The sequence below is a fragment of the Mesocricetus auratus genome, unplaced genomic scaffold (assembly GCF_017639785.1).
Source record: "Mesocricetus auratus isolate SY011 unplaced genomic scaffold, BCM_Maur_2.0 Super-Scaffold_4256, whole genome shotgun sequence".
NCBI classification, from domain to species: Eukaryota; Metazoa; Chordata; class Mammalia; order Rodentia; family Cricetidae; genus Mesocricetus; species Mesocricetus auratus.
Window position 1 is genome coordinate 126163409 of NW_024429182.1, and position 236890 is coordinate 126400298.

Here is a 236890-nt window from a genome sequence, read left to right on the forward strand (position 1 = left end):
TCCAAGCTGGGGAGCAAGAGAAAGTCAAAATGAGAGCACTCAGTTCCTGTCCTCTTTCCTAGTTCTACAATCAGCATCAGTCCCCATCACCATCATGTTCTCCTTTCTCTTCTAACCTCTCCCTTTTGGTTCAGTTGGGTTCTATTTCTGGTGAGAACAGGATCTTCAGAGTGGAGAGGTTGTCAGTTTACCATAGTCTGTGATGTCCTCACCTTAGGACAAGTAGTGAAGAGAGAAACCATTCCAGGGAGCAGAGAATGGTACACACAAGATTAACTAAGTGTCCAGAGTCAGCAAAGAGCACCCAGAAAACAAGCCAGACAGGGTACACCTTGTGTTGGTGACAGCAGAAGATATAAATAAGACCCCAATGGGGAAAGTGTAGAAGCATGGGAACTCGGGCCTTTCCTTCTGCTCTGATACTGATGAAGGGCATACATAGTACCTGAGGAGTGGAGGTATTCCTTGGGTAATACAGGGCTGCAGACACTCTTTCTCAACTGGGATAGACTCGTCAACCAGCCACAGCCCACCAGTCAGTCAGAGTCCTTTCTCTGACTCTCCATCAGTGGTCCCATGATTACTCAGGGATAGTTGAGGAGTAAGTCCTTACTTCCTTGCAACTCCACTTTGCCTTCCAGTTTCTTGTCATGATCATGGAAGTATCATGACACATAGAAATCAGAAATCCATTAGAACTTCAAAAGGTTTGCCATCAAGAATGTTGAAATGATTACATAATCAAGTTACTTATTCCCTCTTTCCTTGTTTTCCAGTAATATAGAAAAGCATGAGTCGGACATAATATGCTTGACAACATCATTTTTAATGCATAGAAAAGCATATTTCTATGCACTCAGTAACTGGGACTTAGTGCCAAATTTAATTTTTCCACCCTGAATGAAGCTGGCGTATCTTCAACTGCCAATTATTCATGGATGCACATTCTTGCCTCACTTCAAAACATAAAGTGCAAAATTCTCTGAAGCATGATTGGGTCATGCCAGTAAAACCACTGTATTGATTATTTAAGTGCTTAATAAGCAGTTGTTAAATCGAAAGAGAAAGCTTTCGCCACTTCACCAAATCGCTCCCACATTATATCACTGAAATCTTTTTTAAAATAACCCTTAAAATGCTAAAATTACCAGAGGAGGATGACTGAAAATTACATTTTGAACTCTGCAAGCAAACCTAAAAGGAATATTATTCGAATTAATTCTTCCTCATTTTCAGTAACTTTTTGCTGAAGACCTCTTGATTTTACGTAAGTGCTTACACAAGTTATCTTTGTGCCATGACAACAGCTCTTTAACTGATGAAAGTAATCCAATTAACTAACAAATAAGCGAGCTTCCGGGGCTGGGTAGGAGGTAGGTAATAAGTTTGAAGTGCCTGGGAAACAGTAACTTTTTTTGAGCATCTTTTCAAGTGAACGGAGTGTGTGCAGCTTTTGACTGTAATAACAAATTAGAATTGGAATGCACGTAATTTCAAATGTTTGAAAGAACAAGTGAGTTTACAAAACACAGAACCCCTTTCTATATTAGAAACTATCCAGTTGAAAAGCCTTTAAAAGTACTGAAATAATCACCCCAGCTTCGTGCAGTAGCAGAGAAGAAAGCTCCTCAGAATCTTGAAACCTTTCAAAATCCCCTTGTGTTGATTTCAAAGGAAAGTTCAAAGTGAGATCCTGATCTCGGCTTTGTCATTCCCCTATACTGTATGACTTCTCAGATCCATGTTTTATGGCAAAATGATCCAGAAGACATCTAATGAGAAGACAAAATGACTTCCAATCTGCTGTAAAATATATTGGGTAATTCTTGAATGATCACAATTAAGATGGTCAGGCTTCCAGTTGTCCCATATACAGTAATACATACACACATGCATGTATGTATATATACATATACATGTATCACATATGCACAGACACCCAAAACCACGCACCATTGAAAATGTTTCTGTCTGTAGCATCACCATTCTGTTCTGATCTCATGAAGACATTTTTTCTTATGTAGGAGGGTCTATGTGTGGTACCTCAGTCAGCTGTACCTTTCTTAAGGCCCCATCAGAAGACATTTGCCCATTGTAGGCTCAGGATGGGGGCCTGACAATTTTCTCTAGAGACCTCTGGCTATCATGTGTCTCAGATGAATGGGGATCCTCTGATGAGCAGCTCTGATTAGAACATGGTCACCCACGATCATTTATAAAGTAGATTTTATAATACACCCTACCATCTAGCATAATATATGCTTTATGCTGACACTAGATAATATGGATGACTATCTCGTCATGATCAACCTTGGATCGAGCTTTGTAAAAAGGAACGGAGCTCTTCATTAACCCTGGGACCACGTTAGAACACATGGCTCTTCTGTACTACTCATTTCAACTATGAAAAAGAATGACGTTGCTTAAGATTATAGCCAGAAATTGGGGTTGAGATAAATTAACTAGACTATTTCTGTACTAGTATAAACAGCCAGGGTGGGAATAGTCTTCTCCTGTGAGGAGGGCTGATGGCAATTGGCTCACCAGATGTCCCTTTCCAAACATCACTGAGATACACTCCCCAGCAATAAAACTCAGAGAATCAGAATGTCAGAGGAGACAGAGTTGAGACCTTTGTTACAACCCCTCAGTTAAACAGATTATCTTCCAGTTCTTAAATCCTGAACCAAATTAATGATCTCCTCCAATTTTGTTCCTTTACCCTGTTCTCGGTCCGTGTATAATGTCACCATGTCACCATTCACTGGGTCTTTTCAGGCAGATAACAAGAGCATCTGTTTCCATAACTGAAAATCTACTGGTCACCAAGGACTGCCAGTGGTGAGTCTTAGCCAGATGTTCTGCTCCATCCTCATCACCAACTCTGCTCTCAGGGATGAAAGGAAATGTGGATGAATGAGTGAATGAGTCTATCCAAAAGATGCTCTCAGACTGATGAGTTTCCAAGCCTGATCTTCTCTACCACATTCCCCATCAAAGCATTGCAAACTCAGACCTGGTTTCTCCCCATCCCTATACCCATCCCTACACCCTCCGGGTCACCTTCTCCCACAGCAACCTTGCCCTTTCCTCTCTCCATGGACTTTCTACCCCGTGCCCATCCTTGGTGCCTCCCCTGACCGTTCCCTGCACTCTTCCAGTGCATTAATTAGTCACATTTCAGATGAAGACAGAGGCCACCTCTTTGCACTCACAATTGCATACTCAGGAACTTCCATGGTTGATGCTGTACAGCAGATATTACCCAACAAATAGCTACTGAATAAATCCTCCATCTCTGTTTCATAGATAAGAAATTAGGATCCTCGAAGGACAAATAAAATTCCTAAGTCACCCATTTGTTTGTAGAAGGACTGATATTAAAAGTCCACACCTCCTTATCCCAGAAATGTTCCTTTCCCTTGGTGCCTCACTACCTCTGGCCACCAAACACACTCTGATGAATCCTGAGCATCCTCCATCACCCACTGAAGCACATGTACTTGATACATTTAGAAAGCACAGTGAAGGCAAACACCAAATGCATCACAGATGGAGGGACACCATTCTCAAAGTTACAGAGTCATAAACATCTCCATCTTTGAGACTGAATCCTCAGTGAGCCCTTTGGTGATGGCCTTCACTCATCTTAGAAAGCAGAGGGGTCTTCACAACCAGACACCCCTATCCAATCAATTACCGGCTTCAGTAGGAAGGAAAGATAATAAGGATGTCCTTGTAACATACAATAGAAATTGAAATCAATCCAATTAGTCTGAAGGAACACATCAATGCCAGAATGATCAGTAATTGATGAAGAAATGAAAGGTGGAAATAAAGATGAAAACTGATGGTTATTTTCTATTTAGTTTTACATTGGAAACTATTTTTGAAGATATGTTTGATCATTAAAATTCGATATACTGCTGGGTCCAACTGCTTAACTATTCCAGAGAATACTTCCAGAGAAAGTGATATGTACACACACACACACACACACACACACTGGTGCACACGCTCTCAGGCATAGGCACAGGAACTGGAGGACAGTCTAGGGATTATAAATATAGCAGATAGTCCTACCATCTACATTTCTATCTCTGTTTTGCTGATCTTGCGGGGTTAAACCCTTTAATGAGAATAACTAAGATGAGATTTGGGGCAGTTGAGATTGAGTGCTTGGAGTCATGGGAGTTCCATTTTCTGTCTGATGGTTAACCTTTTCAGTGATACACCAACATGGAGACAAGGCTTTTGGATCTCCTTTCCACATGTTAACAATACCACAAATATTTGGCCTCTGTGTCTGCTGCGTGACACATTTCAGACCCTGCAGAAGGAAGTTCTCAGGATGTTAGGAAGAAGTGACTGACACTGAAGACATGCTCCAAAGAGGATACAACAGCAGCATCTTCTTCATAATAATTTGTATAATAAAATATTCATATTATCATATATGACCCATCATAACAGATCTTAACGTCATTCTAAAACTTTTTCCCTATTAAAATAAGATATTAATTAAGGCAAAAAAACACATTGCCTGAGGTAAGCTAAACTGTTTGAAATTATTAACTTCTTGAGCACTTGTTGCTAAACTAAAAGACCGGTAAAAGGAAAGAAATTAAGGACTCCAGAGATTAACTCAGTTTTAGAAGCGGCAATCCCTCCTCCTGCCTGAGCCTTTTAGACATGCCTAACTAAGCTATCCCGATTTTTCTCTACTCAGCCAGAGTCCAGCTTGGAGACCTTTTTAAATAACTGGCTTTTCAAGGCCCTGGTCCAGAGAGCCTTTTCTTTTGACCTCACTACCTACAAGCAAATTTCTTCCAGTTGCTCACAGTGCAACGCCTCTCTTCTTCACCGCTGAAGCATTTCATAGCCATCTCTTTGACAGGGTGGTGTTCTGTTACAGTGGCATCAACAGCTCTGTGCTTCCTAGCACACCCATTAGCTTGTCAGTCAGGGTCTGGGGGAGGCAGTGTAAATCCCAGAATACCAGGGACCATGAGTTTGAACACAGAGGAATGCATACAGGCCCTGTGGTTGCCTACCACCTGTTGCTCAGCAACATGTGCAAAGTGAATTAGCTTTTCTGCTACAACATGCCTTAAAGGTCACTTGCAATGGCAGCCTTAAGCTTTCGGAATATTTTAACTCATTACCCAAAATCCACCCCCTCCCCTGATCTGTTGCTACTTCTGGGACTCCTTGAGAGGTTAAGTTGGACAAACAGGTTGGCTATGGTGAGGGGGAGGGTGTGCTAATTGGGTAAGGCTACAGGGGAGAGCAACTGGTTTCTTATTTTATTTTTCAGTCAACAGCCTGCCTGCTTCTTGATTACACATTAATGGAAAACAGTTTCCACAGTAAACGTGACCATGCTGTGTGGGTTTCTGTACCGGGGTGCATGTGTTTGTTTGAGCTCCTTTCTTGAACTCCAAAGACCACCTTTAGGGTTATCTGGGGAGTCATAAGGTGGGATTTCCTTGTCCGAAGGTTGAGAACACACAAGATAATTTCAAAGCAAAGAAAGTAAAGCTTGCACAAAGGTTGCTGTGCCCATCTTGCTGACTCAAATACGCAGCAGAACTTCCTGTATTACTTAAAACAGAACTAGGTGACTCTAATCTATTAGAGGATAATTATAGGATGGTATCAGTACACACACACACACACAGAGAGAGAGAGAGAGAGAGAGAGCTGCTCTTTAAGTGTTCCAGCTCCACTAGGAATGGATGTGAAATCAACCACTTTCAGAGTGTCAACAACATCCTCCAGTCCACCTCCAGAAATCTTCTTACAGATATTTATTATCCAAAGCCATGTCACGCAGACCACAAAAGGAAACCACGCTTAGTGCACGGAGGAACCACAGACTGAGGAAAGTTTGCTTTCAGTACTTGGAGTTTTCTCACAAAATCTCCACAAACTCACCACAAACCACAGTGTCAACTGGCAGGCTTCGGATAGGAATTGTTAAACTAATTCACCCATTTTAAAGGGATTTCTAGTGATGCACACAAAAGCTCCAAAGTCACGAGTAAACATATTCAAATTCAAAGGTGGGCATGGAAAACACACACATGTTTGCACACACGTGCTCACTGTTATCCTCAGGCTATGGATATGACTTAGTGGTTGAGCAGTTGCCTAGCATATATGAAGCCCTTGGGCTCAATCTCAACTACTAGAAGAAAAAAAAAGAAGGGAAGGAAAGGGGAAAAGGGAGGAGAGGGGAGGGGTATGCTGCTCTACAAGCATATTTCCCTAACTTGACACATGTTATCAGAAGCAGACTTAGTAGTGTAAATTCAAGCTCCCTACTTGAACATAATGTGCAACTACTTGAAAAGGGGATTTTTGCTTCTTCTACAAGTATTCAACTATTGGGAAAATCTACTTTTTTTTTAAGTGTCACAGCTAACTTTCACACATGAACTTAGAAGTTACCACTAGAAGGTCCTTAAATTTTATACTCTGGGGGAAAACAAATCAAAGAGAAACAAAAGGAATTCCACCTTGGTCCACTGTGATTCCATCTCAAAGAGTCGTCCCGTCCCCCCCTGGTTCCCCCCCCGGCAGGTCCCATGTTGAAAAATACCACTCCTGGTTTCCAAAGTAAACAAATAACATGTTTTATAAGTAGAGCAACATACAGATATTAGAGCTAAAAGGAGCTTTTAGAGGAACCTCTTCAACTGTTTTATCAATATCCTCTTGAAAGTTCTATTTTCAATTAAAAATACCTCACTGCACACACACACTGCGGGCTATGTGGTGCTTCATGGTTACTGTTGTTGTGAATGTAATTTGACGTTATTTAGAGCGTGTGTGAAGGGCAGTTTGTGACATGCAGTCCTGGCTGCAGCTGGTTCTCATGGCAGAAGCGCCCATCCTCTCAAGAGTCGGAGCATGCTCAGCTATGAGTGAGAGACCACGCTCTCCTGGCATTTCACTCCCTGCTTCAGCTTCCCCCTTTTCCCCAGCACGGCTTCTTATGTACCCTAGCCAAAGTTGTTCATCTCTGAGCTCACGCGGTCCATCCCACAGCAGCCCATACAGAATGCTCATTTGCAGACTTCTCTCTGAAGGTCCAGATGGTCCCTGCGAGATCAAAAACACTTGCAATGTGCTTTGAAGGAATGCCTCTAATGAAGCTGCTATCAACTAACCTTCTGACATGGCAACAATTCTCCAGATGGCTCCACAGAGGACTTGCCTTCGCAGAGCCTGAGGAGCACAACCAAACCGTTGCATTTTCTTAGTCCCAAAAGCATCACATTTCCAACTTCTGTTATGATTACTTACGTGTATTTACATTGCAAAACATCTGGAATAACCTCAACTGTTTCTCTGAACTTAGTGATTGGCTGGCTTATTGCCCCTTGTTTGACTCTGGAGAGCAAACCCAGGTCATTGTATGGGCTAAGGATGGGCTCTACCACTGAGCCACACCCCTCCCTATCTCTCAACTGACTATTTTAACTAAGAGTATTTGCAAATAAATACATACAAAATAAACACACACACACACACACACACACACACACACATTCCACCACTCACTCATTTGTATGGCTCTACCAATGCCTAAGAATTCAATCCCTGAGGTAACTGAGTCCAACAATCCCTGCTGAATGGCACAAACATCTTACCCAGCTCATTAGCTACCACAGGCAACCTGGCTACACCAGGGACGCCCTGTGCTCAAGATAACTCTAGGGAGCACAAATTCTGTCACAGCATCTATTACATTTCATGTTCATTTTATTCTTCTTTATTCTCAAAGGCATCCACATGAGTCATCAGTGCATAGAGTTAACACAACGAGAACAAACAGGTGCCAAGACAGGTGAGAACGTCCAGGCAAGTCCAATCCATTCCTGCGCGGAGTAGCCAGACAGGGCTTGGATTTCAGGTTCATGTGATGACAACAGGGTTCTCTCACCTGCCAATCACAGGAATCTGAGAATGGCTTTGCCACTGAAGAACAAGTGTAATAAATAAATAATCATTTGTGAGGTTATAACAAACATCCCAGGGGAAATTGTATTTCTCCAGCCCAGGCCTGTAGGATAAGAAAATGGGCACTACATGTATTTTCATTCTTTGGAAATTGGTATATGAAAACAGGCTAATGAAATCTGATGAATATAAATTATGTTTAGCCAATTATCTGATTGACTTAAGGTTGAATTAATTTCAACTTCAACATCATGATTACATACAGCTAAGAAATGTGAATGTCTCATTCTGTATACCTTTCTTCCCATTGCTGACAATTTTCAGTACTCTTGCTAGCTAGTGTAGTTTCTCAGGATGAAGACACTATCTACATGGCTGCCAGGTAGAAACTTTGTAGTTCTTGGAGAATCATCTGCAGATTTTTCCAGCAGACTCAGTTTCCCCTCAGAGATAACAGAGAGCATGGAAAGAGGAATGCAGTTGGTCTACCTAGTACAGTGCTGCCAATAGTGTTCACTGGTCCTGAACCTCTAGGGTTTCCTGACTTGATCTTGCACTCTCTATATAGCAGTTATGGCATCTCTATGATACTACTGTGGAGCTGGGGAAGGAGCGGAACAGAATGATGTGGTCTGGGAGCCTGGTGCTAAGTTTATCTTACTTAGGATTATGTGTAAAAGGCGGCTCAGTTACCAACCATGGCTGGATTTCAATTGTGTCTCTGCTGTAAAATAAAGAAGACAGGATCAAATTTCACAGTCATTATTAAGATGTGGAGCAATAAACATAAGCACCACATGCTAAGTTCCTGATCTGTGTACCCTACCCAATAAGGAGTAGATGATAGTGTTCAATTTCCTGCTCAGAAGACACACACACACACACACACACACACACATACCAGGAAGACATACTCACACATGTAAACACATATATAACTGAAACACAGGCACATGTACACACATAGACACGTATATACACATATACTTAAACACATAAATACACAATACACATGATCACACATATACACACATGTACATGAATATATATGCAGATACATATATAATATACACACACTTAAACACACACATACTCCTATATACACACATGCTGATTCATAGGTATACACACACTCCTAGAAATGAATGTAAATATAAAAATTATAACTTATTTTGCTAATGCATGTGCCCATCAGAATGTACTGCCTCTATACCAGGCCCTAACAGTAACACCTTAAAGACACTAGAAAATAATATTATCCTTTACTTATCAGGGGACCCAGGTTGAATCCTCAGGTTGTCAACCTAAAAACACTGTCATTCAAAAGAAGAAGCATGTTGTTGTTAAAGTTCATCCCAAGGAGTCCTTAGACACACTTAGATATGGGGTTTAGTAATGTATGGGTTACTTTATGCAATAACACATTCTCACGAGGCCATAACTGACACGGACACTCTAGAGTTGAGAAAACCAAAACACAAGGAAGCAGTTCCCAAGGCCCCATAACAGCTAACGAGAAGTTATTTCACACATACAAAGATGGCTAGCAAAAGAAATGGGTAATGACCATTGGCAAGGATTGGGAAACACAGGCCTTAATGCTTTGCTGGCAGGGATATAAAACAGTGCAGTTCTGTGATAATTGAATGAGTCCATGGAGAATTACCATATGACTCAGAAAGTCCTTTCCACTCAAAATACACTCCTAAAAAAGAAGAAAATAAGCCTTTAAACTAAAAACAGGCATGCAAAGACCAAAACTGTCCATTAATTAATGAAAGAACATTTTACTCATGACATATCCATACAATGGAATATTACTCACCCATTTAAAGGGGTGAAGTTCTGGTAAATGCAGCAGTATGCATAAACTTCCGTTTTAAACATTATTGTGAATGGAAAAAAATAATAGGCAGGATGCTGATTCATGCATAATTGCAATTATATAACACACAAAACTCCAAAGTTGGCAAAGTTGTGAAGGTTGAGAGCCAAAGACTGGAGGTGAAGAGAAGGGTAGTAAGGTCTTCATGAGTATGGGTTTGGTTTGGGGATAATGGAGACAGACGTGTTTCCCAATCAAAACCTAACTCTGGAAGGAGAGCCTTTTTTGTTGTTTCCAAAGTCCTTCTTCTGCCTATCTGGTTAATGAGTCCCATACACCAAGAGGATCAGTCCAGGGGCTGACATTTTGGCTAGCCTTACAAATAGATTGGATATCGGTGCTGGAAGTCTAGACACAGATTTTTAACCTCCTGCCATCTTTTAGTCTCAATTGCATCTTCCCCTTCACCCTTGGAACAGTTGCCTGGAACCGATGGTGAGGACCCATAGGCTTGTACTTTAACCCAGTGATGGAGCTGGCTGGGCTTCATTCTGCCTCATTGAGGAGTGTATTTTCTCAAGCTGGACTGTGCTAATGTCATGCTGAAGCTTGTCTTCCTCTTGCTGTTTGTGTACAGGGCAGGAAAAACACTGTCCACATGTTAAATCCAGCTTCAGACACCTCTCCCTTCAGACCAAGGGTTCTTTGAGGTAGAGGGTGAAAGGTCACCCTCTCACTGGCTAGTTCTACTTAACTAATTATAAAACCTCCACACATCTACGAATTGTTCTTTGAAACCAGATTCTGTGTGAATAGTTTACAAAAAGCATGGCCAAGAAAATGGAAAGGCATTCAAGATTAGTTGGAACAGTCAGCATATTAAAATTCTAATATAATAACAATTGAAGAAGGGATTGTAAATAGTAACAAAGAAACCATGAATTATCTGTCCTCCAATAGACTGCATATTATATATATATATTTGTACTATATATTCAAAAATATAAAGATATGCATACTGTCATTGAATTGCCTGGCCTTCATAACTCCATTCACAAACACATAAAGGCCATGTTCAGTGGAAAGTCAAAGCTGCCCTCAACTGCCAGTAATGTATCTCCATTTTCTATTTATCTTGGAAAATTAAAACTACCCCCATGCAGGTCAGTTTTGATTCTTACCTTTTGTTTTATTTTTCTTCACTTTTCTGTAGATATCATTCAAACCACACACAATCACATGGGACTTTTCTCACCCTTAAAAGACAGCTGTCAAATATGAGCCTCTGGCATAGGGAGATGAGTCAGTGTTTCTGTGTCAAAGACTGTGAAGCTGATTGCAGTTATAAACTGTTCTCGAGCATTAAAGGCAGGGATTGATCAGTAAAGCATTTGTCATACAAATAAGAAGACTTGCATTTAGATACCCCAGTACCAACATAAAAATCATTCATGAAGGTGCATTACTGTAATCTCAGTGTTGGGGAGTCAGAGACACAAGGATACTGGGATTCACTGTTTAGCCAGTCTAGCTGAACTGGTGAGTTCCAGGTTCAGTGAGAAACCCCAACTCCATAAAGAATATGGAGAGAGATACAAGATGACACTCAAGGTTGACCTCTGACTTAATATGTGCGCACATACACATACATCCTCACACATAATCATGAAAAGACATATGAGCACACACACAATAGATACACACACAAACACATTTAAAACAAACTCTCCTTTGTCCTCAATTAGATCAAAAGTATAAGTCAACTCCTGTGTCATGATGAGAAGGTTCGCCCACCATAATGCTTGGTTCTCCTGAGTTCCTTTAGGATACTGTGGGTAGGTTTTTGTTGTTTGGGATTTTTTTTACCCACTTTTAACAGATTGTTACTTTTTTGCACATAGTAAAATGTATCCTGTGGAAAGGGAAACTGTTTTCATATAGAGAATTTGTTGACTCTAGGAAATGTGTCCACCCTAGCCACATGCACAGGGAACAATAGCCATCTTGACCACTCTGTAGGTTTCACTGAGCAAGCTTGGAATATTATGCTGTAATAGTGGAGCCCACATAACCACTCATCTGGTCCACACATATTCATTGAGAACTTGCTGTGGTCTCGGTGGCCTCACAGGCAAGAGAGGCATTGACAAATCAGCCTAGGAGAAATTGTAAAGAACAAAGGGCAGGAGGTTAAAATTTTTAAAAAAATAAAATGGAAGCTAATTTAAATTTTCACATAATTTTAAGATATATATCCCTAAAAGATCAAATTTAATAACATAACAGTTTATAAAATAACAACTTCATGGGAATTTGCAGCAGAAAGCACGTGCATTGGCAGTCACCAGGACTCAGAAAGGCAAAGGCTGATTGGAGCTGGGATGGTCTTTTGCTTCCTTGTAAACTTAGCTACTCTAACCACGGTTTTTACAGTGAGCTAGGTAACTGAACTTGCTTCTTCCAAGAAAGCAGCCTCTTCTGCTGAGGAAGAGTTTGCTGTGGAAACCAGAGAAGCAGCTGCTCCTCCTATAACCCTTTGGGAGAATAGGTATGGTGGTGAGAAATGTATGTGGCTCAGTGTCTGTCAGTACGACCTCATCTTTGATAAATGAAAAGAAAACATAAACAATAACAATAATTGCACTTGTTTACCTTTCTGTTTGTGATGTTGGCATGCGGTTCGTGCTGCGTACTGTTCTAGGCCACAGGTAGACAGAAACAGGACACTCGCACCCATCCTGGAGTTTACAATCTGCTGGAGAAAGATAGACCAGAGCAAATAAACAAATATCATTTGGTAGGTCAGGTGGTGGTTTCACCCAGAGTGGAGAAGAAAAGTTTTGCCCAATATGTGAGACTTAGGAATGTGTGATGTCCATGGCAAGGTTTAAGGTAGAAAAAAGACAAAAGTAGGTACAAAGATCTCATCCTCTAACCACACCCAACCCGGTGAATGTAAGCATGCTAGTTAGGCTTAGAGGACATGCATCTGAGCAGGGCAAGCAAGGTGGACTCCGGGAGATAAAAGGAGACAACATGAAGAAAAGACGTGATGACTCCTTTCTCTAATCTGGATGAAAAACCACTGTACTCTTTAGCAGCAGAGTGGTAGGACTCCATTGCTAGCAGAGAAGGATGTTGGTGTCCAAGAATGAAATGCTTGTGATGCTTGGCCGTGGCAGCCTGGACGAAATATGCAGGAGAACTCCTCCACACATGCCTGCAGCTTCCTCCTTTCCCATGAAACGCCCTTCCAGAGCCCGGAAAGGGCTGCAAAGTGCTAACCAGAACCTCGTAGGTATTTGGGAGCTCAGCACCGTCCTCATAAAACTCGGCCCAGATCGGAGATCGCACTCGTCACTGAGGTTGGACAACTGTCTTGGCTCCGATTTCTCTGTGTGGGAAGATGAATTTCACATGAGCCCGCGGATCTTCGCATCTCGACCTCACCGCAAAAGAAAGAACTTCCTCTGCCCCCTCACAACATCTGGAAGCTGCCTGCTGGGGCCTCACATCCAAGTGGGAACATCTGTGCATCTGTGAGCATGCAGAACTGGGTGGCATCTAAATATGATTGGGAAAAGTTGCTCCAATAAAAAGATATTTTTCTTTATAAAACATTTGGCCACAAATTGAGGGTGAAGAAACACAGCTATGTAACCGGGCAGGCCTTTCCCAGATCTTTTGACCACCGACTCCGGAGCACGGAGCAAAGGCTGTTCTTGTTCTCTCCACTTAGTGTAGTTAGTTTCTCCTCTGCGGCTCTGACAAGCTGGAATCCGTGGGCAGTTTGGGCTCCGGCCATTCAGAACTCCCAGCTGCATGTTTTTTGCATGACTACCTTTTACTCGGGAGGTTCGAAAAATAGCAGCAGTGTGTTGGAGTGGGAGAGTGTGTGCATTAGTCATTTCGTTCAGTGAATAGTACGCTGTCATCACTGTCAAACATAATAAAACTGCAAGAGAAACACTTCCCGGCATATTGATCTGCTCCACACCTCCTGCGGTGAGCACAGAGTGAGGGAGCTACCTGTCTCTCAATCCTGAACTGGAGGCACACGGTTCCCAGCTTCCTGGAAGTGTTTATTTTGGAAACAGTTGAAAGCATCAACCTCAAACATCCCCATCATTCCACTTTAGCCATATAATCCCTTGTAGGAACTGAAACGTAATAAATACTCAGTTGAATTTGTGTGGCTTTGGCCAAGCCTCATTTATTACCATTGGGATCATTATTATTATTATAATTATTATTATTATTATCAATGCATTTTAGCTTTTGGTTATAAGTGACTTTTTTCCCCTTAGACTATACACTTTTGGCCGTATTAGGAGTAACTACGATGGAAGTCACTATATTTTAAATGGTCGTCAATATAAGAAATCACCTTGCTTGCTAGGGGTTTTCATTTAGGCTTCTTTAAGTCTTTGTTGTGTGCCTCTAAGGTGCATTTTCATACCAGGGTTTGGAGCATAAGGAGCTGAAGATAAGAAAGGGAGGAGAAGAAGGTCACCTATACTCAGTCGGAGAGCAACACGAACCCATGTTTGACTCGTTTTGCAGTACATGTTATGAAACCACTTTCCTTCGTGGTGGGTCCATGTCCAGAATGAAAAAGGTGCTTTCCTGCTGAATGAATGAATGGGTGAAAGAAAACCTGGGGAATAAACACTGGGACCCATAGTTGCCGGGGAGAGAAGTAGGACTCAAATTCCCAGTCTCTCTTATGTGTCCAGTGATGTTGCCTGAAGTGGGATATTTGTACACTGTGTGAAGGTGTATTGCTGTGATTGGGGTAATAAGAAGTTGAATGTCCAATAGCTAGGCAGAATTTCTGAGGAGCTATCCGTAGGAAGAAGAGGAATCTAGATGTGTAGGAGAAGCCAGGAGACACGGAGAGGAAACAGGAGGTACAAGATGGAAGCGAGGTAATGCCACGTGATAGAACACAGATTAGTGTAAATGGGTTAATGTAAGTTAAAAGAGTTGGTTAGGAACAAGCCTAAGCTATAGGCCAAACTTTCATAATTAATAACAAGTCTCCATGTCATTATTGTGAGCTGGTTGCCCAAAGAAAATTCCGTCTACAGTTGCTTGTACGAAACCCTTCCATATGAGCCCTGGGCTCAGTGGAACTTCCATGTCTTTGGTCTGTGTGGCAACACAGGCCTCCAGATTTAGCCTGAAGGCAGAGTTTCCCACATGTGAAGGGGGCAGCAATAACTGCAGAGAATAACCAAGTCTTCGGTCACTGGGGCAGCATGGTGATAGTCCACTTCCAAGCAATTTTGTGGCATACCTTTCTGGAAGCCTAGCTACAAATCTATGTCTCCAGTCCCCTAACGATGCTGTGAGCTGTCATTTCACATCCTTCATTTAATTTTTTAAAGCAGTCAGAGTGGAGTCGATTGTTAGCAACTTAAAACCCTGAATGACGTAGTCAAGAAAGGCAAAGGGAAGGAATCAGCATGCTCCCATTTTGCTTGCAGCTATGCTATCGTTTGCTATGTTAGTCAGCTATGTGTCTTTGGCAAATTACTTCAGATAACAGCTGAATGAGGTAATAAGGCTTATTTTACTCATTTAAGTGTTTAACTGTTTATTTGTACATATATATTTAACTATGCATATATATTTAACTATATACGTGTATATATATGCATATATATTGTGCTAGTTTGATTGTATGTCCACCATATGTGTGCAGGTGTCTATGGAGGTCAAAAGACTAGAGTATATAGAGATTGGAGTTAGGTAAACCACCCAACATGGGTGCTTAGAACTGAACCTCAGGGAGAGCAGCAAGGGCTCTTGACTGCTGAGTCACCTCTTCAGCCACAAACTCGCTTATTTTGGTTAACAATGTCAAAAGTTTCACTGAGTTCATGGTCAGTTGTCTCAGTCACTTTTGGGTCCATTATGCTACAGAAAAGTATGGCAAGGAGTGTGTGATTGAGGAAAGCTGTTCACCTTTGTGGGGGCATGACTGGAATGCCAACATACCAATAGCACAACTACAAATGACCTAACTTCTTCCCCTTGGTCCCTACCCCTATATCTTCCATAGACCCACAGGCTGGGACACAATTTTCATCACATGGGACTTTGGAAGATATTTCAGATCCAACTACAGTTGTAGGCTTTGATTTTTATCCTAGCAACCCCCCCAAAACACACACACACACACACACACACACACATACACACACACACACACACACACACACACACTGTAGGAAATTCCTGAGTCCACATTGAAGGAGATGAATCAATTCTGGGAAAACTACAACTACATACCATTATGGCATGGGAGCATGAAACAGCATCTTGGGGCTGGAAGGAGTTTTAATATTTGAGCAAAAAGAACCTCAACTTTATCAATGATGGCATGGTTCAGAAGGAATCCAGATCTGTTCTGTGGCAAGCTGGACAGCATCATTCTTCACACTGAAGGCCCATAGTCCCAGGAGGGAACAAAGCTGAGTTGTCTATAATGGTTTTCCATCTCTTGATAATTGTGTTTACTTCTCCCCACTGATTCCACACATTTCCAGAGAAAATCAGGTTGTGTTCTACATCACTAAAGTAAAATCTGACCAAGTATATTGTCTTCAAGGAGAAAAAGTTTCCACTCCATACTGCTTTTGACCAACAACGCAAGATTAGGCCCAGAGCTGAAGACCTGAAACAGGTTCTGACCTTGAAGAGGTCCATGTAGAAATCAGAGAGAACACAACACAGTGCAGCTCATTCATGGAGGCTCAGGCAGTCAGTGTAGGGCTTCAACAACAGCATCTGTAGAACATCCAAGAGGCTGGTTTGAAGGGATGGAAATGTCAGAGAAAAGACCTTAGCTCCATAATATGACTAGTAGGCTGCTTCAGAACTTTGGAAAACACATGAACAGTCCTTTTAGTCTCTTGGTAAAGGAAGTTCCATTGAACACTGTCGAGCATAAAATCAAATTTCCATGTAAATTCCTATGTAAATCTATTCAGACAAAAGATAAGAAAAGGGTGAGGGCCTTAGACACTGGCTTGACTCTTTTTGGTCAAATTTATTAGTGTAGGATGTATAAATTCTTGTGAAGGTTTACTAGGGGCAACCACATACCATCCTGAGTTTGTGAGGTCCCAGAAGCAGTTCCCTTTGAAGCCTTTTTCTCTTCTTAAGTCCAATCAGCAAAAACGGAACATTTCAGAAACAAGACCATCTAGCATAATCTTAAGCTTTTACAAACAAGTATATTTTATAAATATGCAAAGTGTATACCAATGAACTAGAATCATGACAAAATTTCAGTAGTTGGGCTTTGCAGTCTTACTCTCTCCTCCTAACTCATTCATTCTGTAGCTGTGTAGTACTCTGAAGATAAAAACTAAAAACAGAATCAAAATATTTGCAGTGATGATATTTTCAGTGACTTTTATTTTCTTCAACAATTATTTTTATATACTTCATCATATATATTTTTAAGTATGATGTGCATTAAACCATTGCATCACAAACAAAATGTATTCTACTAATATACAGTGTGTGAAGAATATTATATAAGATGTGAATATGGAATCAAAAGCTATTAAATGTAATTTAAAGACAAAGGAGGAAAATTTTTAAAAACCCACCCCTGGCCAGACAAAACTTTCCTGCTTTGGATCAGATTCTTCACAGAAATTATTCCAAGTCTCTGATTATCAGAATTCACGTTTGCTGGGGAGTCACAGGACCATGGGTACAGACCCAGGGAAGGGGAGAAGGTGAGAGTTTACAGTAGAGTCTCAGAAAAAAAACAGTGTGAGATAATTTGCCTGATCTTCCGAGAGTCACTGCCAGAAGGTCACAGTGACCTCTCTGCTCTGAGGAGGGCCTCCCTCAGGATGAGCTGCAAACGACTGCCTGGTATTCTTGACAAGCTCAGCTCTCAGTCTTCCCCATTGCAGTCTCTTTCCCATCTCTGGCTATAAGGATATCTGTTTAGTTATGGGTCTGTCTCATTTGCTGTGTATTGTCCATCAAAGTTGCAAATGAAAATGCTAGGAATTGCATTTTGTGGTAGAAGAGAATATTTGCCCTTTTTACTGCCCTAGAAAATCTGATACCTCTGAGGACTTTGTTTCAATAAGTGCATTTGATATGATGATGAGAACGTGAAAGGAGCTCTTGAAGATGGAGAAAAATGGATCAGCGTTGCTTACCTATACAATGAGGAAATACTGTCTCTCAGGGGAGAAGACAGTAAGTTGTTGTAGTTAATAATGTCTGGCAACGAGTAATTTTTGAAAGTTCATGCTTCATTTGGATAATTGGTATCTTTGATGCGTGATATTGACAAAGAAGAAAGTAATATGGGACAATCCCAGGACAACGGCCACTGAATTCTGGAGGGTCACCTTAGCGGCATATAGTTGAGCTAGACTGCTTGAGTTCAAATTCCTTCCTTGTGAAATCTCAGCAAAGTTATTTAATTCTGCCTCAGTTTCCCGGAATGTCAAGGTGCACTGATAAAGAGCTCTTACTTAAAACAGTTATTACACTGCTCATACCAAGCATTCAAGACAAGGCTGAGCAACACTATATAAGGCAAGGTAAAGATCCCGAGTTCAACTTAACAGAGATGAAAGAAATCCTTGCAAGCCTACTTGGATGCCCAAGCGGCCAGCTACCTGAAGACCCTTTTCCCACAAAAGGTGTCTTAGTAGGGTTTCTTTATTGCTGTGAAGAGACACCATGGCAACTCTCATAAAGAAAATATTTCATTGGGGTGGCTCACTTGTAGTTTCAGAGGTTCACTCCATTGTCATCATGGCAGGGAGGATGGCGTATGTGGTGCTGAAGAAGTAACTGAGAATCCTACATCTTGTAGGCAACAGGAAGTCGACTGAGACACTGGGCAGTATCTTGAGCAGAGAAAACCCCAAAGCATGCCCCCATAGTGACACACTTCCTCCAACAAGGCCATACCTCCTAAATAGGGTCACTCCCTATGAAATTATGAGGGCCAAGTACATTCAAACTACCACAGTGGACCATGATGGACACATTTGTCCCTTAGGTCTTTAAATATTCTTCACCTTGTTGTGTCCTATTTATCTTGTTTCCGGAAAATTGAGTGCTCTGGATGTCCCGACAGCATATATCATGCCCTTAGATGTCTTTAGACTGCTGTATTTACCACACACTTGGGCAATGGAGCTTACCAGTGATCTAGTATTTGGGAGGCACCCCCACAGCAAGATATACCCCTTAGGGAAAATTTGGGGAGAAGGGAAACATTGTATCCCAAACATTGAGATACCTTAACTGTTTTATCATAATGGGTATAAAATGGTCAGGAGTCTAGTGATTAAAACTTTGGACCAGTGACATGGCTCAGCTAGTGAGGGAGCTTCTCACCAAGTCCCATAAGCTGAGCTGGACCTACAGGACCCACATGGTAGACCTAGACACCAACAAGTTTTCCTTTGGCCTCCACACATACTCACCATGGCACATTCACACACACACACACACACACTCACACTCACACATAAACCAAATTTACTTTTTTTAAGGACTATATCGCTTACTAGGTTTATTTACTCTGCTTGTTTGCAAAGACATTTTCATTCCAGCGTAAGCTGCTAAGAAAGATACACGCTGTGTTTTGTTGTTGGGTTTTCTTTTGTTTTTAGAAAGGTGCAGTCTCTTTATATCCAGACGATCACTGCTTCTCTGTGTAATAAAAGCTGGTCTCTAAGCCCTGATCCTCCTGCCTCTGCCTCTGGGCTCCAGAAGCTAGCATGCAGCTCAACACTTGGCCTGCAGACTTCCACAGAAAAACAGCAAGACCAGCAGGGTATGGTTGCTCTCAGGGGCCTCTAGACTAGACCCTTGAGGAGGTCATGTCCCTCTCCAGGTTCTGCTTCCATGTTTGCTTAGCAATAGGGCTGACAGCTAGTCCAGAATACTTCAAGCTACACAGCATAGCAAAGACCATGGGGACAATTTTGCCCTATTGTGGCGCTGGTAAATAAAGAAAGTCAAGGGGCGTGACATCATGCTGCTAATTAAATGAGTAACTGAGGTGTGTTGTGCTGGAAGTTACTAGATGGAGTTTCTAGAGATCTCTACAGCCAAGTAGTCCATCTAAATTTTCCTAGACAACTTCAAGCTATTCTTAAAATGTTTTCAGAAAGGGCCTTGGCAGGCAGAGCCCCCTTGGCTCAGCATGCAATCCCACCGCCTTCTGTATCAAAGGGGACTTCCTGCTGTGTTTGTTTACACCATTAAATTTCTTCCAAGTAAAGCCAGCAGAATTTTTCCAGGTGTTCACATTCCTAGAGGGTGGGGAAGGGGCTGAGCCCTCTACTAGGTCAGTATTACAGCCACGGTACAACACAAAGATCCCTTTTACCGCACAACCTCCTCTGGAGACCTGTATTTGGGGGACCTGCCGTGGAACTCTGCAGGACCATCCTCCAGGCTCTGCAGGCACGCTGTCTCGGGTCACTGTCTGGATCTGAGCCCTGGATCTGAGCCATACAGCACGGAAGGATGCTTGGGTGCCCCTCGCACTTCCAATCCGTTCTTGTCCCACCAGGCCGGGAACCTAGGGCTAGGTGACCTGCCAGTTCCCTTCAGGAGCGCGGTCTGTTTAAACGGAAAGCAGAGGCGATTCCAAGGAGGGCTCCAGGTTGACATGAGAGCTCGAGCCGGGTCTAGGGCAGGGCAGGTGAAGCTAGTTGGCAAGGTCACCCATTCAGTCACCAGGTGGTGCATTTAATTTAAAAGGAGTGTTAACCTTGTTTATACAAAATAACACCAATATGGAGGGAAGCCGTAAATCCGTTGTCGTTAAACAGTGGGGCGCCGCTGGCTCTGGCAGCCTGCCCACCAGCGACGACGCGAACTCGGTTGGCACCGAGCATGCAGGAGCAAGGCCCCGGGGCGGGCCTGCCAGCTTAGCAAGAGAAGGCCGGAGCTGCGCCCTCTCTGCCCACCAGATGACTCTTTGCATTCTTGTCAAATATATTTAGAACAAGAGGTGTCTGCTTAAAGGGAAGCATTTGTTAATCACTTAAATGCAGGCGTTTGGCCGCGAGCCAAGTTCACCTTTATAAATATGTAGGATCGGTTTCCAGCTAGGCAGACAACTCCTGGGCGAGATCCCCTTCCCTCCTCTGTGGGGCAAGCGTCTCCTCCAATCGACCTAAGGTGCATGTCCCTAACACCTTATTAATTTTGTAGCCCGGCGGGGGAGGGGGGGCTGGCGGTCTTGAGCCCATGCCAGTCTTTATCTGAAAGTTAAGGGAGATAAATACACTACACGGTGGCCCGGCCCAGAGAGGAGAGCAGCGTTCCTCTAAGTGAGGAGCAGATTAAAGTTAAATTCCTGTTGACTGGGGTGCTGGTGTCCACAGCCTCTGTTTACCAGCAGCTGTCCCTGTTACTGACACTCTGATAACTCGAAGAGCAGCCCTGGTCAGCGGTGGGTGAAGCAGATAAAGAAACCACTGTTAAACAGTCCAGGCCTCTCCACTCCTCTCTGTCACTCCTTGGCTTGAGAGTTAGTGAAAAGTGTGCAGAAGAGGCAAACCCTGGGTGCCCAGGCATTTGCTCCCCGACTTGGGAGTTCATCTTCTAAAAGCCCTGGCTGTTCCAGGCAGCCCACAGCAAAGCTGATGGAAATTCCAGCAGTGGAGATTGCAAGGGGAGGGTGGGGGCGGGGAGAAAGAGCAGCTGCTGGGCCAGGTCAGAAGGTCAGCTGTAGGCATCTAGGAGAACTCTCCTCCTCCTGGTTTAGAAGCAGGCACACTTCCCTGCCCCCCAGCCGGACTTAGAGAGAAAGCTAACTTGTCAGGGACTCAGCAGGCACAGAACCACAGCTGTCCTAGGGTCGTTAGCCACGGTGAAATGAGTTTTAATACTTGGAGCCATCTCCCTCCAAAGACTTTATGGTTGTAGGGGACTTTGCCCAGACACCCAGGTGAATATTCTTGAGTCTGTAGCCAAGAAAGCAGCCAACAAGAAGATTAAAGAAGGTGCCTAAAGTGACTTGGAAAGGCTAGTGACAGTATTTGAGCCAGAAGCCAATTCCCTGTCTGTCATTGTTTCAGGACAGACAAACAGATATTGAAATGTCCCACTTGCAGCAGGCAGACAGCAGCTCTCTAGCCTCTTCTACACTGGGGAACATGCCAAGTCCTCACCTGGCTCAGGTCCCAGCCTGCGTGATCCCTGGGCTTCCTAAGACCCACCTCCAGCCTGCTTAATTCCTGAATACAATCCAGCTAATGCTCAACAAAAGCAGAATCCCATAATCTCTTTCATGCTCTAGCCGGTGAGGCAGACAAACCTCCAATAAAGGCAAGGCCTGGGACAAATTTATTTCTGCTTTTAGAAAGTGTAAATATTTTGCTTCTTTTCACCTCATTTTTGTCACCTGAAGCATGCCCCTGATTGACTTCAGGAGATACTGAAGGGGTCATGGAGGTCAAAGGTTAGCAAAGTAGGGTGTCCTGGTCAAAAGAGAGATGAGCCTGTTCAGAGCCCAGGTAGTTTCTTTAATGTCCATGGTATCTGTCTGAGACAGGCCATTAGGATACATTTTCTAGGACGCCACAAAGCTCATTGGTCCTATTTCCAAACTATTACATCTCCACGAATGTCTTTACACAAAGCATTGTGGCCCAGAACTCACCAAATGAGTAAGGTCAGCAAGCCTCAGGCATCCAACCATCTCCACCTCCCCAGCACTGGGGAATTACGGGTATATACACCACCATGTCTAGTTTTTATTCATACATTGTAGGGGTGGAATTAGGAACATCATGCTTGCCCCACAAACACTTGACTGACTGAGGCATATCTTTAACCCTAGATTTTTAACTCTATTATGGCAGATTTTAAATTAGCAATTGTTAATGAGTGGACTCTTGTCACTGCAAAATTTATAGCTAGGAATGCAAAACCCTCAGTTCCTCCAAATAATGAATGCTTGGGTAGGTTCCATTTACAGATAGGTAATCCAGTTAAAGTGAATTCATTATGGTGAGCTCTAATCAAAAATAACTGACATCCTTGTAAAGAAGGAAAATTGCAAACAGAGAAGCCTGAGAGAAGAGATTCACCAGCGAGCCAATGACGCAGACTGCCTCTGCCCACCCCCTCAGATGGAATCTATGAATTTAGAAGGGCCGCTGGGATGGCGCAGTGGGTCAAAAAGCCTACTGCTAAACCTACCAATGTGAGTTCCCTCCCCAGAACCTACATAATGGAAGCAGAGAGCTGACTCCCATGGTGGTCCCCTGGCCACATGCAGACTTGTATGTCATTGTGTGTGTAGAAGCACATGAGAGCATACAATGTGTGTGTGTGTGTGTGTGTGTGTGTGCAATGAATAAATAAGAAAAAAAGAAAAGGAAGGAAGAATGGAGCTATGCTAAACAAATTTGGGACTTCCTTTGGTTTGGACTGGTTTGGTTTTGTAGCATTAGGGGCTGAACTTAGCTGAACAAGCTAGACAAGAGCTTCACCATTTATCTGCATTTTGATAAAGGGTCTAAGTTGTCAGGGCAGACCTCAAACTTTGAGTCTTCCTGCTTCAGCCTATGGAGTTGCTTAGATTACTAGCCTGTGCCACCATGCACAGCAGACTCTTGTTGTTTGTTTGTGTCACATTCAGTCTGTGGTGACTGGCTAAAAGAGCCCCAACAAACTAATATAATGATTTTCACCATCTTTGTTGTTTTAAATACCCCCTAGAACAGTAGTTCTCAGACTTCTTATGCTGTGACCCTTTAATAGAGTCCCTCATGTTGTCGTGACCCCCAACCATAAAATTATTTTCTTTTTTGTTTGTTTTTATGCTTTTTTTGTTTTTTTTTTCGAGACAGGGTTTCTCTATATTGTTTTGGAGGCTGGCCTGGAACTCACAGAGATCCACCTGCCTCTGCCTCCCGAGTGCTGGGATTGAAGGCATGCACCACCAACGCCTGGCATTATTTTCATTGATACTTCATTACTGTAATTTTGCTACTGTTATGAATCATAATATGAATATAAATCTGATATGCAAGATATCTGATGTGTGACATCTGTGAAGGGGGTTGTTTGACTCCCAGAGGGGTCGTGTCTCACAGGTTTAGGAACCCTGCTCTAGGACGGGAACTTAAAGACTTATTTGTTTCTGTTTATGGGAGCTTTGCCTGCACGCTTGCTTGCACAGCAGAAGAGAGCATCAGATCTCCGAAGACAACAGTTTGGTTTTGAGCTGCCATGGGGATGGTGGGAATTGATCTCAGAACATCGAAAGAACATCTGGGCTTTTAACTACTGAGCCATCTCTCTACCCACCTGTCCCAGAATCAAAACTTTAAAACTTATTAAGGTCATATAAATGATGTAGAATTACTTTTTAATGTTTTATTCAAGAGGATCTAGCATTTATGATTTGTGTGACATGAACCTATTTGGAGAGGTTTATGTATTTTTGTTCATCTCACATACATAAACCACTCTTTCAACATTAAAATGTTCTCTAATCAAGAGAATCACATCTTGTACAGTAAAGCATATTTACAGTAAATATGGGGCATTTAAATAAGTACCAATTTAAGGGATTGTACCTTGCTTAGTGTTTTTCATCAAATTACATAGACTAGAATCATTTCTGTCTAGTGAGCTGTGGTATGTGCCAAATTCTTCTCCATCATATCACCCACATTTTTGATACATAATGTAATTGATGGTTGAAAAGTGTATGGTAGGTTTTTGTCAAAGACCTAGGGTTGAACTGAGATTATAAATAATCATAGTCAGTCAGAAAGCTTTATCAAGTAGGGGCTGTGGATGAAGCACCAGAAGAAGAAGGAGGAATGCAGGAACCGCACATTCACCTTAGGGTTCTTAAGACTATGATTGGTGGGGAAGGAAAGAGGGTGAATTAGAATTACACCTATGGGTAATATATCAAAAGTTCAAAAGAAAGAAAATTCAAGATAGTGATTATGGATCCCTCAGTACTAAAAATAGTCCCCATGTATAGCTACAGTCTCACTTTCATGTTCTGTAATATCCAAGATGGACTGAAAACTGCAGGTCACTTTAGCTCAGCTTTCTCCACCTTGACAATAGTGTGGGCTGGCAGATTCTTTGCTATGCAGGCTGTCCTCTGTGTTGTAAACTACATAGCAGCATTCTTGACCTCTACTTACTACACACCATTAATCATGCCAAGCTCAACAGTGATAACCAAAGATGTCTTTAGACACTTGGAAATCACTGGACAAGAATGATGAGAGTCACGGAAGACTTTTGAAACCGCTGAAGCTCAGCATCTGCAAAGGAGGAGGCTGAGAAGTAGGATATTGTGCATATAAAAAAGATAAAGATGGAGCTGAAGAGATGGCTCCATCATTAAAATGCTTGCCAATTAACCTAAGGACCTAAATTCTATCCCAGGACCAATGTAAACCCCAGGAATTGTGATAAGTATGATAAGTGCTTATAATCCCGTGGTTTTTGTTTTTGGTTGTTTGAGTTTTTGTTTGTTTGGTTGATTGGTTGGTTTGGTTTTTGGGACAGGGTTTCTCTGTTTAACAGTCCTGGCTACCTGGAACTTGCCTTGTAGACCAGGCTGGCCTTGAACTCACGGAGATCCACCTGCCTCTGCCTCCCAAGTGCTGTTGAGACACAGACAGGCAGATGCCTCCAGCTTGCTGACTAGTCAACTTAGCCTAATGCGCTAGACCCAGGTTCCATGGAGAGACTCTGAACAAAAAAGCTCCAGAGGAATGGCACCCAAAACACACACACACACACACACACACACACACACACACACACACACACACACCACACCACACCACACCACACCACACCACACCACACCACACACCACACACACACACACTTGAAAATGGGGGAGCAGATAGATTGAAAGTTTAATGTCAGGAGTCTTTGAAAAGTCTGTAATCAGAAATACCAGCTAAAGCTACATATCTTCACCTGAGGGACACTGAGAACCTGTCCCTGAAATCTGATACTGGAGCTCTGCTGTCCTGTTTATATTGCTTAGCTTCTTACTATAAATAGAGAGCAGAGCAAGACAGCCCCTCAGCCTTTGCCTGAGAGAAAAGTAATGAAGACTAGGATAACCCTACCTGTTGTTTATTTAATTCCTTCTGTGTCCCAGGTCTTTTACATATAGTATCTCTGTTATTCCCCTCAAAAGTTTTACGAGGCCAATGTTAACTTCTCTGGGTCTCAGTTTCCCTGATGTAATATGCATGAAGGTAGAGGATGTCCTGCATCAACTGAATGACAAGATCATGGCAGCAAAGCAAAGTTCAACTGCTGTTCTTCTGAGAAGGGGTGACATTCAGAACACGGCAGGGTGTGACTCTGAACTGCATCCTAGCATGCCAAACTTCTGCGACTTCTCCTTATTGTCCTGTACTAATTGAGAAGACCAGAAAAGATAACTCTGCTTAAGCGTAATTATTCTGCATATAGATACTGAAAAAAAAGTGTGGTATCCAACACCAACTGTCAACTTGACAGAATCAAGATTCACTTAAGAGGCAAATCTTGCAGCCTGTGGGGACTTGGTAACTTTAAGTGAGAAGACCCACCCAAAATGAAGGTAGCTTTATGTCATGAGCTTAGAAACTAAAATATATTAAAAATAAATAAATGAATAAGCATAAGTGCTGTCTCCTGACTGTGGTTTCAGAGTGACAGGTAGTCTCGTGCTCCTGCCTCTATGCCTTCCCTGACATGATAGACTGTCCCCTAACACTCTGAGCCAAAACAAGCCCTTTCTTCCCTAAATTGCTTTTGTCAGAGATTTTGTCACACCAACCAGGAAGTAACTAATATGGGAGGTGTGAAGGTAGCTTTGCTCTTTCTTCCTTTGCATGTAACTAATTACTGCAGGACTCCTTTACCAAAATGAAGGGCCTTTTGCTTTCTGCATTTACCTTGTAGGCAATTGTTTAGAATCAGTGTTCCCTAGATTGGTGGGCGTTTAATAGGAGAACAAAACTATTCTAAACAGAAGCTGTGGTGACTTTCCTCCAAAGGTAGATGTAAACTCTTAATCATGTTTATGACTCTCCCATGTGAGGCCACCAGCCATCCCATCTTGGTTCTTCTCACATTGGGCCAGGCTGAGGACTTTTCCGTAGGAAGCTGGCTCACACATGGGTATAGAAAGTCATCTGGAGGCATGAGGCACTCAGTGAAGCTATGAATGAGATCAGCCCTTGCTGTTTTCCCCTGCCCTCCACTCCATCAGCCTCAGGAGTAAAGACAAAACATTTACATACAGTTCCAGGCCTTCAGAGTCAACCACGCTGAGGCAGCAGATGGCAGGCCAGTGGAGTTCTCTGACCTGCCACTCTAACCAATCAGTGAGCTCCGGGTTCAGTGACAGACCCTATCTCAATAGATAGATAGATAGATAGATAGATAGATAGATAGATAGATAGATAGAGAGAGAGAGAGAGACAGACAGACTGACTGACTGACTGACTGATAACATAGAGAGCACCTGTCAAAGCGATTCAGCAGTTGAAGGCACCTGTGGCCAAGGTTGGACTCCTGAGCGTAATTGTAGAAGAAAACCAGTTCCTGGAAGCGGCTCTTGGACCTCCACACACGCACTGTGGACGTGCGGGTACACAGACACACCCAAGCACAGGCAAATATATGTATACCTATACATATTATATTTATAGAGAAAGATAAAGTTAAATATAATGTCGTATATTAAATATCTATATCATTTAACGTTTTAAATATTTTATATCTATATATAAATACAGTCTTATTTCAACATAAATATATATAATCAGTTATACACAGTTAGATGTAATTGGTACTACAGAGAATTAGAGATAGATAACCTTCACAGAGACAGGTAGGATTTCAGGTAAACTAAAAGAATGCTTCTGACTCTGTGCCATGGAGCAGCATGGTGTTTTCCATCTCCTGCTTCTCTGAATCAGCCCCACCAAAAGCATAAGACAGACTCTAACCCCTGAGATTTAGGTCAAGAAAAGGGAGACCAAGAGCAGTTAAGCCATTCCTAGTATCTCCTGGCTGGGAGACACGGAGACTGAGATCCTGGTCTAGGTAAACCCATGTTCCATCTTTTCTTTTCCCCATTTTGCATGGCTAATTCAAGCAAAAAAACAGCTCTTTAAGTTAAGGAAGTGGGGACTTCCAATTTTCCACCTACCCAGGAGACGCCAGGGTGAACCCTAGGTCAGAGGAGAGTTCCCGAAGGCTCAGAGCCCTTCTACGCTTGGCACCAGCACCCTGCAGGGAGCTAAATGCCACCCCCTCCTAGAAGAACAGCAATTGAATATTGCCTTGTTGTCTGGAGAACTTAATGACCCTCCTTTTCCAACCCTCGGGATGCACACATTGTGATAGACTATGGCTTTCAATGATCGTTTCCAGCATAGATGACATTGCAGGAAGTTCACAGAGAAGCAGGCAAGTTCACGGGCATGAGAGCAAGCTTTCCCCGTGCTTATCTACAAGACCATTGGATACATCCCCGTATCTCTCCACCTAGACACACTCTTAGGCCTGGATAGGTCACTGGTCCATGCCCACAGCAGCCTCCTGCAAGTATTCCATGGGGCAAGCTGTGAAGGTGACAGGAGGTTAGAGGAGTCATAGGCTGTGTTCACACTGCTCATTTTCCCTGCTCATCCAGTGCTGGGTAAAGAAGGAGGAGCCACTGACTCTTGTTCCTGCAGGGAGATGTGTGGATGAAGGAGTACTGAATTTCATAGGGAGGCTCAAGAATGACCCCTGTGCTCCAGTGTCTAATTATAGGTTGCTCTAATAAAATAGATAACACACACACACACACACACACACACACACACACACCTATGGTCAGTATCATATGAGTACCAAATACCCTTCTAGGAGATCACGATACAGTTGTGAGCATAGAAAGACTCTTCCCCATCCAGCTTTTATCTTTGTAGGGCAAAGAGAGTACCAGACACAGGTGCAGAAGCTCTTGGGATGGCTAAGGTTGGGAGACACTGTGTTCTATTGCATTTTCATAGTAGCTCTTTTGAATGTGAAAGCATAAATGAAAATAAAGCTAAAAAAATTATCCTCTAAAAGAGGTCTTGAAGGAGCGAAGAACACAGAGGACCAGGGAACAATTTGAAAATCGTATTTGACTAATTTGAACTGCTCTCTAATAATCCTGGGAGGGATATTCTTCTATTGATGTACGTTTATGTTGTTTCCAGTTATTCATCATTACTTTGTGTTCAGCTTTGACACACGTGGTGAAATTTTCTCTTGTGTTTATACAAGGAAGTGGGGTGACCCATGCGATTGGGTGAGCCCATCCATTTTTGTTATATATTCTCCAGTCGTTCTCCAGAGTGATGGTCCTAATTCACCCATGACAAGTTGTAATGCCTCTCATAGTATGTGAAAACTCCCTTTTCTTCGTGCTTCCAACATTTGGTGTTATCAGATGCTTGTGACTAACCTGATGGGTTGAAAATGAGTTGTCGTTATGTTAATCTGTGTTTCCCAGTTATAAAGGGAGAAGTGCTGTATGTTTTGTTCCAGCATTTGTTGTTATTGGGGGGTTCTTCCCCAATCAGTCTTTTAGAATTTGCTCGTTTTGATACTGGACAAGTTGTCTTGGAGTACTGTGAAATTTTAATGCATACTTGATACAATTAAATGTATTATCTTGGAATGTAGGGTTTGGAAAACGCATTAGGGTACATGGAAACAAAATGAGGCTAATAAGAGAGTTTTAATTTGGTTTGTTCAAAAAAAGTAATATCTGACTTGCACTTCGACTTGTCAAGACTAATTCTTATGATGGCATTAACATACTTTCCTCACTTTATGTGAAAAAAACTTTAGCATTTTTCTTCCGGATCTTAGTATCTAAACGTATTTAATGGGGGTGTATGTGCACGTGTAAGTGTTCATGTGTGTCAGGTGCACATGTGTGCAGAAGCCAGAGGACAACCTCAGGTGTCGGTGACAACTTCAGGTGTCAGTGTCAACTTCTGGAATGCCATTCATTTCCCTGGAGACTGGGACTCCCACTGGTCTAGAGTACACCGATTAGGTTAGAATGTCTGGCCAGCACATCCCTAGGCTTATAAGTCCTCATTACTTCACAGAGTAATTTCAGGGGGATCATGACCCAAGTAGGGATCATATCTGGGTCACCATGTTTGAGATGCAGACACTTTACAGACTGAGCCATTGCCCCAGCCCCTACCTATATTTTTATAAATGTATAAAGACACTATATTTTCTTTTAAATGGAAAGTGAATTTTTCTCCCACCAGTTTATATGACCACCTTTTACACAGGCTCAGTATTTCCCTGAGTGTGTCCACTTCCAAGGTTCTTATCCCACCACCCATCTATAAGAAGTCATTTGCGCACGATTGCTCTGTGATGTTTCCCATCTCTAGCTGGGTGCGTGCCTCTCCTCACTCCTCTTTTACAAAATCACCTCAGCTGTTCTGGACCCTGACTATTCCAGACAAATTAACTAGTTCTGAAGAGGGTCAAAACACCAACTGTGGTAAAGGTTTTAATTAAGATTATAGATGATTTGAGGGATAATTGATCTCTTCAGGAAAGTCAGCCTTCTCGTTTGTGGAATAAATCCCTTTCTGTAAATCCTTTACCATGTCCTTTCAAACAGTGATGCACTGGTCTCTAACAGGTCATCTACTCCTTTTTTGTGTGGGGGGTGGGCGGTGGAGACAGGGTTTCTTTGTGTAGCTTTGGAATCTGTCCTGGAACTCACTCGGTGGACCAGGCTGGCCTCGAACTCACAGAGATCCGCCTGCCTCTGCCTCCCGAGTCCTGGTCATTTACTCTTAGGTTTACTATCGTATATCTCTATACTGCCTGGGAGTCCTTTAAAGATTATATTTCCTCCTGGGTCACTTCTTGTATTCAGGGATGTAATCACATGAAATACAGATATATAGACTTGATTATATATAAAACTTCCAAAAATCATTTGAGACTTTTCACCAAAATTTTGTTGCATGTAAATGACCAGAATTTTGTTCTCTGTAACTGCGGCATTATTCTTATAAGAGTGGCTCATATTTCTTTTTATTGTACATCATGCAGGCTCCTTGCTTTTGGAGAATATTTTGAACACAATTTTCAAGGTGTTTGCAATGAGTTTATCAAATGAAGGAAGTTCCTTTTGGTTTCTAAATAGACCAATAGACTCTAAAATAGTGTGTACATAAGACAATGTTGGTGGTTCTTCTAGACATTAAGATGAGGGGTGTAGGAATGGAGGGGGTGTAGTAGCATCTTCAGTAAAATCAGCCTCACTTGATTCCAAGTGACCCCTCTTGAGCAGAGTTGCCAGCATTTAGCCTTACTTTCCTAGAATGCTGTGAGTTCATCTCTTATTCCACAAAAGAAAAATTATGCTTCACAAAAGCTTGCAATATTGAAAATTATATGTTAAAAAGTTCTTATAAAAGTATCAAGCTAGTAGACTTAAATTAAATTCAGGCTTTGGATCCCATATTTGAACAGAATTTCAGAAATCATGTGCTGGTTAAAATGACCTGTCAGGGTGACATCCACATTTCCAGAAAACGTACTTAAAATGACTATATTTTTCAGGAAGTTTGTTGGTAGGTACAAAAGCATTTCCTAGGATTTATTTTGCTTGGGTTTTAGTCCAATCACACTGATTTCTCTAGGTCTAAAGAGCGTAATTTTCAAAACCTAAATGTAACTGCTATAGAAAAACTGTTATATAAAAGCAGTTCAAATCTTTTCATAAATGCAACAGAAACTGTCTGAAGGAGGTATGAAGGTGGAGCATGGTTAGAAAGACTAGAAGAGTCCTGGATGATGATACTCTCAGCGGTCACTTGGGGCCGTGAGGTGCTCCCAGTTAGAGGGGATGCCCTCCACTCAGACCTACCCCTCCTGTTCTCTCATCCCTGCTTCTCTCCCCTAGCCTTCCTACAGAAATGGAGAAGCAGATTCCCTATGTTTCACACAGGTGGTCCCCAGGCCCATCATGGTTCACTATGGCACTGGAAAGACTCATGGGGCTTGAACAACACTAATTGTGTTGGGGCTTCTCACAATGAATGAAGATGAAATCAGCAAAAGAATGACTTGCATTGAACAGAATCCAAGAAAGAATAGGCAAGAGGCCCAGCTATCCATTCCTATTGAGATATCATGGGTCTAGTGAGCTCCCAGTCCCTAGTTACTAGTACTGGCTTGTAGGTGCACAGGGCTCATGAGCCCTTCTTCTCCCACAATAGGATGTTGAGCAGCCCAATCTGGTGCAGGTCTTCTACCAGGAGCCATAATTTCTGTGAAATCACAAATGGTATTCTGTGCTCGGGCGACAGTATTCTAGATCCCTCCGCTCTTTCCTCCCCCTCTTACATTCTTTCTGTCTCCTCTTTCCTGATGTCTCCTGAGTCTTATTCTCTTATGGAGAGCCACTAGACAGTCCATTATTCTCTTTGACCACTGACCACAGATGGCAACAGCATTCAGCTGTGGGCATAAACATAGGTATTAAGAAGGCAATTTGAGGAGCACATTATGTTCATTTAGTAAACAACATTAGTAGCCTTCCCCAGCTCCTGTAGGCCTAAGACCTCCCCAACTACAGGCTTTTGATCAGATTTACAGTATCAGATGTGAATTTTCTCCTATGGAGTGAGGCTCAAATCTGATTTTGCAACACAATTCCTCATCCAGTCATCAGGTAATGGATACTTAGTTTGCTTCCACTTTGGAGGAATTGTCAATGGTACTATAACATACATGGTAAAGAATCTTAGTTTTTAATTTTTTAATGTCTTGCCGCTTTAACTGCAACCCAGGCTATTTTTTCTTCATTTTAAAGCTGCTCAACAGATACATTTATTTTTAAAATTAATATGATATTATTACTGATATAGAATGCGCTATTTGCTTAGGCTGACCTCAAACTTGCATTCTTCTTGCTTCTGACACCTAAGTGCTTGGGTTATAAGCAAGTGCCATCATGACTAGCTCAGAGGCATATTTTAGAGTCAACATCATAAACAGGATGGATACAGAAGCAAGATTCACCATAAAAACAGCAATGAAAAGAATGTAGTATATCTTCGGCTACATCAATAGCAAAGGAAACATACTTTCAAAGTTGTTACACGAGCTGGCTCAATGGATAAAATGTTAGCTGCACAAGTGTGCAGACTCAGGTTTGGAACCAAAACACCAAGTGCTATGTGGGCAAGGAAGCCTCTTACTCTCAACATGCATGAAACAGAGACAAGAACCCTGGATGCAACCGGGAGAGTTACAGTGGCCAAATTGGCCCTCTGATTTCAAAAGTGATGTCCTCTATTTGTACATGCATGTGCCCATTCATAAATTACTCACATGTGCATAAACATCACACACACACACACACATTAAATTTTTTATATTAAAGATTCTTCCATGACAGGAAGTGGTTTATTTCATGATCTCAGAAATAAGAAAAATTATAGATATGTACCCAAAATGAATATCCAAAAACACATGAATCAATTGACATAATTTAAGAAAAAGGTAGACAAGTCAAATAATAGAGAGTTCTATGTCTTACTTTTAATAACAGACTGCTTTAAAAGAAGATTAATAAGGAAGTAGAGACTTGAGCAATATTGTATGCCACTCTTGGCTTAGACATTGATAGGACATTCCATTCAGCTAAGGCGTAGCACACCTTTTCAGCTTCATAGCAATATTCTCTAGGCAGGTCACATGTTAAGGCATAAAACAAGCCAAGCCGTTTTGAACCTGTTAATTTGCAGTTGATGACTTTTACTTGAGAAGTGGTTGTTGGTAGGGGAAAACCGCTATTTCAGTTTGACTATCATAACTCCAAAGTGCTGTGAGTTTTAAGACAACAGGAAGTTATTAGAAACTGAGATTTTATAAAAGAGAAAAATGCCTGATAATGAAAATGCTATTTTCTGATAGTCATTTAAACTACTACACTGTGCTTGTCTTTGTGTTTCTAATGCTTATATAAGGAGTCAATATAATCCAGCTCCTCTCTGAAGTGATTACCCCATGAAACTCTGCATCATGGCTCACTGAATTTTGTTTTGTGGTTTGCTTTTTTTGTTGTCTGTTTGTTTTTATTCCCAATTTGGTAAAAGTGTCCTACGTTTAATAAGGCATCATGGGACATATGTCTGAGGTACCCGTGATTTTTTAGCAGAGGTTTATGGGGAAACTACATGCTACATAAATATTAGCCTATAAAAAGAAAAATCTCCAATCATGGTAAGTCTTGCCACTATAGACAAAAAAAGTGATACTGGTTAGAGGTACATTGTTAAGTGTTACTCGAATCCAACCGCCGAATGGAAAAGATACAGGTCAAAACACAGGAGCACGTGATTGTGTAGGGATTTGAATTCTAGCCTGTCCTAGTTAGCTTTAACTGTTAACACAGGGTAAGAAGGGACAAAGGGACTCTCAGCTGAGAGAGACTGAAAAGACCAGATTGGCCTCTGGACATGTCTGTGGGGGATCGTCTTGACTGTTGATGGATGTAGGAAGCCCCAGATCACTGGAGAGGAACTATTCTTAAGGCAGGTGGTACAGTTTCTATAAGAAGGCTAGGTAAACAGCAGTCCATGATCCAACTAATTATGAAACTGTGAGCCAGGCAACAAACAGCATTTCTCCAAGGTTTCCTTCACTGACTCTGAGGAGCATCAAGGCCTAAGATGCATTTCTGGCCCTTCTTGTTTTGAGGGTTCCACCTTTTTAACCTTACCAGCTACGGGCTTCCCTGGCTCCTCAGCCTCTAAACTTGGCCTCTGTGGGACAACCTATAGTCTTGTTTTGTAAGCTAACAAAAGAAATCGCTTTTTAAAAGTTATATATTTCCCCCTCTGAAGAATCCGTACTAGTTTACCGTCTAATCATCCCTTAAGGGTATTTTCAAATCTCACCTTCTTACACCATCCTTATTCTCTGGGAGAATATGCTCTTGACTTCCTGAAAAAGTTCTCCCAGATTTTAGATAGCAAAAAGGTAGAGTCTCTCCATCTGCTGAGCCCATGAGCCTTGAATGCTGAATCTCGTGTACCACAGACTACACAGTGTGGCAATAGCCAGAAATAAATATGATATGTGGCCACTGTCTAACTTAGAACTTATTAATAACCAAGGCATTTCTGGCACTATTTTGGAAAAAAATTATCCAGTTATTTCTTCATGAAGTTTTATGTTTGTTTTTCTTGGTCCCTTAAATTCAATTGTTCTTGTTTATCTTGAAGTAAGACTAAATATTTTAAAATTTAGAATGACAGAGACAATATGGCCCAAATTCTTTGGCCTCTCCAAGTTCCAGTTTTTATAAAGATATATTTTAGCAAATTTATTTTGGAAAGGCCTGCTGCCTCAGGAATTAATTCTCAAGCAAAGTGAGCTTGTAAAGCCTGTATTATTTTTAGGATATCTAATTCTTTTTCCAGTTCCCTGACAGTTGTATGTATTTTAAAATCCAGAAAAATAAACAGGCCCAAAATATGTCAAAAAATCAAATCCAAAGGTTTTGGTCTTAGGAACTATATTCTCAGTAATGTTTGAAAGTTTTAATTGAAGAAAGTAAAATACCTTTATCACCAGTGATCACTGAACTCATAAGCAACTTTGCCTATGACATGTTCAAATACTGTTTCTGCTTAGCCTTAAGACAGTTAAATTGATAATCATCATAATATTAATGTCAGTAATAATAAGAATAGCACTCCTCAAACATTAACAATGAATAGAAAATTTTAGGAATAGCATCTCATTTAATCCTCAGAGGATTATTTTCATCAACAAATTAAAATATTTAGAGACATGGAGTGTGTCATTAAAATTACATAGTGATGATGATTGTGGTAGCCTGGTGTGTACCTTAAAGCTAAGTCACTGGGCTTTGCTGATTATATCATAAGGGCTCTGGCAGAAGGATGCTTACAGATGCAGCCTGAGGACACAGCCTCAGACTCCCCTTCCACCTGACCTTGCACCCTCAAACGCTAAAGTTCATCAGGAGGCAACTGACTGGGAGATGATGAGAAAGAGCTGCTGTGGTCTTCATGGGTCCTTGGCTACTGGATATACACAAGAGAACAGGATGGCTGACCTCATTATCTCTCTCCCAACTCTTAGAATTAGGGCTTCTCTTTTCCAGGCAAGAACATGAAACGCTGTGTCTTCAGGCCAAAACTGATTCATTCTTAACAAAGATGACACAGCTCAGCCATAGAATATTGAACACTCTCTTAATTTGCTCTACACAGAGTCACAGACGAAAAAGAACTATTAGTATGTCCCAGCTGGTTAAAGTTTACTATTCCCTGTAGAAGGCATTTCACCCCAGATATAAATTGAGTTATATTTTCATTGCCTATATACATTCAGTGTTATTCTGTGGGTAGGGATTTATGCATGTTCATGTGTTTGAAGGTATGGGGAGTACATCAACATGTGTGCATGTACATACAGAGGCCACAGACCATTCTCAATAGTTCAACTTTCATTCATCAACATTTTTTGAAAAAGGCCTGTAGTTTTCTCACTGGCCTGTAGTTCAAGAAAGTTAGGCTAGTTGGCAAGCAAGCCCAAGGAATCTGCCCATCCTTTACAAGGGTACAGCCATGCCTGGCTACTTTATGTTGTTCTATGATGGTCCCTGGGGGACCGAACTCATATCCTCAAGCACATAAGGGCAGCCCTTAACTGACTAAGCCATCACTCTGGGCCCTACATTTACTGCCTGTGATCAGTTTTTTTCACATACCCACTACACTCAACAGTGCTATATATCTGTCCTAGACAAAGAACAATGCCATCACTTAGGTGTGCCTTAACTTAAATACCCATGTCACAAACTCTACTGGGCTTGTGTGCAGCTCTGGCTTGCGGCAGGAAACAAGTTTGGGAGAAATCTTTTCCCTCCGTCAGTCTTGTAAACAAGTGAGGGAATTATCAGCTTCGCCACTAAACACCAGTTTGCAGTTTAAGCTCCCAGACACCACCTGCTCCCTAAATACACGTTTGTTGAAAGGATGGAAGCCACCAGTGAATATCAAAATCTGTTGTTTCCAAAACATCTTTGGAATGTAGTATGGTTTTAGTTCAGCAGTAATCAAGCTGAGTCCTAGACTCAATTCCCTGTTTTAAGAAATATTCAAGCCATGATAACAGGTATCCCAGACCCACAGCAGAGTCTCATGCCCTGATACGTTTGCTTTGATGTACCTATGTAAAGAGCCGTTGAGTCATCAGGAAATCGGCTCCGTTAAGTGGGAGTGGCTATCCATAAGCTGTCTCCCAGCCTGTCCAGGTTTGGCAAAGCCTTGTAGTCTACTCAATTCAAGGTAAAATGAACTTTTTTGCTAACAAGTTCTTAGATGCATACCAGAAAAAAAAATCTATACACTTAGCCAGATGTGGTGGTACCCTCCAGTAGTGCCAGGTAGTCCAAAGCTAAAACTAGATTCAGTAACAGCTTAGGACAAAATGGGAGCTGGCAGAAAAGAGAGAGAGAGAAAGAAAGAAAGAAAGAAAGAAAGAAAGAAAGAAAGAAAGAAAGAAAGAAAGAAAGAAAGAAAGAAAGAAAGAAAGGAAGGAAGGAAGGAAGGAAGGAAGGAAGAAAGAAAGGAAGAAAGGAAGAAAGAAAGGGAAGGAAGGAAGGAAGGAAAGAAAGAAGCCAAAACATCCACTCCCACATTCTCCAGAGTGAAGACCAAAAGACTAAGAACTGAGAATGCAGAAAGAAGCCTTGTGTGTCAACAGCCTCTTCTTTCCTTGAACAGAAGTAAAATTTCTGACAGCCCCCTGCCCCCAACTCCGCAACCCTAGCATTCTTTTTCAAACTGCTGTCCTTCATCTCAGAAGGCAGCAAAACTGTGTCCTTGGAACTCTTCAGAACACCCACCTCGAGCAAAGTAAATACTAAGGTTAATTCTCACACTCTAAAAAGCTCAAGAAAACCTGCATTCTTCCTCAATTAAGGCACACAGTGAACCCAGTAATGCAGTGGATATGCTACAACAAAGAGATCATAGAGTCTCAGAGGTAGTAACTTAAGATGCCTTTGATTTCAAAAGTGAGCCAGGAACGCGCTCCAGCCTAAGGAAGTCTCTGAAGAGTTAAGGCAGTGCAGGCAATTCCGTGTGCGAGTCTGACACAGCTACGTTGGCAGGTGCTTTTGTGTGGGTGCCAAGGTAACAGTGTCAACAACAATCCAACTTGTAAGTCTGTGTGGCTAGAACCACTCCCCTCAAAGGAATGTGTGTGCTTGGCTGAAGCAGAAGGCTCCCAGAACTAGAAAGTAGTAGGAAGATCAAGAAAGAAGAGAGAAGGCGCAGGGGTGTTTTATATTCATTCAGGCACACATTTGTTTATTGTCTTTAGATTCATGATACCAGTCCTCTCCTGATCTAACTTAAGGAAATTTAGCATGGGGCTGGAGAAAATGGCAGCCCTACTTGGCAAAGGAGGATGAATAGATAAATAATGGTGAAATGTAGATATACATTGGAGTATTATTCAAACATAGAGGAGAAAAAAATTGTAGCATTTTAGGAAAATGAATAGAACTGAGGATCATTACACTAAACAAAATAAGACAGATTCAGAAGACAAATACCCCCATATTCCTTCTTAGGTGGAATCTGAAATTTTTTTTAAAAAACATTAAAGTAAAGGACTATTTGAGGGACATTAGCAAGATGGGAAAAACAGATAAGAGAGGGACAGGAGGTGAATATGATAGACACACATTGTATTGCATATACGAAAATGTCCTAACTAGCCCATCATTCCATACAATTAACATGCATTGATATAGAAAGAAGAAAGTGGTTGCTCTTTTCCCAAACAGGACATAACAAACCCTGTGCTGCCCTAGTCAAACAGGTCTCTATAGAGACTTGTGATCTCCAGAAGGGAGCTCAATGGACAGATGAGACCCTTTATATACTTGTTTTTGTATCACTTTTTATCTTCACTGTCAACAAATGTGGCCACTTAAAACCAGCTAGTTTCCCAGTCCTGATTTCCAGCAGCACTGGCTCAGCAGTGAACCCTGTCCTGTTGTCAGGGTACTCCTATAGGATAGGCATGCAACCATCCTGTCCGGAAAACAGTAGGTGTATCACACTAGCACTTTAGTGATGAATGGTATGACATATCAGATTTCCAGCTGAGAAGTAAAGACCATATATAGTTCTAAGCCTGAAAAAAATTCCTACTTCAACAATTCTCTGTTTTTTTTTTACTTCTAGGATTTGTTCATGGGTAGGAAAGCTCTCTCTCTCTCTCTCTCTCTCTCTCTCTCTCTCTCTCTCTCTCTCTCTCTCACACACACACACACAGATACTTTTTGCATGGAATTGAGAAAAATAAAGGACACATGCATGGAACTTGAGTGTTTAAATTTAATTTTTCTAAGTGCTTTTGTTATTGAACTAAAACCCCCCATTCTGAGGATATATTTTTATTTTTTAGTATGTGTACGTGTGCATGTCTTGGGGATGGGGTGGCCTTGTGTGTACATGGTTGCTAGAGTTACTGGCTGTGACAAGCTACCTGAAGTGGGTGCTAGGAACCCAATTCGAGTCCTCTGCTAGAGCATCACATGTTCTTGACTGCTGGGCCATCTCTTCAGAAACATAAAACCCTCAAAAGAAATCATAGCATCAGGGTAGGACAAGAGCTGGAAAGGCTTGCTGAGCCTGCCAGACATGCTGTGTGGAAGGAAGCTGTCTATACACCTCACTCAGAGGCCAAGGAGAATGTCTGCAAAGGGCTCAGGAAACCCTACGCTCTGCCAAAGTGAGAATAGCCTCCAAAAGGTCATTCCCACTCCTAACAAACATTGACATGGTGGAATAAAGATGTAGATGGGGAAGCTTCTCTAGTCTATATAAACAATTGGTCTTTGAAGCTGGGTTGGGTCATCCAGAGAAGGAGAAGAGAAAGTAAAATCCAGTGAACCTTGTTTCTCAGATGTGGGGTATGGTGGTGTATTATTTATGATTTATTAAGGCTTGACTGAAGATTCAGAAAGCAAAGGTAGCGTCAACTTATAGAGATCAGGCAGTGGCGATACATACCTTTAATTCTAGGACTTGGGATTAAGAGGTAGACAGAGCTCTGTTAGTTCAAGGCCACACTGAGCTACAGTCCTAAAGAGAAACAGCTCACCCAAAGATGATCTCAGCACTTGGGATCACACACCATTAGTACCAGGACTCAAGATCAAGAGGTAGACAGATCTCAGAGTCCAAGACCACCCTGGGCTACTGGAAAGTGAATCAGAGCTCACACCTTTAACCCCAGGATTTGAGAGTTTTAAAAGGTAGAGGCATTCAGTCTGAGAGTTCGTTTCTAGACACATTGAGGAGAGCATAGCAGTCTGAGTGAATCTGAGGAGCAGTGAAGTCGGGAGCAGTGTGAGGATCGCCCCTTTGGTCTGAGCTGAGGTAGAGGTAAGAGCTAGTGGCTGGCTGCTTTGCTTTTCTGATCTTCAACTTGAAGCTTGGACCCCAATATCTGTCTCTGGGTCTTTTATTTGTGGTGTTATAGTGGGGTACAGCTCACTTTGGTGTTTGAAGGATGTGGGTGGATCACAGTGATAGAGCTTGTCTATAATACACAACTGAGTCTCTAGAGAGTATTTTGGTGAACTCTAGGGATGCCAGGCTGAAGCCCAGGGAATCACTGATAGATGGATACTGTGCCGTTAGTTTGTCTTAACCTAGGACTTCATGGAGCAACGTCATGAAGAGTGAGGTGACCTGTCTGGTAACTTTTCCACATTCTGAGTAGAAAATAGAATCCAGAGAGTGTTCACAGAGTCCCAGGGCTTCAACGAGCTCTGGAATGTCCTAATATCATAGGATTGTGTGTATATTAATCAGTATGTATCATATAGATACACTTATACATACACCTGGCATTTTTAAGATCCACATTTCATATTTAAAAATTACATACACTCTATCAATTGAAGACAATTTTTCTGCATCCAAATGTAGATCAGGCCATGGCCACTCTTTATAGTATGTAAGAAGTTTTTCTAATTTAGGCAGTTACAATAATTAAATTACCTTTGTGAGGATTAATATAAAAGCAATTTCAAAATATTCCTGGAAGGTGATAAGATGACTCTGAGGATAAACGACTGCTTTTCACTGAGCCTGAGTTCAAGGCCCTGGAAAGAAGAACCAACTTGAATAAGTTGTCCTCTGACCTCCATTTATGTACTGTGGCATATGATGCCTTCCCCCCAAAAACTAAATGACTGAAAAAACTGTAAATGAAAAATATTTGTAAGCCGGGCGTTGGTGGCACACGCCTTTAATTCCAGCACTCGGGAGGCAGAGGCAGGAGAATCCCTGTGAGTTCGAGACCAGTCTGGTCTACCAAGCGAGTTCCAGGACAGACTCCAAAACAATACAGAGAAACCCTGCTTCGAAAAAAAAAAAAGAAAAAAGAAAAAAGAAAAATATTTGTATACCTGGCACATAGTAGGGTTACAGCTGACAGTAGGGAGTATCATTCATTGACTTTAGTAGCCAGTGTCAGCCTAAGAGTGTCTTGAGAAACTGCAGTCCCCAGGGTCTCAGTCCTCTGCATCATCTGCTTCTATATGACAACATCTTTAACTTCCCGAGTTGAACTGAGCTTTCGGAAAGGAAATGTGCACCCCTGTGGAAGATGAAGGCAGGGACTCTGTCACTGTCAGACCAAGCCTAGGTAGAGAGGACTTGCTAAGTAGCAGACTCAGCCAGGACTTGGTACGGAAGCGATGTGCCAGGTGGCCACAGAGAGGCTGCAATGGAGGAGAAAGACCCGGGACAGACAAGACCAGACTCAACGACGTCAGAACCAAATCCACCTCACTCTGTGCGAAAAGACATTCTGGGGACTGGGGAGATGGCTCAGTGGGGAAGAAGTTTGCTACACACACATGAGGATATGAACTAGATTCCACAGGCATGACCGTGTGCCTGAAACCCCAGCAGTGTAGATGCTGGAGGCAAGAGGCTCAGAGGGGCTTCCTGGCTACAAGTCTAATTTTTAAGTTCAGTAAGAGATCTGTCTCAAAGAAATATGGGCGAGAGCGACAGATGAGAGCACATGGTTCTATTCCCTGGTCTCTATGCATCTAAGGACTCACACACACACACACACACACACATTAACATATATCACACACACATACACACATGCTCACATATACAACACATGTACACACAATGTTCACATACACCCCCACACACAATATTCATATACACCCCCACCACCACACCCATATCTACACATGCACCAAACACACACACACACACACACACACACACACACACACACACTTTATAAAGAGTGGTGTTCTCATTACTATGAAGGACACACAGTAAAACCATGAATTCAAGGGAATGTCACCCAACCTGCATGTTTCCAACATAATCTTTGGATGTAAGCAAGAAGGGAGACAACAGATAAATCTGAATATACAACTCTTAAATGTGTGTTCACATATCATGACTTTCTAAAGTCCCCCATATAGATAATAACTTACTACAAATTAAGTGTAGATCAATACTCAAATACTGATATTTTCTGTGTACAATAAATATTTACAATATTAAATATGGAAGTCTTGAGCAGTAAAAACCATAAACCTAGGCGGAAGTTATTTCCTATGGACCCTCAGTGTTTGTTCCTAAGAAATTGAGACTGAGTAGTGGAACTGCTCAATTAAATACCAAATAGGAGTTGAAATTTCTTCATATTTTTTTTTCAATCAGTGGCAAATTCCCTTCAAGAACCTACAGGACAGCTGGAGGGGAAGGGAAGGGTCAGACCTAGCTGCAGGGGAGGAGTGGTGTGGTGGCGTTGACAGACACAGTGACAAAGAAGTAGGAAAGAGTTCTTAGGGTCCTGTGATGTAAATTCAAATTGGATTCAACTTTGTCTCTCTTCCCCGTTTCCCCTCTAGTCCAGGTAGGAAGTCTGCTGACCCCTGCCCACATACCAACCATTGTAACCTCCACATCACCCAGGGGCTTGCTCGTAGGTGTTCAAGTGAAGCAACCCACAGGCCCTTCTCAGTTGGAAGCCAGTTCCATTTAATGAAGTCCAAGGGAAAGACAGCTCCATCAAGAAAACAAGCCGCCATTCTATCTGAGCTGTCCTTACCCTTTGTCCTTAAATGAGGTGAGATGCAGAGAAAGACACGCCCTCAATGAGCCTCCTGTCTGTCTTCTGCTGAGGCTCAGAAGAATTCCTCTTTTTTCAAAAAAGGGTTTCTGTTTCAGTGAGAAAGTGTCCAGGAAAGCTAAATTCTAATAGTGAGGCAACAGTGACAGCAGGTCACTGTTTAAAAGAGATACAGGACCTTTTCCTTCTTCTTCTCCAGGTGATCCTAAGGTGTGTCAAGTTGATAGTTAAATCTAACTAGACATCTCCTGTCACTTATGGACTAAGTTTTACATCCAAGACATGAAAGCCTTTCTCTTTCTCTCTCTCTCTCTCTCTCTCTCTCTCTCTCTCTCTCTCTCTCTCTCTCTCTCTCTCTCTCTCTCTCTCTCTCTCTCTCTCTCTCGCTCTCTCTCTCTCTTGCTCTCTCTCTCTCTCTCTCACTCTCTCTCTCCTTCCTCCTTCCTTCCTTCCTTCCTTCCTTTCCCTCTCTACCTTTTTCCATTTCTAAAGCGGTTTCTTCTACTTGAGTTTTCTTTACATTGCTATAATCAACATTTGCATTTCTTTTATCTCTAACTGACAGACAATTATTTGGTAGCTTCTTCATGCTGATCCAGAAAATGTTCTCCGCAAGAGATTTCCACAACTGTGCAGACAATCTGAGACTCTTTTAAACAGCAAACAGCTGCCACTGTAGTTTCACAACTAGAAGTTAGTGAGAAGTCTTTGTCAGGTTGGTTTCTAGACAAGTGTGTGAGGCATGTCTTGATCACTTTGACTGATTGACTGATGAAGAAGGGCTCAGTCCACTGAGGGCAATGCCATCCCTGAGCAGGACTGTATAAGGCAAGGCTAGCTATGCACGAGAGTGAGGGAGTCAGGAAGGAGCCAGCAGGCATCAATACCCTGCAGTTTCTGCTTCACGGTTATGCCTTAGGTTCCTGCCTTGATTTACCCAAAATGGTGGGTTGTAGCCTAGGATTTGTGAGATGAAATCAACCTTTTCCCCCTGTTGCTTTTGGTCTCGGTGCTTGTCACAGCAATGAAATGAAACTGCAACAGGAAAGATGAGAGAAAATAAAAGTCACTACATGCAAAGAACTGGAAGAAACTCGCAATGGTGTGACAGGGTCACTCCTTAATGTTTGCAAGTGCCTTCTACGTCCTTCATCCTTCTGTCATCATGAGATATCCTTGCCCACCTATCTGAGTATCATCATGACTCAACATGTGCACTGACTTCTGCATTGGTGATCTTAAGAGTGGGCAAATGGTCCCTGGGAAAATCCAAAGAGAACTGCTACCATTATTGGACTTTATGTCTTCCTTACAATTGGCTATCTTGACTATGACTTACCATAAGAGATTTGGTTACAGTGGAACGCATGTAACACCCATGAGTGTGTTTTCATAAAGCAGGACTTCAGGCAGCTATAGGGCTTTTTTTTGGTTTGTTTTCTTTCCTATATTCTTACTAACAGGCTTTGGGTCAAAGTTCTAGGAATGACTGGCTTGCAACTCGGTCTTCCACCCTGTATCTAGGTTACTTTCTTACACGAAGGGAATTGATTAAGTCTGTATACCTGGCCATGAAGGCATTCAGGACAGAGCCCATATTCACACATTCTCTGTCATCAGACCACTGCTGCTTACTGATTTCCCATTGCCTGGAAACTCATTGCCCATCAGTGTGGATGTAGGAGAGGAGGAGCTAGATCTGGAAACCTCTGTCACCTTCTCTCAAAAGAAAAGGGTAGACAGTGGTCCTTGGAATGCTTCTCCGTTCCAAACGTCTCGAGATGAAATACTGCAATGTGAGTTGTTCACACGGAAGGGAACTATGAGAAAGTTGCATACAGAGCTAAAAATTCTTTCCAGCTGTGAAGTTATCACTACTGCCGTGATAGCATTGACCGCAAATTTTTGTCTATGTGTATTCATGCGTGTGCATGCATGTAGGTTATCAATAATCTGTGTGTTCTCTTCTGTATATATCTATATGTGCATGTACATGTATGTGTTTTACTGTGTGTATTATGGGTGAATTATATATGTTAATGCACAAAAATCAAAGGATTGGAAGTCTGGCTATATTTCTATCAAGACAATACACACATTTTGAAGTGAGCAGCAAAGACCTGGCTGATATCTTCACAGCTCTGTCACAAAAGGCATGTATAAGAGTACTTTGAGCCGGGCGTTGGTGGCGCACGCCTTTAATCCCAGCACTCGGGAGGCAGAGGCAGGCGGATCTCTGTGAGTTCAAGGCCAGCCTGGTCTACAAAGCGAGTTCCAGGACAGCCTCCAAAACAATACAGAGAAACCCTGTCTCGAAAAACCAAAAAAAAAAAAAAAAAAAAAAAAAGAGTACTTTGATCTGCCTGCATCTGTATTCCAGGTGTTGATTATTTACTTACCATAATGTAAATATAAATTGAACAATATATGTTGCAATGGCCAATTTATAATTGTAGAAATGGTGTTTGGGGCTTTTTGTTTTGTTTTGTTTTTTGTTTTTTGCACCTCCATAGTTATTTAATGTTATCTGCATAAAGGTTTTTAATTACACGTGAATAATGCTAATAATTTTAAATGTCTATGCTAAGCTAATAAAACATATTGATGGCTCTGGAAAATATTAAATCTATTAAAATATGAATATGAATTATATGTGACAACAAATGGCTCCCATGATATTTTTTAACAATTGTGGCTTTAAGTTTTATTCTGATTAAGGAAACAAATTTACAGAATTGGGAAGATTTGGCTTAGGCTGCTTTCTTGGTTTATTTATCTCCATAAGGTTTTTACTTGGTGGCTTATTCTTGTAGCTACAAGTGTTCACCTACTAAATGGAAAAGGCTAATGCCAAGAAACAGCAGACTTGGTTCTCCAGGAGGATATCAGTGGCAAAGACAATTCAAATATCTTCCAGATATCACTGCCAGAAAATAAATCACAGCTACCTATAGACAATTGCTGGCAGTGTCTTCTGGTGCCTTAACTACAATGGTAACACCAGGTTCCTATAATTCTTACACCCGTTTGCCCATATTTATAAAATCAAGATGAGCGGAGATCTAGTGCTAATGTATATGATAATGTTTAAATACCTCACATGAGATTAAAAATTTGCACTAAAGTTTCCATAAATAATTCCACAAAGAAAAGCCTTGTTTTACATGACTAAAATTGAGAATTTGGTAGCCTTGGATGAAGTGGGCCACTAACTCAGATATATTTGATACATTCTGGCAATGCCAGTATCTCAGCCTTATCATTTCTATTCATCTGAAAAATTTAAAAAGTAGCGCGGACATTTACAAAGCCATACCTTCTCTCTGGGCACCGGGAACTAATACTGAAAGCCTGCCTAAAACCACAATAATTCCAAACTGCATTTGGAAGTCTGAACTGAGGATGGAGGGACTGGAAGAACTAGGGCTGGTCAATGAGATTAGTGTTTCAAAACGGAGAGAGGGAGAGAGAGAGAGAGAGACTCCAATTAGAAGTATCCTGGGGTTATTAGCGATAACAGTGCTCATATCCAATTAAGATGAAAACCATTTACCAGCTTAATGTGCCACCTCTGGCAGTGTGGGTTTATTAGTTTTATCAGACTTGAGGACTGAAAGTTGAAGTGATATGAATTCTGGGTACCAAAGAGAGACGGCAACGAGTGAGAGATAATTGGTGTAAAATGAGATGCCTCAAAAGTTGTTGATTAACAAGCATGGCAGAGTTTGGAATGGTGAAGAAGTTGCTTGTTCCAGACAATATTTGCAAAGAAAAGAATGGTCAAATTGTGCAGTGACACTCTGAAGATAAGCAGCAACTGTACCTTTCTTCGATATCCAAAATGTGGTTCTATGATGTATCCACATAGGACCAGCTAACCTTCAAAGGCCCTGATACAACTTCTCTACAAAACTCAAGTAGATACATGCTTTGTTTATGATGAGCATGGGGCTTTTTGTTTTCTATTCTGCAGTAAAGGATACTGTGAGTATTAATAATTAATAGAAAATATCCTGTGTTATCTCTAAAGTTTGCAAAACAGGCTACATAACCAATAAACTTATTTTTATTGATTTAAAAATCTTTTAAATGCTAATTACAACTTTTAAAAATAAATATCTCATTTACATTTTATAGGAGCCAAGAGTAATTAAAAAAGAATACACATGTAAGGTTCTCAGTTGGTCAGTAGTAAAGTTACTCTTGTCCTTTCTGAATATATCTTCTAGAAAATTCTGTCTCTGGCCTCCGAAATGGCCAAGGAAAGCCTTCATCCTACAGGCATGGTCTTCTGTAAGTCTGTCCGTGGATAAATACTCAGAACATGGAGAGGAATGTGTCAGGTGTCCTGATAAAGGGGGTTTTCCTAGGAGGCCCAATGGATTCTTTCTGGCTAAAGAATCAGAGCTCTCGTATGTAGGCCCTGGCTCATAGGACCAAAGAAAAGATCAAGCGACTGAGACAAGAGAGATTTGTTCTGAGGGTGGGAGCATGGCATGGTCCAGTCAAGAAACACAGGGCCCTTTGGCTACATTATGGAATAATAAATGGCACTTTCTCTGTCTCAAAGAGCTGGCTCAAAGTGAGCCTTGTGTGGGCAGATATTTTATGGTTTCATTTCTGATTGTGTCTGTTTCATGTGAGTCTTCACACACTGTTATTGGGCTGGTGAAGAGGCAAACAAATCATCTTAAGGATAAAATTGAGGTTGGCATGGGTCACATGAAATTCATCTGAAAATAAAGAGTGAAGATTGACAAAAGGACAAGAAGCTGTTCAGGAGGCTGTGTGTATTTCTTGGACTTTTTTCAAACAATGGATTATCAGGTCCAAAGCACCACCTTGCCACTGGTAGTTTTCAGTGGACACTCCAATGCATTTTTTCCAGATCTTAGGTGCTGCCACTGTTTTTAAAGGGACAGCATCCGTCTTCTAGAATTTTATGTCATCTACATACATGGTTGTTTAATTCACTTCAAATAAAAATGTGCCCTTAGACTTACCCTATACACACACTTAAATTTTATTTCCAGGAAAAAAAAATCTAGGAGTTAGCTACAGGTTCAACTCTAGTTGAGTTCTAGAAGACATGTTGAATTTTTCCTCCATATGGCAGGAAGAGAACAGCACAAAGGACAGTGCTTATTGGCTGTGAAAGATCTGTTGATGTCACAAGGCCTCGTAAGCTGGAGTCTTAGGCCTTTTGCAAATGGGAGTAGACCCTTCTCAAGTCATGTGAGACTCTGCACCTAAGGCTTGAATAGGAGTGGCATTTTTGTTTGCTGACCAACTCTAAAACATGAAAACAAGGAACTAGTCACTGGTAAAACACAAAAAGATTCATAGGCACACGGCAGAGACAAGTTACACAATGGCCCTTGAAGATAGACAGATGGACCTGAAGGTCGTATTGCTCTACACCTTAAATCTTAGAAATAGCATTCTCTGCTCCTAGCTAAGAAGGCAATATGAGTGTTTCAAAAGTCTTGAAAAATTGTTGGAGGCTAGCTTGTTTCACATGGTGAATTCCAGGCCTGGCAATAAACAAAAAGAGCCTTGAAATTTTCATCCAGAGATGTGGTCATTGTAGAAGACACATATATCAGATATAATTGTTTACACTTGTCTGGTTTTTATTCCATCAAAAGAAACAAAAATCATCTTAATGAGTATATAAAAACTCCATATTTAAAAATAATAAGCATAATTTCATTAATTATTTTGACCATCTTACTCAGATTCAATAATATATAAAGTGCATTCAGTAATGCATAATTATGCCTTAATCTCTTGAATGACTTCTATGTGTTTACACTGGACAGGAATATCAACACTGTTATCCAACTGTTGCTGAAAAAAAATTCTCACATTATAATTAGATTATTTCCTTAGGATGAATTCCAGTCTTGTTGGCTTGATCTCATGCAGGTAACTAGAATTGCTGTAAGTTCATTTGTGCAATGGCTATGTCATATCCAGGAAGTAGCATTTCAGAGCGTTCTTCCAAGCCCTCTAGGACTTAAATTTTTGCCATACCTCTTTCTTAGTGTTTCCCAGGCCTCAAGGGAGGCAAAACTGTCCCATTTTGGACAGAGCACTTAGTAGTCACCTATTCTGAGCACTCTGACCTTGGATGAGTCGCTGTATTAACTGCTAGACTCTACAATGAGAAGCTTCTCTGGCCAAGGTTGAGGGCTAAGCTCATCTATGTGTTTACACAAATATTTGGAAAGCAGCTGGACAAGATATGCAATTAGCAAGAAGGCAGTAATATACTCCCACACTCCCAGCCAAGGACCTGTGACCTCTAAACCATGGACCTGTGACCAGTACCGGTCATGAATTTCTTTATGTGGAGTGGGCCTCAAATCCAATCTAAAAGTGGTTGGTTGGCCTCATAACCTTTGTGCCACTATTACTCCAGTGACCTGTCTTGCCTGACTTACTGGCACTGTAACATGCAGGCCTCAGTGCTAGGTAATGAATAACACTGATAACTTTTCTCCTCCAGTGACCTGGATAACATTATGAAAACTAGCAAAGAAGTTTCAGGTCAGTTTCAGCTTGACTTTTCTATGTCCTGAAACATGAGTGTGTTGTATCCACAGCAATAGGATATTACCATCTAGTTCTGGCGATTAGCTAAGAGCAAAGGCAATAGTCTGCATTGTTTGAGTTGGTGGGGGGAGGACACTGGGACCCACCTGACCAATAACTTATAGGAAAATATTCCATGCCCGACACTGAGATTTTCATTTAAGAACCCAGGTCTTCTGGGAGAAGCATTGTCTTTTCTGTAAGCTCCTTCCTTTTCTTATTAATTATATTTAAAGTAACTTACAAAGTAGTGGGTTTCCACAAAGGTTATGAAATAATAATTTTTAAAATTTTTATCTGATTTGGGTATTTCAAAAAAAGTCAAAAAGCGTTCAACATTGCTTGTTCTTAAAAAAATTTGTCAAATTATCCTTGCTGCTTTTGTCATTTAGAATTACATTGCATTCAAAACATTCCAATGATCAGACAGGCTTGTGTGTATACTCTTAGGCCAATCACACGAGTTATACACATTTTTATAAAGCACAAATATTTTTGCTTTACAATATGGAGATTGTTGTGTTTCAGTTCTAATTTTGAACAGTAATACAGACGTAGTGATGGTACCTATGGCATGTATATGTACGATTATTGATAGTAAATGGTGCTTTTGGGGAAATAACCCTAACGATCCATTTCAAGGGCATATTTAAAATGAATGTACAAAATATGCCTGTACGGAAGGGACTGATGACAAAAGCAAGGCAAGTGGCAGATGTCCTGGTGGCTATCAATATCAGCAACTAGTTGTCACTGTCTGCAATGATTTCCTGTTTTGTCCCTGATTTCAGTTCTCACTGCTGTAAACTCATCTTTATTGGCCTCTTTATAGCAAATTGTCCTTGATCTGGGATAATCAGTAAACTTGATGATTGGTTCAACTCAGGGGAGTGAGTTCCATCTTCTGACTCCAACGGCTTCTTCACACTTTAGTTCTTAAGATGGAGAGGACAGTGCAAAATGGATGAACTAATTAATTCCAGGTCTTACCCAGACACCAAACAGTCTGAGAGTAAAATGGAATGTTGTGATAAAGGAAGGACGGCTCTGATCCATTCTGATTAAGAGCAAAGTATTTATGTGCCAAATAAAGGATTGAAATAATGGAGCAACCAGGAGTATGGAATGGGAGGGGGCCAATAATGAATGTGCAAATCACAATTGATTAAGCTGTGAATTGAAAATTGCTTCTTAACCTAAAAAAAAATCTTGTGACCCATAGTTTGTTTTATTTTTTTATTTTGTCAAAGGGATTGAATTCAATTAGTAGCTAGTGGACACTTATCCAATGCATGTAATCTATGAAAGTGAAAAAAAATTCAGCTTCATTTTTTGACCTGTGTGTCACAAAACATATTTTCCCTAAACCAAGACACTCCTCTGACAAATCGTTTTCCTGAGGGCAGTCCACACACTTAGGGACACTTCATTCTATCACACACACAGAGAGACACGCATGTGCACGCATACACACACACACACATACATGCATGCACGCAGTATGTGAAGATCCTTTTATGGCTTCCTCAGCCTCAGATGGTCAGTCAACTAGCAAAAACAACTGGCAGCTTGGACTGCAAAGCCAGTGGGGTAGAACAATGATGGAAGCCAAGAGGCTCCATTCAGAGGAACCTAGAGGTTCCCACCCATGTGCAACTCCTGAACCCATCTGGTTCTGGAAGAACCTAGAGCAGGAACACCTCATACAGCCTTAGGGCACATGAGAAGGACACCCAGAGCAGGAACCTGGAGGTTCGAATTCTGGCTTTGCCTGTCTCCCCACAAGCTCTTTAGCCTTGAGCATATTTTTAAGTCTCTCTTCATCTATTAGGATAAAAGCTAGTAATAATATTTTACATGAATTTTGGGAGGATTAAGCGAGGCAACAATAAACAGAAAGCAAATTGTATATAAACCCTGCTTTGTATTCATGATAAATGTGGCTCAGTAAACATAATAATGAATGAAAGGAATCCAAAGCAGAGGCAAGTTTTATCCCCGAGTTAGCAGAAGGCCTCTCTTTGAAGTCCCTTAAATTTTCCCAGAGTGAAAAGAAAGAGTCTGGATTCTTCCTAAACCCAGAGGAATGAGGAAAAGAGTAAACTATCAAACATCTTCCTTTCTTAAAGCAGTGCTGGGGAGTGAATCCAGCCTTCCAGATGCTAGGCAGGTGTTCTCCAGCTGGGCTACTCTCCAAGCCCTTCACAGTCTACAGGGCCCTGAATGTCTCAAGAACAAGCACTGGCATTAATTCCCGGTGACTCGCTCTCACCAACAAAAGTAAAACAATGAAATGAAGACAATAGGTCTATGTGAAGCAATCTATTATTATTTGTTATTATTAAAATTTACATGTAGGGATATGGGGTATGAAAAACTGCCTTCTGACAGAGATAAAAGTCTTTTATAACAAGCTCACAGCATTGTTTATCCCCTCCCTTTAAAATAATGAAGTAAGGCTGGAGAGATGGCCCAGTGGTAATCCCAAGATCAGATTCCCCCAAACACACACGAACCCCTAGTTAGTAGGTTGATCCACCTGTAACTCCAGCTTTGGAAGGGCAAGCCTGGGGATCCCCAGAGCTAACTGTCTTGTGAGAGTAGCCATATTGGCAAGGTTCTTGATTTGATTGACTTTGCCTAATGATTCATACAAGTAGGCAAACAGAAACCAAGCCACATCCTGGGTAAGTACCAACTGTCCGACATCAAAGATATTTCCCCTTCCATGGGTGTCTTGTGGAAATGAGATATTAATAAACCTCTCCATAAAGTCCTATATCTTTGACCAGGCTCCCTCCAAAAAGTGCGTTCCTTACTGGCTCTATGCTTTCTAATTATTTGTCTTACCAAGGTCCAGATGGTCAGCCCGTCCAAATCAAATTGCACCAATCTGTGCCTCTTTTTCTTCTAACCAACTTCTCTAATTCCTATAGTTAGCCATTACCTTAACATATGCCCCAGGAACCCCTACCATCACCCCAATCTACTCATAGCTACAACTATTGGAATGGTAAAATTAGAGCTCAGAATTTTGAATCCAGCTACAGAGAACTTCGTAGTTGAGGGATGGAGAGAATGTGAGACAAACACTGTGCCTGGGAGGCTGAGCTGATCTCTCCCAAAATACACTCCTCAAATAAATTTCTCTGCCTTGATTCAATGCCGATAAAGTTGCTTTAAAATAATAATAAAAAAAGGTGTGTGTGTGTGTGTGTGTGTGTGTGTGTGTGTTGGAGACACTGGCCATGACATACATGTAGAGATCCAAGGACAATTTGTGGAATCATTTTCTCCTTCCATCTTTAAGTGGATTCCTCCTTGGATCCACCACAGGCCTGAGTTTGTCAGGCCTGAACAGGAAGCTCCTTTATCTGCTGACTTTTCTTGTAGGCCCAGGATGAAGTCTCTTAAAAATAAGCATGTCTTTCCAAAGAAAAATGTATTTACACTTTTTAATTTAAGAATGTATTCTTGGCTGGATGTGATGGCCTTGCCTTTAATCCCAGTACTAGGAAGCAGAAGCCAAAAGAGCTGTGTAAATTTGAAGCTGCCCTGGTCTACACAGTAAGCCACAAGCCAGGGGGACTACATAGTGAAGCCCTGTCTCAAGTAAAAACAAATCAAAGAAAACGACAATAATAAAAATATTTCCAACATTTGCCATGCCATTTATCCAAGATATTGACTTATATTCAAGGCGTTTATATGTTTTTTTAAAAATTAACCCTCATAAAGTCATTGGCAATAGTTAAATCTTCCCCATGGTAAGCTATATGATCAATACAGCTAGCTATTCTAAAACAAGGTTTTAAAATCTGATGTTTAGATTAATTTGGCCACAAACAAAACAGTTGTCTGATCACTCATGGGAAATGCTTAAATGTCTTTGAGAAATAAAGTGTGACCATAAAAATAAAATATGCAACTTGGTACACAGTGCTGGCATAAGTTCCTGGTGATTTTATTTTCGTGTCCGCTGAATTTTTGATGAGGGAAGAATCATTCAATAGTCTTTAATAGAAAGTTCCCTTTTCTGGGAACTCTAAAGTGACTCCACATTGTGTAACTATTGCGTTACAGAATCATTGCTCTTTTGCTTTTTTTTTTTTTTGGCAATAAAAAAAGATTAGCAGCTCCCGCCACCCCCCTCCTCGAAATTAACTAACGAGGAATTTTGTTAATATGGACGGTTTTCTTGCTGCCTTCCTCCCATCTGAATATGTAACTCAGGGCAAAGCCCTCCCTTTTTCAGCTGGAGTCATAGAAGTTTCTGTTTCTAACCTGGGAAGAATGCGGTGGGGACTGAAAAGCCCCTGTCCCTTTGTCCCACTCCCCGGCACTGATCCTTGCTTTTAACATCATAATGAAGGATGCTCTTTAGTGGATTATCTTGAGAAGGGATTAACTCCTTCAAGTCTTCTTAGGGGGAAAGGTGTTTTGAGCCTTAAATACACACCAATTGCCTGCTTAACTTTTCATCTTATTTTGAAAACTGCCCAGCTGGAATTCAAATTCTTTTCCATAGAGCTGAATTTTATTAGTAGCAAAGTTGGAGTCGGGCGCAGCAGATGCTAAATATAAGCACTGTTCTTTTAATCTCGTGGGGCCAAATGTTTCAGATATTTCACCGAGACGGGCCCGTCAGGATAAGACTCAATCTAAACTCTGCGAGCGCGCCTAAATCCTCGCCCTTCTCCCAGGCGCAGAGCTTAAGCCTGCTGGAAGACCACACTTTTTACCCCAACTCCGCCTTTAAACAACACTTGTCTCGATGGCCCCCGTACCAGGGCTTTTAACATTATCAGTACTGTTTCAAGTCACACTCAAAGGAGACTCCGATGCCTAATAAACGCACACACACACACACACACACACACACACACACACACACACTCACTCTTGAAAGGGCTCTGTAATTCCTAAGCAAGCGGTTTCCTCCACTCCTGCTTCTTCATCTTAATAACAATTTATTTCTGTCTGCCTGCTGTCTTAATAATGAAATCTTGCCTCTGTTCTAGATTCATCCATACCGTTCCTCCAACCTGGCTTCTGTTAAGTACACTGTTGTATTGTCCCTACCTATGACTTACCAGCAAACTAGATAATACTCAGCTTGGACTTTCTCCTCCTTCTCTTTTAACTCAAACTTCTTTTTTTTTTCCTTTTTTTTTTAAATTCTAAAATCTAAAATTTTTAGATTATAAATTTTCTTTTGTGCAACCAAAAGGTTTTTTGTTGTTGTTGTTTGTTTGTTGTTTTTTTTTGTGGCCAGAGAAAACGTGTAAGATAGTTGTTAAAAGCAGAAAATTACCTTTACACACACACACACACACAGACACACACACACACACACACACACACGAGAAGGAGGGAGAGACAGAGACAGAGACAGGAGAGAAAAGAAAACTTTGTTTTGTTTTGTTTTTGTTTTTTGGTAAAAGAACCTTTCCTTAGAACTCTTTCAGGATCATGTGTTGTAATCAAACAGCAACAGACATCACCTGCAGCCTTTTTTAATTAAAAAAAAAACAAATCATATGTTGAATACACGCCTAAAATCCAGATACAAGAAAACTATGATTAACAAATGAAGTCAAGACAAGGAGTTCGGGTAATTCGTTTGCACGCTGCAGACATGCAGGTGCACTTTTCTCCTGAAGCCCATGAAATGAAGTCCTATCCCTTTTGGTTATCAACCCGTCCCTGCTCTCACTCACGAGCTGCTTTAATGGTGATAACCCTCCACGTTCATTCTTTCGGGGTAAACTCTTTAAAGAGTCATGAATTTTATTTATACTCTCTCTCTCTCTTTGAGAGTCTTTTGTTTATTTGCTGTTTCTTTCTTTGTGAAATAACACTCCCAGAGGAAAATCCCCCTCTCTGCTTAAGGAATTAGACCAGAGACAAAAGGAGGGGATTCTTTAAGCCTTGTTTTGTGCTAAGAGAAATGTTTGACATTTCTGTGGAGAGGTGTTTAGTTTGGATTCATTAGGTCTTAGGGACTCTTTTCTCTGTTTTGGCCTTTCAGTTTTCTGCCACTGTCCCTCGCCCCACCCTATGTTTGGTAGACTGAGGAGAATTCACCAGAGTGTAGAGTGTAATTAGGTTTCCTATGTTCCAAATGCAAGAATCCAGTTGTTTTAATTGAAGTAGACCATGATCCCCCTTGCAGAGCAAGCCCAGGGCTGAGTCCCACTTCTTGATCCCCATCTGGACCTGAGAAGCAGCTTGCTGTGGTGGCAATAAATAGAGCCCACAATTGTCTTTCAGCTAAGTTACTTTCCCAGAGCTCTCACAATTTCACTGTCCAGCCATCACTTTCAATTCTCCCCTGCTTCCTCTAGGAGCTCCACAAAGTTAGTTTTTACATGAATTTTATCACAAAGGAAGAATTTTAATTATTTTTGTTTTAGACAGAGTTGGCTAGCCACAGTTTTCTTCCCACAGCTCTTTAAAGGATATCCATGGCCCTGTCTGAGTACTACAGCTAGGGCACTTTGCTTCCAGTAGTAATCGAGATGCTATACTGACTCATTAATGTGGCTGCCGGCATTTGGACAAGCACAGATGTTTTGTGATTTCCCGCCATCTCAAGCGTTCTTCCTTTTCTCATTGGGTGTGATTAGGTCACAAATTCGAAAGGAGGAGAAGTAGGGAATGTGAGTCCTGCATGTACCCCATACCTCAGTTAATGGGGAGGTGGGAGAGGGCCATGGGTCAGAGCCCTCACCAGTAACATCTCCCTGGGATGAAAGCATTCTCTGGCTGGCTTGCAAGCCTTTGGCAGCTGTGACTGTGAAGGGAAATGGGAGAAGGATGTGAGGATGAGAAGGAGGAGAGAGACAAAGGAGATAGGGGAGAAAGGAAAAGGAAGAAGAAAAACAGAAGAGAGAAACGGGAAAGAAGCAGGAGAAAGAAAAGGAGAAGGAAGGGAGGACAAGAAAGTTAGTGTCTGTGATTAAACAGGGTATGGTCAGAAAGTGAACCTTCAGTTCCTGGGCTGTCATGGTAAAGTATTTAGTTATGTGCATGAGTGTTTTGCCTACATGTATCTGAATGTGTGCAGTACCTGCAGAGGCCAAAAGAGGGCGTCGGAATCTCTGGAACTAGAGTTAGAGTTGCTGTGAGTAGTGCCGGGAACCAAGCGTGGGTCCTGTTGAAGAGTAGAGGGCACTTTTAACTGTCGAGTCATCTCTCCAGCCCTATATCCTTCTCTTAAAAGAAAAAAAAGTCTCCAGTAGGAAAGGGGAACAGAGGGACAGGAAGGAAAGAAGGAAGGAAGGAAGGAAGGAAGGAAGGAAGGAAGGAAGGAAGGAAGGAAGGAAGGAAGAAAGACCATGAAGTGTGTATGGAGGTCAGTCAAGTGAGCTAATTGAACTGAGTACTTCCTTCCAGCTTATCGACCAGGAGAATAGCCCCCAGGCCCTGAAGGAAGGCTGGTACACCACTCCACTGAATCAGTTACACAGCTAGGAATCCGTGTTTCTCTCTTTACCCCCTGCACTGCTCCTGAGGTTCTGAAAGGACTGTTAAGAGCTTTCACCTTCTTGGCCTAGGCAAGGATAAAGAAGACAGAGCCATCGTCCTTACTAGAATACTTCTTTGGGCGAGATCACAAAAGAATAAACTTTTGTGAGAACTCAGTTTGGCATTTCATTATAAAAATAAATATGGGTAGATCATAAAGATTTAAATAATCTCTTTTTGCATTTTTCTGTTTCATGATATAACTCAAAGAAATTCAAACTCAGACTAAAACACCTCAAAGAAAGAAACTCTTCTTGAAGACCCTCTCCCAAATAAAACAGTTTACTTAAAATATGATTTGACGTATTAATAATTCAGTGGTAAGAGACTGGGCTGTTTGTCCCTGGAATGCCATTAAACAGAGGGCCAATGGTAAGGACGTAACCATGATGGAACTGGCTTTGCGACTCTGCATCCATTCATACCATATAAAATCAATTACTGTAAGTCCCACAGGGCTGTTTTCTGTCAATCCACCAGGCAGAATGCATCCTAATGTATGGAGCGCGCCACTGAGAAAACTTTCCTCTTTAGCCCAGAGCCCTTGACCCCACTCCTCAGTGTGTGATTCAAGTCTTCATAAACTGCAATTATTTAGAACCAAGTGTGTTTCTGTATTTGAAATCTTTGTGTAAATACACTTCTCCTATCCTAAACAAAACAAGCTCCTTTCCCTGTGTAACATTCCTGATATTTGTTCATTACCATGCAGATTATAACTTTAAATAAACATGTTCCCTAAACTTCTTAATAAAGACAAATCTCCTTCTTCACTCATTACAGAGACATATTTTGAGATTACGTAGGGAGGGCATGCAGTTCTGAGAGTCAGTATTTCTTTTCATCAGTGGTTTTTGCACAATTCACCCTCCCTCATCTCCTTGCAGAATGATTTGCAGCGTTAAGGATGTGACTCGGTCCCATAGTCTCAGAAGATTCCCTCTTGTGTTCTTGGGTGAGGTCTCAGATGCTCAGGTCTGTATTATAAGATAATGCAGCTGATTTCCAAAGGGAATCATTGAGCAAAAGGAGATGCACTTGTAAAACCATTGCTGGAAATAGGCAAACATCCTCAGAAAATTGCTCCGAGTACATTATTGTCCTTTACTGGATGGATTTCATTTAGACCTCTCAGCATTTTGTGTCGTACTCTAACAGAATAGCAGAAGCTAATGGTGCCTTTCTAACAACTGCAGATGAGAAAGTACATTGTCCATAAAATTTTGCAAAGGTTTAAAAAAACTTCTCCCAGATTTCAGCAAAATATTCAAAAATGAATGCTTCTTTATAGGCACTAACAGGAGGTTTTGGTGTAGTATTAACGAAGCGGAACCTAATTCCGGACAATTTTCCATGCTGGACGTGGCTATTAAGAGTTCCTCGGCAGATGCCATTTTAAATGTGATGATTGCACTTCCTCTTTTTATTTTCCATCTTCATTGTTATGAAATGAAGACTTTTCGCATAGGTGGCCTGTCACTTTTGAAACAGGAAGCATGATGAATTATGGCACATTTGCCTCGCCGCGCTTTATCAAGCTCATTAGAGATGATGCATGGTTTGAACTTTATGGAAGGTAAACGAAAATGCATAGACCCCCCCTTTCCTTATCGCCTCTGTTTACCTCTGGCATCGTTCCGGATTACTTGTTGCACAGACTGACCAAGGGGTAAGGAAGAATTCTTGTTTGCAAAATGCAAGGCTCCTCCCTAGAGCAGCCTTAGACTCCAGTTGTCAGTTCTCAAAGCCTGATGTTCTCTGCAAACTCTCGGCTCGGAAAGGCTCGATCTGCTTTCCATGGCTGAATCATCTTTATGTGCATATCCTCATATCGGCATGGCAGGAACAGTTACTTTTAGTTTTCCAGTGAGACAGAACTACAATAAAAGCCCGCAGTGAGAAAATTCCAGTGTCATAAAACTAGTTCTCATTCATACACTTAAACAAATATTATAATGTTTCAGAGTTGTGCTATATTGGATCCTCATTTCTAGAGAAAACATTTTTACGTTTTAAACTAATTTACACTACACAGTCTTTAATTTAGCTTTTTAAAATCCAAAATTGCAGAGTTGGAGGGGACATCTGATTATGACACACCAAAGGTGACCAGTGTGACAGCATGCAAATATGTCACTTGAATTACATTTTTGTTAATAAATCTTTCATTTCTGACACTCGGGACTGATGGGGATTCATGGTAATAGAACCTGGAAGCACTCACATTGAAAAGACAGTTGAGTTTCCTAATTAGGGAGAATAACACATTAACAGGATTCCTAGAAGTGTCTTCCAGGTGGCCAGTGTGTGACTCTCCGTTCACCTCAATGCTGTCTTAAGTGGCAGCTCTACTTTTGTTTCCGCGATCAATTCACACACATGGGACAAATGCACAGAGAGTAGTTAATGTGTGTGTGTGTTTGCACGCACGCGCATTCAAACTCAGGATATGTCCACATATGTGCAGAGAGATTTTTTTTCTGTCACATAAATGTGATTTACATTACTACTGTAAGTATCTAACATCATTGAAGTGCTTTTCTTTCACTTCAGTTAAATCCAAGGTAAAAGACATTTTAAGAGGTTGTAAACTAAAATGTATGAGAAAAACAGGTTTTCCAATGCTTCTATGTGTACCTCTTGACTACCTAAGGACTTCATGATAACTATTACTACTACTACTACTACTACTACTACTACTACTACTACTACTACTACTACTATTTGGGACTTTTTGCACAATTTTTTAGGCCTTGGACTCAAAGATTAGGATGGCATACAGTAACAGTAACTTTACGCACTCTGAAACAGATTCCATAATCTCTTACAATCACATCAGATTGCTCATATAAAATGATGCTTTATTACTTGCTATGTAGTTATTATAGGTAGGCTTCTAAGATTGAAGAACTATAAAGAAGCATGAGATCTGAAGAAAAACTTGGCTGATATTCCGATCAGTTTTGAGAAGCAAGCTGACCCCACTTCTGGAAGGAAAGCTGCCTTGCCTTGGTTCACACAAGAGCAAACCAGAGGTTCTGACATTTCTTGGGCTCCTGCCACTGTTCTCACACATCCTAGGTATGACATCAGCACTGGGGCACTGGGCCTTCTTTTCTTGAGACTTGGCTCTACTTCCAGGGGGTAAGAGCAACATTTGAACCTCCCATTGACCTTCCTCAAAAGCAAGAGTAAAGATGGGCATGGCACCTCTCTTTTCTAACTGGGACTACTGAAAAAAAAAAAGAACAGCTCTAGACTGACCTTGGTGCCAACTGTAGCACAGCTGGCATTCTCTATTTGAATACGGGCAAGGTCAACAATGGTGTAACTAAATCAACCATCCAGAGATACCAGCGGCAGACTGAAGCCATGATACCTCCAGTCACGTTTGCAGACTGGCTGCTTTGGGTATACAAAAGCTGGATTACTCTAGAAGTGTGTTAGGCTCAGTCAATCTCATAGCACAGGGTCAAAGATAAAAGCCCCACCACCTGTGTGAGCCTCCCAGGCTTCCTGAATTTTAAGATGCAGTTGTTGAATAAAAGAACAAACATATCAGGAGAAAGGATGCTAGACAACTATATAGATTTAGAAGCCAGCCAAGGGGTCACAAAGAAGGAAGTCCCTCCAGATCAAAGACAAGCCCCTGGAAAGCAGGATGTGTGCCTATCAAGTCTCTCTCCATTTTACATTGTCTCATATTGGCCCATTCTTTACACATAGCTCTTTCCCTTGCAATTAGATTATGAAATCTCTGACATCAAGAGTATAACTTGATGCTCTTATGCCCAATCTTCCTTTCAAAAATAGAAAAAAAGCATGAAGGACTAGTCACCTCAACCCAACTGCACTGAAGTATTCCATTACACAGGTTAATCTATTTGGTTCCGTTGCCTGAGTAACCTGCCCATTCCTCAGTACATGAGAGGTCTATCATTTCTCCTTGTGATGGGGTGAAGGGGAAGCCCACAAGGGGCAAACAAGAGACACTGAGAGATCCATTGGAATGTTCTGGAATTCAGGACTCCCAGTGCAGTAGAGCACTTGGGAAAAAACTGTCCTTTACAAGAGACAAGCATCAGTCACCACGTGTCTGAAAGTGTCCTCACAGAGGAGCACAACCTTCTTAAGTGGTTAGGAAGAAGCTTTTAGCTGGGTTTATCAGCTATAAGGTTGAATGTGCAAGTCTACTTCCAAATCCTGGCTGCAATGAATTTTGAATGGCTGCCTTATTTTAGAACCAGAGTTGTTGTAATAAACGAATCTAAGAGCAGACAAAGAAAAATTAATAAATAAAAACTCTGCAAAGCTAAGAAAGTCTACCTCAAGGTAAATAACAAGAGAAGTCGGTTATATTTAATCATTTGGAATTCTCTGATACTACAACCTAATTTTGAAGGCATTTTTCTTTAACTTGGTTGAAGAAATTTTGTTACTGAAATAAGTACATAGATTTCTCCGATTTTACCAAATACCAAGAGAGTTAAATTTCATGCCAAGAACATCATATGGTATTATACCCTCCCTTTAAAAAGATAGTAAATGTTTCCAATTTGGAAACAGAACTTGTAAATTTTGGAAAGTTGAACATGGGTTGTGCCTCCAGATTCTTGCTGGAGCACCTGGTATGCTTTGTTGGAGTTTGTCTCCCTTGGTGTATCGATGCAGCTGCTGCTGCTTTAACAAATCTTCACCGAAACACAGAAGACATGCTGTTTAAAGGCTGGTGAAGGGTGATTGCTAGGCTTGAAGTAAAAAAAGCTGAGTTTCATTTTATGAAATGAGCGCCTTCTCAGTTTGATGGAAGTGCATTAAGCCGGACAGAGAAAGACCATCTCCTGTAATTGTCAGCAGATTGGCAATCGGACATATCATCCTGGCAAACTGGAACTTAATTGCTAAAATATGACTTCCTAGCAACTACAAGTATGTTCTGGCAATGTCAAGTTATCCCAAACCACATGACTTGACTTCTGCCTGAGAATTCAAATTGAAGATTTATCCCAGGTTGAGGCTGCGCCTCGTGCATTCTGCAAGAACTCCATAGACAGGGAAACGGGATATCGTTAAAGCATTGCAGTGCCCCAGGGGTCAATGTCAGATACAATCTAATTTAACATCTTTATTAAGGATCTCGAAGAGGGAGTAAGCCACATATTAATGAAATGTGCAAATGATATTAAGCTGGGAGCTGGTGTAACCACCAGTAAGGACAAAGAAATAATAGAAATGCGCCAAAAGAGGTTAAAACTCCTCACAGAAAATTATTACATGAAAATCACCTTCCTGGGGTGGATCATTTGGAAGATGAGCACTGGGAATCTGAAATCTCAAAGTTTGGTGTGTTGTGGCCACTTGGGAACCCAGAGGAAGGAAAGGAGGGCAACCCTGAGTCAAGATCTAATTTAGACACCAACACAAACATTGCACGTTATGTAAATGCATTTAGCTTAAAAAAAAACAGGAAGAGTGCCAACACTAAAAATTTACTTATGGCCCATCTCCGTGTAGCAGCTTAGCCAACACAGTCCAGGTAACTATTAAGAAGGACTGCTTCATAACACTACTGACACACTAATACACACGCTGGCGTGGAGTTAAACAAAAGGCGGACTGCGGGATGTGTACAAACTGGTGGCACTTCAGGGAAGAAAGACACAGACGTCCACCCTCAGGAACCTTTTCTCAAATGTTCCCTAATTTAGAAAAGCAAATGATGAGCTTTAAAGAAAACACAGTGAATTTAGAAGCCGTGACTGTTTAGCCTCTCCTGTTTTGCAACATAATTTTATTGTACCCCCATCAACTGGGGCATCAACTCCGAAAACTGACTTGGCCAAATAAGATGACCAAAGCCAGAGTCCAGGGACCTTGCAGCCTATAGGTATAAGGACACGTGTGGCTTCTTTTAACTGCGTGAGGCCATCCGCTCTTCTTCGTGTGTATTCTTATTTCAAGGCCAACAATCTTGACAATCTTTGGATAATCAACAGTTTTAGGCTGACTGACTTCTTGCATTTTAGGACTGCTGCCTTTTCACCTTGGGGTTGCTTAGGATCACTAAGTGTTGAGTACAGAGCATAGTAATTTGAGGCCTACCTAAAAATGGTGTTCCTGACATATTTAACTCTGCTCCTTTCCTACAATGACTGGTGACTGCCTAATATAACGTAGCTTTCATGAAGCTGGAGGGACTGCTCAGCAGTTAAGTGCACTTGCTGTTCTTCAAGAGGACCCAGGTTCAGTTCTTATCACTAACCTGGCAGCTTAAAAACCCTCTGTAAATCCAATTCTGGGAGTTTCAACACCCTCTTGTGGCCTCCATGAGTACCAGGCATATACAGAATATACATACAGACATGTAGGCAAAACACTCATACACACACAATAAAAAGAAAAATTTAAAGTAGCTTCCAGTTGTTTATTAATTCGTATCATGATTCTTTGCCTGCTTTCAGATTGCAGGAAAGAAAGAAAGAAAGGAAGGAAGGAAGGAAGGAAGGAAGGAAGGAAGGAAGGAAGGAAGGACAACTCTCAGGGCCCACATGTCCCAAAAGAGAACACACTGACCTCCTACAAAGTCCACACAGCAAGACTTTAGCTGGAAACCATCTGGAATTCAGATATAAGTAAATCTGAAGACTCTTAAGATCCCAAGGAGCTAAAATAGTAGAAAAACAGCCTCAAATGACCATCATGCATCTTGGGTAGTAACTCTGCCTCTGTAAAAACAAAACAGAACAACAAATCATTGATTCTATATAATTCATGAGAGAGTGGGCAGGAATGGCCAGGAATGGGACAATGACCCAAGAGGAAACATTGCAGACATCAAAGTAAGGGTGGCAGCTAACAGGTGGATATATCAAACACCCTCTGATATACTTGCCAATGAAGAAGAGGTGTTGCTTGAGACACACTAAAAAGAATGACAGACATTGTCAAATTTAAGGAAAAAAATAAGTGGACTAAATCATAAGGAATTTTTTCCCATCAATCTTTTTGTGAGTTTAAAACACCTAAACATTCCAAATAATAGCTCATTAGTGATTCCCAAAACACAATGAGTTAGAGCACAGTCTTCACAGAAAGTTAGGGTTTCTTATAGTTGGTTAACTGAACTCAATCACAAAATGGAATTTCTATGTAAATCACCCACAACATCAAACACAAAGGACTTCACTTAACCCTGACCAAGTTCGTTCCCAAATTAAAAAAGAAAAAAGAAAAGCTTTCCAAAATGGCATTTGATTTTTTTTTTTACTTTTACTTAACATACAGTTTGGAAAATAAACTGGAAGTCCAATTATGGAAAATTTTTAAATATTTTCTAAGTGATAAAAATGGGACTTCCCCCTCTCTTTAGAGAAAAGCAAATTCAGATGTCCTAGTTCTTTTTATGAATGTCTATGATGTTAAAATTATTGGAGCAAGCAAGATGACACAGTAGGTAAAGGCACTGGCTGTGAAAGCTGATAATCTGTTTTAGCCCTCAGATCCCACATGATGGAAGAAGAGAACTGACTCCTTCAAGGTGTCTTCCGACCTCCACACACATGCACACATACGCACAATAAGTAAAAAATGAAAAAAGAATGATTGATGTTACAATACATGTGAAGATTTTGGTACCTGCTATGTCAGTCCTTCAATAAAGGAATAAAGACAGAAGACAATCCAATCTTGACACTTTAAAAATTTATGCTTAGGTAAAGGAATACTAGCCAACTAATACTTTTTTTTTTATTGCAGAGCATACATATTAACACCACCAGTATGGCCTCCCACAGCACACCAGATTACAAATTACTTGATTTTCCAAAATAATATGCAAGTTTGAGAAGGGCAATATGTATTTTGTATTTACATGTTAACTTTCAGTAAGCATCATATTTTAAAGTGAGCTTCATCCTGTAGACACCCAGAATGGATGCAATTTCCATCTCCTTGAAATTGGGCATGAATATGTGACCTGCTTTGGCCAGTGAAATGGCAATCAAATGAAGAGTCAGAGTTTAGGAAAACTTCCCCCGACCCTTCTATGCCCCCAAAGAAGCACACGGACATTATATTAATTATGAAACTGTTGACAGGTGGCTATGGTTTCTTATTGGCTAGTTCTGACTTAATTATCAACCCATTTTCTATAAATCCAAGTGTTTCCATGCGTTCTTCTCTTACTGGAAAAAGATCCGGGAACCTGTTTCTCCTATGGTATCTTACATGTCTTGCAGAGAAGAGAGTGATTTCCTGTTTTTCATTACTTATATACTGATTCGGCCCAACTATGTCACTTCCTGCCTGTCTGTACAGACCTCTAGGCCTCTATGGTTAGCTAGTGGCCGTTTCTGCTCACCTACGTCACTTCCTGGGATCATCTGATGACTCCTCTCTGCCTACATTTCCCAGAATCCTCCTTGTTTCCTAGTCCTACCTATCATGCTGCTTGGCCAATCAGTGTTTCATTCATCAACCAATAAGGCAAACATATACAAAGAAGAACATTCTCATCAGTCGCCACCACGAAATAGTGAAAAGCGCATGCTGCTAGGAAGAGGAAACTCAGACCCGTACCCTCAACCGCAGCACACTGCAGTCTCCCAGCCTTGCCATAAGCTATGCGCCAGTAAGAATTACACATCTATTATCACACATGGGGCTACCTGGATGCTTCACCCGCCAGCATAATGTTGCCTATCCTAGTCAATACACTCATTGTATGGAAGGACAAGCAGCACACTTACTTTGTATAGCCTTTAAATAAGCCACTGGCTAAATGGTCAAGCTGTGATTCTCACATACCCAATGTATAGAAGGATCCAGTGAGGCTGATTGTTTGAAGTTCAAGTCACTTTCTGTCAAGTCTGACCACCTGACTTTAGTCCCTGAGACTTACATAGTAGAGGGAGTGAACCAAATCCCACAATTGTCCTCTGACGCCCCCCCTCCACACTCACATAGAGATATAAACAAATAAAATGATTCGTTAAAATACAGTTTTTGGTCACATGTCAGGATTTAATTTTGTAGGATATCTTGAATTGGTGTCTTTCCTATCTCAAAAGCCAAGGGATTCCGTTCAGACAACTAGGATTCTAACACCTTCCTCTTTCATCCCATAGTAGCCTATAGAACTGCATCCATTCACACCTGGAAAACATTTCAGTGCCTCTAACACAGCAAAATGACTTTTCTAATTTTTTTCCTGACAGATGTTTAAAAGAAATCTTGACAAGGAAAAAAAAAAAAGGAAAGAAAGAAAAGAAAGCAAAATACAAGTGATCAGGGACGCATTCTTAAATTTGACTTCATGGTTATAAGCATGAGTGAAAATAAAAATAAATATGTCTAATCACAGAATGGTTAATCACGGGAAATAAAAAATCAACACTCTTTTGCATTGAAGATCGTTCTCTTGTATCTAATTTGGAGAGATACTTAACAAACAGTATAACAAAGACTCATGTTCTGCTATAATGAGTAATTGATGTAGACTCAACCACTTTGCCTGATGGATTTCAAAGCAAAAGAGTGGCAGTCACTCACTGCACCATCATTGAAAAGCTGTGTTATAGATCATTTGATTTTAAAAAGACAGTTCTGTGCTTCTCGAGATGAGAAAACACAGTAGCCATGAAGGAGCATTGTTGCAGCTGTTTTCTTGACATTCCCATGGAGAATTTCAAAACAGCACTGGAGCTCTGTGTCCTAAAACCACAGAGGAGAACTTGGCCTAGTGGCCTAGTTCTACTTCCATAGAACACACAGGCAGAGGATTACAAGTTCAAGGCCAGCCTGGGCTACCGAGTAAGCTCAAGACCTGCCTGTTCAACTGATTAAGGCTCTGCCTCAAAATAAGAAGCTGAGAAGACAACTGGATAGTTCACTGGTAGACCACCTGCCAAGACCACCTGTTCAACTCTCTTTGGTTTAAACCCCAGAAACACACACACACACACACACAGAATAAATCATACAGAGGAGATGGCCCAGTGGCTGGATAGGCTGTGTCAGGGAGATGTCTTTCTGACATTTAGACAGGCTCTTCCATATACAGACTTCCTAACAATCAGCTACCAGAAGACTTCTTTCACAGGGAATATAATACAAGGCCTGTCCTCCACTTGATGTCTGAAAGCAGGGATAGTCCCAGACTCTGTGTGCACTGTGTGTACTGTGACAAACATTATTTTGTGGAGCAGGCATGACAAGAGATGAACAATAACAGATACAATACTATAATGAAGTCATACACATCTGTCACCTCATTCCACTCTACTTAACCTTCTAGGAATGATACTTAAAGGAAGCACTATACAGTTCTCTTTAAGAATGAAAATAGCCAAGGTCACTACTATTGTATTTGAGGTTGTATAAAAGAAGGGGTACTTGAACACAAATGAGGCAACATCATGATACCTGACCTGATCACTAAGATGGCCAGTAAGTGATTAATGGGCAGGTAGATACTCCAGGCAAAGAAATGATGTGTATCCCTTGTGGGACACAGGACAATGATACAATATTACCTTTGACCCTCAGAAAGGCTGCAGCTTAAAATTCACAAACTGTTTCTATGTGATATTTCCACTTTCTGTTTGCAGGACATATTTCACTCCAGGTAAGATGAATCTGTAAAAAGTGCAACTTCAGACAAGAGAACACTCCTTGTGATGGGAACCTTGTTCCCTTTCCTTGAGCAGCCACTGAAGCTGCTCAGTTGCCTCACATATAAAGTTCAGACTGCTTAGGCTGCTTCTCTACTCTTAACACTGGCTTTGCCCTCCCCCAGCCAGGAGTGTCTCTTGGTCCATGGGAGTTTCCCATGCTCCTTCATGCTCCTGTTTGAGACATGTTTCTTTGGCATGTTTTTTTCTACTGGTGATGTACTCGCTCATATGACATCCTTTGTCACCCAGAGTTACTTATTTGGCATTTTGTTTGTACTTTTGTTTCTCTTTCCTTTTGACTACTTTGGATGCACACTTGATTTAAGTATCCTTTGTGATGGACTGGCTGTGTCACACCGCCATTTATCTTCCAACTCAAGTGTACAGACTCCATCTCTTCAATGACAGAGAATATGTCTTACTTAATTTCCAATAATGTTCTTTATTTTCAATAGCTCCAGTGTCTGACCTATAAATATGGTCAAATAGTTGGCAAATGAATGAATTGATGGAGGAATGGACCAGATCTGCATCCCACTGTTGACGTTACCAGTGACCTGCTGGGCCACCTTAGCCATGTCACTTTACTTACTGTGTTCCAGATCCCTGATATGAAAACAGGGGATAACAATCACTAGAGGGACACTGTGAGGATTAATGAAATAATTTTTATCAAGCAGTTTGAGTTCCCTGGAAGAAAGATACTATGTAAGAACAAAGTGTGCGTGTAATTGCTGTGGAACACCTTTCATCCAAGAATCTCAAAGCCCATCACCAATCATAACTCACTAATCTTCTCAATATGCCTCAGAAATCCTCCACTACCGTCACTTCAGAAGAAGGAAAAAATATAGACAGCAAAAGGTTAAACACACAGCCCATGGTGTCCTCCTTTCTAAATGCCAAATCCAGCACAGCCAACTCAGAGCCCTTTGAACCTGGAGGCACTAGCAACTTCCCTGATACTGCCTCACAGAGGAAGCCATTGAACTGCTCCCAGCTAGCTGGCAGAGATCCAGTTGGAAGGAGGGCCCACATTAATACCTTCCATAGGATAAGGGGCGGGGTGGTTCAGCAAGGGGATGATCGCATTCGTCCCTGCACTGTATAAGTAGAAAATGTAAGCAAACCTGACCATCAATCGCTCGCCTTCCTCCAAAGACTTTGGCTCAAGTCTGGTTAAGATCTTTGCAGGGTCTCCTTTGAACTTGACACCTCACTGTGACAACTCTGTTCTAGCCAGAAAACGTCTCATCACCTTTGAATACAAAGGTAGCAGTTTCACAACCAAAGAAATAATCCTAACATACCGCATTTGGGGAAGCTTTTCCTGCCTAATACTATTTTTCCTGCTGAATCCCATGAATGTTAGCCAACACAGGTGGTGGTGCTAATCTGCCTTCTAGGAGGGAAAGAAAGAATGTAAGCTATTCTGCTTAGGCTTGGGGGAGGTGGGGCAGTGTTTGCTTTAAGACAGGGAAACTAGTAAAAGAGCCATTTCTACTTATGCCTAACCAAAGGGCAACATTAGTACGTTTTTTCACAAATGTCAAGGTTATGCCTCCTAGAGGCTGTGGTCAAGAGGAAAGCCCTAACAATGAGGAAAAATTGGCTATGAACAAATCCAGCCTGTATAGAAATATCCAGGCTGTGTCCAGACACCAAGAGAAAGCAGCAAGGGTCACGCTAGCTCCTTTCTTCCCCAAGGGCCACGTCAGAATAAACATTCCAGTTCTTCTTGGTTTTCAGTCCAGAAGAGTAGTGTGTGTCCACTAAGACCAGTCTCTTGATGATAAAACCTCTGACCTTAAGTAGTATGGCTCCCAACTTCCTGCATTTGTGACCTTTTCTCCACTTTGTCATTCACGAGCCCTTTGCTCTGAAGTTAGTCACTCGGGTAAAGATCTTCAGCACCTGGCCACCTCTTCCAGACCACAGTCCCATTTCTAACTTCCTCATACTTTAGAAGCCATCTGTAGGTAGAGGAAAGAGTATAATTTGGTACCAAGCCTATGTGACAGTTGATCTTAACACCTGCCACTTTTGTTCTGGAGTCTTAGACAAGTTCCCAGACTCCACTAAGCCTTTTTACTTTTAGGTCTGTAAAGTAAGAATTACAAGTCTACAGTGAAACTGTTTGAGAGGTCATGACTACACACTGTCATTTCCAGCAAAGACTGGGGTCCTTGACCCTCAAGGCTTCTTACACACTGAGGAGAAGTGGGCAGGCACACTCACTCTTCGGGTACTAATAAAGAGACTGGAACTGTGTGTGCATTCCTCTCTCTCTCTCTGTCTCTGTGTGTGTGTGTGTTTGTGTGTTTGTGTACATGTGTACATAAGAAAACCCTGGGTGTTTTCCCATTGTTTTGAGACAGGATCTCTCTCACTGGCCTGAAATTTGGCAAGTAGGGCTGGCTGGCCAGGCAACAAGCTCTAAGGATCTTCTTGTCTCTGCACTGAGATTACAAGTGTACCATAAGGCCTGGCTATTCTCCATGTGTGCTAGCATTGAACTCAGGTCCCCTGGTCTGTAAGTAAAGCACTACAGAAGATTTCCTCCCAGCTCTAGACTCTAACTCCTAAAGACATTCTGTCTGCATCTCCCACAGGGCCCGGTGCACATTGAGTATCTGCATCTTTAATCTTATACCCAGCCTCTCTTCCTCTCAGGTATTTCTTCTATTTGTGAAGTCTTACTATCCAGTTCATTTTCTCCTTCTTACCCCACACTACTTAGATTCTAAGCAACAGTTGGAAATCCAAGTGGAAAATGCATTTCACCCAGTAACCCAGAGTTGTGAACCAGGCAGAATTATGGAAGCACTTACTGAAAATATGGGTCTTTAAGGGGGTACCTCACTTCTCAATACAGAAATTAGAATAACCCCAGGTGAGTCAGGTCAAATCTACCCCTGGTGAGTTGGCCAACAGTAGAGTAATAATAACCATCACTTTAGCACTGATCTTCACGAAAGAGGGAAGTCAATGTAGTACATCCCCTCTCTCTTCCCCATGGTGGAGAGGTTAATCACACAATGAAGGAGAGGCAGAGCTGGCCAGCCTCTAGGAACAGGCCCATCAGCTTCCCAAATGGGGTTACCCCCTCACCCCACACAATACAACTCATCCCCAGCAAGGGGAGAGTCACAGTTCCTTCTGGCATCTCTATGAGGAGAAGAAAAGAGGCCACCTTCTTTGCCTGGACAGAGGTACCCCATGTAATAAAACCACATTTAATTTTCAAATCAGTATCTTCAACACTAAGCTTGACTCACTAGAATGAACATGTCACACTAGAGAAGTCTCCACGAGCCCAGATAGGCAGACTCAAAATGTCACTGAAAATTAAGCTGTTGCTCACCGAGGTGACTCTTGTGTTAAGCTATGCCTGAACATGACCGCTGGAATTTCATACCCGACTGTAGGGAGATAAAAAATGTAAATGAGTTTTGCCTGGAGGATGGTAGACTGCAGGGTTTTCAGGGGAGTTTGATAGGAAGTTGAACCAGCTATGGCTCATCCCAAGTAATTACCCTTGCAGTAAGGACCAAATTCTCATTAACCCCCATCCCCAAGAATGCTCCAAGATGACTCAGGTCTTTCCACAAAGCCTGATTATGATTTTACTTGGCGGGGAGAGTTCTAGAACATCCCCCCTTCAACAAACATAGCCAGATAAGTTAGCATATTCTTCAACATTCTCTTTCAAATAACTAAGTGAGGGAAAAGAACAATTATTTGAACATCCAGAGCCTTTAGTTTTCTTTGTACTCAACTCTTATGACATTTGAAAGTCTTACCTGCACTTAACTGTATCCTCCTCATGCCCTATCCTCTGTTTCAGAATGGGGGGGGGGTCCAAATCCAGGGGACTTGGAAAGGGTAGCCAGTAAGAAATAGAAGGTCAGCTACCCACTGCTTCTGCATCTTCATCCAAGGTTGGAATTACAGCTTTAGGGACTGGCAAAGTATCCCAGTTGGTAAAGTGTTTGCCGAGCATGTATAATGGGTTTGATCCTCATAGCTACATAAAACCAGACATGGTGGTTTATACCAGTAATCCTGGCACCAGGAAGGTAGAGGCAGAAGAAGCCAGAGTTCACTGTAATGCCCAGTGAGTTTGGGGGTAGCCTATGTAGACTGTTACTACAGCCTTCCATCATGGAAAGCCTAGAATTATGACAAGACTGGAATTATGCCAAAGGGTAAGTGCACATGACTCCTAGATCAAATGAGAGAGAGAGAGACAGAGAGACAGAGAGAGAGAGAGAGAGGGACAGAGACAGAGACAGAGACACAGAGAGAAACAGAGAAAGTGCTAGATACAGCATGACATGGGAACAAGCAATGAATTCTGTATTAACAGGAGACATGGAAAAAGACAGACTTCAAAATCATCTATCACAAATTGATTCTGTGTAACTCAGGGCCTAGAGATGCTGAGCCTTGGATGTAAGACCATCAGGTATATGACAGTTACTTGTCTGTATATATTCTCTGCTGAAACACAGCTGTAGGAGTGAACCCCACAAAGCTATCTGCCCATGAGGGCGGGGCCATGTAAACTGACACAGGTAGATATAAAAGGAAGTGAAAGAAAAAGGAACTCCCTTTTTCTCCTGGAAGCCAGCCACGCTTCTAACTCCTGGTTTCTGCGACTCTCTCTCTCTCTCTCTGTCTCTCTGGTAAATAAATATATTGTTTCCTATAGCATTGACTATCATTAATACACAGCAAAGGTAGAGAGCAGTTCACTCTTCCAGCACATCTGCAAAACACAGCAGAGTGTGTGTGTGTGTGTGTGTGTGTGTGTGTGTGTGTGTGTGTGTGCGCAAACATGCATGCGCTCATGCCACTCCTGGAGAGTAAAGATAAGTGGACGGATTTTTGAGAATCCAATGCTCTAATCTAGTGCTTTGATACACTGCAAGGACAAACCAGAGGACTGACATGTCCTTCTCCTCACCATTCCTTCACAAGGGAGGTCTCTGAACTTGTCTAGGTCTTCGTAAGTTATTGTGAGCCACAGTCATCTGACTGTCAGATGGAGTGCAAGAACTCACTGCTGTTGTCTCACTGTAGTTTGGCACCCTTTATCCAGCCTCCCTGCTTCCTTCCATCCATCCTACCATCCAGCAACCTCCATTCTATTGTCATCTTTATCTCACCCAGATGAGTGAGAGCACAAGGAGTTGTCTGTTGGACAAGCCCATGTGTGTGTTCCTGCTCTGTCTCTACTGCAAAGCTTGGACACCTTGAGGATGTCGTAGAAACAAAACCACTGAGGCAGGTGAACACTTAGACTTAGTGAGAACCCAACCATTCCACAATGGGTGACACCAAAGGTTTCCTTTATTTTCAGTCATGTGGATAATTACTTGCAAGTATTTCCACATGCAGATTTCCATCACTGGCAAGCTATATAAACCCAGAGACAGACATTGGGGTTCCAGCTGAAAATCAGAGAATCAAAGCAGCCAAGCTACCAGAGAGCTCTTACCTCTACCAAGGCTGGGGTGATGCTGACTTCATTGTGACTGGAGACCAATTGCTCCAGCACTTACTATTGAATACCCCATTCCCATCTTATATACTTCTCTAGTGCTGGGATTAAAGGAATGAGCTCTGTTTCTCTTTTAGATTGATTCACTCTCATGTAGCCCTGGGTGGCCTTGAATCCACAGAGATCCATCTGCCTCCTTCTCCTGAATCATGGAATAAAATGTGTGTGCCACCACTATCCAACTTCTATGGCTGTGGCTAGCTTTAAATTCCAATCTTTAGTGACTTTATTAGATCATAAACAATATGTCAACTCAATAAGCTACATAAGATACATCAACTTATGGAAGGGTATATCTGCTTGGGTTTATTGGTTAAGGTTATGGGGAGCTGGCCCTATTGCTTCTGCCTTGCATATTATGCAACACATAGTAAAAGAAAAGCTGCTCGCTTCATGGTAGACAGGAAACAGCAAGTGACAGAGAAGAAAGGAATCCAGGACAAAACATGCCCTTCAGATTTCTTCAGAGACACCCTGCCAATTATACATACTTCCTCCAATTATACACACTTCCTCCAATTAGGAATTCTTTTTCCCTCCCTTCCTTCCTTTTCTTTCTTTTTCTTCCTCCCTTCTCTTTCTTTCATTCTTTCTTTTTCTTCCTTCCTTCTCTTTCTCATTATTTCCTTTTCCCTTTCTTCCTTCCTTCTCTTTCTTTCATTCTTTCTTTTTCCCTTCCTTCATTCGATCCCCCTCTCTCTTTTCTTCTGAAGCAGGGCTTCTCTGTGTAACAGCCCTGGGCTGTCCTGGAACTCACTTTGTAGATAAGACTGGCCTCAAACTCACAGACATCTGCCTGTCTCTGCCTCCTGAGTACTTAGATCAAAAGTATGTATCACCATCTCTTGGCTAGAACCCAACTCTTACACTCAACAGCATAATCTATTGATGCTGCTCACACTCTCATTATCCAATCTCCCCTCCACAGAGTCATAGGCTAAAAGCCAAGCCATCAACACGTGAGACTTACAGGTAGAGACAATATATATTTGCATGATATTTTTAATAAGCTGTGTTTTGTGGGTTTTGTTGTTGTTGTTTTTGAGTAATAAAATATCCCTGAGAGTAGTCACTAACTTGATCCCTTGTTTCTTGGGAAGCAGGATTCCTGTGTGAGACATTCCCTGTATGTCTGACAGTTTGCTGAGTTTGTGCCCACATGATGTTTATGGTTTCCCTGTCCTGGCATTGAGAAAATGGCTGCTGTTTCCAGAATACCCTCCTATTACTCCTCATTCTTCCGTGGAATAGAATTATTTCTGCCTATGACATTTTGGGAATGTCTATTGGAGAAACAGTCTAACTCCTGAGAAGGACTAAGCCTTAAATATGTAGCATAAACTTGATAGTTCTACCCTCAAAACATATATTCCCATAAAAAAGCATTACCCATAACTATTCGGTTTTAAGAACTATCATCCAATCATACTTGGAGATACCATTGCTCTAACCAAAGTCTTGAACATGGAATAGGTGCACAGAGAATTGGCTTGGGGAATTGGAAATGAAGACTCATACCTAACCTTCCTTTACCCCTTTTCTTATCTGTTTCTAACACCCACTTGGAAGAGTGGTGTTCTGCAGTTTCTCAAGACTTGCACCAAATAGTCCATGGTAGGGCTGCTGGCTTGTGGGGAAAGGGGATGGACTGAGAGGAAACAGATTTAAGGAAGGTTGTCACGATGAAGGAAGGACTCAGAGTTGGCGTGTGGCTTGATGTTCAGATATTGGCTGCAAAGAATGATTTTACGCTGGGCCAAAACCCAGGGGATTGGTTATCAGCTTGGTCTCTCAGCAGCTGAGTGAACAGAGCCTTCAGTATTGAGGCCCACTGGGGAGTACCCTGCAGCCATCCACTACCCATCTAGGTCCCCCAGCATACACAGAACAACTCTCTTAATTTTTGTAGGAGTAATACTCATAAAACAAGAATAATAATGTCTATATAGAGTTCTGTAGATGCCAAAACATTTTGCAGATGTGAAATCATTTGTCCTAGATACAGAAATGTCATGAATCTTCTAGTTTCCCTTGGAGATGTTAGAAATGACACAGCATGGGTGTGGGAAGTACCATCTTACCACAGTCCTCTCCCACAGTCCATTTCCACAAATGCCTGCTTCAGACGTGGTCCTTGGTATTTTATCTGGTGACAAAACAGTTATATGGGAGTTGGAGGAGACATAATTGATACCTACAAGGACAAGGGAAATCTGCTTTCTCCAGTTGAATGTCATTAGATATGTCAACCACAGTCCAGGACCAGCACAACACAAACTCCTTTTCTTTTCCTTTTTGTTTGGGCATTTTTTTTATCTTACTGATTTTTCATTTGTTTGTTTTGATTTTTGTTTTTGTTTTCTGAGACAGAGTATAAGAGTAAAAGAGAAAGGGAGCCCATGAAATTGAGTAGGTAGGAAGTGGGTTGTATCTGGGAAGAGCTGGAGGAGAGGAAAACATGGTCAAACTATATTATATGAAAAAATTAATAACAATAAAAAATTAAGTAAAACCCAAGAAGGCAAAAGACACCTAAAATTTTTACAAAGTGTCCTAGACCAGTATCTCCAGTTAGAGCCAGGAAGGTCTGGAGGGCTTGTTAGTGACACTCAAGTCTTACCTCAATCTTTCTGACTCAGAATCTCTCCAGAGAGGGAATTCAAAACCCAAATTCCTGACAAACACCCCCAAATATTGAAATGTACTTTTGCAACTGAAAAACATCTGGAAGAGACATCCTGCCATCAAGAGAGACACCCCACCTTCTCAGAGATATCCAAACCTCGGCAGAGACACCCAGTTCTCAGCAAAGAACACAGCCCTCAGCAGAGGCACAGAGGCACAATATCCTTGCCCAAGCATACCATCATCTAGTGGTCCACCTTATTCAGATGAAGTGTGAAATTTGAGTGGAATATTCCACAAATTATCATAGTTTACTGCTCTTACTATTTTTTAATTCCACATCTTGAAAAGGCAAGCTCTTTCCAAGTCTATAGTGTAATGTCCTTATTCTTTATATTCTATTTATAGCTAAATACTTCTATGCCAACCCAAGTGATTTCTACACATTATTAGATGGTTTCACTAGGCAAAATTGAAATATAAAATTCGTGTGTACACTAGTAACCTCAGTATTATGCTATAGGCAATTAAAGTTTGAAAGGTATCAATATAATATGTGCATATCTAATCACAGTCTTTTAAGATTTATTAAGAGACCACAAACTTATACATACATACATGAAAATATAGCTTCTCTAGTGTATGAGTGGTAGACTACTGCTCAGCCTTTAAAATGCAAGTTTCCCATTTATGACAGCATAGATAAGCTTAACAGACATTGTGCTAAGACAAAGAACCCACAGAAGGATAAATACTGCCCTTGTTGTTAATATGCCTTATCTTCAAAAATTGGGGTCATACAGAGACAATAGAAAAGGCAGTTTACTAGGAGCTGGTGGGGAAGGAAATGGGGAGATGTCAGATTAACATTTAAAAGATTCAGTTGTCTTTTTTAAGTATATACCATACATTTTATGTGCATGATATAATTCCCATATTAAATCATAAATAGAATGATTTAACATAGGAATGAAAATTTTCAGATTACTAAGTCCTCTACTCCAATTTTTTAAAATTACTTTTTCTAAGTGGATCAATGTGACAAATTCATGCAGTGACAAGTTGTATTTAATGTCTCTTGGGCTGACACTAAGATGAATGAATTCTAGAAAACCATCTCACAGCCTATGGATAACGCATTATCTCCTTGGACTTTGCTAAGAAGATCAACACATGTATCCACATAGCATACCAAGAGAGAAACTATTTGAACTGATAGGTATGGTAATTAGTTTGATTGCAATAATCATTTTACCCCATACATGTACATAAAAACATCATGTTCTAGGCCCAGCGAGATGGTTCTATGGTTAAGAGGGCTTGTTCCTCTTGCCAAGGATCTTAAGGTGGTTCACAACCATAAGAAATCCAGTTCTGGGGAATCTGATGCCCTCTTTTATACTCCATAGGTACCAGTCATGCCCATGGTACACATCCATAAACCCGGGTACATATACACAAATGCATACTAAATAAATAAGTAAATCTTAAAAACACCATGGGGGTGGAGAAAGTCAAGACAGGGTTTCTTTGTGTAGCACTGGCTGTCCTAGAACTAGACCAGGTTGGCCTCAAACCTACAGAGATCCTATTGTCTCTTCCTCCACAGTGCTGGGATTAAAGGTATGTGCCACCAAAATCTTAAAATATTAATTTTACTTCAGTGTACCTGCCCTTCAAAAATATCTGAATGTAAGTATACTTATTATCATCAAGAATAGTATGTATCTTTTAACTGTGAAAAAAAGAGAAGATAATTGGATAAGAAAAGAAGAGAATGACTTGTCCCTGTCATGGAGTGGTGTCAAGCTCAGCAATGCTGAAAAGCTAGTAGACTCAAGCCACCAAAAGCCTTTACTGCCCAAAGGTCCTTGTGGCATTTTCTCCCTTGAGCTTGTGCAAACATGGCATTGGTGTGCCTTTTCCAGACAGTTCCAAACTTGGCTCCTGGCATAGTCTATTGTTTTCTCCCATTTTTCCCAAAGGTGGAACTCTCAAGATATGGCTTTAAAAAGTGACCCCAATGATAAGGCAGGATTTAAAGTAAATTGGGGCCTCCTCACCACATCTCTAAGAGCCAAATCCAGGCAAAGATGTCCTTTCTCGCCTGGCATAGCAGCAGCCATCAACTGGGTCTTACAGTCAGGAAGAAAGGAAGGTGAGTCCCTGCCCTTGCCTTCTAGTTAAGGAGGTACGTACGACCTTGCCTGATGAAATGTTTTGAAGGCACCGGGCTCCATCCAGAATGCTAGGATGCTAAAGCCAGATTCTGGGCAAGAGAAAACGGCTACTTATAAACACGATCAACATCTGAGTTGCAAAAGAGTATTTCTTGACGTACTTCCTCAGCGCTTGCCTCATGCCCAGCCCTGCGATTCTCTTTATAAACACTATTATTAGAAATTCTTCCCACAGCCTGGTTAGTCAGACTCTAGCATGCCAACATTACAGACCATGGAGCCAAGGCCTCTGCTCTGGGGAGAGTGCACTCCTGTTTACAGAGCCCAGAAGGGTACAATCTGGCATTGAAACCTACCTCCATTTGTCACCAAGGTTTCCAGTGCTCCTCAATAGCGTGTTATTTCTTCCAAACCTATTTAGCACTGACATCTACACCACCCTACACTAGCCCACCCCATTGTGTGCTTGAGGTTCATTTCATCGACTTAACTGCTCATCCGCTACTTCATTTCCATGGCAGTTTCTTTTCTAGTCTACTTTTCTCTGTTGTTTTTTTTTCATCAACTTTATTAAGTCCCCAACTTCATGTGTTACCCTGTCGCACACTGTCTATCATTCTTTGCCCTTAAGTGGGTTGTCAGCTCACCAGTGCACATTTTAATGAAAGTTTCTTCATCGATGAGGTATACTCGTAAAAGATCCAGATAAAGAGGTCAGGTTAGGGAGATAGCTCAGAGGGGGAAGTCATTTCTGTGCAAGCAAACAGACCTGGGTTTGGATCACTGCTCAAATCTGGTCATGGTGGAATGAGTTGGAACTCCCGGAGCTGGCTGGTGAGAGTGGGGGCTGGTGGATAGGAGCCGATCCAGGAAGCACACCAGACAGCCAGTCTAACCAGCACAGTCAGGCTGCAGGTTTAGTAAAGGATCCTGTCCCCCAAAATAAGGTGAAGGTGTGACTGAGGATGACACCAGGGTTGACCTCTGAACTGAGTGGGTGAACATACCTGCACAGGCACATGCATGCACACACACACACACACACACACACACTGATACTTATCAGGCATAACTAGTAAATCACTGTGCTGCAAACTGTGTGTCATAGCTCTCCTTCGGAGATACTAATGGCATTGTTTACAACTAGCATTTTTTTAAGTAAAAGCCAATGCAATAAAAAAAAAACAGCAGCCTACAATTTCAATATAGTAAAATAAGCATTGCTTTAGAGACCTTGTCTCAGTTGTACATAAGAATTTGCATTAAAATGTATTTTGCACTGTGGGTCTTGGTCAATACAGTTTGGAAACCACTTCCCTGAAATAACAGCCCTGGAGAGTAGAGGTTATCTCTTCAATTTTTTTCTCTATCTTGCAGAGCTGGGGCTAGGGCCCAGGGCCTTGCCTGTGCTATTCAAATGCTCTACCTTGGAGCTACATCCCAGCCCACAACTGAGAACTTTGCTACAGCCCCACAAAGTGAGTTAGTACCTGTAATTCTGAGAAGTCCATTGCTTGTTGATTCTGAATACCAACTTCGAGACTCGCAAATGATGTTCTGGCATTCTTAATGTGATTGTCTATTCCTCCATTTATCAATGCATTATCGGGCAGGAGGCTGCCTGAATAGAGTAATTCAGTGACTTTTTGTAAAGGGAAAAAAATCGTTCATTAGTAATGCACTCATTTATTCCCTTCCAAAACACTTTTCATCATGTGGACACGGTCTCGGCACCTTGAATGTTAATTATCCACTTCAATGGTACTGGGTATTCCTGTGGGGAAAGTATATTTGATGGGTAAGTCTAGGGAAAAAAATTCAGAAACGTACCTTTTCAGTAAGATTTATGCAAGGTCAGCCTCAGAAGGTCATGAAAGATAGAAGGTCCCACTGAAATCTCAGATTTGAGGTCCCAGTTCATTTTACCTGAAGTTGTGTGAGTTCATACTTCTCACTGGTTAAATGATTTGTGGAACTGACTCTCTGAGTTACGCCAATTAATAACACGATGACCTAAAAGCAAGGATGTGATAAAAAAAAACATAGAAGATACACTCATCTTACATACTGTAGATCCAAGGTATTCATTGCTACACTCATGCAGATGTCTGGTGGAAGGTGGTGTATGGAAATAAGAACTCTGTGGCCGGAATTGAGGGGAGTAAAGTAATGACGGAAGGGAAGCCACAGTTCATCACTGTACCTCTGGCTAAGCAGGATGCTAAAGATTCCATAGAAGACAAAGAGTCCCATCTCTTTTGCTTGGTAAGACAAATCCTTGTGCTAGATGGGTTAAAACTGATCATTGTTTTGCTTGTTCTTCATCCCAACTTGGTTTAGTATAGAATACTGTCAAGCAGTGTGAGTGGGGAAACAGTCCAATTGGAGAATTGCTCACTTTGAACTATTTGCCTCCACAGGGACTAGGCATGCTTGGGTTGGTTATCACCCAGTGTTTACTTTTGATTTGCACATCTTGTATGTGTGTGTATAAAAGTCCCATGACACTCACCCTGGAACTGACCATGGATCCCAAAACCCTAGACTTCAATCTGTGGTTGGAAAAAGAAATCTGCTTTCTGTGTTGTGTTAACTGAATTCCACAGTACCTATATGATTATATGCATCATCAAATTTGGAATGCTGAATATAACCAAATTGTTGACAGGAAGGACCTGTAAATGCAAAGATTTGGCTCCGAATCATCTGGAAATAAATATTTTAAGAAATCTGCTCAAGCATACAATTTTAAGGTTGTAAATGGACACCATTTTATAAAAACCCTAAAAATGCCACTTATGCTTCCTCCACCTACTCTTGGGCCCTGATTGACACGGGAGAATAATGGAGGTGGAGTCCAGAAGGAGGTTCAAGGGGTTCTCCTCTCTCTCTTCCCACAGCCCTGGTATTTCATCTTCTTCATGATGACTTAGGCAAGAACTCATCTGCCAAGTTACCTGGCTTACCGTATTCCAATGACATGAAGAGCATCTTGTCACTTCTGTCATCCCCAAAACATTGTGTGTATGTGTATTATATCATGTGTATGTATATAAATATGTGTATAAGTATATATAGATAGATGCATACACACAAGATCTCTACAACACTAACGTTATCATTACAATGAACTGGACTTTAGGAGAAATATTCTTCCCTTTATTAAAGTCCTACTGACACTGTCAACATTTGAAAAAAAATACCTTCATTTAGTCACATAACATTACACCCTCTGGGTGCTTGATTCTGTGATCACCATATACATGAGTTCCCCCCAATGAGCCTTTGAACCTCATCAAAGCTAGACTCACAGATAAACAGACCCTGACCATCCACTATCGACAGGCCTTGCAGAGCTTGCCGACCCCCCTTAGCCCCAGGTAAGATGTACAACAGGACCACATGTATTTGGCAAATTTACTTATAAAGTATTAAAAGTATTTAACTCTTTGACATCCAAACAAAGGTGATCAAGTGAATCCTGGCCCTGGCTTACCAAAGGACAATTCCCTGTTGTGTCATGCTCCCATCGCTGACCATATGAGGAAGGCCACATTTTATAGTCCTTTACAACAGTTTAAGGTTCAGCGGCTACTATGTGTCAACACTGGGAGATGCGGGGCAGCCAGCCTGATTGGTGGGGTTGGGCACAGGATGAGAAGCAGCAGAGATAAGTCCTTATCTATTTGAAGATCGCAGCTTTGGTTTTCAACCATTTTAAGAGGAAGAAACAAAACAGAGAAAAGCAGTTTCCTTGTACATTTCCCTGCATGGTATTAGTGTTGGGCGGTGATTGCTTTAAATGTTTGAAGTACTAGTGAGGTGCCAACTATATGACCTAAACTCTAAGTGTCCCTTGAGAAGGTAGTTTCTACTTGCTCCTAAATGGTTTTTTGTTTGCTTGTTGTTTGTTTGTTTTTGACCCATAATGTAAAAGGGCAAGCTTTCACTTTGTGCCAGAAGCAAAAGGCTTAAGTATGTTGTTAGACTAGTTTTGTGCGGAAAGGGTGTGTACATGTGAGTGAGTGAGTGTGTGTGTGTGTGTGTGTGTGTGTGTGTGTGTGTGTGTGTGTTAACCATGGGTTCCCTGCTTGCCCTTGCTTTATCTAAATTGCAGGCAATAGCAACACAATATCCCCATGTAATTGCTTTCTGTCTGGAGTCGGTGAGTCTGCTCTTAGTGTTGGGAGAAAACGAGTTCCTTTGGTCACTCATAGTAGCATTGTGTGAAGAGTTTTCGAATATTCTGGTTGCTGAAGATGTATGCCTACAGACCATTAAATTCTACATTTCTACCCTAACTCTAAAACCTTGATTTGATTTTGAGTTTTTGTTCCGTTTTCACTCTCAGGAGGATGAACGACAAAAGCAAATTAATTTTTGTTCCCTTTCATTCTGCCTTTCAATTGGATAACTTCCATTTTCCTTGAGACAATGTAATATTTTGGGCAAACAAGGTAGTACTCATCTTAGAGAGGTAAGTGAGAAATTGAGCTCCAGAAAAGACGGACTTTAAGAGAACTGGAAGGTACTCAAGGAAACATCTTTACCATTTAAACACGCATGCATGAACATAATCACACATGTGCAGTGTGTGACTCCTGTCAGCATTAACTTCACTTTTTCTAAGTTCAAACCCCCCTCCCAGCTGCCATGGGATTGGAGAAAACAATGCCCACCCTCAAAAGTCCCCAGCGCCCCCAGCTACACTTCGGCATCATCTCACCGGCATGAGCCTTCATGAGCCTATATCAAGCCAACTCCCACCAGGTCTCTTGCCATTAACAAGAATTTTGGGGTCCCTTATGTAAACTATCATCTCATCTACAAATAGTAAACTTTGACTTCTTCCCTTCCTTTGTATCCCCTTGATCTCCTTTTGTTTTCTGACTGCTCTAGCTAGAACTTTGAGTACTATGCTGAATTGACAGGGAAAGAGTGGACAGCCTTGTCTTGTTCGTGGTTTAATTGTGATTGCTTTGAGTTTCTCTCCATTTAGTTTGATGTCGGCTGTTGCCTTTATTATGTTTAGGCATGCTCCTTGCATCCCTGATCTCTCCAAGACCTTTACCCATAAGGGGTGTTGGATTTTTGTCAGGAATCAATGATAGACCAAAGGAAGGATACCACCAAAGCCCAACTTTATAAACCAGTAAATTTTATTGGGATTACTTATGAGAGTATGGGTGAGGGGTTACCTACGGAAGCAGAAAAGGCTCAAAGACAGCTGCATCACCAAAAGACCACCCCAGCATGGATGACAGCTCCCCAAAGCTGGGACCTTACAACTCAGTACATGACTTACAGACAACTTGACAAATTGGAGAGTATCTCTTCTAGGCAGTGCAGCTGGTCTGGGAGTCTAGCAATCCTTACTGCTTATATAGGCCTGAGCAATGAGGAAGCTAGGGTAACTGGTCAGTTTCAGGAACTTCCTGAAGTTTTCTGAATTGTTTCCTTCCTAAATCTTGAGTAGCCTCCCTTTAGAACATCTTGAATCTTAATAAGCTTCCCTAATGATGGGGTGTTTTATCTTAGAAAAAATTGCTGCACAACAGCCTTGGGGAAGAGGGAAAGAATGAACATTTTCAAAACTGGCATCCATACTTTGAATTGACACTTACATAGTAGTCATCATGTGGCTGACGCTGTTCCAAGCAGTTTACATACATGAAGACCTTTAGTCCTTCCAAGGTCTCAAAACACAGGCATTGGTGTTATCAAGGTATAAGTAGTTAGGCAACTTCCCTGGTAGTGTATGATGAAACTAGACTAGAACCCAGAATCCTAGCTCTCAAGTCTACAATGGGGCACATCATGGCAACCTAAAGGATGCAGAGTCATCTAAAAGGATAGCCTTGAACTGATTCAATTGGTGTTTTAAGAAGTGCAGAAGGCCCTTGGCAATTGTTAAGAATACAGACTCAGGACTAGAGAGATAGACTAGCTATTAAGAGCACTGGCTGCTCTTCCAGATGACGTGGGTTTGAGTCTCAGCATCCACATGGTGGCTAGCAAACATCAATAACTGTAGTCCCAGGGGGATACAATGTTCTCTTTCTTGCCTCTGCTGGCACTGCAACAACATGGTACACAGGCATACATGCATGCAAAAAAAAAGCCATACATAGAAAATAAAAATAAATAAATCTTGGACACTGGAAAGATGGCTCAGTGGTTAAGAGCAATGGCTACTCCAGAGCATCTAGATTCAATTCCCAGCAACCATATAGTAGCTCAAAATCATCTATAATAGGATCCAATGCCCTCTTCTGGCAAACAAGTACACACAGACCGAGCACTCATATAAATAAATAAATAGAGCCGGGCGGTGGTGGCGCACGCCTTTAATCCCAGGACTCGGGAGGCAGAGGCAGGCGGATCTCTGTGAGTTCGAGGCCAGGCTGGACCGACAGCCTCCAAAACAATACAGAGAAACCCTGTCTCGTAAAAACCAAAAAAAAAAAAAAAGTTTATCTATCTATCTACCTATTTATTTATTTATTTATTTATTTATTTATTGGTTTTTACGAGACAGGGTTTCTCTGTATTGTTTTGGAGGCTTTTGGTCCAGCCTGGCCTCGAACTCACAGAGATCCGCCTGCCTCTGCCTCCCAAGTGCTGGGATTAAAGGCGTGTGCCACCACCGCCCGGCTAGATAAATGTTTTTAAAACTTAAAAATAAATCTTTAGAAATAATACCAATTCCCAGAACAGAATGATGAGACCCTCCCAGGTCAGCTACTAGCCAATATGAACTTGATATCGAGAACCTAAGATATTTCTGTTCAAACTGATCTCCCCCAAAATGATGCTCTCCAACCATGATTTTGTCCTTCATCACACACAGCACCTTCATGGAAAAGCGTTCTGTCAGAAAGGACAGAATTCATGACTGCCTTTCAGTTTATTTCCCCCCACGGTAAATATGTCAAGGGATTGTAAAATAATCAGAACTTCATCTCTAAAAACACATTCACGCAAGCAACACTGAACAGACTCATCAGGTTATATTTAAATACTTATTCATATACACATATATGAATATCAATAAGAATTAAAGAGTAAGAGGCTATGAGTTTGAGAGCAGGTGTGGGGTCTGTGGGGACCTGGGAAGGCTTGGAGGGAGAAGAGAAAGGGGGGATGTGACATGACTATATTTTAACTAAAAACCTGGAAAACTGTTTTAAATGACATCTACAGAGGGAAGTGAGGCCTTTGGCCTAGAAACTGTCATACTGAAAAGTGTCTTCTCTATTGCCAAGAGTTGTTCATTGCCTTTCTTTAAAAAATGCAAAACAATGGAAGGAAATGTCTCACTGACACTCTGCAAGTTCAGTCAAATGAGTAAGAACTAAACATTTGATGTTGCCATCCTTGAACTTCTTGAATGCCAACATGCAGATACAACTGCAACACACATTTGAGAGGACTTCCTGTAATTAATAAGAGCTCCACACTGATGCTGTCTTCAAAAAAGTTTACCATTGCCGAAAGTTTCCTTTCTTGTAATATAAAGTCCTCTCTCTATGTGTTCAAAGTACTTGGAAGTAGATATTCCCCCATTATGCAAACACTACAATGATAAAAGTAATTAACATTTCTAAGTTCCTTTAATCTTTCAGCAAATATTTATAAAGCACATATTCTGGGTTCAGTATCTTTTTTCTTTATTTGTTTCATACTGGGGATTGAACATAAGGCCTCGTGCATGGCAGGCAAACACTGTACCACTGAGTTACATCTCTACGATTTTTTAAAGATTTTTTTTTTTTGGTTTTTTGAGACAGGGTTTCTCTGTAGCTTTGGAGGCTGTCCTGGAACTCACTTTGTAGACCAGGCTGGCCTCGAACTCACAGAGATCCGCCTGCCTCTGCCTCCCGAGTGCTGGGATTAAAGGCGTGCGCCACCAACACCCGGCTAAAGATTTTTATTTTGAAATATAGTTTTATCAGTCTGTGCAGTTGGGACTAGAATGTGCTCTGTAGCTCAGGTGGGATTTGATGTCCTTCTATGTCAGCCTCTCCAGTAGCTAGGATTAGAGGCTTGTGTCACCATGGTCAGCGAGTCCAAACTCCTATAGTGCAAGCTTGGAAGGTGCCAAAGATCAGTGGGTTTCCTAGCAACTAACAAGCTTAAGGAATGGAATGGAAGAAGGCAGAGCACAAGACCTCCATGATCTCAGGATTGGAAATAATAACATTGTCCTTTTTAAAAACATCTATGTTACCTCTGAACAACAACGAACATGATTCATCATATAGCTTTATTGGCAACTTATCGGGGCATTCATATTAGAGAATCAGTGAAACTTACAGGGCCAAAAGAAAACTGGATTAGATTCCCAGCACAGAAAGAGAGACAGTCCATATCGTAGGTGTCTAGATTGCCAAAATTTCTGAAGACAGGTACCCGATTCCCAGCAAGATGTGGAAATTCTTTTCACATCTCCAAAGATTTATCACTTCTGGATCAAAAGTCTACTTTTAAGGCATGCGGAACCTCCACAAACCCATGTAAACTTCAGTGTTTGTTACTTGAGTTAAAATGAGTAGAAATACTTGTACTGTTATTATTTGTTTCATCAGAAAGTTAAATACCTGCCACTCAAGAACAAAGTCCTAGTTTCAATTCCAACACTACTGTAAGAAGTCTGGTGTGGTGGCACATATCTGTAGCCCGCAGTCCTAGGATCCCCAGTGGAAAACAGAACTCTGGAAGCTCACTGACCAGCTAATCTAGCTAAACTGGTGACTCTGTGGTTCAATGAGATACCTTGCGTCAAAAAAAAAAAAAAAAAGTGGCAAGCAACTGAGGAGGATACCCAAGGTCAACGTTTGGCTTACACATTCAGGTGTATTCACCTGCACACACAGGTGGCCACACATCTGCAGGTACGCCACACATATACACACCAAAAACAGTGTGTGGTGCCTCACTGCAAGGTGACACTAGCCAATCACACCACAGCTTCAATGTACCACAAACTGCTCAGATCTCCATTTTCTGCGAAGGACCAGCTAACCGGTTGGATTTTACACTTCCCTTACTAAGCGTTACCAAAAAGATTTAAGGCAAATCTCTCCTAAACTAGAGACCTGCTTGCTTTGAGTTGTGTCTCAAATTATTCCTTAAGAGAGTAAATGAAGTTTTTTTTTTTAATTTGGGGAAGTTCAAAAAGTTTAATATAATTTCAAAAATCAGTGCATTCACTTACCTTGTTGGAAAGAGTCATTCTTCAATTTGTGAGTCTGTGGATTATAAAACCAAGCAAATAGAGAACAGGGCAAAATGATAGGAGCCATGTAGTAGAGTTGGTCAAGCCAAAGAAAACAGTCTTCCACAAGCCTGCAGCCAAATCAAATGCAATCATATAAAACCGGAGCAGGTGAGCAGATTCCAACAGGGATGATGTTATTCCAGATTTCTTGTTTCCTCAGTGTTAAAATCTGAAAACTTTATTTTGATTTCCTTATTACAATTTGGATGTAAGAAAATACCATTTTATGAAAGACCATTATTTCCCCTACTGGGAAACTATACATATACTCCATGTATGTATAGGAGTATGTAAGAACTCTCTGGATATTTGTAGAATGCAAATATCTTTTCATTAAATCTTGCTCATGTCAAAAATATCTGTAGATTGCTTCCTGCTGTTTCCCTCCCCTGAAATCACCATGCTAGGTCTGTAAAGCCACAGTTGTCTTTAAAAGTTTGACTCCTCAGGTGGAAGCCTATCTCAGGGCATCTATTGCTATGAAGAGACACCTCAACTCTAATTTAAGGGAAACATTTAATTGGAGTGGCTTGCTTACAGTTTCAGAAGTTCAGTCTATTGTCATGAATGCAGAGAACATGGCAGCATGCAGGCATATATGGTGCTGGCTGCATCTTGGACTCAGACACTGAGTGAAGCTTAAGCATAGGAAACCTCAAAGCCCACCCCCACCGTGACACACTTCCTTCACAGGGTCACACCTACTCCAACAAAGCCACACCTCCTAATAGTGCCACTCCCAATGAGTTTATGGGAGCCAATTCATTCAAAATACCACATTCCACTCCCTGGCCCCCATTAGCTTTTAACAATATCACAATGCATGATGCATTTAGACCAACTTCAAAAGTCCCCATAGTCTATCACAGTCTCAACAATGTTTAAAAATCCAAAGTTCAAAGTCTCTTCTGAGATATACAAAATCTCTTAACTGTAATCCCCTATAATATCAAAATCAAAAACCAGATCACATACTTACAACATATAGTGAGTGGCACAGGATATACATTACCATCCCAAGACATAGGGAAGGCAGCATAGTGAGAAAATACTGGACCAAAGCAAGACTAAAAACCAGCCTGGCAAATTGCATCTCCCCGTCTGATGTCAAAATGCTCTTCCGATCTCCAATTCCATTCAGTTTTGTTGACTGCAACACACTTCTTTCTCTTGGGCTGGATCCACTCCCTGTTAGCAGCTCGCCTTGGCAGGTATCCTATGACTCTGGCATCTCTAACTTTAATCTTGGGTTCTCCAAGGCAATCCAGGCTTCAACTTCACAGCTTCACACAATGACCTCTCTAGGCATCCATTCAGGAACACCCCCAAGGCATGCCTGGCCTCAGCAGCTTTGTGGCAAATTCCATGGCCCCTTTCTTCTACCCTTAACTACATAACCAACTAGCCGAAGCTGCCAAGTTCTGCTACTTGCTAGGGCTGGAACATAGTCCCCTCACTCAATTATATCTTCACCAACCTTCTGTCCTTCACTACCCAAGCCTGGTTGTCCTGAAACTGCATCTCTAGACCAGGTTGGGCTCAAACTCAGAAACCTACCAGCTTCTGTCTTCCAGGTACTGAGATTAAAGGTTTGCTCCACCACATCCAGCTCTAAGCTTCTTCTTTAGTTCCTTTTCACAAATTAGAAATTTAGTTGGGTGGGATCTTGCCCTGAGGTCATTACTCCCTTTATTCCTCCTCCTCCTCCTCCTCCTCTTCTTCTTCTTCTTCCTTGGTTTTTGTTTTGTTTTGTTTTGCTTTTTGAGACAGGGTTTCTTTGTAGCTTTGGAGGCTGTCCTAGAACTCACTCTGTAAACCAGGTTGGCCTTGACCTCATAGATATCTGTCTGCCTCTGACTTCTGAGTGCTGGAATTAAAGGCATGCACCACTACCACCACCAACACCACCACCACCACCACCACCACCACCACCACCTCCCAGCTTTTTATTCCATTTCTTTTTTTTTTTAACTTTGCACTTTTTTTTCAGTTTAAATTTAGATAAGAAACAAGGTTGCTTCACAAGTCAGTTCCAGGTCCCTCTCCCTTTCCCTCCCCTACCCCCGTGCCCTCCTCCCAACCCCCCCATTATCCCCTCATTTCCCCAGGGAGGGTGAGGCCCTCCATGGGGGTGTCCATAGTCTGTCATTTCATATAGGGCAGGGCCTAGACCCTTCCCCAAGAGTTCAGGGTGAGAGTGCACCTCACATTGTTGGATGGGAGTCCAAAGTCCGTGTGTATACTCTGGATGAGTACTGATCTACTGCCCAAGGTTCAATAGATTACCTAGGCCTCCTCACTGACACCCACATTCAGGGGGGTCTTGATCAGTTCCATGATGGATTCCCAGGCTGATGCCTGGGATTCAAGAGTTAACCTTTGTCAGGTCAGCTGTTTATTCCATTTCTTAATCTGTTTATCTCCTGAACACAGGATTTAGCTCCATTACATTTCCTGGTGCCTCTTTCTTCAATCTGTACATTTTGTATTTTTATTTGCTCAACTCACTCCTTTTCATTAGTTACCTCTAATAACCACACAGCAGAGTCTATACTAGGCTGTTTTGGGTTTTCCTATGTTAACAGAATTAATCCAAAACTCTTCACTTTGACCTCAGGCAGACTCTTTGGATGAGGACAAAAAGCAGCCACTTTCTCCACCAAAATATCACAGTATACTAAAAATTCTTTCCTCTGAAACTTCTTGAGTGAGCCCCCCAGTTCAAATACCTCTTAGCATCACTGTCTTCCATGCTGTTACTAGCCTGGTTAATTAAACAGTGCTTAAAGCATATCACTGCTTTCCAAACTCAAAGTACCAAAGTCCAAATTCCTCCAAACAAAAGCATGGTCCCGCCTACCACAGCAGTATCCTCAACCCTGATACCAACTTCTGTCTTAGTTAGGGTTTCTATTGCTGTAAAGAGACACCATGACCATGGCAACTCCTCACTTAATTGGGGTGGCTCACTTACAGTTTCAGGGGTTCAGTCCACTATTACCAATGTGGAGAGTATGGTGGAATGCAGGCAGACATGGTTCTGGCTACATCTTGATCAGAAGGCAACAGGAAATGGACCCAGACACTGAGCGAAGCACAGGAAACATCAAAGCCGAACCCCGCCCCTCCCCCCCACACACAGTGGCATGCTTCCTCCAACAAGGCCATACCTATTCCAACAAAGACAAACCTCTTAATAGTGCCACTCCCTATGAGCTTATGGGTGCCAGTAAGAAACTACCACAAAGCCATCACAGAAACTCTATGCTTTTGATTTGGAAAGGCTGATGACATTCAGGTCAAAGTACATTGCCTGTCATGAGCTAAATTCAGCTAAGTGACCTGGGGATGCTTGAATTGCAACAGAACTCTGGTACAGCATCTGACAAGGCCACCACACTTAGAATGGTAGAGCACAGAAATAGATAGTCCCAATTCTTAATGGTGTCATTTTGATTGACTGAAGAAACCAATCTCAGAGCTATCACCTGCCCTCCTGATTGTTTGCCATATTGGATAAGACTATCTTGATTGTTTGAGAGAAATTAGCCAGGCCAGCCTGATCTACAGAGCTAGTGCTAGGATAGACTCCAACGCTACATAGAGAAACCCTGTCTCGAAAAACCAAAAGAAGAGAGAGAGAGAGAGAGAGAGAGAGAGAGAGAGAGAGAGAGAGAGAGAGAGAGAGAGAGAGAGAGAGAGAGAGACTAGCCTTCCTGGTAGCGGCTATAAGACACACCCTGGCCAGCATTCCCTACCCAGCCGTGTGTGTTGCTGTCACCTGAGATTGTATTTACACTTGTTTCTCTCCCCCATTTGAATACACATTGCAAGAGAAACCTCCATTCCCACCACTACAGATTTTGGGACACTGCATATATTTAATAAATGCATTTTCTCAGGACTCCTAATTTAGTTTGAGGAAAACTGTATTTTAAGTTATACTTGAGACTGTCCAGTATTGAATAATCACAAGGACGTCTCCTTGTAGAAGGATGAAAAACACCAGTTAGCACAAGCCTGGCTGGACTTCAGCAGAAGCAAGCAAAATGAAAGACTTGGGATTCACTTTCATCTTGATGAATGTTCTTACCATTCAATTTATTAGTTCTGATACCATGTTGTGGATTTGATGGTGGAAATTAGGAATTCTGATGATTCAGTCTGCCCAGCTGAGATCTAGAAGAAGAGAACATCTCACAAATTACTGGAAGTTTTCAATCTGAAACTTTCCCCACTGGGCTGTAGTGCCTAGTCTAGAAGAATGAAAAAAAAATTGTCATTCTTTCACATGCTTACAGGGATTATCACTGATAGAACATGCATTCTTAATAAGTGCACTATAAAAGCAAGGTGAGTTTGTTTTGTCTTTCTTCTGCTGAGCGCCTGTATCCTGGCAAACATGTTTTCAGATGGAAGGTACATTAGGTTGAATGTTCTTTGATTACAAAAACTTATGAATCTCTTGTCATATTTAAACTCTCAATACTACATATGTAGAAGGAAGAAGCAGAAGGCAGGGCCCATGTAAGTATAAACTGCTCACCTCCCCTGAGCTACCAGGAGACACACATACACACTTGAGTGCATGCGGCATGGACACACACACACACACACACACACACACACAAACACACCATCTATAGCAACAATTCTCAACCTGTGGTTTCTGACCCTTTGGAGTTGACTGGCCCTTTTGCAGGAGTTGCCTAAAACCACTGGAAAACACAGATATTTACATTATGATTCATAATAATAACAAAATTACAGTTATGAAGTAGCAATAGAATGATTTAGTGGTTGGAGGCACGACAGCATGAGGACCTATGTTAAAGGGTTGAAGCATTAAGAAGGTTGAGAACCACACTCTATAGGGTCGCTGAAACAGTATCACACCAGGAAGTCAAGCAACTGGTTCAAGAGTTTACCTTAAAACCAATCAAATTTGCCCTGGGGGTGAGGAGAAGACCACCCATATGGCATGGAACAAAGCAGCTGGCTGTGGTTGCTGGAGTGGGAATGAAGATGAGAGTACTCAAAAGATTGGTACTTACTTTCAGAGGTGCGCTTGTCTCCAGCGTTGCTTTCATAACCCAGTGAAGGACCCAGTGAAGATGGACGTGCAGAGTCCCTGCTTCAGAAATGACACAATCACAAACATCAGAGCATTGAACCAAATATAAGGACCTTCTGAACATCTTAAAGAAGCTGGTCCTCAATTGTCTCCCGAGACCCTGGTTTAATGTCATAGGAACTAATGAAGGATAACTTATCAAGCCTGAAAATTAAATCTCTGTCTGTCTGTCTGTCTGTCTGTCTGTCTGTCTCTCTCTCTCTCTCTCTGTCTCTGTGTGTGTGTGTGTGTGTTACTCAGATCAAGGGACTGTGTGTTTTAAGCATGTGTTCTAACATTGACCTACCACCAGCCACAGCACTAATACACACTAATGGAGGAATGGAGGATCAACTATTTGCTATATTTTTATGACATCTTGATATGGGTAGTCCCTTTCACACATGAAACATACATGTTTGAGCCTACAAGAGTCCTCACCCAATTTCTATGGATCCAGCAATTAATTCCAAACTCTGGTCTTTAGTCTTTTGATGAAGGACCCTACTTTTTATATTTGAGAAATATCAACTTCATCACAGATATTAATTTTATATTTTTATCTCTCCAATTTTTTCAAGTCACTTGCAATTTAATGAAATGACAGTACCCAATCAATGGTGGCACTGGAGAGTCATTATATATAACTTGATTAGAACATGAAAATATGTTTGTATTAGACATTAGGGCAAAGGTATCAGTGGTCTCTATCATCAGAACCAGTTGTGTTTAATATTGTCTATTTACTAGAGATTGAACCTATGCTTCAGCTTGATCAGTTACTGTGTTCACATTCTGGCTACAGAGTTCAGAACTTAATTATCTTCCAAAGGCCCAAGTTTTAAAAGCCTGTTCCCCAGAATGACAATAGTATGAGATGATGGAATCTTTAGAAGCTGGGGGCTAGTGAGATGTCTAGTCTAGTTTATTTATGGAATTTTGGAGCCCCAGTCTCTTCCCCATTTTTCTTGCTTCCTGAACAATTTTACTCAACTAAATGATGTCCCACAAACATCTATTCACCACAGGTTCAAAGCTCTGGAGACCAATCAACCATCCTGGATCCTTCATAACTGTCAGAGAATAAACATTTTTCCTTGATAAGTTAATGATCCCATATACTTTGTTATAGTGAGGGAAGGCTGACTACCATGGCCTTTTAAAAGACTTCCATAAAGCTGCACGCTGAAGTGACAACAGCCAGCTACACATGCCAAACACTATGTAAAAAACTCTTTGGTGGTAGGATAGGGTGGAAACCAAGTCAGTAAAGCACTTCACTTACCACTATAAGGACTAGCTCAACTTTCCAGAACCTGTCTTTTAAAACCCAACAAGGCCTAATGGTATTTCCCTGTAAAAATAATGCTGAGAAGGTGGACACAGGCAGATTCCTGGGACAGCTTAGTCTACTTGAAGTATTTCATGTCACGGAGAGTCCCTCCCTCAAAGAGCAAAGAGAATAGTGCTCCTGACAACGACATCTGATATTACCCTCTGGTCTCCACACACATGCACACACCCCAGATGCACAAGCCCTTGTACATGATCTTCAGTTACTGAGCTACTGGGATGATCTCCCTCTTTCGTCTGTCAGACTGTGTCATGCATCTCACAAGACCTGGCCTCTTTCCCTGGAAACAATCCCTTGGTTAACTTTCTCCTACACTGTTACAGAGAACATTGGTTCTTTGATTTATTCTGATGGTCTGTCTTTTTTTTTTTTCCAAGACAAATTTTCTCTATGTATCTCTGTCTTGGAAACCACTCTGTAGACCAGACTGGCCTCAAACTCACAGAGATCTATTTGCCTCTGCCTCTGAATGCTGGGACTAAAGGCATGAACCACCACTGCCCAACTGCTGGTCTTTCTTTAGCAACCCAAGGACTCATTATCACTGATGCCTCTGCTTAACTGTCACATGACTTAAACACCACAGGGGTCACTGACATGGTTTTTACATTGAAGACTGTTTTCACTCCCCAACTCCATCTAACCATAAGCCACAGTGTTTCTAATAGGAAGGAAATAACAAAAAAACCCTGCATTTTCTATTGATATCAAACTCACTACTCACCACAAGGCTGCTACCATAGCCCTATCCTGAACCGTGACCTCCACTTCCTGACTCATCACCCCAATCCCTGATCTACAGGAACTTTCCCAAACAAGGTGGGATGGTTCACAGACAGCTAGGGTGTTTAATGTAAAAAAAAAAAAATTTTAGCACACTGCACAGCCAACGAGTAAAATAAGCTCTTTTATCTATTTCATAAAACACATTCCATTTTAGCTTATTTTAATCTCAATTTTCTTTTGTTTCTATAGAAACAAAGAAATCAAATCCCAGCATTTAGTGTTCACACATGTGAATTTCAATTTATAAGATGGTCTTTCTCTATTGTTTTAATGTCTAGCAAATTCAAAAGTGCTGTTGAAGCTAAGTTATTTATCATAAAATCCATAATAAAAAAATAACTTCAACCCCCCCCAAGAAAAGCAACAATAAAGAAAATTGAACTATGTTTTATAATGTTCCTGAAACTACTAAATGCTATGGACTAGGACTGACAAAGCAATGAGAGATGACATTTTGCCTCAGCAACCTGGTTTTATAAGTTGTATTTTTTAATGCTAGCTTCTTTATAAAATAATTATTTTGATGTACCTGACGTCTTACTTTCCAAAGCCTCTTCAAATGAAATGGAAATTGCTATTGCACCAATCCCCATGGAAATGTTCTTTAGTCAAAAGCCCAGGAAAATGGTTTGAGATGGGCTGTTGTCACTGGGTGTGAGCGCGCGCGCGCGTGTGCGCGCGCACACACACACACACACACACACACACACACACACACACACAAAATAATCCTTATAAAGTAAATATGTTGACTAGGTGGGTGAGGAACAGTAGCTCCCATTTCCCAGACATTTTATATGCGTGATTCCATTTGGCCTTGCAGAACAAACCTTTAGCAGAGGTTATGGTGTTCCCAGCTGTCTGACACGGAAGTGAAAACTCCATGAGGCTAACCACTTGCTCAAGGATTAAGTGACAGAACTGGAATTCAAACACGAGTCTCCACTTCTAAACCTGATGCTTTAAACGTGTCTTCTTGGTCACAGCAGGACAGAGGCTCCTGCATTTGAAGTTCACCTTTCCTCCTCTTTGAAAAGTGGTATTTCTCAAAAGCTTCATTTTCGTGTCATCAGCAATGGCTGCACAACCAGGAAGCCTGTTAGAAAAGCCTGCTCCTGGGCAGCTCTCCAGGAGCCTTGTGGTAGAAACCCTGAAAACAGTGTTCACATCGTCTCAGGTGACTGTGGGACAAGCTGTCACTCTATAAAGAGCACAAGAGATGTTGTAGCTTTTGGGGGGGCTGGGGAGACTCTAAAATCAGTACAGACACAAGTTAACTATGCAACAACTGGAATCTTGAGGAATGCAATAAGAGATGGATATATTACATGGAGAATTAAGGGGAAGATTCATCCAGAATGAATATTCTGGGAACTCAAAGGGGTTTTGGAAGATGGAGTGTCACAAGCAAGAAGGAAAAATAAAATCAGGGGGGATTGGCAAGGGAAAAACTGTCACAGAGGTGACAGGTTGCCCAAGTGCCAGACTGTAAGCGATGAGGAGGTGTGAGAGGCATCCGCATGAAGATTTGAGCTGGGGCCTGGGAGGCCTGGTCGCTGTGCTCAGTGAGCAATTAGGGAAGCTTTAAGCCTTGGGAAGGAAACACTGACAGCAGTGTAGAGAATAGTTGGTGAGGAAGAGCAGAGGACCGGAGTGCGGCTGACCTCGGGGGACTTGATCTCACTGTGTGCAAGGCCGGTGGAGACAGCACAGCGCACACGTAAGACCCGAAACACATTTCCTTGGTCTTCTACGACATGTGCTTGTTTGGTTTTCCTTCTAGGGTGTCCTTTCCTATCCCGATAATGAAATTCACCTTTCCAGAAGCAGACATTACTAAGATGTAGAGCATTCCAAAGATAATAGAAGTCAGTCTCAGAGCACTGTCAGCATTTGAAGACTGGTTCCTCGTCCATATCATAGCACAGTGGGTGCATCAAAACTTACTTAAAGAAACAAATGCTGATGCCTGCAAACAGCTCCAGCCCTGGATACTCTGCATTTGGTTTAATGCCCTGGTAGTAGTCCTTCTCAATTCTTAACTACATTGTTTTATTTATGAGACGGGGTCTTGCTATACAATCTAAGCTGGTCTCAAATTCATGGAAATCCTCCTGCCTCAGCCTCCTGAACACTGGACATTGCAGGTATGCATCATCATACTAAACACATATTTTGAAAGTTTGACTCATCTCCACAAGTAAATTCTTTCAAGTGTGCTTCAGTGCTACATTGAGAAACACATCCTGATCTAATATTATGAAAGTAGCCAGGAAGAATGTTGCACTATGTTACTCTAGAACATGTGAACATATCATTCTTCCCATCACCTCTAAAGCATCAGGCATTATTTATCTTCATGCATGCTTTTTATAACAAGGCTGACTCCTCAACATAAACAGATAGTGCCATGGTTGACATTTTCAAAATATAAGTAACCCTACCAAAAATGTACTTCCTCTTCTAGCTGTCCATCTAGGAGCACCAACACATGTCGTCAGTGGGTGCCAATACATATACCCAACCTATGAGAAACTGCAGAGTGATGCATCTCAGAGACCAAAGGCAAATCCCATGAGAACCTGCAGACAACAAATAAGTCTGCTTTCTAGATGTACAGCAGATCCATCTGTTAGTTCATTCATTTTAGTAATGTGCGAGGTGATAAATTTGAGATAACATACATAAAGGGCCCCATTGATTATGAACAGAACATTGGGTGCAGACAAGATTTGCTTAATGCATGAGAGGCTAAGAATGATCGCTTTTGATGGTAATTGGAGGAATTCTCTGTAGGGTAGGTGCCCTCCTGACAAATGAGTTCTTAGTTAATTTCAGGGCACGGTGATTGCATGGTACACTCTTTAAGGCCAGTTTTTCTCTCATTTATCAGTCCTGTGACCCAGAATGTTATATTTTACCTCGTTACACTTATGACTACTTTTAAAAAAATTAGATTCCAATGGAGGTTAAAGATGTAACTACTATGTTTTTCATTCAGGAAAGTTGGGAAACACAGAGAATTTATCATCTAGATGTTAGCATAGTAAAGTCCTACTCACACAGCTCTGCTGACAATATCTCCTTCCCAGTTAAGTCTTCCCAGCCCCCCACAGGGTGAATTTCTCTGAACCTGCTCTCTGATTTCACAATTTCTCTTCTGCATCTCTAGTGTATGCTTTCTGTGTTGAACTAGGAAGATACTCATGCCGCAATGGTCTGCACAGTTCACCTAGTAAGTCCCCGAAGACAAAGGTCATCGCTATTTGTGTTGAATAGCTGCACAATGCCTATATTTCTAGAGTACAATGTGTTAACTGGATATTTGTTTGCTATGCATAATGATCAGTTTAAAACAAAGGTCATAGTCATTCATCCATAGCACGTAGCATTGTATCCATCATCAGTGATTTTATGTTAAATAAGTGACTTAATGAACAGGGTAAATAGTAGCAGCAGACAAAGGAACACTAGTGACCTTAAGTAAAAGGTTATTTTGTTGTTCTTAATGATAATGCTGATGATGATGAGGAGGAGGACAACAAGGATAATGATGACAACAACAGTGATGGGAAATTCATTAACTCTCACTACCATTTGTAGTAGGAGCTCGTTTTCGTTTTTAATTTCTTTATAGTTATTTACTTTGTGGCCATGCATGTACGTGTGGTCACATGCATGCTGCAGCACCACAATGGAGGTCAGAGGACAGCTAGCAGGAGTTGATTCTCTTCTTCCATCATGTGGGATTCAGGGATGGAAACTGGGGTCACCACCGGGCTTGGTGGCAGGCACCTTTCCTTGCTGGGCAATGTTGCTGGTCTCAATATGAGTTTATTTTAAGCAAGCACAGGGAAGAAAGGAGAAGATCTTGGTGGACGTTGTTGGTTGGGCACCAGATGTGACTGTATCATACATTTTCTCCTGGTTAATAGAATACTTAGATATTGGAGCAGCATCATGTTCAAATTCCTTCAGCTGTTTTTCTCTGTCTCTTTGGTAGATGAGGACAGTTGTGCAGCACTGCTCTGCCCCCCTCTATATAAGCAAATGTTTGTGGGTGGAGCTTTTAGGAAAGTCTCCCACAAGAGTTTCTGACTCAATCGGCATTTGCCAACTGATATTCCTCTTCCTCTTGCTTGAGGCAAGGAAGCTTCTAGCAACTAACTTGAGAGCATAAGAATGAGCGTTGCGGAGGTACCACAGACCCTCCCATCAGTTTGGTTGAGCTATTAAGTGTAGACAGATATGCGTAGATAAAGTTAGTCAAGCTCACAACTAAACCCAGAAAAGGTCCTGGAGCTCAGAAAAGATCACTGAATTAAGATAAGGTCAAAGTTTTGTGATTGTACCACAAGAAGAAAGAAATTATGCTGTATAAAAACAAAGATGACAGGACAGTGGCCTGCCGAGGCAATTGTGAACTTTGACCCTTTTCTGAGCCCGAGGAAAGCCAGGTGGAGATAGATAAGAGCTTCAGAGAGAAATTATAGTGGCTCAGACCTTTGGGTGGAGGAGATAAAATAGCAAGAGTGGATGGGTTTGCTTAAAGATAAAGAATCAAACAAAGATTGGGCGACAGAGGGAAGAATCCTGAGAAAGGAACTTCTGGCCAAGGAAGGGGCTCCTCAAAGTGAGAGGGAAGCAGTTTAGCCCAAAGCAGGGGTGGTTTGCAAGGTTAATATGTGATGACAAAGGAGAAATACCATTCAGGAGCCATTGCAGGAGTGATCCATGAGGACTCATTAGTATCTGGAGACCCTAGCACCAGGAACTCAAAGTCTATAAGAATATTCTTTCAAGAACTCTGACTATGAAGGGAGGAAGAGGGAACAACATGTATCCAAGACCATTGAGAGGTACCAGGCTAATCATTCCTTCAGGGCAGAGTTGTTTTTTTTGTTTTGTTTTGTTTTGTTTTTAAGCTTCTTTGGAAGAAGAATATGGCATTTTAACATTCTATTAAATCCAACGACTACTAAGTTTCCTCATATTTAATATGTATGGGAATATAGCATTTCGCCAGTGCCTGTATGTCTTTAAGACAACAGCATCCCATCTCTAATATAAGAATACATATTAAAAGCAGTAAGCTGCTACTTTGTCTATAAGAGAGTCTGAGTTTAGTGTATTAATCCCACATTGATTTTATTTTGATCTTTGCAAGTATTTGCACCTTCCCTCCTTCCTCAGTTTTCTGTTAAAAACTAGATGTAACCACTTTCCAAGGCCAGCAGGACTTCCCATGTGGCCTTAATACAGAAATTTACTCTTTACTTTGAGTTCAACCAGTATTCTGGATCTGGCTAAGTTAGCCTGACATTGCTCCAGTGTCAACTCACCCAAGAAGATTCTGAAGATCACATACTACTAAATTTACAGAGAAACAGTTCCGATGACCATCAGAGGCTGGCTTTTTTTCCCCCCAAAGGCTGTTTTTTCACTATCATTATTTTATACTTTATTAATAGCCAATGCTTTTCTAGCATTGCATGTAGGTCAAATGTTATTTGCTTCTTCTGACAACTCTACCTAGTTTCACAGATCATGAAATCAAAAGTAGAAGAGTTTCAGTGACATGTACACTGCGCAGAGCAAATCAGGACACTGCAGGTGAATTTAAAGTCCCTCTTTCCAGCACTTCACATTCACAGCTTTTAGTTTTAGTGACTGGATACCTATATGGCAACTATTTTGATAGATTGTTTCCTTTGCTTTCAATTATCTGTTTTTAAAACTTGTCTTCCAAATGTTGCTAAATTCCCGTAGCTGTCACTTGAGATGGATCAAGCAGAACATTTAGAGGCAGGCTCCGTTGGGTCCTTTTTAGAACCAAAACCAGAACCACGTTTGCTTTACTATTCCGAGGTTCTGAAATGCTCAGTTACATTTGTTCCCTCTGGTCTACAGCCAGGAAGGAGGCAGAAGGGCTCAAATACCAAACGAAAGGGTGTTCTCACAGTGTTTCTGGCCAGGCCCACAGTAGAAATAGCGGAAAGCTCGTGAGCAAAGCTGTGCTGGGATTTTTTTTAGAGGAAATCTGTAAAGGCTGTGTGTGATAGAGTATTTGAAGCAAATTCTTGCTTGAACTCTGTCTAACCTGACTCCTGACTTCCATTCCATCCATCCAGCCTCATCTTGGCTACTCATCTACCTCAACACCACACATTTACACAGGTCCATCCTCTTCTACTCAAACATACCTCAAACAGAAATAGTTTTCCTTCCCCAGGAGAATTTGCTAGAAGCCAATATCCTAAAATGACACTGTCCCAAATCTCTCAATTATGTTCTGTTTCCCCAAAACATCTTAAATTGTTGACTTCAGAGCAACAATAAAATTCCCCAACACTTTATTTATTTATTATGTAAACTTCTGTCAAGTTTATTTCTGCTTAGTCCATTAAATTAGCTCCAAGGCTAACTTACTGTTCTCATTTTATCCCAGCAGTTTTAAGGAAAGCCATGAATTCTCAAAATGTAATTGTCTTTCCTTGACCAACTATGAATCACTGAATTTCTACAGCTTAGTTATGAATTTCATTTCTAAATTGAGACTTCAATTCCTTTATAGATCTCTTGTAGTCTACTGTGATAAGATCTCACAGTTAAAACAGAAACTACAGTCATTAAATAGAACTGTCTATAGTATGAGAGTCTATTTAAATCAGCAGTGCAGAACGGAACACATTTTCAAAGTGATCAGAAAGTCAGGGTCTTGGACCAAAGGAAGATTCTTGAATGATAGACCATTAGCTAGAAATGCCCAAGAGAAGTGTTTTCTAAAGTTTGTGATAGTGAATAACAATTATTAATTATACCCCAAAGAAAGATAACGCAGTAACTTTGGGAAATACAGAGTTCCAAACTCAGCTGGTTCATTCTCTTTCAGTCCTGTTGGGGACCTTTGCGTTCTATTAAGTGTATTAAGAGTCAGGAAGGGAACATAATGTGAGTAGCCCATGTGGCTACTGGCTCTTAGAATACACCTCAGGGAGCCCTAGCCTAGAACAGCCAAAACTCACTGGAAGAAAAATAAATGACCCTCATCTGATCATTGTGCCATTGCCAAGAGTTTCTCTTTGTACTTAGTCTTCTCAACAATCCTGCATGCTGGGTCGGAAAGCCTACTCTCGTTTTACAAGTGAGGGCACTGGAGTATAGTGACTTGCCAGTAGTTGTTTACCTTGGTTGCTTGTAAGGACCAATCTTTGACCACTTGAACCAGAGCCCCAGGAGACTGTATACAGAGAGCTGTGTGTGTGGCTGCACAAGCTTGATAGAGGATTCTGTTGTAAATGGCATAAGTTATTTATCCCCCATGACCACGTGTGAGCACCTGAAAGGGTATATACACACCATGCGCATGCCTAGTGCCCTCCAGGACCAGGAGAGGTATTGAATCCCCCAGAACTGGACTTGCAGGCAGTTGTGAGCCATTAGGTGAGGGTTTTAGGAACTGAACTCAAGCTCTCTACAAGAGCGTCAGGGCTCTTAACCACTGAGGCATCTCTCCAGCATACTATATACATACATACACATGTGTGTACATACACACATATATGTGTGTGTACATATAAATGTCTGTGTATGTATATATAATATATATGTATATATATACCATACATATATATGCAACAGCTGACTGAATCCTATATCACCACCATGTTCTTTCACTTTTTTCATTACCTACACCACCCTAGAATGATGCTTTGCTTCTGGATGTCCCTAGCAGGAACAGGGAAAGTGTCAGAAGGTACACAGTAGCAAACTGGTATGCCATTATTCAGCACCATGGTTCAAGATGATGTAATAACCTCTAAGTAGGCAGGCTAACGACACAAACCTTTATCAATTAAAGTCTGTCTACCAAGTTTCATGTTGAGTTCCTACAAAATCACCTAGAGACAAATACATCTAAGCACGGTGCTGAACACTTTCTTTCCTGTTGTCATATAGAGGCATTGTTCATTTCCTCATAAGACTCTGACTTGTGAGTGTTTAGTGACTTTTCCTTCAAACATTTAAATTGAATTATGCTCTGTGAGATAAAAATAAGCCCTTTTCTTTGGCCTTTCTAGAAATCCATGCAAACTTCCTCTTTCCACACATGGCACTGAATTCTGCAGACCTGCCCTTTCATTCCGATTGTGAATGTTCCGGTTCGGTTCCCATTTTGCCAATAAACCTGCTTGCTTTTAAAAAAGTGTAGGTAATTGTTAACCCTTTCCTTCTGCTCTTTCTGGTAACAGCAACTGGACACACTCCCAATCTGCTCACTGGGTTTGCCAGATTAAATCGGTGATGGCAGGATTGGGGAGTGTTTTCTCAGGCAATTATTTTATAGACATTTTCATATTTTACATTAATCTCCTTGGGCTTTCTTTACATTGCTTTGTCAATACTGTGACTCCTTGTAGGTCTTAACCAGTAGAATGGCCCTCTCTCAGGCCAAGGGATGAAGGCACTGCTCACTTATGCCTTGAACTTTAGGAAAGAGAAAATGAAGGCTTGAACCTTGAGAAAATGTGTCCCTTGGCTGTAACATGCCCCCCAAAAAAACTTGGCAAAAAGAATGAGAAATTTGGAAAAAAAACTGGCTTCTCCCATTGTACAAACAGGTCAAATGCCTATTTCGGGATGCATTGTGCATATTTGTTAAAGCTCATAGTACTCACTGGGTTGAGCCTAATGGCTTTTTGAAAGCCATTAAGGGACGCTAAGTCAATATATTTTTGGGGGGTATTGCACTAATTTAAAAACACATCATTTTACTTACAATACATTCTGTCACCTCAGAACCCCTGGCCCAGAAGTGGCTCACTGTTTAGACGGGGCTTTGTAGGTGTTTGTCACACCTAAGGAGACCTCCATGGAAGAGACACTAGCCTCTCCAGAAGACATCATTCAGTGTCAGCAGAGTAAATGCTTGCAAGCTACGCCTGTCACCTATATGTGACAAGAAGGAGCTAAGAACTTTTTAAGACTTAAGAAAACCCTCTCCACAACATCAATTAGCACATGCCTCAAAAATTAAAAAAGGGAAAGCTTGTGCACGTTCTGCAAATGTTTCTGCTAAAGAATCTCAGGCCTGATTTTTATCTATTTATTTATTTAGACAATGCTGGGCATTGAAACCAGGGCTTTGTTTCCCCATATGTGAGGAGAGTGCACTACTATTGCTGTGGGTGTTTAACACTCGTGATATGATTTCTAATGAACCAAATTATTAATTGTTTAAATTAGAGACTATCAACATCTACTTATTTTCTTTTTTTTTTTTTTTTTTTTGGTTTTTCGAGACAGGGTTTCTCTGTGGCTTTGGAGGCTGTCCTGGAACTCACTCTGTAGACCAGGCTGGCCTCGAACTCACAGAGATCCCCCTGCCTCTGCCTCCCGAGTGCTGGGATTAAAAGCGTGCACCACCAACGCCCGGCTCTACTTATTTTCTTAATAAGAAATAGGTAACCTGGAGCTTGGATTACAAAATCACAAGCCCAGAGCTACTGCACTGAACAAGCTTTCTGTCACTGGGACGAAATACCCAAGATAATCAAGTTATGAAGAGCCAATTTTCACCGGGGCTCACAGTCTCAGGAGGTCCAGCCCAAGGTTACCTGTCCTACTGCCTCTGGGCCTACCCTGGAGAAACTGAAAGATAGACAAGAAGGGCTTGTGATTTCAGTATCTCTTACAGGGTGCAACTGCAATTTTCTAACCTTCTACTAGGCCCCACCTCCTTAAATTCCCCTGCCTCCCAGTGGTGTCACGAATCAGGACACATGGTCTTTGGGAAACATTAAAGATCAAAATTATGGCAGGCAGAACACCAAAATACACCATGAAAGCCGAACCGTGTCTTAGCTCTCCTTTGCCATGTCCAAGATCTGTCCATGGCAGGCCTCCTCCTAAAGTGGGAAGCACCTCTCCTGTCAAGGAAAAATTCACTGAGGTCTTAAGACTCAGCATTATGACCCAGTCCTTAAGGAGCCAACAATTTAGTAATACACATGCTTTCTTTATTACTCATCTACTGTGGAAAACCAAGGCCTAAACTCCACCTGTTGTCTATGTATTCCCTACCTTGAGTGGTAGCTTTGCTGAAAGCATCTACAGTCACAGCTAACACTCTGCTGTCTGTTGTCATCCTTCATTTTTTTGACATGATTTTTTTCATTGTAAAATTATCTTTTCTCATTTTACATACCATTCCCAGTTCCCATTCCCTCTCCTCCTCCTGCTTTCCTCACCTTACCCCCACCCCATCCTCTCCTCAGAGAGGGTAAGGCTTCCCATAGGGAGTGAATGAAGTCTGGCACATCTCTTTGAGACGGGATGAAGGCAATCTCCCCTTCATCTATGCTGAGCAAGGTATCCCTCCAAAGAGAATGGGCTGCCCAAAGCCAGTTCAAGCACTAGGGATAAATCCTGGTCCCACTCCCAGTGGCCTCATAGACTGTCTAAGCCATACCACTGTCACCCACATTCAGAGGGCGCAGTTTGGTACCACGCAGGTTCCCCACTCTATCAGTCTGGAGTCAGTGAGCTCCCACTAGTTCAGGTCAGCTGTCTCTGTGGGTATCCCCAAAATGGTCTTGATCCTTCGCTCACGTTATTGCTCTTCCCTCTCTTCTTCTGGACTCTGGGAGCTCAATCCAGTGCTCTGCTGTGTCGTCCCCCATGCTTATGCCTTCCAAATGCTGCCCACTCCTGGCATCTTCCACTGCTCTGCATCCCACTAACCTGGAGCTAACTCTTAAAGCCCAACAATGAGCTCCTGATCTCTACAGCAGTCTCCTGATGGACGTTACCACCAACTGCTACTCTCCTTGCAGATTTATGCAGAAGCTTTTCAGCTTCTACACAGGACAACTCTTGTTCTCGTGCCTGCCACTTGGCTTGGAGAAAAAAACCTTCTGTGCTCTGGTGCCAGCTTGCCTTCAGTAGTATCACTCTCATCACTATTTGCAACTAGTTTTAGGTATTCAGATACACATACACATACACACATGCACACACACACACACACACACACCCCACACACACTGTGGGGGGTCCATCTCCCTCTGCTTGTGACATCTCTGCTCCTCTCCCTGGAATGTCATCTTACCCAAGATCTCCTATTTAGCCCACATAGAACATTGCTGCTCATATTCTAATGCTTAACATAAATACAGTCACCACGGCCTCTCTTGGAAATTGTTTCTTTTCCTTCCATCCCACCCTAACCAATGAACTTCCTAGTCTGACCGGGCTCCATTAAGACACTGCTCCCATATTCCAGCATGTTGTTCTGCATGGGATCTTCACCGTGCACTCTGGATCTTTGTAGTTCAGAGTCACATCTAATTTAACTTTGTCTTAAAAAATGCCTAGCACAGGCCATGCATTTATAAGCTGCTCTGTTTATTGAGTGGGGAAAATAGAGCATTCAGAGCACAGACGCGTCTCTTCCTGAAATAGAGACACTGGATGGATTCTCATTTTCACATAAGTCTAAGAATTTCAACTCCATTTTTTGTTTGGTCTTTGCAAGCACGTAATTTTTACTTGATTGACACATACATATCAAAAGGCTTTAAGCTTCTTAAATGGGACTCTCTGGTAATCCTGTAATGGCTCCTAGTTGTAAGTAACTTGTCTGCTCCTAATTTGAAAGGCTCCCAGAAGGGAGGATGGCAGTGGAGGAAAGACACTGTCACAGCTGAAGTGCCTCCTATTCAAAAGGAACTGTGACCTCTGCTTCACACACTGATGACATAATGTGCCTAAGGTCACAGGGCTACAGGTATGCAGCAGCCATCAGGGCTAGAGCTCAGCGCCATGCAATGAGGTCCACATCCTTCCCAGAGCACCAAGCTGTCTCACACAAGTACATTAGTCTTATTACACTTGGAGAAGATGCACACAGGCAAGCATCTGTGAAGGATACTAAAATGTATAGCGTGTGTGTGTGTGTGTACCAACACCACTCATGAAGTACTGTATTGAAGCGAGTTTCATTTTTGCAAATAGCTTGTGCCTGATTTCTTTCAAGAAAATAAACAAATAATCAAAATAAAGACATTAAAGTTCTGGGCTTTGAGCATTACTCATCCCTTTAAAGGCTATGGACCATGGCCTGTGACTCAGATACAGTCCAGATGAATTCTGTGTTCTCATGTTCCTCATCCAACAGAATGCAGCTCTGCAATCCTCCTGCCATTAACTACCCATTGTTTCTTTCACAGATGCCATCTCATTTTTAAATGCCATTTTTATGAAGGTGATATTACATGCTAGGAAAGTGTTAAAAAATTAATGGATAGATTTGGCATGAAGAAAACACATTTGTTTCAATAGTTTCATTTTTTGCCCATTACACATTTACAAGTTTGCTTAGATGGATATGTTTTATAGATGGTTCTATGAAGACATTACTTAACACCAGTCAGTGAGGAACTTAAATCTACAGTCTACATACTTTTCCACAAGACAAACTCTAAAAGGCTTGTTTGGCTTCTTGTTAATATTCTGTTTGTGAAAATTCTATTAAAAGTTCTTACCGAGGATAGTGTGGAAGGTGATCTTAAAGGTTGAATGAATGTCACCAGTCTATTAATTTAGTTCTAGAAATCTCACACTGCTCTCTGGTATTCACCTTAATAGTTTCTTCTGTTAATCACAGATGACAGGCTCATGATTGTAGATGGTTCAAGGGCATTGTTTTCAAAATACATGTTCACTGTGAACATGCTCTCTGTGAAACTGAGTTCAGCTATCTGTTAATATCTCTCCTATGCGTTCATTCACATTCTTTCTCTCCCCTCCTTCCCTCTTTGTTGTGTGTGTGTGTGTCAGAGAGAGAGAGAGAGAGAGAGAGAGAGAGAGAGAGAGAGAGAGAGAGAGAGAGAGAGAGAGAGAATGGGTGTATACCACGGAGGTCAGAGTTTGATAGCAGATGTCTCCTTTGATCCCTCTACACCTTTTTAGGGGGATGAGATCTTTCTCCATGAACCTATAGCTCACTGATTCAGCTAAAATGGCTAGGCACCGAGCTCATGGGATCCCCCAGTCTCCACCTCCTCTGCACTGGGACTGCTGGTGCCTGATGCCACACCCAGTTATATGGGGGCTAGGGGTTGAAATTCTAGACCTCTGAATATGCAAAAACTGAGCCAGCTCCCCAGCCCAGTGGTCTTGCATTTCTCATCCACTTCTCGGTCTGGTATGCTACATAGATTCCAACTAGGTGAAGAAGAAGGAACAGGGAGATCAAAGCCAGGCTATAGAGCAGATGGAAGAGCAGAGTGCTGGTGCTCTGTGATTGTAGGATGACTATGAGAACCACAGAACCTCTGGGCCCCAGGTAAAAACATTCAGAACGAACCCCCTCAAAAGACTACTCACAGGGAAGGCTCCAGAAGGTTCCCACTGTTGCCTCTCTCTTCTCTAAACTCAGCTTTCCAGGAGTAAAGACCTCAAGGCAGAGTTTAGGTGCTAGTAGTGATTTAGGTCGCTTAGAGAGAAGACGTAATCAAGCACTTACACGTCCTGTGGACTGAGACCACCAGGGTGGGCTCCCCAAAGGAAAACTGACATAACCTTCCTTGATGCATACCTGGATGACAACCAGAGCCAAGCAAGGCTCTTGACGGCAAAGCAAATGGCCTCTGATTCTTTTCACTACCAGGGGAAGGGAACTTGTGCCTATTAACTTTAGGTCATGAGGTCTTGTTTTATATTTTAAACACAAACAGAGAGGAGTAGGACTAGAAGAATGGCTCAGTAGTTAGAGCACATTTGCTCTTGCAGAGGACCCGGGCTCAGTTTTCAGCACCTACACTGTGCCTCCTAACGATCTGTAACTCCGGCTTCAGGTGCTCTAATACCGTCTTCTGACCTCCTCAGGCATGAGGCATCCACATGAAACACACATATGCACACAGGCAAAACACTCCTACATGTAAAATAAAATAAATAAACCTGAAAAGTCTGAATAGCTAGCAGCTACACACAATATTTCTAGCATGCTTCTTTTCTTGTCTTTTTTCTGTCAATTCCCATGACAAGTCAAGAAAAATGGGTGAAAAGGAGAGAGATGACTTGATAAAAAAAATTAAATCAAAGAATGGACTTGATAAAGCATCAGAGATGTTGATTGTGAATAAGAACAACCTTAAAATCATGACATAATAGCCATAACAGAGTTATCAGTCACACTCACCAGTAAATAATGGTGATAATTGACCTTTGCTACAACACGCATGTCCATAAAGAGAACTCAAATAGCAAGTAAGAGGATCCTATAAACACAACAATGGGCAAACGGCTTAAAGAATGTTAAGGTGGCATTAGGGCAAGCAGAAAAACATGGTATATAGGATGCAGAAAGCACCTCTCCCACAGTTCAAAACTTTGTGTAATTTTCCCCCAACAAACTCTCCTTACTCGCGTCCAATGGCCAGTTCAAATGTCAGTCACTTTTAAGACCTTCCCTTCAGTCAGCCAAACCTTCTGCTGAACATGCAAGTATTACAGCTTACCTTATTGCCTTTATTCTTCTTTATAACAGTAACACTATATTCATACAGTGCCTATCATAAACCAGATAAGTATGTACTTAATAATATTAATTAGTAGCACAAATAAAAAATACTATTTTCTTACATGTCTATTTTTATGAACGCCGCAAGCATCTTGTGAGTATGAGACTATTTTACAGACCACAGATATTTTGTCATCCTGATGACTCTTTAGAGTTGCTCTCCTGATTTTCTCCACTCCACACAATATTTGTCCTTCACCATTTATTCCTATAACATTTGAAGCTACCAGGTTCCGCTAAAAGTGCAGCATATAGTCGAAGGCTTCAAGGAGTTGGCAGACTCCTATGTATGAGAGGGGGGAAGAAAACGACCAAAGTTTGTTAAAGGATGTGTAGGGAACTGGGTACAGAAGGGGAAGAAACAGAGCTGGGGTGGGAAGCTGAAAGGCTTGAGGTCTCTGCTCAGAGAAAACCAAATGCATCCTGACAGACACCCAGCAGCAAAATGGCCATCACGGTTTTCCATGAAGACATCAAAGAGAAGATACGAACCATCTATCAAAAATGGTTCACAGTTACTAATGTACTTTGCTCAGCCAGCCTCCCACCTACATACAAGTGGCAAAGCAAACTTGTTCCTGAGGCAAACATGCTTACACAGACAGGCCTCAGGAGCATGTTTTGTTAGACCTTAGCCTATCCCAGCCCCCTAACTGCTGCCTTAAAATCCGCAGTTTCTTTCTTCCCTGGGTACAAAAAGATAATAACATTTTATATTATTTATTTTATATTATTGTTTTAATAGTATTTTGAACAATATTTTATTATTTCTTTAATATGGTTCTGAATTTTCAATAGCTTATTAACTTTCCTAAACCATAAAATTTTAGGTCAGGGAGATGACTCAGAGGGGAAAAGCACTTGCTGCACAAGTCAGAGGACCTGAGTTTGAATCCCCAGAGCCCCTGTAAACACCAGGTATAGTTTCCACATCTGTAATCCCAGCACTCTCATGATGAGCTGCGAGGTGGGGAGGGGTGTAGCCAGCCCTGCATACTCATTATCTACGTTAGAAAACTGAGCTCCCGTTTCAAACAAGGCAGAAGACAAGGCCTACAGCCTGCGCTTTACCCTCACCTCACACATCCACCACAGCAAGCATACTCCCACGCTCACAAACCTACATGCCCACACAAAGACCCCTTTTAAAAAAACATAGCCTTTAACAGACATGACACAAGTCATTCTAGTATCTACCAGCCAGTAGCCATTGTCCTAGCTGGGCTTCTGAGACCAGCACTAGTCAGTTTCTGCCTTGGTGGTAAGACTACAGGATCCTTTGTTCTTATAATCCTTTGGACAACTCCATGAGTCCATGTGATATTTTGAAGAGCCAATCAGACAAAGGACTTGAAATTCAACACTTTGCTACAGATAATTTATCAATTTCCTGGGTTTTGCTAAAATGATGATGTCATGTGTGACACCATCATCTTCAGGACCACCCAAATGCCTATCTCTGGCAAACTAGTAGCAACAGTCAGTCATCACAAATTTTCCTGCTTTGTCTTGGCTTTATCAAGTCAGTGATACCAATGTTGTATAACTTTGTGTTCTATAGACTGCCAAACTGTGCTACACGCCATGCTTATATACGTAATCAATGACTATACTCAGCAGATTCCAAGGGCACATCATATTTGCCCTTGAAAAGGCTCTTGAATCATCAGTGGACTGTGCAATGGATGCAGTGGTGTGAATGGTGTGGCCACGTCTATTCATAAAACCAGAGCCTCACTGGGGTATAGCATCATTCCAAAGCACTTGCCTAGCATGTGTGAGGCCATCGGTTCAATCCTCAGTCCTGTAGAATAAGATATATTAAAATAAAAATAAAGCCATCCCCAAGCTCCTACTCACACAAGTAGTGGAAGACTGGGAAAATGTTGCAGAGGGTAAGCAGGGCATTATAGATCACTCTTACATAGTATCTCTTGCTCCCTGGGAAGGGAGTAAAGCTGAGTACCATGGAGGCAGAACCAGCTGCTCTAATCACATATCTTAACTGGAGGTTTAGATAAGTAAGATAATGGAATTTTGTGAATGAAAGAAACTATACACATCATCCTAGTATCTAGATAGGAACACACATCTAACTTTCTCATAACACTTTAATTCTTCAGTTAAATGGTTAACTCCTGTCATACTTGGAGAAATGTGAATCTTTTTCAAAACAAACTGGTAGAAATAAGTAAGCATCCTATAGAGGCATCGTCTGCCCTAATAGGCTTTATTGTTTATCTCTGGCCATATTACACTGAACATGTTCAATTTTGTCTAATAAATTTCATTTAATCATTATGATTTTCCAATACAAGTTTCTTATTCCCATAAATTCCAGTCAACATGGAAAGCTATTAGAAACATAAAGTTGTCCCAAGTCAAGTGAAGTGGTAAGACAGAATGGAGATCAGGAATTCAGTAGGGATCAATGACACCCACTGCATATATTACCTGATGATTTTTATATCTTTAAGTAGAGATTTTTGGGTTGGGGATTCATCTCAATTGTAGAGTGACTGTCTAGGAAGCACAGAGCCCTGAGTTTGGGCCTCACCCCTGAAAAATTAAAATAAACTAAGATAAAGTGGAGATTTCATGTTATGATTGTCCCGGCCCCATTTCATTGGTCCTCACTCAATACATGCTCAATTGATGTGTGCCAAATAAAGATTTGATGGGCTAGAAGTGTGCTTTCACCTTGATTGCAACTTAAATGTTGAAGTCCACTTACAATCTAGATCTATTACCAACACGTGTCATGACAGTTTAGTTTCCAGAACTGATCAATATTGAGAAGAGTTTCAAAGAAGAATTTCATGTTTTAGCCTTCTGCAAATGGAGCAAGAAATGCTAGTGACTATTGTAATATATTACACACACACAAATTGAATTATTTGATGTTACATAACCTCTCACCACAATGACCTCCTACCTTTGCTGTGGCAATAGTGGCACTGTCACTCTTCCATGACACCTGCTTTCTTCGGGACCAACAGCTTAGTATGTGCCATGCTGCAGCAGATGGCTTGAGACATGATGTGTTAATGGCAGTGATTACTTTATGAATAGTGACAGCTGATCAGGGACATAATAAAACAATAGTGGCTGCCATCCTGGAAAAGGTGCTAAATAGGGGTGACATGCTTAGTGAAGGCTATACTCCTGTCCTGAACCTCATTATCAAATCCAAAGGGACTCACAGCCTAGCCAGGCAGTGGCAGGCTCAAACACAGAAGAAAAAAAAACCATCAAGCTCAAAGATCTCCTTCAATGTTAATTGGGGGTGGGGGTGAGTACAATCTGGGTTTTATTGCAGGAGGCATTTGGACAAATAACTGTGAATATGTCCTACCATTTTTAGGCCTCCAGTACTATCCCTTGAGCTTGGGGGCCAATACCCACAATTTTATGAAATCTGGTTCCTGCCAGTCTTCATGAATTGCAGTCTCCAGCCAGGGTAGAACTCTCCATGGTAGAGCATGAGGAAATCAACTTTTGCATCTAATGGATCTGAGGAGTGGCATTTTTCTGGGAGAAAAAATCTGTATCTAATTTCTGTTTAAAAAAAACTGCAGTGGAAATTCCTCCTAGGTCTCTCTTTAGAGTGATTCATCCGCTCCATTTACTGGATGTGGCAGAGTAGAGCAAACAGGGCAGTTTTTATCTGCAAGATACATGAGGAAGACAATGAAACAGCCAATCACAACCTAGAACAATGAGCTAAGACTAGCGTCTCTGTGGAGCATAAGATGGCATCAGGACTTGAGAAAACAATGCCATCAATTTAATCATTTGTGTATTTAAAATCCAAACAAAATAAAGTCAATGTTCCAGTGAGTTGAACTTAACCCTCTAATTAACCGTAGATTATCAACAAGGTTGATAATCAAGGTTTCCTTGATTTGTTTTTTAGTAAATCAAAGAAACGTGCCTGCTCTTTTGAGGCTGTGGTGGCTTTCTCCTCTTGTGTGTCACTTGTCTTCACTCCTCCATGCAAAACAGAACATGCACAAAAGTATCAGAATGTTCTAACATAAAAAGTGCTACATGCAAAATACTGTCTGCTCCCTTTGATGAGGAGGAATGAGAAGACACATTCAAATAGAGTTCAAGAGTGATGTCATTGTATGAGGGCTGGTGGGGGGAGAGTGCTTTTTTAGTGTGTGTAAAGTTGTGGGTTCCATCCTCCATGGTCATCCATATTCTCTCTCTCTCTCTCTCTCTCTCTCTCTCTCTCTCTCTCTCTCTCTCTCTCTCATCTCTATCTCTCTATCTCTATCTCTGTGTGTGTATGTGTCTGTGCAAGTCTGTCTCTCTGTCTCTTTATCTCCGTCTATGTCTCTGTGTGTGGGTGTGTGGGTGTATATATAATTTCCCTTCTCCTTCTAGCTCATATAAGAATGTGTATATATGCAAACACATACATAATATCTATATCCAAGTTCTGAGCAGAACAAATGAGTGTGTTACCACCACCTGGGTTTCTCTGAGCTCATGACTCAAATGTCTGCCAAGGCCAGCTAGTGTCATGCAAAATTAATAGGCATCTCCTCTGTGTTCTGTGATCTGCCACCAATATTCTCTTTATAACTCTCTGGACCAAAACTAAGGGAACAGATGATAACAAGTTCATCCCACCCATTACAGGATCTTCCCAGAGTGACTATTAGGGAATTACTGTATTATATCTGCCCTGGAGACAGTAGAAGGTCCTGATGCATCCCAGTGATTTTACTTAACCTGGTAATTAGTTTATGTGGTTTTATAGAGATTTTACTGCTCTGGAGATGACAGGTTTTCTTTGAAAAATTACTTCTGATAGCCAGTCATTTCATTTCATGGTTTACAAAAGAGCTGATATATTGGGTAAAGGTCTTCATTTAAGATTATAGAAAAAGCCCTGATTCTCAGTATGGGAGGGCTGTTTTTGTACATTGTAACTTTTTTGTCAAATATATTTGGGTGCATATACAGAAAGAATTGTTTACAAGAAAAGGGCAATTTAGACACAGGGTAGAGTCTTTGTAAAAATTGGAGGTTCGCATACAAAATGCATAGACCTCATTCAATAATTCCCAATGTTTTAAAACTGTTATTACTGGATGTGCAAAAACATAATAAAAATACCACAAGCTTGTTGGTTTTTTAAACCAAGTATTTGTTGATCATCTTTTGTATTCCTTGCACAGTTCTAGGTTTTGAGGGACAACAGCAAAAATAAAGTCTAATTTTCTTCCCCATGAAATTCACATCTAGACAAGAGGATGGGAAAGTAAAAGGTGACTAAAAACAAGTAAATGTAAATAGAAACAAGAATGCCAGGCTGACAGGCCAAACTTCTGAAGCAGGGGCAATTGATAAGATTTGGCCAAAGTAAAGGAACAAGATATGTGGAAACCAAAGGAAGATTGTTCCAGAAGGAAGAATCAGCATGTTTGAGGGCACTGAAGAGAGAAAGAGCAGAGAGTTCTTAATGATGTGTTCACATACAGTGAACAGATAGCTTAAGACTGCCTTAGGCATTGAATTTCACAAATTCAGTGGAGCTTTAAAAGGAAAGCTGTCTCCAACTGAGTCTCCAAATGAGTTGCAGATGCCTATAACTGCTGCGTCACTTCAGCTGGGTATAAAATTTCTGTGAGGCAGCAGGAAAAAGTGCATGGCTAGAAAATCTTGTCTTACAACTGAAAAGATGGCTCTGCACTTGAGAGCATTTGGTGCTCTTGCAGAGGACCCAGGTTCATCCCCAGCACCCACATAGCAGTTCACAATCATCCATAACTCCAGTATCAGGGGATCTGAGGCCTTCTTCTGGCCACCACAGGCACTAGACAAGCATGAGGTGCACATACATTCTCACAGGAAAAACAATCATAAACATGATATAAACAATTTTTAAAGAAAACTTTTCTTAGATTTCTCAGACACAGATAAGACAATCTATGTACTAATTACCCCCAGAGTCATGGTGGGTGTGATATATAGTTGGCTTGTAACGTAAGATCCAAGAGGGGAGAAGGGGCTTTGTTACTCAGTTTCAGGAAATAAATTCATCACCATTCATTTGGTCTCCCTTTTTAAATTTGTTTCTGACATTAGAAATAAATAATCCAATGTAACACATGCATACATACACACTAGAGATAAAAGATTCTCTTTGACCTTCTTAGCTATTTTTTGCTTTTTTTCTCAGCACCTAAGACAAATCAATTTTGAATGTGTTGTATGCCCTAATGTACAGGAAATGTTTATATAATTAATGGATGGATTTTTTTACATATACCCTGGAAAACATGGTATTATAATGCTTGTATTCTTAGATATGATTGTTTCCCCCTGTGTGAAACAGCACTAAGAGATGGCTACATTATTATAAATAATACAGACTCTTTAGTTCCCAGTGCTCTTCCAGGGGTCACCAACTCACAATATATTGCTCTATTCCTTTGTGATAAATATTTACATTGCTTCCAACTTTCTATCACTGCAAAAACACTTTGAATCATAATAATTGTACATCACTCCCTGCAAAGGGAGCCACTTGGCAGGTGTATACACCTAGTGTATTACTCCTTTTGCTAGACAGCGCACCACCTCGCCTTGGCGTCTCTTACACCAAGACTACAAGAAGCAGAGCCTCAAGAACACTGCCTTGGCTTGCTAACATCCCCTCTTCAACTCTGAGTTCAAGTTCTAGTTAAAAACCACTTGTTACCAGAAGATGCAGCATAGTCCCAGAACAAGAGGGCATCTCTCCTCCACACTTTGACCTCCACTCACATTGTAGATGACTTTCCAGGAGAATGTCATCCAAGTCGTAATTCTCAGGAAGCCAAGAGAGAGTTGGCCCTCAAGATACCTTGTAAAAGGACTGTGTGAGCCATGAACAGAGCAGGATGGTTTCCAAGGAGGCATGGAATTCAAAGTTGTAATAGAAAACATCTATTTGGCTACAAGTAATCATCCTAACATATGCTAGCTCTTGTTGCCAATGTACTTCCTAATTAAGAACAACATAAAATCATAGGAAATCCTGTATCCTGTCTTCATGGGCTCTTCGTGTATCCTTAGGGCTCTGGCTTTATTTCCAAGGTATAACCACCAAAGAAAGAAAGGGTTGATTCAAAAGTGCTGTTTTGCCAACCATGAACCATAGTGTCATTAACAAGATGAATGTGCATTCCAGAAGACACCACCAAGCATTTTTTTCCTCCTTTAAACAAATGCTGCCATTAAAAACTAATTTTAAAAGAAAAAAACTAATAAGTGCCCTCCCTCCCTCCAAAATAAAAGGTCAATGCCATTTCATTGGTGCGGTATTATCCATGACCAATAAAAAACTGAAATAATTAGGAAGGCACTCTTCTCTCTGGAACAGCCTTCGTTGTGTTTGGTCACATGAAGCTGATTTGGGGATGACTGACAGATAAGGCTCTAGTTGTCCTCTTAGGCTCTGCTTAAAGCCATGCTAGCTCACCTGAGATTGGTGATAGAGGTGTGAGTCCTGAACCACTGTCCCTTTAAAGATGGACACTGCATAATTATTTCACAAATAAAGTAGTAGGTGAGACAACTAACTGAAACTACAAGATGACTGGTCAATTGGGCATCTCGTCTCTCCTTCTATGGCTGTTGGTCAATTGAGCATCTCGTCTCTCCTTCTATGGCTGTGACAGACACCATGGCCAAAAGCAACACGGGGAGGAAAGGATTGATTTCAGCTTCCACAAGGCATCACAGTCCGTCACTGAGGGAAGTCAGGACAGGAACTCAACCAGGACAGGACCGGGAGGCTGGAGCTGATGCAAAGGCTGTGGAGGAGTGCTGCTTACTGGTTTGCTCCTCCTAGCTAGCTCAGCAGCTTTCTCATACTTCTCAGGACCACCACCCCAGGGGGTAGCCTTGGCCTTCAATTAGCAATCAAAGAAATGCACAGTCTTGCCAGCAAGCCAATCGGGCAGTATGTGTATGTGGGGGCGGGGAAGAGGGGGACTCTTAATTGAAGTTTCGTCTTCCAAACTGCCTCCAGCAGCACAGTGCCTAGCAGACTGACTTCCATCCCTAGGCCCTACAAGGTAAAGGAGAGAATGCAGTCCCCAGATTTGTCCTCTGGAACTTCACCTGCATGCCACACAATGTGTCACAAAACCGTCTCACACACACACACACACACACACACACACACACTAAAAATGTAGAACTGCAGAACCCCTAGTGAGCCCCTAACTTATATTTTGGATGCAGTTTTCTAACTACGAAGCCAAGCTGATCTCTACCTTCCCACCACCCGACTGCAATGACACAGATTTGCTTTGTTTTCTTGTAAGAAAGCAGAGAGCAGCCACTCAGAAGCATTACACGTCAAGCTTCTGCCTCTCCTGTCATTTCCCTTTTATTACGTCATGCACTGGAACAGACTGACACAAGAAGGATTTGAAGGTGTCCTCAGACATGTCTAGAGGACTTGCTAACGGCTTGAAAGCTCCCGATGCCCCTTCCCTGAGCCCCACTTGGCATGCATGCCTCTTGGTCTCTCCTGCTTCCAGGTCTATTTATTGCCTGTTGTTCTTGGCTCCGTCTCACTTTCCATTTTTCACGATTAGTTCTTTATGATGGCGCATTTCCTTTTCTTCTCCCCGCGGTGGCTGCCAGCCCAGTTGTTCACTCTGGCCCTGCAGCTTCCCCTTCTCTAAGGAAACAAAACCTACCTCCCTGCCTAGCTGGGGCCATCCAGCTGTTTCTGTTTTAAAATGTAAACTCATCTTTACCCAGCAAAGTTCCTGGGTAAACCTGTCTCGTTGTCCTAAGGAGTTAGTAGGGACATGACCGATTAAACTGTTTTCAAGAGAAAGGCATGCGTAAAAAGTGTGAAGTCAAGAAGGGTGATAAACAAAAAAGATGAAACATTTTGGGTGGAAAAAAGGCAACCGCCCCCAAACACATTTCTCCTTGATGCCTCAATGTTCTCCTTGGCAGGTCTAGGTGACAGATTGTTCCAGAATGTTCTATCAAGAAGTCTTTCCTTTCCTACAGCCTCATTGGCTTCCCACTTTGCTTGCTGAACGTTTCTCGGCCTCCACAAAAACAGAGTTGCTAGCATGGCAAACTTGGATGGTGTATGATGGGGTGTGGAAAAGGTGCCAAGTCAAGGAGGAGCCTGCCCAGTCAAGTTACCATGATGCTTTGACTGTGTGAGCTGATGACAATTCCTCTTTAATCTCCAGCTAATGTCAGCAGATGAACCCTTCTTAACTCAGAGGAGGTCCCTCCAACAAAACAACCTGTTTACTCTTAAGCTTGCAAATCCCCCAACTATTTCTGGGGGAAAAATGAATATGTCCCACAGTTATCATCTTATCAAAGCAGAAAGGCTAATTCCTTTTCAGGTATTAGAGCTGATAAACCCACAGGTAAATGAGAGCTTATCTCTACCCAAGCATTGTTTTAAAGATCTGGTTGATTAGACAGATGTTAACGTACTAAATCTTAAAGCTCTGAGTTAAGTCAGAGAAAACCTCCTTTCTCCAAAAACCATTTGTTTTCCCCCATGAAAAATTCCCAGCAAGGGTTCGGGATACGGCTTAGAGCTACAGTGCTTGCCTAGCATATGCAAGGCTCTAGGTTCAGGCCTCAAAAATAAGTAAATTAATAAACTCAGCAAGATTATTTATCACCATGAACATGGGGAGCCAGAAAAAAAATTTTAAGTATAAAGTATCAGATAAAAGAATATCACTTACAAGCAATTTTAAGCAAGACAAAATTTAGTATTTCTATTAGAAAGAAATGGGTGTACGGTGGGTGTCCATCACTAAAACACACATAAGATGAATCCATATGTGTAAATGGCATGTACATGAGGGAACAGTGTGCAATATTACTTGAAATTCATAGTAGTTCATAAGGTAGGAAGTTAAGAATCTTTGAAGACAGGACTCAAAACACTCCAAGATGGACCCATTTTCTTAGAGGAGAGCCCTGGATCCCTGTGCCGCAGAGCCTTCCAGATACTGAGACATTACAAGAGGGTTCTCCAGTCTTAAGGGGAAGTAGAAGAAAGTCTGAGGAGGAAGGTGGATTTAACTGATGCCATTTATTCTGCCATATTCTCTGGAAAAATAACTTCAAAATCTAGCAAGATGGCTCAGTGTGTAAAGGCACTTGCCACTAAGAGCAACAACTTTAAGTCACATCCCTGGAAGCCACATGGTAGAGGGAGATCCTGCAAGTCTTCCTCTGACCTGCATACATATGATATGCTTATTCCCCCTACACACACACATACACACACACACACACACACACACACACACACACACAGGGGAGGGGGATAAATAAGTCAATATGATATTTAAAATGTTATAATAGCAATAATTTTAAAGTCTCCATAGTAAAGAAAGCCATGCCCTTCTCTTATTACATGTTTCTGAGCCAGTCTCTAGGAGACCAAGGACAATCTTGCAGACTTGAAATCTATCAGGAAAAGAAAATAGACATATCTTGGATTCCAAAGACATTAACTTGCTTGATGGTGATATTTATATCTGTCCCACCCTGCCTATTGCCATCACAGCCCCGAATTCTGCATGGCTGCCATTGCCTGTCTGATCTGCCTGTCTATGCCCTCTCTGCCTCTTGTTTGCTTCAAAGCTCTGACTTACAACACACCTGATTACAACCACTGGACTCTGAGACATTGTCCCTGAAGCAGGTCATGACCTTCTGTATTCTGTTTGTCCCTCTGGCCCCCAAAGAAATAATGGTCTGAGGTTCCCCTTGGCCCTAGCTGCCCACAGGTCACTAGGCCAGAGGCAGGCGAGACCCTGACAGAAGGGTCCGTGTAGTTTGGTGGCTGTGCACAAAGATTCAGCTAAGCTTTACCTCTGTCTCTACTCTGTACCCTGTCACCTTGGTCTCCAGTGTAGCAACCCAAGATAAGAGCACCACAGCTTTATCACAAGATCTCCAGCTAGGCATCTGCAGTGGAAAAATTATTGAATATGGAGGTATTTCTCAATTGTCTCTGTGTTCTCGATGAAAACACTTAATTTTCTGTGTACTAGCCTATACTTAAAGTTATATCCTTAAAAAGAGAAATGCTCCTTTTTGATGGCCAGTTTAGTCTCCTTTACTATTAATAACCAGACAACAGAGAGGCACTTGGTTGAGCACAATGGATGCATAAAATTCTTGAAACATGACCTCCAGGACTTCTAGACACAGATTCCTTCCAGTGTCCTCACCAGAGCCTACCAACTCTGTTTCCACCATCTTTAGTTTTGTTTTCTTAAAAATAGTCCCCAGGCTCTAGGGAGACAATTCAATCTGAAAAGTGTTTGCTCTACAAGCATGCAGACCAGAGTTTGATCCCAGATATTCAGGGGGAATACCAGACACAATGGTAAGTCTTTCACCACTGGGTGAAATCTCTGGGGCTCACTGGTCAGCTAGTCTAGCCGATGGGTAAGTTTCACACTCAGTGAGGTCAAAAATTTACATGAAGAACCATTGAGAAAGATGCTGAGTATTAGCCTTTAAGTTTCCACACCACAGATGTCTACAAAAATGACTGCATGAACACACACACACACAGAGACACACATACACACACACACACAGTCAAACAATTATCACATACCAAATTATATACTTATTAAGTACAAAAGCTATATACTTCTTACATTCCAAATTATATACTTACTGTGCCACACAAAGCTGTCTCTAGGATAGAAAATGAATTATGAATTCATATCCAGTGATGATAAGGGGATGTGCCAACAGGCTGCATGTGCCAATGATTTGCAGTAGTTTAAGGAAAGGGTTGGAGTTGTCTAGTATATCCCAAGGGTATCTAGGCATCATCAGCCTTCCAGTTCACATGATCTTGAAGTCAAGAATGGTGATTGAATGTTAGCAGCCTTTCCTGCATCACATTAAATCAACACTGTCAATTTGAGTGTTGAATTTTGTCATCCTATTTTCACTGAATCTCTAAATTTCTTTTGGATTTGAGTTGTAGAAGAGACATAAGCTTAAGAAGTGCCCTTCAAAAAGCAAAAACAAAACAAAACAAAAAAAGCCAAGCGGTGGTGGCACTCTTGAAGTCCAGCACTCGGGAGGCAGAAGCAGGCAGATCTCTGTGAGTTCAAGAGCAGCCTGGTCTACAAGAGCTAGTTCCAGGACAGCCTCCAAAGCTACAGAGAAACCCTGTCTCAAAAAAAAGTGTTTGCTGTTTGCCCACTTTGGAGTTTCCCCATATTTAGGAAACATTAGGATATGAAATCAGCTACATCTCCAAAGAAATTAAAAGGGATTGAAGGGACTAAAGAAAGAGGGCTAACTTCATAGAGTGTTTGCTTAGCAACTAGGAAGCCCTGGGTTTGATTCCCAGGCCTGTATAAACCAGCATGGCCTGTGATCCCAGCATTTGCGAGGTGAAGGCAGGAAGCTCTAGGTCATCATCAGCTACATAGTGAGTTGAAGGCCAGCCTAAGCTACATGAGACTCTGCCTCAAAAACAAAACAGAAAAGAAAGTGGAAGGAGGATTGGAAATATCCAGAGAAAGAAGAGGGTAAGTGGTGTCAAACCCCCTTGGCAATTCCTTCATAAGTCTAAGAAACTCCAACCCCTAACTCCATCTCTAGTTCAAGCGTTTCAAAGCTAGCCTGTGCTATTGCTTCAACGCTACACAATGAGATCACCTGAACAATAACATTCATTGTGTTCCTGGCCCCTTCATTTGCCAGGCACTTGTGCTTGAATGTGAGGAATCTGGTTTATTACTTTCTATAGCATCAAAGAATGTCGATCACAAAGGCGTAAGTACTCAAAGCAAGGCTCACACATAATTAATAAAAGAAATGAAAACATTATGTGTTGCTTTTCTCATAGCTGAGACTAAATACCTAACAAGTAGCAGCTTACAGGAGGGAGGATTTGTTCTGCCTCACAGTTTAAGGAAAGATGTAGTCTGTCACAGTGGCCGGAGTATGAGGCAACTGGTCACACGGCATCACCACTCTGGAAGCAGAGAGCTGTAGACAGGAAGTGACACAAGGCTTGAAGTCCTCAAGGCCTGTCCCCAAGTGACCCACTTTCTCCTGTGAGGCTCTACCTCCTAAAGCTTCTGCAAGCTTCCAACGCAGCACCAGGAATGAGAGACCAAGTCTAGCCACATGAGTCTCTGATGGATAGCCCAAGCCCCTGGACACTACAAACCCTTAAAATCCTTGCCACAGTGTGCGAGCCTGTGCTTTTCTTTAAGATGAAAATAACTTTGGGATAGTTTTGCCACGTGAATGCCAGAAAGTGTTTCGTGTTCCACGTTCCAATTGGCATGCTCCTCAACCAACTCCCTCCTCAGTTTAACTTCCGAGCTACTCCAGGGAAACCAACTAATTCTTAATATCGGAACAAACAAAGCGTAATTAGGAAGGCAAATTTCTAAGGGGGAAATCGTGTGGCAGGCTCCCAAGCCAGTTTATAGGATTCTTGCCACTTTCACTGTTGGCATTTCCAACCTCCTCTCTCTGTTTCATGGATAATCATGAGTGGCCTGTAATTAAATAATTCCAGGTACCTGGCAGCCAGAGGGTCCCTTGAGAATTGCTTCCCAGGTGCCTGTAATAAGCCTAGCTTTTTAAATTCACCACGGTTTTGGATGCCCCTCTTCATGTTCTTCAAAAAGCTGCAGATCGAAGGACTCTCACCCTTTGATCTGAGAGGAGTACTCTGGTTTGTATCTGAAACCACATCTGGGCTCAGTAGCTCCTTTTGTACCCTTGACCATTTACCCTGCCCCTTCTGGAGCGGGGCCAGAAATGAAAGTTTGAAGGTTATGATTCATAACGTTATCACCAAGCCCTGATTGATGATTTTGTTCAGCGAGGTCTAGTAAGAGTGCCAAGTACTCTTTTCTCTACTTCTAGTAAAACCTTGGTAGGCTCACCCCATCAGCATGGTTACTTCTAAATTTCATTTGCCAAATGTCTATTCCTTTCAACTGGCAATCACTTCACATAAGAAACATGCTCTGTCCGTGTATACTCCGGTGTTGTTGTTTCTAATAGGATGTGTATTAATCTTCTACAAGCTTTGATCCTAACCTGTCTCCCAAAGAGGATAGACGAGATATCAGGCATGGTGATACACCTTTAAGCACAGTAGAAGCAAGAAGATCTCTGTGTGTTTGGGGCTACATAAAGAGTTCATGCCAAGGCAGGGCTACAGAGTCACAAAAGCAAAACAATACGATACAAAACAGTCAAAGAAAACAACAAACAAGAAGATAAGTAAGAACAGATAAGACTGACATGCAATGAACTGCCCTGAGTGTCTTATATTACACTCCTAGAAGAATAATTTTATAATTAGATTAGGTCAAATTACTTAACTTTCTACAAATCAGCAATTTCTGTTTGGCCACCATGCATCTAGTCAATCCAGATCTTAAATTCAAAGACGTCACATTAAACTTGTCTTAGTTTTATCTTATAGAGTGGGGGGACAGAAAGAATACTAGGGACCACCTAGTTCTACTCTGCTGTTCCTTTTCTTAACAGGTTTGCTTCATCTCTGTCCCTTCCCCCACGGATCCCCTGTCTGAAACACACTAAAGGCAAAAATCTATAGGAACCCTAAGAAACAGGAGACAAGAAGGAAGGGATTCCAGGAATGAGAAGTACAAGCTACAACTGCAGGAGATCTAGATGTAGAATAAACTGTAAAAGAGTCTTCCATTCTTCATTTAATAAGAATGCTTCTCTGGGACTGATCAAGACCCCCTGAATGTGGGTGTCAGTGAGGAGGCCTAGGTAATTTATTGAGCCTTGGGCAGTAGATCAGTATTCATCCCGAGTATACACACGGACTTTGGACTTCCATCCAACAATGTGAGATGCACTCTCACCCTGAACTCTTGGGGAAGGGTCTAGGCCCTGCTCTGGATGAAATGACAGACTATGGACACCCCCATGGAGGGCCTCACCCTCCCTGGGGAAATGAGGGGATAATGGAGGGGGTTGGGGGGAAGGCATGGGAGGAGGGGAGGGAAAAGGAGAGGGACCTGGAACTGACTTGTGAAGCAACCTTGTTTCTAATCTAAATTTAAACTAAAAAAAAAAAAGAATGCTTCTCCACTTCAAATGTAGATTTATGTCTAGACCTCTTTCTCTCTCTCTCTCTCTCTCTCTCTCTCTCTCTCTCTCTCTCTCTCTCTCTCTGTGTGTGTGTGTGTGTGTGTGTGTGTGTGTGTGTGTGTGTCCATCCACGTGTGTGGTTTCAGGCTTTTCTTCAGAAAGACAGAGTTCTCTCACATAGGAATTTAGCATCTTAAGGAACAACATTGGAGATCAATCAGTAGAGAGGTAACTAGCAGCAGAGTCAGGGAACTGAATCCCAATCTATTTCTATCACTTAGCAACCTAATACTCTGGGCCAAACCCTGCTCTTACCTTCTTCTGGGAGCACAGCTGGCAGCACCAAATGCCATAATGCAGCTGAAGAACTGTGTCTGGTATGGAGTATCTACTCAATAAAAGGCAGAGAATTTATTACCATTACTAGTGTAGAGGGCCTGCGATGCAGGTGACAGGTTAACTTGGAGTCAGCACTCAAACCCTGTGTACATCACATTATAGTAAACGTGTGTGACTTGTGGTCAGCCCATGGCCTATTTCATCTTCATGACACTACTGCAGTAATTCTGATCTGTCTTGACCTGAACAGACCTTTTCCAAGGCTTATAGAATCATTACCCGCCTTGCCTGCTTCCTGCATAACAACACACACACACACACATACACACACACACCATTTACTATTTAATTGCCTAGATGTGTTAGTTTCCTAGAAAGACAACTGCAGAGCTAAATATAGTCCTGTCCTTCCAACCAGCAACTCTAGAAAGTACCTTAATTGCCTCCCTACCAAAACTCGACTTTCAGTCATATAAGAAACAAGAGCCAAGGGCACTCTATGATACAGTGGTTAGCAGCTGTCATGTTGTCCATTGTGGGGAAGGTTTTGTATACCAGTCCTCAATTCTTGTTTCATTCACAACTCCTGTTGACAAATCTGAGTCCTGTACACAATTTCTGCATTTATTTCTGAGCCAGGGTAATTCCAAGATTACCACTTTAAAAATTAGGAGAGCAGTCTTTGATACAGTTACCAAGCAGATGTGTCAAAAAGAGGGATGTAGTCATCCTCTTTGATGGCAAGGCTAGGGAAAGGTACTGTGGCTGATCCCATTAGTAAGAACACTACACCCATTAAGTGAGTTCTAGAATGAGAACTGAGACGCTGTCTCCCCCACTCCAACACAGCACCCTCTCTTCCATACAGGGTACTCTTGGCCCAAGAAATGCCTCTTAGTCATAAATCATAGAGAACTCCCATGCCAAGAAACTTCCAGGCCAGAACACACAGTGAAGAACTAATGTCATTCTTGAAAAATCTACCAGCACACATTCATAAGCTGCTTCTCTCCTATTTCTTGGGTGACCTTTAGGGTTCGAAAGTATCCCTTTGTGTTAAAGCAAACACAAACTACTCTGCCAGCATCATTCAGGAACTGAAGCATTCTATTAGTCTCATGTCTTAATTGTTATAGAGAAGGGGAAACAGGGGTGCCTTTGTGTTCTGGATGAGTGCATGCTTCTACCCAGTGGCCCACAGTGCTGGCATTTGCCTTTTGAGATGCAGGCAACTCTGTGTCCTCAGGACTTCCGTTCATTCCCAGATGCGAAAGGCACAGGATAAAATCACAGCCTGCTGCTTGATCCAAACTGAAGGAGGTTTCTGCCACTGATCTGTTGAGTTCGTCCAGAAGAGTACTTTTACATGAGCATCAATAAACATGTGTTCTTCCAAACTAAAGGAGCCAAGTGGTTGGGCCCTTGGGGAAACCCACACACACACCACAATTGTGAACATGAATGTGCAATCGAAAGAGAAAGAAATGTGTCTTGCAACTACAAAGAAAAAGGAAGAAAAAGAGGAACACGGGGAAGGAGAGTAGAGGGAGAAGGAGGAAAATGAATGATAGTATTCTGTGTACTTGCTATGTGTGGGGAAATTGAATGATTGCATTCTGTGTATCTACTATGTGTGGAGAAACTGAATGATAGCATTCTGTGCATCTACTACATGTGGGAAAATTGAATCATAGCATTCTGTGGGCCTCCTATGTGTAGGGAAATTGAATGATTTTATGTACCTACTATGTGTAGGGCATGAAGAGTCTAGCCGTGAAGAGAGAAGTAAGAGTTAGTTCCTGTCTTCCAAATGTTTACATTCTGCTGGGAAAGAACGAAACCAAGTCTTGAAATACCTATAGAAAACATGCTGAATGCAGCAAGTACTCTAAGAGGGAGCAAGATGGATCAGGGAAGGATTTGAGATGGGCCTTAGAAACCTGGGAAATGTCAACTTCAAAGGATAGATGAATAAGCATCCTGGTTGAAGAACTGAAGTTGAGCTAAGACCATGGAGTGGAAAGGTATAACAGAGTCACCGGGAAATAAACAGTGCAGAGACTCCCAGATATAAGATAAAATTGCATTCTAATAAACCCATGGTAGATGAAAATATAAGAAATAAGTTTGTAGAGATAGCTTGCTCAGTATCTAAGTTTGTACTCACCTACCTTAGGTACACTCAGACTATCTAAAAGCCTCCAACTAAGCAAAATAATCTAACACAAAGCCTATTTTATAATGATGTATTGAGTAGTTCCTGTCTATAATTTATTGAATGTCTATATCCAAAATACCCAGGCAGCCTGGACACATGGGGAAGGGCCTAGGTCCTGCCCTGGATGAAATGACAGACTTTAGAGATCCCCCCCAAGGAGGGCCTCACCCTTCCTGGGGAATGATGTGGGGATTGGGTGGGGGGCTGGGGGCTGGTGGAATGACAAGGGAGGAGGGGTGGGAGAGGGAGCTGGGACTGTCATGTGAAGCATTCATGTTTCTAATTTAAATAAAAACATTACACCCCCCCAAAAAAAACCCAAAAAAACAAAATACCCAGGCAGCACAGATTATATAGGGTGTCTAGTGGTTTCTATCCAGTAGCATGTGGCTGGCAGAAATGTGGCTCACTGACTACCCAGCATTCTAAGAGAGAATATAATAGAGTCACTCGCATGGGAGATTAAAGTTAAGAACTGAAGGCACACCGTGGACTGGGTGCTATTGCTTTCCCATCATCATGATGTCAGAGATACATAAGTAATGCCAGCCCTGGTGATGCAATGCACACCTGTAGTCCCTGCTACTCCAGAGGCTGAAGCAGGGGGAACAAAAGGCCAGGACTGGCTGGGGCTGAAGAAATAGTTCAAGGCCAGAGGAGGATCTTACTCAGACCTTGTTGAGAAGTTACTGAGACCCTTAGCGAGCTGATGGCATTTTACTAGTCTAGAAGGTGGTATGAAGAAATATACAAGAGAAAAAATTGAATTTGAATATTAATAATTTAACATAAAAAATTAAAAATAAAGGGTGGCAGGGGATACAGCTCAGTAGTATAACGCTGAAGTCAATCCTCCGTGTAGCAAATAAATAAGAACAAAAAAATCGCACATTAAACCTTTAGTGAAAGACAATCTCTCTATACAAAGAACAGCAATGTACTCAAGAATACAAGAAAAAAATAACTGTAAATTCAATGAAAAAAAGAGTCCACTGAACAGGAGAAAACTGGATACTGTATATTTGTCAACCTTGAGATAACATGATCATAGAAAATATCAGGCGAGATAACACATGAAGCAGAGACCCAAATTACAGGTGAGGGCACATACTTCTTCGTCTGCCAGACAGTTATTGAGTGCCATGGCATGGAAGCACCATGCATGGCTGACAGACACAAGCTCAGAGTAGATGAACAGAAAAGAAGAATCAAGAGGACTTTGGGAACTGGGAAATTACTGGATGTACCATGGAGGAAGGAAGGTGGACCCTAAAGATTGATTACGAGAGAGAGAGAGAGAGAGAGAGAGACAGACAGACAGACAGACAGACAGACAGACAGACAGACAGACAGAGATTAGAGTAGGGAAGTTGATGACAAAATGGAGGAAAGAAAGGCAAGGATATCCTGGAAGGGAGGGATAACCCAGGGCAGGCTCACAATAGAGACAGAGCAAGCCAGAGCTGATGCAGGTGTGAGTTTCCCTCCTCCTGCAAAGAACATAGCTTCCAGGTGGAAGGAATCGGGGCATCTGACAAGAGACAAAGCAGAAGGAAAACTTGAGGTTGGAAATAGTCAGATCAAAATAGACAGGCATCAGGGAGAGAGGGAAAGCCAACATCAAGGGAGAGCTGACGTGTTTAGAATGTTCTAGAAGGTGTAAATGGATGAACAGTGAGAATTTTAATTTTCACACAATCTCTGATGAATATGGAAATATCTAGAAAGTGATATAGGGCTGGAGAGACAGCTTAGCTGGGAAAGCACTTGTGTCACCAGTATGAGGGACTGAGTCCGATGGCCAGAACCCGAGGTAAAAGTTTGATATGACAGTGGACATTTGGAATCCCAGCAGTGTCGAGGCAGAGATGGGCAGATCCTTGGAGCTCCCTCACCGTCCAGTTAAGCTTACAAGACAAGTTCCAAGGCAGAAAGAGACCTCACAAAAAAAAAGGGGATAGATAACACAGGAACTTATCCTCTGACCTTCACAGTCACACACATAGCTATGGATCCACAAAGACGTGTATCCCCTTATTCACGCATACACACACACACACACACACACACACACACACACACACGCACACACTTCAGCTGATCAATATTACTAAGAGGCTTGAATTGAGCAAGGTTGTTTTTTTTTTTTTTTCTCTTTACCAATAGGAACTGCCACATTACAATTCCACCTTTACGGAACGGTGCTGTAGAAATAATGTCAGCTGCAGGGTGGTGAGTTCACAGGTCATCACTGCACAGAGGATCCAAGACTCTCAGGACTGAGGTTGCCACTTGCTCCCTGTTTCTAGACTGTGAATAACTAAAATTGGTGGATTCTCACTCCCCGCCCTGCCTCTGTGTGTGTGTGTGTGTGTGTGTGTGTGTGTGTGTCTGTCTGTCTGTCTGTCCCTCTCTCTCTCTCTCTTTCTCTGTCTTTGTCTCTGCATCTCTGTCTCTATCTCTGACTCTGTCTCTGTCTGTCTCTGTCTCTCTCTCTCTTACACACACACACACTCACACACGCATGCACGTACGCACACCCTCCTACACTTGTTAGACTTTCTGTCTTCTTGAAGTGAAAGTCTAAATGCACATATTTCAGTGTGCCCACTAGGATGCACCACTTTGTGGTTTCCTCTCAGTGAAGGGCAAGCATGAAATTCTGAGTGGAATGAACACCAACCACTGCTAAACTGAATTTGTGAGACTTCGCACCCTAAGATTTACCAAGACTAGGAGTTGAAAAATTGTAATCCAGGTGCCTGGCTTTCTCTGGGCAGGTTACTCCCCTCCCTGTGCTCCCAGGCACTGCTGCCTACAAGCTTATTTGCAGAGTCAATTAACAAAAGATAACCTCCCATTGTGTAACCATCAATAAATCAATCGTGTTAATACTATCTTGGAATGTCCCCCACTATTGACGTTCATATTGTTTACATTAGACACTTGAGAAAGCCAGAGCCCTTGAGTTGGCTTGTTCCAAGTTAATGGATTCTGGAGTAGCCATTACTACATATTCTTTCTTTACAAAACACATGAAGTTGCTCTGAGGTTCACCTGTCCTACCCACACTGGCCGGGCACCCTCCTCCCACCCAGCAGGGTCCAATCCCTGCAATAGAACCTGGTGACTCTTTAGGAGGGTAAACATTTATGAGCAGCCATAGAGCAGTCACTTAGGGTACACCTCCTTCTTTGTGAGCGAATAATGTATTTCCACCCAGCCCAGCCCCCTACTGTCAGCCACCCTCAACAATCTGGGGAATCAAATTAATCTTCAATTACGTAAAAGAATCTTAGCAGCTAGCACGGCTCAAGTTACCAAGTCACTTTACAGTTTTGAGCCCTTCAGAAAGAGAGCACCCCAAACACAGGGCTTCTCGTAATTCTTCTCCCTCCCTAATAGATTCACAACCCCACAATCATTTCTACATGGGGGAAACCTCAAAAATGTTGACTAATGGCTTTTAAAATGAATGCAAAATAAATCTGGGTGCATAACGCCAATGAATTAAACTTTACCATTCCAAGCACAAAGTCGGGTCTAATGTTTTGTTTTGTGTTTAGTACTTTCCTCTCTAATGACACCAGACATACCTAGTGAACAGGTTTTGTTTTTCCCTTTGCAAGGACACTCCTCTCTGCTTTGAGGCCAAGGAGTTTGCTAAGGCAAGAAAAGTGTGGGACCGAGGAGGGAGGGGGAGGCAGACCCGGGTGGTGGAGCCTCTGAAGTTTCAGGTTTCAGAGCTGGCTGCAGACCTGGGCAAAGTTCACTGCTCCCTCTTCACGACAGGCTACATACTTTTCAAGTTCCCACTTGCTTCTCAGAGAGGGAAAAATGTGGCCTGGGAGTTCAGGTTGCTAAGGACGGAGGAGTGGAGCAGGCTTACCCATGCATTCCTTTCCTGAAGATAGGCTGCTGTGTTGTTATTGTTGTTTTTTTCACTGTAAATACCAGAAAGTCTTGACCCTCCCCACTCTAAGTAAATACTTGGGCTGCAACTTTAAGCCGTGTTTCTTCTAACTGTGGGAAAACAGCTACTTCACTCCCTAGCTTCTCCCTGCCTAAGGCTTGACAAAATGGAATATTATTCTACCATGTTGCACATCTTCTTATTAGACACAGGCTTCATTTTTCTCTTGCTAATGCTGGGTAGTTATAACACACATGACTACTGGATAAAAGAAGGCTTTCGTTGTTCCTAGTCCTTTTTTTTCTTTTCTTTTAACCCTCATGATATATATGTTTCCTGAAGGGTGTTTTGTAGAGGGTGAAGGAAATAGACAAGACTTGGAAAGAAAAACAGACATCTAATTACCGTCCCCTCTAGACCCCTCTGTGACCCTGCAGTGGACAAGCTCCAGTGACCTTAGAATGTGCACGCCCCTAAGTTTATGGCATCAACTTGTTTGTGCAATAGAACTCTTGATTCTCCTCAAAAATAAAGGGAATTTTCAGATTTTAAAAAATGAAACAAGGTGCATTAGTCTGTGGGTCTTACACAAGAACGGGAAATAATTTTCCAAATGTATTGATAGAATATTTTGTATAAAGAATTTGGGTCAGTTGAGCATTTAGTCCATACCAGTGTATCACTTTGGGGACCATCCTCGTTATGCAAAATGTCATTGTTCCTATGCTACCTGGGAACTCCCATTTTGGGGTCAAGTTAGAAAATGGTGAAGAGTCAATTCAGATCCTTTGGTCCTTCAGAAAGCACACAGGACCTTTGAAGTAGAAACGTGATGAGTTGTAACGTGGCTACCCCTTACTCAGTTGTTCTGCATGGTTTCCCCTCCACCTTAGCTTCCTGGGAATTGCTGAGACCTGCCACCCACTTCCCACTTGCTATCGCTTGGTTTTCCTTGCATCCTGTCATTTTACTTTTGCTTTGCTTGCATATTGACTTCTGCCACCCCTTCCATGTTTCCTATGTGATAAACACTCATTTGCAATCAGATCATGTCTCCCTCCATGATGTTTCATGGCCCTGAAAGCTGCTCGCACGACCATCCAGGCATTTAAATATCTACATCGTACTAGAGCTGTTCATTCTCCCACCACTAGGGCTTTAGAATACAGAAAGTAGGGGATCAACATTGCTCTAGATTCCTGTAGGAAAGCATAAAGACGTCCCCAAACACGATTTTGTAGTGATGCAGGGCCATCTGTACCTTTAGGAGGTTGGGCCCAACAGAAGGAAGCCAGGTCATGGAGAGTACACCTAGGATCCTGAGACTCCCAGCTCACTAGTGTGCTCCAAGTTCTCCTTTCCTGCATCCCACTAATAATTGTTCTTCCTCTCCTTCCTGGACACCAGTACATAAGTAGCTTCTGCCACCATATAGCCCTACCATGACATGCTGCCTCGCTTACAGATTACTTGTTGAACTCTCTGAGTGAAGATGAATTTTCCTCAGAGGTTGGTGCCTTCAAGTGTCTTGGGACAACTATAGACAACTGGTCAGCACACACACCTGTGTGAGCTCTCAGTGACAAGACCAAGGCCAACCATAATGATGATAGTGACAATAATGCCATCCCCAGCTCTTGGAATTTTCTATAGACTCATTTGTTGAGTTTTGAGGATACCTCTAGATATCTGGTTCTGTTATAAATCTTATTTTTGGATGAATGCCTGAACACAGTATGGTACTAATTAATCTGCCCAAGTTCATAGAGTCGACTGAGGGTAGCAAGGGAGGTGAGCTACACAGAGCAGGTGTGGGAACTACCTGCAAACATTGTGCTACTGAGAAGGGAAGAGGAAATACAACTAGTAATTCCATGTGAATTACTCTAATTGCTAGAAGGAACTTCAGTATTTTAGTAAAAGCTGCTTCCTTGAGTCTTCATATATAACCCACTAGCTTTAAAGAGAGTAATTATTACCTTTGGTGAGGACAGTTGCCTCCAAGGCTGATGACCTGAGTCCAAACACCAGGGACTAGGAGAGAACCAATTCCGCAAGCTGTTCTATGACTGACACATGCTTGTTGTGGCAGGAGTGTGCCCTCTATTTAAACACACACACACATGTGTTCATATGTATGCAAATACATAAATAAGTGTAGTGCAATTAATAATGATCATCCCTCTTCCATTTGATAGCCTATAATGCATAAAGCATTAGAAAATATAGCTTATCTTTTCATGTGAGTGCGGTGATTAGATTGTATTTTAAACTTCCTAATGGCTGGGTAAAAACTCTAAAGAAAAGAATATTATGTGATACTTGAAAATATGAAACTCAAATATGAGTATCTGCGAATAAAGTTTTGTTGAAATGTAGTCAGACTTCATTTGCATAGTGCTTGTGGCTTGCATTCACTTAACGTCCAGTAGAATTTATGGCCAGTGAAACTTAGAATATTTACTCTCTGGTGCATCATAGAAAATGTTTGCAGACACCCACTTTAAATGGTTGTAGGTAATTCTCACTCCTGTTCTTTCCTAAAATGCTTTTGACGTACATGTGTGTTTGTATGGCTATGCATGGGTGTGTGTCTTAGAGTTGTGAGAGCGTGTGTGTGCAGGAGGACAGAGCTTGAGTCCAATGTTGTCCTCAGGTGCCATGCACCTTGGTTTTTGGAATCAGGGACTCTCACTTGGCCTGACACTCACAAGTTTGACCAGACCTCCTGTTAGTAAGCTCCAGCAATCTATGTGCCTCTAATCACCCCAATGTTGAGATTACAAGTATACAACAGACATCACCATGTCCAGATCATTTTCCCAGACTGAATTCAGGTCTTTCTACTCTCATGGTAAGCATTTTACCAATGAGGCATCTCTCCATCACCCAAAAGTTCTTTTTATGGTAAAATGTCTCAAGTCATCCAGCATTTTATCATCCTTGGGATGCTGGCCTAGAATTTCCTAGCATTTGTTTTGTAACATACATACTCTATTCCTCTTTAAATGGTGGTTGGTGATACATATGCACGCAGTTTACTCTCAGTAGCATTATGTGAATGAGAAAGGCTTACCCAGATTGTTTTCATGGTATACATCTAGGATTATGAAATTTAAAAACAGATAAAATGAAGCTATTACAGAAAAAGACAACAAAATTATAGTAGTTCAGGAAAAAAATGGAACAAGGATTGTCTGTGATGGGTCTCAGGGGATCTCCTGGGTTGATAGAAACACTCTAGATCCTGATAGCTGTTTGAGTCCTTCCTTTGTATGCATTTGGCAAAACTCAGTCAAAATGTATACCTCTGACCATCAAGATATCTCAGTGGATAAAAGTATTTGCTGTCAAATCAGACAACAAGCTGTGTTTGTTCTTCACCCTCCACGTGGTGAAAGGACAGACTCTGTCCCTGCAAAGTTGTCCTTTGACCTCCCCACTTGTGCAATGGGGTACATGCAAGTGTGCCCATGCACAGAGATGGACAAACACTAAATAAATAGTGCAAACATTAATCACAAAACTCAAAATAGACACTTACAGCTTGCCCATTGGGCTATTGCACTTCAGAAGAAGAAACCTTGTAAATAAATACTCTACCCTAGTGAGTGATCTGCATATGACTCTCTGTCAGGTTATCATTCCATATTTTAAAATGCACCAGGAAGTACAGATCATTGGAAGGTCTGATACTGAAGCAGATGGCAAGACAGGACATGGAGCAGAAAGGGAAGTGTTCATTGTGGGAAGAAAGGAAGTGCTGAGCACGAATATTTACCATCTAAATTCTTGTAACTCCTGTGCTTAAATTGTGTAAAGATAAAAACTTTTGGGCGTTGGTGGCGCACGCCTTTAATCCCAGCACTCGGGAGGCAGAGGCAGGCGGAACTCTGTGAGTTCGAGACCAGCCTGGACTACCAAGCGAGTTCCAGGACAGCCTCCAAAGCCACAGAGAGACCCTGTCTCGAAAAACCAAAAAAAAAAAAAAAAAAAAAAAAAGATAAAAACTTTTATGCTAATTAGCATGAACATACCAATGACTTCACAGGTTGAGGTCTATGTCAAAACTTAATAAATCATAGACATTTAATATGCACCATTTATTTATGTCAAACATGCCTCAATAAAACTATATTTTAACAAGTGAAATCAGGGTTGGAGGGTTGGAGGGTTTGAGGGTTGGAGAGATGGCTCAGCAGTTAAGAGCACTGGCTGCTTCCCACAGAACCCAGGTTCAATTCCTAGCACCTACATGATAGCTCACGACTGTCTGTAACTCCAGGATATCCAATACCCTCTTCTTCTCCTCCTTCTCAGGCACTGTGTATACATGATTCACAGACATACATGTAGGCAAAATAAAATAATGATTTAAAAAATAAAATGTGAACTCATAACAAATTTTTACCATTGTCATGGAAATTGTCTATAAATAGTCTTCCCAAAAACAATCTAAAACAAAGTAGGCATGAGAAATATGGACCAAACTCCACAAAATGCAGCACAAAATGACTACTGCCCATTACCTTGGCCATATTCATGCTTGAGTTCTGTTTGTTTTGGTTTGAGACAGAGGCCTGCCCCCATAGCCCAGGTTGGTTAAGGCTTTAACCTCTCTAATGATTGGTCATGTTAGCTTTTGCTTTCCTTAAATGGATCTTGAGTACATCTTACTTGAGATTAATCCCCAAGGTATACTGGATGTAATAGGAGTTTATTCTCCAGTAGAATCTAAGTCCATGGCAAGAAACCAAATTTCTTTGCTCTGTTTAAATTGTCTATAAACAGATATATCAAATGAAAGCCACAGAGGCATCATCCATGAGATCTCTGTGCCAAGCCCACTTGTGGGAAATGGTGTAAATTCCACAACTAAGTTCTTGTCTCATGAGCTCGTGGCAAGAAAAGCAGTGTATTTGATAGTGGCTGAGTTCCTGGACTTTTCAACTTCGTCTACAGTTGCTGTGTATTCCTAAGAATATCATTTGCACACAGAAAACTTAACACTCAGGTAAACATCAGAGGACTGTGTGCAGGACAAAAACTTGAAAATAACCCTTGGAATATACAATGTAATCTTCAGATTAGCTGTTTCTTTAGAGGCTCTTTGCAGTCCACAATCTGCAGACTGACCCTTGCTTTCATGAAACGCCAAGGTTAGCAGTCATAACACAACCATGATTCAACCATTTGGAGGTCAAGTAACTGGAAGGCTTTGCATTCTGAATGGAGGTTGAGAATAAAGAAAGTAGACAGAAAAATCCCGAGACCTGTCAAAAGAGCAGTGAAAGCGTTGGGGTGCCAAGCTTGTTCACTTGCCCAATGCCAAAACCAACACTTAAAAATCTATGACAATTAGCTCAAGTCCCAACAATCCAGGATCTCCAGTTCATACACTGTCGGAGGAGGTATCACTGCAGACAGAGTGAGTAAAGCAAGAATCAGAGGAATCAGTAGCCATGACTTGAATCCCCAAAAGCTATAGAATCTGGGCAGATGAGATGTGAGACCAGAACATATTGGGTCTGCCTATATCTAAATGCCACAGTCATTGTTTATATCTATATGTTCCCAAAAGGCCAGAGAAGTTTGGTGGCCAATCTAGTGCCACAGGGACATGATAGAATCTTTAGAAGGTGGGGTCCAATAGAGGGATGGAGGCTTGCCCTTGGGGGGATTTAGAGACTGGACCCATTCATCACATACACACCAATTTCCTGCCTTCTATGATGTGAACAGTCTCCCACAGCCACACACTCCTAGACTTATCCCTAGAGGTGCGCAAGGTGTAAGACCATGGACTGGACTGGAAGACCCTGAGACAAAACAACCATTCTTCTTACTAGGAGAGTTTCACCACAAATGGAAAGCTGACTTACACAGTGACCAACATAGCATTTCCCAAGCCACAGTGCTAAAAACTACAGTTCTATGAGATAGTATATTATGGTTCTTAAAGCTGCAGGACTTATTATCAGATATATGTAGGAGATAGTCTCCTTCGATCTAATATGTCAGCCTTTACCCTGTGATTTTAGCAAGTTCTAAAAAGAATGCAGGCTTTCTTCTTTTTCCTGCTCTCAGTTTTGATTTGTTTTTGCTTCGCTTTGACTAACCGTACAAAGAATGTTTTCTCTTCCCATCATAATGCAGTCCCTCAGTCTGACTGAATCTTCTGGTCTGGGGAGTGGCTCTGATTTCTCCCACACCCTTCTTCATGCAGATGTTTCCTGCCCAATGTTTTATGCTGTTTTGTTTTGTGCAAATTCTTAGGACAACTTCCTAACAGTCCACAACTTGCTTTTTCCTCACTTTTCATCTCCTTTCTTTCTCAATGCCTTTCCTCTTTTGTAGTTAACTAACCCGCTTGACCTGGACTATGCTTTGAAATCTTTCCTTCCATTCACTCCATCGCTGCTGCCTTGCAGCTTTTGTTTGTTTGTTTGTTTGTTTGTTTGGTTGGTTTTTCAAAACAGAGTTGCTCTGTGTTGCCCCGGCTGTCCTGAAACTCACTCTGTAGACCAGGCTGGCCTTGGACTCAGACATCTGCTTCCCAGGGCGTCCCTAGTGCTAGGATTAAAGGTGTGTGCCACCACTGCCCTGCTTCAGCTTTGGTGACTCCCATTTCCCCTTGCCTTGCTTTCTTCATGTCTCTATTATCAGTGACAGCTCTTCTGCCAGATCTCATGCTGAGCTGAGGACTCCTGAACATGCCCATTCTCTCTTCACCTATACAGTCTCTGTCATGCTATCCTCACTGGCCCACATGAGGAAAGGGACACCTCTTCTTGGCCAACCTCCCGGTGTGGGGCCAAGGTAGTCTTGACATCCACCTTCTCACCATTGGCTTCCAAGTCAGTGCAACAACCTTCAGTCTTGAGCCCATGGTTTATGCACTTGGATCAGGAGCTTCTTTTCTCTGGAATTCAGTTTCCCCAACTGTAAAATGACCTTACTCCTCTGAGTCCAACACAGGTCACAAGGTTGACTAAACCACTGATGCCATGCTTGCACAAGCTTCACTGTGTTTAACATGTGACAGTTTTATTCGTTCACATCCAAACTTTGAAACTATTGAACTCCTAGGAGTCAAGCTACAATTTCTTCAATTGCCTCTATTTCTCCAGGTTCTAACAGGCCCTGGCTTGGGCTCCACACACCACCACTAATATCACTGCTTCGACCAGAACAGGGCCGGTCAATAAGCAGACTGCTGTTAAAGTGGTTTAGATAAATAAAGTTTAACTGCAGCAACTGCCTCTAAGCCCAGACTCCGTCATTTCCTAGGTTAAGACATTGGGAAGGTGCCATTGTCTGTCTTGTGCTGTCACTGCAGTGAGAGTGGGGGCCTGGTGCCCCTTGAACCCCAAGCAAAATCGCAGGGGAAAAGTTCAGGCTTTGTAGCTTCCTGAGGGCCTGCCCTGCCCTGCTGCTGTCTGTACGGCTCCTCCCACCTCCTCGGGATTCCTCCCTGGCGTGTTCTCCCTGTTTTCACTGCCTTCCTGATTACAGAGCATGTCAGTGTGGCAGGATAATTTACTGATATATTAATTCGGCTTTTTTATCTCAGTGTTGGCTGGCTCTGCCCTACAAAGGAAGCCAGGCCTCTCTGTGCCCTGCCTCAGGGGAGGTTTGTTTGAAGAGGCCAAAGCCAAGACACCTGGCTTTTGTTTCTCCAAAGGAGTTCATGCCAGCAGCTGGAAAAAGAGCTGAAGCGAGGAGGCCTTGAGGGCAGGGTGACAGGGACAAGAGTGGAGAGAGAGGTTTCCAATGATGACAAAAGGGGGGGAACGATAGCTTTAGGATCATGTCACCAGCAGGGACACCTGGAAAAGTGACAGTGCCACAAAGGAGATGGACTTTTCTGAGTCAAAACAACCAGCCCCCAGTCCCAGGCCTCCAGATGCGGCTGCAGTGCCCCATGGGCAACAGAGCTAAAGCACATGGATTATACACACAGGCAGAAACAGCACAAAGCAGTGGAAAGAGATGGAACTGTGAACCCTAATATTGTCATCTGTCAACCACCAAGCATGGTTCTAGCATCAAAAGGATCGCAAAGGCACTCCTCAAGACAGCCCCGGAGGCCCATGAACACTGGAAAGGAAACAGGCACACAGTGTGGGGGCATGGGAGTCAGACAGAACTACGGAATAAAGAGAACAGTGTATGGTAACATGTTCCAAATGACGTACAAGGTCCTTCCCGGAACTAACAGTGCCTACTCTTGATGTACTTGTCACCAGCACTTGTATCTGCTCTTCCAGTGAATTGAGGATGGTGATGGCAGCTATGGACATGTGCAGAGCAAACCACCCAGGAGAGATGGCCTGAGACTCCAGGGTCTTTTTGCAATGCTCTGACTCTCCTTTCCTACCCCGTTAGCATCACCTGCCCTTCTTTGTGCAGTCTTTCTTGCATTTTCCATCTGTAAAATGGCAATCCATTAAGCACCTAACACAACAGTTCAGACATTGAATGGTATTAGGAGCCGTGGTTATAACTGCTGGGTGTCTGACATTGTTGAGAAATAACAATATCCTTCTCCAGTATCCACAGTCTAATTGGTGGTTGATCGAGGGTCTTTCAGCGCAGTGGAAGAAGTGTTATCTATTGCCCCATGTTCTGGAACCTTACTCATACTGAATGAATGAGGGGAGGTTCCTGAAGAAATTAATGGCCTGAATCTTTACAAACAGCAGTGACCTCTACCTCATTGTGGGGTGAAAGAGTGACCCCCTTCTGTTCCCTTCCCACCCTTGAGAATGGCTAGTGGGTCCACGCACACTCTGACCATGACCCAGCAGTGAATCTCACAGCTCAGAGCAGTGAATAACTTGCATCATTGTGGGCCTCACAGCCAAACTATTAAGAAGCCAGGAGTACTCAGGGCAGCCAGTACATTCCACAAACCCAAATTTCCAGCTTTGCCTGGAGTGAGTAGTGGAAAGGGAATTTTCCATGTGTTGATTAAGTTCATTGGCCATGTGACATAGAAAGGAAATGTAAATGTAGGATCCTGTTCAAAAGCCTCTGGTTGTGATTCCCAGATTGCAATCTGCAAGTTATTAAAAGTGTGGACTCAATTTCCAAAATACAGAAGTTGTGAAGGAACTCCCTCCTGGCATATCACACACAGCCAGAGGAAAGATCTCCCCACTTTCCAACACTGAATGTACCTGTTCAGTGAGAGACAGGGCCCTTCCTCTTCCCTTGCTCCAAGCTTCCCCAAGAGATGTTCCGATTTTTCAAGAAAATGTTGGGCCATTTTGACTCTGATCCCAACTAGATGCGGGGTCCTCAGGATGAGCTGGCAAAAGCAGCCTTTACTGTCAATCAGATTTCAGTTCATACCAAACTAAACTCAAAAATAGATGCTCCAACCCTTGAGGTTTGTGGAAAAGTGTGTTTTGTTACAAGCACAACGATTGAGTTAAATCAAGGATCCATCTGCAGCAGAGCAACCTGCACTGATGACGCATATTTATTTATTACTGAAGTCACTGGTAAAGACAGAGCTATCATTTCTCTAAGAACACCTGAGATGCATTTGTGTTCACGAAGCACCGACACGGGGTAAGCCTGGAGGAGGTGCTTTAGATGCACTGCCCAGCAAATCCCCTCACCACTGCTCTACCTGAGCTGAATGAACAGACCATGAAGGCGGCAGTAGCCTTCTAGAAAGCTTACCAGCCCCCCACTCCAGCCCACGTGCCAACCTTCAAAGATTACAAATACAATCATTTGTGACAGATTGCTCCCCAGTCTTCCACCTTAAATTCTGTATGATAAATGCAACACGAAGTGACAGTCACAGCTAGTGTTCCCAGCTCTCTCTAAAAGAAAACTAATTTTACTGAAGTTAGGACTCAATGAACGAGAAAATATGAATGTATACCTAGGACATATCTCTAAACTTTAATCTCCATGAAAGCCATAATGGTTATTTATGGCTAGGATGATATTAATATTTTAAAAGATTTCACTAAGAAGCGCTCTGAGACTTTAAAATTGTATTGTTATACAAAGATAATAATATTTCAGTGGATCTTTCCCTGTGCTGTTATGTTAATGGGGCAAGAAAAAGGAAACCCACTGCTCCAGATAGGCCAGCAGTAGCCAGAGCAAACTGTGCTTTAAAAAAAAAAGGAAGAAGGAGAAGGGGAGGGGAGGGGAGGAGAGGGGAGGGACGATGGAGGAAGGGAGGGAGGGAGGGAGGGAGGGACAGAGGGAGGGAGGGAGAGGGGGAGGGACAGAGGGAGGGAGAGAGGGGGGAGGGAGGGACGGAGGGAGGGAAGGACGGAGGGGAAGGGAGGAGAGGGGAGGGAGGGAGGGACAGAGGGATGGAGGGAGGGACGGAGGGAAGAAAAGGAAAGTCACAGCTTCTAACTATCTGTTTAAGTTAGTCACACATACACAGACTCCAACAACGGGTAAAGCTAAGGCTGCAGCCCTCGTCCATCTCTGTGGCTTCCTCTGGGATTTAGTCACTCCAGCTGCACAGAAACATGGAATGGAAGGGGCTTGCTAGTGTCCTGGTTAATATAGACTGGGTAACAAGGAGCAAGTCCTGCAGGCTTTCCTGACTGGGCAAGCATTTAACAGAGACATGTTTGAAAAAGTAAAGTTAGGTTCTACTCTGAGGATGAGGACAGTGTCCCTTCCCTGATTTCGCCCACCTAAGCCCATGAAGTAAAAGATTGTTTTGTCTTGCCATTGTAGGTGCTATTGCTCCATAACCCCATATCAGAATCCTTGCACAATGGCTCATGCCTGTAATCCCAGTACCGAAGAGATGGAGGCAGAGGCATCAGGAATTAGAGGCTAGCCCAAGTTACAAGAGGCCTTGTCTCAAAACAAACAAAACACACACCAAGAAAAAAAGTGTCCATCTCTTGCACATTCCCGGCAGGAGAATGCCATTTCCGAGTCCTCTGAAAACAAGAGTGGTTATCCCCCAATTCACACACATAAAGGTTATATGTGTGTTGTTTGATACCATTTCACTTTCTTAAGGTGTTGTTCCAGGTACTAAATAGATAGGAAGAAAACATTTAACGTATGACAAAAGGGGAGGGGGTGACATTTACAGCCGGGGCTAGGTAGGCGATTGCAAAGGTCATCAATGAGTAAACAGATATTAATGGTTAGCCGATAACTGTCTCATAAGCCACTCACATTAATAATTAACAGCAGGAAAAGCAGCACTTTCAACCACACTTGGGCAACTGTGAGCCCACAGAAGCAGGCCTAGAAAAATTCAGGTGATGTGCTCTCTGGTTGCTGGAGGCCGGGAAACCCCCTTTTGCATTTCTTATATTGATACCAAAACCCATTTTTAAGACGGCTGTGTTAAAAGGGACAAAGAAAAGCAGGTTGATTGGTAGAGGTGACGATTTCTTCAGTGAGTAATCTAACATAATCTAACACTTAAGACCCCCTTGTTTTCCTTCCATAGGGATGTGTAAAAAAAACACTCAGAACCTTATCACTATTAGACACACTCTGAAACTATGAAAATATAAGCTTTCTCCTGGTATTTTTATGCCTGTGCCTCATATGTAAACTTCTAAGCTAAGTGTAACTTCTTAGAGTGACATCTCTAGTTCCCTGCTCTCCTGTAGCTCAAGATGGCCTTGAACTCACTATGTAGGCAAGAGTGACCTTGAACTCCTGATCCTTTAGCCTGTGCATCTCTGGTGCTGAAATTTGGATACACACCCTTATCCCGGCTCACTCAAGGACTTTGAAATGGGAAAGTTAAATCCAGAACTCTGTGTGTGGAAGCAAATGTTCCAGAAGTCAGGAAAGCAGGTCTTCTAAGGGTGTAAAGAAAACGGGTGGGGTTAGGGGGTAACGGAGATGCCTGCGTCCCTCCAGAGTGCTTCAGTGAGAGACAGGGCCTGAGACCTGGGCAAGAGTTGAAGGAAACTGATGTTCTGTGAAATCTCTAATCTTTGGACTTTTAAATGTTCTTACTTCATGGAAACCCTGCTAAAGCTAAATGATAGGCATGTTCTGCAGGCCACATAAATCCAATTTAAATCTCCTGTTCACATTTTAAAAAAAGAATGAATGAATACACAAATAAATAAATGAAGTTCCAAAAACAAAAAACAAAAAAATAATGGCCAAGGAAAACCAGGGTGGGAAAACTCTTTAAAAATGATTATAGAGTTTTCTCTCCTCTTCCCCTCCCTGCTCTTCCTCCTCCTTTTCCTCCTCTTCCTCTTCTTCTTCCTCCTCCTTATCTTCCCATCTTCCCCCTGCCTACTTACCTTCTTTGAGACATAGTCTTGCTATATAATCCAGACTGGCCTGAAACTCATACTAGTCTTCCTGTCTTAATCTCAAGTGGGAGTTACAGGAACAAGTCACTTAGCCTAGCTCTCCCTTCTTCACTTTTAATATACTACTATAATAGTCTGTAAGAATATTTTAAAAGGCAAAATGAATTAAGTCAGTACATATAATAAGGAAACAGAATATCAGCAAAGACCTAAAAATCCTCAGAGCTGTGTGAGTACAATTCACACTGATATTTTAATGTGTGGCTTACAGATGAACGACCAGCACTGCCTTCACATAAAAATGGGAAGAAACCCACTTTTTTAAAATAAATGTATAGCTTAACTATCAAGCCCACAGGAGATACTGTGGTGTACCCAACCTGAAAATCAAATTATTTAAGGTTGGTTATACTAATAACAGCCACTGCTAAGGTGGACTATAAAACCAAGCAGGTCAAAGGCACAAATGAGAGTGTTTGAAAGGAAGGGGGATGAAATAAGATACAGGCTTGATTCTCAGGCACAAGTAAAATGGAACTACGTACAGTTGAGCAAAGGAGAGTATTCGCCCAGTGCTTCTGACCCTGCCATTGAAGGGCCACCAAGAGTCTAACGACTTCATAATCTGGTCCCCCACTACTTTACACTCACAGCTTACTTTGTGAATTGCTGTCGTCATGGGCCACAGGTCCATTGAGATGGGTTGTCTCATCTTCTCTCACAGCATCTTGTCTACATCACCCTTGTTTGTGGCATGGGCATCTATAAAGCTAAGCTGTTTCCACACACCTCATCTTCCAGAAAACCTCATCTGAGACTTGTCCAATGGGCTTGGAGAACTCTCTTTTTGAGATCACCCAGGTGGCTTGCTTCCTTTGTTAAGATGAAGGATACTGTTTGCATCATTGGACCACATGCAATGGTCCATTCTCTGTTGCCATAGCAGGACTCATGAGTCTGGGTAGTTTATAAAGAGCATAGGTATATTTGGGGACAGATTTGTTGGGAGCCTGAAAAACCCAAGGTCAGGAGGCCACATCTGGTAAGGACCCAGTTATTTCACTGCATGGTTGAAAACAGAAGGACAAAGGGACATGGGAAGAGGGCAGGAAACAGAGCTGAACTCCCACAGCAGCCATTACTCCATCACTATGAGGAAAGTCCCAGTCTATTCACTGAGCTCCATCCCCGTGACTCAGCCTCCACCCACGGGGTCTGATGGCCCAACACAGCTGCCATGGGACCACACCTCAGCATGAACTTTGATGGGGAGGGACAAGACTCTCTCTAGAGCACCACTCTTAGAAAACAGTCTTAGATGTTGAATGGCAGTAGAAAGGAATGGGATGACGCTTAATCTGGCCGTGATCTAAGAGTCACACCACTGGGCACATCTGTGAGGGTGTTTCCAGAGAAGTTTAATGAAGGGAAAAACTGGTCCCATGGGCTGGGGCCCTGGAGTGAGGAAAGAGGGAAAGAAGGGAAGGGAACACTAACGTTCGCTTCTCTCAGCTTCCTGAGTATGGATGTGGTGTGAGCTCTTTTTTTTTCTGCTCTACGCTCCTGCTGCCACAGCAGCAGCCATCCCCGCTGCCCTGCCTTCCCTACAGTGACAGAATACACACCCAAACTGTGAGGCAAACCTGCTCTCCCTCCCTTCCAGTGTTTCTCTCAGATACTTGGGTACAGCGGGGGAAAAATTCTAACACAAGACACACTGTTTAGAAAAGAAACTCTAATAAGTAACAATGCACAAAATCTCTAAACTGCTTTTTTTATTGAAACTTGCGCACATACTCACTGCAAGTATGCCTGTGTTTTCTTTTGAATGGGTCTGGTTAATCACAGTAGTAAAATGTTGATGATTCATGCCTTCAGCTTCCTCACCTCCCCAGGAGCGATGATGTCATTGTCATACCACCTGTCTTGTTAGGCTCAGGGGTGGTGAAGGAGGGTGTCTGAAGGATCATGCTATCATAGCTGGACAGAGCCATTCTCTAAAGGGTAAGGTCACACCACAGTAGTAGTCCACCCCTGTAATTTCCTTCTCTGCTCATCTCTGTCCAATCCTATTCACATTCTCTGCCTACCGTCTTTGACTTGCTTGGTACAAAGGTAGGACTCTGCCTCCAGTCTCAGGGTTCCAAACCTCTGCCATTACACACAGTAGAGCCAACATTCACTGCACGTCTGTGACAATGGCATGACAAACATCATAGTGACTTCATTCACTCAAATTGTACTGACCGGACAATCACAGTAGTGGACATCTTTAGTCCCAGCATTCAGAAGGCAGAAGCAGGCAGATCTTTTTGAGTTTGAGGCTAGCCCGGACTACAAAGGGAGTTCCAGGCAAACCAGGACTACATCTTCAGACCGCGTCTCAAACAAAACAAACACAGGCTAGGACAGGGAAGGAAGAAAAAGAGAGCCTGCTGGCAGACTCTCATTTGCTCCACTTTCTAAAAAACTAATTTATTCACTTCACTGGGGATTTACTGTAAGCCTATGGAGTAGCTTACATTGTCTTTTTCCACAGAAGGAATCTGACCTCACTGAATTGGTTATCACGCAAAAGATACACAGGTTCATCATGGGAAGAGCCAACACTCTTACAATTCCACACTGCCTTCCCATGACAAGACCTACACTCCAGGAGCTAAGTGTCTTCAGCATCTATGACATCACAGAGTCAAGGCTTTGATTTTAACACGTTCTCTAGACCAGAGGTATGGCCACACTGGGTTTCAAGGACAACATGGTCAAAGCTAGAGAAAGAGAGTAAAAAAAGCACATAGGAGAAAATGGCAGACTGTAGAAATAGCACAGTATTCAAAACAGCCAAGATAAGGAGTTGATGGAAATGTTCTTCAACAGATGGATTGATAAAGTATGATATGATATATGTGTATCACATATATATGATACATATCTCACATATCTCATATATATGTATATATGCATATACATATGTTAGAGCACTGTTCAGGCACTAAAAAGCATAAGACACTGTCATTTGTGGCAGTGAGGATGGATCTGGAGAGCGTCATTGCAGTAGAATAAGCAAACACTGAAGGACAGAAACCACACGATGTCACCCATTTGGAATATTAGGGAATGGAAGGTACACACGTGGTCACCTGAAGAGGAGAAATGCCTTCTGGCCTTCTATAGCTCCAAGGGATAACAACTTTAGTTGGCTTTCCATCCCTAGAATGAGATATCCAAGACAATTGGCTTCTAAAGAGGGGTGACTTCTTTTGAATGTTTTGGATGGCATTTTTGGAGGTCCCAGCCAATGAGCAGGCAGAGCCACTGTTTTAAGGCCTCCAGTGGGGAGGCCAGATGACCATAATGAAGAGCGTGACAGAACAAAGATCATGGCTAGAAAGCTAAAGAGATCCTTCAGTGGCGGGCCCCCAAAGACCCAAGAAAACACCCATTCATTCCCACCTCCCAACACACCACACCATCCTGGGACCAAATCTTTAACACAGGGACTTTAGGGGGCCAGTGAACACTCGAGATGTGGTATTGGGAGAACAATTGTGTATTTCAGAATAGCTAACTGAGAGGACTTTGAATGTTCCTATACAAAGAAATGGCAAGTGCCCGGAGGTTGGTGCACAGTGAGCTAGTAACTACACATTCCACAGATAGGCTGAAACGCTGCACTGTAGCCCCTGATTGTTGGTGCACAGTGAGCTAGTAACTACACATTCCACAGATAGGCTGAAATGCTGCACTGTAGCCCCTGATTGGGCATAGCTGTTTACCGATTGAAATGATTTATTTAATCGGCTCTTATTTATCAGCTTCACAAGTCAGTTACATCCCACTTGCAAATCTTTTCATTCTATTTACAAAACCATCTTATGGTTCATAAATATCTGTGTGTATGTGCTGGTGTGAGTATATACAATGTGTTTAGAGGCCAAAGGTTCAAACTATGTGTCTTCCTCAGTTACTTTATAGCTAATTGAGAGAGAGAGAGGTCTCTCACACAATCTAGTGCATACCAACTTAGCTAAAGGGAGATGCGCCAGCAAGCCCCAGGAATCTAGTCTCTCTCTTCCCAGTGTTTTGATTATAGCCACGCACCATAGCGCTAGACCTTTTATACTTGGGGATCCAGGAGCCCAGACTCAGGTCTTCAGGCTCGCATAACAAGCAAACTACTCACTGAGCCACCTCCCCAGCCACGTAATTTGTCTTGATCATTTTTATTCCTGCGTAACATCTAAACCTTTATAAAAGCTTGCACGAAATTTCGGTTCACATGGGATTATATCTTACATAACTAAACAAAGTTTCTCTTTCTTTGCAAAACACCCATGACCTTTCTCTTAGGTAAAAGACCAAGATTATCGACTGAAACCCTGGCAGGAAAAGCAGTGTTAGACAAAGAAAATCCTCATAAACAATAATTAGAATAATAATTAAATGCCAGAAAAGGGCAGAGGCATGTGCTCTCTTAAAAACCTTAGGAGAGAATAAATGAGGATAAACCCTCTGTGAAAGCCTCTTGGGCTATCTTTAAAAGCTTTCCCAAATTTCCAATGGCTGTTATTAGCGATTCTTAATGCATGAGGTCGCCATTTCAGAATAAATCTTTCAGTAATTCAAAACAAGGACTCTTCAGTAAATAGTTGAAATTAAGGGGAGAGTCCGAGTCATCTGGTTTCCATTAGGATGATAAAATAGTTCACTTGAAACCTTTTACAATACGCTTTGTTACAGGGAGGTGTCTACACAGCTCACTCCATCACCGGCCATTTGACACAACATAAAAAGCTTCAAAAGCCATGTTAGGCCTCTTAATCAAAAACTAATTGTAATAGATACTGGGGAGTGTTAACACGGTGACCGCGAGGTTGTAGCAGTGGTGTGGAAGCGGCAGGGAACATTAAACACAACCCAGGGTGGATAGGGCTTATCTCAATTTCAGAGCTCAGCGCTAAGTACCGCCCGCCAGTATCTCCTGGCTCTTGCTTCGTGCCACTTTTGGAGTTAATTGCCCCGTAAGGCTCCATCTTCTTAATGAAATTTATAACGCTGTCAAAGACCTTGGAAGACATGGCTACAGTTTGGGAGACTTTACAGAAAACAGAGATATAAACAGAGGGGAAAAGAAAATACATACTAGGAGCCTAATGCATGCCAGGCTGGAGGGAGATGATGCAGGACTCCCAGGCCTGGAGAGGGAGGGAGGGTGGGAGGGAGGCATCCCCAGTGCGTTAACTCTTTCAAGCCTGTGAAGGGACCCTTATTGGGGGGTTCTAATGGAAGGCAATAGCTAGTGTTACAGGACCAATGTTAGGATTCACTGATGAGAACTGCCAGCAAGCCATGGTGGAATGGAGACTTGTCACGCTTTGGTGCCTGACCTTGTTTCAACCATACTGCCCATGCTCAGTGATGTTTCCTGGACTGTGATTGAAGAAATAGTCTTCTTACATAGGCTGCAGTTCTTCATAATTTTCAGGGTCCTTGAATGTTACTTCCCTACAATCATCTCCTTGACAGACCCAGCGTTTCATTAATCACCCACCTGGCCACAGATGGCCACTCGGCTCTCATGCCAGACTTCTTCATGTTCGCCAACCCTGGAAAAGGAGCATATTAAAAGTTAAAGACGACAGGCAATGGTGGATTAAATCCTAAAACAGCATGAGAAGGAAATGGAGAAGAAGAAGGAGAAGACAAAAAAGGAGAAGGAAGAGGAGAGTGCTGGTGAAATCCAATCCAAACTGGAGTTTAAGTAATAGTGTAGTGTTCTTAATTGTACTAACTTTCTTAGTATCATGATGTCACAAAAGGTTAGCATTGAGGCAAGCTGGAAGAAAGTGTATCAGGAATTTCAGTGGCATTTTGCATTTTTCTGTAATTCAAACATCATCCTAAAATTTAAAAAAAACTTGTGAAGATAACTGATTGGCTACAAGAAATATTAAGTATGTCCTTGTGCCAAAATGGCACTCAGATAATCTAAGTAAAAATTACTGGAGGAAGACCATTGTATTCAACTGACTATCTACTAACTAGAAAAACTATTTGCAGCAGGTGAAGATGATATAATTTCTCATACTCGTTCATATGTTCTTATGTTTGACTCTGTGCCATGACTTCCTTTTGTGCTGATAAGAGTTGTGCTGTTTTCTAATAGATATGAGAAATAAAATCAGGGGTGGGAGAGGTTGCTAGGTGTATAAGATGTTTGCTTTTCAGACACAAGGGTGTGAGTTGAATCCTCATTACCCCTGTAAAAAGCCATGTATAGCAAATACAATCTCAGCCCTGGGGAGTCAGTGATGGGAGAAGCCCTGAGTCTCACTGGTGAGTCGCACAGCCTAGTCAGTAAGTCCTGGACCACAGGGAGAGACTCTGTCTCACAAAAGCAGGGTGGACAGCTTCTGAAGAACAAAACCTCGGGCAGACATGTACACACACTTGTGCAAGCATCGGCACACACACATGGACACACACACACATACACCTGCACAATCGCACACAAAATAAATGACTGAAATCATTTCCACTGCTTTCCTTACTCATAGGAACACTAGTATTAAGGCTAATTTTAAATTGTTTAATTTTTACAAAATAAATGATTGTTTAAACATAGAAGTTGAAGTGCACATGGAGAATTGGTGTGGGAAGCTAATTATGACTAAGGAATAGCCCGGCACTTCAGCTGCCAACTCTTTCCCGATTTCCAAGTGCAGGATTCTAGCATGGACACCTTTCCTGTGCTTCAACCCAAATACCGGCATCGACACCCATCATGCCAGTCTCTGATCTTGTTCTTTTTGCGTGTCCTGCATGTGACCAGCTTCACCACTATACTATCAAACTCCCAGAAGAAGACTTTGCTCATTTACCCCAATGCCCTTAGCTGTTCATCTGAAACCATCTGAGCATAGGTCCACAGACAAGAAAAACTGCATATAGTCTTAATGACCATGATGCCAAGATGTTACATTATAAATTAGAATGGTTAGACTACTTTAAAGTGCCATTGACTGGTGCATGACGGAGAGTTTTGTTTTTCCTTGGTTTCAGAGAGGTTAGGAAGGCACTGCAGGACAGCCTATAGACTGTCTGTTGCTCTTGACAGCCTATTCTTAGACAGCTCAGTACCCCATGTGTGTGCTTCAGCCTACCTAAAACAGGAGGAGGAGGTAAAGAGCCAGCAATTTCCTTCTATGTTTTTATACAGTGAAGACAAATGGCTACACCTACCTGCAAGGGCACCTGGGAAATATACCCCAGTGACAAGGTCTTCTAACCATCTAAAAATGACAGGAGGAAATGGGTATTAGTGGGCAAATTTGGACCCAGCCAGTTATTACATCTTAGAGAAATTAAGCACTCAGAAGCTGATGCTGTGCCTATAATCCCAGAACCTATGTCAACTAGCAGTCACTGATTCACCTCGGATACACAGGGACCACTAATCTACTTTCTGTCTCTATGCATTTGCCTGTTCTCTACATTTCATGCAAATAGAGATGTATACTATGTCTTCTTAAGTGCCTGGCTTCCCTCACTAACTGGATAATTCTTCAGGGTTCATCCATACATCATAAAAGTACCTCATTTCTTTTTAAGACCCAGTATGATTCAGTGCATGGATATATCATGCTTTGGTTATGTGATCACAGCTGATCAGTACTTTAGTGATTTCCACTTGTGGCATCTTGAACAATATGGCTGACAAGACTCCTGAAGCTGTTATTGTAGACATAGGTTTTCAGTTCTCCTGGTTACATGCTTACGTGTGAAACTACATATTTTGAAAAACTGACACACTTTCTCCAAAAGTATCTACAGTATTTCTAAATCCCATCTACAAGGTATGGGGATGTCAATTTCTCTCCTCATCAAGTCTTGTTATTGTCTATCTTTTTCTATGTTCACCATCTTAGTGAATGAGTACAGTGGAATGCCATTGTGGTTTTTATTACTTTCCTAAATACTACTGATACTGAACATCTTCTATGTACTTATTGGTAATTTGTACATTTTCTTCAGAGAAAGGAGTCTGCTCCAATCTTAGTATAGAAGGCCTCTCCTACTATATGTGTGTGTGTGGGGGGTACACATGTATAGAAGTTCCCATGGTCATATGCTGACTTCAAGTATTGTTACCCAGGCACCATCCACCTTTGCTTTGTTTTTGTTTTGTTGTTGTTGTTGTTGTTTTGGTTTTGGTTTTTGAGTCAGGGTCTCTCAAGCATCCAGAGCTTGTCAACTAGGCTAGGTTGGTTGCCCATTGAGCTGCAGAGATCTACCTGTCTGAGTACCCCAAACACTGAGAACCTGCCATCATGCCTGACTTTTTATGTGAGTTCTGGGGATCAAACCCCAGTCTTCACTCTTGAGTGTTAAACGTTTTGCTGACTTAGCCATCCCCTTAGCCCCTCAAAGCCCATTTCTCATTGAATATTTGTCTTTTCATTGTTCAATTTTGAGAAACATTTTGTTCTCTGCCTGCAAGTTCCTCATCAGATATATGACTTGAAAATACCATTCTGTCCTATGACTTTTGTTTTCACTTTCTTAAAAAAGTTTTGCTTATGTTTTGAAGCATAAAACTTTCTTATTAACTTTGATGAAGCCAGATTTACATTATTTTTCTCTTCATGCTTTTGCTTTTGGTGTCATATTTAGAAAACTATTGACTAATTTTTTTAGCTCCTCCATTTAATTCTATGATCCATCTTGAGGTTATTTTTTTAACATAACATGGTGCAGGTGGTCTAATTTTATTCTTTTGCAAATAGACAATCAGTTGCCCGAGTATCACATTTTGAGAATACTATATTTTCATTCATCAACTTGTCTTGGCACTCTTGTCCAAAAACAGTCGACTGGTTTAGAAAAAGGGTTTATTTCTGGATGCTCAGTTCAATTCCATTGATCCAAGTATTTACCTTTGTGCTGAAAGCATTCTTTCTTGGTTGTTTTTAACGCATAGTTAGCTTCAGATTCTGCTTGTCTTCAGGATTGCTTTGTTTTGCCTACACCAAGTCCCTTTGATTGCCATTACATTTTTAGCCTCAGCCTAAAAGTCAGCAAGAATTTTGCAAGGATTTGCATTGACTCTGCATATGAATATTGAGTCTTCCAGCTCATGAACACAGTATGTCTTTTAAGTTATCTAGAACTTTAATTTGTGTGAGTTCAGTAGTGTGCAGTGTCTGAAGGTTGCATGTTCTGTTGAACTTAGATTAAAGTGTTTTAATATCTTTGATGTCAGTAAATTGAATTGTTTTCTTAATTGCATTTCCTACTGACTTATTGCTAATATATCAAAATAAAAGTAATCTTTGTATATTAATCTTGTATTCTGCAACCTTGGTAACTCACCTATTAACTCTAAGAAAATTTATATTAATTCCTTGAGATTTTCTATGAACAAAATGTCTATGAATGAGGTAGTGTCATCTTCATTTAAATTGAGACAACTTCCTTCCTTCCTTCCTTTCTTTCTTTCTAGTCTGGATACATACATATTTAAAATTACTATGACTTCCTGGTTGGCCTTTTTATTATTATAAAGTTTCTTTGTCTTAAAGGCTCTAACCTTTGAATTAATAGAGTCACTCTCACTGGTTTTTGGTTACTATGTTTCTATGAAGGTAAAGTCTGTCTGTAATGGGAAAGACAAAGGTGAAGAATCTTTTTTCCTAGAGTCAGGGACTAAACACAGGACCTGGGACTTGCTAGGCAAGTGTTCTACCCCTGAGCTATATCCTCAGCCCCACACCTTTCTCTTTCAAACGTTTTTTATACATCTAATAATCGCTGCCTTTTGATTGGAGTGATTAACACACGTGCATTTACTATTTATAAGTTCATGCTTCCATCTGTCATATTTACTATATGTCTTCTATATATTTTATGTTGTTTTCTGTTTCTTTCCTACTTTCTCCTTCTTTTGTAAGAGACACTTTACAGTATGACATTTTAATAATCTCAGAGTAGGTTTTCATTATTTTCCTAAGAGTAATCCTGAGTGTTATAATCAACTACTTATAACAATGTAGTTTACACTAACACCAACTTGTTTGTGATCATACATAACAGCATTGCTACAGTCTGGCTTCATCTCCTTCATCTTCTTTGTGCGATTATAGTCATAATCTATATATTTGTATACATATGCCAGTTGAAAAATTCCGCTTATAAAGTTGATTTACAAATAAGAAAAGAAAAGATTTATAAAGATTCACCAATACTGTCTTCTAGACTTGCCTGTGTAGCTTCATCTCCCCATTAGTAATTTACTGCCTATTGTCCTTCGGCTCTACATGAAGGACTCACTTTAATACTTCATTTAGAGCAAATCTTTTGCCATGATGCTTATTTTCCTTTTCTTTCCTCCTTCTCCCTCCTTCTTCACCTGTATTGATTTTATTTCCACTATAATTTTGCAGGATAGCTTTTGCCTGGCATGGAATTTTTTGTTCATCTTTATCTTTATCATCTTTGCCATCCTTACCATTTTTCTGTCTTGCTGCCTGAAATGAGAAGTGTTGCCTTTTTTTCTATGCTCATGTAGGAAGGCAGCTGTTAATTCTACTGAGGAATCTGTTTACCTTGCTGATTTCAACAATCTTTCTCTTTGTCTTTCAGCAGTTTGGCTATGGCTGGGCAGTTCTTCCTTCCCAAAGTAGTTTATGGTCACTCCTTTGTGCAGTGTAGGCTTTGAACCGACATAGACACAACACCTGACATGCAGGATGGAAATAATAATGCTTACCACTTGGAGTCATGAAAAGAGATAAGATCATTACATTTTCTGGCTGACAGAAAACATCTTATCTATGTACTTTTCTTAAAGCGTGGATCCCTTTGGGGAGCATCCTGAAAGAGAATGCTCCTTGCCTTGCTATTTCTATGAATGTGTGCAGGCTGAGTCATTGCATTGCTGTTATTGCAACTCAAATATGACCTTCCTAGAGACACATTCTTTGACACCCCTAAGGAACCCTCTACTAGTCATTCTTGTCCCTACTGAAGATTGAACATCATGTGACCAAGAGCCTGGAACCAGAAATGTTTCAGATTTATGATTTGTTGCTGTTTTATAGTATTGGCAAATACACACTGGAGGTGCTTTGGGTGAGACCCATTTGTAAATGCAAATTTCATTTATGTTTCAGACGTACTTTATCTACACAGACTGAAGACAATTTTACATAATACTTTCAACGCACATGGATTTTGACTCTACCCCGTTCTGTGTGGTCAAAATAGATGCTTCTGCCAGGGGTGCAATGACAACACTCCAAAGGCTTCAAGTTCTGCAGCATTTTGGATATTTAACTATCCAGTTAAAGATGTGTTTGGATGGCAATTGTTCAAATAGGTACCAGTTCATCTGTGGCTGGGGATTTGTTGAGAAGCAGTGTTTTCTGTCTCAAACCAGGACAGTCTGGCAAACACCGGAAAAGCTCGGTCAGGGAGTTTTCACTCAGTGTCTTGCTTTTTTCCCCTCGTAGGCTTTACTGCTATCCAGTACTCTTCAGGTTACCTTGTGCGCGTTTCATAGTTCCTTCAGTCTAGAATGCAATTCTTGTGAGGATTCAGACAAGACTTCTTATGGTTTGATTGTAATGCTAAATCTAAGCACTAAGTATCTTGAAAATCAACTGAATTTTTATATTAGTTGATTGATTCACTTTTATTTTTTTACATGTGTATGCATACGTGGTGTACATGTGTGTGGGTGCACCTGTGTGTAGGGGTGCATCAGTAGACGTGTATGTACATGTGTGTAGAGGCTCAGAGTTGAAGTTGAATTACTAAGTTGCTTACTTCCCACTTTATTTAAGGAACCTGGAGCTTGCTGATTCTGGCTAGTCTAGCTAACCAACCTGTCCCAGGTAATCTCCTCTCTCGATTTCTTTAGGGCTGAGATCACAGGCATTGCCACACCTTCCCGATAAGGATTCACCATTAAGACATTTCCCCAGGCCCGATGCCTTTTATTTTTAAATGTCCAGTTTTCCAATTTTCAAGTTTAACAACATAATAAGAAACTCTGATTTCTGTAAGACACCATCACTATTGAAAGAACATTTTGTGGAATGAGAATGCCAAGTAAATTTAAACTCTTGTGCCTATGAGGTTGTAAAGAATTCAAATAGCTATGTTCTTTCTCTTGTGATCCCCAGCTATGTAATGAAAGAAATATAGATATTTCTACCGTTTACCCTGGAATGTTGGCTATAGCCAGTATCACCCAGTGTGTTAAATACAAGATTAGTGTCTGCACAGGCAAAGCTCTAGCTGTAAAATGCATTCAGGAGGAAATCGCCACCTTTTCTTCCTCTTATTATAGCAAGAGCATTACTTGTAAGACCCATAATTACTTTAAATATTCCAAAACGAACACAAGAGCTACAAATCTTAAAGCACCATCAGAACCCCCCCCCCCGTCCAACTCTAAATGAAGCCAGATAAAGATGCTGCCCTTTCTCCTCCCTCTATCAGTTTACTATATAAATGAGGAGACATAAAGTAGTTTTAGATTTAATTAAAGTAATTGACTGAATTGCATTTTGTATGGTGATCGTCATTAACACTCCTGACCTTTCTGTCACATAGATATGCCAGAGAATTTTTCCGATGGATATTTATTGTGAATATTATCATCAATAAGCACCATCAACATATTAAAATTAATTTTAACTTCTTTATGGAAGACTGAAAGCGTAACCAGCTGTTGGAAGCCATCCGTTCTAAATCATTTTTTATCGATTCAACATGGATAAACCTCAAGTACAACTAATGGGGAATTTTATGTGTGTGTAGGCAAGTTTCTATACATATAAAATATTTCATTTTATTTCATATCTAACTCTGGTTACATTAATTACATAACCATATTTCCCAAAGCCCAAGGATCCGATGGCTATTTTACGTACCAACTGTGCAGTCTCCATGAGGGCTTATTACTTGCCCATGTGGGTATGTGGGGGCATATGGACATTTGGTCTTATTTTGACTGCTTGCAAAGAGCTTAATAAAAGACAGGCTTTGGGGCATCAGAAGAACTTAGTCCACAGGTGTTCTGAGCTGGGTTAACTTGTGTGTAGAGCAAACAATTAAGCTGTGGAATTTGAGACCCTAAATTGTATCAGTTGAGCACCTGTCCAGGAGGAGAAGGAGGAAAACACCTTTCATTACATTACCTGAGGGCATGGCGAACTTTGGGCTGTGTAGAGTTACAGCAGATCCTATTCAAGCTTGCTAGCTGAGATGTGGCTCCCTCTGCTCACACTGCCAAGGGCTGCAAGTCGAATGCTTTCTTACTGACTGTCTCCATCACTATTAGCCCCCACAGCTATGTGTCTCTCCACATCTCTTCCTGTACTTACCATTTTACCCAACACCTACTAAAGTGGGCTAAAGATTTTTCAACACAGCATTCATTTACTACCTCCAATAACACAATAACGTTTAGAGAGGCTAACATCGAGCTGAGAAGACAACCCAGTCAGTAAAGTGCTTGCCTTACGTGGATGAGACATGGAGTTTGATCCTTAGCACCTAGGTAAAAATTGTTGGGCATGGTGTCCATGATTTTAGTTCCAGATCTGGGTTAGGGGACAAGTGAAGACTTGCAGAAGAACCTTGGGACTCACTGACCAACTAACCTAGCTTACTTGACAATATGACCAGTGAGATCAGTTCCAGATCCCATCTCAATAAATAATAAATAAATAATAAATTTAAAAATCAAAAGGTGGATAATACCTGATGTTGCTTGAAGTTGTCTTGTGGCTTTTGCACACATGCACACACATATGGGTGCACAGCCCATAATGGCATACTGCCCACACATATACCCCCCAAAAGGAATGGAAAGGAAGGAAGAAAGAAGGAAGGAAGAGAGAAGGAAAGAAGAAGGAAGGCAGGAAGGCAGGAAGGAAGGAAGGCAGGAAGGCAGGAAGGAAGGCTAAGTCTTGTGTATAAAGCAAGGCAAGTATAAGTGACAAACTCAAGTTTCAACACGCAGTGTCGCACATTCCAGAGCTGTTCATCTTTGCCACTATGCTGTCTCACGAGTGGTAGTTCCTTCAGTGGGTCTTCTGACCTTCTTGGAGGTATCTCCTTTAGGCTTTAGCTCTTTAGATTTGCTATGGTTCTATACCCAGCCTTCTTCTCTCCCTTCTTACTCTCAGATGTCTGCTTACCGATCCCACTGATCCCCATGATGGCCCCAGTCACCCCTCATGGACCATCAAGTGTCTGTTAAAGCAGCTCTCCTTCCTGTACTTCAGACTGGAAATACAATTCTTGCTCCAATCTCCACGGGGGGGTCTGGTAATCTGCCCCCATGAGTATAAACTACACAGGCATCTTTCCCAACAAGCCCGCTGTTCCTCCACCACCACGCAAAGATTTTCTTATTGGAAATCCAGCCTGTCATCTGGCCTCTTCCATCTTCCTCATCAGACTGGTCACACCACTACTCACTGATTCTCCTTCGTAAGTGTTCAAATCTATCCTCCGTCCCTCTACCAACAATGCAGTTCTAGTCTCTCAGAGACTAGAAGGGAGATCTTGACCTCTGGGTGGTAGACACCAGGGATGTTGCTAAATGCCTTAGAGTATGTGAGAAGTCCCTGCCAGAAAGCATTATCCATAACTAAATATTGTAGTGCTAATAAATCCTGCACTGACCCAAGTTACTAGCATCTCCTATGACCTGATCCCCCTCCCCCCGGAGCTTCAACACATTCTCAACCCCACATACCCAGAACAGTCTTTTTCAGACACTAGTGCAATTCTCTCCTTGGAATTCACTATGGCTTCCTGATTCCCTTACAGATAAAATACTTGTTCAAGTGCGGAGAATCCCTACTGTGTTTCTTTAGCTTGCTTCAAGCCACTCTTTTTCTTTATCCTGATGTTCTTCTTTTACCTATGAGGTGATTTTTAGCCCACATACCTCTCACATTCCCTTTACACCCCTGCTCAAGTGCTGTCTTAACAGGGGAGTCTTCCCTGACCCTCCCAACCCTTTCTCGACCATACCCTCCTTTAGCTTTCCAGTAGCGCTTACCTCTTTAGTAAGTACTGCTTTTACTATCTTTTAATTTGTTTCCCAGTTCCCTGTCTCTTCCATCACAACACAGATCTTCTTTCCTTTACTATTTATACAACTGCTACTAACTGTCCAGCAAATAATAGACACTCAATAAATGTTTAGTGACCTAAAAGTCATTTTCCTTTCATTGATTTTTTTATTATATAAAATGTAAGAAGAATCGGTGTTTTCTTTTGCTAGACTCTTTTACTAACCATAGACAACCACGTGGCATAAAGACTGGGCTGATGGACAGCTGAGGCTTCCTGGCCCCTGAGTTATGACTGCATGTCTGAGACATCCTGGCTATGCACACCAGGTGCACACGCCAGCCAGCCACAGCAGGAACCAGGCACCTCTTCACACAAAAGCGGACAGTCACACTGAACTGCAAGTCATGTTGCTTTGGACTAAGTCTTTGTTTGCCTCTGGGTATTACTCGTACTGACTAGAAGGGCAGATCCATCTGACGTGCTCCTGACTCTTAAAGACAAAGGCAGTCTCTTTCGAAGCCAAAGCTCTTTATGGTTGGAGTGACCTCCTCGGCCTTAAGTTCTTTCCTAAGTCTGTGCTGTGGGTTGACTGTGAAATATCCCTCATAGGCTGGAACACTTGGTCCTGGCTGGTGGCCCTGTTTTATTTAGAAGGTTGCAGACCTGTAAGGCGTGGAACCTCATTGAGCGAAGTGAGTCACTGAGAGTAAGCTTTGAGAGTTTATTGCCTAGCCCCCACTGAGGATGCAATGCGACCAGCTGCCCAGCAATCTGCTGCTATGCTTTCCCCACCAGGATTAATGATACCTGTTCCTCTGGCTGGAGTTCACTAAAGGCTCCTGGAAGTCCTGCGAAATGATTTGCCTAGCCTAACACTAGCCCTGAAAAGGTCTGCAAGCTGTACACTTGAAGCTGAATGAAGCCTACCGGCTGTGAGTTGTTTCTTAACAGACATTTGAGACATCACCACACTGAGGGAAGACATGAAGATACCCTCCCTTCTGACATGAAAGTCCCTTCAGAGGGTTTATAAGCTAAAACAATGACTGTAAAGGCAGAAAGAGTAATATTACAAGCATAAATGGTGAAAAGGGAGCAAAGGGTACTAAATAAGCATTGGATGGTAATTAAATAAATAAATACCAAGTGACCTAGCTAAAATATGCCTTCAAAGGCTGGAAAACAGCATCATGAGCCTGAGCTGGGGTAGTGGGCGTGGGCTTTGTGAAGGTGGTGACATCGGAATTGGGTAAACTTGGAGGAACAGCAATATAGTTATGTGTCCAGAAGGGAAGATGGGCATAAACAATAATAATCTAGGAGTTCAAAAGGTGTGTTTCAGTTAAGGAGCTCAGACTAGCAGGAGCTTTGGACTCAGCTTAAGGTCGCACTGCATCCTCAGTCAGTTCAGCAAGGTGACCAGCCTGTTACCTGCACAAAGGAGTTTGACCTTGCCTCTACTTGGGAAGTGTTAGGTTAAGCAAATAATTTTTGCAGGACTTCCTGGAGCCTTCAGTGAATTGCAGTGAGGGGAAGGATAGTATATGATGGATTAGGCTCACAATGTACTGACTAGTTGACATGTGAAGTGTCAGAAAAAGAATGCACAGCTCCTGTCTGATGGCTTCTCCCAGCAAGACATTGTCCTCTTAATATTAAAAAATAAACAAATAAGTACTCAAGGGCCACTGTTCCCTTTGATCACCTTCCAGGTGCTTGGTCACAAGAGTATCTGTCCTAGAATTACTTCATTTGACTGTAATTTCTGTAGGGTCAGGAGTGTGACTGGCCTTGTCATTCCAGCAAAGGGCAAGTAATAAGAAGAAGAGCTCTATCTAGCTTTGAGGAAATGGGTGGAAGGACTGATTCCCTGCTGAGATAGTTGGGATGTGTCTGAAGATGCTTCTCTAGAGGATTCTGTCAACATTTGATCCAGTTCGCCAACATGAGCATTAACACATTGCGAAGCAAAACCTTTCTGTTTGACTTTATGCCCTATACAGTCAGAGCCACAAGCTGCCTAGGTCCTACTTGCTGCCTGTGTCAGGGAGGGCCGAGTGTGGTCTTCCTCCTGTTCAGACCACCAAAGCGGGGTGCCATCCCTGCCTTCTCCATTCACCTGTTTTGCATCTCAGTTGACTTTCCTGACTCCCAAGGCCTATGGGATTAGGAAACAGAGTTAGTCAATTTCCACTCTGGAGTCCTGACTTTATACCTAGCCACAACTGCAGATGAAATTAAATCTGGAAGATCAAATCCTTATTCTCACCTTGTTACCTGGATGAATCGCCTTCATCCTGTGGAATCATCTATGTAAGTAAAAATATCCTGTCAAATCTCCACATGCCAAAAGAATATGCAGCATGTTCAAAGCTCTCTTCCATATCTAGTTAGGCTGCCTTCTCTTCTTAAACCTCACAGTACCTCTTAGTAAATTTACTCTAATTCTAAGACCTTCCTCTATTTAATGTCTTTTATTATTTTACATCCATTATTATTCCCCATTGTCCAAACTCTTCTGCCACGCTGTTTGCTCCTTTCTCAGTCCCACCACGTCCATGACGCAATCTGAGTAGACCTTTGGCACTGATGTATGTTTTAATGTAGAGTCAGCTCATCTCATATCTTTAATCCAACATTGTTGGGTCTGTTGTCCTAAAATAAACATGTAGCGGGGACCCCAGGACCCTTTGGGTGTCCATCAGGGAGATCCTTCTACCTCATTATTCCATAGAAGCTAGGGACAAAGGGTTTCAAGGATATGTTGACCCCTGTGCTTGTCCTGGAAGCATCTTGGCCTCATTTCCAGAGGGCTACCTTGCTTTATGACTCAGCCCCAGGCACGCCCTGCAACTATAGTTAGTGTTCAGGCCAGGTGCAGGAAGAGATTGTCACCAAACACCTCCAGCCATCTGAGCTGTCCTCAAACTTGCCTCTTGGGCTTGTCTTGGAGCCTGTCAAAAGAGGAATGACCTGTCTGCTTGCCTTCTGCTTTCCCTCTGTTCCTCAGAAACAAACGGAGGGTCTCCGAGGCTCTGGGAGGTAATTGCAAAGTGTTCTCCGTGTGCCATCCACCAGCACTCAGTCAATATCAGTGCATACCTTCGGACATTGCCCAGAGAAGTTCTATTTGATCTGGTGACCTAAAGGTGAATTGTAGGTCAGACTCCATTACACGTTCGCTGAGCTCAAGTCAGCACCAAACTTTCCCACTCCATTCTAAAATATCATGAAGCCCCTTCAGGGAGTCCACTGATTATACTGTGGAGGTTTGTGTGAACCAACCAGAGTAAATAATTAGGCTGCTCTTTTAATTAAGATTGCAGTGCCTTCTAGCACAGTGATATTTAAGATTGGGATGGGAGTGAGGGTAAGTACAGAAACAGTCTTCACTCGTGATAAAGGCGAGGAGAACAAAGAAAGTTGTGTCCCATAAGTGAAAAATGCCCTGCAATTTTTGGAAATCTCCAGGGTCCTCAAAGGAAATTTTCAATTTAGCACACGCTCAGTTTGCCAAGGTGGAGATAGTTCTTCAGTACCAAAAATAAATCTGGGAAGAAATGAAAGGCAGGTACTGTGCATTTATGGTTGGCATAATTGCAAACTTTTCTTAATCATGTGAACTTTATGTGGATAATAACAATTAACACAGATTTCATAATGGGCACTGTTTCAAATTTGTTTCACAGAGCTTCATAAAAATATAAGCTCATGAAGAAAACCAGTTCAATTCAACATGAACTTTCCATTATTTTTAACACATTTTACCTACTTTTAATTGATGAAAGTGTTACGTATTTTCTCAACCCAAGAGTTTTTCACACCTCCTTAATTCAAACCAGCTTGATTTTTGCAATTCAAATAGATAGATTATTATGTGCCATTAAATGGAAACCAAATAAACCAATAGTAAAACTTATTAAATGGATTACAATGCATACATTATTTCCTAAAGAAATTTATTTCATACATTCAAAATACAGTAACGTTTTAACCCTAACTAATCCTTATGGCACCCTGTTGATAAAGATACTAATACTGTATGGAGAATCTTCTCAAGTTATTTTCGAAGTGTGAAAGTGGAGCTGTCAAAAGTTCTGTTTCTTGACTTGGGTCACACAGCAAAAGAAAGGCCAGCATCCGACTGGAGCTACTCTGGCCACATGTAAGGTCTCCAGGGATCTTAAGATAAGCAAATTGAGGCAGGCATGGAGGCTGTAAACCTCAGCAGAGGAGAAGGAGTTGGAGGAGAACTAGGGCTATGTAGTAAGTTCCAGGCTACCTTGAGTTATACAGAGAAATTTTGTATCAAAACCCCAAAAGAAGGTGGGAAAGATGGCTCAGTAGGTAAAGATGTTTGTGCCAAGCCTGATGACCTGAGTTTGGTCTCTGGAAGAAGAGAACGGACTCCCGCAGGTTGGCTTCTGACCTTCACATGCTCCCTTTAGGAGGCATACATATACAGACACATACACACAAAATGATAGATTATAGATAGATAGATAGATAGATAGATAGATAGATAGATAGGTGTTTTTAACAGAAAAGAATTAAAAAGTATAACAAGCAAATTTAGTAGAAGTTGTTATTTTTTCTTCTCTCTCTCTCTCTCTCTCTCTCTCTCTCTCTCTCTCTCTCTCTCTCTCTCTCTCTCTCTCTCCTTTAGCTGTTCCTTTCGGGGGTTGCTACTATTGGTGGCTGTGCTAGGCACATTTCCTCAGTGTATGCAGCCAACAACTATTGTGTCTTTTGCTTTCATTTAAGCACAGCTGCAGTTTTTTATGTTTGTGGTCAAGCAGCATATGATAAGAACTGGGGTGATACCTACGGTATGGCAAGAGAATGAGGACCCGGTTGACAGACACATCAGAGTAAAATAAAATTCAGATCATGGGTGCCTGACTTAATAAGCATCTTCAGTTGTTGGCATCTTGTCAACCAGCTCTGATAATATGTTTTACAGAAGAAACAAAGAGGGTGGGGGAACAGAGTAACAGAGGACATGCTCAGCGTACAATAAATACGCATGTATGAAAAAACAGGTAGCTAAATTATAACATGCCCTCATGTTGAATTAAATCTCTGGTGCCCAACATTTCTCATCTAGAAACCAAGGGTGGATCCCCTTTAAACTTTTGCCTCTCTGTAGCTTCCTTACAGTTGTGGGGTATCCACTGTAGCTCATGAATTTCCCTCTGCACCCCGTTTTCTTCTTTTATTGCCTGAACTATGGCTCTTGTCCTTCTTTGCGTTAAGGACTGGAAATGCCTAGTTATAGGCTGCCTTGGGTTTCATCTCTCAACGTTGGTATTCTTCCTCCGGGGCTTATAGTTACCCATCAGAAACAGAACTCCCTCAATTTTCTGGCACCTGCTCCCAGCTACCTCCACCCTAAAGACTCAACTTTTATCATGGGATCAAAGTCCTTGGGAATCCTTGCCACTGAGTGGCATATTAAAGGCCCCGAAAAGACCTGCAGGGAAGAGCTGTGTGCCAGCCTCTACTGCTTTCTCACGTTTTATTTGGTCTTAAAGCTTCCTTCTCCATGGAACATCGTCTTCAGGAATCAGTCACACCATGTTTGTTGCTCTTTCCCAGGAAATCATTCTCTCTAGTCAAATCAGATAAGCCTTTCCAAACAGTGTGTTTCTGTAAGTTTCCAATGTGAACAACTCCTCGGCAAAACTTTTAGCCTTGTTTTCAGTGACTCCTGCTCACCTAAATCTCCCCGAGTCACTCTGCTTACCCTGCTGGTGGTTGTCAGATTTCACAAGCTTCTGTTTCTGCGTCCTTTTTCCCCCACACTTCCCAGCATGCACTGGGGTCCTACCACGCATTGATAGGCAGTATGTTGCACTGGATTCAAGTTCAATGCGTTAAAAATGGTAGGTGTTAGTCCAAATTCATATGAAGTTTCTCAAGAGTTAGGAATGTGTAACTTTAAAATGTGTAACCCCTTCCATTGCAATAGCTGAGAGATTTCCAAAGAGAGTTTGAATGAGTCCATCTTTTACAGTGATGAAGTACTTGAAGAAGGCTGCTTTATAAAGAAAGCAAGTTTAATTTATTTTACAGGTCTGCCTATACAAAGTCTAGGGGCCTTATCTAGTGATAGCCTTCCTGCAGACAGAGACCCAAAGCAGCAGTGAGCATCACATAATGAGAGGCATGGAGTGTGCCAGGGGAAGTAGCAGTCTTTGTCTCCCTTTTCTTATAATGATGCAGGGACTGAACCAAGGGATTTTTACCTTGATCACTTTATCTGATCCTAATTGCTTTCCCAAGGACCCACCACTGAGCATCATAGCCTAATTCATTCACCATGGGAACTGTGTTAAGGTGAGACTCTTTCAGGGACACTCAAACCATATCCACACCAGAACAGCAATGTATGGGTTCCTGATGCATCTCCAGAGACAGACATCATTACTTGTTTATTCCTCTTTCAAGTGTACACTATTCACCCATGCCTCACCTAGGAGAAAGAGAGTTTTTCCAAAACAAAAGGAGAGAGATTTCTTACCCAGTCACGAGGCTAAACACACACTCACGTGTACCAGGTATGGTAATAGACACCATGGAGTTCAGTTCCTGTCTAGAAATCTGTGGCATCCCTAAAAAGAATAGGAACTTCCCTGTTCCTGGCTAGCAGAACAAAGGGCCACTGAGAAACTACACATAGCTCCCAAGAAGTTAGTTTTCAAAGAGTTCTTAGCCGAGGCAGATGTGTGAATGACTCTGCTGCTTCCTAGCTAGATAAGAAACTTCACCTCTACCTACCTCCTTTGCTTGTCTGTAAGATCAGGATGAATGAGGCAGCATTTGAAAACATTTAACACCTTTCTTGGCACATAGCAGGCCATCAATAAAAGGGTTCGGATGGGATTCTGCTTTCTCTTGAATTTCACAGTTTATAAAAATAAAAAAAGAGGAACCACTTACAATTAATAACTGACTCAAAAAATCTGTTACCAAATGTATTTTGGATAAATCTATTTATCTCTGCCATTCCTCGTGTTAAATTAAAATTAAAATGTGGGCTCCAAAGGGGGCCCCTCCAGTTCAGCAAAACAGCACGTAGAATTATACACTTGAGCCATACATTCAAATGCCTGCTGATCCCAGGTATTGCCCAAAGCTTAGCAGTCTGAGGCCCTGACATCATCAAGAAAAGGATGGAAAAGAGCCATATGTCAGAGGCACGGTTCTGTGGTGGGAGCTTCAGAAATCCTGCGGAGAATAGAGCAGAGCTCTGCTGCTCAGGTGGGGACCGTTCAAACTATTATTCTGTAAGGGAGCAAAAAAAAAAAAAATAGGAGGCAATTTAAAGAGGCTGAGCAGAAAACAATGCCCAGATCCCACAGGGGACTGGATCAAGTCATACACAGAGGTCTGGGCCACCATGAGGTAAGGGCACCAACTCTGACAAACACCATTCCCCCTAGTGCCTGGGTTAATGAGGCCATTGGTTCACTTATTTTCCTCCCAGAGATTATCATGATCAATTTGTATGATGATTGTGGAAAAAATTAAAACAGCGTTCCCAAAGATCAAGTTAATAAAGGTTTCTGAGACTACAGCTTCCTGGAGGAGAAGGGCATATTTTCTCCAAAAGAATGAAGAAAACACTTGAGAGATGGTGTAGTCCCACAATGCAACAGAGAGCTCCTGCCCCTCCCCCGCCTTTTTGTTTGTAGTGTCTTACATCTCAATTAAACCCTGGAGAACCTCCCTCCCTTAAGAGCAGGTAATGAATTTAGTGCAGATTCATGGGGGAAATGAAAGAACAGGGGACACAGTGAAGTCGGAATGAGAGAGAGAAAAAAAAGGAATTTGCGCAATACACATGGGAATGCAAAGCCACGTGCCCCTCTGCATGCCCAGTGACGAGAACCTTCGTTTTCCACATGCAAGCTGAAAACCTTTCCTTTTTCCATTCTTCCATCCAGCCTGGGAGACGAATGTCTCCAGGGAGCCTCCTCCTTCTGTAGGATGGACAGGTCAAACTAGGACCCTGCGGAAGTCAGTGAGGTCCTTCCGTTGATTCCACACTTCCTTCTCTTCCCAGGACTTTCCCAGTGTCAAGGCACTTTGCACTTTGCACAAGGCACTTTGTCAGAAAGCATCTGACAACTAGGTTGAAGAATAAAACCTATAGAATCGGCTTACTTCTACCCCACTATTCCTCTTCATGAGGCATGGGGCACCGAAGCCTGATAGTTCTAAGGGACTGAAATCAAACAGTCAGGATCTGCTCTATACAGATTTCCATTCAGAAATCCACCTTCAAAGAAGACCCAAAGCAACAGGCCATGCAGCTCTCCCATTTACAGAGGGTTTTACTGTTAGCATCTAAAAATTGCTTTTGTTGTTTCTGTTTACAAGCAAAGGAAACTTCTAGAGTGGTAGGTTTCCCTATGGGCTTTTCAGGTGGCTTTAAAGTTGTCCATATTCCCTCCTCTACTCTAGGCTCCCATACCACTAGTTGTTCTGTTTTACCCGCCATAGTTTTGTAGACCCTTATGAAGTATAAAAACTCTCGGGAAACTGGGGAGATGGCTCAGTGGAAAAGCACTTGTGAGTTAAGTGTGAAGTCCCAAGTTCAAGTACCCAAAACACATTTAGAGAAAAGGGTGTGTCAACTCAGGTCTGTAATCCCAATATTCCTTTTGAGAAATGGGAGGCAGAGACAGGAAAATCTCTCAAAGATCATGAGCCAGCTAAGTGGGCTTAGGTGGTTTCAAGTCACAAAAGGAGAGGAGTGACGCTAAAGGTTGTTCTCTGACAACACACACACACACACACACACACACACACACACACACACACGTATGCATATGCCTGCATAAAGACACACATGAACACACACACATTTGATTTTTTAAATGAATGTTTTTAGTTGTGTTGCCTCAGTTTCACCACAATTTTCTTCTCATTCAAAGGTACACACACAAAAGAGAGAGAATTCAATGTATCTGGCCCACCCAGAAAGAATAACATGCTCTATTCTCTTTTGTGATCATCTCACAAAAAGGGACATTTTAAGACAATAAAAATCCAAGTATGTTGACTTTCTTACATTTCATCTTAATTTATCCCACATGCCCTTCTAGTGGTTTAAGTAATCTCTTCAAAAAGATAATACCAGCATAGAATACAGGGTAGCAACTGGAATAAATCTGGAAACAACTACTGGACACATGCCTTGGGCCAAACAACTTCACAGCACAGAGAGGCCAGCACAAACTGTAACATATGGTCCGTGTGGTACCCAAGTGCCCGGTTGAGGAGACCACTGAGTACCAGCATGTCTTGTCCCACCAAGTACAAACTGATGCTGATGACACGTTCCCACAAAAAGGTTTATTTGTCATCATCCACTTGTTTATCCTTCACACAGAGGGATGGAGACAGGTTACAATGGAATAGAAGATAATTTTGGTTAAGGATCATATAAGTGACCTGAATTTCAGTGTCTTTAAGACAAAAGACAGGCAGTTGAGTGACCATTGCTTCTTCATTTACCATGTCTCTACCCACTTAGCTTGTGGGTGGCCTCTTTCTGCACATGGCAGTTCTTTTCTCCACCATCCCCACCTCTGCCCGCTTTACTTCAATAGGCTCATAAGAATTGGACGTACAATGTGGAACTGTACTGCTATATGGATTTGCGGCTGAGTAAACAGGATGCTGTACACTCACACAAACCAACCTGGTACAGGTCAATTAAGATGTGTTACGGAATATGAAATGCACCAAAGACTGAGACATATGAGATGCTGAAGGGTGTCAGCATCAGTGACAGTGTCATTTATGGTCAATTATTTTTCCTTTTACAAAATAGAAGGGAATCTGAGAGGAGATGAGGGAGAGGAAACTGTGATCAGAATATACTATATGAAAAAATAAATTTTGATGAAAAATTAATTAAGAACAAAAAGAATATACTGGAAAATAATAAAACACATACTATAAATCACATTTGGTGGTACACATTTACAGTCTCCTCATTCAAAAGGCAGAGAGAGCAAGTTTGAGGCCAACCTGGGTGTTCCTAGTTTGTTTTCTACTGGTGTGATTAACATCACAGCAAAAAGCTACTTGGAGAAGAAAAGGTTAATGAACTTTGGCCTGCAGTCCATCATGAAGAGAAGTCAGGGCAGGTACTAATGGCAAGAACTGAAACAGAGGCCGTGGAGGAACTTACTGACTCACTCCCCAAGTTCATGATCAGCTACCCTCCTTATGCCTCCCAGGCCCAGCTACCCAGGCTAACACTTACCACAGCAGGCTGGTCATTCCTGTATAAATCATTAATCAAAAAATTTCCCCACAGGCTTGTTTACAGGCCAAGCTGATGGAGACATTTTCTCAATTGAGATTCCTCTTTCCCAGATGGTTTTAGTTTGTGTCAAGTTGATTAAGTGGGTATTAGCTGTAAAGTAAAAGATAATCATGCTACTGCCCACAGACCCAGAGAGGCTAAGTAACAAGGAGGGTTTAAGGGGGGGGGGGGGGACACAAGGATCTCCCTAGGAAGGGGAAATAGAATAGATTTCATGGGTGGATGTGGTATGGGTTGTGTTCAGAACAGGAGGGATCAGGTGATAGGGGGAGAAAATACTGGGGGAAATGACTGGAATTGAGGGGCATTTGGGGGGCGAGGTGGAAACCTAGTGCAATGGAAACTCCACGGAACCTATGAGAGTGACCTGGCAAAGAGAAGGACATGGAGTCTGAGCTGGGGACGAAATGGAGGACATGGAGTCTGAGCTGGGGAGGAAGGACTGCAGGAACCAGAGGGGTCAAGGACACCATGAGAACATGGCCCACGGAATCAACTGACTCCATCTCATGGGGGCTCGGAGAGATCAAGGAGCCTGTAGGGGTCTGACGATGCATATATGTTAGGGCTGGATAGCTTGCTGTTCTTATAGGATTCCCAGCAGAGGGACCTGTGACTGTCTCTGACTCTTTTGCTTACTTGTAGGACCCTTTTCCTCCTACTGAGTTGCCTCCATCAGCTTTGATGTGATGGTATGTGCTTGGTCTTCCTGTACCTTGTTATGCTGTGTCTGGTTGATGTCTCTGGGAAACCGGCTCTTTTCTGAGATGAAGTGAGTGTGGGGACATGAGTCTGGAGAAGAGGGGAGGTGGAGGGGAGAGACTGGGGGAAGGGAAGGAAGGGGAAACTTTGAGAGAACTAAAAAAAATAATTTAATCAATGCACCGGAATCATAGATTCTCTCTCTCTCTCTCTCTCTCTCTCTCTCTCTCTCTCTCTCTCTCTCTCTCTCTCTCTCTCTCTCTCTCTCTCTCTCTCTCTCTCTCTCACACACACACACACACACACACACACACACGCACACACACACTCACACACATATCAGTAACACAGTAGCTTATTAAGTACTGTGTGTTGTGCATAACTGTTTATGCTACACTTTTATAGGACCACAATACAGTGGACTGGTTCAGACCAGGATCCCCACATAGGCAAAGTGATGCTTACACTCTGATTTTACTGTGACTGCAATACAGCTCAACCAGAAGAATGTTTCCACTCTATCATAAAGTCATGCAGATAGCCATTGTCATATATGTGAGTCATCATTGACCTTACACCTTTACACAGCTCATGATGGCTTACTTCCCACTATTGTGGGTGGCAGGCAGCGCAAGAAGCCATGGAAAGTGTGGGTGACACACCGAGAACAGATGGCTTCCTTTCTCTCCCTTCTCGTGCCTATTATTCATGAAGCACAAAGATGGCACCATGTTCAACCCTTGCAACCGTGTAAGCAGGAGTCCTGAGCCTGTTTTCCTAGTTAAGAAAAATGAGGTACAGAAAAGTGACCCCAACACCTCAAGTTCTCTCCAGTGACACAGAATTAGCAGGCCCAAGAAGTAGCCTGGAGCCTGGAGCAGGAGCATTTATACTCAGTGCCCATCCCCAGTGCCTGGCATGTGCCTGATGCATGATCGAGTCCCAGGAAATACTTATGAAGCTGAATTCCAAAAGGAAGACAGGAGTAAACAATTCCTGAGCAGATCCCAGGGACCCCCAGGATGCAATACATCTGTGTCTTCTGTAAGGGGAGCAAAACTTGCTTCCCCCTGGTCCCTATGGTGCTCATCTTCAAGGCACCATGCTCACTCCTCTGCACATCCCACCAGCCCTCTGGGGCATGGTGACATTACTATCCCAGTGCCAGGATAGGGGACTGTCTCCAGGGTGTCCACTTGCATCTGCTCATTGCCCTTCTTCAGGGTCACTTCCAAAAACCTCTACAGACACAGGGAAGCCCTTGAGGGAAGCTTCCCATTACTCTTCTTGGTGGGCTTTCATTTCTTTGCCAATAAGGTGATCTGCTTCACAACACATGTCAATGGATTTGACATCTGTCATAAAACCCAGGTCAGGCAGTTCTGTCTTCCGTTCAAACAAGGCATTCGACAGAGACTTCATCTGCTCTTCGAGCTCCAGCAAAAATAATTATTGACAGGTCTGCACATCCAGCCAACCCTCTTAATGGGAGCCATAAATTACCAGCCCTGGTCACCAGGACAAGGTAATACTTAGAGGACCAGGAGGAGACGCTGTGGTATTAGACCTGGAGAGGGACTTGTTTCAGATACATACGTCTTTAACTTCTTTCCAAGTTAGTGGCTATGGTGAGCCACAGCTGTTCTCATAGCTGTACTGAGATGAGCTTTCAAGTCATAACATGGGAGGAAATTGATAGCCAGTAGCCCCTCCCTAGACTTGCAGTAGCATTAGCCCTCCTGGTAGACTCCACATCAGGGAGAATTCTGAACGCTAATCTCCTCAATACAAGCCACACACATGAGAAACAAGCATGGATCACTTCTCATTATTGACACCCTGAGAAACATGCCTGGGAGAGAGACCGCAATTCCCCAAGGACCTGCCAGTTGGGAGATTTATCATAAACTATTAAACTTACCATCATGTTCAAAGGTGTTACAGTCCCCTTGAGCCTCTGTGGATCAAATATACTTGGCAAAGACACAGAATGTCTCTCGCTTGAGCAGAAAAGGTAGACATTGTAGCTTTCCCTGCCAGTTAGAAGAAGTAGGGTGGCTCTCTTGCTGTCCATGGCATAAATAATAAGAACTCCTTGTTTCCTGTTAATTGAAAATATTTTTCATACATATATTCTGATCATTACTCCCCTCCCCACCTCTTCCTAGGTCCTCCTGTCTTCCCATCCATCTAACTTCAAGCCTTCTTTCTCTCTCATGCTTTAGAATACAGAGTGGCAAATAAAATAAACCAGAATAAAAAGAAAAAGAAAAGTACAAACAACATACACACACACACACATACACATGCATACACACCAAAACCCATAAGAATACAAAATTAGAAACCATACTATACAAGCAAAAGACCAGCAAGATAAAAACAAATGCCCCAAAAGAGCAATGTGAGATAAAAAATCTACAAAAATGACCACTGACTTTGTTTGATGTTGGTCGTCTAATGTTGGGTATGGGAACTACCCCTATGTGTGGTTTATATATACTCAGAGATATTCCATTGGGAAAAATCCCTACTTTTTCCTTTGTAAAAGTTTATGAACTGGAGACAGTTTCTTGACTAGGGTTGGGAGCTATTGCCTACTCCCCATTCTCAGCTCTGGGACCATGTCTGCCTTGAACCTACATAGGCCCCACGCATGCTGCCACACTTTCTGTGAGTTCATATGTGCGTCAGCGCTGCGTGTCTGGAAGACACTGTTTCCTTGGAGTCATCCATCCCCTCTGGCTCTTAGTCTTTCTGCCTCCTCTTCCGCATAGTTCCTTGAGCCCTGAGGGGAAGAGTTTGATGGAGACAAACCACTTAGGCCTCTGTACTCCAAAGTCTCTCACTCTGTGCATATTGTCCAGTTGTAGGTCTCTGTGTTAGCTCCCATCTACCATAAGAAGTTTCTGATGAGGACTGAAGATGTTGGCAAATATTTCCATAGTTAAAGCAGACAAGGGGCTATAATGGTAGATCCACGTCACAGCACTTACCTAGAGAGTGTGAGACCCTAGTTTTAATCTACACACACACACACACACACACACACACACACACACACACTTCCTGGAGTCCATTCTCTCCTTCTACTGTGGGATTTTGTGGGTGGAACTCAAGTTTTCAGGCTTCCTAGGAAGCATTTTTATACACTGAGCCATTTCACTGCCCCCTCTTGAAGAAAGTATATTGGCTGAAACAAGCGTTTTACTCCAGCCAAAAAGAAACAAGTCAGAATAGAGGTTGGGAATATGTTGTAGGCTTCAATATAGCTCAGTTAGCTATTTGGTGGGAGGGACATTATAAATGCAAATAAAGTAGATGTGAACCTTCTTGGGATGACCAGTGTCCACCAAGAATATTCAAAGAACACTGCGCAGAAGCTGTGTCAATTCAGAGTTCAGCAAGCCAATTCTCTTCCTAAATAGAACCTATAAGAACAGTGATCTGTACAAACCAGAGGTAACCCCCAAATACAGCATAATGCAGGCTATAAAATAATACTTTCACTGTAACATTCTTTTTAGGTTCTGCCTCCCCCAACACACAATAATTGAATAGAAGTCAGACATTTTTGTTTGCAAATGCATAACCTGCCGGTTCTGTGTCTCAGTGAGAAATGGACTGTCTTGTCCAAACTGGAATAAATTGTTGCAAGAAATATAAGTGCTTAAGTGTTTGCTCCGGGATGCGGAAATCATCTATCATTTGGACTTTGAACTGGAGAAGTCTAAAGAAGAATTTAGTTCTCACGGTTATGCTGCTAACCTGGGAGCCTCTGTTGAAAGAGGTGCTTAAGCAGTATCTAGATGAGAGATTAACTCTACCAGAGACAGGAGGAAATCACCTATTTCCCCCTGTCCAACCCACTCAACTCAACCCAAAACTGTCAGTGGATCTGAAATGAGAGGAAGTGGCTAATTTTATGACCAATAATACCAATGATAGTTAAGGATGTTGAGATAAGGGTAATTTGACTCATGTTTCTAACTCTGAGCACATCAGGGACAGAAATCCAAATGCACACCAGCAAAGTCAGCTGAATTCCCAGTCCAGAGTGTGGCCTTTCCTCTCAAGCAACATCCATTTCATGTAAAGTTAGAATTCCACTTCTTTTGTAGAGTCTGAGCTAGGCAGACATGTTAGTGCTGGGCAAGTTTCTCCAGTCTTCTAAGAGATAAAGGGCCATATGTCAAGGAACTCAGCATAAGATGTGTGGCAATGTTCCCTGTAAACGATTCCAAAATGGAGGCTGATATCAGGTGATTGGGGTGTGGAGCTCGTGTTCTCTTTTGTGTGTAAAGGACCCCAACAGGGAGACTGCTGGGAATTCCAAGAAGGTTGTTCATCCCACCTCAATGGTGTTTGGATTACTGACATGCTGTAGGACAGAAAGTACTTGTCATATTCAGGCTTGGCTGTGTTGCTTACTTTAAGGATAGATTGTACCTATTCCATTCAATGTCCTCTGCACATAGAGGAGATACTGAGGAAGAAATAGACCACTTCCTAGGCAGATTCTAACCTGTGCTTGGGGAATTGGTGACTCTTTTGCAATGACTGGATATAAGAGTTCATTGTGTTTCTCTTAAAAAAAAAAAAAAGGCCCATCTCCGTTACAAGCACTAAGTACTGATCCTAGGGATTGCTCTGGTATTTGCTGCCCACATGCGAAGAACAAAACAACCTCCACCCACAAATTTCAGTGGTATTATTTCTCCATGATTGTGTGTGAAACCCTTGGAATTCCTCTTGGGCATATTGAGTTTTGCTACTGTCGTTTGTCTTCCTAATATTCGACACAAAAGGCCAATGACATATGTTGAGGTTTTACACTAACGAAATCTTTCCCTTTTGACTTGCTGATACTTAAACACTTAAGACCACACACTTCCTCGGGGTTGTCTTCATCTGCTTAAGCCTGAGTTCTGTGTCTGTAGGTGGGGAATGACTGGATACTATTACGCCGATAGCTGGTGATAATATTTCCACATGCATTGTTAAGCTGCTTAAGTTTCTTCTTCACTTCAGGAGCGTTTAGCATCTCGTTTTCTGAAAACCTCACCGATGTGCCGGAGGGAAAGTCAGATCCGATACTGCGTTTGGGGAGCTTATCTGGGACTAAGCTGCTGAGGGAATGTGTCTGCCTCACTGAGCCAGCCTTTCCATAAGTGCACCTCTGTAAACCTCTCAAGGGCAAACTGGGTCACTTGATATTGTTTTAGAACATCTGGAAAAGACTCACTGGGGTGGAGAGAGCCGGGAAGTCTCTTTGTACAGAGACTCGGGCATGGAAGGAAAACATGGCTGTGACAGCAAATGACTCGAAACCATCCTCATGTTTACAAATGCTCATATTAACGATTGTCTGCTTTTGCTCCTAATGTGAAGGGTCTGGTGAGATCACTGAGTGCAGAGAAGCAGGGGTGTTAGGGCTCATGGGGACTTCCAATCCCTCTTTTTTTTTAACAGTTTGGCACTTGGGAAACTAAGTGTAGAGTGAATATCTCAGCAAGAGCAACTCTGAAAGACCCAGAAAGCTGTAGAGAAACAGACAGGACAGTGGTGGCTACCAGAGGCTGGAGGGAAGGGGACAGGAGGAGGTGTGGTTGACCGGCAGGAAGCTTCCGCTATCATTATGTTTGGGAGACCTGGAGCCCACCTTGGTAACTGTAGCTAGTAATGATGTATCTGTTTGGGGAGACAGTTGAGTGGTGGCGCACTTACCAGGCACGGGCAAGGTCCCAGGGATGTCATCCCCAGCATATCCAAACCCCAAATAATCAGTAATAATACTATATTACATACTGGAAATTTGTTAGGAGAGCAGATACTCTTCCGCTCAAAAACAGTTATTTGTTGTTATTATTGTGTACATAGGATATGTACGTGTGGGCATGATGGCGCCACTGTGTGCATATGGAGTTCCAAAGATACCTTTTGTGGAGTCACTTCCTTCCTTCCACCTTCTGGAGGCTCCAGAAATCAAACTCTGATCCTTAGACTTGTATGGAGAGTGTTTTATCCAATGAGCTCCTCACTGAACAGATATTACAGATCCTAAACGTTCTCTTCCCACAGGGAAGATGAGGTAATTAAATAATATGATAGAAAAATCCCACCTTGTGCAACACGTACATACAATGGGCTGAGAGAGGGCTAAAAGGAGTATAATACTGAGCTCCTGAAGGGGCCCCCACTGCACAGGACTAGGAAGTAGCCACACACTATGTGGTGGTGTCTTTTAGTAGCTACTTCCAGATCAACTGGCCAGCCCTACATTTCAAAGGCAGCAGGCTAGTTCATTGTCATTTCTGAGCCTCTTCACATACTGACTACAAGTCCTTTGATAGGATGAGATTCAGACTTTTCAAAATAAGAAAACTCCTTCCTCATGTGGCTTAAGTCCCAAGTTGGGGAACTTGCCAGTGCAGCAGCCATGTGCTCAATGGTTCTCTCTTTCCTTAAAATACTACTTAAGAACACCACTGAGAGTTGTGCCTCTCAATGAACCGGCAATGCCAGCAAGATGAACCAGCTGGTGCTTGGTTCCAGCCATGTCATGCTTCCTTCTATTTCATTGTTGTTTTGTTTGTTTTGTTTTTCAAGACAGGGTTTCCTCTATGTAACTGCCCTGACTGTCCAGGAACTTGCTCTGTAGACCAGGCTGGTCTCGAACTCAGAGATTCGCCTGCCTCTGCCTCCTGAGTGCTGGGTTTAAAGGTGTGAGCCCTCACCACCCAGCTATCATGCTTCCTTCTTGATTAGCATGTGCATTCCTTTAAATGAAAGCAATATGCTTACAATGATGAGATATCTTGGCCATCCATCTTCCTTTCATGATATGCTTCCTTGTAAAGTTGAAACGAAGTCATTTCTTCTGCCTAGGGTTGAATAAACATGCCCTCCCCTAAAGAACTCTAGTGATTCTCAACAGCGCACGTGTCAGCCGCCACCTGTGGGCTCTGGCATCTCCCCTTCCATCATAAAATGCAGCATCTGTTTCAGAAGGTGGTAGCGTTTTATGATCCAGAATATGACTCTAGTCTGACTGGATACAACTCACTTGATACCCAAGGCTGCTGTGCCATAGAGAATGAATGGTCCCTGGGGACATCTGGTCCTCTTCAGAGGTGAAGAAGTCACACGTTTGAGCAAAGTTCTGTAACTTTGGTAAAATATTTCGTGGCTCACATTATACACTATTCTTTCTACATACATAGGTCAGGCAATATAAAAGGGGAATCTTTGAAATAAGGTAATGCTTTGAAAACTCATTTACTCTTTTTGTCCACATTATTGTCTTTTATTTTGTTTTGTTTTTCTTTTGGGCAACTTGAAACAAGGTAGAGTCACCAGAAAGAGGAATTTCAGTTGAGAAAATGCTTCCTATAGGCAAGTTTGTAGTGATTGCTGATTGATATGGAAGGACTCGGTCCACTGTGGGCAATGCCATCCCTGGACAGGTGGTCCTTCATGGTATAAGAAAGCACGCTGAGCAAGTCATGGAGAGCAAGTCAGTAAGCCGTACTCATCCATGATCTCGGCTTTGGTTCTTACTTCTGGTTTCTGGCCTGACTTCCCTTTATGGTAGAAGGTAACCTATAGGGAAAATAAGCCCTTTCCTCCCTAAGCAGATTTTGGTCGTGGTGTTTATCACAGCCACATAAAGCAAAGTAGGATGCATTTCTTCATTCTGTGAATATTCGCTGAGTACCAGTTGATAGCCCACAGCAGGAACTGAGCATAGGATGTAGCTGTGTGGCGTGCACCTGTGATGGAGGCAGGTATTCACAGGTACATGATGGACATTGGCAGAACTAGGAGGAGTTTCTCACATGGAAAAGCACTAGGAAAACAAAGCAGAGGCCAGTGTCTGGGGCCATTCAGAGAGAGAGGACTCCCTGTAGAAAGTGCATTGAGGCTGAGGCTGAGGGACAAGAAAGTAGGTCAAAGAGCTTGGGTTTTTTTTTTCTTTCTTTCTTTTTTTTCAGTTCAAAATAGAGGTTTAAAGGCCCTGAGGTGGAAGGATGACACTTGGCCCATGGGAAGAATGACACGATGTCAGGTAGAGGGAAATGGCCTAATCTGGGACCAGTGACACATGTATGGAGGCCCCGCCTCTAGATGATAGCTGCATCCCACAGCTGCAGGAAGCCGGAATGCTGACTACTACTGCAGAGGTTTCCTGTCATTCACTTCAAGGTAGGTATTTTACTTCTGTGTATGCATGATGTACTGGCTAGTGTTATAGCAACTCGACACACAAACTGAGGCCTCTGAAAGGAGGGAGTCTCAGTTGAGAAAATGTCCCCGTAGGTTCCAGGTGTAAGGCATTTTCTTCCGTAGTGATAGATGGGGGAGGGCCCAACCAATTGTGGGGGGTTCCGACCCTGGCTGGGTGACTCTGAGTTGGAAATATATAAGCTATAAGAAAGCAGGCTGAATAAGCCATAGGAAGCAAGCCAGTAAGCAGCACCCCTCCATGGTCTCTGAATCAGCTCCTGCCTCCAGGTTCCTGCCCTATTTCAGTTTCTGTCCTGACTTCCCTTGACGATGAACAGTGACATGGAAGTGTAAGCTGAATAAACCGTTTCCTACCCAACTTGCTGTTGGTCATGGTGTTTCATTGCGGTAATAGAAACCCTAAGACGCATGCGCACAGTGAATGGCATGCATGTGAGGGTGGGCGGAGACAGAAAGACAGATCACAGGTGTGTGGACAGCAGAGTGTGGAGGGCAGAGGACAAGCTTTAGTGTAGGTCTTTTCCTTCCACTGTTTGAGACAGAGTCTCTCTGTTCTTATTCTCCTGTGTGTGCCAGGCTAGCCAGCCCTGGAGCTCCTAGGGATTCTCCTGCCTCCACCTCTGATCTCCCTGTAGGAGGGTTGGTATTAAAGACACTCACACTACGAATCCAGCTTCATGTGTGTCCTAGGGATTCAAACTTTAGGGCCTCACATTTACACTGTATTTGCTTTGACCCACCAAGCCATCTCTCTAACCCAAGGCAGATATTTTTACCCTAATTTTTATATAAAGAAACCGGCGCTTAGACAGTGTAAGGGCAACACTTACACAGCTGCCTTTGGGGCCATGTCTAAATCCAGGCCAGCCTCAAGCCCATGCCCTTACTTTTTGTATCACACCCTCTGCCCACTCACAGACCAAATTATGAACTACTGAGCATTTGTGACACTTTCATGTGACACTTTGCTCTTCTTAGCTCCTTGCCATTTTAGGGGACTTTTCAGTATATTAATTAACAATGTTAATGTGTTAGCAGACACATTTAAATCCTTATATAATTAAATATAGCTTGACATATTTATTTATTCATAATATATTTATAATGTCTGGAAAATAGCTCAGTGAATAAAGTGGTTGCCACACAGGCATGAGGACCCAAGTTCACATCCCAACACCCATATTAAAGCCAAGCACAGTGGCATACCTCTGCAATCCCAGGCTTGGGCTGAACCAGAGGGACCTGGGGACAAGCAGATCTGTGGATCTCACTGGCCAAAATGGTGAGTTTAGGATTAGGTGAGAGACCCTGTCTCAAAATATAAGGTAAGGAGCCATAGAAGAAGACCCCTGACATAAATGCCTGGTCTTTACATACATACATGTGGGCAAGTGTGCTTGCCTCTCAACACACACACACACACACACACACACACACACACACACACACAGAGAGAGAGAGAGAGAGAGAGAGAGAGAGAGAGAGAGAGAGGAACATGAATTGAGGAAATTCATTTGAAAGCTGTCAAGATTCTAGCTTAGTGACAGCTACAGCCATTCTCGGGGTTATTTTTCTCCAAATTGATGCAGGAGATTCACAATAATCGTTTATTAAATGAAATCAAGAGTCCTCTGTCAAGTGTTTGGCACATATTCAGCCACTGGTCAATGTTAGCAGTGGAATAATACAACACTTTAGGGCTGTAGCAGTCTTTCAAATCACCTGGGTGAACTCCTGTGCTTTGTAGATGATGGTCCCATGAGATCATGAATTTTCACGATATTGCAGAACTAGTAAGACTTATCTCTACAGGTATGAGGAAGCTCAAGTAGACTGACAGGACCAAAATGTCCCTGGATGCTTAAGCCACCTCTGGTCTTTCAACACATCAGTATCTAACTAGTGTTCGTCCTGCTTGCCTCCCTCTATGAGGGTGCCTGTTTCTTTTCCCACTCAGTCCCCAGTATCAGTGCAACCCCTAGGCACGTACTGTGTGCTCAGTAAAATGAGCATGGAATCTCGGACTTGCCTGTAAATTGTTCAGTTCGCACAGTGCCAAGAGATAAGCAGGACTGTGACAATATCCATCCCAGGATTATGTATATGTAGGCCTTGAGAAAAATGGTTAGGCTCTCACTGCGACTCTTAGAGATATGTAACCTACTTATGAATCTCTATGTTTTACCATTGTGTTTTATTACATAGTGACACAACACCTAAGGTGCACTTGTCCAGGTAGTCAGGTTTGTTGAGGCTGGCCCTTTCTTGAGGCAGTGTCCCGCAGACAGAGAGAACTCAGTCTACAATGAGTCAGCTGGGCAGCACTCAGTTAAACATGGTCCAGCAGTTCAAGGGACGAGCCAGGAGGTGAAGTTGAGACCAACAGAGCGCAGGCATAAAGTGCATTTCCATCATGTACAGTTCCCAGTCCTGCTGTGGGTCACTTGCATTGTCCTGGCTATGATCTGATATACCAAAGGGGAGAGGCAAGCAGTGATTAAAAGCAAAAAAAAAACATAGTTCTAATCTCCATAAAGAGACTCCCATTGACTGTACCTGACATGACATGACTATGCCATCTGCCAGAAGATATATGTGTGTGTGTGTGTATAGATGATATATATATATATTAGATAGATAGATAGATAGATAGATAGATAGATAGATAGATAGATAGCCAGGCTTGTAGGGTATCACCTCTTATAAACATGAATACCCCGCCACACTCTACCATGAAGGAAGTAGATGAGGCAAAAATCACAGAGGGAATAGTAAATGACTAAACTTATCCAAGGCTCAAATTCAGCTTTCATAAAGAATTACTGTTAAGTATCCAATTCACCCCAGAAGATGGTCACTATCAAGATGTCTACAATATGAAGTTGATGTCGTTGTGAGTAGGTGTTTATTTCTTGAGAGCCTGAACACTACCTGTCAAAAAAAACTTAAAATCTGGTCCACATGTTGAAACACAGTGAATCAAAAACACGTGACTAGATGGTAGACTGATTGATAGATAAATGATACTTACATACATAAGTACACGAATACATACATATATATGTACATCACAGCCTTTCTGTGATCAAACATCCCTAGAAGACAGCTGAGTAGGGAACACATTAAGCTACTTAATTTCCAATTCGGGGGGTTGGTTTTGAGTACCCTCAGACCATTTCACCAAAATCATCATATAAAAATTTTCATCTTTAGAAAAGATGAATAAAGAGTTTATAGGCAATTCTATTTTATGTGCAATTCTATTCGTACAGGATCATACATTTATGCACATGGATCAGAAAGATGCTCCAACTTCATACCTTCCTCCCACTTCCTGAACAAGATCAAAGGCCGCACTGACACACGGCTTGCATCTATAACTCAGGGAAAGGATGTGGGTTCCTAAAAAGTTATGGTTTCCCTCCATATCAAAAACCAGGCATATTTGGTATTTTGCCAACACTGCTTAAAGTGGGTTAGAGATACGTTTGATTTTGCTGTGAGTGTAAAGGGGAGGGGAAACATCTCTGAAGTCTATAACCAAAAGTTTCTTTCTTACTACCGAGTTCGAAGTAAAGAACAACTTTTTTCTGACTCTCAGACACACTACAGCTTGAATGTTACAGGAACATAAAATATAGTTATTGTCGGCGGGGCTCAAAATTTCACTCTATCCCACTTGAACACTGATTTGGAGTTCATAAAAATAGCACCAGTAACATCGCCAAAGACATCCCATAACCTTAACACAAAGTAAATATGAACATAGAACAGAAATGTAACCTTTTCAAAGTTCCCTGCATGCAAATACCATGCAGAAGTCCCTGACTACTGAATCCTCCCACACTTCTTCAATACTGGAACCACCCTAGAGTGCAACATGGTGGGCTCGGTTTCATCTTCCACAGATCCCTGGGTCCTTATTCCCATTCAGTGATGGTTTATGGATGGCTAACTATCATTTCTAGGTAGTCAATTTCTTAAAAATGCATAATGTCATAGCCACAAAAACTCACAAAAGAAACTTCTTATGAAACACAGGTACCTGTTTTGTCTACTGAGACCCATCATCACTCTATGTTTATGTCATTATCCACAGTCATCCATTGAAGGGAAATGTATTGGGCTGGGCTCAGTAGGGGAGCCTTTACTTAGCATGCTTGAGGTCCTAGCTAGACTCATTGGCATGACAAAAATTAAAAATGAATTAGAGTCTCAAATGTAGTTGTGAAACAATGTACTAGGACAGTATTCCCCATCCTGCTATCCTAGAGGCATTTATTTGTATGAGGATGAGTTTTAGACTGAAGGCTTCCAGACAGCTATGTGAGACCAGGTTGCTAGAAGAGGATGTCCCAGGTTTCCTGGGATGCTATATAGAGAAAGCTCAGGATGAACTTAGGCAGGTATTGGAGTGAGCATCATTGTAAATCTAGGATCTAGACTGTGCGGTGTGCAGGCAGTGGGAATGTTGAAAGATGCACAGAGACTTGCCTGACATCTTCCACCACAGAATTCACACAACTCAACCTCTTCCATAAAAACAACAGTGAGCAATGACCAGGCCTACAGGAGGTCAGAAGGAAGAGGGGAGATCGAAACAAGCAGGATGGGTAGGTGGAGCGAAAAGCATTCCCTAGGAATACTTAGCATTTTGAGAATGGTAGTGCTTGCATTTGCACAACATCTTCTGGATCTAAATTTAAAGGCTGAGCTTCACTCTGGAGAACCGCTTCAAGGTTACATGTGTTCCCTGAGAGGTTGGGGTTATAGCTCAGCTAGGGGAGTGTCTTTAGCATGCACAAAATCCTGGGTCAGCTCCCCAGCATCACACAAACACATAAAGCAAGGCACGGTGATATCGGCTTACAATTCCAGTGCTCCAGGGGTGGAGGCAAGAAGATCAAAGTTATCTTAGGTTAGGAGAGTGACTTTGAGGCCAGCCTCCAATACAAGAGACGCTGTCTTCAAAGTAAAAGAAAAAAAAACGATTGATTTGAAGAAGCTCGGTGGGGTAGCCTTGCCTGAGGCTCCCTTCTCTAGAAATGACTGGTCACCGACTCTACACATGTCAACAAATGAGTATTCAAATACACCTTCTAATGGTACCTAACTTACACACGGCGCTTCCTAGACACTAGCAAAATTTAACTCCTCTTGTTTATTTAAAAACTTGGTAGCATTTATTTAGAGGGGGGATACATATGCCATGTTGTACATGTGCAGGTCAAGGGACAGGACCTAATTTTCTCATTCCATCATATAGATCTCAGGGAATCTCACAATGATCAGGTTATCTCATATAAATAAATCAGGCTTGGTAGTCATCTCACCAGCCCCCTTTCTCCTATCTTTTAAAATGTGTTTAATATTTACAAACCTAAAACCCATGGCTCATGCTTCTTTTAATATCTGGGTCAATAATTATGACTGTTAAACTATAAATGTAGGCTTTGGCATATGCCCTAATGTTCCATGAACAGTATAGAAATAAATATTCTCAACACACCAATGATAGAGAATAGATCTTCCAACCAATGGTGTAAAATGAAGAACCTTGTTTAATGTTAAACCATCACAAGTCAGTAACAGAAATCCTAAAGCAAGGAGAAAAATGCAGACCCAGGATATTTCTTTCACATTCTAGTCAGAACTGTGACTCAGGCAACATAATCTGATTATCAAGGGAAACTTGGTTTCCTACATCTTGGCTTTGTTTTTGTTTTTTTGTTATTTAAAAAAATTGGTTAAATTTTTCATTTGTAAAATTAAATAAACCTGTTCTTCCAATGTCACCCTCATCTCTGGACAGTTGATAAAGGTGCATTTTCCTTGAATTGGATAAAGTAACACCCTGATCTAAAGTTTAAAGTGCCAGCACTGGCAAACCTCGATAAAGTAGCAAATCAACTCCTTTTCCGTGTCTACACGAAGTTGAGAGGCACACGTTACTATTAATGACTGTGTAGTTGGTGTAGTTGTTAATTCAAAGGAATTTTCCTGTACAAGAGAAGATCTTACTATAGATACCTTTTTTTTTGCCCTTGTAAAGCATGGCTTTATGGAAACAAAAAATGATAAACAAAGGAAATTTTAGATGTGTCAGATTCAACACTGTGTATGTCAGCAACATGAAACATACTGTCTTTCAGGGGGTCCAACTTATAAAATATTTTAAATGACCAATGACATTGAAAATTGGGTTTGCTTCAGACGTCTTTGAGTTCTATTGATATGTGAACTAAAAGAGAAAGAAGCTTGTCAAAACAACATTCCATCTCCGGTAATTAGGTCTGCTCACAAGGATAACAGCTGTAACCAGAGTTTCAAATTGTGATGTGTCCCATCTTGATTAAAGGCATCCAAGAAGACCAGACCACATTTATGTTAAAAGCAGTTAAAAAACTGCTCTGCAGAAATAAATGTGGTTCCCAGGCTCTCACATGTGCCTGGGATTCAGAGGTGGTTGTTGTTGAAAAGAAATCTTTGAAGGGGGAAAAATTCTCCACTCTCATTGGCCTGAAGGTAGTGAGACTGTGACTGTGTGGTGTAGCTTCACTTCTCACGGGTGCAAATGAAGCACTGTGTGTATCTGAGTGTTTCGCACTACTGGCAAAGAGGCCTTGAGATCAAAAGTGCTGGCAACAGCAGCATTGATCACAACAATCACCATCACTTAATAGCAGTGTTGATCACAACAATCACCATCACTTAGTAGCAAAGTTGATCACAACAGTCACCATCACTTACGTGTCTATTCTAGGCACCTGGCATGTAGTTGTTTATTTATGACTTAATAACAATTGGTTGACATATTTACTATGATTATCTCCATTTACTAATAAATACTGAAAAGCACAGAGTGGTTGAGCAAATTGTCTAAGGTCACAGAGGTCAACCTATGGCAATGTAAGGAGTTCTTCAAGCCCTGAGGCAAATGTAGTCACAAAAGCAAATGTTGGTAGAAAATTCATGAATTACTCCTGTATGGTGATAGTATGGAATACACGTGATGTAACACCAGGTCACATTAGTTCAATTTCATATTGAAGAAAAAAGGTGGATCCCATATATCAGTAATGTAATTCAAAAAACAAAAAAAAAAGTACATGGGTACACACACATAAATATAAATACATACACACAAACTCAGATACCTATTATGACAAATACTTTTAAATTTTCACCTGGAATTTCTCTTTTTATCTGAAATAATTCAACAGTGTCTGTCATGTGGTTTTGCTATCAGAGGTTATCCTTGGTATAAAACAAGCATGTTCTAAATGTTTGATGAATACATGTGTGTTCACTAGCTTTGTTATATTTTTGTTCCTAGCTTAGAATATTATTCAGAAATCTTTCATTTGTAAGTCAACTAAAACCATAAGGAGGAACATCCTAGTTTTTATAAGAGAGGAGTCCAGAGCATTTTAGCATTAGGCATGACTGAATCCAGATATTTGGAATGTCCTTGCAGACACCTTACCCTTGTTCCTGTTCTGTGCCCTTCTGTTTGCTCATCAACTTCCTTCTGGGTCAGGATCGCTTCATCATCAGTTATTGACTACATGCGGATATTCTAGAAGTGAGAACTCCTCTATCCCTGTAACATTAACCAGCATCTCAAGGAAGCTCTGGATTGGTCCGGACTGCCTCCTCCCCTCACCCCTGAACCAATCACTGTCTTCACCAGATGAGGCATCCTACAGGAGAGGGAAGGAGGGAGGAAGAAAGAAAAATATACACACAGAAGGAGGTACTCAAGTAAATATTAAAGTGAGTAAGTTTAGTATCCTTATCCCAGGAGTTTCCAACAGATTTTCATCTTCAATGTTATTCCAAGGTTTCGCTTCCAAAGTAAGAAGTGGGTAGAGTTATGCTCTTTCTTTTCACCTTCTTATTTTATTGTTTTCTTTTTCAACAGGATAAAGCTTTTGTGGATGGTGTCATTTGGGGGAAATCTTCTTCACCGTATTTGGTGATAATTACCATCACCATGGTGACAAAGACATCATTCCAAAAAAAACATAACATCCATACGTAAAACCATAATTTAGAAAATTATTTCTACAAAGTGTTTCCCACTGCACATTGTTGATTTCCCAGAGACTCAGAAGAGATGGGAGTCCACTGTGGCCCTTTGTTACACTGTAGTATATTCCTGCCCTCCTACAAAGTTCCCCTTGATTGCAAGTGTGGCTATACTTGATGACAAGGCCAAACAGCTGGGAAGCCAGAGACATCTCAATTGCTTGAACAAGAATGAGCATCAAAACTTTTGGGAGCTCCATGGGGATCAATTCCCAAACAAACAAAGGCAGAAATAATTTTAAAAAGGGTCTGCAATGAGAAATGAGAAAAATCTCAGAAATGCCTTCAGGTAACTAGAGTCTGAATGACTGAGAGTTTGGACAGGATGAAATGAGGGTCTAGAGTCATTCTGCTTCATTCCAGGCTTGTGTTGATCCTAAGACTTCTTCCTACCCAAAGGGGAGAGAGAGAGCGGGGTGGGGGGATGGAGTTGGAGAGTCAGAGAAGACTGGGTACCACGCCACAGACAATGCATGCCAGGTGTGGTGCCCTGAGCCTGAAGCCCCCAGTCACTACCGCAGAGTCTCTTCTTTGAACTCCTCCTTCTCACTAGCTTTGGCGTTTTACTTTTTGACCCAGGATCAGCACAGTAAGGACTGAGCCCTCAGTGATTACTTACAGAGCTCACCATCATCAGACAGCCTTTCATTTTATTGCCCCCTCCCTTCCCTTTCCCTTTCTGTCTCAGCCTATAAGCACTAGGGCTACTGAAGAATGATAAACCATCAATCTGCATGCGCCCTTGAAAAACAGGATTTCCTCATCCTGTGTCGACATGTAGCGCTGACTCTCTTCTGTTTCCTTTCATTTTCCTCCCACCTAGCCAAAGCACCTTGATTTCGTTTCCTGTCACTGTGATAAAATACTATGACGAAAGCCAGCTTAAGGGAGGAAGAGGTTTATTTCTGCTTAGAGATCACTGATGCAGCCCATCACTGTCAGAAGTCACGGCAGCAGGAGCCCGAGGTAGTTAGTCACATAGTAAAGAACAAAGAAGCAGAGAGGGCATGCTGGGCTCAGATCTCCATTTTGCACAGTGTAGGATCCCATGCCAGGGAATAGTGGCTCTTATTCAGGTGTGCCCTACTATCCCAACTCATGCAATCAAGATAACACACCATGGATGAATCAAAAGGCCTGTCTCCCAGGTGATTCTAGACTCTGTCAAGTTGATCATTACCATTCACCATCACAACAGGCTTTGAGTTTTATGCACACTCCTTCAAAGTTATTCATGGCATTTGGTAGTTGTTTCCTGAGACATCTCAGAATCCACCCTACAAATCATAAGTCTTCATCCTCATGACGACAAATAGTCCTGCGATAGATAGACTCAGAGTCCTGGGGACCCAAGGAAGAGATTCTTTTGGCTAACCTAGTGGTACAATTGAGCCAAGGGTCCATGGATTGGTCTTTATCTGGCTGTTGTCTTGAGCAATCTGGCACAGCCACTGAGCTGATATCATCAAGGTCATAGCATGATGCAATTGGGGGATATGAAGCTCAAAGAGGCGAAGTGATAGCATCCACCCACACAGTTACTGCTGACAGTGATGAAGGTGCTGGGAGCCTGGTCCTCTGCTGAGTGATGCTGAGATGTGGTGGACTTTAGGAAGTGGAGCTGAGAGGGACCTTAAGACATTCTCCTCTCCTGTCTGGTTTCTTGTCTGTCATGTGATCTCTCCTTCACAAAAGCACTCCATTACCCTGATACCTATACCAGGGGCGATGCAGCCAGAAGGCCTCACTAGAGCTGATTCTAAGCTGTCAGGATTCCTCTAAGACTAGGTTAAAGAAAAAACTTTTCTTCGTAAGTACCCAGCCTCAGGAATTTCACTGTAGGAAGAAACAGCAAATTAACACAGGCATTAACTGCCATCTTTCCCCGATACCCAGGCTTGCATCTTTGCCATGCATCATGCTGCCATTCACAGGGATCTTACTCTCCAATGGCCTGGAGCAGAGGCAGCAAGGACACCTTTAAGGGTCTTTTTCAGAAGGAGGCCAGAAAGCAATCCCTTCCTTTCCCTAGGCATCCATCCCTCCAGAGCCTTCATGCAGGCAGTGGAGAGCAGATACCAGCCCCAAGGCCCTTGTATAGTCAGAGGGGAGAACGAGCCCCATTGGCTGGGGGCCAGGAAAGCTTAGCCCCCCCATTCCTGCAACAAGCAGATTAGCACCTGCCATCTGGCAACCAGAGGCTCCCCATGCAAGCTGCAGGCCACACCCCAGGAATCACTGGTCTGTCCTGCACCAGTCAGACCCAATGAAACTTTGATGGCTCTATTAATGAAGATGAAAACCCAAGATATGCCAAACAGAGATTAAATGGCATCTTAGTAACAAGATTATCTCTGAATTACTAGCTCCATAGTGAACCAGCCAAAGTAACTAATCCTGGGGAAGGCCGGGTTCTTGGGAAAGCAATGGATGTCATTTGCTCTCTCCCAGCGGAAGTTTTCTAAACTGAATACCCAGGCATGGCTTCTTCTGTCCTAGAAGTCACACTGCTTCACACACTTAATTTCTTCAAGTTCTCAGGTTCAAAATTTAAAATAATCCATAATGAGATGAAGAGAGGGTGAGAGAGTATGTGGGAGGGGAGGTTGGTGACGAATGGTCACAAAAATCTGGGGACTCCAGACAAAAATCAGCAGAAAGCCAAGGATGAGAGACACAAGAGCAAAAATCTAAAGTCCACAGTTGCATCCTTATTCAGCTCACTAGTATTTAACACGCATGTCCACGGGCAAGCTTCGTTCTGGTCATGCGCCTTGTGCGTTTGTGTGGGTGGGTGCGAGTGTGTGCACAGAGTTGCAGAAATCGCAACGTTCCACCCCACTGAGGAGGCAATGGGAATTCCTGCAGATCCTGTGCATCCCATCTTTCTGGAGGGATGATGGTCTGCAGAGGCTTGCTTGCACTACTGTGTCAAGTTGCTCTGGGGCTGGGGGAATCCAAGCTGAGGCCAGCAGGATTGTGGGGGGATGCTTTTACCCATTCAGCCATCCCCCTCACCCCACCCCGACCCTGTGCTTGTGTTTCAGTACATCAGTGGATGTCATTTTGCAACCAACATCACCATTGTCCAGAGAAAGTTTAGGCATAGGTAAAGGCTCTTGCAGTGGAGTGTGAATACCCAAGACCCCAATGGTAGGAGACAATGACTCCTGAAATTTGCCCACTGACCTCCACATTTACACATTGTGGTACACAAGTTCGCACATACACACATACACACACGATATATATATATATTTTTAAAGAAAACTCAGGCTTAAATGTGCTGCTAAATTCTTTGAGGTCAAACATCTAATAGTGACCCAGCTAAGGACCAACTCCAGGTTTTCATTTTCCAATGCTAGTGAGGGCTTAAGGAAATAGCATGTTTTGAATTAGGTTGAAGGTGGCTACGAAGAATTTTGAGAAAGTTCAGAGGATTAACTCCTAAATGGAAATCCAGCACCCCCACAAAGGAAAATTTTGATAATTTCCTCGTCTTTCAGATAGAAAATGGGATTTATCCAATGTCGATGGTGATGGAGTTAGGGTTGTTAGTCAGTATCTGTAAGTTATTTATTATTTGGTAGAAAAAATGTCTGTAGTGTAGCTGGAGCTGTGTGAGAAGACTATTTGTCAGCTGTGGGTGGAATATGGGAACACTCGAATCACATTGAGCCCTTGAATGTCTGGCTGCCTTATGTAACTTAATCACATGAAGCCAAGGACCTGGTGGCATGGGGCACATGGAAAAAAAGAAAGAAAGGAAAAGTGTTATGTTAAAAAATTATCTTAAATCAATAGTTCTCAGCCAGTGGGTGGTGACCCCTTTGGGAGTCAAATGACCATTTCACAGGGTTGCATATCAGATACCCTGCATTATGATTCATAACAGTAGCAAAAAAATTCAGTTATGAAGCAGCAACAAATACAATTTTATGTTTGGGGTCACCATAGCAGGAGGAAGTGTATTCAAGGGTTGAAGCATTAAGAAGGTTGAGAACCAATGATTTAAGTACTTGGTGAGGGCATCCATTGCATCCCCTTTCTCTTGACGTATGTTCCCATGCCTATGGGACAAGTGAGCAAAATCCTGGTGTGGAGACTTCCGCTGTGAGGTGTCCCCCTGCTCCAATTGGATGTGTTTTCGTTTCACACCAGCGGCAGCTTCAGTTGTCAGTAAGGTTCTTGGGATCCCTTTCCAGGGCAGCAAGTGAGATCACTTCTTCTCTTCTCCTAGTTAGCGCATCTGTATCACCCCAAGGTTTGCAAACAACCAGCTGAATCCACTATCACTCTGAATCCCTTTCCTCCGTTTTGGGAAGGCTTCCATGGATTCCTCAGACTTCTGCCTTCTCAACAGAGAAAGCTTACAGAAAAGTCTATAAAGGGCAGATAATTGCTATTTAGCTTGGAAAACCATATACAGATATGAATCTTCTTCCTGTTTGTTTTCCACTTTCCGGAATATTCTTGCATTTCATATTTTGTTATATCTTTTGTGTCCCCCATTGGTATAAATTGTTATTGGCCATTTACCAGTTTGAAATATCCTACAAAATGAATTGCTCCTATAGGAAGGAAGGGAGGGAGCAGGGGAGGGAGGGAGGGGCGGGTGGACGGATGGACAGACGGAGGAAGGGAGAATTAAAAAAGAACCTTGGTAAGCTTACAAAATATTGCTTCAAAACACAGCTCTGGGTTAGAGGTGGCTAGAAGCACTTGGCACAGAGTGAAGAAGTGGCAAGTTACTGTCTGCAGTTTGTTTAAATCATCCTCAGGTCATATTTTGTGCCTGTTTCTGGTCATCTTGTAGCCATGGTTTAGAGAATCACATTCTCTCAGGAAAGGATCACATATTTCCTGGGTGAGAAAGACCTTTCATTTGGGGCTAAAATTTCAAACACTACCAGCCAGGCAGAAATCGGGAAAGATGTTTCATCACTTGGGGTCATGGCTGGGGGTTAGAGAAGGCACCACATTATCTAAACAGATGGGTCTACCCTATTTTGTAGACTTCTACTCTTATCTTTTTACTTTAAGCCCTTTATCTATTTCTCTTAAAATTTAAATGTCAACCTCTCAGATAGATAGATAGACAATAAATGGATGGATAGATAGATAGATAGATAGATAGATAGATAGATAGATAGAGGATGGATGGATGGATGGACAGATGGACAGACAGACAGATGCAGATGTGTATGGATAAAACTATTCTGGAAGGCACTTACTGATCAGCCATGTGATCTCCACACTTTTACTCTCACATATAAGCCTCAGAAGGACCTTCTAGATGGAACATGGGGACAAACGCTGAATTTCCAAGCTGATTCTCCATCCAGTTGTTGGTAGAACCTTGATAACTCCTTGCAGGAGAATGACTGACAGGATATACTCAAACACACACATGCACACACACACACACACACACACACACACACACACACACGAGTTTTAGAGACTTAGAAATTACAATGTCAACACTCTGTGGTTAGACTTCTAAAGTTCCCATCTTAAAGGGAAAATTATTTGCTGGTTTTGCCCAATGAAACCAATTGTATCTGTTCCTGCACAGTCCATGATGATATATGCATTACCTTTTCCTTAACATGTTTCTTTCTGATACATGGTTCTCCTTAAAGCACATATCTTAATATAATCTCCGAGTTGTGAAGAGTGAAATGCAAAGGAACTTACTAAACGTTGCAATGCTGAAGAAAGGCTTTGGGTAGCTTGTCTACACTTCTCTTCATGATCCAGACTGTGTTTTGTTGTGTTTTTAAATTTTACCTCAAGAAAAGGAGCTAGCATAAGATGTATGCCAAGATCTTAAGGCAGAGATTGCTAGTAGATGAAAAACATGAGGCATCCAGAATGGGAAATGCTATCATTAAGAATTCCATCATTGGAAATGCAATCATTTTTATACTTCTGAGCACTCAGATATATCTAAAGTTACCATTAAAACCCAACTCACAAGCGCCTGATAAGGATGGGATCTAAGCTAATCAATGAAAGAGATAAAAGCACAAGCCTTGTTCGGTTTGAGTCCTTTTCCCACAGACTCTTGAATATCGTCTTAGAATCGTCATTTTAAAAGTCCATGTACATGCAGAAGAAAAAGATCATAGCTCTTGCCAGATGTGCTGAGAGCAACAGTAAGAGCCCCTCAGGGTTGCTGAAATAATGCAAACACTCTGCAGCACACCTGGTTAAATCACAGTTGAGGACTGAACACAATGTGGACAGGAGGTGTCTAAACAAGAGGCCTGGTGATGCTTCGAGATCCAATGTCACATGTTCACGATGCTCCTCAGAAAGACAGGTTGCATCTTGGGAAAGATTTCACCTTTAGAGACCACCACATATTATTACTGACTAGCAGGCTCACAAAGAAGCTGAAAGCAGTTCGGGGATTTGGCTTTTAATGACTTTGTCTCTTTTTTTTTTAAGGTAGGTGCTTTGCTTTGATTTAGAGAGGGTCTCTTCATTCCAGACCTTGAGTTCAGTGAGTAGTTGAGGATAACCTTGATCTTCTAATCTCCTGCTCCTGTCTCATGAGTATTGGAATATAGGCATACACAAACACACTGGTTTTATGCGATGCTGGGGACTGAACCAGGGATTCAAACTTACTCGGCATGCACTCTGCCAAGTGAGCCATACCCCCAGCCCAAGAGCCTAGTGTCAGTAGAAATGCTAATTAAACCCACGCTTTCTGATAGCACTCCAAGGATATTAGTGTCACACAGGTTTTATTACTGCCTTTGTGTGAATGTGTGTACACATGTCTGCAGATGTGTATGCTAACACAACTATTGTCTACAAATAGTTCAGTTCACAAAACTCCTCCTTTAGAAGCTGCTATGTTTTGTTTCCCGTGTGATACTATACACATTTTTACAGTTGGGAGCAACTCTGTTTGATTAAAAGCTGTCAGATTTATCTTTTCAGCATGAGGGAAGAAATATGTGTTTCTCTAGAAAGGAAATCAATATGTCCATGTGATAGATGTAGACTGGAAGGCTGGATACTGTCTCTTTAAATGATGAAACAGGAATGGCAGGGCAGCTCCCACCATTGGCTGCTGACATCATTGCTGTGTGAGGCAAAGCTCCTGTTTAAATCTTGTAATCTGTGTTTATAGGATAGACTTACAGTCACTGACCTAATAGCGATCATTCCTGCTTGTTAAGTAACAGAGTCCTGCATCTGAGGTGGCCATGATTTGCTTTGTTTAAATTTCCTTTGCAGAATCTTTTAGACAGAAGGACCCTGCACTGTTGCTCTCTTGTAGTCAAAGATAACTCTCCTGATTAAAGGAAGGTGTCCAGTTTTCAAAGCTCCAGAAGTGGATTCAAGAATCCACTTTCTCAAGTTAAAACAAAGAGAAATCCTTGAAAGTAAGTCTCGGGGCTCTTCCAAACACAGACGAAGCAGGAAACATCCTTGGGGAAGGATTGAAGATTGCTTTTGACAAAAAGCTAACCAAAGGGATCCTCCCTATTCTGATACCATTGGTGTCCCTCAGGATTTCCACAAACTCAAATAGAGCTGTGCTGACATGGAAAGTAAATGTCTGCCCTTGCTGAGGTTAGAAGAATTTTCACTTGGAGATGGTACATCCAGCAGAAAAGTATCCAGCTAAGAAAATCAGGGGTCATAGATATATTCCCTGCAATTGTACATGTGCCTCTGTGATTACCACTAGCTAAGTCATTCTAATGACCTGCAAAGCAATGTCTGCAGCTATGGGCTCATGAGATGGCTTAAATTGCCAGGATGTCTTGTCCCATGGGTAAAATCTGTCAGCATCTGAAGTGGCTATTTGCAACCAATTTAAACAATAATGTTCTCTAAGTGAACTTACAAAATTTCCTTTAAATATGTTGGTTTCTACTCTTAATCAATGAGAGAAGAGATGACATTCTATTGATGAATGTACAAATGTGTATCCCTATATTAACCCCCTGATTAAGACTCTAAGTTGCACTATACTCATGGCACCTACTCAAGGTCCTGTCAGTTGTTTCTGATCTATCACTCTTCCCTTTGCATCTCACTAAGTGAAGAAATAAAATGGTAAACATTTTAAAAGAATTTTGCTCACGCATTTGTTGGCATGCACAAGGCCTGTGAGATCTCAAGCCAGACAAGCGCGCCACATGGAGAAGGGAGGTGAGCACACCACCTCTAATTGAGGAGCTGTTGGTGATTGATAGCTACTGGGATAGGGAGAGTAGGTTTTCTTTGAGGGTGTGGTCCCTGGAAAGTCAAAGATGCTCCAGCGAATGGAAGAATATATGGGCAGCACAAATTAAACTCAGTGTTGCTTGTGTGTGTGTTTTTCAGTGTAGGTATGGAAGCAGGTGTGGATCTTAGAAGACTTGAAAGACAAATATATTCAAAATACATTGTATGAAATTCTCAAAACATTTCTAACAGAAACATTCCAAAAACCAGAAACATCAATCTGTCTATCAATAAGCACAAACACTATTGTCTAGGCCTAATGCTAGATTATTCCATTCCCCCAACTCCATGTCTACCCTTGACTCTTTCCGACTGCTCAATCTCCAAGCTAATGGAAATTTGAGTTTTGGCACCCACTAACCACCGTCGCCCATATTAAGACTTATCAGAAGACTTGCCCGTTGCTTATACATACTATGATTAGCTAAGTTACTACAACAGTAGTGATTAAAATATACTCATGCATACCAGTGATAAATCTTATCTAGCATTCCTATTACATGCTTACATGTTACATATTCTGATGGGTTTGGTCTATTAATATGGTAATTTATTGCTTAATAACAGAACATGGCCTTAGAAGTGTGCTGCTAGCAGAGAAGTTGAATTGGTACCTAACTAGAAGCTTTACCCCTATTGACTAGCACTTACAGTAGTGGAAGGTACTCCACATGCCACCAGAGGAGAAAGACAATCATCAGTATCTCCCAGTTACAAACCCCTCAATCTACAACCGTGACCTGCCAGCAAGGTAAACGGGTGCAACAGCGGCACAGAAGTTATGGAAGTAACCAGCCACTTTCTGCCGTGATTAAAGAATCACTTGATGATATGGAGCCCACGCCTATACTGCTCAAGTATCCAAGAACCTGAGACTAGATAGATCATGGGCCTAGAGGAAACCTAGTACCATTATTCTGCTAAAGAACATAGTAATTAAATGGCTCCTAATGACATTTTTGCTAACCCTGTAGATCAACACCTTACTCAGCCCACATCAGAGAAGCTTCTTCTTGCAGAAGCTTCCTGGGAACTAACACAAAGACCCACAAGTGGACAATATGCAGATAGTGGGAGACTTTAGAATCCTCGTTCCTATATGGGATATCTTCATCAAAACCCTCCCCTTTAAGGCTCAGGAATCTGGGAAGAAGAGGCAGAAGAAGATTGTAAGAGCCACAGGTATAAGATGACTCCAAGGAAACAGTGTTCCCTCCAGATACAACAGGACTGGTGCACATATGAACTCGTAGATACTGTGACAGCACAGGTAAGGCCCACTCGGATTCAAGCTAGATGAGGTCCCAGCATTCAGAGGGAAGTGGACGTGTGCTTCTACCAAGGGACTATGTGCAACTGATACCCACTGCTAAAAGAAAAAAATCAGTTTTTCCTCCAATGGAGTCTCACTGGATATATTAACCACACCTTAAAGGAGACACCATGTCTAAGAACAGCTGTCTAACATAAAACCAACCCTGTGCTGTTGTTGTTGTTGTTGGTGGTGGTGGTGGTGGTGGTGTTTGTGAGCAGCTTTTTGTCTTATTTTCATTTTAGAAGCCATTTCTTCTCTTATCAGTCTTTGCTTGTTTGCTTTGATATTTTTCTTGTGGTTCGGCATGTTTCTTGAGTTTTGTTTTGGTTTTGTCTGGGTGTTTTTTTCTTTTTTAAGAGAAATTGAGAAAATAATGCTGGGTGGTTATGAAGGTAGGGAGGATATGAATGAGATTGAGAAATTGAAAAAACAATCAAGATATATGAAAACTATATATCAGTTAAAAGTATATTGTTAGATGATAACTTCTCTTAGAATTCAGTGTAATTTTATAGTAACCCCTTTTTGGGGGGAGGGTACGAAGCACACTTAAATGTATCAAAAGGTGTATAACCTATCAAATACATAAAGCAGTAGCATAGTTGTTTAGTGGCCATATCCACATATTATGCCGAGTCCATAATCACACTGCTATACTTCATACAACTGGGAGCACAGGTTCCTTTACAAGAGCATCTCAGCAAACACATAAGCAAGGTTTTAGACTACAATTTGAGGGCAGCTATGGTATCACTAGATTGTTGGAAGTTTTCAGCTCCATTTTAATCTTAGGGGCCCATGGTCCTCTTCCTAGTGTGACATTGGTGTGGGACATGGGGCCGTCCTCTGCTTATAGCTCCTTATCGAAATCGTTAAGTTTTGCACATCACTTAGGAGGCACATTCACAAGCAGTGTCAATGTCTTCCATTTTCTGGGGAAACAGAGTTTATATGATACTGGCAGGAACTAAATTCTTAAAAGGTAACAGCATCATCTGTGACATATCTCGGTCTGGTGCCGTTTCACTGAGAGATCTTTTTTCTCCCAGTTGTTCTGCCATAGGGGATCTTCCCATGTTTCCCATCTATTTATAATTCATTTTGAGCACTTGTGCTTCTACTAGGAAGTCATCCACCACCTTTTTGCTTTTACATTTACATCTAGAGCAGTTGCGTCACTCCCCACCCTAAATGGTCTCATTTTCTCTTACTGGGGTGATGCTTTCCATATCAACATTGTACTTATTTTAGCTTCTCTCTCTCTTTCTCCTTAATCAGTCTTGACAGGGTTATACGTAGCTAATCAACACTGTCAAAGAATCCACTTTTAATTTTACTTCTTTTTATGTTTGTTTCCAGTTTTAACTTTTGTTTTTATGAATTCCCTTCTCCATATTACTCCTTGGTTTGGCTACTTTTTAATTTGTATCAGACATTTTAAAGGTTTGTTTTATTTTTAAATTAATTATGTGTATTTGCTTGGTTTGTGGGGAATGTACATGTCCCCAGGTCCCATAAAGCCAAAAGCATCAGATACCCTGGAACTGGCAGCCTTGAGGGTGCTGAGAACCAAACCCACATCTTCTACAAGAGAGAGCAGCCCGTGTTCCTAATCTCTAAGCAGGTTCCCCAGACCCTGATTTGTATCTTTAATCGATTTTCTTCTTTGATCCAAAGATTGTTTTAAAGCATACATCTTAGCTTTATGAAATATTTGTGAGATTTTTATATTCATCTCCAGTTTTACTGGAGTGTGATCAGAAAAGCAACCTATAAAACTTATACTATTAAATTTTTTCATGTCAAAATACCTAGTAACTTCTAGAAATGTGTCATGAACACAGGGTAAGATTCCAAGTTCTTTGTGTAGAGGTGTATACCCACATATTTGTATATAATTTTGTCTTGTGTGCAGTCTGATGATTGACCATTGTGCTGAAATTCAGTATTCACTGAGGTTTCCTTAGTCTATCCTTAGTTCTATCTTAGTTTATCTATCTTAGTTATGAAGATGGTTAATGAAACAGTCCCAACATAACTGTAGTCTGTTATCATAGTTCTTGAATTTTAACTTTTCGTATCAGGCAGCCATATTATTCAATATTTTGTGACTGCCAAACTTCCTTAATGAGCTATGATATCATTACACAGTATCTTTTGTGGACACTGATAGAATTCAAATCTGTGTCTAGATTCTTCTGGATTTGAATTGTTTCCTGCTTTGTTTTTGTTAACATGCACAGTCATCCCGGCTACATTTGTCCAACCTTCTTCATAGCACTTTACCTGGTCACAGCTGTGAACTTAGTGCATGTGACTGAGTTCTATTTTCAGCCCAGTCTGACATTTCACAGAGAATTGTATCCATTCATGCTACACATAATGGCTGGTCTCCTTTATTTCTCCAACTTATACCTAATTCCTTTTGTATTTTTCTATTGTTTCTTTGTGTAGGTTGCTTGCTTTGTTATTGGTTGTCTTGTTATTGACTCAAGATCCTCTTTGTTCTTTTATTCTGTCTGGCAATTTGACTTGCATTTTTTATTGTTCTCCCTCCACTAACCATTAAAGTTAATTTTCACTCCCATTAGCAGAATCATAATTAAGGGATGACTTTTCTTTCATAATGCCTGCTTCCAGATCCCCCTACATTCCCTACATCTCTCAGAGCCTTTAGTTCTAACAAAGCATCCTTGTGTCCAGTAACCTACACTTGCTCTAGTACTGTAAACTCTCATTGTGGTTCAAGATTTCCATTTCTGTCAATCACAAGATCTTCATTTACTAAGATATCATGAGGATGACTTACAGTGTTTCCATTAGAACTCTTGTGCAAGTAGCAATACCATTAGTTCTTAGCTACTCCAAATAAATTCCCTTTGAACTAAATAATAAACATTAAATTTTAAAATTTAAAAGTAAATAAGTAAAATTTTACTATTAACATGTTTCTTTGCTGTCAAAACTTGTCTCACAAGAGTTTTGATTTCACTGCCTTTAGCTTTCAGTATACATAATTTCAGGTATAAAGTTATAGGTAAATATATGCCTATCTAACATCCCTACATACTTCACCAATTCTGTGTGTCTATCAGAAAACACTACAGGTTTGGGAGTGGGGTGTGGAGGGGAGGTTTTGAGCTTTGGTTTGGTTTGGTTTGGGGATTCTGGAAACCTTGTTAGAGCCCTAAGTCAGGGTTCCTTTTCGTGAGATAGGAATTTGCTGGCAGGAGCTGCACAGAGTGGTGCTCTTGGGAACGGTCCATGTGAGGGATGAACAAGCAAGATCATTCAGAGTTAAGTGCAGGGCTGAGGTGCAGCATCCCCAAATGCCCAGTTGGTCTTGCGGGAGTTGGGTTTGAAATATTGGGACAAGAAGTCTAGTCCTTGTCACCCCACATCAGTGAGTATCATTGAGTATGGACTGCAGTAGTCAGGGAAGATGGTGCTGCAACAGAAAGAGGAGACCCGGTGGGAATCCAGTGCCATCTTTGCTGAATGTTCAGGAGCTTCCTGAGTGTGCCTGGCTGGGTGTTTTTGTTTAAATTTGTAGATTTGTACACTTCGCCTTAATCTTGTCTCGACTCAACTCTTGTTACCCTAAAACTAGCATCCCTTAGTTCAGACATCTAGACTTCTATTTAGGCTTTTGTAACTGCTTCTGTTATTTTTCATTTTTTTTCTTCTGAGCCCATTTTGGGCCTGTTAAATTTCTTGGGATCTGAACTCCCAACCACATACCTTATGCTCCTGGGTCTTGGTAGTTGTGGGATGCTGTACTTCCATTTATTTCTTCTTTGCCAATGAGAATTATATCTTTTCTTCTGATTCACCTGATGGATATATCAATTCAGAAATTGAGATTCAAGGACACAAAGATATTCACTGTGTTTTAATGATACGACATTGAGAATGCCTATCATCTTCTCTTTCACTTCTCCATCTCTTCTGTGTGTTCTCCCTCGGCACCAAGCCATTTGTTAAGGCAGAATACCATTAAGGGAATTGTGATAGCTCCCGAAGTCTCACTTGCAAGTAAGCTATTTGATTTGAGGCACAGTCAGACTTCAAAGTGTTAGAAAGCATGGAAGTATGTGCCCCTATCACTATCTATTGGTGGTATTGGAACAGCAAACAGGACACCTCACCTACCAGAGGAAGAAGCTCATCTGGTTCCTAGCTTCCCTTGCCAGGCCAACTCTATCTAGGAGAAGCAGATGACCCTTATGGGATCATATTATAATGAAAACTATTCATCAGGGTCATAAAATCTATTGCCTTCTCTGAGGCCTTGAGAGTAGATTCATTTTCTCGGCCTCTGATCCTTCTGCTCTCCTGTAACACTCAGGGTCCACCTCACCATCAGATTTGCTACACCATTAGTATCTATGATGATCCAGGCTTGAAGGGTCTGAGAGGCAATAAATGACAGGGACAGATATTGAGTCACCAGGATTCACATAAGTTCCACTTCATCATGAATAGTCCTATCTTGACTCTCAAATGGTGAATTTCTTGCAATCAGCAATCGCAACTTGCATGATTGTTTTTGTCTTTTTGGCTATCACATGGGGTTCAGGACACTACAACTATTGATTAATTTACCAGGTGCTAACCCTGGCAACAACCATGTTCTAAATGGCTGGAATTCTTTTTGCAAATACCCCACAAGTGTCCAACTCAGGGAAATTCATGTACACCAACCCACTTATCTTCCAAGAACTGGATGAGTCAGCTCGACTGAATGCCTAGTGGTGATGGAGATGAGGGCCCAAAGTGTGACACTGAGTTTAATCAAGATGGATCTGAAACCTAACTCCAGTCTTTCCGTTCACCAATTAAATGATTCACTTTCTTCAACTCTCTATTTCTTCACCTACAAATTAGGTTTTAAAACTTTTTATCTTCACAAGATGACCCATAGTCTTAAATGAGATAACACATTGATGTGTCTGACACAAAACAATGCTTTATAACAATGAGCTAACAACATTATTTTAATTACTTTTTGGTTGCCAAGTTACTTGTATTTATTTTTTTAGGGCATAGTGTTATAGTTCAGCAAACTAAAAAAGAGTGTGTGATGAATAAATCAAGGTGATTACCATTTCCTATCTCCTCAAATATTATCATTTTATATATTTGGCACCTTTTCTTCTTCTCATCTAGTCACAAGCATTACGGGCATTGCAAACATCTAAAGAATTCACCTCAGAGAAGAAGAAGAAGTGGAAGAAGAAGAAGAAGAAGAAGAAGAAGAAGAAGAAGAAGAAGAAGAAGAAGAAGAAGAAGAAGAAGAAGAAGAAGAAAGGAATAGGGGAAAAGGAAGGAAAGCAGGGAAAAGGCAAGGAAGTAGAACCTGTGTCCTGAATCTTAATCCAGCGACCTTGAAAACTCTGGGCATTAAAAATTAGTCTAATTAATTAGTAATTATTTAATTGATTGATTGTGTAATTAATTAATTTTAGTTTTGAGGCACAGTTTCTTCGTGTAACAGCTTAGGCTATTCTGGAACTCACTCTGTAGACCAGGCTGACCTGGAATTCACAGAGATCCGCTTGCCTCTGCCTCCTAAGTGCTAGAATTAAAGGTGCAGGATACCACTACCTGGCTAAAAGTTGTTTTAAATCCTTCCACACTAATTCCATTTCCACAGGCCAGGTTTTTAATTGCTTTTCTTTTGTTAAATAGCGTCATACCAAAGTTCTTTGGAAAGTAACTTTCCCTTGCAGTCAGAGCAGAGAGGGCTAAAGAGGTGATGTACTTGTGTAGCAGTAGACGGTAGGGATCAGGCAGTGACACAGCCTGGAGCTGCAGCTCTTCTGCTTTGAGGGGCATTTGTCAACTCTGAGACATGCCTTTTCAGGTACAATCCTGACAGGAGAAAACACAGCTCCATCCCTCTCCCCCTTGACAACAGATTTCTCAGAGGGAGTGTGAGCCCCCATAATCAGGCTCTAACCCACTTCTCCCACTGACAAGCTGTGGAGCTCTCTGAGCATTTATTAGGAATTGGGTTTTTGGTTATTCTTATTATAATTGCTATTTTATTATTAGTAAAAGAGGATTTTACTAACAAACATTTATATAACATAATTTTGAGTATAGTCACAAGAGGTAGGTTAGATGGAGCATAGTAGAGACTAAATGGTTATGTCAGAATGACTAAAATCAAAACACTAATGACAGTTTATGCTACAGAGGATGTGGAGAAAGGGGAACACTCCTCCACTGCTGGTGGGAGTGAAAACTCATACAGTCACTTTGGAAATCAGTATGGAGATTCCTCAGGAAAATAGAAATCAGTCTACCACAAGATCCAGCAATTCCACTCTTAGGCATATACCCAAAGGATGCACATTCATACAACAAGGGCATCTGTGCAACTATGTTCATAGCAGCATTATTTGTAATAGTAAGAACCTGAAGCAAACTAGAAGACCCTCAACTGAAGACAAAGAAAATGTGGTACATTTACACAATGGAATACTACTCAGGAGAAAGAAAAAAAAAACAATGGAATCTTGATATTTGCAGGCAAATGGATGGAACTAGAAGAAACCATCCTGAGTGAGGTAACCCAGTCACAAAAAGACAAACATGGTATGTACTCACTCATATATGGATTTTAGACATAGAGCAAAAGATTACCAGCCTATAATCCACACCATCAGAGAAGCTAGGGAACAAGGAGGACCCTAAGAGAGACATGCATGGTCACCCAGAGAAGGGTAAAGGGACAAGATCTCCTGAGCAAATTGAGAGCATGGGGGAGGGGAGAGGGAGTTAGGAGAAAGAGAAGGGAAGAAGATGGAGGGGGGGAGACATGAGGGACCAGGAAGATTGAGTCAGGGGAAGAATAAAGGAGTGCAAGAAAAGGGATACCTTAATAGAGGGATCAGTTACAAGTTTAAAGAGAAATCTGGTGCTAGGGAAATGTTCAGAGATATACAAGGATGAACCCATCTAAGATTCTAAGCAATAATGAAGAGACTATCCTAAATGCCCTTCCCCTATAATGAGATTGCTGACTGCCTTATATGCCATCCTAGAGACTCATCCAGTAGCTGATGGAAGCAGAAGCAGAGATCCACCGCTAAATACTGAGCTGAATTCCTGGAATCCAGTTGTAGAGAGGGAGGAGTGATGAGTAAAGTGGTCAAGACTAGGCTGGGGAAACTCACAGAAACAGCTGACCTGAACAAGGGGGGTGCTCATGGACCCCAAACTGACAGCTTGGAAACCAGCAAAGGACAGAGCCAGGCCCCCTGAACATGGATGTTAGTTAGCCAGCCTGGGCAGTCTATGGGGCCTCTGGTTGTGAACAGTGTTTATCCCTAGTGTACAAATGGACATTGGGAGTCCATTCCCCATAGAGCGATATTCTCTCAGCCTAGACACACAGTGGAAGGGCCTAGATGCTGCCCCAAAAGATGTGACAGACTGTAATGGTTCCCCATGGAAGGCCTCACCCTTTCTATGGATCAGAAGAGGGATGGGATGGGGGTCAGTGCGGGGCATGGGAGGACGGGAGGATGGGAGGGAGAGGGAACTGGGATTGATATATAAAATAAGATTGTTTCTAATTTAAATAGAAAAGACTAAATGGCTAATACAGGAAAGTGCTTAGAAACTCCTATTTGCCCTGTAGTTAATGTCATGTGTCTCTAGCATTATTTTTGTAAATTCTGTGTGTTGGGTAATACTACCATCATCTTCATCTTTAAGTGTTCTATTGTATTGTGGCATTCTGTGGCACTTTTTCTCTGCTTACTCCGTCAGGTAACGTTCTTCCATTTCTCAAGCATAGTCATCTTGGCATGTCTAACATGCTTAACCCTCCCAATGCCTCTGTTTACCCTCTTCATGTTCTCTGTCACTGTGTCATTGTATCTTCCAGCTAATTTAATGGGTACCAGCTCTCCTCAGATACCCAATATTCCAAGGACATTGCCAGACACTCCCACCTTCACAACACCTCAGGCCTGAAAGATCAGGACTAGTCCCAAGCAAAAGACTAATCTTAAAATATCTATCTACTCGCCGGGCAGTGGTGGCGCACGCCTTTAATCTCAGCACTCGGGAGACAGAGGCAGGCGGATCTCTGTGAGTTCGAGGTCGGGCTGGACCAATAGCTTCCAAAACAATACAGAGAAACCCTGTCTCGTAAAAACCAAAAGAAAATCTATCTACTCATCTCCAAAGCCAAGATTTTTTTATATTAAACCTTTTAAAATATGCAACCTCACTCTCCAAAAATCTTTTATCCATCTCTCATGAACACTGAATTGACTTGTTTGCAAAGGCCCATCACCAAACATTTAAAATATTTACATAGCTTATGTATTAATATGTTATTCTCAGTTATAAACATAACTAGATTTAAAAGGAAAATGTAGTGTGAACTTACTTTTAGCATACAACATGCCTTCTTGACAAACAGTAGTTTTGTACTCAAGCACATAAATCTAAATGTCAGCTGATAAAGATATACTTAATGATATGTAAAGTGGAAGATGCTGGTTCCTGGGGATTTGTAAACTAGGATACCATTCTTATGTTCTTGTAACTCGAGAGTGAGGTACATAACAAGAATTATCATTGCTTTGCCAGACTCAGCCCATGCTAGCAAATGTCTTCCTTGAATACCATGTTAGAAGTTTTGCCTACAACATAATTATTGAAACATCACAGGGAGAATGTTTACAGAGAAATGGTATCATCTTACTTGCCTTTTATGGTTAAACCATCGTTCTGGCAACAGTAGAGAGAATATATCTAGTAAAGAAATAATGGTAGGTGCTGTCTTAATGGTCCAGCTTTCCTCCCTCAAATTACTAGGAAATGGGCTGTCTTCACGGGGATGGAAAAATGAAAGCAGAGCTGGTCAGATATAAGCATTTAGTAATACAGAGCATACGGATGGCTGCAATGAAGAGAAAAGAGGATAGAATCAACGTGGTTAACTTTAGGTCCTTGCCTTAATGACTGGATAGATTGCAGCATGTTTTCCTAAAACAGAAAGTCCAGGAAATAGAGGTGGGGAGGAGGCTATATGTGGCCCCCAAATAACCATTCAGTTTTATGGCTGTATGGTTTGTAGTACGTATAAGATGCCCAGAAGGAAGCTTTACTTATCAGAATGCAAGAGCCACACAGACAGGGGCCTTGTTGGCTTCTTGTATCCTAGCCAATGATAATGATCAATGGATTCTGGATGAAAGTGTTTTTAGATGAGTATATGGGTCTGAAGTGAGGACCGTGAGGTGAGAACTATGTGATGCCTTTTGGGTTTTAGTGTCCTGAAAGTCTTGGATATCCTTCAGGATTTCTCATGATCATGTTATATCCAGAAACATGAACATTCTATTTCACACCAAAATAGTTACAATTATGACAATCTCGTTAAGTTCCCAATGGCATTGTTTCTGGTTGTTAGCCAATACAAGCAAGGTAGATTGACTCACAGAAAAACAAACACTGCAAGAATAAATGTTCAAAGGGGTGGGACTGAATAGAACAAATTCACAACCCTGGATGGAAGATACCATTGAAATGCTTAGGATTTGGAGCTCATCATTTGGGGAAAACTGTAAATAGTATCTATATATGCATATATACATATATGTTATATATAACACATATAAATCATATGTAACTATATATATATATATACATACATGTATATTCCAAAGGGAATTGTGGCATAAGCATGTGAGACAGTGAGAAGAATGAAGACTGTATAGAAACTTGGAATAGACTTCAACAAATAAAATATAATAGATGGCTCTGCTACTTAGAGAAGTTGTAAGAAACCTTGCTTGCCCAAAGAGCAAGAGTTACCTGCCTGTCCCTTTAAGCAGTCTCACATACAAATCAAATACAGATGGTCCGTTACATTTATGACCTCACTGTCAATTACTCTAGATGAGCCATGCATTAATTATTGAAATGCTTTCATAGTATACAAGGTTTTAGTGCTTACATTGCCACAGATAATTTCAACTTTCTGATTAGAAGGTGGCATTAGCAACTTTATTTATGGGAATTCATTTCTTGAATGTAATAAAAGGTACAAGCCCAGTGGTATATTTTTCTTTTCTACTTAACAAAGCAAACTACACAGGTCCTGGCCTCTATCCTTGGAGGTCAGTCCTACATTAGCATGGCATCCAGCGCATAAACTCTGTCAAAACCTATTATAGGGTAAGAGAAATGACTCAGGTGGTAAACATGTTTCCCAGAAAACCTGAGTTCAATCCCCAAGACTCGCATGGTAAAAGTAGAAAATCAACTCCTGCAAGTTGTCCTCCAACCTTTATAACACCACTGTGGTGTATGAATGGGTACACACACACACACACACACACACACACACACACACACACACACACACAAATAAAAATAACCACAGTAGACTTGGATAATTGGCATTATTTGCTACTTATGGAAGGCAAGTGAAGGTAATATTGGGAATAGTCTTCTGTTCAATAGATGAGGGATATGCATAAACTATCTTGTTTTGCAAACAATCTTTAAAAAGACTAAACTTGGCTGAAGCTTCACATGGTTGCATCTGCTTCAGTTCAAGACAGTAAGTGTTTTATAAATGACAGTCGGCAGAATTGAGATGTTTAAGCATGCCACTGGGTTTTTGTTGTTGTTAATGGCTGGGGCTGTTTTCCTGGCAGGGTCCATTAACTATTAATGTTGAAGAACAATGGGAACATCCCAATGAAACAATACCTTCCAATAAATGCATGGAGAAATAGTGTTAAGGCATTATAGAAAGGCTTGAGCATGTCAGTCATTCGGGTATGGAGGGCAGAGCTATTCACTTAACAGATACAAACTAAGTACCTACTAAGTGCCAGGAACTGTCTTAGACTTCTGTAGTACTTTACAGAATGGGAAGACAATTGATTGAGGATTTCCTAGAGAAGGCAAGAAAGCCGGGTTCAAGTTACAGCCCTCTTGCTCTGGATTCCATGGTCTTGCATCACTGTATTTCAATTGTCTGCACCATTTCTAACTCACCCTTCTTCTGACTCAGGTGTCTACTCATCTGGGTCTTTAAGAGTTTATATTTAATTGACTGGATGGCACAGTCATTAAGAATCCTTGGTGTTCTCTCCTACAGAGACCCTAGCTTTGGTTCCTAGAACTCACATGGTAGTTCACAGCCATCTGTAACTCTAGTTCCAGAGCATTTAACAACCCCTTCTAGCCTCTGTAGGCACCAGGCATGGCGCCTAATGCAGGCCAAGTACTCATATGCATAAAATAAATAAAAATAAAAAATTTACATGTAAACACAGGCACTGAACTTGTCCTGTATTTATTTGTTAGTTTAGAGACAGGGTCTCTTGGTCTAGCCCAAGCTGGCCTCCAGCTCCTCCCCAGTGCCAGCAATACAGGGATGTTCTACCATGTCCCAGCAGCTGGACTACTTTTCCATGGAGGTCCTCATCTAAAAGACTTGATCTATTTCTCCTCCCTGAAATTTACTTCAGGAAAGGCTACTCTAGCAAAGGAAGGCTCAGATGAGGCAGGCATCATAGGAATGCTGTTTCCCCAGCCCAAACGGATGAGGTGGCTTGCAAGCAGTGGGCAATGTCCACAAGCAGTCATCGACTTGTTTCTCTGGCCAAAGTGAAGCAGGTGTGGGAAGTTACGGTCACAACGAGGTACACACAGAAAGCACTGTACTTTACAACAGCCTTGCACAATCCAGAAGTGAAAAAGTTCCACAGACCTCAGAGGCAACTATAGCTGGAGATATGTGATCCCACTCCAACCAAAACCATGCAAGAGAGTGAAAATACAGGCTGTATTCCAATACCTTGTTTTCTAGCAGAAAACAAGGTTTATGTATTACACCCTATAGTAGACATTTGTAAGACATTCTACTAATAGGGCAAACCCATGGTTAAATTCATTATATGTTAATTAATTGAATAATACACAAGTCATTTACAATCTCAGTTTTACTGAATTAAAAATTAGTGTTATTGATAGACACTCTATAACAACAAAGTGCTTGTGTTATGTTTAGCACCTTACATTTTTAAAGGTGTTTTGGGGACCATTGAGACAGCCCATCAGGTAAAGTTGCTTGCCACCAATTCTGCACATCTAAATTTGATACCCAGGACCAATGATTGAAGGAGAGAACAGACTCCTAAAAGATATCCTCTGACCCCAAGTTGTGCACCATGGCACATGTACACTAGCAGATACGCGCGCACACACACACACACAGAGAGAGAGAGAGAGACAGAGAGACAGAGACAGAGACAGAGACAGAGAGAGAGAGAGAGAGAGAGAGATTTTGTTTGTTTGTTGTTTTTAATCTTTAGAAATTCCTTTGGCTACAATGTAAGAGTCAGAGACTTCAGATGACTCATCTGGGGTCAGGTCAAATTTGGCAAAGAATGGCTAAACTCCAGGGTAACTTCATGATAAGGTCAGTCTCTGACACTCATTCAAACGGTTTCCAGTTCTATTAGACCCCCAGCCAAAGTAGACAGAGGTGTTCTCGTGTCCACAGATAAGATGAGACTCTGAAGCTCGGGAACAGAGAACAAGCCAGGGCCCAAGTCCATTCATAAAAGGAGTAAGAAACACACTCTTGGGACTGGAGACTTTGCTCAGTGGTTAAGAGCACTTGTGCTTACAAAGGACTCCAGATCAATTCCTGGCCCCTGCATGGAAGCTCACTACCTCCTCAGGCACAAGACACGCATAGGGTACGCAGACAGATATGCAGACAAAACACTCATATACACGAAATAATAAAGCAAAACCTGGGGGGGGGAGGAAAGGAAAGGAAGGGAGAGAGGGAGGGAGGGAGGGGGGGAGGGACTGACATCTACATTTCATAAAGAAAGAAACACGTTGTCATAACAGGATCAGAGATCTGTTGGTGGGTGAACTAAGTGAGGAGATGAGGAGAGAGTACCAGGAGCAAGGGTGAGCATGTCACAGCCGACAGTGAAATCTGAAACAGGGCGCAAGGAGAAGTAATTGCTCAGAGGCAGAAGTAATTAATTTTATGTTGGAAGGAGAAAAACGTATAACTTCTCACATATAAAACTAATTGTAAAACTAAGTGGAAATGATATTATGGCCAATTATGCAACGTGTGTGTGTGTGTGTGTGTGTGTGTGTTTTATGATGTGTGCAAGTGGAAGTTCCAGGTTGATATTGAATGGCTTCCTTGATCACTCTCCATCTCCTGTTTGAGACAGTGACTCTCCTTGTACCTGAAAGCTCATTGATTTTACTAGTTTGGCTAGCCAATGAACTGTCTCTTCCCATCTTCACACACCCCAAGCCTAGAGTTGCAGTTTGAGGTCCACACTGCCACATGAGGCTTTTTTGTGCAGGTTCAGGAGTTCCGAACTTAGATCATCACGTTTGCATAATGGTCATTTTACTGATTCATCTCTGTGGCACCGATTATGCATTTTAAAAAAAATTATGTGGTTTCTTAAGGGTTTGTGCAACTGTATTACCTAGAATTCTTAGGGAAAAATCTGCTTACTGATTCTGAAACATATAAAGCTGGTTTTTAACAAGTCATAGTCTGAAATGAATGTGTGGTTTAAAGGCCAAAAGCAGCATCAGAGAGCCTCTTAGAAATGCAACCTCAGTACCAAACCAAGACATGCTGAATCAGAAGTCTAACTAGAGCCCTAAGTTCCTCTTCATCTACAGCTTTAAAAACCCAGCTTACATCATCTATCCCCCACGCCTCATGTGCCCTAGAAATAGGTGAATACACAAAGCACCCTGAAGAACCATGAATGATGAAAGTGTTCTATTCCTGCCCACCGTTTCCTCTCCAATCTGTGACCGGTTGTCTCCATCATCTGCCACTAAAAAAAACGACAATATCCACTCTAAACAGCTCCTAAATTTTGGTGAGGCTCACAATCTAACTTAGTGGACAATTTAGGTATTTCATCTGTTTCCAAAGTTGACCTTTAAAATCTGTTTGTACAGGCGGTGATAGTGCACGCCTTTAATTCTAGCACTCGGGAGGCAGAGGCAGGCAGATCTCTGTGTGTTCAAGACCAGCCTGGTCTACAAGAGCTAGTTCCAGGACAGCCTCCAAAGCAACAGAAAAACCATGCCTCAAAATAAACAAAAATAAAAACGAAATCTGTTTGTAAGTAAAACAATGTTGGCATATTCCTTAGTTTCTCGTAATTTATAGCTCTCTTATGGACCTGTAAGGTATTTTGGTCATCTCATCTGCTAGTGGTCCTCAGTTTCTCATTACTAGGTCAGCCTGCCAGGGTCAGGAAACAGAGATATGTCCAGCAACAGGGAACCCTGTGATGAGCCTTTCTCTTGTGCAGAATATTCAAGCCATCTCAAGCTTGCTTAACCCCATCTTCTTAAGTGGATTCTAAGGTTCTCATCCTGCAACTCCTGTCTGTGAAAGTTGCGTGTGTTCTTCTGTAGTTAGTGGAAGAATATCTCTGGTGTGACAAAGGAAATATTCTTCTGTTCAACTCTCACTGTTGCAACCAGGAGCAATCCAGGCAGTGAATGCTTGGACTCTGCCATCCATTCCATAGTAGGAGATTAAAAGAAACCTCAAGCTGGGCAGTGGTGGTACACGCCTTTGATGCCAGCACTTGGGAAGCAGAGACAGGTGTTTCTCTGTGCGTTCCAGGACAGGCTCCAAAGCCACAGAGAAAACTTGTCTCAGAAAGGAAGGAAGGAAGGAAGGAAGGAAGGAAGGAAGGAAGGAAGGAAGGAAGGAAGGAAGGAAGAAAGAAAGAAAGAAAGAAAGAAAGAAAGAAAGAAAGAAAGAAAGAAAGTTCATAGAACTAAATAACTCACAAATGCTCATGGTCTATGAACAGAGAAGCAGTGTTCACATACAAGTTTACTTCTAATCTTTCCTTAAGATCACATCAGATTTTTTTCCAGTCTCTCCCCTCTGCTTTTTAAGTTAATTAGGATCTGGAAAGGGGGGAAAGAAAAGGGGGAAAGGTGACAAAGAGAAGGAAGGGAAATCATGATGACTGAATGATATATACACATGTGGGAATATCACAATGAAACCCATTAATCTGTACAGTTAATATATGTGCTAATAGGTGTAATATTAAAGAAATAATTTAAAGAAAAATGTTTCTCAATATGATCATAGACTTGATAGCATGTTAACATCCACATAATGTTTTAATGCTACCTGGTTAAGTGTGTGCAATCAATCTACTTCTCTTGGACATATAGTTGGCTTCTGATTTTCATCACCAGGAATAAATTCTAAGAGCTGAGTTTCAGCGAGTATAGAGATTTGTTTCCAATACTTGACAGTTACCTTCAACAAAGCAATCCTGGTCACAGCAGGATTACATTGCTAACTTCCTCTAAGGTGCTTGTAAAAGTATCCTATGAGTCACAAGGGGGAACAGACAAAAAAAAATGTGCAAAGGAAATTAGGTAAAACCAATTGTTCTTATCTTAAGAATCAACTGACAGAGTGCATGCGCCAGTAATATGCTGGAAGTGTCACCCTCAGCCCCGGACTAAGACACAGCATCTTCAGGAGAGGTCGCGGATGTGTTCATGGTTAACGTCCACTGCTCTTACAGGTGATGAGTCACAAAGCCTGGCTCACACATTAGGCCACTTCCTGACCGAGTGACCTCACTGGAGCACAGCAGGACATAACTGCAGCCTAACATGTTAATACAGCAACTGGGGGATTATGCTCTCACACTCTGTCCATTTCAGCATGTAGATGTGAAAACATGCCCAACAGTTAGAATCCTTTCAACATTTATCTAGACTATACTTACACCAACAATTTTTATTATAATCATCTCAACAGCTAACTCCTGTGTCTTCCGCCCTGCTCTGACTTGTGCCGTCACCAGCCTGATGACGGCCTCACGGATTTTGCAGAGCATGAGACAGACAATAGAAGCCTCATAGGGCAGGGCTGTTCTGGATTGACAAAGAACACTGTTGATATCTTAAAGAGCAGTGAATCAGTATGAGTATTGGGGTCCCATGGAGGCTTGGCATGGCATGGTGAGGTGATGGAAGAGAGACCCTAGAGAAGCACAGGAAATAGGGAAAGCGAGGAGAGGTGTAGAGAGAGACAGAATGTGTGCACAGGGTCACTGGGACAAAAAGTTGTTCTCTGCCATTCATTCTCAGGACAGTACTCTTCTTGGGCCCTGAATCCTCAGCAAATTCTCACCCAACTCTGTTATCAAACAGTAAAGAAATTAAGCATAGCTAAATGGTAGTAGGCATAAGATCCTGGATTCAATTCTTAGCACAAAAAGGAAAAGAGACAAACAGGGAAGGTAGGAAAAGGGAAGAGAGGGGAGAGGAGAGGAAAGGAGAGGAGAGAAGGGGAGAGGAGGAGGGGGGGAGGAGGGAATGGAAGAGAGGAGAGGAGAGAGTGAATGAAAGAAGAGGGGGAAAGAAGGGGAGGGGGAAGGGAAGGGAGGGTAGGGGAGATGGGGAGTATATACATTTCTAGCATTTATCAGATTGAGGCAGGAGGATCAGTATGAGATTGAGGCCATCACAACATATAAAGTAAGTCCTGTCTAAAAAGGAGAGAGGAGGCCTAGATATGAATATAGGTCTAGGTATAAACTTGATGGAATATCACTTTTTTTAATTCCGGCACCTATGGTATGATTGAATGAGACATGAATCAATGATATTAGCAGTTCATGCTAAAAAGATGAATATATTTTGTTTGTTTGCTTTTACTAAACCTTTCCCCTAATCTCAGAATGTGATTCAGGACAATCCAATTGTTGAACACCTAGCTGTATCCCTATGATCGGTCAGGTTCCTGACCTTAGCTTGTTCTAGAAGATGTAAAACCCAGTGCAGGAGGCTTTGGCTATGGTCTCTACCTTCTTAGAGAGGCTATCAACAGAGGATAAGAGACTAAAGTGACTTGTGAATGAAATGAAGCTGAAAATGCGTGTGAACTTATGAAAAGACTTGCATTTAAAAAGACAACTTTTGAGTGATTGAATAGGTGGTAAAAGATAACACGTGTGAACTTATGACTCAGCAGCTTCACTTGGAGTAGTACTCATAATGAATGGGCGGCACTGTATAAGACACATGCTCATGTATGAGACATGCTCATGTATGAGAAAACTCCAAGAAATGTGCCTGTGTAGTAGATGTTCATGAAAGTGCTGTCGTGGTAGCCCAAACATGGGGGTACCCTGGGAGCGCACAGTATGAGAACAACTGACTCAGACTAACATGAAGTAGGTAGAGATGAGCACATCTGCTTCTACTAATAGGGTGAGGTCACCAAGACATCAATGAAGGAAGTATCGACTGTGCAGTGATATAGTATAGCCCTTATTCTCTAAACTCCCCCGGAGGGATAGAGGGATAGATACACAGTGTAGATGGGCCACATCCCTGGGTTGGAAAGGCAACTGGAATTGGAAGTAATGTCAAAGACCTCAGCTCTATTCCCTACCAATTTATGTTAATGAGGTGAATAAAGATAAGACAATTTTTTTGCCTCTCAAATTTTGAGAATTTTAATTCCTCACTTCTAAAATGCCAAGTATTATCTTTTTACTTCTAAGATTTAATAGGATAGAAAACTTCCCTCCAAAATGATTATTTTTTAAAATGTCAATAAGGTGCTAGTTTAGACCAAAAGTTAAACTTGAATAACAAAAGATAGTAGATAATTGATTGATAAACAGATAAATGGCTGATAGGTGATAGATACGTGATAAACAGTTTTATAGATAGTAGATGATAGATAGATAGATAGATAGATAGATAGATAGATAGATAGATAGATTAGGAAACATAGACAGAAAGGTAGCAGCTTAGCTAAAGAGTACTCTAATCTCCTGACCAGAGACCTCCAGTCTCCATGAAATAAACCATCTTTACACAGGATTGCCAAGGCAACTCAGTCTCCTATAGTTATGGAACATCTGCAGCTCAAATGACATGGTGAGTGTGTGTGTGTGTGTGTGTGTGTGTGTGTGTGTGTGTGTGTGTGTGTGCCTGCATGCTATGGAATTGCCGAGGCTAGGAGACCTTTGAATATGTCAGTTTCTAGGAATATGAGACATTAGCAGACTGCAGGCGATCCAAGGATGGAGCTCACTTAAAACCAGAACAAACTCATCTCAATTGTAATTATTCACAGAATTTTTTTCAAGGCTCCAGAATCAACCACAGAAAATCATTTTCTAAGTTGTAAATGATGGCCAGGCATGGTGATGCACATCTTTAAATCCAGCACTTGAGAGGCAGATTTGAGGGATCTTGATGAGTTTGAAGCCATTCTGTTCTTCATAGAGTGTTCCAGGACTGTCTGGATTAGGAAAAGACTGTCTCAGGAAGAAAGAAAGAAAGAAAGAAAGAAAGAAAGAAAGAAAGAAAGAAAGAAAGAAAGAAAGAAAGAAAGAAAGAAAGAAAGAAAGAAAGAAAGAAAGAAAGAAAGAAAGAGAAAGAAGGAAAGAACGAGGAAGGAAGGAAGGAAGGAAGGAAGGAAGGAAAGAGAAAGAAAGGGAAATGACGTGCCTTTGTATTTGTTCCATTTTTAGAGGACACAGTGGCTCTACGCAATTTTAATAGAGTTCAGCAGATAATGATTAACAGTAAAATCACTTTCTGCTTCCTGAGGACATCTTCACTGAAGAACATGATGGTGTTTAGAGTAAAGCATCATGGGGGCAGGCATGTCTAGCACAGGACAGCAAGGAAAATACTAACCCACTACATTGTCCAAAAGCACAATTCATTCTTTAAGCAAGCCAGAGGAGCCTCCAGAACACGAATCCTAAAAAATAGAAATTTCTACAAAAGGCTAAGGTAGCCCTGCATGAACACAGTGCCTAGGTGGCTTTTGGTTACTCTGGGACTATTGTTTTGACTCCTCTATCCAGAAGTTATTGTGAACCAGGGTTGTTTTTTTTTTTAACGCATTTGAAAGCAATATCTACCGAAATGGGTTTGTAAAAATATTTCTTGGAGCCCAAAGCAGAGTCCAAGCTGTATGACTGAGCATGTGAGAGTCACTCTGAGAAAGGGTGTTTAATGAATAACTTTGCAGTAAAAGGCCTTGAAAACTTCCTGGGAACACTAGATCCCAGCTCCTGTCTAAAATACATTAACAGCCTCCAGAAGGTTTTGAGACGCTTGCTAAGTGTGTCAGGCCAGTTTCAGAAGCCCTGACATTTCCATTCTGCCACAGGAAAAGGTTCCTCCTTGGTCTCCACCCATCCCCCCACACCCCACTCCCCACCCCCGGCTGTGTTTGGAGATGGAGAGGGCTAGCTGTTCTACTAGAGAGAAAGATTGATAAACCCAAGGCATCAGAGTTGTTTCCTATGCATGAAATTGATTAAATGCTTCACTAAATGGCTTATAAATTTGCTTCTCATATTTCTATCACCCACTGAAAAGATTACAGAAACTCCACATATGACCATGTTGTATACAATACCAAATTACAAAAGGTTGTAAAAACTAATGTTTTGTTTAAAGTTTTGAGCAGGACCATATGCCTTCAGTGACCTTGAGTAAGCTATTTTAATTCAAAACATTTCAAAGACTATAAAGGGGAGAAATATTCAACAACATAACAAACCAGCCTAGCTGGGTAGACTTCAGCTCAGGCTCTAACAACTTCTTGGTTTTTTTTTGCTGAGGAGAGAGCGATACTCCCTGTACAAACGCCTGGGCTTCGAAAGCTGGGAAGCACATGTGGTGTCAACAGGGATATATTTACAAAGGAGATGAAACAAAGCCGTTGAGACCTCCCAAAAGCTGAGTCGCTTCTAATATTTTTAGTTCATAAGGGCGCATCCTAGGGTGTAGGCATCCTGAGCACACTTACAGGCCCATGTAGAGAAGATGACAAGTATTAGCAGGGATGGGTGGGATTGTTTTATTTGGGGGTTTTGTTTTGGTTTTAATCTTTACACATCTTTCAAATGTCAATTTATGTCCCATTCTTTCTTCCACGTGAGAATTCCTTCTAAGGATTATATAACATTGGGGGCAGGGGGTTAGGCTCGAAGCAATTTACAGGCAAGCAGGTGACCCACAGATGTTACTTGGGAAACTAACCTTTTGTAACATGGCCTGAAAAATACCTCTACTTCTACAGGAAAAATGATATTCTTTCATAACATTTATAGGACATCATGTCCTAAGCAAGAATTAACATTTGGCATTAATGCACAGCTCTGGCAGTAATTCCAAGACAAGAAGGTTTACAATCAGGGATATGGGTAAAATCCCTACTTGTCTGATGTCTGTGGGGCAAGCCCCACTTCTACCACATCCAGAAACAGTCAGAAGAAGGGCAAAGATGGCCGACATAGCTAAGGCAGGGCACAGCCCAGTGAGGTGGGAATCGTCAGCAGAACAAACATGCAGAAGCTTTTCAACACGAGGTCTAGCCTGAGGCAAGCCTACATCCCCTACAGTTTCTAGGCACTTTAAGTGATCTCTCTGCTAGAAATCTTACTAGGAATGCCCATTTGTTTATGTTTTTTCTATTTGGCATCTGTTTTTTGCACATAGCACTACATATTCCGAAGTATATAGTACTTTGAGTATGTTCTCCCCAGACTACTCCTCTTTCTCTCCCCTTCCTTTTACGTTACTTCGCTAGATAATTTCAACTCTCCTTCAAATGATGTGCATATGTGTATCTGCCCATGTTCCTGAGATGGAGTATAACATGTATGAATATAGGGGTGATCAGAGAACAACCTCATGTGTCATTGCTCAAGCATGTTCCTAAGGTATGTTTTGGCTTGTTTGTTTATTTGTTGTTTATATCTGAGACAGTGTCTCACTTACCTGGAATTTGTCAAGTAGGCTAGGCTGGCTCCTCAGCAAGTCCAGGGATCCTCTTATCTCTACCTTCCCAGGTCTGGGAGTATAAACATGTGCCAGCATAACCAGCTTTTTTTTTTAATGTGGCTTCTGGGGATTGAACTCATGCCCTCCTGCTGTCGACACAAGCACTTTACCCACTGAGCTGCTTCCTGGCCCCTCCATTTTCTCTCATGGCACATATGCATATATGGCCTTATGTATCTATATACAATCTGGGATCCACAAATGGGAGATAAAACATACCATACTTGTTGTTTCTTTCCTTCCTTTTTCCTTTTTTAAACAAGTACCTATTCTGGGAAATATGCCAACAATTCAGGGATGATTTAGGCAGACCATCAACAGCTGGACAACTTATTTAACTCTTTTGTGATGGTTACATGACCCTTCCTGTTGGCATGAAGCCACCACTTAAGTAATCCTGATGTCACAAGCAGAGAGTTTAATGAATTATAATACTGATGCTCCTTTCTGTACAACATATAGGCCAAGTTCCTGCCCATGCATATTTGCCATCTTAAGGGTTTGAACCCATGGCATGGGAAAGTTGATCCTGGCATGTTAATTTTAAAAAGAGGTTTTGATGACCAAATCCAGTGGTTGCCTCCTCCCCAGTAGACAGCATAGAGTAATGTTGTGTTCAAGGCTTGGAAAAACCTGCTGCAGGAAAACAGTCCTGTTTAACTCGCTTTGAGCCAGGCATTTTTTAAATTTTTGTAATGATGCTTGTGACCAAGCCAACTATGCTTTGAATGTTCACTATGGGACATTAACACCTATGGTACATGTGATACACAGCTCACCTTTTGTGAACATTTAGCACGCTCTGGGCTGTCTTTTCAGACAGATTCTCAACCAAATTAAAGGAGTCAATAACTCCCCATAAGTAGGTGATTGTCACCCCTTTTTCCAGAGGACAGGTTGACCCTGAGCTGTAGCATTGCCTCTCCACGCTAAGGCATTCTGTGTGCTGCTAAGATGAAAACAGTAGACTTTACTCTACTCCACAAAAGCCTGTGCCCTTCAAACACAGCACTGAGTGCCCAGATGAACATCAAATAAATACACTGTATCTGTTGATTTTTCTTACTACTTCCTTTTCATTAAGATTATTAATGAGGTCAGTGAAATGGTTCCGTAGGTAAAGGTATTTGCCACCAAGATTAACAGCATGAGTTCAATCACTGGGGCCCACCTGGAAGAAGAAGAAGAAGAAGAAGAAGAAGGAGGAGGAGGAGGAGGAGGAGGAGGAGGAGGAGGAGGAGGAGGAGGAGGAGGAGGAGGAGGAGGAGGAGGAGGAGGAGGAGGAGGAGGAGGAGGAGGAGGAGGAGGAGAAGAAGAAGAAGAAGAAGAAGAAGAAGAAGAAGAAGAAGAAGAAGAAGAAGAAGAAGAAGGCTGACTCCCAAAGACTATCCTCTGACATCCACAAGCATACCATGGCACACAGCATGCAAACTGCCCCACACACGCACAAACATGTACACATATACTCACATACAGATTCACACATACACATGTACACACATACATACACACACATACATATACACACATGCATTCACATACACACTCAAAGAGACACACACTAAATAGATGCTTTAAAAAATGATTTACAAATCCACTCACTTTCTCTACTTCAAATAATAGACAAATCTATTCTCCTTCTGCAGTCCAGGTAATTGAAACATCAAGCTCGTTCGGGAAAATCTAGCTGCTGGGGATATAGCTACTTTGGTAGAATGCTTCTTCATAGGCTTGAGGCCCTGGATTTCCTCCCTATCTCACCATAAATTGGCTGTGGTGGTACACATCTGTAAAACCCAATCGCTGAAAGGTAAAGGGAGAAGGGTCAGAAGTTCAAGGGCATCATTAGCATCATAGCAGGTATGTCCAGGTCCACATGGGCTATCTAAGCTCCACACAAAAAAACAAAAACTTCTAGCTATATACAGTGAGTACCGTTGGTGATTTTGAAGATAAACATGGATCTGTTCTAATTTTTTTAAGCAAACCGTTTACAAATTTCAGCATACTAATTAGCACAAGGGACAAACTGCCCATCTTTTGCGGGGCCTCAGGGATGACTGATGATAGACCTATGCATAAGACACGGGTATGTATTCTACAGCCTTGGATCTCAAGATATCAAGGATAGCAAGTATATTGAAATGGTCTGTAGTCTGTTTCAGTAGATTTAGAAAGGGGTCTGAGAATCTGCATTTCTAATAAGCTCCCAAATGACACCGCCATTCCTGGTCAGAGGCCGACTGTGAGAAGATGAGTCATCCAACAGTTCATTACCTACTGGGTCAGCATTGCACGCCTAATTCCAGGACGGCTCAACTGGTAAATTTCTTGCTTCTCAACACACGAGGGCCTGAGTTTCAATGCCCAGCACCCACATAAAAGCCTAGTGTGGTATTACACATCTATAACCCTAGCACTTGGAGGCAGGAGTGCAAGGCAGGAAGGGTGGAGCCCCAGAGAGTGCTAGGGAGTCAGTCTAGCTGTAATCCTAGATCAACGTTTCCCTATTCCATGAGTGCTCTGTCTCAAAAATTAAGGTGGAAGGACATGGAGGCAGACGGGTAACATCAACCACTGGCCCCCACAAACAAGCAAAAATGCATGCACAAATATATATATTCTACCCACACGTGTGCGTGCGCGTGCACGCACACATACACACACACACACAGAGAGAGAGAGAGAGAGAGAGAGAGAGAGAGAGAGAGAGAGAGAGAGAGAGAGAGATGGAATCTCTAAGAGGGGTCATGCAATCATGTGGCTTTTCAATCAACTCCTTGAATGACTAAGCTCATGCATATATGGACTCCAAGGCTTGGACCCCTGCCTGTCTCTGAGAATAGGGACTCCCCCATCTAGAGGCCCCTTCAAAGCATGCGGAGGCTGAAGACATGTGAGTGCCTCCTCCAATAACTTGTCTGGTAATTGGCATATTGATTGCTAGTGTCATCGTGTTTTAGTATACATAAACCCCTCGCTCTATTACACAGCCCTCAACAATCCAAAAAGTCATTGTTTATTCATCAGGACTTCCAAACTGGCCCTTGTCAGCTCCTGCTAGAGGGCCCGCTGATAAAAATCAGCAGATGATTGGACACACACATTCTTGACATGACTGACCCATGACATCTGGGAGGGCAGCCCCAAAAGCCTGACCCTGAACAATACTTTCTTTTCTCCCTCTTATCTAGCCCAGATGATTTTGAGATTTTTTTTATTAACTCATTAATGACTGGCAATGTCATTAGAATCAATGGGAAGTTTTTCTTTTCTTTTCTAAGTGAGAATATATGTACCATTTGCTGAGAGAGTGTGAATCAGCTCAATAATGAAATGGTTAAGACAAACCAAGTGGAAAGAGTTATTTTATTAAAATCTGAGATCTCACTAACGATTGCTAGGATTGAAAATCTATGGACAGAAATAGCAACTCCCTTCAGAAATACGTTGCGGAAGAATGGGGCAATTTGATGAAGGAAATAACTGCCCATAAAGTTCAGCATGCAATTCTCTCCAGTTGTGGGCCCAATCCCATCAAACTAACAGCTAAATAAAAAGAGAATTCAGCACAAGGCTCCTAAAACCTTTAAATGCTTCTTAACCTACACTGTCATTAAACCGGATCTTGTTTCTTCATGCCTTTAATTTTCACATCTGTAGATCGCTTTTAAAAATCAAATTGGATCTTTTGAAGGCACTTAAATTACAACAACCTTATGGTTTTTCATATACTCTCGAGCGCCAGCCTTTTCAATCTGGACTGTGTAGCCAATTAGTGGACTATCTCAAGGAAGCACTAATCATTTTGAGAAGTTGAGACTATAAAAAGCAGGCAGCCTATTTTTATTATAACTGATTGGCTTGAGAACAGGCAAGAGAGGAAATGTCCGATAATTCTGTTAACTTTTTCACACGGGCTTGTTCCAGTGCGCGCACGCGCGCGCACACACACACACACACACACACACACACACACAGAACTCTAAGCAGTTACATACGGTACTGCTCATAGACTCAGACTCTTTGAAGTTCAGTCTGAATTGAATCCTTTTCTGGGTTCCGCCTCAGGCACATCAGAAGGCAGCTCAGAGAATGGGTTTACACTGATTTTATCAGCTGGGATAATTCATTTGGCAAAGAGTTGTCTATTACTAGATGTACTTCATATGTTACTCAAGTGTTTACCAAATTTCACTTTTGTCAAAACACATTGTGAACAAAAAAAAAAAGTGGTTGAGTACTTCAAAGATTTTACCCACAGAAGCTGAAGTCAATAAGCTATGGTCAAGATTTAGGTATGTTCTAAGCCAAGTTTTATACATTTATTATTGTTATTGTTATTAATTTGAGACAAGATCTCACTATGTAGCTATGTAGGCCTGGCTGTCCTGGAACTCACTCTACAGACCAAGCTGACTTCAAACTCACAGAGACCCACCCGCTTCTGCCTCCTGAGTACTGGGATTAAAGGTGTACACCACTACCCCGGGCCAAATTTTGTTCTTAAATTGAGTGACATCAAATTTATGTATTTATTTGCCAGGGAGAGGAATATATTCATTACATGATATGTTAAGTAGAACAAGTAGTATTAGGAGATTAATTGAATTTCATAATTTCATCATTAAATTCATTAATATTATAGCAAGTTTGCTCTTTTATCTTTCAGTTCATAACACTGTACACTCTTAGTGGGGAAAAATGAGTTAAAAACCAGATGTTTGTCAGATCCAGATGGAAAATGTCAAGTAAACAAAATAACAAGGTTGCTTTAAACTACTTTTCCTTTTTTATCCAGATGTTTAGTATCAATCAGACACAGTCTTAATCTGTTCTGTCACAACCAATTTTAAAAAAATATCATGTGTTGATATTTGAATTCCTTCTTCACAAAATTATCTCCGAAATCTTTCTTGAATTCATTCATGGAGAAATCCCAAGGCTATATTTTTCTTTCAGTCTTGTCATGTGTGTACATGCTCATGTGTGTAAATATTGTTATGTGTGTGCTATGGCATGTGTGTAGGGGTCAGGAAACCACCTCACTGAAAACAGAGTCGCCTGTTCATCTCTCTAGGTGTCAGGTTGGCTGACCTTTAAGCTTCTGTGGACTTCATATCTAGACCTCCTGTCTCACAGTAGAAGCCCTAGAATTACAGACATTTAATACCATAGCTAAATTAAATGGTTTCCAGGGATCCAAATTCAAGTTCTCACCCCTACGTGGCAAGCACCTTAGCCACTGAGCTATCAACTAATGGGGAAGAGCTATCTTCATTAGGAACAAAATTGCAATATCCAGCAGACTTACAGCATAAAAGAACCAACCAGAAGGCACCTGTCTCTATATTGGAAACATTGTGTATCTGTAGTTTAATTTACTTTGTTTTATGTGTATGTTTTGCCTGCCTGTATGTATGTGTACTGAATGCATGCCAAGTGTCAGTGGAGTTCAGAAATGGACATCAAATCCCCTGGAAATGGAGTTACAGATGGTTGTAACTGACCACATGGTGCTGAGACCCAAACAGGTCCTCTGCAAGAACAGAAAGCACTCTTAACTGCTGAACCAGTCTCCAGCCCCTATATCTGTCTTTTAAAAAGACAATTTCATTTACATGTCTGGAATGAACATTTTGATTGAGATGCCTAGGCTAAGTTGTACTCTAGTAGGTAGTTAAGATCTTAAATGTCAACGATGGCCATCTTTTCAATGGACTGTGCTCCCAACTTACTAATTATTAGACGCCAACGCTTACATTCACTTGACCCTTCATATCTATGGATTCTGTATATGCAGATTCTTCAAACTATGGGTAGGAAAATATCTGAAAAAAAAACATGTCTGTATTGAATGTGTAATAAAGAAATCCACAGATTTTTATATCAGAGAGGGGTGATATTGTGGCTGGAAGAAGTCCCCTGTGCGTACAGATTATGAAGGACAGGGGCTCTTGACACATAAAGATTTCTGCTCTGTAACTTTGGGTACAATAAAGTTCCCACCCAAGAATCTACAGACTTGGTGAGGGACCCAGCATTGACATGTCCCGTGTGACTTTGACTCATTCATCTTACTTCTAAGCCTGGATGTTTCTCACCTCTGAAATGGAAAGGAGCTGATGGAGGTGAGGGGCCTAACAGGCTTGAAACTCCAGGTTCGGCTTGCAGGATCCCCCACAAAGGAGAAGTAACAATATAAGCCTGCTGACTCAAGAATCTTATAAAAAGAACTTTGAATGGCCAAGATACTTTATCAATATGAAATTACCATTGGTAAAATGGTTTGTTGTCTGTCTTGCATCATTACATAAATACTATCAATGCATGAAAGATTATTTGCTAAGAATATGGAATCTAAGGCAGCACAGAAAAGTCACACTGAAAAGATCTGAACAAGTATTCACTAAGCATAAACTTAGTGACTACAATGACTACAATCACAGGCCAGACAAGACAGTGCCAGATGTGGGCTCACCTGAGACTCCGCATACTTGCTGACCCCAAGAACTAAGTGTCACACCTTTCTCTTGTATGGTGACTAAAAGACTGGTCAGAATGTTCACTGTGTCTCTGACTACAGCAGGGAATTCTGCCAGCCTGGGACTGTGTTCTTGGCCAACCAGTGGCCTTAAATTTGAGGGTGCCACATACTCTTCTCCCTCCAAGCCTTTCTCCTGAGGTAAAAACTCAAGCCATTGTATTGTATACAGCAGTTGTGTGACTACAGAACAACCCAACCAACCTCTTGGTGTTTGTCATGGGAGACTGCCCTCATTGTTTTATTTTACTATTAATAAGTTATCATCAATGACCAAGCTTTTGGCCAGCTTTTCTCTCTGCTATACAAAAATGTCTCTGTGTGAAAAATAAGCTTAGATACTTGCAAAAATGCTAAGAGCTATGAACTCTGTCATACATTTTAACCTTAAACTTTGTTGTCAAAGGCCCCAAAATATTGGAGAAAGTCTTCAAAATTCTTGAGTCATACCTTTAAGATATTCAAGTTCTGTGGGCTACAAAAAAAGAAATAAACAAAAAACAAAAATGATACAATTTAGTACATTTTAAAAGTCTGTTGTATGAAACCGTTGCAGTAAAAAAAAGGTTTTTTTAAACAGAAAAATCTCATACATTGGGAAATTTCTTTCAAAGTTTAGCCCAACTTTTTTCTCTACTCTACAACTACAATGGAGATGGAATAATCAAGTTTTAGCACTCCAACTTTGAAGTCACAAATCTCTCATTAGTATGTTACTCTATTTGAACACTTGCTTCACAGCACCAGGAATCAATGCAAAAGGAAACAATAATAATAAGGAAAGATTCCTAGCGCCATAATAGGGAAAGGTGTGTGAGCTGGAGAAAGAACTGTACAGCCGCCCATGACAAGTCATGATAAATGGGTCCTTATAAAATTCATGTTTAGGCAGCACCAGGCCGGGGATAATGCCATTCGTCATGGCAACACTAGGCCGCTAATGAGCCCTCATTGCATATTCATGGATGTGGCCGTTCTCCCCCTCCCATCCTGAACTAGTGCCTGGAAATATCTCTACCTCAAGCAGAAGCTGGGTTTCGGCCTTCTTCGTCTTCTTTTCTTTCTTTGGCTTTTTTTTTTTATTTGTTATGTTGCAGCAATTACACAGTGAAAGTGCTGCCCAAGATTGATTGCTCTGATCTGTAGTTCAATTGTAAATTAGAATACACATCCCCCCAGGGACACACGGCCCCTATTTGTGATTAAGAAAAAAGCTCCATAATAGACTAATAGCCAAAGTTCTCTCTCTTTTACTTTCAGGCAATTAGCTTGATGAAATGGCCTCTTTTTGTATACCCTGGAAGTGTAAACCGATATCATAATGAAGTATATGATGTTTATTCTATTATTTTCACCTTGCCGGGTATGCAAGAATGCCTAAGTAATGGCTGCTTTGTCTAGTACATTTACTGATTCACAAGTAAACTATTTCTTAAAGATACAGTGTGAGCTTTCTGAGACTGAGTTAAGCAACCCCTGTAGGTTAACCTCCATGCAAAGGACTTGTTCTAGTTTCATTTCTGTTGCATTTACGAATACATTGACAAAAGTAACTCAAGTGTAGAAAGACTGTGTGGGGCTTACAATCCCAGGTTGCAGTCCATCACTGAGAGGAAGTCAAGGCAAGCGTGCAAAGCTGACAGTAAGTCACGTAACGTCTGCTTTCAAGAGCAAAGGAAAGGCACCCTTGCTGCCTGCTTGCCTGTTTGCTTTCATAGCTTTTTCCTGTCCTATGTATTCAGGACTCTTCCACCTAGGGAACGGTGCCACCCATAGTGGAGTAAGTTCTTCTTACATTAATTTAACCGTCAAGACAGTTCATCACATACATTCCCACAAGCTAACTTAATTTAGATAGTTCCTCAACTCAACTCAGGTGATTCCAAATTGTGGCAAGTTGACTTTTAAAAGTAACCATCTTAGCATTCAAACAAACTCCCCAGGTGGTATGGAGAGCATGATTCTGACATGGAAGAGGGACCCAGTCACTAGGGATACTGCGAATGAACACAGACCAGAAGGGACATGCCAGCACTCAGACTAGTGAAGGCACCAGGCATCAAGCATTGACTGTGTCGAGTAAGAAAGCAGTGTACTGTGTTGTGATCTTCGTCTCCCTGCTTAGCTGTGGGACAACGCCTTAGTCTCTAATCTTGGACGGGTAGAACACTTCCTATACAGTACTTGTGTAGTTTTATTTTTTAGTGGATTTTAACTCCCTTACCTCAAAAAATAAATCTTGTCTCTTTCAAAATCCAAAACCATTCTCCAAGTTTCTCATAACAAGAAAGCATTGTTCAGCTGTCTACATGCAGGAGCAGGTAGCATTTTTAAGGAGGTGGCCAACCAACCAGTCTCGTGTAGTAAAGGGTGTTCAAGACCATTGGGCATCTTCTTTGTATGAAATACTTTCATGTTTCTTTTTACTTTTGAGGAGTTTATAGAGTTAAGGAAGAAAAAAAGAACAGCCTTTTGCTGGGTTCAATATCACACATGTTTGATCAGAAGCAGGTAGATTTCTGTGAGTTCAAGGCTAGCCTGGGTCAACACAGCGACTTTCATTCTAGGGATGATGTCTAAAAACAGGATAATAAAATAAAATACATAAGTCTCAAAGAGCAAGATAGCAAAAGAATGGCAAAATAATTAATACATGAAGGAGAAAAGAAATCATGCTGAGAGGTAGTTCCAGCACTTGGGAGGCAGAGGCAGGTGGATCTCTGTGAGTTTGGAGCCAGTCTGGTATACAAAGTGAGTACTAGGACAGCAAGGGCTACACAGAGAAACTCTGTCTCAAAAAAAATCTGTCTTGTCTTAGTAATTGAGATTTATGGTGAGTCTGTATTTCACACATACATTTGAGTTCCCTGTCAGTCAGCAGTGACCCAGTTTGGGTTACATACTGGACTGATGTTATATGGGGAAAAATATAATCCCTGTCTTCACAATATGAATTTTATTTGAACTTCTAGGGAATTATTTTCACAGCAAAATGACCTCAATAATTTTAATGCTGAAATTGATGCCCATTATTAGATTTTCTGTCTTCTGAGAGAAATTATTTGGGTCTTTTTTAACTTTTCATATGCATCCTTTTAGACAGGGTCTGACTATATAAAGAGCCTGGCTATGAACAGAGCCTAGACATTCAGGTACATTCTATTTAGCTCAGGCTAGGATTTACTGTAATCTTCCTGGATCAGCCTAGTTTGCTTGATTTTTTTTTTGTTGTTTTTTGTTTTTTAGACAAAGTGTTATTATGTAACTTCTGATCTTCCTGCTTCAATATCCTGTGTAGCTGGGATGATAGGTCTTCATTACCAAGCCTAACATTTTTGTTATTATTCAGAAAGGTGATGTGACTTGCCCAAACACACACCCTAGTCAACGGAAATGCAAGCCTTGTCCTCAGGTTATCACGTCCCAAATCTTAGCACTCACTGGTGTGCTCTGTTGCCTCCTCCCCAGCTGCAGGACTGAACAGCTCCCAACACTAATAAACCTAGTGATCCTAATTTATATGGGGCCAAGATTAACAAATGAGGATAAAATGTACACGGTGTACATGCAAACACAAACCCACACGTGCACACATAGTACTTCAATAAAAACTAGAAAGTCACAAATCACAGTGCACTGTTACCTACTTACTTATGCTTCAGATGGGTAATCTATGGTAATTCTCAACAGAAACTTAGAAGAGCTACACCTCAATCACAGAACAGACAATTTTTATTTTAGAGTCATGGATGAACACTCTTCACAATTCAAAGACTGGATGTTCCAAACGATGTGAATCTGTATAAGCAGAAAGCTGTCTGAGTCTTGTCACCAAACATCTCTGGCAGCCTTTGCATACATTTCCTCGACCTCACCCTATGTCCCATATTCCCTTCTAAGTGACTCAATTCTGATGACCAGTGAAGTCAGCTCAAAGATCACATGTTTTCAGAGATGTCTCCTTATCCCAAAGACCTCTTCGATTTTATCTCCACCTCTTTGATATTATCTCTATATATAGGCATCCTTCATTTAATCAATGGCCTTTCCGTTCATGAAGTCATGAAGATATGATTTAGATCTGAAACCTAAAACACATCTTTTCAAAACTGTACTGAACTTTTCTGCTTCAACAGCCCTCTCATATTCAGGGCAGCCAGTGTGCCAGATAGGCATGTGTAGAGCTCTTAGCAAAGTAGCTGTAGGTGTTCCTGACAAAGGAATGGTGACAGCTTCAATCAGAGTTGGGCCCTCAATAACGGTTAGTTCCATTTTGAAAGGGTCTTGAGATGATAATGGTATTAAATAATACATCCAAAGCAGAAGCCACTGGGGTAAGCAGAGTTAATACTACCATAGTTCCCTAAGAGAAACTACAGCTGCCTGAACAAGCCAGAGAAAACCCCAGAGATGAGTGCGAAACAAACAAACCCAGGATAGTCTGTAAATAATTCCTGACCCCTGCAGTGGTGGTGCACACATTTTATTGCAGTGCTTGGAAGGCAGAGGCAGGCAGATCTCAGTGAGTTCGATGCTAGCCTGGTCTATATATAGAGTGAGTTCCAGAGCATCCAGGTCTACACAGAGAGAAAACCTGTCTCAAAAAACAAAAGCACACACATACAAAAATACTTTTTTTAACTCAGCTGGAACCTTACTATATGTTACAATAATAATAAGGCATGTTTCTTTATATATTTCATTCATTCATTCAACAGTGTGTTGTAGTTTATTTACTATGATGGTGACTCTTGGTTGTCTACTTGGCTACACATGAAATAAGCTAAAACCCAAGTAGCTAGGTACACCCGTGAGATACATTTCCTGATTGAATTTGAGGATGCACCATAAACCTGAATATTTTAAGTAGGAAGATCCACCTTAAATCTGGGATATGCTTCCTAATGGCAACCTATATAAAGGATATGGAAGAAGGAGGTTCTCTCTCTTTGCCTGCTTGCCCTCACTCTTATTGACAAGTTCATTCCTTTATTGACATTAGAGCCTATTTCTTCAGGATTATGTCATATACTGAAGACCACCTGAGACAGACAAGTCTTGTAGACTGTACTACTACTGAATTCTTGGATTTTCTATTAGTAGACACCATTGTTTGACTCGCTGGACCATAGCCCATAGGCCATTCAAATAAATCCCCTTCACATATATTTGTTTCCCTAGAGAACCCTGATTAATACATCAATCATAATCAAAAGGTGAAAATTATCTTCCCACTCCAAGGAACTTCCAGTTTAATGGTGGATACAACCATTCATTCTATGCTCACAGCAGTGAATGTGAAAGAGCTTGCATGAAACATAATAAGAATATAGTGGGGAATCATGTTGCAAAGTTAATTTAAATAAGTGTTTCTGTGTAGAAAACTATGAAAGAGAAGTCTGAAGAGTGAGGTGACAGATGGAGGTTTTCTGAAGGGAAAAGCATTTCTGAGAATAGAATGTGGGAAGGTCCAGGGGTAGGTAACAGTCTGGAGATTAAAAGAGCATTAGCAAGCCAGCAACCTTTAGTACAGCTCCTCATGCTGTGGTGACCCCCAAACATAAAATTATTTTCATTGCTACTTCATAACCAATGGTAATTTTGTTACTGTTATGAATCTTAATGTAAATATTTTTGGAGATAGAGATTTTCCTAAGGACTTACAACCCAACCATTGAGAACCACTGGACAAGATGGAGCCTAAGATCGTGTAAGTACTCATTCTCACCATCTTTATACACTCACCCAGAGCACATGTCTTGTCCCTCAGTCGCTTTCCTGTAGCCTTTGATTTGACTAGAGTGTGTAATTGTCATTGCCTGTTCATCTGCTTGACTCCTGTACTTGGCAGTGAGTCCACAGGGAAAGGGGAAGAAGAAAGTATTCCTCATATCACATTCACTGCTCTATGCTTAATGCTTGATGTAGTGCCAAGCACTTGTAGGTGCTTGAGGGTTTAATTTGTTGTTTATGCTCCGATATGTTACACTCTGTTTTAACTGTGGTTTCCTGTGAGTTCCTGGAGGGAAACATCTAAATTTTCATCTTTGTATCCCCCATTTATCGAAAGGGCTGTTACATAGTTGGCCTTTGATATAAGTCTGGTCAGTTTATTGAAGCAACAAAACATAAAAGATCTTCATTAATGTGACAAACTCTACCTCATTAGCCAACCACAAGGTGCATAAAACCACATCACTGGAAAATCCTGCACACTGCCAAGATTCACTGGTGAGAGATGTTCTTCATGTTGGTGCATTGAGTCTAAGGAGCATCATGCACGAGGCCCTGAATGCAATCCACGCCATCACTATCAATAAATAAAATAGCATTTTGTGTGTGTGTGTGTGTGTGTGTGTGTGTTCATATGTATAGCACACTCATGCATGGGTCAAAGAGTTTATGTGGAGATCAGACAACAATCTTAGGTATTATTGGTCCTTTCCGCCCACCTGATCAAGACAGGGTCTCTTTTTGTTCACCTCTGTGTCACCAGGCTAGCTCACCTATGACCTTCTGCCACTTCCCATCTCATCATCAGAGTGCTGGGATCATAGATGAGATACTGCGACCAGATTCATGTGGGTTTTAGGGATCCAAACTGGATCCCTCTATTGTGGGATACCTTGATCACACTCTGACACTCCTGAGACTGTCAATAAAGTTTACCTTTAATCAGAGGGCAGAACTAGCTACTAGCTGATCAATATTAGCCATAGAAGTTTTGGAGGCCCAAGGACAGATAGAGAGACACAGGAAGTAGTAGGGAGGAGCTTAGAAGAAACTAAGCCCTTTTGGATGAAGGAAGAAGAGAAGAGGTCACTGGCTACTCCTGTGCTACTCCTCTGATCAATCACGTTTTTACCCCCATGTCTGACTTCCTGGTGTTTGTTGATAAAAGAATAATTAGGTAAATGCTTGAGTCCTCACAAGTGTTCATCGAGAATTGTACTCGGTGAGTTATTTTTCCTGCCTCAAACAGTCTATATTCAGACTTACATATTCATGTATTAGATTCTATGTGAGAAAGGTGGTGGCCAGATTCTGGCCACCATTCTTTGTATTCAGCCAAGTTGGAATGTTAAGATATGCTGAGTCAAGCATATATTTAAAATGCTGTTTCTATTAACAAAGTGCCAATGGCCACGAGCTTCTTGTTGCCTGCTCTCCTAATACAGGTCAGTAATAAGCATGTCTGTTGTCCTCTGTAGATTTGGGGCTTTGGAAGACAAGGAGCAATTATAAGCTACAGGCATCAGTTAACAAAAACTACAGAAAAAGCAACAACAATAAAACACCTTACAGTAAGTCAGACTGCCTATAGGTTTCTTTCTTTTATGTTAATTTTTAAAAGCAGACCTTTTAAATAAATAAGATTAATGGTTGGGACTGTAGCTCAGTGGGTAAACACCTGCCTAGTATGTCTAAGGTCCTGGGTTTCGTATTCAGGACAACAATAAGAATAATAAACTTAGAATAAAGTTGATGTCCACAGCCTAACAGTTTCACAAGGGTTTTCAATCAATTATGCAAATACTTGCTGTTGGCTACTTGGATAGCTATATGGGTCATCACTTTAAAATTGGGAAGTCTAGTTTGGCAATTTTTTTCTATTATCTGGGCTACCTGAAAACCACCAGTCAGAAATCTCTATGTATGCAGATCAAAGAAAGATTTCAGCATAACTTAACCTACTTAAACTTGGACATTCAACAAGAGTGCCCTTGGTGTAAAGTCTCCAATGGCACTTAGTTAATAAGCCTTCTGTCTTCAACAGGATAAAAGCTAAAGCCAGGAAAGGAAAAAAACCAAAATAACAAAAACCTTAACTATCATGAACATACAGCTACATTCAAAACTGAATGGCACTCCTCCATTTTTGTACATTTTCTGAATCCTGTAAACTCTTTAGTAGTTACATCTATGATATGTGTGTTCAGAATCCCCACTGTTGTGATAACATCTGCAAATTGGTCTCAGCTCAAGGTAAGACAGGGTAGATTCATCTCACAGACCCACCAGTATGGCCCAAAGACACTCTGAAGGATACGGAATGATAGCAGAACCCCTCTGCTCCCTGGAAAAGCATATCAGGGGCAGGCTTCAGGCTTTGTATCCTCTGCCCAACATCCATGAGTTGTAAACCAACGGGGGGGGGGGGAGCAGGGAGAGTGCATGCCAAGACGATTCTGCTACTTGGCTTACTGACTGACTGACTGAATCAAAGAAGAAACTCCAGTCACCTCTGGTTCTATCTGAACTGAAAGAGTCCATCCACACAATCTTTTGTGCAGCAGGAATAAAGCTATATTCCAAAGGAAACCCACTTTACAGTATCTCCAAAGAGATGAAATGCCTTCACGCTCTCACAGCTCTTTAACGCTTGCTATGGGCCAAGTCTCGCAATTAGAATCAGTCACGTTAAGTGCTCCAGTCACATAATGCTAATAGATCACTTTATAATGTGAGCAGTTTTTAAAAGTCGTATTTAATTTTCCATTATTACTGTACTGAATGCCGGTTGTATCTGTCTCGCCCATTACTGATTCTGAAACCTAGTAAAGGGGCAGACTGGTTGATACATTGCTCAATGCCGACTTTAATTCTCACAGATATGAATTGGAACCCTAAAATAGTCCTCGTTGGTGTGATTATTTTGATTTCCAAGCCAAATGATGAAGACTCTTCTCTGTCTCATGGTTATTTTAGCTTGAAAATACAGAGACTGGTGCAAAAAAAAAAAGAGCAGCATGTATGTTCCCCTTGTTGTATGTGCATAAGCACATGGGTGTGTGGTTTTCTTTAAGAAAATGAAATGAACCAGAAAATAAGCCCTTAACAGTAACCCAAGAAATAAAACAAAATCATTTACAACACATGGGATTGTTTCAGGATATGTCCAGATTACATGGTTTAAGGGAACTATCCTGAATGTGGTAGCAATTATAAGGAAATTCATGACTCATTAGCAAACATTCCATATTGTGTTTCTCATTTCTGGGTCAATGTTACTAGTAAATATAGACTTAAGATTTTGCTGTTTCCTTGGCTTCAGTGCTAGATTATAGATAGTTGGACCATACAAGACAGAAAGCAAAAGGATTGTGTTTTTGAAGCTCTTTATCCTTCATGTGTACCTAATTTGGTCCTAAAGGTAAGTGAGGGGAAAAAAGAGCTTGCAAACTGAAACAGGAAACGTGGAGTCGGTGACAGAAGAGTCGTCTGTAAATGTAAAGTAAGAATTACACGGTGCAAATGTGTACTGTGGATGTCTGTGGGGACTTTGTGTGCACCCTGCTTAGTATGCAAAATGGCTGGTGAACTCAAGTACCCAATACTGTATGTAATGGGATCCAGATGTCTAACAGAGAGAGAAAAATATTTTATAGCAATAAATGTGACATTGACTCTTAAAAGCTTTGCCGTTTCGAGAAACAACTTCCCAGTCTTCCTTTTCCTTACATTTCAAAGTAGTTTTGAGTAGATTGTTTAAGGAAATTATTTTCATATTTTGAAATAAAAAGTATCTAACTTGCCACTAACTCCCAAGCTCCATACATAAGGAGGAATGATCTGGAAAAAATAATTTTGAAATTTATTCATTTACCAAAGCACTGGATTCAACCATGCTATTTATAACATATATGTAAACATGTGTGTGTATATATATGTGTGTTATATATATATATACATATATGTATATACACATGGATAAATAAAGCATAATTCCTCCTGCCCCTAAAGAACTTAAAGTACACTATATGCCAGACAATTCACGCAGCTGTTAAGGGGCATAGCACAAGCCCTGAGAAAGAGGCATAAAGTATCCAGGAATCCAAGGAAGGCAACTCTGTGGCTAGAGGCTCCATGGAAAGGCTCTCACTGGTCCATGATGCCAGGATTTTCGACTTCAAGACCCTGCTCCAATTGTGCACTGAAGCTGCCTTGGGGGAGAACCACCTGCTGTCTTGCATGGCCATGGCAATTGCTTCTAAGCACTCTGCTCTTCTGGCATCCCTCCAATGGCTCCCAGTGTTGCTCCAAATGTGCCTTGGGAACCGATCTGAAGCCCTTTAAGCATAGCATCCTAGTATCGATGTTATAAACTCTGTAGTTAGCAAAGCCTGGCATCCCCTTCCCACTTTCTCATTTAAGGGTTGTGGGTGGTCTGTGAACCCATTTCTCTCACCTGCGTCATCTCGTCAAAGTCACCTAAGCTGCGTGCCTTTAGCTAGATCCTGCACACACGCGTATGTTGTGTATAATACACGCGCCCTGTGAAAGACTCATAGCTGCTATCCTATCAGCCATCCAGTAAAAGCCCATGCTGTCACAGTCTCCTTACTGTTGTTCAAGGGCCCTTCTGTGTTTAAGCCTATCCCTTTCAAATTGCTATTCACCCCATATGCTTCCTCTCCGGCAAAACCTCCTGAGCCTTCCCTGACACCTTGTCAAAGAACAGGGGCCTCTCCCCTAAGCTCTGGCTGCAGCTCATATACAACCAGCAGAAATTGATAAGGCAGTGTAGGGTAAGACAACAGAGGGTAGTAGGGACAATGGTTTAAAATAACAAAGAAAAACTCCCTCATTGCCTAAAATGTCAAGCCCTCTTCACTACCCATACACCTCTGACTGCTATCCCGTTCTCGATATTGCCAATTCTTCCATTTCTCCAAAGACAGAAATCTCTGCCTAAATTTCCTGTTAGTCATTGTTGGAGAAAAAAAAACAAATGCTATCACTTTGAAACAAATACAAAACTCAGGGGCTAATGGACTAATGGCAGGCTTTCTTAAAGATGCATGGCTCATCGTGGTGCGATTCCTGCCCCCTGTAGCTGTTTGTGTCGCTACTTTTCCAATACTCTCTGCTCCTTGAGGACCAGGGGCATGCAGGGAGCCTTTTCCTTCCCCTGAGTGCAGTGCAGGCCTCAAGAAGCAGTCCACAAATCAGGAATGGTGGTACACACCCTTAATCCCAGCACTGACAGGCAGAGGCAGGCAAATCTCTGAGAGTTTGAGGCCAGCCTGGACTATATACAGCAAGTTTCAGGCTTCATGATCAAATGCTGTCTTTAAAAAAAAAACAAGCTTAAATGAATAAAAGAAATAAAAGCAGCTTATTAAGTCCCAAAACCGTGCTCTCCCAGGGTCTGCACGTAACTCCAGACACAACAAAGAACAAAAATATTTGTGTTCCAAATGGTCCTATTTCTCAGAACATTTTATAAAGTCTAAGGTGTTTATAGATATCATCAAAACTTAATCACTATCTGACTTCTTTAGAACCATCTGGAATTTTTCACACAATGGCTGCAAAGCCCCCTCTGTGGTTAGCCACCTGGGAGTCACCTCCAAATGCAAATCTCATCCATAGGCCTTGTTTGTCTATAAGCTTAATATATACCTGACATAGAAGTGAACAGCCGAATGGTTTTAAATTTCACCTGAAAGAGTGCCATGGGTCAGATATGATAGCATTTTCGTTTTGTTGGAAGTTGAGTGTAGATCACATCATGCCACAGGCATGGAAGGAAATGCACTGTCTCTAAAGCCACAAGAAGGGTAAATATAAGGATGGCAAGGACTGGGAGAGTGGGCACTTCAAGGGGGTCACAGGCAGCATGATGGTGGCTGTCTCAGTTAGGGTTTTATTACTGGGTAGAAACACCATGACCATGGCAACTCTTACAAAGGAAAACATTTAATTGGGGCTGCCTTACAGTTTCAGTCCATTATCAGAATGGCAGGAAACATGGTGGCCTATAGACAGACATGATGCTGGAGAAGGAGCTGAAAGTTGCACATCTGCATTGACAGGCAGCAGGAAGTGAATGTCTGTCACATTGGACCTGGTTTGAGTATTTAAGACCTCAAAGCCTGCCCCCTAGTGACACACTTCCTCCAACAAAGCCACACCTACTCCAACAAGGCCACACCTCCTAGTAGTGCCACTGCCTATGGTCCAAGCATTCACACACATGAGTCTATGGGGACCATTCACACTCACAATGGCCATGGTTATGAATTTTTCATGCTCATGATCTCTGGTACAGTATTTCAATTTGGGGGCACTTGGCCTAAGGAGGGATAATGCATAAATAAATGTTCAGCTGTGAAGTTATTGTTACGGTAGTGTTGGAAATAAAAGGAGCTGAGGAAGGGCTTGTGAACTCAGCACCAGAGCTCAAGATGCTCACATTAAGTGCATCCCCTCTGCCCTCAAAGCATCAGGAATTCACAGTATTTGTCCTACCACACTGAAAATTATAATCTGAAAGAATATATGATGTACAGAAAAGTTCTAGCGTCTTATTCACTGCAAAGGCAGTTTATAAAAAGCAACCATCTTGGGCAGGCATTGTTAGATAGAAATGTCGGAATCCTGTAGACGCTGCTCAAGGACAGAAGCAAGATAAGGATGCAAGGCCACTTGAGAAAAGTCATTGGGAACCCTGGTGCCAGGTGTAAGGAGTTCTTGCTCCTTAAACTTTCCCTGCGTATCTCACTGTCTTCTTCAGGCTCTCCTGCAAACTACCGTCTCCAGCAAAGCTATAAATTTCCAGGCACAGTGACTAATTCTACCTCTGTGAGATATCACAGGTCCAGTCTCAGATACTAGCTGATTTAATCTCAAGGTAAAAGCAGACACACGCCCAGTCAGGGCCAGATAACTAACCCTATTCCAATCAGCTGGGGCCTGGCACTGGCGTTCCAAAGAACTGGTTCTACAAGCTAGCAAGTGACACAAAAGAAAGCATTTCCCATCTAAGTGGTGCCGGGTTTTGTCTATAAAAGTCATCATGTGGAGAGGGGAATGTTGAGAGGGCCCCACATCAAAGGGTAGTAAGGGTGCATATAAATATAATACTTGCTTTTCCGTGTGTCCTGAATTTTCCACAGTGGATATGTGTGGCTTTGTACTAAGAGAAAAGAAACCCAGCCTCCATTAGGATTAAAGGTGAATTCCACACTGGCTGGTATTTAGAAGCTAAAGTCCAGATGAGAAGTGCTTTTTAGTGATGATGGGATGGAGCTAGAACAAAGATAGAACAGAGAATCTCACCTGGAAGTCCTGGGATTGGAGTAAGCCCTCTGCAGGGAGGTGTCAAAGCTGAATCTGGAGGAGATGCTGGGCACTGTGCATCCTGGGACCTGATGTCCTGTGATTGGCAGGCCACTAGCTGCTAGGTTAAGACAGACCAAAGCAGAGAGGAAAAGCATGAGACACGAGGAAAACAAGACAGGATTCTACAGGACAAGAAACAGGGGCCGTTAAGGGAGAAAGCAAAATAAAAGTAGGTGTTGCAAGCAAGGAGCTTGAGGAATGAGGCTTGAGAGGGCAGGGAGATGCTTACTCTTCTTCAGTAAGTAGGGAGAGTGACAGAAGGTTAACCCGTCATATATACAAAGGACAGAGTCTCTGCCTCGGGACACTCAGGGACAGGGAAGAGTTCTACAGGCAGAGCCCAATAATGTCATCAAAACCAAGAACAGCTGTTGGACGCAGGTGCGGCAGGGCAGGAAGGCCCATAACAAACAGGAATGTTATTGCAAGCAAGCATGCAGGCCCGAGCAAGCACACTAGACCTTAAAGACGCTAGCCACGATGTTGCTGTGTCTTTCAATCAGCCTTCAGGTCTCTCCAATGGTTAGGCCACAGGCTTTCCTTTTGGCTTTCTGCCTGTGACTTCTATGTGTGCAAAGTTTGTTTTATTTTTTGAGTCAGAGTCTTGCTATATATAGCCCAGGCTGGCTGCAGACTCGAAAGATTCACCTGTCTCAGTCACACACACACACACACACACACACACACACACACACACACACACACACACACACACCATGCTGGGATTACAGGTGTGCACCACAACGCACAGCCCTTCCAGGAATCATTTTATACCTTCATATACTCATCTGCTGCCTCACAGCCCCAGCCAGTGGATATTTTACTCCATTCCACTTTACACACAGGATTACTTTTGTTTTCTTTGCTGTGCTAGGGTCTCCTGTATGTTGGGCAAGTGTTGTACTGTTGAACTACATTACTAGTCCTTTCCTTTCCTTTGATAGTTCCAACTAGATGCATTCTATGAGAGGTTT

The 236890-nt window shown here is 41.8% G+C and overlaps 3 long non-coding RNA genes across 4 annotated transcripts; all 3 read right to left on the reverse strand.

Annotated features, from left to right (window-relative positions):
* Positions 1–55061: 55061 nt before the first annotated feature.
* Positions 55062–88069, reverse strand: LOC110343490. Of its 2 annotated transcripts, XR_002385789.2 has the most exons (4): positions 87461–88069; positions 79734–80256; positions 63773–63924; positions 55062–59076 (listed from the first exon to the last, which is right to left on the reverse strand). It is a non-coding gene; the product is annotated as an uncharacterized LOC110343490 (long non-coding RNA). The 2 variants fall into 2 exon arrangements; XR_005870466.1 differs by lacking the exons at positions 79734–80256; positions 87461–88069 and having other exon boundaries at positions 63773–72402.
* Positions 88070–91298: 3229 nt separating this feature from the next.
* Positions 91299–150555, reverse strand: LOC121135420. The gene is made up of 4 exons (XR_005872550.1): positions 150510–150555; positions 148819–148873; positions 92578–92657; positions 91299–91702 (listed from the first exon to the last, which is right to left on the reverse strand). It is a non-coding gene; the product is annotated as an uncharacterized LOC121135420 (long non-coding RNA).
* A 3330-nt stretch (positions 150556–153885) lies between these two features.
* Positions 153886–236552, reverse strand: LOC110343487. Its single transcript, XR_002385786.2, has 5 exons — positions 236146–236552; positions 235854–235974; positions 199064–199155; positions 156473–156570; positions 153886–154003 (listed from the first exon to the last, which is right to left on the reverse strand). It is a non-coding gene; the product is annotated as an uncharacterized LOC110343487 (long non-coding RNA).
* Positions 236553–236890: the final 338 nt, after the last annotated feature.